The sequence below is a fragment of the Carcharodon carcharias genome, chromosome 19 (assembly GCF_017639515.1).
Source record: "Carcharodon carcharias isolate sCarCar2 chromosome 19, sCarCar2.pri, whole genome shotgun sequence".
NCBI lineage: Eukaryota > Metazoa > Chordata > Chondrichthyes > Lamniformes > Lamnidae > Carcharodon > Carcharodon carcharias.
Window position 1 is genome coordinate 31,399,302 of NC_054485.1, and position 288,358 is coordinate 31,687,659.

The 288,358-nt window shown below is 41.4% G+C and overlaps 4 protein-coding genes across 10 annotated transcripts; 3 read left to right on the forward strand and 1 right to left on the reverse strand.

The window, feature by feature from the left end:
• Nucleotides 1-6,533: 6,533 nt before the first annotated feature.
• On the forward strand, nucleotides 6,534-33,756 carry LOC121291079 (transcription factor GATA-4-like). Its single transcript, XM_041212114.1, has 6 exons — nucleotides 6,534-7,138; nucleotides 16,947-17,113; nucleotides 21,180-21,305; nucleotides 22,695-22,782; nucleotides 24,649-24,773; nucleotides 27,643-33,756. The coding sequence occupies exons 1-6, from the start codon at nucleotides 6,637-6,639 to the stop codon at nucleotides 27,778-27,780; spliced, it is 1,146 nt and encodes a 381-aa protein (XP_041068048.1). The 5' UTR covers nucleotides 6,534-6,636; the 3' UTR covers nucleotides 27,781-33,756.
• An 8,572-nt stretch (nucleotides 33,757-42,328) lies between these two features.
• Nucleotides 42,329-203,677, forward strand: ncdn (neurochondrin). Of its 3 annotated transcripts, none has more exons than XM_041212113.1 (7): nucleotides 42,329-42,387; nucleotides 190,520-190,659; nucleotides 193,876-194,883; nucleotides 195,997-196,238; nucleotides 196,915-197,139; nucleotides 201,248-201,390; nucleotides 201,980-203,677. In XM_041212113.1, the coding sequence occupies exons 2-7, from the start codon at nucleotides 190,534-190,536 to the stop codon at nucleotides 202,414-202,416; spliced, it is 2,181 nt and encodes a 726-aa protein (XP_041068047.1). In that variant the 5' UTR covers nucleotides 42,329-42,387; nucleotides 190,520-190,533; the 3' UTR covers nucleotides 202,417-203,677. The 3 variants fall into 3 exon arrangements, with proteins under 3 accessions (XP_041068047.1, XP_041068045.1, XP_041068046.1); XM_041212111.1 differs by lacking the exon at nucleotides 42,329-42,387 and adding an exon at nucleotides 189,376-189,435; XM_041212112.1 differs by lacking the exon at nucleotides 42,329-42,387 and adding an exon at nucleotides 189,429-189,452.
• Nucleotides 76,264-189,073, reverse strand: LOC121291076 (dyslexia-associated protein KIAA0319-like protein). Of its 4 annotated transcripts, none has more exons than XM_041212109.1 (21): nucleotides 188,880-189,073; nucleotides 180,640-180,808; nucleotides 167,655-168,391; nucleotides 164,252-164,510; nucleotides 153,019-153,120; nucleotides 149,803-149,900; nucleotides 148,044-148,131; nucleotides 140,132-140,224; nucleotides 139,514-139,646; nucleotides 114,193-114,421; nucleotides 112,887-113,010; nucleotides 112,211-112,343; nucleotides 110,318-110,466; nucleotides 106,427-106,578; nucleotides 100,414-100,552; nucleotides 98,010-98,169; nucleotides 97,415-97,557; nucleotides 93,891-94,013; nucleotides 90,147-90,237; nucleotides 86,894-86,988; nucleotides 76,264-80,254 (listed from the first exon to the last, which is right to left on the reverse strand). In XM_041212109.1, the coding sequence occupies exons 2-21, from the start codon at nucleotides 180,788-180,790 to the stop codon at nucleotides 80,067-80,069; spliced, it is 3,387 nt and encodes a 1,128-aa protein (XP_041068043.1). In that variant the 5' UTR covers nucleotides 180,791-180,808; nucleotides 188,880-189,073; the 3' UTR covers nucleotides 76,264-80,066. The 4 variants fall into 4 exon arrangements, 3 of the variants coding, with proteins under 3 accessions (XP_041068043.1, XP_041068042.1, XP_041068044.1); XM_041212108.1 differs by lacking the exon at nucleotides 188,880-189,073 and adding an exon at nucleotides 188,160-188,367; XM_041212110.1 differs by lacking the exon at nucleotides 188,880-189,073 and having other exon boundaries at nucleotides 180,640-182,196.
• Nucleotides 203,678-217,310: 13,633 nt separating the features above from the next.
• LOC121291906 (claspin) lies at nucleotides 217,311-255,008 on the forward strand. Of its 2 annotated transcripts, none has more exons than XM_041213563.1 (26): nucleotides 217,311-217,546; nucleotides 221,882-221,987; nucleotides 223,429-223,916; nucleotides 224,099-224,266; nucleotides 225,784-225,864; nucleotides 227,896-227,977; nucleotides 229,191-229,299; nucleotides 231,180-231,811; nucleotides 233,472-233,660; nucleotides 235,243-235,412; nucleotides 235,927-236,008; nucleotides 237,077-237,182; nucleotides 237,897-237,967; nucleotides 238,765-238,982; nucleotides 239,391-239,542; nucleotides 240,360-240,589; nucleotides 240,813-240,930; nucleotides 241,077-241,146; nucleotides 243,738-243,826; nucleotides 244,303-244,464; nucleotides 245,695-245,816; nucleotides 246,415-246,542; nucleotides 251,088-251,178; nucleotides 251,525-251,607; nucleotides 252,749-252,913; nucleotides 254,758-255,008. In XM_041213563.1, exons 1-26 carry the CDS (start codon nucleotides 217,514-217,516, stop codon nucleotides 254,872-254,874), a joined length of 4,062 nt encoding a protein of 1,353 aa, XP_041069497.1. In that variant the 5' UTR covers nucleotides 217,311-217,513; the 3' UTR covers nucleotides 254,875-255,008. The 2 variants fall into 2 exon arrangements, with proteins under 2 accessions (XP_041069497.1, XP_041069498.1); XM_041213564.1 differs by having other exon boundaries at nucleotides 217,317-217,546; nucleotides 240,816-240,930.
• Nucleotides 255,009-288,358: the final 33,350 nt, after the last annotated feature.

The following is a 288,358-nucleotide window of genomic DNA, read 5'->3' on the forward strand; positions in this document are numbered from 1 at the left end:
CCATCTCACTGAGAATGTTTCAAGCTAATCCATATTCAACAACCTGCTCTGAAAACTCTGCTGGCATTTTGACAGCTGTAACAAATTCCACGATAGCAGCTTAGGCAATCCACAATCCTCTATAACAATCAACAACATTTTAAATAAAACAACCTACAACATTCTAAGAAAAAGTCAGTTCATCCTATCTCTTAATGTTAAGGGATCCTTTAAAAAAAATTCAGGATCCAGATCTGGATCTGCATCCTCACCAAACACCAATCAGTTCTTCCTTGGATGACACCCTATCTAGTTACTAAATTTCATTGAAATACATCCATCAGTTTTTAAGATATATAGTTTACAGACAAACAGGCTAGCAAATGGGTGAAAATATAATCTCAGTTCACCTCAGTGACAAAGGTAATAATGGCATTATTGAGTTAATACATTATTTTAAAATTTTCTTAATTAAATTTAATCTTGTAGCCCAGATGATACCCATAAAAAATTGAAATTCACTCTCTTTGCTTGTAAGATCATTTAAAGCCTTATTGTAAATAATGGCCTTCTTACTTAGTTGATCATTTTAAAACTCTATCAGGTGTTGGCAAAATGTGAGTAACTATCAATAAAATATATATAAAATCCACACACATTATGGGGGAAGATCATTCATTCATGTGTGCTCTGCCCAGAGGCAGATCCTTGCCTCATTTGAGCCAAGTGATCCTGAGCCATTTCCTTGGCTGTTTTTTTTTTCCCCACTGGTGGTTTGCCATTGCCTTCCACTCTCAGGGACAGGGCAAGGAGGGTCTATGTCTGCCTCAGCCAGAACGGGATCAAATCTAGCCTGTTGGTCTGAACAACACACGAACCATCTAGCCAACGGAGCCCTCATGAGGGATTCTACATAAGAAATATTTTTATTGATTCTTGAATGGTTTATAATGGGGCCACATTGTGCGGTTTTTAAATTATGGGTCTTGCAACATCACTATGCCATGTAATAGTTGCTTTTGAAAAAAGAATTAACACCTATCCTCTTTTGGATTTTCTGCCATGTGTTATAAAAGCTTCATGTTCACAATGTGCACACACTAATCAGCATCATTTTAATGACTGTGATATTCACAAATTTTCTTTTCTCCCCTCACAGAGACAGCAGCTTCAGTCACCAATATTGCATACAGATGGGTGGCTAAAGTTCAACGAGGAACAAGATATTGAAGATGTGGTTAATATTATACTTCAACTAATTTTAAAATTATATGTTACAAAGGAAGTCTTGTGATGCAATAGGTAGCTTTCCTACCTTTGAGCCAGAAGCTCCGTATTTAAAGACTTGATGGTCAAGGAAGGTACATTCATAACATAGCCAAACAGTTTGAGTAACAACTTTTAAATCCTTCCAACATAGGTTAATGGCAGATAGTAAGAGTGGGAGAGACTCCTGATCAGCCATATGAGGGAAAGAAATTGGATCCTCCACCATAACTATGCATAGCTCCAGGATACAACATGCAAAAGTACATACTTGGACTTTGATTCCCCATTCTGGCTGGGGTGGATTCAGGGCTTTCCTCCTGCCTCCTTGCCTTACCCATGGTGGAGGTTCTGGCATTGTGGGTCAGACCTGCCTTTGGCCAGAGAACTGAAGAAGACTTATGAAGCCATGTATTATTTGTTTTAATTAACTTTGAAGTTTTCTGATAATGAATATTGTTACTTTTAGTTCAGAAAGCACAGATTCATTCACAGGTTTCATCCATTTTATTACATCAGCTCAGCAAAATTCAGAAGACCTATTTTTAACATAATTAGAGAACTATTTTGTGTCACATTATACTATAAAGATTATGTGAAAAGAAATTTACAGATGCACTTTTGCCAAACTAATACCTTCACTAATATCAAAGCAGAAAATGCTGGAAATACCCAACAGAACAGCCATCTTCCAAATATAAACAGAAAATGTATCTTTTCATAGAGCAGAAACCACATTTGTGTCACTATATTTTGTTTAGTTCTGTGTTCTATATTGCTGCTCAATAGGTTCTCTGCATTCTATAATGTCAGTATTTAAGAATAAATTAGATAGGTGGTTGAAGGAAAGAGAAGTAAAAGGATATGAAGACAGGGCAGGTTCATGAAATTAGGGCTACAGGTTGAATGGAGAATAAACACAAACATGGGCTGTGACCAAACAACCTGTTTCCCATTTTAACCTCTTGTTATAGGTAGATGTTCCTAGCCGACGAGTTATCTTTATATTGGTAGGTTAAAGTATTCATAATCAAATCTATAAACCTATCAGCACATGAATTTTAATAGAAATTAAAAGGCTTAAGAACATTAGGTGGTCATTTATATTCCGTAGAAAAATGTTTACGAAAATCCCCTCTAATTTAATCCACATTTAGTCTACAGAATCTCACAGGATATACAGCATTGTGTAGGAGTCACCCAAATCAATATCTGAACTAGCTCTGCAGTTTACATTGCAGTGAAATTTGTCTAAAAACCATCCTATGAAGCGCCTTTGGATATTTTAGTACATTAAAGATAAATCTAAGCTGTTGGTGTTTTTATTTAAGTTGGTTCATGTTTTCAGGCAGTGATAGTGATGTGGTATTCAAAAGGAGATCGTAAAAAGGCAACATACAATCATTTCTGCTCTTCCTTGTATCTTTTAATTTGCAATTTTGGTTTTTTGATTTCTTCCCTCCCTCTCCCCCAATAATATTTATGTTCTCTGCTCTTTTGTGTCCTTTTAGATCAAGGGTAATTTTTCAGCCAAGAAATGGTCTTTATCCTCTGAAATGGTCATGGAAGCAATTCAAAGTGATTCACCAGACCATTTCACAATAGGAGGCACCTTTTTTTTTCACTGGTGTTTTTACTGCCACTGGGCTATTAGCAGTTTACTTGATTCTAATACAATAATTGATTATGAATATCATATGTTAACAATCTTTTGTATGATATATCAATAAATAGTATTACCTGACAGTTTGCTAACTAGGGACTTTTAAAATTTTACCTAAACACCTCCCAGCGAGTATTGTAATTGCCAACCATGGAAAGAAAATCTTCATTGCACTCTGATACCAACTCTAGTTTTTTCGATTGGGCACCATTTAGAGTTTTATTATTAGAGTTTGGTACAAGGAAATAAAAGGTTTCTTTAGCTCAAACATTTTTAGAAAGGTGAGATAAAATGTGCTAACAAACTTTCAAATGACGCTGTGTCTTCTGGTTATAATTAATGAGGTGAATGTGTAAAGAGGCTCACCTGACAATGGAGAATAAATGGAACAAATTTAAAGCAGTCTTCTTAACTACCCTCTGACACATTTTTATCACACATGTAAGAGGAGTGGTGTCTTGCTTAATGTGTCTCCTGCAATCAAAGCCAAAACCAACACTTTTAACATTAAGAGTGTCAAATCATGCCCTGTGACAACTTCCAGTGGTTAAAAGGGGTGGTGCTCCTGCTCCTTCAATATGTAAAAGTCTTCACTGATTAGATTAGGAGATGAAAAGAAATATTCTAGATGCTGAGAATAGTGCTAAAATCCATAGTAAACACATGTTTTTCTCTCAGCACTTAAATTGAGGGTTTCAATTCGATAAATTTAGAGGTAAATGGAATGGGGTTAATATATAGGGAGTGTGTTTATTATGAGTACAAGCATGTGCATTTTACCACTTGGCTCTTAGCTTATGTTAAACACGGTCACAGATGCACACATTCAAGAATTATATACTGGAGCCTGCTTAAACTATATAGTAGTAAGAGTACAGCACCATACTCCAGAGGTCATGGGCCAGAGTATCAAGACTACCTGATACACAAATCTGCCAGCTTTAGTTGTCAGTTATAGGTGCTGTAACAATCTGTGTTCCCTCACAATAAGAGATAGATCTATCATGGTAGAGTCCATGTTTTGACAGTAAGGTAGAGACCTACAGTCTGGACTGCCCATGCTCTCAATATCATCGCAATATTTGATGGAATGCAGTCATGTGTAAAAAATAGAGGGGGAAATTATGTTAATTGATAGTTTAATAATATGTACCAATTGAATCATTTTCATCAGAGGAAGAAAACTCTTAGACTTTTATTTCAATGTTTCGGAGTAGCTAGTAACTGTTTTTTTCAGAATGTCACCCTATATCACAATAGGTCAAAGTTCATTTTGAGCATGTCCTAAAACTCCTTACTGTAAGAATCACTAAAGGTTAGCCAGTTAGAGAGGCACTCAATCTTTTCTAAGGAAAGATACACAACTCTAGACAAGAGCACAGCCCATTGTGTCTGTGCTATTTCTTATCTGAAAGGATCAACAATTAACCTCACTTCAACACAAAAACAAAAACAGAATTACCTGGAAAAACTCAGCAGGTCTGGCAGCATCGGCGGAGAAGAAAAACCTCACTTCATAGTCCTATTTCAAATGTTTGACTAATATTCAATGCTTCAAACATTCCTCTTGCAAATTATTCTGCACATTAGTAAATCGCCATATAATGTTTTCCTAACCTCTCTCCTCAATCTCTTAACAACAATTAAATTGATAAACCCTCATCACTGAACTTCCAACCAGAGGAAATGACCTTCCTTGTTTGCCTTTTGGAAAGATACAAAAACGTATTTAAAAATAAACCTCCCTTAAACCTCCTCTTAGCTTTCCCTTCTCCCATGGCAATAGTGGTATCTTATCAAGCCTGTCTTCCATAACTAGAGTTCCTCATTCCTGGAATTATCCTCCTCAATCTATGCTGTGCTCTCCATGGTTTACATATCCTTTTTATAATAGGGTTCCCCAAGCTCTGTCCCAGCTGTGACCTATCATGGTCTTGTACCAGTTTACCATAACTTATATCCCTTTTTTAAAAATGAAAAGAAGATGCTGTTAGGCTTTTGTACCTCCGTGTCACTTGGGAGGGATTACCAATTTGCAGAACAAAGTTCCTCGACACGATTCTGCGGCTTTCCACTGAGTACATATAGCCTCAACCTTTTTCTTACGAAATTGCACTAAGGAGAAGATTAATACTTCTTTATCCATGGAAAACTTTAAATGCATGCCAGATTGGAATATACCAGATTAACAGTTTATAAACTGTTGATATGTTTGTCCTGCTGCGCCGTGTTGCAAGATATCATTCACTTCATCCATAAGGAAATTGAGATACTGCTGTGATATATTGTGTGTGTGTGTGATTTTTAAGTGCTGATTTTATTTGTTGAAAACCTTTATCTCAGCAGGTCAACAAATAAACATTTTCGAGGATAAGTGAAGTCATGATCTGACATGCGTAAGAATTAAAAAAAAACAGCTGAGCTGCACCTTTCCTAATGGTTCTCAATATGTTGATCACCTGAACTGACTGGCGCAACAGCGGGTTGCTGAATGTCTCCAATATTTGGATGAGTTGGATCTCTCATAGACTGAACATGTCGCATGTTCCCAACTCAAACAGAGCAACGTTTGTGCCGTTTTATCTACATCTACTCTCCACTCAAACCATTCGGTGCAGACGCTCTTTGATTCACATCTTTCAATTGCTGCCTAAGTGAACAATTTCCCACTGAGCGTCCTTATCAAGAATATTTACTGATCAGGAAATTACAACGAAATATTAGCAAGTTTTCTACTGGACGATTCTTTGCAGCCTTTTCGTTATAGTCGATTTTCTGAAGTTTAAACAGCTTCGTACCGTTGTTCCATTAATCGGGTTGTTACTGCATTGAATAAAGTGACAAGAGTGAGTGAGAGAGTTTAGACGGAGGGAGGGGTGTCTGCGCTTTAAACACACTCCAACTGGGCAAAGAACGTGAACAGTGGATAGAGCCTAATATGTCCAGTAGGGAATCAAAAGGGAGATTTTATTTATTGTACTGTACGCCTGACTACACTTCTTGCCTTAAATTGTGAATTTAATTTGAGGTCATTTTCTGTTTCCATTCTGAATAATTTATTCCTGGGCCAATCCGTCTCAAACCGATCACTTGAAGGTCTTATAATATCGGGAGCAACAGTTCGTCCAGCGGGAGGGCTGTGTCCGCCTCGGATTGCACATTCCCAGTGGCGGCAAAGTTACTATTTCTCGTCCCGGCCGGCAGTGCTGCAGCCGCCGCCTTTAAAAGGGTTAAGCGGCAGATTGACAGGGAGATGCAGTTACTGGGAGACTGTCAGAGAATGGGAGGATCTACCCAAATCCCCCTCCATTTGAATTCCATTTCCTTTCGCTTTTTACTTCGATCTTTGACCACTTTATGAACTCTGTCTCTCTCTCTCTCTCTCTCTCCCTCACTCGCACCCTCTCCCAGTTGGAAAGTTGGTTCCCCACCCCCACCGTCTCTGGGTTCCTGGCAGATGTCACTGGCACGGGTCAGCTCTCCCGGTTTCGGACGGATTCAGACCTGCGACGATTTGGCACCAGTTGGAATCGAGAGGACTTTACACTAAAGGACACTTTTCCTTTCTGTTAACGCTATAACCCCGGGGTTTGGGAGGGGGTTGGGGGTGGGGGGGTGGGAGGGGGGGCGCTGAGGGAGTGGGGGGAACCAAGCGGGTGCTGGCTGCAGCTCTCCCCGGGTGAAGTGCCTCTGTGTGCGGGACTGGCAGCCTCTCTTCTCCGCCGGGCATGTACCAGGGTTTGGCGAATCCCCCGCCGTACACGGCGCACCCGGACCCGGTCGGGGCTTTCCTGCACTCGGCCACTTCTGCCGTCTACGTGCCGACCTCCAGAGTAAACCCGGCTCTCTCGGGCTTCTCTTACCTACAGGGCGGCTCGTCCCAGCAGGCCAGCCCGGTGTCCCCTCACCCTGCCTGGCCTCAGGCAGCCGGCAGCAGCCAGGAGCCCTCGTGCAGCCGCCACTCCACGGCCTCGTTCCCCTCCTCTAGCCCGCCCAGTGTCTCCACTCCCCGGGAGACCGCCTTCAGCAGCCCGCTCTCCATCTCCTCGGCTGCAGCCGCGGCAGCCGCCGCCGCCGTGCGGGACCAGGTCAGCATCAGCTGGACACTCAGCGGCTCCTTCCCCAACCACTACCCGCAGTACATGAGCTCGGAGGCGGCCACCGCCTGGAGCCCGGCTCCCTTGGAGAATCCTCCCTTCAGCTTGATTCCGGCTCGCAGGCACGGCGAAGGTAGGAAGCCAGTTTACCTGTCTGTAAATTAGGGAAATGTGGGAGAGTGTTGGAGCCAAGGAGATCAGAGTCACCGCAGAGAGAGAAAGGTACAAAGAGGGAGCAATATGGGGCGGAGGGATTGCTCCGAGCACAGTTTTATTTTGCTAAAGTAACCTTCCCGAACATTTCACTTGCTCTGAACACGGTTGCACGCAGTTGACCAGCCCCACTCAATCTTCCTGAACTCCTAGCTTAGTGCCAGGTTTGACTAAATACCCACAGGTTAATACCAGGGAAAGAGCCACGAAATCTGTTTCAAATCGTGCATAGAGCCCTATGTTGACATTTTAATGTGCTATTTAGTTAACAGTGACCAACGGGAACTAGAAGGGAGCTGTATATTGTCAGAGTTAGGGGACAGTTTGTGAGTATCGGGGTTGGTATAAATTACATTTCGAGTGTATATTTAATAATGTGTCAAATGTTTGTGGTTAAACTAAAGTCGTTCATTCTGACAGTTTTAAAGATATGTATGATCTCACTCTAGTTAGTGTTCTTTTTCTATTTAACGAGTGGCGGTGGGACAGATTCTAAGCACAGACTTTAGGATTCTCGTTAACCGACCGATGAAAGTTATACAAATGAAATGTCTGATGTATCCGCCTAATGTTAGAAGCATTTCTCTTCCAGGCGCTGGTTCTCGTGATCTGTGTAAATGTAGTTTTTAACATGGTGAATCCTGTTGTAATGACCCAGGGCAGGACGGAGCTTAAATTATGTATTGAATCGCAAGTAACAGGGCTGACTGTATCTCGATTACTGGCTGGTTAAGAGGTGGAATTGAGGCCTTGTAGAAATTGGTACAGATTAGCAGCAATGCCTGTGTATCAGGGGTGTGTGTAGATGTGGGTGAGATGTTATTGCAGCTCAACCGTAGATTCCGTAAGTTTGAACATCTTGGTTGAACAGGCCGAAAAGGAATTCCCATCACCGTGATTTAATAAATCCGTAATTTTATATTTAAAACGGAAAATACAGGATGAGACAAGAAGGTCAGTTAGCACGCGTGAAGAGAAAAGGCAGGTTATTGAGCCTCACATATTCGGGTGATTGTGCCGTGCGGATCACATCACTCAGAGGGAAAATACAGGATACAAACAGAACTTATTTCACACGCCCGCAATGTAACCTTATTTTCAACCTCCTGCCTTATTTCGATGTGTGTTTTTGAACCCCGACTTGATTATGCTGTTACACTCCAAAGGATGACTGTTCAATGTAAAAGAGAACACGGCTTCACTCCACTTCTTGGGGAGTGCAAACCTTTCAGTGATCGTGTCTGAATCGCCAACTCACAGTATGGAGGGAACGCTACCTCCTCTGCTTCGCTTCGTTAGGAGTATGGATTATAACCTGGTCTGGTGGATAATGTTAACCCTGAGCTCTGTGAAACAAAGCACTCCTCTGTGAGAAGTTATTCTAGATTGAAAACTTTGTATCTCATTAACTGGACACCTTATCCAGAAGTTGCTGGTATTATATTATAAAGTAATCTTATTTTTAATGAAGCAATCCACATAATTCGGGTAAATGAGAATAGATTGTCCCTGCAATTCCGTCCTGGTTTCCTGATTTGGACCGGTCGCGAAGATTCGTTGCCTCTGTTTAATTTTCGTTAAATCGGGTCGAAATGTTCCCATTCATCACCTGATGCCTGCCTTCGGCTCTCAGCACCATCGGTCGCGGCGGCTCGGATCAGTTTCAGACAGAAATGAAAGCCGCATTTACCGGTTTTATTGAAGAGATTCTCAGAGACTTAACAAGCAGCCCTGTCGATGGAAGGCAACAACGCTTTAGAAACTACAGTGTGACCATCCACATCATCTCACCTTGCCAGAGTCCGCTTTTTTCCTGCTATCTCCACTGTCCCCGATCTCTGCAAAGTGCAGCAAACATATGGATTATCGAGGTTTTTAAGTATATGTCAACAACCTAAAGCACAGGAGCAGGTACACGGGAGGAATTGACGTTTTCTGCAAGCTAGGATCGAAGCTACAACTAAGAACTGAGCGGGGAAATAACGCTTCCAATATCCACCCTTGCACATGTCATGTAATCTTTTGATATCTGAGATAGAGGAACAGATGAAACGTTGCCTATGGCAGATACGACACAATACTAAAACCTAAAGAACAATTCACATAAATCCTTCCAGACACGGGGCCTGGTGCCTGGTGATATCAGACTGCCTGCCAGAGGGCCACTTGTTAATGCGTTTCTCAGTGCGCTGTTTGGGATTTTTAGGGCCCTGCCGAGTGGAGTTCCTTTGACGGGAAGAAGGCTCCTTTGTTCCCGCTGGCAGGCAGAACGGTTCGGCTGGGAGTGGAAGGATTGCGGGAGAACGGGTCTGACAAGCAGGAGGGCCGGGACTATGTTTAGTACCGGGCAAGAGAACGGTCAGAAGTTGCGGCTTTCGCTTCAGCTTGAACTGGAAAGATTTCGTTAAAAGATAAACGCTTACTGAATGCTATTTGAGAGAGAGAGAGAAAAAGAAGTGCCTGGTCTGTGAATTAGGCCTTTAAGTACAAGATGGAGCGGGATAGAGAGCCTCTCTCAAAGAGGCCAGTCAACAGCTCCAACCATTGCCCGCAGCGGGTGAAGTGTTGTCACTGTTAACACTGTTCTTTTCTTAGAAAAGTGCAACTGATAATAATTAAACAATATGTTTCTGCCCATTTTTAAAAAATATTTTTGGATAGATCGTTGAGTTCGGTATTAGTAGCTTTCGGGAAGATAGAGAGAAATGAAAGTTGCCATTGACTGAACACCGTGTGCTGCAAATCCCCAATGACAGGTTTCTGAAACACACCTTGCCTTGAATGAACGGACAAAGGGGATAGTTGCTGAATGCCCTGTTTCAGCACTCAAAACACGCAGGGTGCATTTTATTTTGGAAATGCGAACGGCAAGAGCGAGAATCCGATTTATTTGAATCCATAATTGTGATATAGAACAGGCGGTGTGGTGCCTGAGTGCAGATAGTTTCTCTGTAAGGGTCCAGGGTTTCACAACACATCCGTCAACGGTGCCAGATTTCTCTCCTGGAGTCCCAGCTACAAAATCAGACCCTGAAGCCAATAGATAAGAATGAGCGAGCGAGCTCACTACATTCGTTCTAACACGGTGTGCCACGTTAACAGAGAATCAGCCCTAATCCCAGTGGTGTTCAACCGAGAAGGTGCTTTTTACTGTAAAATCAAAACTAATTGGAAGTTTCAAAAGAAGGGCACAATTTGTGCTCCCACTTTAACCAAAAAAAGGGACGGTTGAAACCCGAGGGGTAGGTTGGGAGGGAGGGTGTAGAGCAGCTCCTCTTTCTCGGGGAATGAGGTGACTTAAAACCAATTGAAGATAATCTTTACCATGAAAGCAAAGAGGGAAATGCTTAGAATTTGATCCCCCCCACCCCCACCCCCACCCCCCCCGCCCCCCCAAAAAAGCATGAGACAGGGCACTGGCGATTTGGGGACCATGTGGAAAATCTCTCCACCTGTGGAGTGGGGGATCATATTCATCAGAGCAGGTATTCATGGAGCAACCAAAACTGCCCGAGCTTAAAGTCCAGTGTGGCTGCATGTCTCCAATTAATAGCATATACGATAAGTACCCCAACACATCGAGGAAAAGGTTAAACATTACACAAAGACATGTTAAGGGACATTGCTGGGCGTTCTGACCCGACCCCCATGTTCACTGTAGACCTTTCAGTCTTGACGTGCATCCCAATTTTAAACCTTGATTTCTTCAGAGCGGATGGGTGGTGGGGGGTGTGGGGGGGTTTCTGGTGGAGGTCTTGCGGGTGGGTGAGGGGGAAATGGGAGAGTGACCTCTCTGGGAGGTGCATTGCACAATATGGAGCAAATTGCTTGGACAGAAACCGCGCCTTGTGCCTAGTTTATCTAGTTTATTACCCCCCATTTTCAACAAATCACCGCGGTGCAATTCGTTAGAAACTTTCCTTCCTGCAGTCTGCTGCCGCCCTACTAATATCGAATTGAAGGAGATTGGGAATATGAGGCGGGAGAGTATCCACGCCAAGCTGGTCAAAATCATGACAGGCAAATCAACAGAAGTGTAAGGTTGGGTTGGCAAGTGCGGGCGGATGGAGGGTCTCAGCCGGAGGGCCAACCTTCCCTTTCAGACTCGTTTCCGCATCTTTGGCTTGAAGGGATTGAGGGGAAATGGGGGCGGGGGGGGGAGAGGCGCCATCAGCACCGTGAACCAGCTCACCCACCCTCCACCACCCCCCTCTGCATTATTTATTAATCATTGAGTTACACCATTTATTACTGGTCTTCTCGCCAGAGGCAAGAACGGTTAAAATGACCAAAGGCTGCAGCTTTCCTGTGTCGGAGAGATTGGGATTAGTTTATTGTGATGGGTTAACGCCGATCCGCTGCTCACCGGATCCGGGCACAAAAAAAACACTCATGATCATCCAAATAGTTTCTTTAAAAATGCAGAGCAGTCAGGTGGCTGTTGTGACTAGGGCTTGTGGCGGAGGAGGCCGCATGGGATACTATTGAAAGAAAAGTGGTTTATTCCATTTTTTTTTCCCGAAACTGGATACAGTAGCCTACATCCTTGAAATGATAAGGCAGCCATTCATGGTTCTGTCCCCTGAACTTTTACAAAATTAATTGCCAAAAAGAAACACATAATTTTTATCTCTGTGTATATTCGGGTTTTTTTTTACCCATAACATCTCTTCAATGTCCAAAAATTAATTACTTCTGCGAGGGGAAAACCTTCATTTTTCATACTTTAATTTCAGAAGGGCATCTAAGTTTTAGTCAAAAAAGAATATGATAAATGATTGTGTACATGAACTCTCCTGTGTTAATGATCTGTTGTGGTATTTGCGTGGCTTTAAGTAGTTGCTTTTCGAATTAATCAAAGTCTTGCCAACAGTTTCGTGATTGATGCCCTTTGGAAATTAATTGCAGCCCAACGGTAACTCTGTGCCGTTTACTGCGCCGCCCAAGGGCTTTCGGGATGTGCGAGGATTTCTCTCCATTCACCCGCGGGAACCAGCTTGGTCGGAACGAAACGGCGAGGGCGACCTTGCAAAAAAAAAAACCATGCATTGCTATTCAATAAAAGAGAGCGCTCGCATCCCCCGAACACCCGATACCTTATCCCAGCCGGTGGAGCTGGTACATGTCCCCAATCGCAGGGAGACTTACATCCGCCACAATAATAAAGTGGGGGTTTGGTGCGGGGGCGGGTTTAAACTGCCTATTTATATACTCGATTAGTTAAATAAAGACACTGCTAGTGCGGCCACATTTAGTGAGGACAGATTTGCAGAAGTTGCTACAAATGTAAGTGAATATACACCTTCTCAAGGGCAATTAGGGATGCACAATAAGTGCTGGCCCAGCCAGCAAAGCCCACGCAGCTCGTAAGTGAATATATAAAAAAATATAAAATGCAGGATCAATTCGACAAAAGTAACGAGCCGCCACATTTCTGGAGTGAAAAGTCGATGAATGTTCTGCGGGTTTGGTAACGGGTTTGGTCACGAAATGTCAAAGTTTGAAAGCAAGAGGTGGGTGGAGGATGACGAACATCCCATAGTCATTTGCTTTTGGTGGTCTCAACAATAATTATGCGCTGGTTCAAGCGAAAGTCACGGGGGCAGAGAAATGGGAAGCGGAGCAGAAGAACATGAGATGTAAGCAGGAAAGTGAAGCGAGACAAAAGAGATAGACACAAATAGGCGGGAAAACGATGAATATAGAGCCTGCAATCCTTTGATATCAGAAACCATAATTCCCATATCCACGCCTATCCCAATCCTCAATTCACATCGGAACCCAGGAGATCACAGCTGCCGAGTCAGTCTCCTGATTTCTTGAAAACTTGAATGGCTCAATGTGTCGCGGCACATAAATAAAGGTTCGCGAAAGCTGCCGTCTTGATAAAATTAATTAAGATTTGTTTTCCGATAGTCTGGAATTACACACTGTCTGGCCGGTCAGAAATCCAGTGCAGCTTTCAGCAATGTGCACCGCGTGTAAGGAAGGATTCTGTATAAAACATGAACCTGTGCACTTCTCATCGTAATTAAACACTCATCCATCAAGATTCTGAGTACAAATTTAAAACACAATCAAATACCCTTTAAAAAATATTATTCTTAAATCCGAAACAAGAGTGGCGGTGTCCGGAACCCCGCGGGATGATCAGCAAGTAGTACACGCACAATGAAAACTATAACTTAAAAGTTAAAACCATAACTTAAAAGTTATAACTTTTAAAGTTCAGTTCAAGCAGTTTCCCATCTTCGAGCCACAGGGCTCTCTCCCTTATATTGCTTTCCTGAAAATAATGACGTACGGCAAAGAAAATGAGCCATTTTTAAGATAATATACCATTGGCATATTTGAATTCATCGCCCAGACATATTCTTGCCAGTCTCTGAATGTTTAACCAAACGTGTGGATTAGATGTGCGGGGGAAAGAGTGCTTCTATTTCACACATACAAACACTTGGTCACCGGTTTCATTGTACATGACACAAAGATTCATGTTGGATCCGTGTACTAAGCCTTGACCACTGTGATTTTAGACTGTAATTTGCCAATGGTATAACTTCAGATCTAAACTTAATTTCTAGAGGCATCATTTTGTTTTTTACAAATTCTCAAATTGAGCATTAAATGTCACGGATTGCCTTAGTACCTGAAAGGCAAATTGAATGAAATCACTTTCTGTTTTTGCTCGAACTGAGTAATTTGGCTAACGTTTAGTAGGAAATATCAAATCTGAAATTTAAACCATCTCTATATACATTCTTTCAGAATTGAGATTGAATTCCCACAAGTTTCAATGGTTTAGATTTGTAATTCCCCCAATTACTAATGAAGAATTATTCCATATTTTGTACATCGCTAACAGTATCTTTAAATATATCTATATTACATACATGTACATCACAATATGAGAGCAAGAATTTGGGCATAAAAACGCGTAAAATAGTTGTCTCAAAAATGCGGACAGGACGTGGAATCCGATGATGTCCTGTTTTTAAAGTCATTCATATTTTTAAAGATTTTAAACATAGTTCCCAAAATACTTTTTTTTGTGAAATAGGGAACAACTTTTGTTGAAATGTCTTCGTATCTCCAGACTGTGTCCATAGAGCTCAGCCGCCAGTGTTATATTATTAGAGATCTACGTAAGCAATGCCTCGCTGCCAACCATGAAGCCACATAAAATGGCAAATGAGATGGATATAATGGAATTGTGTTACCTAGCTTCTCGACATGTGGGTCCGTCCATAAATAGTACAAGTGGCACTCTGGGGGGGCGTGGTGGGAGCGAGGGGGGCACATAATAAGCCAGCAACTGCCAAGTTACAATTGGAACCTGAGACCTGATCTGCTTCCGGATTCAGTCATCGATTAAAATAAAGGACTTAGTTTTGATTGAGTGAATTATTGGAACAGCAACTTGGTAACGCGGAGGTGACCCTTCGTGATAGAGTTCAGTGAAAGGAGGCAAATGTCAGGCAGCGTCACATCGGAGTGGTCGCACATTTGGATTTAGTTCATTAGTCGCTTTAAGTGCCTCAGTGAGCACTGCCAAACTGGCTTTGCACTGAATCAATCCACAGTAATTGTGAAGATAGTTTCTCCTTTAAAAAATAAAAAGAAACACAGTTATAAAGTTGTCAGGCCTTAGTCCTCTTATTGTATATGAAATATATACCAACCGTTCAGTATGGAAATTCATTCCACCACTCGTTCCTACTGACCCCGAATGTAGTTTGAATGAATTACGGCATATACACCATGACTCTCAGCGGTGCTTTTCTTGTATATTAACTATAATAGGAGATGTATATTGACTTAAAAAAAACGAACTATGTTCTTAGGCGGGTAAAGAGAATTTGCTTCTACATTCCACTGTAAGGCTACTGCATGAAGTCAATTGCAGACAATCTTAACTCAATTTCAGGTGAACTCTGGTCAAAGGCAGGTGGACTGTCCACATTCAAAGAGGCAGAGGGACAGCAATTTCAATCAAAACTGGTGCCACAGAAGCTGTTGTTCTGTTAAGAAGCTGGAGCATATTTATGGAACAGAATGGATTTACCTGTTTTAATACAGCTGATCGAGGGATAATGATGCTGACCTAAAATAGGTGGTCCATTTCCAACCATTCCGTCCATTGCTTCGAGGAACATAAAGAAAATACTGTATTATACAACTCTTTCACATTATATTCGCCCAAATCATTGCACCCTGTTCATTAGTTGATTGAGTAGTTGAATGGCAACTTTGAGATCTCTTTGATCTCCCAATTCGGCAACAGATCTTTAACCTGTTCTGTTTCTCGCAGGTGAATGTTGAGCTTGATACATACTTAGTTCAGCATCTAGGTGAAACTTGACTGTGAACTTTATGCCAAGTGGCATTTGAAAGTCTTTTCTGTCACTATGCAGTGAAGTGCATTGACGCACCGCATGTGGCCCACTATGAAATATCTGGTGTAGTGGAAACAGCACTGGGTACTGCTATCAGAATATAGTCAAAGATGTATCAATACTATAACAATGCGAAATGTAAGGGCGGGTGGCGGCGGTTGTGGCGATAGCTTTGCCCTGGACTACAGTTGCGGTGCAAGTGAACATCAGCCCCGACTTGCTTACCACCAAAACGAAACTGCGCAAGTTGATTGTGGAGGATTTCAGAACCCGACCTACCTCCAAAGTTGCATCATTGCGAAGTTTCATACCGCGTTAAATTTCTAGAGTGTGAAAACATTCTAAGGTACAATTCTCAAACAGCGAGATGTGATACGTAATGTTTCAGTTGCAGTTCCCGTCCAAGATACAAGAAGAACTGGGAAACCTTTGTGTGGATGTGTTACTCTCATGGAGAAACTATATTAAGTCGATACCTTCAAGGTTTAAATACATTTCTTTCAGGGTAGCCATCTAGGAGACAACTCCTAAACCTGTATCTTCCAAAAAATAAAAGTAAATTGTGTTGACTGTATAAAAGAGTCATTGCTTAATTCAGGCGACCTAATTATTTATAATAAAGCTAAGGCCCATTGGAGTTCGTTAAAAAGACTACATAATCCTTCAAATTAGATTGCATTGTGCATATCCTCGGGAACTCGGTATCAGGAGACCTACATATGGTAAAGTTCCACTTTTCCTCATTCAGTTAGAAACTCAACGTGAGCAACAATGGGAATGTCTGAAAATATCGGAACGGGTCCCACTTACATTAATAAAATGGTAGAAAGCCCACGAGACCCCGTTTAAACTAGAGTGAGACACCACCCGCACATGCATTGTTGCGATGGCTTACACAGAGGACCTCGGCCCTGCTGCATTCCAGAGTTAGGCCCACATGCATTGCTGGCGCGACAAGGACCATTCACTCTTCTTGGGTGTTACAGGTTAGGAAAGGTAGCAAGGAGTGATTTGGGGAAATCGTGGGTCGTAGTCCCTACTTTTCCATCCACTTGAATTCAGAGATACGGGCTGCAGACTGTAATTTCCCGAGCAATGTTTATGGCAGTTTTCTTCCTTGCTGATCGGGTAATCCGCCCCATAGCTGTCAGTGTTTGCTTTACTAACTGCAATGCACAGGCGGCAATATAACTTCACCCTTCATGCTATCGACAGAAGAGGGCCAAGATTCGAGACCTCTGACCTTAACGTATAGTACACCATATTGCGTTAATAACATATAGTGGTTGAGTGTATGTTTAACCGTTACTTTGGATTCTTTTTTCTGCCTAGAACTACTTGATGATGTCCTTGAAGGCCGAGAGTGCGTGAATTGCGGTGCTATGTCCACGCCTCTATGGCGGAGAGATGGAACTGGCCACTATCTGTGCAATGCGTGTGGACTCTATAACAGAATTAATGGAATTAATCGACCCCTTATCAAACCTCTCAAACGGCTGGTAAGATATGGGAGAACCGTTTAGCTTAGCGTGGCTGCAATTTTCAGTTCATACGCTGGTGAAGCAACCATGGCATTCTGTCATTTTTCAAATAATTACACTCAAGTTACCCAAGTAACAATCTCCGAGCAAAGTCTCCAGCAGTCAATAACTGGCTCCCACACACTCGATTAAGGTGCTCATTCAGCACGAGTGGGAGTTGCCTTTTGATGAATAGGCATTTTGTTCCCAATACTGTCCTTGTTACGCAGAAGGGTTTGTTTGGAAGATGTAAACCTTCAGAAAAGATTCAAGATATTCGACTTAAAAAAAAAACTAGAATACAATTGGATTGTTGAATAGTGTTTCAAGTTGAAAAAAGTTTAGAATGTATGCTTTAACGCGCCTTACTGAGTTGTAAATGCTTCTCTTATGTTTACAATCTTCAATATCTTTACTGAAGTTATTTTGTTATTTCTAAAGTATTTAAATTTCCTTTTCCTAAGGAATTTCCCATATTAACAATCCCCTAAGAATCACAGAACTTTGGAAATTGCAATAGTTGTCATTTTGTTAGGTGTTGATAGCAAAAAACCTCATTTGGAATAAAAAGGGAATTTCATTTCCTTAGCAATACATTCTTTTTTGATAACTGTTAGTTCCTCCACCGAATGGTTCCAGCACAGGAGGCCTCCATTTGGCCCGTTGATTTCTCTGCTAGGTTGCTCTGGGCGATGCATTGTAACGATGGTTACAGAACCAGTCAGAATGGAGAGGATTTATCCCGCCGTTTAAAATTTTCAGCTTCATTTTCCTCTGTAGATGTTAGTTGGGTGCGTTGTTATTGGATGAAGCTCACCATCAATTTATTGGACCATTTTAAAGAAAATCCATTAGTTCTAGTTCTGTATGAAACGATTAATCTCAATGAATTCGGAACAGGAGGAGACCATTCAGCCGCTCGAGCCTGTTCCACCGTCCGATTCGATTGTGGCTGTTCTGTATCTTAATTCCATCTACCTGCATTAGTTCCTTAACCATCAACTAACAAAAATCTATCTAGTTCCCCTCCACCAAATTTCATTCCAACAAAACAGTGTCACATGTAATTAGTTCAAACGAGTTTATTGCCGAAATGTTACCTCAAGACAGTTTTCACTCTCTATACAATAAACCGTTTAACTGGAAGAAGGTTTTAGTGTATATATACGTTCAGGACCAGTAGCTATTGAAAAATATTAGCTTCTTAAGTTGAACTACTGGTCCCTGCCTTGCAAATCCCAAACGGAAGGGCAAATGTACAAGTTGTGTGGATTTCGCATTCCAAGAGCAAGGCCGCGGACCCAAGATAGTTTAACGTGCAGTGAATTTTCCAATAGATTCCAAAGAAGAGACGGGGGCACAGTATTGCATAATGACTTCTCTTTGGCGAATGATTAATTGGGGGAAAATAGCTAATGCTCTTCACGATTATTGTGATAAGTAGATACAAATTGTCATTTGACTGGGAGGGCATCATGAATTAATTTACATGCAGGAAGGAGTCACACGGCTGTTACACAATTAAGCAATTCAAGTTGACAAGTTCAAGAGCTGGTTCCCAGCATTACTGTAGAGCAGGGTTGTATTAACTCGTTTTTTTTTTAAAAAAAGTTGAACAATATCCAAATTGTGGTGTGAAAGCTGTTTGGGTTTTTTTGTGGTCCGTGTGCACGATACCAGGTTACATTTTTCATGGTGGGGTTTAGGGAGCATTTTTTTTTGCAGGGACGTCATTGATTTATTGAACGTCGTGTGTCTATTATAAGGTTTTTAAATTTCTGAGCTATTTATTTCCTTTTAAGCTTTCCAAATATATCATATATGTATATATATATATAGACAGCTAAAGCTTAATATTGAAAGCGCGTGACAAAATAATTCTTCTCACGGAATCTTCTTTTATCGGGATTTAAACTTTCTCCTGCCCAAAACGGAGCTTCTACCAGGATCTGAAGGAATGTTTGCTGCAATGAAGGGATAATAAAAACAAATTAGGCACTACAATATTGGAGAGAACTAACTTCTCAATGTTTAAAATTTCAGAGACATGTCCCGTAATTACTTTCAGCTCAAATATACAACAGAGCTTTGCCAACCGCTTGTTTTTTTTTCCATAACTTATTTCACTTCATAAAATTATGAATCTGATGTTCGGCACTTAATTTAAATAAGTGGCTGCGAATGTTTAAAATAATCAATTTAGCCATTAGTCATTGTCGTGGTAAAGGCAGTAGGAATTTCAACCACACGTTGAAAGTGGGATGTTTAGCCCTTGGTTTATAGCTGCCATTATAGTGCACTGGCTGCGAAATGTCATCTGAACGAGTCGGGGGTTTGCTTGTACCCTTCCTGACTAAATGTGTGTTCAGCGTGGTATCAACGCATTAATGTGGCACCAGTGGCACAATACACACATGTCCGTTAAAACACAGCTAATAAACGGAAGGTTAAGCAACATTTCATTGCTTTATTGTTACTTTCTCGCCGGCAGCTTCTAGAAAAGGGATCCGGACACGCAGATCAAATATACGCATAGCGCTGTTCCATGACCACGCCCACTGACTATTTAGTCAGTTATTGATTGATTAATTGTCGATCCACCTTTGAGATAGAGTCGCCCCACCTGTCTTGGTTTAGACAGGATAATCCGCTTTTACAATGAGCACTCCTGACCTTTTTTCAGGAAAGATTCCGTTTTTTATAACGGAAGTTCACTTCCCAATTTGCCCCTGTGCCTTACAATGTGAAAGCATTTTATTTTTTCACGTTATGATTATCAGCAACGGGGACGTAAGTCATGATCTGACGGCCAGCCCCAATCCTATCCTGCCTCTTACAGTTTGGGACGGTAAAATGGGGCCCAATTTTAATGAAGCAAGAAAATATTGCAAATTCCTTCTTCCTTTATTTAGCCATTTCGTTGTGGGCGGGATTGACCATATCCCACTATGATTGAACACCATGAGGAGAGCAGATTGGAGAGGGAGAAAAGGCAAGCTATTCTTTTAATGAGAGATTTAGGAGCTACATTTTTCCGAAGGATAATTGATTTGTTGGAGAATTATGCATGGGATGAGCGGGCGGTGCAATTTAAAACTTCAGATTATAAAAATAATATATATAATTAGAATATTTATAATATAATCATGTATGTAATACAAATAGATTCTGTCCTATAAAAACCTGTAACTGATATTTCAACTGAACATAAGCAGCTGCTGAAGAAAAATAGTTCCAAATTTGTTTCAGTTTTAAACAATGGGTTTACAAATTCAATGGGATCCCAACACTATGAATATAAATTAATATAAATATAAATGAATCTTCTTTAGATTGCATTCTTCCAAATCTTTACTTTTTCAGTTTATATTTAAACAGCTAATAACTTGGGCAAGTGCAGGAATAATCACTTGGTATTAACGGTTACAACTCATCGGGTTTCTGCTTCTGAATCCACATGTGACTAACCAGCAATAGTAAAGCATCAACTATCTGCAGTAACTCATTAATATTATTGTTATGCTAACCCACCTTGGGACAACATAGCTGTTCCGTCAGCCTGCAATTCTGCAGTATACACCCTTGGCTGAGGCAGCCAGTAAAAAGCATATCATTCACAAAGGCCACAATGCATTATTAAAGGCTAACAGCCACTCTTAATAGTCTTTACTTATTAAGCAATAGTCAATATTAAAGTATATTGACTTGACTGACAGGTTAAATGATTTAAGGATGAGAGCAAAGGTCTAATCTGCCATTGTTCTGTCAATATGTTAGGAAACAATTTAAATGATTCTTGAACTCAGGCAATCTGTGGTGCTAAAGGTTATTGTGAACTAAGGAGCCAATGGAAAAGCTGCTTCTCAATAAAGCAAGACTCCCAGAGCCTGCACAACAGTAGATTCCAAGCTTTTCATTCTACAGATTAAAGTTTCCTGTCTACAACATACACTCTTACCTGCCTGGAAGAGACAGTGTTTTCATTAAGTTTGAGTTATAAAATCTCTGAAATTTGTGGTTAGTAACGCTGCCTTTTCTCTCTTAGTCTGCATCTCGGAGAGAAGGACTCTCCTGCTCTAACTGTCACACCACTACCACCACCCTGTGGCGACGTAATGCTGAAGGAGAACCTGTCTGCAATGCCTGTGGACTGTACATGAAACTCCATGGGGTAAGTAGATGCAAAGTCCATAACACTCTTCAGAAGCGTGTCACATAACAGAACCCAGATCTCTGTAACCCCATCACATTTAATCTTAGATTTAAAGTCAGTGCTACTGGTCAGACATTCATTCAATAAATGTTTCATCTACAGAGAGATGAAATTGAACCTAATTTTGTTTCTCCCCTTTATGAGGTGTTCACTATATTTTAGATCCTTTACCTTCAGACACCAAACATGTGGAGTTTCCATTTTTATTGATCAGTTTTTTTTCCACTGCTCTTTGTTTCATGTTCCCATGGAAACAACCAATGAAAACTCATAAGATGTTTTATTTACTAAATTTGTGTCAGGTGTATAGTCAGGTATGTGGATTTTGGTATTAATTATAAACCAGCAATTGAAAATCCTCCTTGAAGGGACTCAGCTGTTTGCAATCTTGCATCTGAGTCAGCAAATTGTAGATTCAAGTTCCATCCCAGAAGCCTGAGCATGAAACTCTAGGCTGGCAGTCCAAAGCAGTTCTGAGGGAGAGCTGCATTGCTGAAGGTGCCAACTTTCAGATGCGATATTAAACCAAAGTCTCTTAGGTGGACATAAAAGATCCTATGGAACTATTTCAAAGAAGGAATTATTCCTGGTGCCCTAGTCAATACTTTTCCCTCAATCAACATCAATAAAAACAGATTGCCTGGCCGTTATCACATTGCTCTTTATTGGAACTGGCTGTGCACAAATTGGCTGCCACGTTTCCTACATTACAACAGTGACCACACTTCAAAAATACTTAATTCATTGTAAAGTGCTATGGGACATCCTGAGATCATGACAGGCATGATATAAATGTAAGTTTTTCTTTGTCAAAAACTCATTCAGATTTTAATGCAACCAAAGAGGGGGGAAAATGTAGATCATGTACTTTCGACTGAGTTCAAAAATAAAGAACAGGGACTAAGACCGTCTGCACACATGTTATAAAAGCACAGGCAACTGCAGCTACATTTCCTGAAGAGGTGTTTATTCCCAAGTCATGACCCCCAGTTTAAAGGTAGCTGCAAGACAAAGTGATTTGGCAACCACCTAATTTAAATTCCATCACTTTGTTCTTAAATGGATACAGAAAGTATTAGTTACTTCATACCACCTGACATATGAATAAAGTTACACTATGAGGTCACATTCAGTTCACATCAGTCTGGTATATGTTTAACGTGTCTTGCTAGTACAAGTGGCGTCCAAACTAACACATTGGCCCCAGATCTTCTAAGGGCATTTTTTTTATCTAAGCTAACAATGCTTTGAAGTTATGAACTTTTATTTTCATTATGGTTCTTTTCCTTGCTGTACTTATAATTTTTAAAGTAGTTTTACTTATAAAGCCCTCATTTCACTTCACAGATACCACGACCTTTAGCAATGAAGAAAGAAGGTATTCAGACCAGGAAACGCAAACCAAAGAACGTGAACAAAGACACCCCTGCTGCAGGTGAGCAACAGTCTCCAGTACTGATGCCTTTTGTTGTGTAGTCCATCAGCTTTTCTGGTAAGACATTGTGAGTCATAGAAAAGAACAGAAGAGCCATCAGCAAAATAGCACTGGTAAAATGTGCCAATCTGCAGGAAGTTGCTATTGCGAATCTTTTTAAAATACTTGTTCCATGTAGGCATTTCCAGCTGCAATCCATCACTGCAAGTTCTGAAGACAATTGTGAGAGAGACTTTCATAACTCACATGATCTGAAGTCTAAAATTCTTAAGGGGAAATAGCAGATGTTAGCACAGATCATTTAATTAAATCAGAAGACACTGACAAATTGGTTGTCATGGGGATATTTTTCTAAAGACCAATATACTTTCTCTGATTCTTAAATGCATTGGAAACAGTTTGTTTTAAATTTAATGTTAAGGGAAAATGTTCATATTTGAAATAATCTGCCAAGCAGGGTAATAGGATCAAGAAAAATGGGGGGATTGAATATGTAGATGGAGGCTGTGATGAGATAACTAGAGTGCTTGGAGAGATGAGCACAGTGGGATGTACAGAACAGTACCTACATCAGCCCTTAGCAGACATAGGTAGTGCAGGAACCTTTTTGGAGGTATTCAATTCATTTTAGGGTTTTTTAAATAAATTCTTAGGCAGATGGGAAATGAACCAACCCATTAAAGTGTGGAATGATGCCTCATTATAATAACCTCTGATGTGCCACAACATCCCATGGTGGTCATTGTCTTTTGCTCCTTTAGAAAGGGGAACTCTACTCTTTAACCTACTTGACAATTTTATGAATGTTGCCATATTACTTTGATTAATCTTCTCTCATGAGATATGCAAAGAACTGAGTAAAAGTAATGTCTTGTGTAATACACTGTATGCAGAAAAGGCTGTTTGTGATAAACATATCTCCAATCTCAAATATAGGAGGTCTAGGAAGGAGTTGGAAAGACTGAACAAGCTTTTAAATGTTCATCATACATTTATTTACTACTATACATTTAATCAACATTTTTAGTTTATGCCAATTTATGTCATCAAGAAGGTGGACTTGATGGATAAAGACTTTAATGATTTCCTTTATCTCACAAAGCACTTTATTAAAGCTGATTTTCTAAGATATGAGCTACCTTCCTTACATGTTAAGAGAATGCAATGCTTTAGAGTGCAGCAATGACAAAGCTGCTTTGTGCTTATTTTAACATCTATTCACCCTCCACACATGCGTGTGTGCATGCGTGCACAGCTGGAGAGAGTTATTTTCTCCATCCACCGTACACAGTCTGAGTTCAGGATGTATATTTAAATAAAATCGCCCCTCCAGTATCTTCACACATACAGACTAACCTTTTTGGACAAAATTCGGGGAACGACTGGGTCTTTAGTTTTCAATTCTGAGGAAGGGTCTCAAACCCAAAATACTAATCTGCCTTTTTAATTTACAAATGTTGACTGCTCTGCTGTGTATTTCTAGTCTTTTTGGTTTAGTTGGCTCTTTATTTTATTGGATAACTTGGTTGAAAAGTAACATCTAATTAATGCTGGTTAATTAAATTTTCAGCATCACACCCAGGAGTCTAATATTCTACTGAATAAGCATCATCTCCAAGTATTAGGCAGCCATTTCAGAATGTATCACAATATTTTGTTACCATAATGATCATTTGATATAAGTTTAATGGTCTCACAAAACACTTTTTTTTCTCTCATCGCTGTATCTTATCAAAAGCCATATTGTAAGAAACATCAAATAACTTGCTGATGAAATGCATTTATTTTCATTCCTTCTTATTTTGTTACGGTTTCTGTGATGATTATAAAACTCTAATATTTCTATTTTCTCTATTTGTTGTTTAGTACCTTTCCCAAGTATGCCATCCACCCCCAGTGTCACTGCTGCTGGTGCATTAGAACTTATCACACCAAAGACTGAGCCAGGCCTTTACTCATCTGCGTGCAGAGTCCAGAAGGTCAGCTCACAGGTAGGATCTGTGAATAGGAAAAGGGGGGATCTTGTGCTATTCCTTATCCAACGTATTCATGAAAGGGTGAATCAATTGATACTTTCCTAATCATTGCTTGTAGCACAATTTTATATAGAGTAAAAATTCTGGCAGTAAGTCCTAACTTCCACCCATGCTTTGGTTCTGCCACGACTCTGTTCCAAATTCCAGTCACAAGTCATCATCATATTGAGGAAAGGCATCTGTCTCTGCAGTGGCACAACTGGGTCTCTCGCCCAGTGGAGGAGGTGAATCTGCTGCTTCTAAATGGGGGCCCACAGTTGGATCAGGATAGTAAATCTTTGGGAACAACCCTCATTTCATTCATGATTGGTGGGGTCAATCTTTGGTCCAGAACAGTATCTACATAAGATATAGGTAGTCCAGGAAGCTTTCTGGAGGTATTCTCAGGGAAACTGGGGAACACCCTCAGTAATGCCATAATCTGCTGTTGAGCTATGTAGCGGGACCAGCAAAAGAAATGCCATCACCCTCCCTTTCGCTCTCCCCAACCCCAACATCTGAGTTTACCAGTGAAGCCCTAAAATGGCAGAGAAACAGCAGAGTTAGGTTTCACCTCACCTCTCAGTTCCTGCACAATACCCGTGCCAGATTTCTGTCTCACAAAAGAGTGGAAATCCTATCACTAAATTCCTTGGCTATAAGAATAACTTACTGACCAGCCCCAAATTGTATCGGAAGATTTTTGAGTGGTGTTGGTCAGTACAGTCAGAAATAATAACATCTTAATTCACAGATTATATCATACATAAAGGTAATAATGACATCCCAGACATAAAGGAATGCGAGATTAGAAACTAGATTTTATTACAACCTAGAAATACATGGTTCAGTAAACTAAACAGAGGATTTTATTTGTTGACATTTATTAACATAGTAGAAAATGATTCTATAACAGGGTATAGTAAGTGTGTGTTTTTCATATTTTTGAACACTTTTAACCATAATTGTTTCATAGTGCATTATTCTAAACTCTAATCATTAAGTTCCTGTCTACCATCGGAACACAGAGCACATTTTTGGCTGCCTAACTGAATGTTATTAATTCATTTTAAATCACTACTTATAGTGCCCATTGCTAAGCTATTTTTGAGAGTAACCTCTTATTGTTGGTACAGAAAGTATTTTTTTCCTTATTGCCATCTTAATTTTAAAAGTATGTTTTTAATTGAAAATGTTCATCAAAAATCTGTTCCCTACAAATTCATGTTGCACATTGTGTTTTTATTTCAAAAAGTTTTTTAAAATAATCATTGTCCCAGAATTTTTATCATTTTATCATTGTTGCTGCATCGGACAAATAAGTCAATGGCCATTGGCAACCGACAAGATACCCCAGCTTGCTCATAATTCCCTATTTGAACTGCTTTAGCACCGCTACCACCCTGCCCTGAGCACACCATCCACACAACTTGCATAAAAGTCAGCAATTATGCCTTTTTGCGACTGTGACACATCAATCAGAAAAAATATCCCTAAAAATGTTAAAACATCCAATTTTGAAAGCGCTTAATATATTTCATTCACTGCCAGATTTCATCATGGCGAGGATAACATTTTGTAAGTGTGTAATCAATCCCACAACACTATACTTTTCTGTGAAAATTCAATAGCTCAAAGTGATTAGAATTACTGGCCCTGAGGTTTGCTTAGAGCTGGATAGAGAGCATTGGGTAAGTGGGGGAGGGTATTCCGCCAATTAACCTCAGCCTTTGGGCTTCCCACACGCCATGCTGAATTTAATGGCAAAGCTTCACTAAAATTTTCCCTCCAACAGCCAGTCAGATTGACAGGCTGTCTGTCTGTTAGGCTGAAAATGAGTCATGGAACAGATGTCAGGTAAGTCTGATATCAGTGGAGGGAAGTGGGAGCGTTGAAGGGGCAGGGCAGGGAGGTAGTGGAGTTGGACATTGCAAAACATTGAAGCTGATATTGTGCAATGAATATGACATTGGGGGTGGGGGTGTATTTGGACTTTGTGGGAGGGGAGTCTGACATCACAGGATGCAGAGTATTAGTGAATCATTAGGGATGTGTGGGTGTTGGGACCAGCTAATTGCATGGGTCCGATCATGTGGAGGTAAGCTTTTTGATATAGGGGAAAATGGTTTCTCCTGGCCCACAAGCAGTGCAATAAAAGTACTTAACTCATTGACCCAGTCCCTCTTGTCTTCTGTTGCCTGTGGTGTTCTCAAGTCTTAGATTCCTTGAGTTAAGAATTTTTTTTAAAAATTGGGGCTTTCTTTCTCAGATATTTTAATGTTCTACCCGCCTCCTGAGAGTGGCATGGTTGCCTGCCAACTCTAACCACACCTACCCCCTCCATTAACACCGGAGGTGAGCGGGTTGGGGTCAGGATTCAGAATGTCAAAATTTTTACCTTCCCATTCACCTCCAATCCCACTGATCCATGGTGGAAAAATCACACCCTCTCTCTCCCCCTCTCCCCAATCATATTTCAGAAAAGCATGAAAATTAGCTGAATTCTTCACTTTATCCATTCTGCAGCAGTTCAAGAAGGCAGCTCACCACCATCTTCTCAAGGGCAATTAGGGATGAGCAATAAGTGCTGGCCTAGCCAGCCATGCCCACATCCCATGAATGAATTTAAAAAAACTTCATATGAACTCAGATCCATGTAAGTAAAAACCCAGAACACTTCTTGGCAGAATAGTTCTGAAGCTAACAGGATTCAATATTACTGCCAAATTTCTTTGGGTCACGATGTTAATACTGTGAGATACTGATATTACACTTCAAACATACATGGACTTGCCCAACCCTATGCAAACTCTGCATTAACAGCCCCCATATCCTTTGCTTCCAGGACACTTCAGTGGCAGGTGGCAATACCCTTCGCTTCAGCATTCCAGCTCTGAAACTGACAAACTCGAGTGAAGCAGCCACAAGTAGAGATTCCAAGGGAGACAAACCTTACCCCTGGGGCAGTATGGAGCTAGTCTGACACCAAAGAGAACTCCGCCACAATCCTCCAAAAGCTACATGGATGGAGTTTGCAGCTGAGATTGGTTTTATCTGAATGAAAACTGGAAATGATAAAAAGAAGATAAAATAATGCCAGGAAGAGAAATCAAATGGAATGCTGGATCATATCGTGTTATAATTTAAACAAAAAAGTGAGTGTTGCAAAAATGATGTCTTACTGCCGAGGCTTAACACCACCTAAATTCACTGTAGGTGACCTTGGTGCATTTCTGATCCAACATTGTTAGTAATTAAGTGCCTTTTTTTGGACCACCACTTGCTGTATGTCTCTAACTTTCCACTTGAAAATGGATATTTTGGACTGTACTCCCTGGACAGTTGCAGATATGGAACAGTTTGAACAGACCTTGCCTTGGGTAAAAATACAACAGCGTTTCATAGAGAAATTATTTTTTCTTAGTCTAAGTAGTTCTAGTTCTATATGGATGGTTCAAGCTAATAATAAAAGCAACTTATTAAAATTCAGATGGTCTCTCAGATATTAGTGTCATGCCTGCTGTATGTCTGTTGGATCAGTCACAGTTGGGCATGGACTGTCTGTCACTAGATAATTTCTCCTGTGCAAACCTTTTCATTCTACTGCCCATAACTCTTGCAGTATTTATTTCTAAAAGGATATTGGAGTATGGAATGATACCATTATGACTTGGCTTTCTTAATAGTTTGTGCGCGTGTGTGCAGACTGGGGGCCAGTGTTTATGGTGTGAAACTGTTCAGTCCAGCAGCGCCAAATATGCTTTTAGTAAATCGCTGGCTATTATTTTTTCATCATGTCCAATTTTCTTTCCACTGACATTCACAGAATGATAGCACTTTTTGGAGACTCATTATGTAGTTTCCCTGTTGCTTTTATTTGGCTTGAACTGCACAATCTTAACAATATTTTCCAAGTCAGTGGTGAAGAAAAACTGGCACAGTGAAATATTGACTGCTGACTTTTCGAAGAGCCTGTTTTGCACTGCTGGTATCGAATAATTTCACCACCATCACCACCATCCACCCCTCCAGCCCCCCAGTTATTTTGTAAAAGTACTTATACTTTTTTTTAAATTTGAGGAGGAAGCCTTCACTGTCTTCACTTCTGGGCATCTATTATTTTTGTATATAATTAAAAACACAGTTTCTGGAAGTGTAATTTTGCTGCATTTCACAGCTTATGTATTGACAATACAAGTTGATTATTCTGCCATTAAATTATTCTTCCCACTTGCACCTCACCCAGCTACACAGCATGCTTGCAGGTAGTGTTGAACTGAAGACTACAGCCACCAATTGTCACCCATCTACAGGTTGTATGTCTCTATCACTTCAGGTTGGCCTGAAATCAGAACATACCAGCTGGGTTTGGGCCACGCTAAAGCAACTTTTAAACTGAATTTTAAAAAGTGTGTAAAATTGAAGGATGAAGGAATCAAGTGCCATCAGTTACAAAGTAAAGGCCTAAACAACACCATAAATATTTGGTTATTGAAAGCTCTACAGAATTGGAAAGTGAAACAGAGCATTGGGACTCTTCAGGGACACCACGCACACATGGTTCATTTTTGATTCTCCCAGAAGGCCTATTATAATTTGCCAAGAGCAGCAACGTAAAACAGGGAAGTATGGAAATTAAGCTGAGGGGTGATGATCTAATGTAACACGTGGAATAAAATATAACATGGAATAATATACTCTCCCAGGGAACAAGAGGCTTTCTACCAACAGGGATAAATTTAGAAGAGATTACATATGGGGTCACAAACCATCTGTATATTGATTGAAGAGCTTTATTGACTGAACTATGCCTTTATTATAGGTAGGTAGTTTGTGAGCTCCACATATAAGGCATTGACCCAGGGAGCTGAGAATTCTGCTTCTGCTGTGTGACTCAGAGATGTCTACAGACTCCTGGCAACCATGTTAAACCCAGTGAAATATCTACTTTCTTTCCTTCTAATCCTGAAACCTGTAAAATATGCCTATTTATTATTGAAGAAGCCACATTATTACTGAAGCACAGAACAGCACAGATGGAGTGCACCAAATTAATTCAAAATCACTGTTCATGTATAAGGGATCTAACTTGCTGAATCAAATATCATTGCCAAATAAATTTGATTTTACATTAATAAAAAAACTAACAAGCGTTTTGTTGAAATGAAATAACTTTTACTGACCTTGATCCATACTGTACATTTGACATGCTGAATTTTTCATGTATTTTGCCTCAGATTCTGTAGGAATTTGAAATAACTTCTCCAATGTGCTTCAGGATAATAATATAGTACATTCAAAGTGTAATGGAGTCAGGGGTACCAACTGCATTGAAGGCAGACTGGATGCTGTAAGGACTTTTAGTCACACTGGAACACATCTTAATTTGAGATTGCAGATGTTAGAACAATTAGTATTGAGACCTCACATTAAGAAAGGCCTTCAAGTACAATCTTTTATCTTTAAGATTAAGCACAAGGATAGTGAGCTAGCTAGGACAATATGAAGGCAATTTACCAAATACATGCTCACAGTGGGGAGATGTCCCTATGATTTCAATGAGCACACAATTTACCACACTGGGGAAATTATCCTCTACATATGCACATGAAGGTAAGACAGCACTTGATTCCTGTGGAATCATGCTACCACAGCTGGATACCATTTCTCAGGCAGTCAAGATTCCAGTTATTCATGACATGGTCACTGTCACATTTGCTTCTGTCATTCTAGTCGGCAGCGAGAGAGAAAGAGACAAGGCAAGTTGGGTTGAAGGCATTGTATTCCAGGCCTTTCAGCAATGATACTATTTCTTGAAATATGTGGCCTCTGGAGGGGCGGGTTAACTAAGTCTTTTTGACTTTAAGTTTCAGATGCCTTTAAGAAAGCAAATGTTTCTTTAATATGAGTACTCTGCAAATCGTGCATTGTACAAGTTGATTGTATTCTTTACATGTGATTGGATGGTGAACTTAATAAATTAATGGTCTGGATTTTGCTGTCAGTGTTCGCTGTTATTAAGGAATAAATCAGACGGAAACATCAGGTGCCCACATGTGGAAATTAGAAAGTTGCAGTCTCAGTTGTGCTACATCTTCAAAAGCTTCACTCTAATAGTATGTCGATAATCACATATGCGGAAGTGGGTGAAGTTGTGATACTTTCCACTAACTAACCACTAAGCAGATTAGAAAAAGTTAGGGCTTATCTATTCAAGTATAAATGCATTTTTATTGTTGTGGTAAGTCTTAATTACTGCCAAATAACCTAACTGGCACTGAAATTTTACTGTTGCAAGTGTGGGGTTTCATCCCTCAGATTTTAATTACAACTAGAGAGCTAAAACAATTTAAAAATTCAAATACTTTTTCATTTACTTTTCTTTCAGTCTCTCTTATCTCTCTCTTAATCCTACCTTTATTTTCCTCACATTATTTGACTTTCTGTGCATGATTTGGCATTAAATTAAATTTTCTAACTTATACTTCCTGATTTAGAGTCTGTGAGTTTCAGTAAGGATTCTTCAATCTCAATGGTTAAGGAAAATATCATTACTTGTACTGTTCATACAGATCACAGATCTCAAATGGCGGGTGTAGCACTGTTTTGAATCTCTAATAACCACAAATCTCAATGCAAATTTTTACAGACAGTCTGCAGGCAAATGTAAACATAATGAATGGTGCATGCCATTCTTTAGCCGCTGACTGCAAAATCTGAGTCAATGATATATGCTAAATAGAGCCTTGTTAATCATCACTCAGTTAATATCAAGTATATTGCAACACGGATCAAAAATCTTCTGTACACCTTAATAAATAATGAGACTACTTACTGTAGCATGAAGCCAGATAAAGTAAAGGGTTTGAGGTTTGATGTGTGTCTTCTTACCTCAGTTGGGGTAGCTGGAACTACTGGAGTTACTGGAACTACTGCACAGAATTATCAGGTCTCCCTCTTTAACTGGAGACATCTGCTCTTATATCATTTAGCCTTTATATTCTTCCCTTTCAAACAGAATCAGAAATTGGCAGCTGCAATTGGTTATAGAGCTTCTGGCTGCAGAAGAGAAAAATCTGCCAGTGTCTAATCTCCATTAGGTGACTCTTGCTGGAAGTGTGGGTGTGTGGCCATTGATATGTGTCTCCCTATCTCAGCTAGGGAGCACGTTGTGGGTAAGGAGAGGACCAGAAGACTCTCTACAGCTGAATTGCCCGCTTACACTAATCATTAGGGCTCACACATTAAGAATGACCATTTTGAGGAAGACTTTGGGCGAGATTTGATGACTGTGCTGCAATTAGCAACTTCAATGCATAAAGGGGGAGAGTTAAAAGAAAGGATGAGGATAATTAAATCTTCCGTGAATTCAAGCTTCAGGCCTTTATAAAAAGCAAACATCAACCTAGATTTTGCCATTGTAATGATGGCTGAGCTTTGAGGCGCCTGCACATGAGCAATGAAATACAGAATCCAGAAATTGCTGTCAGTGCTTCTTTGCTACTCCACAGGGAAGACTCCACAGATAGAAATCTTTAGAAATCACTTGAATTGGCATGAACTTCCCACTTTTAAACTATTAATCTCACTGTTGAAATCCTTGAAATGTTATACCTATTTGAGTAAGGAGTAACTAAGTTTTTAACTGCATACCAAGGTCATAATTATTGTTGAACAGTCCCACTCGCCCTGAAAAACTAGTTTTATGTTTATAGAATGCAAAATTTATTCTTCATAATAAAAAAACTGTGGCTTTTCTTAAATTAATAAAGGTATATTTTTTCAAATTGAGTTATGATATTTCAGCTTCTACCTTAATTCCACGTGTATGTCACAATATTTATTTCATTCTCTGTAAAATGATTAGAAAGTTAAGGATAATTACTGCATTTTACTTCTTGGTTTTGCTGTCTATTAGAATTCTTCAATGCCATTAGCTGCTTAGCCTGCTTTATGACATCACTATTGATGGACACCGGAGAACCCCTATAGTTGGCGCCGGAATGAAATTGGTGTCAGGAAATACACAACGCAGAGTTTGTTAGGTCTTTTTGGGTAGCTTTGTCTGAGGTCAATAGTGAGCGCTGTTATTTGTAGCTGATCACAAAATCCGTGCCCAAATGTTAAGGGGCATTTATAAATCATGCAATGTAAGAAATAGTTTCATTCTTTCACATATTTATAAGGTCTAAAGTAACAAAATATGTTTAAACAAGGTTGATTAAGACCACTAATCAGTGGATAATGTACAATAAGTTATATTTTCACATATAAAGCAACATTCAATAATGTGCTGATGGCAAAATGATACTAACACTGATGTCTTTGTTGGCACATAAAGTTCACCTGGATAAGGTTTGGCATGTTCTGCTCAGAAAGTTTCAGGAACAACTCCTCATACTATAAGAACACTTTACAAGGATTTGAGAGACACTGATGGAATGTGATTACCAGACTTTATTCTGTGTAAATGGAGCCACCAGTGGTCCTCACTATCTCAGTCACTATATTTGCACTGGTGATTGAACCCATTGCAATGCTGATACAATCATGCCACGACACTGAAGATATCTGAGCAGCAGGAACAGAACACAGGATTTCCCACTCTAGAGATTGTGGGATTAATAAGAGTCCTGCGATTGCAATGTAATAAGTCACAGTATGCTTGGAGTGTTGATTTTAGGATTTTCATTGTGTTTTTGGTGCCTGTACATGATTTTGTAGACTGGTACACAAATGGTTATTCCATCTCTGTTCTCTGCTAGCATTTCATCAGAATGCATTTATTGTATTTAGGCAAATTTTAAAAGATATTAATAATGGTACATCATTGTCACACTTTGTAATAGGTGCAAATCAATCCAACAATGTTGTCTGCTTCTGAGGTGCAACATGTACATTCCAATCTGCAAAGGCTTTGATTAAACAACAATTAAATGCCTGATTTACTTAACAACAATTAGACTTTTTGGACTCAAAAAGACATTTCTTCACTTGAGCAGTTTAATACATTGTGCATTACATGGCATGACTCCCATGTTCTTATAAAACTGCATTGCCAGGAGCAACATCATAGGAGATTGATTATTTTGAAAAATGCTCGATATTCAACACAAGGTTTGATGGTAGCAATAAATCCAATGTGCCCCAATGTTGCCAAAACAGGCACTGGTGGAGTAAAGCTCTGATATATACTCTCACTGTCTTATTTATTACTAGTTAGCTGGGAGACTTCCATTGTTTGATAATTAAAATGAATTGTGAATGTGTTCTTTCTACATGCTTCCAATTTTGCTATACTTAGCTAAAACATAGAGATATCACCACCCCGCCTCCCCCCAACTGCCATGTCAGACATTTCAAGCACTTAAAGTTTCTCAGCTGAGTGTGATAGAATCAATTTCAGGTTAGTGCACTATTTGCTGAGAGTATTGTAACCAAGCTGTATTACTGGACCAGTATTCAGATATTTCTTCTGCTTTTTATTCAATAGTGAGGGGATCAGTTCATTCCAGTCAACAGTTCCCAAGAAATCTCAATTCAATAAATCCCAAACCCTTACCAAAATTTAACTGATTCACTGACTTATAAGTTTTAAAAATTGGACGTTTTCAAAGAATTTCCCATGTATTATTTCAGTTGCTTCATGAAAGGCACTGGTGTTATCAGGAAACTGCACAAACGGATGATAATGACAGGACCTCCTGTCAGTACTGGCGTCTTACACTTGGACACTAACATCCTAGGCTGATGGTTTTGTCCCTAACTTACAAGTTGGTGTATTTTTCTGGCCCCTACCTTCGAGGTAGTTTAGTTTTAGAGAATCCAATGAGCCCAAATGTTCTTTGCTTTTTATTCAAGGACTATTTGGTGAGATTTTTTTCCAGGGGCAGAAGTTATTTTTTAAAATGTTTTGCAACCTGCACATCACACTTGGTGTAATTTAAAGACCCTAAGGCTTAATTTGATTTTTGCACTTATCATAGAAGTTGTATTAGTAAAGATGATAGCACATGCTAAATACATGATGAAGTTCAGCACAGTTTATAACATGTTAACTGCATTTGCTGTCCAAAATTAACATTTTCAGAAGGGAAAGACAAAAAGTCATCTGGGTTACCAATATTAGAAAATAAATAGTCTGAGTCACATTTTATTTTAGGCAATTATTAAATTCCAACCTGTGCATGCTTGATATCAAAATAATAAAATAACTAGTCTTCATGTTTGGTACTCAATTTACTAGTGAAAGAATGTTACTAGGATACTCAAGCCAGCATGGGGAACTCTGGAACTCCTTTGTATATTGAAGGATAATATACATTCAATAGATAAAAATAGTAAATTAATTTGAAACTTAAAGTGGAGTAAGAAGATTGAAAATTTAAGATGGCCAAGTAAAAGTTATATTTTAAAGATTTTTTACACTAATAATCCACAGGCTTAAGTGGGGTTCAAAACACTTTGCACACTCTGCAATGCAAGATAACTGAAGACCAACCAACTTGAAGAGTGTCAACCAAAATAACACATGAGTGACAGTGAATGCCCAAGAGGGAGACGGTTATACTCAGAGCAACACAGCATCGTGGGAGTGAAAGGGAAGCTGTTACCAAAGACAACGTCATAAAAGGTGCTCTAAGTAGGTTCAAGGATAGTACAAAAACAACCAAACAACCCTTTTGAAAGCCGTTTTTAGAGTGGCATTGTTTTGAATCATATTTCAGGAGACCAGTGTCCATGAGCTTGTTCCCTTATTCCTGCATTTGACCTGTAGACCCAGATGAGTTCATTGCCAGGATAAGAAAAAAAGTTGAATTTAGTAATATAAACACCGAGAGCCAGTTCACAGACATTGTCTCATAGGATCTGAAATAAAGCAGCCCAAGTCTCTTTGTGATCATTTAATTTTTCACTGTGGACTTATGTCCCATATTTTTCTCAATCTCTTTGCAGTATTTGCTGTATATCTGCCCAATTGCATAATTGTTCTAAATCTTTTGCTGCATTTACCTTAATCTCTTTAGCTGATCTAACCAAGTTGAAGCTGATTTGTTGTAACAATGCTTCCAGGGTTATGATTCAGTCGATTCCTCTTATGTACACAAAGACCAACTAATGAGTCAACCAGTTAATTTCTTAAAGAAAGACTGTCTTCATTAAAATTGTCATATCAAACTTTATTCTCAAACACACTTTATTTGCAAACACACACCACGTCATGGGATATTATCAGAATGAAGGTGGCAATTAGCTCCCCTCTTTCCCACACCAACAGAAAGAAACTTATGCTAAGTTCACTGGGATAAAAGCAGTGTTCCTTAAAAATATATGCAGTAAATTAATAAATTATTAAATAGCTGCTTGTTCTACTGCACTTTTTCTCCCCGCAAACCGTGCTTTATGAATGCTGTGTTCTTCTAATTACCTAAGATTTTAGTTCTGATTTCTAACTTTTTGCTACATTTTGTTACAAAGTTGCATGAGTAACATCACACGTCATAGCTTATGTCATTATTAAATATTTAAAATTAAAATCAAAATCAGAAAAACATTCTGGCCAGAATTTTCAGCTCATGGAGTGGGGGAAGGGCCCGCTCGCAGAGGTGTAAAATGACACTGGGTGACGTTGGGCATGTGTCCTGATGTCACTCCGCATCATTTAGATTTTCAGTTCAGCGGGCACATAGCCATGTCGGCTGCATGCCTGCTGAACTGTCAACAGCCTATTAAGGCCATTTAAAAACTAATTAAACTAATAAACTGAGTTGCCCATCCAACCTTAAGGTTGGCGGGCAGGCGAAGAGCCCAAGCAGCCTTTGCATTTCTCATGAAACCTCATCCACCGGCGGGATGAGGTTTCATGAAGTGTTTAGAACTTGAATAAAAATATTTGTGGAAAATCATTGATATGTCCCAGCTCATGTGACACTGTCACATGAGGGGACATGTCTTAATTTTTTTTCTTTTCTTTATTTATAATTTTAAAATTTAAACTGATCTCCCTGAGGCACAGAAGTGCCTCAGGGAGATTTCTGCACTCTTTCATGTGAATGCTGGGCGGGCCTTAATTGGCCCATGTAAAATGGCAGCGTGGAGCCAATCGGGGGCGCCAATCAGGTCTGCACCCGCCCCTGCCCCCTGATCAGCCCATTGTGTCTGTCATGGCTGAAGAAGACCAGTCCAGTCTACTCCCACCTTCCAGATCTTGGTGTTTGGCTTTGTAGGCTACAATTACAGTTGTATCCAAATGTTTAAGTGCAATGAGGATTTCTGTCTCTACCGCCCTTCCAGATCCCCATCACCCTCTGGGTGAAAATATTACCCACTTAACCCTACTTTAATCCTTCTACAAATTACTTAAATGATATGCCCCCTGGTTATTGACCTCTCTGCCAGTGAAATAGGTCCTTTCTAATCACTCTGTCTAGGCCCCTCATAATTTTATGCACCTCAAATAAATCTCCCCTCAGCCTCCTCTGTTTCAAAGAGAACAACACCAGCCTATCTAATCTTTTTTCTTAGCTAAAACTCTCATTTCTGGCAACATCCTCATAAATTTCCTCTCTAGTGTGATCCTTCCTGTAATGTGAAGACCAAAACTGTATGCAGTACTCCAGCTTCAGTTTAGCTGGTGTTTTATATTGTTCTAGCATGACCCCCCTGCTCTTATAATATAGGTCTCAGCCATTAAAGGGAAGTATTCCATATGCTTTCATGCCCACCTTTTCTACATGTCATGCTATCTTGTATGCACTCCAAGCTCCTTTCTTCAGCTACACTTCTTAAAATCCTATCTTTTTAGTGCATTTCCTTACCTTCTTCATCCTCCCCAAAAGCATCACCACACACTTTTCCAGATTGAATTCCATTTTCCACTTTTCTGACCACCTGATCAATCCAATGATTCCTTTCTTCAGGTTTCTTCTCACTTTCAACCACAGAGCCAGTTTTTTTTATCATCAGCAAACTTCCTAATCATGTTCCTGCATGCTAAATCATTGATATATACCAGATACTGCAAGGAATCTAGTGCTGAACCCTGAAGAACTCACTGGAAACAGCATACCAGCCACCTAAACACCCTTTGATTCTTACCACTGAGCCAATTTTGGATCAAGCTTGCCACTTTTCCTTGGATCCCATGAACTTTTAATTTTCTGACCAGTCTACAGTGTGCACCCTTGTCAAAAGCCTTGCTAAAATCCACATAGGCTACATCAAACATGTTGTCATCAACTCTCCTTATTATTTTCTCAAAAGGTTCAATCAAGTTAGTCAGGCATGAGTTTCCCCACAAGTCCACGCAGAAGGCCCTTAATTAATCCATGCCTTTCTAAATGGTGATTTCTATTGCCTCAGTCTATTTTCCAATAATTTTCCCACCACTGAAATCAGGCTGCCTGACTTTATAATTACTCAAATCATCCCTTCCTCTCTTTTCGAACAGTCGTACAACAGTAGCAGTCCTCCAGCATCACACCTGTAGCCAGAGAGGTTTCTTCTCTTTCTTCCCTTAGCAGCCTGGGATTCATTTCATCCAGGCCTGTTGATGTGTGCGCTTTCAAGCATGATAAACAGCTATGCTTATTTTATCCAATATTTCACACTACTCTTCCTTAACCACGTCTGCTTTGCCCTTCCTTTTGTGAAAACAGATGCAAAGAATTCACAACAAACCATGCCCACTTCTTTCACCTCTGCACTCAAGTTATCATTTTGCTTTCTAATTAGCCCTACTATTTCCTTAGATATCTTTCTGGTCTTTATGTATCTTGACTTTTCCTTGATTTTACTTGCCATATTTTTCATGCCCTCTCTTTGTTTTCCTAGTTTCCAATTTAATGTCATTCCTACACTTTCTATATCACCCCAGACTCTCTGCAGTATTGAGCACATTGGTATCCGACATAAACTTTCTTATTTTTTGCCTCATCCTATTTTGTGCAATCTTTGACAATCAGGGAGGCCTGGATGCATGAGTCTTGCCCTTTTTCTTTGTGGAAACATATTTGCTCTAAACCCTCTTTAGCTTTGTCTTGAGTGACGCTGCTCTGACACTGATTTACCTTCAAGTAGTTGTTCCCATTAACTTCTGCCAACTCACATATCAGCTTTGTAAAATTGTCCTTTCCCCAATGTAAAACTTTTACTCTTGGTCTGTTTTTATCTGTTTCCATAACTGCTATGAATAAAACTGAATTATGATCACTACAACTAAAATACTCTCCTGCTGATATCCTTTCATATCCCTTCCACCTGATTGGACCTTTATTACTAAAAATGTGCTTACTAAATGCAGGAAGGATTTACAGGGATGCTATTAAAACTGAGACACTATAGCTATCAGAGAAGACTGAACAGGCTCGGGATTTTTTTCTCTAGAAAAGGGAAGGCTGAGCTGTGAAATATGGGCTTCAAAATTATGAACAGCTTTGACAGAATAAACACAGAGATGTTTCCACTTACAAAGAAGTCAAAAACTAGGATGATACGATAGTAGTTAATAAATGCAATAAGGAATTTAGGGCCAGAATTTTGCCCTTGTCGGGCAGGCTCGGCAGGGATGAGCAGGAGCGGTCGGGAAGCCGACTGGCGCCCGCAATCGGACCGTGACCACCATTTCACGCTGGTGGGCCAATTAAGACCCACCCAGTGTGAAACGCAAGCTGTAGCGTTGCCTGTTGGGAAGGTGGGGGGGGGGGGTGAGGTTAAGCGGGGAACTTTGCACATGTGTACCAGTGCGTGCAGGAAAAGCTCCCTGAGGTACAGAGCTACCTCAGGGAGATGAAGATTAAAATAATTAAAAATAAAGAATTTTAAAATGTTAAAAAACATGTCCCCTCATGTCGCTTTATCACATGAGCAGGGACATGATATTAATGAAACGTTAAAGTTTTTATTTAATTTTTAGTTACTGTTGGAAACCTCATCTCACCCGTGGATGAGGTTTCCTAAAAATTCCAAAGGCCGCTTGGCCTTTTCGCCTGCCCGCCAACCGTGAGGTTGGACAGGTAGCGAAAAATTTAATTCAATTATATCTTTAATGGCCTTAATAATTCTGTTAATTGTCGGCAGGCATGCTGCCAACTCCCACATGCACCCACTGACTAAAATATTGCGCATCATTTTACGTTCATTCCAGTCAGGCACGCACCCGCCCAACAAGCAAAAAATTCTGGCTTAGAAGAAATGTCCTGCAGGGAATGGTTAGAATATGGAACTTGCTACCACATAGTATAGGTGCATATGCTGGGAAGCTAGATAAGCACACAAGCAAGAAAGGAATAGAAGGATATGCCGATAGAGTTAGATGAAGTAGGGTGAGAGGAGGCTCATGTGGCACATAAAGGCCAGCTTAGACAACTTGGGCCAAGTGGCCTGGTAGTGAGCTGTAAGTCTCATGTAAAAAAATTGTGTTTTTTTTTAATTCATTCATGGGATGTGGGCATTGTTGGCTAGGTCAGCACTTATTGTCCATCCTTAATTGCAAAGGAGGGTCAACCACATTGCTGCCTGGAGTCACATATAGGCCAGACCAGGTAAGGACAGCAGATTTCCTTCCCTAAAGGACATTAGTGAACCAGATGGGTTTTTACAACAATGTTTTCATGGTCACCATTAGACTTCTAATTCCAAATATTTATTGAATTCAAATTGCACCATCTGCCGTGGTGGGATTTGAACCCAGGTGTCTAGACAATTATCCTGGGTCACTGGATTACCAGTGATAATACCATTATGCCACCACCTTCCTGTAAGTAAAAACTGCAAGTAAAACTGTTACAGAAATTAATGTTAATGAATTAAATATACTATATTATAATGTTAATATTTCAATTGACTGGCTTAGGTGTAATAAAGTTGGTTCAGTAGCTATTTCATGCAGTGTTTTAAGTTACTATGATACATTCTCATGAACAGTATTCTTCTTAATAGCAAGTGATGAAGACAGGCTGATGTTCTACCCCGTGTTAGGGACTTCCAGTACCCACGAGAGTAAATGTACTGGACATGATGGCGAGGCCACCGTAAAGGCTCGGAATAAGTGAAAAACAAGCCAGAAACCTGGGCCAATCCAATATGAAAAACGAGAATCAACACGTTCTCTTAAAAGTTGCGACAACAAAGAAATCTTTAAAATGTTACCCTAGAGACAAAATTGGCACAGTACAACCCAGGCTGGGGTCAGAAAATTGAATCAACTGTGATCTTTACAATTGGATATGATGGAGTTTTCCTAAATTGTGATTTTAATATTTTAATATACTATCATTGCATATTATCATTGCTAATGTAAATTGGTCACAATATACCCTTGTTAACAGGGTTTCCATTTTCTAAACAGGGCCAATAGTAGAAAATCTTTCACTTGTTTGGCAGTTTACAATAGGACTGACCACACATGTGGAATACTTTCCAATCCACTGTGACATATTATGACATACAGTTAAACCCGACAGCATCACAAGATGGTTAATTTGCTTGTCACTATCATGTTTGAAAAACAGATCAAGTCTGTGACTTTCTGTAAAAACATTCTGTCTCTGTTCTCAGAGGACTGATAAGCCCAAATGACAGAGTGTCTGTACTGTGTCTAATGATAAAAGTGTCTGTATTGCTTCATGTATCACAGTGAAAATACATTACTCTAACTCAAGCAAAGGTAACAAAAGATTGCATTAACTCTTCGAAGACTGGATCCCCTGTGTAGTTTTTAAGCCATATCTCTATCTATTTATGAGATATTTAATGTTGGAAAGTTAATTAAAGAAATCTTGGGCAGAAATATTCAGCAGCTCAGCAGAAATGATGGATGTCTGATTGCTCAACATGGCTTGGATATCAGAGCCACGTCCAAGGCAAATAAAAACCAAAACACTTAACATCAGCAACAGTGCAAAAAAAAACCCACTAAGAATGATATATACACATATTTGAAAGAAAGTCTTGCTTTTATATAATGTTTTATCATGACTATCAGGAACTTCCAAATTTGCCTTGCATACTTTGAATTGCAGTGATCATTGTGCAGGCACAGGCAGCAGGCAATCTGTATACAGCAAGATCCCACAAACGGCGACTAAAATGAATGATCAGCTAACATGAAATACATTTGTAGGATCACATATAAAAAATTAAAGAAAAACAGATCAATGAATGTCAGCAAATGTTTGTCAGCAGGATCTCACAGTTTTCCAATTTATGAACTTCTTAAAGCATGTAATTAAGTGGATAATCTATATCTTGACTTTTGAAAGGCATTTGATAGAATACCTCACAAAAGACTGGTAAAGAATGGGAGAATTTGTGGAAGTAGGGAGAAGCCGTGAAACAAATTAAAACATTTTTGGATAATTGGAAGCAGAGTTTAATTATAAACAGGTATTTTGAGCGAGGGAGTTCCACTTGGTTGCTTCATCCCTGGATCTTGATTATTCCCAGTGTTCATAAATGACCTAGAGAAAGGGAGTTAAAGCATCATAGCCACGTTTGCTAGTAGCATAACTCTGTGTGGGAGGCAGGCTTGTACAGGATGCAGATAGTATTCAAAGAAATTCAGAGAAGCAGGCTCTTCGGCTTGTAAATGGTAAGTGGCATTTTATGTGAATTAATGGAGGTGATGCAAATAGGTGCAAACTGTATTTATTCTGACTCCAAGATGAATGATTGTATGTTGTGGAAGGTGGAGCAAAGGATCTAAGGACTTGTCTTTGGCACTGTCTCTGCGGGATGAAATGCTGATTAGTAAAAGACACTGAGATTAGAGTCCATTAGAGTGCCAGATGCTTGGAGTTTATGTCCAAGGACATTGTATCAGTTCACTACAATTCTTTTAAAAATGAATGAAGAGTAGGAGGAAATATGATTCAGGACTTTTTTTTTAAGTAGTAAGGGGAGTAGATAAAGAATAGCCTAGTAAATTCTCATGGAAGTATCCAAAGCACAAGACAAAGAGCTGGTTTTATGGATCTCAGACTTAGTACACTGCATTTAGTTACTTTTGAGATTCTTTTTGGTTAGAACAAATTCTATTTTCTATGAATGAAATAGGTGCAATTCAAAACTGCTAAGAAGACAACAAAGAACTTGATTATTATTAAGCAGGATGTGCAGGCAACTTTACAGCAACCAGAACGCAGAACCTAATTACCAAGCATCGGAATGTCAGAAACCGAAACAAGTTAATACTGCTGAGTATTTTCACTTTCAGTGCAGTGCATTCAAAGCATGTTTTAACAAAATTATATTGGCTGAAAAATAGCATCCTTCATCAAATCTGACTGAATGGAACTTCAGATAAACTCCATATACTCCATAAAGAAGATCAAACAATCAAACCCAGAACATCCTTAGCCTTGAACGGAAGATGATGTTGTAAGAACAAGTAATATAGCCTTACCACTGATTCCATCCCCCTCCCTGATCATCTTCTAAGGCTGAACTAAACTGCTTGAAATCTTGGCTTCCTATTCGACTGAGGTAAACTTTGGACACCCTATCTTATCCATCACAAAGACAATCTACTTCCACCTCCATTGCATTACCTGCCTCTGCCTCTGCCTCGTGCCATTTGCCACTGAAACCCTCTTCCATGCCTTTGTCATCTGCAGCCTGATTATTCCAATGCTTTTCTGACCACCCATTCTCCATACATGATAAACTCTAGCTCATTCAAAACTCTCCTGCCCGAATCCTATTCTCTAACCTATCACTGCTGCTCTTGATGACTTACATAGGCTCCAGGTCTCACAACACCTCCAATTTAAAAATCTCACCCTTGTATTTAAACCCCCCCCCATTTCTTTAAACTTAACCCAACAGCTCCCACCCCCCAACTCTATGGAATGAATTTTCTCTTTGTTGTGCCAAAGCGTAAAATGATGTGTGGTGAAATCGAGTGTGCGTCCCGATGTCAACGCGCATCATTCCGATCTTCCGTTTGGCAGACATGCACCGGAGTCGGCTGTGCACTCGCCGAACTGTCAAAGACCTGTTAAGGCCATTAATAATCCAATTGAACAAATTGACAGGGCTGCCCGTCCAACCTTAAGGTTGGCAGGCAGGCATAGAGCCCAGGAGGCCTTCGCATTTTTCATGAAACTTCATCGGAATGATGCTTTCATATGAGGGGACTTGTGTAAATGATTTTCAACTTTCTTTATTTTAAACTTTAACACTGAAGTTAATCTCCCTGAGGCAGCTCTGTGCCTCACGGAGGAACAGACTCTCCCTCCTCCTTCTGCCCCCACAAGCTGAGCACTACGGGGCATGTAAAATGGCGGCGCGCAGCCGATCACGGGCAGCGATTGGCTCTGCGCCCACCCACGCTCGCTCCCGATTGGCCCGCCTGATAGGGAGAAAATCCTCCCCTATGTTCCTTTGACTGGCTTTATAGCCAACCCCTCTCATTTTGTTAAACGTTGGCAGTTGTGCCTACAGCTGCCTAAGGGCCACATTTTGAAATTCAGAGACAATGTCCCCACTGCCCCTCTCTCTCCCCTTTTTTTTTTTCCAGCTCACCTCTTAGACCAAGCTTTTAGTCATCCTTCCTAATGTCTCCTTCTTTGGCTTGGTCTCCACTTATTTCTGATTGTAGCATGCACTGGAAACCACGCTAAGAAAATATTGCTAATATGTGAATTAACTTTTGAAAGACAAGTCCAGCTTGTGGACTGAGATGACCTAAAGAAATCTAATGCAGTGACAATTCCCTGTATAATTGCATGCAATATACATAGCACTTATTTTTCTCTGATGCGTTAACTGTTGAATAGTTGATTAAATCTTTCTGCTGTTTATCTGACAATTTGTAAAGCCATTACTGTAATGTCAATTGTGTGCTGCATGAACTGAACTCATATAGGTATTCAATAACAATCAGTGTTTGAAAATGAGATGATTGATGATTGAGATGATCAGGGTGTGGAATATTACAATAATAGGTAGAGATTTACAGAGACTTATGTAGATTTACACCCAGAATCAATGGGGAAAACGATTGGTCTGCAGGAGCCAGGCATTAGGTGCAACCAATCAATCAGCTGCTGAGCTGAATAAATAAACACAATCTGACTACTTTAAAATGAAATATCGTTCAGTGTACAAGGAATTTTTTTGATGTATTTTTGATATTCCTTTTAATGAAAACTCATCAGTAAAGAGCAGCCACAACTTATATTTGTGAATTCAAAGGGGAGCCGGAGTGTTCCCCCATACGTGGTAAACATCGTGACTTATAGATGGGTCAACGGGATCTGGTTTCACCAGCCACCATGATCTCCTGCAGCTAGCCTGATTGTCTTAATGTGGGTCAGGGAGGAATTTTTCACAGGTTTTCCCTCGATTGGCCTTAATATTTTCCCCTCTGTTTGGTTGCTTCCCCCATGTGATTATTTGAGTGTGGGTTTGGGCGTGGGGTGGAGTGATGGGTGGTACATCCATGTTGGGCTCAGACAGACTCAGTAGACCATCTGGCCTCTTCCTTTTTCCTATGTCTCTGTGTTTATATACTTGTTTATATCTTTATATTGTAGGAAAGCACCACCCCAAAAATAATGAAAAATAACAGAAAAAAATGACAAGGCATGGAATCATGTGGCTTTCAGTGTATCAATTTGATTCAAACTTTTTAAAAACTAAACCTGGCAAGGACTGCATAAATAGTCAGTGACTCTCTACAACCATGTTAACCATTGTGAAGTGCCAGTAAGTGACCTGTAGGCAATTGTAAGAATGGGACTATTCTAACATAATTGGCTGTGACTAAATGAAGATCTTCAGCTCTCACTATTTCTTCATTTTGACTGTATTCATACAACAAATACCATCATTCAATATAGGCAAAGATTATAAAGACCTTGGTTATAGCCTGAACTAAAATAAATCTATGAACAGCAAAGAAAAGCAAAGAAACCTCAAAATCTGCTTATCTTTCAAAGACATCCCCAGCCTACATAACGACAATGACTACATTGCAAAAATATTCCATTGGCTGTAAAGCCCTTTGGGATTTCCTGAAGCCGTGAATGGTGTTGTATAAATGCAAGTCTTTCTTATTTTGTTTTAAACCAAAGGTAACTAGCAATAATCTGGAGTAACAGGAACAACCCTAGAATGAGGACTGCCCTCTTGAACACCAACAGCAGATTAAAATAACATCTAGACAGAAGCTTTTTTGGCAATGCATATTTTCCATTAAAAAAAAGCTCTCAGTGTGCAGACTCCCATCCTTAGTATCACAGGAGATCTTAGCTAAAAAACGTTATCACAAGTTAGATTCCTGTTCCTTCCTCACCAGAACTGCCATATGGACAATGCAATTGGTCTCAATGTTCTGGTAAGGGAAGGGAAAATCAAACAAGGATACCATTCCTGAACTCTGTGTAGTGATCCTTGCTGTGAACAGAAAATGGCTGCCATGTAATGCAGCGGACTTAAGGCAGCCATTTCCGATGACTGGTCATATCTGATCGTGTAGGACTATTAGCGCAGATTGAAGAAATTGTTAGAAAAACACTGAAACCACAACTCCCGCCTATTTGGCAAGGAAAGGAAGCAGAAATTTAAGCCTGTCTCACCAGAGATCATGAACAATCATTCTTATTATAAAATCTATCCAAAACACCCCATTTCCAAATATAAATCAAGCAGAGGTCAAGAGCAACTAACTTTACACGTTACAGTGCTTATTGTTGGCTATTGCCTTCCCTGGTATGACATTCCCAAGATTGCAGCACTTCAGGAACATTCATGTTCCACAAAGCATCTCTATCTGTATTTATCCTTCTAAGCTTCAATCACATTCCTAGCCAAGTATCAAATCAGCTCTCTTTTAAAAATGTTAATCAACATGGTAATAGTTTGGAAAATCATCTTACCCCTTCTTTAAAAAAAATTTTGATTTAGCAAAGTTATTTTAAATAGTGTGACTAGAAGCTACCAAGGAACAGTGTATAAAGTAAAATATCATCACTAATGTATGTAATTGGTATTTAACATTAAGTACAGGTTATACACACCAACTTCAATCACTGCCCTGAATTCAGCCTTTCGCAATGAGTAAGGGCAAAAAAATACTCTCAGTATCCTCCACCCTCCCGTCACACAGCAGGTTAAATTTTCTTTTTTCTTCAGTTAGTGACTTCAGGCAAATTTGTCCACTACCTCCTTCCATTATCTGTTGTGTTTCCTCTTAACAGGGACCATTTGAGAGAGTCCAAGCAGAAGCCACATCAGTAAATGGCTTGTGTTGTAAAAACAGACTCACCTTGTCCTCTGCCTCGGCAACTGATAACTGTCCTTTCCTTCGCAGTAAAAGAGCTCCTAAATCCTCAAAACCGAATTCAGGAAAGCTCATCATTTTATACAGAACAATTTGGTAGCTTTCCACTTACTAGGTAGGAGCATACAGATAAAGGTATCTACAAACAAGCAGAGGGTACTAAGTGTGGAGAAAGAAATCTATTTGTAATTTTCCATTCATTCCAGAGAAGAGATTATTTTCACAGTCTCCCATTCAACTACAGCTAACAAACTAACGGCTGAAAGACTTACGCTGATCTGTTTTTTAAAAAAAGAAAAATCCACATGGAAACCGCATTACAACATCCAAGTACTATGTTTTCATTTCATTTATCGTGTAAGAGCAGCAAAACTCCAATGAGGAATTAGTGAGTAATCCTTTCAATTGCCAGCTGGAATGCTGGAACATTCATTGAAGATTGAATTGAAACCTGACCAGATATGAGGCCTGGGCCCACTCTAAGTCACCAGGCCGTGAGAATAAGATCAATCCCCAGCAACAGCTGTTAGCTGAGAGGTCCTTAGATAAACTAACACATTTCTTATTTCCCAGTCTTTAGTGCAACTCTACCAATAAGTAATGAGAGGGTATAAAACTGTTAGCTGTACAAATAAATGGAAGATCAACAAGTCAATGAAGAAATAATCTGCTCAAATTGCGTTGCTTATAAAAGGTGTTAATGCTAGTTAGCAAAGGATATTTGCTTAAGAACACTATTCGTTCAATGTCCTACAGTAGCATTGATAATAGAATATGAAAACCTTTGCTCTTCAAATAAATAAAGGACCAGCATTTTAATGAGGAGTTGTTCTATGTTTTGGGCTCTTAATATGAGTGACTCAAGCTGTCAGAAATGAAGAAAGTTGAGGGTCTACTGTCAATATTAAATGTGCATTGTCCAGAAGGATCCTTGCTCCTTCTGTAAAAATCTTACTGTATCGCCAAAACCCACAGGTTTCAAATGACCAGGAGGTTTAATTTTGACAGGTTTACTACTACTAAGTCACTACGTTTTTCACAAAAGACAGGTCCACTTGCTCATGCACTGTAACGTGTATTATGTGAGAAGTTTCAAGTCCTCACAAGCTCAGAGAAAACATCTAATGGCCTCTTAACCAGAGGCAGCTAATGGGTTGGATTATTTAGTCAACATAGCGAAGTATCAATGGTCGACACCAAAGCTTTCAGTGATGTGGAAAGTATTCATCTTCACAAAATCCATAGAAGAGCTGGAACAAGATAGCTCAGGAGGGCCCAAGTGGAGTAAGCTCATCTCTGTGATGACATAGCCAAAGGTTCTGGACAAAGCAGATGAGAATGTTATTTGATTACTGGGAATTACTGGACCATGAATGGTTGGAAGAGTGTTGCTATGAGCAGCCTCAAGAAACCAAACAGGAGTAGTAGAAAGCACATCTGATGCAATCTACAACTCTGGTGGTGTTCAAATCCAATAGGCCCCTAGCCAACAGCTTGAGCTCCTGAAGCCACTTGTCGCTTTGGCTGTGTACTGGTTGTGGCTTCACCACTTTAGAAATGTGACTGCAAATGATGAAGGAGTCATTTGTTATCATTTGTAAGTGAATGTTTGCATTTCTGTCATCTCCATAACTCAGACTACAACATTTTACATGGATTAACCATTGGAATGTGCTTAAATTCTTCACCTAAGAAATGTAATTCACAACACTTCAGACTGGACCATGAGGTGGACAACTAATTAGGGTCATTTCCTAAGTAGTTGTTTATAACCATTCCCATTTTCTCCATCATTTTTCACCTAATTAAATTATTATTTGTCTATTTTCTATTTATTTATGAGAACCAGTGCTCTATAATTACTAACTCAACCCTCTTTAAGCAGTCTTAAACTGGAATAATGCTACATTTTAATTTTTCCCAATTGACCTGGGTGTTGACCAGGGATGAAACTGTAACTCATCAAGTTATTGTTTCGCACTACCATACAACGCAGTTCATTCACCCGATGAACTATTCTGGGGAGACCTAGAAGAGGTCTTTTTAAAACTTAAATTGTCCTTTACAATTACTCTTCTCAAGTGTATATATCTAACAAGTGCGTAAAATTATTTTGAAATGTACATAGTTAATAGTACAAAGTCTCAAATCAAGGGCACTCACCACTGGAAAATAGAGTGAAATTTGCGAAATGGGTGCAACCCAATTAGATAAATGGAGCTGTGATAATTTTTAAAATTTGCCACATGATTCAGAAATACGTAGGCACATTAGACTTCTCAGCATGGTTGCACAGATGCTTAGGACAATATGCTGTTGAGGGAGAACGATCATATAAATGCTTTGATTAAATTTGAGACTGCCCAAACTTGAAATAAACATAGCAAAGTTATAATCCATTAGGCATTGCACTGTTGGCAGAGTTTAATGCACCTGTAATATTACTTATGTTTCACTTCCAACATACAAGGTCAATGCAACAGCACACAAGTCTCAGCACAGTTTGTCAGCACAGTTTATTTAGATTTCTCACTAATCTATCTGCGCCCAGAAGTTGCTCTCATTTAAAAGCTTTTCCATTTCTTTATATAAGGGATCATGTAGTGGATGTGCGCGCTGGAATAAAAGTCACTTCCCAGCTGAACCTCCAAATCAAAAGTGAGCTTCCATCACCAATAATTGAGCTTGAGATTGAGAGATTATGTGGCAGTCAGCATTTGGTCGACTAAATCCACTTATTGCAGTAATGCCACTAAAAGCCTAAAATTAAGGTTAAATTACTAACAGTCAAGATTACAGTTGGGATACCCATTTAAGTTAATATTTTCAATCAAACAGCAAGAATAATTTCAAAGTCAACGTTTATTATCTATAACTCCAGTGATCATCAGGACATCTTTGCATTCATGGAAAACCAGGATGAGGTGATTAAACCAAAAGTATTGGGAGTATGGTTATTTGACCCAGGGCATGCTACATCCACAGCAGACTGTAGCAATTCATCAGTACTGCACCAGAATCTGTTATTGCAACTATTTAAAAATATATATTGATCTCCACCAAACATCTTTAGTTAATGTCAGAAACAAAAGATTTGTTTGATTGCAGAAAGCTGAGATTTTGTTCCTGTCAACATAAAGTTTCAGAAAGGTTCTTCTGAATAACTACAATCAAAACTTAAAATAGCTCATTTGTTTGGTTTACATCGTGACAGATGGATGACAAAATTATTTTTTTATTTTTGTTGGCGGGATTCAAGGCCATTTACCAGCGCAGCAGTTTAGGGAAAGGTATAAGGCATGCATATATTAACGAAGCACAATTAGAATGAGTTGGGAAGAAAAAAATGCAGAAAAATGTGATTACTTACTGAATAAAAAACAAAGCTCTGCTTCATACATCAACCTTAAATGCTAAAATGAAGACACAGCTTGTTGTTATAGTGCAATGTTCTACTGTCCAGTATGTTTTCCACCCTAACTAATGCCTTCTCCTTGATTCAAACATTAGAACATGGAAAATTTGCATTGTGGTGTCCACCACCAAATTGTGAGCTGGTTTAATGTAGCTCATTTCTTTTAACACCCATTTGAATCTGCCCAGCTACATTCACCTGGTAAGCACCGAGCAAATGCTAGTGGCAACTAACAAAAGCCACCATCACAAGCCTGCAGTCATGGTGCCTCTGGCATTTATTACCAAAGCTATCCCTTATTTTTGGTGTACACCAAAGGGTCACTATGGCAGGTTCATATTTGTCCACAGAGATAAAAACAAAAAAACTGCGGATGCTGGAAATCCAAAACAAAAACAGAATTACCTGGAAAAACTCAGCAGGTCTGGCAGCATCGGCGGAGAAGAAAAGAGTTGACGTTTCGAGTCCTCATGACCCTTCGACAGAACTTGAGTTCGAGTCCAGGAAAGAGCTGAAATATAAGCTGGTTTAAGGTGTGTGTGTGGGGGGCGGAGAGATAGAGAGACAGAGAGGTGGAGGGGGTTGGTGTGGTTGTAGCGACAAACAAGCAGTGATAGAAGCAGATCATCAAAAGATGTCAACAACAATAGTACAATAGAACACATAGGTGTTAAAGTTAAAGTTGGTGATATTATCTAAACGAATGTGCTAATTAAGAATGGATGGTAGGGCACTCAAGGTATAGCTCTAGTGGGTTTTTTTTTTATTTTATATAATGGAAATAGGTGGGAAAAGGAAAATCTTTATAATTTATTGGGAAAAAAAAGAAGGGGGAAACAGAAAGGGGGTGGGGATGGGGGTCTCAGCTTGCTCCTGCCCCACAGAACTCATTTCTCGTTATCTTGACTCCCTTCTCTCTCCCCTTGTCCAGTCCCTTCCCACCTACATCCGTGATTCCTCTGACACCTTACGTCACATCAACAATTTCCAGTTCCCTGGCCCCTACCGCTTCCTCTTCACCATGGACGTCCAATCCCTCTACACCTCCATCCCCCACCAGGATGGTCTGAGGGCCCTTAGCTTCTTCCTCGAACAGAGGCCCGAACAATCCCCATCCACCACTACTCTCCTCCGTCTGGCTGAACTTGTTCTCACGCTGAACAATTTCTCCTTCAACTCCTCTCACTTCCTCCAAATAAAAGGTGTGGCTATGGGTACCCGCATGGGCCCCAGCTATGCCTGTCTCTTTATGGGGTATGTGGAACATTCCTTGTTGCAGTCCTACTCCGGCCCCCTTCCACAACTCTTTCTCCGGTACATCGATGATTACTTTGGTGCTGCTTCATGCTCTCGTCAGGACTTGGAAAAATTTATTAATTTTGCTTCCAATCTCCACCCCTCCATCATTTTCACGTGGTCCATCTCTGACACTTCCCTTCCCTTCCTTGACCTCTCTGTCTCAATCTCTGGTGATAGACTGTCCACCAATATCCATTACAAACCCACCGACACCCACAGCTATCTCGACTACAGCTCCTCACACCCCACTTCCTGTAAGGACTCCATCCCATTCTCTCAGTTCCTTCGCCTCCGTCGCATCTGTTCCGATGATGCTACATTCAAAAACAGTTCCTCTGACATGTCCTCCTTCTTCCTTAACCGAGGTTTTCCACCCACGGTCGTTGACAGGGCCCTCAACCGTGTCCGGCCCATCTCCCGCGCATCCGCCCTCACTCCTTCTCCTCCCTCCCAGAAACATGATAGGGTCCCCCTTGTCCTCACTTATCACCCCACCAGCCTCCGCATTCAAAGGATCATCCGCCGCCATTTCCGCCAACTCCAGCATGATGCCACTACCAAACACATCTTCCCTTCACCCCCCTTATCGGCATTCCGTAGGGATCGCTCCCTCCGGGACACCCTGGTCCACTCCTCCATCACCCCCTACTCCTCAACCCCCTCCTATGGCACAACCCCTTGCCCACGCAAAAGATGCAACACCTGCCCCTTCACTTCCTCTCTCCTCACCGTCCAAGGACCCAAACACTCCTTTCAAGTGAAGCAGCATTTCACTTGCATTTCCCCCAACTTAGTCTACTGCATTCGTTGCTCCCAATGTGGTCTCCTCTACATTGGAGAGACCAAACGTAAACTGGGCGACCGCTTTGCAGAACACCTGCGGTCTGTCCGCAAGAATGACCCAAACCTCCCTGTCGCTTGCCATTTTAACACTCCACCCTGCTCTCTTGCCCACATGTCTGTCCTTGGCTTGCTGCATTGTTCCAGTGAAGCCCAACGCAAACTGGAGGAACAACACCTCATCTTCCGACTAGGGACTTTACAGCCTTCCGGACTGAATATTGAATTCAACAACTTTAGGTCGTGAGTCCCCTCCCCCATCCCCACCCCCTTTCTGTTTCCCCCTTCTTTTTTTTCCCAATAAATTATAAAGATTTTCCTTTTCCCACCTATTTCCATTATATAAAATAAAAAAAAACCCACTAGAGCTATACCTTGAGTGCCCTACCATCCATTCTTAATTAGCACATTCGTTTAGATAATATCACCAACTTTAACTTTAACACCTATGTGTTCTATTGTACTATTGTTGTTGACATCTTTTGATGATCTGCTTCTATCACTGCTTGTTTGTCGCTACAACCACACCAACCCCCTCCACCTCTCTGTCTCTCTATCTCTCCGCCCCCCACACACACACCTTAAACCAGCTTATATTTCAGCTCTTTCCTGGACTCGAACTCAAGTTCTGTCGAAGGGTCATGAGGACTCGAAACGTCAACTCTTTTCTTCTCCGCCGATGCTGCCAGACCTGCTGAGTTTTTCCAGGTAATTCTGTTTTTGTTTCATATTTGTCCATCTTCCTTCACGGCCTGTTTTTCATTTTCTCAAGAATATCAATTCCAGAGTGCTGAATATGTCTAAATATTATGGAATCAACGTATTGAATATTGTGACTTTAGAAAACATTATGGTTGAATCAAAAAAGCATTATTAAAATCAAATTTATTAGGGGTTTCTATCTTGTAAAATGATGGTTGGAGGTGGCTTCCTCTAATAACATTGAATGTTTAGATGGCTCCCTGATACCACTACAGAAATTCTAGCAACATTATCCTCCAATAGGTATCCCACATGTAACAATTATGGTAATTATGCTATTTAATAGGCAAAATTATGTGGCTGTGAGAGTTTTAACCACTGGATCTGATTGTGCTGAGAAACCAAGAAACAGTGACCATTTACTGAACAAGTTCAGTGATTATATCCTTGCTTATGCTGGTATCAATGACTAGATTTGGATTCAGTTAATGATCTGAACTTGCCCAGTTACCATATTTCTTCACTGACTTGTGCTGAGTTTACCAGCTCATTGAATCACTGAACATCCCAGTTAGTGCAAGAAGTGTGAACTGGATAAATTAAATAAACAACATTGACCCGAGGAGAGTGTTTGCTTGTGTGTATGTGTGTGAGTGGGTGGTTTAATAATTAATTTAACAAAGAAGGCAAGCATTGTAGCTTCCCTAATGGGCCAGTTAGTAACTTCAATGATTAGTACTTAATTGAGCCATACCAGGTCAAAGTATGTAGCAAGTTAATTGATCTCAGCAGGAACTTTAGTAGAGGTGCTAAAGTTGACTTGTGTCCTCTGGTTAAGATGGGAAAGTCAACATGTGCTCTTACTTGCTGCTATCTAACTATGGATGTGCATATTTGAGGGCAGAACTGGCTTCCAACTGTCAGGTAATGGCAGGAATTTTGTGGGGCCGATGGGGGTCTTACCCACCAGCTGGAGAGCCAGTGGGGAACTTTGTCAGTTCAGTGAGGGAAGACTGACAAAATCAAGTACCATTCAGGACTTAAGTGGACATCATCAGGCCTTCCCTGCAATTAAGGTCCGCAGTGGTAGAAGTCCTGCCCACTGAGAGGTGACGGCCAATCAGAGGCCGGCAGCTCCTTGTGCTGCCAGCATATGCAATGGCAGCTGGTGGCAATGCACCCACCAGAGGCCCAGGATCATCATGGGACCCCAAACAAAGGTGAGTGAAGGCAGGATGGGGGTCGCGGGAGGGGGCAGTGGGGTCAGAGGGAAGAGCAGGGCTTGGTTTTCAACAGCCTCCTCCATTCCCGATGTCGGGTCCCTCAATCAGGCACTTTAATCGACTCCCGTCCCTACCCCAGAGGCTGCTGGCGAACCATTTAATTCCTAAACTACCAATAAATTGCAGTGGGCTCGGGGTTAATGGACGTCAATTGATTCATTAATGAGCCTAATTGATATCCTGCCGGTGGTGGCTCCTTCTGTCCTTTGATTTGATTGGGTGAAACCTTGCTGCTTTTGGGAGACTGAAACAGAGCATCTCCCATAATTTTGTGTCATAAAAGACTTTATGACTCTATGACGATGGACTGAATTTAATCCAGCCCAACTTGCTAACATTTGTGGTAGTAGAGAATGCCAAGTGTAAGTGTTAAATGCACAAGCCCATCAATAAATCAGATAAGTTCTGGAAAACCCTTTCTTAAGAAGATTACCCTTTTAAATAACTCAATTTCTTGATAAATCTTGATGAGAAATTCTGCTAGCCGTTCTGCTATTCACAGAGTCCTGAGCCCAATTACCAGCATTGACAGATACTCAAATGCATTCGCTCTCATTGGATGAGTTTTGGCAATGGTTAACTGACTGTTATCTGACTGTACACAACAATGAAGTAGCGAACAAGATTGAATCTGAGACGATCTTGCCTTGCTCCAGCTGAAGAAGGTTATGCATTGCAAGAACTAAATATGATGATCCTGTTGCCAATGATCTGTCTGATTTCAACTTTGTTTTCTGCATTGTTACATCTTGGACAATCAATGATTACAGGAAAATAGTCCACAAGGTGGTATCAGCATGATATAGTGGTATCAGCATGAAATAGTGGTATCAGCATGATCTAGTGTTTTAAGCATGTAACAGTGGTGCCAGCATGTAATAATGGTATTAGCATGTAATAGTGGCATCAGCATGTAATAGTGGTATCAGCATGATATAGTGTTTTAAGCATGTAATAGTGGTATCAGCAAGATATAGCGGCATCAGCATGATATAGTGTTTTAAGTATGTAATAGTGGTATCAGCATGTAATAGTAGTATCAGCATGTTATAGCGGTATCAGTATGTAATAGTGGTGTCAGCATGTAATAGTGGTATCAGCATCATAGTGGCATCAGCATGTAATAGTGGTATTAGTGTGTAATAATGGTATCAGTTTGACATAGTGGGATCAGCATGTAATGGTGGTATCAGCTAACAGAGTAGTATCAGCATGTTATAGTGGTATCAGCATGTAACTCAGGTGCTTTGCCCATCAGTAAAGCATTCATTTATCTGTTCAGTTATACGCAGTTTAGTGGAATTCATGAGTAGTTCCAGAACTGGCCCTTGAAAGAAATAAACCACAAGTGCTGCATCTGTGTGGTATAAAGCATCAATTAGTTATACAGGAGACAGGAAGAATGGTCTAAAAGACAACTGTTTTTCAGTTCATTACACTCCTTTCTCCAGGAATGAAAATCCAGAGCACTCTAAAAATATGTAAGAAATTTTAGATGCTATGATCCTGTACTGTTTATATTTAACTGTTTAACATTACCAGTTAATAAATCTGACTTATAGTTTATATATTAAGCCACATAGTGTACATCCTCCACCAGTGAAGGCAATGAAATCTCATATTGCATCCAGTAAACTGCTCAGGGTTTTACATTATATGTTTAACTCTTAGGCTCAGAACATTTACTTGGATATTCCAGGGAGCACAGAGTCACTTGTGGAAGTGGCTGTTACTTGAAGCTGAGTGGAAAGCCTACTGTAAAAACTCAAAAATATAACAGAAGGAACATGATTAATTAAGGACAAAGATTTGACTAAAACCTTTGAATCGAAATTCTGATGCGATTTGAAAATGGCTAAAAATATAATAATTGGTATTCTTTTCCAAACAGTATGCGGATAACAGGAAAATGAGGCACTATGGATTACTGTGATAATGTACTGTACAGTGATTTGACCGTGATGCAAAAGGCAATGGTATTTTTGTTCCCTTCCACCGGCGCAAGAAGCTTTCTATCAATCACTATAACCAAGATATCATCCAGGGCTGTGAGGCTGACAAGACGCTTGTGCAGGAAGGAAAGGCTAGCCTTTGAGTCTCCCGTTCAGCTTCCCCCCATCCTTCTCCAGTGGGAAAACAATCGTTTTCCATCTGCAGCACAAACACAATGTTTCTGCCTTGTTTGTGCCACAGTGAACACTTATCAGCAGGTCACCAAGATAACTTCCAATAATCTGGTAAACTGAAGGCTGCAAGGATGTATTTTTGAACCGGCTGCCAATTTGTTATTCAACTGATGTTGTACTTAAATCTCAAATATTTGTAATGGGGACACATATCGGGCAGAATTGTCCCAGATTTGCACTAAGTTCGGTAGCAGGTGGGTAAAATCACATTTTACCCGTCGGCCGCAATGGCGGGTTCTCACACCCTATCATCCCAAGCCCGCTGCATTAGTTATGCATTCCCGGGAATCACGCTGTTTCGATGGCGGGCGGGCGGGCGGGCTCTCATTCACCCAGCATGCCATCACCTCACGGCTTCATCACACTGGGCGCCATGTTTAAAGTCTAGCCGCATGCACACATCTCCATGCTTCCAGCCCAGGATTACTGCAGGGAAGATGTCCATGAAAGACAAAATGACTGCAGCCCCCAGGTTTAGTGACACGTCACTGGAACGCTTTTTGGATGCCATGGAGGTCTGCCATGATGTCCTCCACCCCATTCTGGCTGCAGGATGGGCAGCAGCATAACCAACCAGGCTTGGTAGGTGATGGTAATGCTGCACAGAAGAGGCTGGCCATCCAATGCAGATAGAGGATGAATGATCTCATCCATGCAGCCAGGGTATGACAACCTCTCGCCACTCTAAACTCACAAGCCCATCACACATTCACTGGAATCTCATTCACTGCCAGCTCAAAGGGCATCACCACCCATTCTCACACACATATGCTCACATATCCATCTGGCCTCATCTCCTCTGGAGACTGCCTCCTCAGCCCTCACCATCTTGAGGCCACTTCCACAGATCAACATGTGCCCCCCCACACACCCTGGGATACCCTCCTTCCCCAGTACAGCCCTAGCCCTGCAGCCATTGAAAAGCCATCCCAGCCATGAGCCCCCCTAAAAGTGATGTGGTGCTGTCGGTGAAGCCTGGCGCTGATGACTGCGAGTGCTGACCGAAGCAAGGCAAGCAAATAAATCTTGAAGTCCCAAGTGAAGTGCAGCCTGCCAGGTGCAGGTGGCTTATGTGCTGTTGTGAAACACATTGGCATGTTTTCCCGCTGGCGTGGGCAGATGGTTCTGCTGGGGGGGGTGGTGGGGGGTGGGGTGGGGGTGGGTGGGGGGGTGGTGGGGGTGGGTGGCGGCTGGGATAATTCCGGTGGGCTGGCCCAATAATGATATCAAGATGTATTACAGTGAGGGTCCTGACGTCTGATGGTGGGAAACGCATTCTGCCATCAGTGGGCTGAGCGGACGATCGCAAACTAGTTTCACGCCATCATGAAACCAATCGCGCCATATTGTCACTGCACATGCCTGATGCCAGCGGGCATCGAAAATCCTGGCCATTGTCTCGAGGAAAGTGATGTTCATCTCCAGGCTTTCTTCTCTGCCATGACAGGAGGTGCCTGATTGTTTAAGGTGTGACTTAGCAGATACTAGAGGCTGCACCTCAATGTGGAATGTCATATTTTATACAGTACAAACAGATAAGCTAAGAATGGTGGAGACCTCAATCCAGGTATAATACCGTGCAAGTATTTATAGAATTATGCCATTGATGCAGAGTGCAGCTTCTTTCTGGTGGTGAGTTCACAATGCTAAAGGACACATTATCTCTCTTTTGCTAAAAATAAAATTTAATACAACCATGAACGATAATACACGTTTGTACTGGTCACCATATTGACAAATGTGTTCACTTAAAGAAACACCAGCTTACTGAAAAAATGCTTTGCAATCGATTTAACATTTATTTACAAATAATACGACTTCAGTTGTTTTAAAAGAACACATTTACTTGACATTAAAAATGTTATTTTGACATTATAAGTGAAGTTCTGATGCAAATCCTGCCCTTTCACCTCCTCCCTTCCCAATGTTCAGGGCCTCAAACACTCCTCCCAGGTGAAACAGCAATTTACTTGTACTTCATTTACTTGTACTTCTTTCAATTTAGTACATGTTGCAGTCTCCTCTGCGCTGGAGAATCCAGATGCAGATTGGGTGATCGCTTTGTGGAACATCGCTGTTCAGTCCACAGGCATGACTCTGAGTTTCCAGTTGCCTCTCATTTTAATTCTCTGTCCATCTTCCCATTCTGACCACTCTGTGCTCGAACTCCTACACTGTTCCAATGAAGGTCAATAGGATCTCAAGGGACAGCACCTGAATGTTTAATTAGGCACTTTGCAGCCTTCTGGACTCAACATTGACTTCAGCAATTTCAAATCATAGTCACTGGTCCCGGTTTTTTGCTCAGCAGTTTCTGGTAATGAAAAGGCTTTTGTCATTTTCAGCACCTCTAGGCTTCTACCTCATTACTGACCTTCCCTTTTGTGATTTCCTCTCCTCCCCTTTTCCATGCCCATGTACTTGCTTAAAACCTGTTACACCTCTAATTTCTTTCAGTTCTGATGAAAGTTCATTGACTTGAAATGTTAGTTTGGTTTCTCTCCCCACAGGTGCAATCTGACTTACTGAGTATCTCCAGCATTTCATGCTTAAATTCCAGTATCTGCATTATTTTACTTCTGTATTAGAATAATTGAACATTGATTCCAAATGGTCTTTTGAAGTTCCAAACTTTAAACACTTATAAAACTGCTTTAAAACACAATTAAAGAGGAAGAAAGAGAATAATGGTAGAAATTAGGTCAGAGCAGCATATATCCTCATGTGGCTCAAGCACTGGCACTAGCTCAGAGCTCTCTATACCCAGGTATGTCCTGTCCACAAAAAGCAGGACAAATTCAACCTGGCCACTTACTGCCCCATCAATCTACTCTTCATAAGCAGCAAAGTGATGGAAGGGGTCAATCACAGTGCTATCAAGTGGCACTTTCTCTGCAATAACCTGCTCACTGATGTTCAGTTTAGGTTCTGCCAGGGCCACTCAGCTCCTGACCTCATTACAACCTTGGTCCCAACATGGACAAAAGAGCTTGAACCCAAGAGGTGAGGTGAGAGTGACTGCCCTTGATATCACTTTGACCGAGCGTGGTATCAAGGATCCCAAGCAAAACTGGGGTCAATGGGAATCAGGGGGAAAACTCTGCACTGGTTGGAGTCATACCTAACACAAAGGAAGATGGTCATGGTTGTTGGAGGTCAATAATCTCAGCTCCTTGAGCCTGCTTGATCATTCAATAAGATCATGGGTGAGTTTCTAGCTGAATACCACTTTGTCACCCAATTCCTTTTGCCTTTATTCCCTTAGTGTCCAAAAAAAAATCTCACAACATAGGAACCGAAGCAAGAGTTGGAGAAGATAATTGAAAGTATAGCCAAAGTCACAGGCCCAAATTTTTGCAGGGATGGAAAAGCTTCACGCCTTATGGACTAATTCCATAAGTCCTGCCCTGAAACTGGCACCCACCATTTTCACCGGGGTGGTGGGGGGGTGGAAAACTGGGCTGGGTTATAGTTTGCACATCTGTGGTTCACTGAGGCAGCTGCACATGTATAAGTGCAGCTGCCTTCAAACAGATCTGATTTCTGTTGCTGGGATGCCCAAAATATGACGTGTGGGGTTTGAACATTTGAGGGAATGACCTAAGGCTGTTGGAATTATTTGGAAAGGTGGGGTACCCTATTGGAGAAGTCCGGGAACCCCGTTGGGAGAGGTCATGTGCCCTTTTGAGAGAGATCAGGTGCCCCTTTGGCATTCTTAAAATTAGTCATGAATGTGTGTAAAAGTGGACTCAGTGGAACCGTCAAGCTGTCAAGGCATTTAAATCCCCAAATTCTTTAAATTTTTGATAAACAAACACTCTGCAGTTGAAAAACATCAGTGCTTGCAATTTCACTAGCTGTCTATTGACATAAGTCTGAGGACTATCATTACAGGGTTAGTGCTGCACGACTGATTCAACGACCTATCATTATCACGGGGTGGGGAGGAATGTCTCTTTGATTGACAGCTCCATGTTCTTGATGTGGGACTACAAACACAAATGTGTATTTTCATAGGGAATTAATTACTTCAATGAAATATTAAATACTCAAAAGAAATGTTTGTTTTCATAAGGGATTAAGTACTTGAAGGGATTTAAATGTATTGAATGGGTTTTTAATCAGAGTGTTTAAATAAAGTCTGTAGTTGACACTGAGAATTTGATTTAATCTCAAGGTCTGCCCATGGTGAATACTTGTGAGTTGGCATGGGTTGTGTAAGGACAAAGGGTAGTGAGTGGGTGGAATGGGTTGGCATAAGGGTTATAGAGAGTCATGGGGGTTGTGTAGAGGGGTATAGGTTGGCATAGTGGGTATGAGGGACCATGAGGGTGGGGGACATGAGTTGACATGGATGCAGCACAGGGAGTGTGTGCTGTGATGGGGGGGCTGGGGGTGGGGGGGGGGGGTGGTGTGCGGTGGTGAGGTGTGTTTTTGTTTTTTTTTTTTTACAGCTAGAACAAAGTCCCAGAGCACCTTGGCAGGCCAATTTTAAACAGCCTGCTTTGGCATCTGGCAACCCCTGTGGCTCCTCTGCATGGTTTCCATGGGCAGCAGGCACAACTCCTGTTAATATCCCAGAATAAATATTGAAGATCTGGGGCACTTCACCCAAGTTGGATTTGCAAAGTCAGGAATTTTCCTGATTCTGTACTCCCGACACAAGTGCAAAAATTAGGCCCATACTTTTTGAGGCTTTGGAAGCTGGGGAGAGTTTAAGCAAAATATATCAATTTAGGCAGAGAATTCTATAATAGGTAAAGGATTTACCAGCAGCAATGAAGTGGAGGGAGGAGTGACAGATCAGAGTTGGATGAGTACAAGGTGCAAACTGAAAGGTAGGGCTGGATGAATTTCAGCAGTCAATTGGTTCAAGTCCATTACTGAATTCATTGGAGAACAACTATCTTGAAATTGCTGTATTTGGGATGCAGAGGAGGTCTGCAAAGACAGGGATAGTAGCTAAGTAAGATTGGGCATGGATTAGACTATGAAGGAATGATTATATTTTTCCTAATATTACTATGGGGTACTCTAAATCAGGTTTGTGTTTGTTTGTGTGGTTAATTTAATTAAACTAGAGAAAATTAGACTTCAAGGTTTAAATCATCAAATAAGTGAGGTGTAAAACAGGCATTTGAAATGGAGATGAGTAAACTAGGGTGAAGTCTCAGCAGAGATGGTGTGAAGGGACTCTGCATTTTTAGATAAGTGGGAAAGGTGTTTGATTTTCAAAGGCCATGGAAAATGTTTACAGCTGAGAAGATAAATAAGGCAAAGTTATGATGTTTATTTTTCACAAAAGTGCTGGCCGTAATGATAACATAAAAAATTAAGTTCTAGGAAAAGTAATATCTAAAAGCAAATTGAAACAATGGTATTTACAGATCAAAAAGGGAGAAATATATTTAGAGAAGGATGGAAGGCTGTGTGAGGTGTGGCCTTGTGAGATCTTGAAAGGTGACTGTGTGAAACAGACTTGTGGAAAAGCCTCTAGCCATCCTGCAAAAGTTTGCTATTCCAGTAACCAAAGTTGTGTTAAAAGCCTTTAGAATTCCATTGTCCAGTGGGTACTTGTGGTAATATTGCTGGATGTCTTTATAAATTTGGAATCTGTTTGGACTGTTGCCTTAAAAAGGGTATGTAGATGGGAGTCTGGTTAAGTAGAAATTCTGAGAACTGTTATAACTGCGTAACTGTAATCTTGTGTGTGTTTAAGTTTGTTCTTTTGTTCATAAATGTTTTAATTTAGTCTTTAAAATCTCTAAAGGTGGTAATGGACTCATTACTTCTGACTTCAGTACACAAGCCTTCTCATAATAAATACAAATTGCAAAATCATTGTGATAGCGTGGTCAAGTTTCCCTTGTGGATTTGGTCAGTCTGGCAAATATCACCAGCTGTATCATAACATAGACCCCAGGAGTGGATTCCTCATGAGTTGGAGTTTGTGTGGGGTGGAGATCAGGAAGCAGATAAGCAGGAAGTAAAAAAAGCTGAAGAAGTTGTGGATGACAGTTTCATCAGAGATAGAAGTAGAGACAGACAATATTACAAAGATGGAAATATGAGATCTTGCTGATAGAATATAGTGTTTCTTTGTCTAATTTATATTTTTCTATCATTTTTGAAAGTTTAATGTTTCAGTCAAAGCCCTAATAACATAACATTTTAACATTAATAGTAGGGAGCCCAGGTACAGAAGTCCAATACTATATAGAGATGATTTCACAGTCTTGTGTTTCTATATTGAGACTGTTCATATCATTGATTTATTTTTTTTATTCATTCATGGGATGTGGGCTTCGCTGGCTGGACCAGCATTTATTGTCCATCCCTAGTTGTCCTCAAGAAGAAGGTGGTGAGCTGCCTTCCATTTTTTCATTGGAGAGGTCTGTAAGAGGTTAAATTACTGCAGGAACTATGCAGATAATAGCAACAAATAGTATAACTAAACAACAAATCTAATAGCACCAGGAAATTAGATATTAGTGACAATTTCATTTTCCTTCTATCATTTTGATCTAAGCGCTGTACTTAAGTAAAACGACTGCAATTATGAATTCACAAGCATTCTGCACAGCTACAGTATTAGCATTATTTGTGGTAAAAACGGAAAAGGCTGGAAAATCTCAACAGATCTGACAGCATTTGGGAGCCAGTGGAGGTCAGCAAAGGCAGGGATAGCAGCTAAGCAGGATTGAGCATGTATTCCATGGTCTGGGAGTGGATGCCACATGAGTTGGAGTTTGTGCGGGGTGGAGTTCAGGAAGTGGATAAGCAGGAAGTCGGAAAAGCTGAAGAGGTTGTGGATGACAGTTCCATTAGAACAGTTCTGATGAAGAGTCATATTACGCTCGAAGTGTTAACTCTGTTTCTCTTGCCACAGATGCTGCCAGACCTGCTGAGTTTTCCCAGCATTTTTTGTTTTTATTTCAGATTTCCAGTATCCACAGTACTTTGCTTTTATGATAATATTATTTGTAACCTACTTGAACAGAAACTGAACAGAGAATGGTCCCAAAATTAGTTTTCATCACTGAAGGAGTTATGCAAAGTAGTTTCCTTTTTGGCATTTTTTTGTAAAAAGAGGGAAGCCTTATTTTCGCAGTCAGCAAGCAGAACAACAAAAGCCTGGAGATATAAGGAGGCAAGTCATTTTCAACAAAAGCACTCCCTCTGCAGTGCAGCTGCACAAATTACAAGACATAAATAGTGAGGTTTGGATTATACGCTGATAAGTATTTTCCAGTGCTTCCCACCCAGTTATCAATTTGGCACCGCTCAATAAAAGGTCAGATAATAATGAATAACATCATTAAATCATTTGAAAAAGTCACTTGTATTGGAGACAAATATAACATTTTAGTAAGCTTATGCACTATTGCTGTAAAAGGGGACTGTAAGAGCAGAGTGTGGCAACCACAAACTTTTGACAGGATTACTTTAAAACTGTTTCCATGCATAATTTATTTATTTTACTATATTGTGATTGCCCCCAAAATGAATTTCCAGATGGTAATTGCAACTGTAAGTAAAAGCCAGTACGCTGCTGTGATTTGGAATGATTGTGCGCTGCTGTGCATCTCTGACAGATTTTCTTTCATGATCTATTTATATTGCTTCAACAACCATTTTGGCAGTAGAATGGAACAGTTGGGCTGTGGAATTCATCTCAGTCAGGAAGTGGTGGCATAGTGGCAATGTTGCTGGGCTAGTAATCCAGGGGCCCAGGCTAATGCTCTGGCAATATGGCCTCAAATCCCATTACAGCAGCTGGAGGAATTTAAATTAAATTAATAAATCTGGAATTAAAAAGTCAGTCTTGTAATATTGACCATAAAGCCATTGCTGATTGTTGTTAAAAACCCACCCGGAAATCTGCCTCAAGATAAAAACAAAATACCATGGATGCTGGAAAAACTCAGAAGGTCTGGCAGCATCTGTGGTGAGAGAAACAGAGTTAACATTTTGAGTTTGTATGACTCTTCAGAGATTTCCAGCATTTTCTGTTTTTATTTTATATCGGAAATCTGCCTTACCTGGTCTGGCCTACACGTGACTCCAGACCCACAGAAATGTGGTTGACTCTTAAATGCTTTCTGAAATAGCCTAGTAAGCCGCTCAGTTGTATCAAAAGCTGCTATAAAGCCTACAACAGGCAATGAAACTGGACGGACCGAGGCACCGAAAATGACAACAGCAAACTCAGCCCTGTCGACCATGCAAAGTCTTCCTCGCTGACATCTGGGGTCTTGTGCCAAAACACAGAGAGCTATCTACATAGACCAGTCAAGCAACAGCCTGACATAATCATATTCACGGAAACATATTTTACAATGTGCCAGGCACAACCATCATCATCCCTCGGTATATCATGTCGCTGGAGCCGACCAGAGATGTTGGCACAGTGGTATACAGTTGTGAGGGAGTTACCCTGGGAGTTCTTAACATTGACTCCGGACCCCATGAAGTCTCAAGGCACCAGGCCAAACATAGACAAGGAAACCTCCTGCTGATTACCACTTACCGTTCCCCCTCAGCTGGTGAATCAGTACTCCTCCCTGTTGGACACTACCTGGTAGAAGCACTAAGGGTGGCAAGGGTACAGAATGAACTTTGGGTGGGGAACTTCAATGGCCATCATCAAGAGTGGCTTGATAGCACCACTACTGATCAAGTCCTAAAGGACATAGCTGCTAGACATGCGTCTGTGGCAGACAGTGAGGGAACCAACAAGAGGAAAAAAATCTATTTGACCTCGTCCTCGCCAATTTACCTATCGCAGTTACAGCTGCCCGTGGCAGTATGGTTGAAGTGAACACCGCAAAGTCCTTGGGGAGACAAAGTCCCGCCTTCACATTAAGGATACAATCCATCATGTTGTGGCACTGTTATTGTGGGATAGATTTTGAACAGATCTAGCAACTTAAAACTGGGCATCTATGAGGTGCTGTGGATCATCAGCAGCAGCAGAATTGTATATAACCACAATCTGTAACCTCATTGCCCAGCATATCTCCCACTCTACCATTACCATCAAGCTGGGGGATCAGCCTTGGGTTCAATGAAGAGTGCATGCCAGGAATAGCACCAGGTGTTCCTAATAATGAGATGTCAAACTTGTGAAGCTACAACACAGGACTAGTTGCATGCAAAACAGGGAAAGCAGCACATGATAGAACAGAGCTAAGTGATTCCACAACCAACAGATGAGATCTAAGCTTAGCAGTCCTGCCACATCCAGTCATAAGATGTAGGAGCAGAAATGGGCCAGTCGGCCCATTGCATCTGCTCCGCCATTCAATTACATCATGACTGATCTGATAATCTTCAATTCTACTTTCCTGTCTTTTCCCCGTAACCCTAGATACCCTTACTAATTAAAAATGTTTATCTCAGCCTTGAATATACTTAATGACCCAGCTTCTACAGCCCTCTGCGGTAGAGAATTCCACAGATTCACTACCCTCTGAGAGAAGAAATTCTTCCTCATCTGTTTTAAATGGGCACCCCCTTATTCTGAGATTATGCCCTCAGGTCCTAGACTCTCCCACAAGGGGAAACGACCTCTCAGCATCTACCCTGTCAAGCCTCCTAAGAATATTATATGTTTCAATAAGGTCGCTTCTCATTCTTCTAAACTCCAGGAGTACAGGCCCAACCTACTCAATCTCTCCTCATAAGAAAATCCCTCCCTACCCGGGGTCAACCTAGTGAGCCTTCTTTGGACCGTGAATGGTGGTGGACAATTAAATGACTAACTAAAGGAGGGCAGCCACAGACATCCCCATCCTCAATCATGGAGGAGCCCAGCACATCATTCCAAAGACAAGGCTGAAGCATTTACAATAATCTTCAGCCAGAAGTGCTGAGTGGATGATCCATCTTGGCCTCCTCCTGAGATCACCAGCATCATAGATGCCAGTCTTAGCTAATTTGATTCACTCCACATGATATCAGGAAATGGCTGAAGGTACTGGATACTGCAAAGGCCAAGGGTCCTGACAACAATAGTACTGAAAACAAGTCCAGTAGTAGTACTGAAGACTTGTGCTCCAGAACTAGCTGCACCCTTAGCCAAGCTGTTCCAGTACAACTACAACACTGGCATCTACCTGGTAATGTGGAAAATTGCCCAGATATGTCCTATCTACAAAAAGCCAGGCAAATCCAACATGGTCAATTACTACCACATCAATCTACTCTCAATTGTCAGCAAAGTGATGGAAGGGGTCATCAACAGTGCTATCAAGCCACACTTACTCAGAAACAACCTGCTCACTTATACACAGTTTGTGTTATGCCAGGGTCATTCAGCTCCTGACCTCATTATAGCCAAAAAGAGCTGAAGTCAAGAAGTGAGGTGAGGTGAGAATGACTACTCTGGATATCAAGGCCACATTTGACTGAGTGTGGCATTAAGGAGACCTAACAAAACTGGAGTCAATGGGAATCGGGGGGAAAACTCTCCACTACTTGGATTCATGTCAAGCACAAATGAAGATGGCTGTGGTTGTTGGAGGTCAATCATTTCAGTCCCATGACATCACTGCAGGAGTTCTTTAGGGTAGTGTCCTATGCCCAATAATCTTCAGCCATTTCACTAATGACCTTCCCTCCATTATAAGGTTAGAAGTGGGGAATTCGCTGATTATTGCAAAACGTTCAGTACTATTTGTGACTCTTCAGATACAGAAGCAGTCTGTGTTCATATGCAGCAAGACCTGGACAATGTTCAGACTCGGGCTGATAAGTGGCAAGTGCCAGACAATGACCAACTCCAACAAAAGAGAATCCAACCATATACTGTTGATGAATAACTCACCTCCTGACTCCCCAAAGCCTGTCCACCATCTACGAGGCACAAGTCAGGAGTGTGATGGAATACTCCCCACTTGCCTGGATGAGTGCAGCTCCCCCAACACTCAAGAAGCTTGACACTGTCCAGGACAAAGCAGCCCACTTGATTGCCACTACATCCACACCCTCCACCACTGACGCACAGTAGCAGCAGTGTGCACCACTTACAAGATACGCTGCAGGAATTCAACAAAGCTCCTTTGACAGCACCTTCCAAACCCACAATCACTAGCATCTGGACAAGGGCAGCAGATAGACGGGAACACCACTACCTGGAAGTTCCCCTCCAAGTCACTCATCATTCTGACTTGGAAATAAATCATAATTCCTTCACAGTTGCTGGGTCAAAATCCTGGAACTCCCTTCCTAACAGCACTGTGGGTGTACCTACACCACAAGGACTGCAGCAGTTCAAGAAGGTGGCATAGGGATAGGCAATAAAATTGCTGGCCTAGCCAGCGACACCAACGTCTTGTGAAAGAATAAAAATTAATCAGGACAGGACAGATTCCACAATCCTGGCCCAACAGAGAAACCACACTGCACCGAAAGTTGGGGACATCTGGTTATTTCAATCATAATTCCTGATTTAATTTCTGGATTATTCATTATTATTTATTGAAAGACTGGCGAGGGTACATGGAACTGCAAAACCTTCTGGCTTGCATTAAAAGACTGTGCTGCTTAGTCTTCTAGCACAAAATAGGATAGTGATCTCTGTCTCTCTGTGCACTGAAAGCACCTCATTTACCTTGCAATGCTACCAGTGAAGTCATGGAAGTCATCAGCAGCAGTCTGATAAATACTGAATTTATGTTCTCTCTTATAGCTAAGTGGCTTCTAGCAATAGTTCACCCACATCTCCTGCTGGTCCAGCCAAACTAACAGCAACAGCTTCCTGAAAATAATTAGGAAACTAAAGTGTAAGGAAGATGATGCCTCGTATATTTATTAAACTTTCATATTGGTCTCTAGCATAGGTAAATTTTCCACAGTAATTTACTGGTAACATTCATCCACCTTTTACTTTATATTAGACTGTGCCAAATCTGACATTTGGGTGGGAAACACTGGAAAATATTCATGGGCAGCAACATTCATACCTCACTATCTTTTAATGTCTCGTAAGCAAAACTTGTGGTTGCACAGTACATATGAATGTACTTCACACCTGTACAACCCACATTGGCTGTCTGCTTGCTCATATACCAGCACATTTTGCTTGATCATTGTCTTTCATGTGGAGCTCAATAGCAGCAGTTCACACCTAACCTGTGGCTTTGATAAGTTCTGACATTTAAAAATATAATGTATGTTAAATCTTGTCATTGATGGCATGATTTCTGTTTTTACCCTTTTTACAAATAAAAGAAGTTGAAGCATGAATTTCAAAATGATTTTTCAAATTTTGTTGATTTTTAAAATACACTTCTGAAAATGGGAAGCAGTGACATCATCAACAGGGAACTGGCATGGAAGGCTTACCAAGCCCGATAGTACCAACAAAATTAATTAATGTCAATAGATAGAGTATCTTTCGTAAAGGAACTTCAATAAGTTTTAATACTCCAAGAACAGTAATACAATTCCTTTGGTGACTGTTCCAAGCAAGTATCCAAGGTAGTATGTGCATGTATTAATTAAATAAAAATATATGACACTGAAAAAAAATGGAGAGATGAAGACAGATGAAAAATTTATTAAAATCAAAATCCTTTTAGTTACTTATGATGATTCTCTTTAAAGGTGCAATTCCAATTGATTGCACGCCACATCTAAGCAAAACAGGACAGCTGCAACGATAATAAATAAAATGTGCTGGACAGTTCGTAACACTTGCTTTTCTTTGTACACAGAAGCCATTTCAGTGATTCACAACTAAGTAGCATTTTCTTAGCCAGTGTTTGACCTTCACATCTGTTTAAAAAAAACATTGCCAATGGGCTGAGTTCAATAAATTACAGCAATGAGGTCATTAACTCTGATCACATGGTCTTGGATTAGTTGAATATCTTCTGCATCTGTACAATTTCCAACTCAATTACTCAGATTACAATATTTCAGTGAGCTTCGAGTTCAACAATCGATCAACGTTGGAACTACATAATTCTGCTCTGAGTTTGGAAAATGCTGTTTAAGGTTCTTTTCTGATAAGAAACACAAAGTCCAGTGACCACTCCTTCACTGAGATATCATTCAGGAGTATAAATCTCACAAATGCGATTACTCATTATCTGACGAGTTCAGTAACTGGCCATGAAAACAACTTAATCATGTTCTAAAGAAGATATGTCATCGGTATTGGAGCTATTAAGAGTAAGGATTGTATGAGAGTAAACTCTTAACTCAAATGGTTTGATATTTTTTATAAGACTTGATTCCAACTTTGCAGACTCATGTTGGCTTAAGCAAATTTTTAGTGCAAAAAACAACTTCAAATAAGCAAGAGCAGAATGCATCTGGCTTTGCATTTTCCCATCTCTCTCCATCCTATGCGCTACAGCCCTGACCTAAAATAGGAAAGCAGGAAAAATACAAAAAGTGATTCAACCATAGATTTTCCCTTCTTTTCCCTTTTAAAAACCAATCATTAGTGAGGCATTGCTGCTCTAAAGTTTACACAGCAAACACTTTTTTGTGTTAGCATAACAATAATATAAATTATGTCAGTAAAACATAATTGCAACTGATCTTAATGATTGATTTTCCCTCCCTCCACAAAAACAGTAACAATTCATTTGGTGACAAGCTTATTGGAAGTTTTAGCTGTATAAGATGTAAATGGTTTATTGAATTGCGGGTAATTAAACACAAAATCTAAGTTGACATTTCAGTGCAACTGAGCCAGTGCTGCAATGGTGGAGATGCATCTTTCAGATGAGACAGTAAACAGAGGCCCTGTCTGTCCTTTCAGGTGAATGTAAAAAATCCAACAGCACCATTTGAAGAACAAGGGAATGCTCCCGGTGTCCTGGCCAATATTCATCCCTCAACCAACACTTAAAACAGATGATCTGCTCATTATCTTATTCTTCTTTGTGTGACCTTGTGGTGTACAAATTGGCTGCTGTACTTCTTACAACAAGTATACAGCCATCAAGTGCTTTTGAATTGAAGTACTTTGGCATTATAGTAATTCAAGTCTATTTTTCTTTCATTCTAAGCCATGACTTCATAGTTCAGTTTTTCTCCACAACCACAATACGAATTTGGTATTGCAATTTGTCTTTCCACAAACTGAAATGTGGGACTGAAGCCTCAAACATGTTAGAGACTTGGGTTAAGATCTCCTCCATATCGAATAGTAAAGGCGGCAGAGATATTTCTTTCTTTACTTGAAGCTTTTTTCTTGACTCGTCCCTTAAAATAAGAACTCATTATGCCCAATTCCACAAACTCTGGCAGCCCTGTGGTATCTTGCCTAAATGGTTATTCTTCATCTGTGAGAGTTAACTGGCTATTCGACCACCTGAGTTCAAAGTCACCCAATATAAGTTAGGAGTCATAGAGGTCTACAGCACAGAAAAAGCCCTTCGGCCCATTGAGTCTGTGCCGGTCAAACCTAACTATTCTAATCCCATTTTCCAGCACTAGGCCCATAGCCTTCTTTGCCATGGCATCCTAAGTGCACATCCAAATACTTCTTAAATGTTATAAGGGTTTCTGCCTCTACCACCCTTTCAGTTAGTGAGTTCCAGATTCCCACCATCCTGTGTGTGAAAAAATTCTTCCAAGGCCAATTCTTTTCCCCTCTCAAGCCCAGGGAATGATATTTTAGTACCACCACCTTTGATCTGAGGTCACCTAAGCCCATACATTTAAAGAATTGTGCATGGGACCACAACCACAGGATACACAGGGAGATTAGCATGGCAGAGGTGATGTGACTGGGATATGCTATTCATTCACCCATCTGATTGTAAACATATCAGCCTGGTTGCTTTCCATATTAGGCCATTTCAATGGTATCCATCAACTGAAAGGGAAGACTCATACATAATTTATGTTAAGGTTTTAAGCGATAGACTGATTTTTCTTAACAATGCTGGACGTCAAAGGAGCAATCTGAAAAGTATGAAAAATAAGATTATGGCTTTGTGCCTGATGGAGTTGGAAGTTAGAGCAATAACTAGAAGGCTCTACAAGAGAAACAAAGAGTGGGAAAGCCACATCAATTAAAAAACCTTCCATTAAATTAAATATTAGATTTCCTCATTGCTATAATGGTCTCAAGTAATCTGGAGTATTCAATCTGCCCCTTCCAATAACCAGATCATCAACCTCCCCAGTATGAAAATAACCTTCAAAGGGAAATTTTTCCTTTATGTTGATGAACTAGGAATTATTTCCCCGGGAGAGAGATTAGACAACCACTGTTTTCATCTACAGAAAGCAGCAACTAAAATTCTTCCAGATCCCTCTTGTCTATGAGAGGAAGGGGAGAAGATTGGTCTTTATCTGGACATAAAGTGGCTCCTAAAAGACCTAGTAGAGCTGAATGTCACACATCTTCATATTTGGCAAAAAGGCCATACTTTAGTTATATATATTGAAGTTATGGAAGCTTGTGCATCTAACAAGCTACCACTGGAACTCTTTCTTCAAACTGTAAAGTTACATGAAAAAGCTAAATGTGGCTTTAATCTGAACAATCTCAAATAATAAAATTCAGTGGTAAAGGTATGATTTCTTCAAGATCAAGATGAAAGAATACAATGTGAATTTTTATTCTTTATTCATACAACAATGTCAATTTGTATTCAGACCTTTGTAAAACATTTAATTTTCTCACACTGGGCTCTGCTTCTGGAAACCAGTAGTATCATTATAAGAAGTAAGTTACAGATCCTTGTAGCTGTCCAGATTTATACAAAGGTAGATTAAGACAAAGTACTGGATTTCAATCTTCTGAATATTCATCCATCATATTTTTCTTTGATCATCAGGAAACTATTTTATTTTTCTTTGGCCTTTTAGGACGAGTCCTAAAATAACTTTCATAGATCATTTTTCCTCAACTGGTCGAGTAAAAAAATTCCTTTACGCCAAAAGATGATGCATAATTCGGTTTGGAACCATCCCAAAGAATCAAAACTAACTGTCAGTTTAACGACATGATCAGAACTAATGATGCATAGAGTATCACAAACATCTTAACTGCAACCTGCTTAATAAATAAGAGAGCTGTATTCTGTATTGGAACTTGAGCTGCCCTGATTACCTTCCTCGACTAACATCCATTTATATACACATCTTACTCAGGATAATTATTCTTTGATGAGGAGTATCTGAAGAAATAATTTAAAGTAGAAATTGGGCAGTGGCTGACCAGACTTCCCAACTAGACAAACCAAAGATTAAAACAATCCTAGTTTGGGTTGACTGATCATTGGGAAGGCTGGGGAACTCTGATCCTGATACAATACATGTTTGTCAACCAATAGAGCAAGAGAATTACTGGCAAGTAATGTTGCAAGTTAGAAATGATGGCACCAAAACTGAGGAAGCCCCAGTTTTTGAGCCTTTAAACAAATGCATGTGATGAAATTAGGAATCTAGCATCCTATATATAATTCTGTTTGGTAATGCCCATTTGTGGTATTCCTGACTTCTCCATTGATTGTTTTTCCAATTTACCTGTGGTACACATTAGAAATCTCTCTAGAATACCCCATTTCACAGAACCTTCCCTTAAAGTGAACACAATAAGAAAGCTAAACATTTAAAAATGGTAACCTAGGGATATAAAACAGTGCAGTTGATCACATACATCATACTAACTTGGACCACACGTGATTCAAGGTTATGGACAGCTGGAAGGTGAAACATTTCCCAGTGCAAAACATACTCAAAATTGAATGGCTCATTTATTGACAGAAAAGAGAATTTCAAAGCAGGGCATACTAAATTTTATCCAGATCACAGTACACAGACCAATACTCTTTCATAAAAAAATACAGTTACAGACATAAATTAATACATATAAAACAAGGTTTACATCGAGTTGCAAAATGGGATCAATCAGAAGCATTGGTTGACACAATTTAATGCAAAAGGGCCAAGATTTAAAAAAAAATGTTTGAGGCAGTTTGAATAGAATTGGGAAATTAACATTATACATGAAAGCCAAATTTCATATCTGTTTCTAATCCTTAATCTCCATTTCCTATAATGTCCCAGTCGTCTATATTCTTTCAAGAATGACTAAAATGTTTTGATTGTTAGTTCTCAATTTAACTTCTATTCAGTGTGCTATTTTCAAATCACAACAGGCCAGTAACCTTTACTGAGAAACAAAGGGCTGAATTTTGCACGTTTCCCGCTTTGTGGCGGGGGGGGGGGGGGGGGGGGGGGGGGGGGGGGGGGAGAATGTCAATTAGGGTGGGTGCCCATACCTCCACCCCTGAGCTCTCCCCCATAATATAGCGGGGATGGGCAGGAACTGAAAATCGGCAGCCTGTCCGCCATTTTTAAATGGGTAATCAAGGATCAATTAGGCTTGTTATCAAGCCTATTGACACTGATAAAACGCTGCCGACACCATAAAACGTTTGGCGAGGGCAGCCGGGCGGAAGTAGGAAGCCCAATTTTTTTTAAAAAACAGATGCTTTTTAAAAAATTCTTTCACAGGATGTGGGTGTCGCTGGCTAGGCCAGCAATTATTGCCCAATCCTTGAGAAGGTGGTGGTGAGCTGCCTTCTTGAACCGCTGCAGACCATGTGGTGTAGGTACATCCACAGCGCTATTAGGGAGGGAGTTCCAACAGTGAAGGATTAGCAACATATTTCCAAGACAGGATGATGAGTGACTTGGAGGGGAACTTCCAGGTGGTGGTGTTCCCATGTGTTTGCTGCCCTTATCCTTCTAGGTGGCAGCGATCATAGGTTTAGAAGGTGCTTTCTAAGAAGGCTTGATGAGTTGCTGCAGTGCATCTTGTAGATGGTACACACTGCTTCCATTATGTCGATGGTGGAGTGAGTGAATGTTTGTGGATGGGGTGCCAATCAAGCAGGCTGCTTTGTCCTAGATGGTGTCAAGCTTGAGTGTTGTTGGAGCTGCAATTATCCAGACAAGTGGAGAGTACTCCATCACACTCCTGATCTGTGCCTTGCAGATGGTGGACAGGCTTTGGGGAGTCAGGTGCTGAGTTACTCACCACAGGATTCCTAGCCTCTGACTTGCTCTTGTATATGGCCAGTCCAGTTCAGTTTCTGGTCAATGGTAACCCCCAGGATGTTGATAGTGGGGGATTCAGGGATGGTAATGCTAATGAATGTCAAAGAGCAATGGTTAGATTCTCTTGTTGGAGATGGTTATTGCCTGGCACTTGTGTGCTGTGAATGTTACTTGCCACTTGTCAGTCCAAGCCTGGATATTGTCCAAGTCTTGCTGCATTTGATCACAGACTGCTTCAGTATATGAGGAGTCGCAAATTGTGAACATTGTGCAATCAATCATCAGTGAGCATCCCCACTTCTGACCTTATGGTGGAAAGAAGGTCATTGATGAAGCAGCTGAAGATGGTTGGGCCGAGGACACTACCCTGAGGAACTCCTGCAGTTATGTCCTGGAAGTGAGATGGCTGACCTTTAACAATCACAACCATCTTCCTTTGTGCTAAGTATGACTCCAACCAGTGGAGAAGTTTCCTCTGATTCCCATTGACCAGTTTTGCTAGAGCTCCCTGATGCCACACTTGGTCACATGCTGCCGTGATATCAAGGCCATCACTCTCACTTCTGGAGTTCAGCTCTGAAGGGGAGGTGTGGGGGGGGGGGGGGGGGGGGGTGCGGGTGATGTCGCTCTTCAGGGGCTGGCCTTTGGCAATTGCGGGACAGCCTCCCTTGGATAAAACACCCCCCTTCCTTCCTATCCACTACCCCACTCCTCACAAACCCTCTCCCAAACCCGTCAGGCACAAGACCATGGATTTACCTGCTCTAGGGATCCATGGGCCTTCATCATCATCTTCTCTTGTAGTCCCAACAGGTGCCACTGACACCTTCCTGCGCTGCCAGGACTAATGGAGCTGCCGGCCAATCAAATTGGCCAGCAACTCCGGAGGCCGGGACTTCCTCCCCAATGAGGTAATTCTGCTATTTTTAAACTTTTCTTATATGCACACAGCAATAAGAAATTTTGTTGCCCAAAATCTGTTTAGATATCCAATGGGCCTCAATAATCTTTAAAGAAATATAGCCTTTAGCACCAAAACCATTCACAATGATCATTAATTCCTTTGCTAGCATAAGCCTATTCATGAGTTTTGACAAAATGTTGCTAAAGAAGAATTTTAAAACTTATTTCCTCAAGCCTATAAACAAATAATAGTGTATAATTTGTAAATTTTCACATTTGCACAGACTATCCAAATTAATTAGGGAATGGAGTACTGTTAGCTAGATATAATTTAGTATCGATGCACATTATACTTAAAAAATAAAAATCAATATACTGGCAAAAAAATAATATTCCATGGGGAATATCAGCTATCCATGATAAACTCAATATCAATAGCGAGATTGAGGGAGCAATTGTTGTTCCTCATGAAGAGATATTGTTTGCATTTGACCTGACATAACAACACATACACTTGAAGAAAATAATTTTAATAATTCATAATAAAAACACTAATAAATGAAATTAAATGACGATGCATCACGATGCCATTTTACTGAAAAATACAGTGCTTATTTCCCCATAACATTGTACAATGTCACATCAATCAGACCTTGTTGGACATCTGTCTAGTAAACATAATATGCCAATGAAGGAGTTAATATATTTAAAAATTAAAACAAATCTTTTTTTTAGCTTTTTTGGAAAATAAACTTCAGACATTGACAAAACTTAAAGATTTGACAGTTTGTTACTTTCTTAAAAATCCTTACTTCAACTGATCAGCTGCTTATTCCCAGGAACCATCCAATGACTTTTGAAAGCATAACGTGTGCTTCACAAAATAAACAAAAAAACACTGAACTCAGTGAAAATTCTCCACAGTGACAAATGTGGTGCATAGTGCAACTCTCCAATACAGTGTATGCTATACAAGAAAAGGTGAACGATACAATTGTCATTCCCAACGGTGTAAACTTACTTGATGTTTACATCTTTTAAGGTCATTATCTAGTTTTGTGAAATGAATGGTTAATCTCAAAGTATCCCCTTTAGTGCAAGTTTACTTTCATGTACCTGGGTTCAGAAGCAGTGTGTTCAATAATACATCATAATCATCATACCCCCTCACCAAGTGCAACTCAAAAGGCTTTACTTCCAATCACACTTGCATGTGAATTTTCATAAAATATCTAAATGCCCATAAGGCTAATTTCTGCAAGCTTACTTTAAAATGAGTTTTAAAAAAATCAATTTGAACCAAATATCCTGCATCTATTGGAAAATGGATGAAAATCTCTTCTGCAAATCTTGCTGTGATACTCTGTGGCTTAAATCAAAAAAGGAGTGTTTCATATAAAAGGATGAAAAGGTGCAATGTCAATCTGTCAGTCAAATCAAATTGCTTTCCCATAAACCCCACCTGGAGAAAAGCTGTTTCTAGTAACTTGGTAGAGGATGGATAAAAATAATTATGAATTGCTACACTGCATTAAATTTCATCAATTAAGCAGGTAAACTATATTTCATATGGACTACGCCAGTTTAGAAATATCTAGACACTTCCCTCAGACATGTGCAAAATCAAAATACAAATTTGTTAAAAAAAAAATCTGCTTCTTCCTACCCACATGAAGTGGAACAATTGGATACCTGTGCTGCCAACCATGGCTCAAAAGTCACTCCAGAGACTTGAGCACAGAATCAACCCAGACACATCAATACAGTACTGACTGAATGCTGCACTCTCAGAGGTGCTGTCTTTTGGGTGAGTTGTTAAACCGAAGTCCCATCTGCCCCCTCAATTGGGTAAAAGATAACACAGCATTATGTGAAGCTGAGCAGGGAGTTCTCTGACCACTTTTTAAAAAATCTGACCATTTATCTCATTAATATATTTTTTTGTATTTTTTTTATTTGTCCTGGCGAGTGCAAGATGACAAGTTTCAGCAACATGTCTCTCTTTTCAGCAATATTCAAGTTCTGTAATACCAAGTGACTATTTATCTTATTATTGTTTTGTGGCATATAATGGTGTAGAATTGGCTGGCATGTTTTCCTACACTGCAGCAGTGTCTGCACTTGAAAAATATTTCATTTGCCATGAAAGTGCTTTGGGACATCAAGATCATAAAAGTTCTTTCCTTCCTGAACATTAGCTTCCAGGCCTTCTCTAATTGCACTCTATAGCCACAGAAAGATGGACAACAGCAGGTTTGGTTGACCAGTCCATTGAATTTTCCTTTGAGCATGCATTGTCTCCTGAAGTCAATGAATCATGTGACACAATTCAATTGATGCCAGCAGCCTTTTTGGTATATTACTCATATAGGCATTTGTTATGTGCAAGCAGCTACACCACAGCTAGAGGCAACAACACTAAGTTCAGTCCAATCAACAAATATGTGCTTTTCCAGCAGGAATACCTGGATAATTTTCCCCTTCCCAGAGGACACCCAAAGCAAGTTTTCACAAGCACATGCGCAGAACTGGGATCTTGTTGGATGGCTCAGCAGCACACAACTTGAAGCATTTACTCACTAAACCTGCATGGATCCATACCATGTCTTATTAAATCAAACAGAACAGCTTGGAACATAGATGCTCCAAGCTTGGAAAGTTTTTAACAATCTGCAAATATGCCTAAAAGGCTTAGTCCGTTGATACCACATTTTGAATTTAGTTTCAATTTCTTTTCTAGGAAGTAAGTCACTCATCATTCTAAGTAAGAAGCAATCCAGTTAACATCATTCTTACAAGAATCTTTTTAAGTGTTCAGTTGATTAGGGTACATTATATCTGAAATAATTGCTAGAATGCTTACTTACAGCAGTACCTAGTAGCAGGATACAGCATATTTTAAGAAATGATACTGAAGTACTATATTAATTGCATGATGAGAGAATTTGGCTGCTTGTAGTCCTTATTTAATCGTGCACTCTTGCCAATGTTGAAAGATCAGATTGACAAAGTCATTTAAAGGTTTTATTTTGCTTTTGAACACATTATCTAGAATTGATCCAGTTATCAAATTTTCCAATGTTTTGCCATTTTAAATTAAGGTATATAGTTCTTTTAAAACTTTTTTTTATTTAATTATCAGTAGCACAGCATTTTGTTTTATTGGTGTACAACAAATACATTTCAAAAATGGTTAAAATATTATTTCTATTTCTGGAAGGCACTAGGTTGAGGGGGGGGGGGTTGGTGGGAAGGAAAGGAGGGGAGTGTCACTAACACCTCACTCATTACACTATTTATTTGTCATATTAAATTACCATCAATTGGATCGTCCACCAGTATCAAGATGTGAAGTCAGGTGCCAGTGTATTTAAAAGGAAGACACAGATTTTAATAAAGGAAAAACAAATCAGCAGCAAATAAAGACCTACATTCATCGGAAGGGAATAACATTGCAAAGCAGTTCATTCCCAAAGAATAAATTAAAAATGCCTCGTTAATACTTCACACTAATAAAAGGTTTGAAGACCAACACAGTCCCAATATTAACATACACACACACTCAAAAAAAAATCAGTAGTGAGAATTATTTTTATAAAACTAAAATGACACAGGGTCATTGCCAAATGTGCAACACTTCTGCACAGGAGTCAACTCACTCTAAATAACAACAGGTGAAGACAACAAATCCCTTTGTGTTCGCCTGCATGATGATACTTCAACAGGAGAAAGGTAGAAGTTCGTTGCAAAATTTCCAGAATTACAGGACAGTGCTTAGTATCACAGTATTCAGTTTTCCATGAATTTTCAGCAGATTTATACAATTGCTGAATTGAAGGAAATGGTCAGATCCAAGCCTCAGGTAACAGTTAAAGTTCACAAGACATCCAATGTGTTCCCACGTAACATTTTTGGCTTCAAGATAATTTTTTAAGCTGCAGTACAACAGATTTCCCGTGGACGTCTCACTGGAAACACAGGATTTCAAAACCACAATATGCAGACAGGGCTGCACGTGATGCTTCAGCTTTCAAAATTAATGAATGCAAAGTTTTTTTTTTTGGCCAGCTTGCATCTCTCCCAAGTCTTTTTTCTGGTCTTCAGTGAGAAACTAGTTCAGTTAACCTCACAAGTAGACTGGTTTAAGCATTAGAATGCTGAACGGACTCATTTCACAAGGAGTGTGTACACTCTGCATGCAGCACAGCAGTCACTATTGCTTCAGATCAATCTTCATTTTACTGTGCAGAGATAATACTGGGAGACAGTTTCTCCCCTAGATCTATAGCTTCTATAAGTCTGGCAGCTAGATTCCAGTTATAGGATTTCTTCCCTTTGTTTCTTAGTTTTTTGAGCTATTTGGCCATTGTGGATTGATCCATTCTGGTTTCGCAGTAATTTCCCTTTCTCTCTGTCTGGCCAGGTGAAGATAGCTTCATCACTGTCAAGTTCAGATTCTGAAACCATTAAGCTGGTGTTCTGTGCTGGAGCTTTCAGCCTGCCAACTATAATGAAACATTTATCAGAAATACTGTAATACACAATGGGGGAGGAAGAATCAGCCTGAAAGAACCACCTTGAAAGAACGTCCTATTTGGTTTCTTACTGGTGAAATTGCTTAGTTTGATGATAACACCTACTTGGTAATGGCAAATAAGAATTTTAGAAATTCAAGCAAAGTAGCCACTGCACCAAGGTTTTAACAGTCAGCAGCAGCTGCATATTCCTATCCACCTAAACTCCATTTCGCAGATACTATGTTGTTCAGTGACACATTCACTATTATCTATGTTTCTTTGGCTGATCAGCTGAAGTAGGAATGTGATATAGTAAATCTGAATGTTTCAACAAAGGCTCCAAAGTTTAACATTCATTAAGGAAAAAAAGTGATCAAAATAAATATACAAGGACATCTTCAAATTATAGAGCAGAATTTTAAGGTCTCAGCTTCAAAAAGCATCCCCAGAAGTAATGCAATCATTTACTGAACAAGTTAAACTAATGTGTAGAGAAACGGCTTTTAATTCTGTAAAATCAATTACAGTAAATTCTACTGAAATAAATAGCACTATAAAGCATTTTACAAGGTGCTATATCCAAGTTCTTACATTTATTACTGAGAAAAATGAAAAATAACAAAAATTAAAATGAAATAGTGGCACTTTCCTGGCCACTATATATATTAAGTTAGTTCACTTGCAGAAAGTGCTCATCTTGTTTTCATATGTATCATTATAACAGACATTTTATGCATCAAGTATTTAAGAAGGGCGCCATGCAGTTCAATTCAAATACCAGGATCCTCTAGATTTGTGGAATCTAGTTAAATTTTTTTAACCTGGTTACATTTTGGAGGTTGAAATCCCACTTTTGATTGGATGGAGTTGGGGAAGAGAACCTGTTAAATGAGCTGGAATGCTGTTTCACTGGGATTCCACCATGTTTTAGAATAGACCTTATAGCCCAATCAGGGGCTACAGAAATATCTTCAGCCCACCCCAGGTATCAATGGGATAAATTAGGGAGCCAGAGTTCCCTGGGATATGCTGCCCTACATGTCCATAAAAGGCCTCAGCAGTTGAGACCAGGTATAAATCCCTTCTGAAGTTTCCAAAACATTGCTTTTGGTCCCCACAACAAACTGCACATCATTGCTAGGTAGGACAGAACTTGAGAATTGCTGAAAAAAGAGACATGTTGAAGCTTTTTGTCTTGCACTTATCAGGACACTTCGCACAAATACCAATATAAGGGGAAAACAACAATTTATACTGTAAGAGAAGAGTGCTGATTGGTTGGCAAGTGGATTGGTAGAGGCTTTGCCATGGAGAATGCACCATGATGGTGACTGTCAGTTAACTGCAAAGTATTGTTTGAAATTTAAACCAGGCAGCTTAACCCTGATTGGTCAAGGCACTGCCTGAAGAATGAGTCCAATCAATCAGCACTGTCTTCCCATACAGTATAAATTTTTATTTTCCCCTTATATTGGTATTCTTGCAAAGTGTCCTGATGAGTATAAGACAAAAAACTTTGACATGTCTCTTTCTTCAGAGTCCACTTGCCAACCAAAACTGCACATCATCGGCACCAATTTCATTCCCCTCCTTGGCCAATATTTCAGGTTGAATTACACTGTTAACACCCTATTTGACTCCTGAGTTTAGTTTCGAAACCCATAATCTCTTCATCAAAACATCATAATGTCTGCTTCTTTGGCTTAGCAACAATTTCTGTCTGATTAAGTTTCTGTGAAGCATCTTGGGCTGTTTGCCTATGTTAAAGGCTATATATAAAATGCTAATTGTTGTTAGTAAAATAATTCTCATGGGCCTAGTGGCTCCAGTGGGAGCCAAAGATAAGTTTGTTTCAAACTCGCTAATTGGGCCTCGGTGGGACTTCAGGCAGAGTAATCAGTCAGTGCTACACCCCAGAACAGTAATGTGGATCAGACTGAATCAGCTGCTGGTGAAGCATCCTTGCAGACACCAGGAATCTATACCATATATGCAAAGTACCCTGTCTCTGCAATTGGGTAAGGACAGGAAAGATTTCTGAGAACCGTGCCTTAGTCTAAGTACTGATGAAAGGTCATTGGCCTGAAACATTAACTACATTCCTCTCTTTCTATATTCTACCAGAACTACTAAGTATTTCCGGTATTTTCTTTATTTGTTTCAAATTTCCAGCACCTACAGTATTTTATTTCTGAATCTTAGTCTGCCTTGTTCCAACTGAAAAGTTTATCTGAAACCAAAGAGGTTGTCCATAGTGCTTTGGCCTGTCAGCAAAAATACATCAAGTGAATGATAATATTCAGGGACGGTGACAAGTTTATTTCAGTTTAGTGCAGTACATGCAACTACTGAAATCAACCCTTTATTATCAGAAACTCTGCAACATGCTATTGTTTGTGTACCAATATCCACTTAAAAATGAGGACAGAATGTATTTATTTAATCCCCAATTAAAAGTATGTTTGCATGCTGTTATGATCCTAGGCCAGACCCCCTATCCACCACTCCTCACCCCATCCCACACCAAAGTTGTTGGTAAGATCCGATTAGGAACAAATGACATTTTGTTTAAGGTAGACAAAACTTGACATTCAAGATGCTTATTAATAGAATAATGCCACAAGATTCCCTGGGTTTTGAACAAACATAAATAAATTTTACTATACAAAGTCAGAAAGATAAAATAATTTACAATATCTATCTTGTACTCTTAACATTCAGGGTTAAGATGAGGTCATGTGAATTAACAGGCAAACTGTGGTTGAACACACACACACTACACAATAAATGGCAAATGTGACCAAGGCACAGTCCATGAACTTCTTAACAACTCACTCAGTAACACAGTCAACCAATTTCACTGAAAATGTGTCTCTCTCACATGAGGGATTCCTGTCTTCACCTTCAAAGACTTTGCCTTGAGATTCTCTCCACAAGTCGCTCCAACTTGGATGGCATCAACAATGGCCCACCTTGTAGGGGTTCAATCTCATCTTCTGAGTTTACATTCTCCTGGATTCCTGAGTATACATTCAGGCACCAACTCACAAGCACAATTTCAGATCTTCAGCTATGCCGAGCAAAACACTTACTGCTCCAAAGATGTACCTTCACTCCAACAGCCCACAATATGGAGTCACCAACCTTCTACTGCCTTCGTGGATTTTCAGGGCTTCTCCTGATCCCTCTTCAATTATCAGACACAGATGGTATCAGCGATGGCCCAGCTTGCAAGGTTTCAATCACGTCTCCTGAGATTTTGTTCTCCTGGATTCTTGTATATGCACTCACAAGCAAGACTTCAGATCTCCTGCTGCACCGAGCAGAATGCTACTGCTCCAAAAAGGTATCTTTGTCCCAGCGGCATGAAGTCACCAACCTATTTCACTTAAAGCCTGCTCCCCGCAGTCCTTTTCCTGTTTGGAGCCTGTTTCTCTGCTCCTCTCTTTTTAACTGAACTGGGACATTTTCCTGTTCCTGTCCCCTCTTAGGGACTCTTTTTTGGGACCTCTCCCTGTCCCTTGCCTGTGACACTAGTCTTCTGTGGCGCTCTGCTCATGGTCACCAGGCTTTTGCACTATTTTTCCTTATGCACAGGCACACTAAGCCTAAAGAATGTAAAAATACTGATCCATGCACGTGCAGCCCTCTCCTGGTCTGCACATGTGCATAAGCCCTGAAGCCCTTCGGGAGTAGATGTTCTTGATCTCTGCTCTCAACGAGGTAAGTATAGCTTTCATTACAATGCTCTGGTCCAAATATCACCTGGCCTCTAGGAGGACTACACTTGGAACACAACAGTAGGCTGATTAGTGTAATATTTAATAGTAAATGTAAACCCTGGATATTACTTTAAAATAAGGCAAAAATTGTTGCATCAAAAGGTTAGAAATGTAAACTTCTGCAAAGCATACCTAGATTAGATAACAGAAGGCAACATCTTGCACAGTATTTTATATTGTCTGAACTGTATTGACAGGCAGGGCTGCAGACTTTAGGCTATTCAAATGAAGGTTTTTTTTAAATTTTTCCTTGGCAGCATTGGCAAGGCCAGCATTTGTTGCCCATCCCTGACTGCCCTTGAACTGACTACTTGCTAGGCCATTTCAGAGGGCAGTTAAGAGTCAACCACATTGCTGTGGTTGGCATCCTGGAATCACATATAGGCCAGACCAAGCAAGGATGGCAGATTTCCTTCCCTAAAGGAGATTAGGGAATCAGATGGATTTTTACAACAATCAATGACAGTTGTCTTGGTCATCATCATTGCTGATCAGCTTTACAATTTAAATTCCACCAGCTGCTGCGGTGGGATTTTAACCCATGTCTCTAGAACATTAGCCTGGGCCTCTGGGTTACTAGTTCAGTGACATTATCACTATGCCACCATCTTCCCATGAGAAATAGAGTATTAGAGAGATATGCATTGATGAGACCAATGACATTTTCTTTACCTCTGTATTGTCATAGCAATTTTTTTTTCACATTGTGCACTGCTAAACTGGTCTAGGAAACCAACTTTCCAGTCTTGCTATACCCTCAGCCTCTTTGTATCCTATCTGCTACTGTTCTAAATCCTATTGCCTGCTACAAAATAATAAACTTCTGCAGAAAAAGTTGCAGCAATGCTTTACTATAAATAGGTCTATAACTAATGCTGTAAATTACTGGCGCTGGGACAGCAAATTTTCTTTCACACATATACCCTCATTTATGGGGCTGAATTTCCCCCGGTCACCGGGGTTTTGCGGGGGCGGGCGGGAGCGAGCGCGATCCCGAATGACGCCCCCGATCAGGTGCGCACCGCCATTTTATGTGGGCAGGCCAATTAAGTCCCACCCAGCGTGACGTGCGCCCGGAAGCGCTGAGCGCTCCCTGCGGGGTGGGGGGGGATTCCCTGAGTCGGGACTTGCGCTCTTTCATGCATGCATGTGAAAGAGCGCAGAAATCTCTCTGAGGCACCCGATTAGTTAAAAGTTTTTAAAAGCTAAGTACAAAAAAGGAAATATTATAAGACATGTCCCTTCATGTGACAGTGTCACATGAGCTGGGGCATGTCAATGAAATTTAAAAAAATTTTTTATTGAATTTTAAAACACTTCATGAAACCTCATCCCGCTCATGGATGAGGTTCCATAAAAAATGCGAAGGCCGCCTGGGCTCTTTGCCTGCCCGCCAACCTTCAGGTTGGACAGGCAGCTCATTTAACTATTTTAATTAGTTTTTAAACAGATCTTAATAGGCCTTTGACAGTTTGGCGGGCGGGCGGGCAGCCGAGTTGGCTGCGCACCCGCCAAGCTGAAAATCTAAATGACACGTGGTGATGTCAGGATGCCCGCCTTCGGTCACCACGCGTCATTTTACTTGTCGGCAAGTGGGCCCCGCCCCCACTCGCGGACCGGAAAATTCTTCCCATGTGTCCAAAGAAACTGAAGGAAACAAATTTACTGTCTACACCAATCCTATGCTTTTGATCTGCAGTGTAAGCTTCATAAAATAGGTGAAAGCTGCTGCTCCTGCTAGCCAGCTCAGTAAGCCAAATGAGATCTGCAAGCCGATGTCTATATTCCAGATTTTCTTCTCCCTTTCCCAAACATTCATATTGTACAAGTCCCCAAAAAATAAGCTGCATTCTCTGCAGGTGTAAAGATTTCTGTGCACAATTTTATTAAGGCATCTCTCACCAATAGTAAGTTGCTTCAATGAAAGCCTTTTTTTAAGTTGAAAGTTTTTGAAACTGTCATTCAAGATATTGGATAATTCTGCAGATGATTAGCAACATGCACATTTATGCTGGTAAGGGCAGATACAAATTAAATCTCCCTCTATTCCATCCCAAAAATGAGCATTAGTCTAATTTCAAAAGAGTATCTCTATATGATGACATTTCCATTTTTCATTCCATTTATCATTCCAAGACTCGGAGGATGGCAATGTATGTTGTACAGCTATATCCATTAGGAATTTGATTCATGTTCCTAAATCTGGTATCACTCAGCATCTTTACAATTAGCACAGGATAGGCTTTTAATGCCGCAGTCTGGGCTATTATTGAACCGAAGACAGAAGAGATGAGAGGGTGATGAGCAATTGAATCCCACCCTTAAAATGATAAACTGAGGCTTAACTCCAATAAATGAGTCCAGCTCATCAAAGTGCAGATTAGAAGACTGACACACCAGACTCATCGTATCCAGAACTTTCAATGGAAACTAGGGTCAGCTCCACCAAGACCTGACTCAAGTACATCATTTCTGAGATCACAGTGGGCACTAGGGCTCAGCAGAGCAAGGCGTATCAAAACATTCATGTCATCACGTGAATGAGAGGCAGAACTAATTTGTCTTCGCAATTTCTACAGTTTTGCAAGAATAAGATGCTTCTCTCCTGTATACATTGGAATTTCAACATGCTGTGTCATTCAGTGAGAGTAGAAAAGATCTTGGCTGCATCACCCCATGAGATTCCTGCTATAGAATGACTTTGGTGGAATACTAATAGTAGGAAGGTATCCTGCTGTTGTCATGGGGAATGCTAAGTGATGTTGCGAGACTTGTGAGGAAAGAAAAAAAGAGTCAATCAACCCCCAAAAGTCACAGCATCAACGTTTCTTTCGCATCCCAATACCTGGCTTGGAGCTAGACTTCAATTCCATACTTTCATGATCATCTGTAGCATCTAGTATTTTATATCTGCTTTTTCTTCTAGGTCTTCCTTTGCGTCTGAAACAACAATCCATAATATTTAGAAAATTACGTCAACGGAGTTGTATACCAATATTAGATATATTACAGAAGAAATAAATTTGACAGATTGATAATGCACACGCATGAGTGATATTTCTCCCTCACCACTCCAAAGCTTTATATTTCAGACTTAGCTTTAAGTGATGCTTCACCCAACTCCCCCCAACCTCCTATACTTTATCCCAAGAAATTAAGCATTTCAAATAAATAGATTACCAAGCTGGAACAAGTAAATAGGCAAACATTTAAAGGATGATCATTCAGGAATAAAAAAACATACATTTAAAAGCTGTCATTTAAAAAAAAAGTGTTGGAGAGGGTACACTGATAGCCCACTTTTGCACACTTGAACAGTAATTTAACTTGTTTCAGGTCCAAAGTGGACATGTGACAAGACCAGTACAGCTGGAGAGAGGGATCCATAGGCAATTTCAATCCCTGTAGGGGTATTTCTGGTTGAATCACTTCTAGGAGCCACTGGTAGTGTTTGCTCATTGACATTAACCAGTTCTTTTCTATATTTTTGTTCCTTTTATGTCGATGCTGTCCCATTTGGATGCCTGATAGTATAATTAATGGGAAAATGTTTTCTGTTCTCCTCCCTAACAAAATTTAAAATATTTTTTGATTTCAAACTCAAAAAACAGACTATATATATTGTCGTGCCTTTCAAGGAATCCCAAAACATTTCACAACTAATTAAGTACGTTCGATATGTAGTCACTGTATTTTGTAATGTAGGAAATACAGAAGCCAATTTGTGCACTGCAAGCTCCTTAGATGACGTCGGGTGGAACACCTGATGTCATCCCGGACCATTTAAGTTTTCAGGAAGGTGGGCTGGCAGCAAAATCAGCTGCGGGCCCGCCCGCCTGTCAATGGCCAATTAAGGTCATTGACAGGATCAATTATACAATTAAAGGACCTGGAGCCAGGAGCCCCGGCGGGATGAGGTTTCACGTAGGGTTTAAAAAAGTTTAATAAACTTATTATGTAAATTATGAACATGCCCCATCTCATGTGACATTGTCACATGAGGGGGACATGCTAAGGAATTTTTTTTTCTATTTTTAACATTTTTAAAAGTGGAAGTGATCTCCCTGAGGCAGCACTTAGCCTCAGGGAGATGTGTACTCTTTTGTGCGCATGCACGAAAGAGCGCACTCTCACTTTTGGGGAATCCCCCCCAACCCACACAGGAAGCGCATAGCGCTTCCCGCCGGACATCATGCTGGGTGGGCCTTAATTGGCCCGCCCATGTAAATTGGCGGCGGGGCCCACTTCTCCAGCAGGGATCGGCTCCACGCCTGCCGGAGATTGGGTTATGCCCGCCTGCCCGACAGACAGAAAATTTTGCCCTAGGAGTTTAGTAGCACCATCACAAGGAACTATGCACTGGTGCAAATTTTGATGCTCACTCTAGGCAGCAAAAGCAGAAGGATGTTGCACTTCCCAGTGTTCTACTCCAGAAAGCCAGGTGGCAAAGGTTAGAATTGGATCCTAATCTTCATACAGTTTATAAGTTTTTATTTAGAAATACACATTATAAATATACCACCAAACCCAGCAACCACATTTTCAGTCAGATCGCAAATATAGGAGCACAAGTGAATCTCTAGTTAATGCCCACCACCTGAATATAATTAAACATTGAATTAATATACAATCAACACACAGGCTTGGCCTAAATAGCCAAGTGGTTATGGTACTGGGTTTGTAACCCTGAGATCAAGAGTTCAAATCTCACAATGGCAAACTATGAAACAATGTAATTTGCTTGGCCTAAATAGCCAAGTGGTTATGTTACTGGGCTTGTAACCCCAAGATCAAGAGTTCAAATCTCACAATGGCAAACTATGAAACAATGTAACTTCATCTGAAACAGATGGAAAACAGGTTTACTCAAAAGAGTATCAAGAGTTCAAATCTCACAATGGCAAAGTATGAAACAATGTAACTTCATCTGAATAGGAACAGATGAAAAACGTGTTATTTAAAAGATTATCAAGAGTTCAAATCTCACAATGGCAAACTATGAAACAATGTAACTTCATCTGAAACAGATGCAAACGGGTTTGTACTTGAAAGAGTTACATCTTCTTAAGCTTGGCCTAAATAGCCAAGTGGTTATGGTACTGGGCTTGTAACCCCAAGATCAAGAGTTCAAATCTCAGCCATTAACAGGTCCAGGCAGCGGGTGATCGACGGGGGAGTCCCGCCCGATTGTTTGTCCCTCTTCCGCGGCTACGTTCGCTGCCGGATGTCCCTGGAGAAGGAGCACGCGATGTCTGCTGGCACTCTCGAGGCCTTCCGTGCTCGGTGGGCACCGCGGGGACTGGGGTGTTTCGTTGACCCCTTTAATCACATTTTGATTTAAAGTTTGTAAGTTTCCTTTAAACTTTGTTCTTGGTTTTACAGCTGACCTGAATTAGGGGCTGTGCCTGATTTATCCCAATTTTGTTGATTTGGTTTTCATTTAAAAGATTATCAAGAGTGCAAATCTCACAATGGCAAACTATGAAACAATGTAACTTCATCTGAATAGGAACAGATGGAAACGTGTTTGTACTCGAAAGAGTTACAATCAACACACAGCACTGCTCCCTCAACTTGATGAGCACAAAACTTCTCCCCTCTCCCTGAAGAAAAGAAATCACTATTCGTGGGTCTAGAACATCAAGAAAATATGAACTGTTACTTTTGGGTCGATACAAATCCATTCCCCTGTAATCGAATCCAGCCCCCTGCCCTCCCCCAGCCACTCTCGCCCAGTAAACCAGAATACGGGGAGTTTGGTATTTAACTGAATGGTGGAACAGACTTGAGGGGTGAATGGCCCACTCTTGTTCATAAGAGAGATATTATGTCTTGCTATGAACAGCTCACACAAAGGAAGATGAGAGAGATTAATTAGGCCCAGTTAATAAAACAAAGCTCTTTTTTTTTGGAGCATCAAGGGGTGGTTCATCTTGCCCAAAATTAAGAATGCATTTTCATTGATGAGCTTGGAAGGACAATGGAAGTTATGGGAAAGAGGGAAGGTTACTTACTTCAAAAGGAGGCTGTGAAGAAATCTCGAAGAGAAAGCTAGGGAAAAATCCAATTTAGATTTGCAGAGGATTCCTGATCATTACCTTTTACAGAAGCAGAGGACCATCCAAACTAGAATTCCAATGGCGACCAGTATGACAAACGCAGCTATTACAACATAGAGCACACTCCATTCTAAAGGCAAAAGCAAAAAGCCAGGAATACAAATTCTTAGTAGCTTTATAAAGAAGAAAAATTTAGTTGTTAGTGCTAGGTACACCATATAAACAACAGTTGACTAAATCCATTATCATGACTAGAAAGTAGACTTCAAATGAAAATTATTGCTTTGTTTTTCCAAAATAGTGTGTCACTATACAGAGTGTTCTATTTATCAAACCTCATAATTTAACAAGGATATATTAATACACTTTATACATATTTTTTATATTAGAAATAAAAACATGCCTTGTAAATTAAGTGCTGGAAATCTCAGCAGGTCTGGCAGCATCTGTGGAGTTAACGTTTTGAGTCCAATATGACTTCTTTGGAACTGAACGACACAACCACTTCCAAAGAGAAGTCATATTGGACTTGAAATGTTAATTCTGTTTCTCCATAAGACGCTGCCAGACCTGCTGAGATTTTCCAGCACTTTGTTTTTATTTCAGGTCTTCAACATCCGCAATATTTTGCTTTTATTTAAGTTTCTATATTAGGCTAGTTTTGAAGGCAGGTTAACTCTGGGGTACTTAATTGTTCCATATAATGGTGAAATGAATAATTTCTAATGATGTCAGGTAATAAATTATATGTGTTTTGTGTCACTGGCATCAATTAGTTCAACACCTATTCAGATTGATCATAAACCTTATCCTCCCTTTGCCAAAATATTTGAGGCAATTTTGCTCTATGTGAATAAATTTCAGTGGAGGGAGAAGGGCCACAGGAAGACTGCTCACAATTAGGCTAAAAACATACTGTCATTGATATATATGTATGCAGTAAGTGGAAGTGCATCAAGGGGATCTGGCAAGCATTGGGCCCTTGTGAAAAAACCCAATCCCAACCTGTCTTCTATTCACATGGTTGATCAATCACTGCATCCTTCTCCAATTGTCCAGCTTCACTGGGATGTTTTGTTCAGTCTACCTATCCTCAAACAGCCAACTCCAACAACAGCCCCTGTTTTAGTCTCTGCATGGTCACCATCCTGGACCCTCTCCTCATCTTCACCTACATACTGCTCTTCAGTGACATCATCCGCAGCATGGGATCAGATGTCAAATGTGCTGATAACTGTACCCCTTTCACTTGCCCCAACCAGCTGTGTGTGTCTGTCATTAAGTTGTTAATTTCTTCAATCTGAATACTGGAAAGATCAAAGCCACTATTTCTACCCCTCATCATAGACTTTGGCCCAATCCCACAATTCCTATCCCCATTCAACTGCATGCTCAAGATGTGCACACTCTTCATCTTATTCAATACAGAGCTGAGCTTTACACTGCAAATCCTCTCAGCAAATCCACTCTTACAACTTGCCCACCTCTCTTGTCCATCCCTATTTGCTGTAGAAATTCTCATCTATGCTTTCACCACTGAAAGATTTCCATTTGTATGGGTACATTGGTTCTCTACCCCTCAACATAGTAAGTTTAAAAACCTAATTTCCCTGATTCTGTCCACCCCATCACTTAGCCTTCCCCTATTCTCTGACCATTTGTGAATCTCTCTCTTCTAACCACTCCAATATTGGTAGCCAAATCTTTTGCCTTTTTGGCTCTATCCTCTGGAACTCTCTCTGCCTTTAATATTTCACCCTGTTACCTCTTCACCTTGCCTTTGTCAGCCTTATTTTCAACTATGCTTTCAAGCACCTTTTGAACTCTCCCTCCTCAAAGGCTCAGTATTTCCATTTCTGCTTCTTCTGTGATGGACGTCACACAAAGTTTTCTATGTTAAAGCTCTAACACGTTGGCCTCACAAGAAGACATTTGTTCTTCTTTACTGAAGAAAACAGGTTGAACAGGACCTGATAGAGTCCTATAAATGTAGTAAATTATGTCAAAATATAAAACACCACCCTCACATTCTCACATATAGGTAGGTCAAAGTGTTTACCCTTCAGAATTCTTAGCTCTGGAGTTACCTTGCCTATATCACAGATGAGGCTTCATATTCAGATTCAAACTACTAATAATTAAACAGGATTATATATGGATGGAAAGGCAATCTGTTGTCACAATAATGCTGTGGGTCAGGAGCATTAGCATGCAGTGGCATGGAACAGAAAAACAGGCTTGTTTTCTTGATTTGCTCCATTCTCAGTATGAGTTGTGCATGATAGAAGCTGTAGCATGTCATTACAGGAAGAGGAGAAAATACAAGCCAGATCAGAAGATACATCGCCACCTGCCAATGGTAGACCAAAAGGGTTACTGACAGAAGCTGAAATCAGGCCCATTTCCATTCAAGGCAGAGGTTACAAAAAAAAACAAGGAAGTTTGCATTTTGTTAGAGGTTAAATGCACTCGGCAAAATAAAAACTCTGTGAAACAAAAAAAGGGAAAGCTGTGAAGAGCGAAACTGAGGTATCAAAATTTTTTTAAGAAATAAAAAAAAGGATAAAATCATTAATTTAAATACAATGGCAATTTAGACTCCTTAAGAACCTCAGGATAAAACTAAATCAGGATAACTCATGCTACCATTTGATGCAGCTACATTTAAATGTCAGGTCAGTTGAGACCAACCGAGAATGTGTGACACTAATCAGTTATACTGATCTTGCTGGTTTTCAGGTCAGGTGGTTTGGGCAGGGTCAGGCATGGGTGTTGAGGGTAAAATTGATTTGACATTCATGGATCCTATGACCAATATAAAATTTTCAAAAAACTATTTCACCAGTTGTTTTACAAATCTATGCATATAATTTCACAAAGTTGGAGAAAGCAGTGATTGCAACTACAGGTACGGTGTTCAAATCTGGCTATCCAAAAAATGGCGATGTCCGAAAACCAGACTTTTTTTTCAGCTGCCAGTACCCAACTTTCCTGACTCACCGACATCATTGATCTAACTGTCTGCCTGAGAAATTCCTTGGAGCTGCTCCCAATCCACCACCAACACTTCTTTGAAGTGCATGCATAAACTGAGCTTCTGTCACAATTTCGTCAAAGTAACAGTGAGGGATCTGAAACAGCTCCAAAGAATTTTACTGAATTATCTTGCAGAATTCTCTCCATTTCTTTTAAAACTGCCCTTTGCAACCCTTACTTCAAAAACGTGCCCTCAACACTCTACATGCCTGACCTGGCCCAAACCGCCCAAGGCAGTGGTTCAAGGAAGCAGCTCACCACCACCTTCTCAAGGGCAATTAGAGATGAGCAATAAATGCTGGCCTAGCAGCAACACCCACATCCTGTAAATAAATTTTTAAAAACCTGAAAACCAGCAGGATCCAAAATCCAGCACAGGTTAGGTGCGAGGCTGCCAGTTTTGATACACTGTATGTGTAGCTGATTTTAAGCTGCAAAAATGTCTGGCATGTTTCTTTCAAAAATATATTTTTAAAATCTACTTAATATCTACTATTGTAGTGATTGTTAGGCCATCAAATATTTATAATTTAAGTTATAGATATTTTCAAAATGTTTTTTGTCTAGAGAGCATGGAGTTCGTCTTATATGAGATAGCTTATAAAGTATATAAAGTATAGCATTTTTCTGTAGATGGTTTTTTGTATGTATATCATTCCCAAAAGCAATTATACATATTTTGTTCCATCTAGGTTTAGTTAAAATTGGCAATTCGATTCCGTTTAATAATAATTTTTTCCAACTTACCACAGTTGCTTTCTCCATCTCCCAGCAGAATTCGAATGAAGTTCTCCATCCAGAATGGATCACAGAGACAACGCTTATTGAAAGAATCACACCGACCGTGATCTGAGCAATTCAGCTGACAGACTTTAATTAGGAGATAGCAGGATAGAAGTGAAGGGAGGGTAATAAAGCAGAATTGTAACTGTTAGCTGTAAAAACATGCTTTTATACGGCAAGTCATTTCATTTCCAGTTGCAAACAAATTCCCCGAGAACATATAAAGTATTTTCCTCTGTAAGCACATGAGTACCAGTTAATGATTCTTGAGTTTTCATTCCTCAGGTCAAAGTAACCTGTGTTCACTGTGCCAAGCCACTTGTGCTACCATAACAACTTTATCTGATTTAAAAGAGAAATCATTGAGGGTGGGTAGTTCCTATCCAAATATTGCCCTTGAGAGGGTAGTAGTGAGCTGCTTCCTTGAGCCACTGCCTCAGGCAGTTTGGGCCAGGTTCCTATCCAAATCAGTTCAATATTCAATGAGAATATCACCACACAGGATATGAGCTCCTGGATTTAAAATGTATTTGTAATTCTTGGCTGCAAACAAATATGCTGGCAAAGTAGGGAGCCTAATCAACTACGTACTCAGCATTCTCACAACAGGAATAAGTAATAGTCAAATTGCTAAGTGAATTGCTGCATGGCAGCAAAGAATTTTATACAAGGAAGAGAAAAGGTAGAATCAGGTTCTCCCTCCATTGAAGGCAACTCTTAGTGATACACTGACAAATGGAAGAGGAAGAATTCCACTTTTTCTATCAAGCTGAGAAATTATGATGGCCATAATGGACATCAAATAACGTCCATCTACAATGGACAGTTTTGAAAAGACTTATAAGATACCTTGTACAGTCTTAAAATCAAAAAGTTATTTTGTCTCGAGAACATAAAAAAAAACAATTTATGTTGATACACTATAGACTTAGTTCCCTGCAAATATTAAATATAAGCTGTGAGGATAGAAGGTATGCAACAGCATCACCATGAGCATAATCAGTAGATGTACACATCTGGAATGAGCTGACATGAAAAATTAATATTCGAATTGTTCAAAGTACAGATTCTTTCTAAAAGGCAAGGTTCTGTAATATTCCGTGGCTAACATCATTTTCAAACATTAATAGAAGTTGACTGCAAATTTTTGAATATGAGCAGTTTTTTAATTTGTGAAATAAGTTATTCTAGTTGGTTTTGAACAATTTGCCAATTAAAAAAAAATTAAATCACAGATTACCCTTTGGTGATGACAAGGCTAGACTTGCCAAGCTAGTTTTGTTTCTTGATAACTGGCAGGTCAAAATAAATGGATTCTACATTATTCATCAGCAATGCAAGCGTAAGACTGTATATATGCTAAAGTCATCCCACCAAGCATCTGTAAAAGTTATTGGTTATAGCTACCATACCACCATTACAGATAATAGGCATGGCAGGTTTGTGAAATCTCTTAAAAAGAGAATAAGAAAAAAACAATCCAGTTCTGTCAGGATTTCTTTTAAAGAAAGAACTTAGTACAAGTCGAACTGGTCCCGTTATAGGATACTGTAAAAAATAAGGTTGTGGAGGAGCCTTACACTTGCTTCATAGCTGGGATAATTCCATGACCAGTGCAGGTCTAGCACTAGTGTACATGCTAGTGTGCAACATTAACAGAGAGTTAGACATCTGTCATTCTTGCCTTAGTATCCACAATACTTCTAGCCAGCATATGCACAGACCTTTAGGTGGCTGTTTGAGTTAAAATAGGCACTTGAAAATAGCAAATCATTAGGTATGCAATTCCATCTGCTGCATTAAAACAGGCTGTGCCTAATCCCAGTCTTTAATTCCCAGGAACATGTCTGCACGTGCTTGGAGTGCAAATAAACCAAAGTCTAGAAAACCTGTAAAGCGAGAACCAAGTAAAGCGAATATGAATTCTATTTCAAACAAGTGCTATGCTTCACATTTACATTAGTTGCTAGTGCAATGAAGCCATAATGGTGGTTCTAGAGGAATATTCACCAAAAGAATCATCATCAAGAATATTGCCTAATTGGTCACAGTTAGAGCAAAGGGAATAAGATGGTGAAAGGCCAGAGTTGTCATTCTCAATTATCTGAAAGTTTTATTCCATAAGAATACCAAATATACAAGTAGCATTCAGTTATTGGTACTCTTTCTGTTTCAAAGCAAAACACAAGGAGATAGACGACACTGATCAGGAAAAGGAGAAATTTCAGGTGAAGGAGGGTTTTTAAGGAGGCTTTTGAAAACTGGGAGACAATATTTTTTCTTCTTATAACAATGCTATATAGGGAAAATATTTTGACATTGAGGAGCAGGTAACATTGAGGATGGATTTGGTTCTCTACCAATAATAATTCAACTGCCAGTGAATGGGGCTCAGCACATATGTGAAGTATACGTGGGCAAGACTGGGTTTTCAGTGAAAGCAAACACTCCATGTGCATGCCTCTTCCGTTGAGATAAAAACCTGCATGGGAATGGATTTAAGTGGAGGCAGTAGTGTTGAGCCATTTTCACCCCCTTGTCCCAGTTCTTCTTCCAACTAGGGTTGGCTGCTTTGTTATCTCTTCACCCCTAAATTAAAACCCTCGATGTGGAATGGTCAGAAAGCATAACTGCTCCTAGTCTGGCCTCTAACCTTTGACATTCTCAATAAAGTACAGAGGTATATTGAGCAAATATGAATGAGTTCAAAAAGGACCTCTCAATACTTAGTTGAAATAAAATGGGAACAAAGTCAAAGAATAATTTCCTTGAAAAGCATATTCAGCACTCAATAGCTCATTCATTTTTGGCTTTTAAGATCCTTGGGATATGAATTTATTTTCCAACAAAAGTGGCCAGAAAATAAAGATCCATCAGTTTTTAGCTCTTTTTAACAATATTATATTGACTGCTCGTTTAATATATTGTCTGCACACTATGCCTCACCTCAACAAAAACTAAAATTTATATGGCACCTTTAACATATAAAACATCCCAAAGCGCTTCAGAAGATCATTATAAAACAAAATTTGACGCCAAGCCACATAAGGGGACATTAGGTCAGTTGACTGAGGGCTTGGTCAAAGAGGTAGATTTTAAGAAGTGTCTTTAAAGAGGAAAGCGAGGCAGAGAGGCAAAGGGAGGGAATTCCAGAGTTTATGTTCTAGGTGACTGAAGGTGAGGCTACCAATGGTGGAGTGATTAAAAAAAAGAATCAGGGATTCACCAAGAGGCCACAATTGGAGGAGCACAGATACTACGGAAAGTTGTGGAGCTAGAGATTACAGAGATAGGAAGGGGCGAGGCCACGCAGGGATTTAAAAACAAGGATCAGAATTTTAAAATCAAGACGTGGCTTGATCGGGAAACAATGTAGGTCAGTAAGCATGGGCGTGAGAAGTTTAAAGTATACCAAACTCGATATAATTAAAACAATCTTACTGGGACAAATCTGTACAAAAATAGTTTAATAATTAATTCTCACTCACTGACTGTACCAACTTGAAGAGCCCGGAAAACTAGGAAGTCTGATTTCTGTTTTCGAAATTTATTCTTCAGTATCCGAGCGACATCCTGTCCTTTCAATACCTGATGTGCTTGTGTATTCCTTACACAAAAGATAATCTGTGTGCTGTGAAAGTAAATGAGAGGAATTACAATTGAAGATATTGTGTGACTCATAATGAACAGCTGCACACTGGCCATGTTTTACATAACTTGCCCACATTATCTTTATGGCATAAAGAAATAATTTGACTTTAAAACACTTCCTTGCAAGCCAAAAAATGTTTGAAAAAAGCTACCATAATTAAAAAGCTTGTTCTAGGATATGCTCTAATTGTGGACCTCAAATGGCGAATGTAAAGTTAAGTAAAAACTATGAACTTTATACATTTTAATTGTTGACAACTAAATTATACATCAAGTGCGATTAAGGCTGAGCTGAAGAACTACTAGCAACATTATAGAGTTTTCTTTGGGCTCAAGAACACCCAGTGTTGCTACTTAATGCAAAATGGACAACTATCTCAGCACAGTCACCTGCAGTAATGCTTTCCCATTCCTACACAAAAAGCTCCTCACCTCTGTTCAGTGTATGGCTGAATTTTCTGTACAGTAATATCCGAATCAAGGACCCGAAGCAAAACAGCTATTTGCCGAAGTAACATGCCCTTTTGCCTCTCGGTTAACTGACTGACACTGACATCCAAGATAATTTCTACAAGATCATTCTTTCTGGGATCTGAAAACAGAAAAAAAAAATCCTTAAGTCCTTGATTTGTATTATGACTCAGTTTGCCCAACCTCAACCCTTCAAACAATGTTCAATGTAGCACAATTTTAAATTAATTTAACTTGAACTGGGGCACTGTGACATTTCAGAAATTGTGCAACCAAAGTTTATAATATGTGTGGCCTTGGCAGGACTCTGATTAACATATGATACGTGATAATGAAACAGATGTAAAGAAGCATTGGGCAGAATTTTCTGCCTGTCAGGTGGGGGGGGCCTGACCCCAATCTCCGGTGGGTGGGGAGCCAAGCCCCACCAGCGAAGCGGCCGCACTGCCATTTTACGTGGGTGGGCCAATTAAGGCCTGCCCAGTGTGACATCCGGTGGGAAGCACTATGCGTTTCCTGTGCTGGCGTGGTTGGGGGGGGGGGGTGGGGGGGGGGGTTGGGGGGGTGGGCATGTATTCCTTAATAGCGAGAGTGCCCTTTGGCCATTGATAGGTCCGCGGCCCATACGGGCCACCTTCCTGAAAATTTAAATGAGGCGGGGTGACGTCGTGGGTTCTGCCCAACGTCATCCCACGTCATTTTACGCGTCGGTGAGCGGGCCCTGCCTCCTGCTCACCAACGGCAAAATTCTGCCCATTGAGTTTAAGGGTGAATTGAGACATCCACAGTTCTTGCTAATAAAAAAAGCAACTCAACCAGCATGAGTTCCAATCTTCTATGGACGATTGTGCACCTCGCTTCTCAGTAGAAAGTAAATAATTTAGTTTACTTCAGGCTACTGAATTATTTCACATTCCATTTTAAAACTAAAAGTCAAAATTTCAGTGTATGGAGACCAAGTTATTAATCAGCTCTCTGGATTAACACATATTCTTATAGATTCAAAATCACAGAAAAATAATATGCCAGAAAAGCACAAACAGACATGGCACAACGACTGGGTGCAGAGTAAAGCAGTGCACAAAAAAAGACAAATGATTCAGAGACATAGCTGGTCAGACATGGGCACACAAACATAAGGTACAATTTTTCTAACATGAAAGTGACTTTGGTACCGTAAATTGTCCCTAGATGTAGCAGCAAAGTAAAAAATATATAATCAACTGCCTCAGCACATTTTCTTGATTTCTAGGCTCCCAGCTTTTCTTTACAATTCACGAGAATTATGGTCACAATAATTTAATTTATATGGAAGGAGACATCTCTGAGAACAAAAACTCAAGAACCCTCCAGCAAAATAAATCTGAAGCATATCCAATTTTCTAGCTTGTCAATTTCATCATAGTTTGGTGTAAAATGGGTCCACTGTGATTGCTGTGCATGCTTTTGCTTTCTATCATTGTAAGTTGGCTTAGTTGATTTCACACTCACCTCCATCAGGTAGTGCTGGGTTTGAGCAGTACACAGATTTGAAAACATAATCTTGCTGACACTCAATTTAGTGCTCAGGCTTCCACATTGTTGGAAGTGCCTTCCTTGAATGATATGTTAAACCAGTGTTCTGCCTGCCTACTTTGGTGGTACAACTAAATCTTAAAGGTCCCAGGATGCTCCTTGAAGACCAGCAGGGAATTCTCCTCCTGCAAAGACTACATTCCTCCCTCAACCAAGCCCAGATGTTATGAAGGCATGCTTAATTTAAAAAAAAAAAAGAGCCTCACAAATTTACTGGCTGGAAATGACAAACTGAATTTTTAAAAAGAATATAGCCAGATTCCAATGACTTGAAATCACAGTCAAATATGGCTGCACATTTGCATCACTGTATTTTCTACATTCTAAAGCCATTGAAATGGAGGCAACCTGTCCACAAAACCATAACAGGAACAGTTGACTTGAAGGAGTATGAATGGGAGGCGTTGGTTATGCCTTTAGCAAAACATCCAGACAATCACCTGCACCTGGGTACTCAACTGGGTGGAGACAAACCATTAGATGTAATCACTTTGACAATGGGACCCTGGCTATGAAAGGAATTTTCACAGATGTAATCTAATCATGTAAGCTAGGTAAGTGGAATCCACTAGCTATGACCATATTTCAATCACTGGGCAGTTGGAGAGAGCGGCTCATGTGTCAAGCCAGCTAAACCTTTGTGTGTTTAAGCACCTGTTTTCTCTGCAGACCAGCATACACAAATGAGATGCTGAAAAAGCAAGATCACTGTGTGGGTCTCTCTCCCTCTCCACCCAATTTGACTAAATGCCGTAGCCCATTGGAGGGCTGAAGGCCATTTTCTACTCACCAGGTCTGACTTCCAATGTTGCCCTGTCAATATGACTTTCTCCTTTTGCATCAGTTACTTTTAGGCAAAACGTATATAGTCCTTCAACCAAATTAGACAGGAAAAGCACAGGCTGGTGATCAGAGTTATTCAGCACATCCTGTTACAGATTGGTGGAAAATACATAAGAAATTTCAGAAAAATTGAACTTTTAAGAGTAAATTTTGGAATAATATCATGTGTACGATCCACTTTCAAATATGGTGCATCAAACATCATATCATAGTTAGAGCATAATTTATGTAAAAAAATGAATAATCCATTATAAGGAAAAATTGAACATTTCACAGTATTTTTCTGGATGGGGTTCAGAAATATTGCCCCTTTACGCATCATTAGGAGGAAGTAAGCAAATGAGAAACTACTTGAACACTTTCTTGCTTTGCAATGTTGGATCTCAGAACAATTACCAGAACATTACATTCCTGCATTGGCAGAGTTTAACATACTTATCGCCTCAGACTTGTTGGACTGAATCTACACTGTTCAATTGCTATGAGAGTATTTACAACCGGTAATTATCCAAATTGTTCGTGTTTGGTCAAAGCAATGGTGAAGAGCACATTCAATGAGTAGAATATGACATTAAAAAACAAGATTTTTTTTTTAATGTGTGTGATTCCAAATATAAATACAATGCTCTAATTGAAGACTTTGCATTACAATTGTATTTCCACATGAATCTTCAAAATTTACCTACTCTTGTGATATCTTGGCCTCAGTATAAATCCTGCCCACCACACCCAATGACAAACTGGAGAGGTGGGACACTTCATTATCATATGCAAATCAGGCTCCCACCATGTATTTGGAACCCCCTTTAAATGTACCCCCTCCCCTCCAAAGTCAAATTGCACCCAATTAGGGACTGATCTTGGCTTAAGCTTTGTGTTGCTAGTTTTCCTGCTCAGCAACCAACCAGCCTGTCAATTTAGCCTGTGTAAAACAGGAAGAAAATGATAAAGTCCTGTCACTGATATTGGCAGGGCACTGATATTGTCCCGCACCACACCTCTCACTACCCTCACACTCTTCCACCCAATGGTATTTACCATGGGCAGAATTTTCTGGCTGGTGGGGGCACAGAGCGGGCAGCGATCAGGTCCACGCCGCCATTTGACGCCAACTGCAATGACCACCGAGTCCAATGGCGACCCAGCTGCCTGTTTAAAAAAGTTGCTGCAGCCTTTCAAAGGCTGTGAATCATGGCCAGTGGAAGGGCTTCCCCAGAGCGCTGCTGGTGAGCAGGCCAGGCAGGAGGGTAGGGCAGGGAGACACTGTGCCCCTTGTTTTTCGGATGATTGCCTCACTCCCCTCCCCGAGGAGATGGCAGCACGGCGGGAGGTCCTTGTACCCCAGGATGGGAGGAGGAGGCCCCCCCACATGACCAAGTGTGCCTGGGAGGAGGTGGTGAGCTCCCGCAATGTGGTGCAGGGCACCTGGATCAAGCATTGCAAGTGTTTCAACGACCTGTTGTGCTCAGGAAGGGTAAGTACCATGATAAAAACAAAAAACTGTGGATGCTGGAAATCCAAAACAAAAACAGAATTGAGACAGAGAAGTCAAGGAAGGGAAGGGACATGTCAGAGATGGAACATGTGAAAATGATGGAGGGGTGGAGGATTCAAAGGATCATCCTCCGCCATTTCCGCCAACTCCAGCATGATGCCACCACCAAACACATCTTCCCTTCAACCCCCATGGCGGCATCTCCACCCCCCCCCACCAACTCGGCCACCACCACCTTAAACCAGCTTATATTTCACCCCTCTCCTTACATTCACTCAGTTCTGTGGAAGGGTCATGAGGACTTGAAACGTCAACTCTTTTCTTCTCCGCCGATGCTGCCAGAACTGCTGAGTTTTTCCAGGTAATTCTGTTTTTGTTTAGGGTAAGTACCATGTTAGCATTGGTCACTTAAACCAGCAGATAGGCTTTCCCCCCCACCCCACCAAGTCTGGGTGTAGTGACTGCATTGAATCATCGATGGAATGTGTTCTTTGCTGGGTGGGCCAGCAGATATTGCCCATGCCGAGGTCACCCTGAGAGGGTGGTGATGAGATGGGTTCTGCCCCCGCAGCTTGTGGTACACTGAGACCCATATTACTGTTTTGGGGACAACCTGGAGGAGCTGTACCTAGGCGCAGTGCTGGAACTCCAGGACATGTCAAAGTCATGGTGAAGACATGCTGGGAGGGGAGCTTCAAGGTGGCATGGCACCGATCGATCTGCTCTTCTCTGCGCTTCACATGCTTGTGCCTCCTTGCTATGGAAGGTTAGACTGTGAGATACCTAATGTGATGTAGGCAGCATTTGGCCAAGGAGGTGTTGGGGGAGGGGGGAGGGGTGGGGGAAGGAAGCCTAGGGTCTTTGTGTGAGTGCTCAGCAGCAGTGGGGTGAGGAGGCACAGGAGCCCTGCAATGTCCCACTTTGGTTGGGGTGGGCTGACCATGAAGAGAGTCCAGGTACAAGTAGCATTAATCAATGCTCTTCTCTCCTTTTAAGGAGAAGAATGCACATAATGCCGCTGAGAGGGGAGGACTGGCAGCGGCCTGGCACAGTTGGCGATTCTCAGCCTCTTCGAGCAGGAGGCCCTAGATTTGGAGAGGCACCATGCGCCTAGGTCCACCGGTGTTGATGAGACTGGGGTGCCACGGGCAGGTATGTATGCCCAGCAGTGAGATCACCATTGTTCTCCCAACAGCCCATGGCAGTGCTAAGTGTTCAGTGATTGAAGGTCGCAAAATAGCTTAACCATTGCTTATGGAAGGATGAGCGCGTGATGATCCGGGGGATAGGGATGCACATTGACATTGTCTCCACATTAACTGGTCCAATGTCCTTGTTCTTCCTTTCAGCATCAGTGGAGCAGGGCCGGGAGGAGGAGCCGAGGACCCCTCTCACACCTGAGGGCCCTGAAGCCTCACCAATGTCACAGCATCTCTGCCAGGCAGGCACTAGTGCAGATACTGGCACCTCGGTGGGAATTAGAACATTGGCTAGTGTCCTGGGACACAGCGGTGAGGGCACTTCACAGTCGCTGGAGGAGCTGGAAGAGACAGAGTGCCCATGGTGCCAGCAGTCGGAGGACTGCTGGGGACCAGGCACGTGCTCAGTCGGTGCCTGATGATGTGCCTCTGGAGTCGTCCACAATGCAGCAAGCATAGGAAATGCTGCCAGGTGTGTGGGAGCACCTGGTGCAGATATATGAGGCTATGCTTGGCTTGGTGTCCGTGGTGTAGGAGTCTACGCAGACTATCGCCAAAGCAATGAGCCTCATGGCCGAGCGCCATGCATCCTCCAAGGAGAGGGTGGCGACTCTCGTGGAGGGGCTCCTGCAGGAGACCCATCAGGGCTTCCTGGGGATGCACTCGGAGCAGCAAGGCCTCACATCGGCATTGATCTCAGCTGGTCACTGTGAATGTGGGGAGATGGACTGGGCACCAAGTTTCCCAACTTGGTGCCCATCCATCCACGGTTAGCAGGGAGGTCCGAAATGACCTCAAGTAGGCGCAGCAGCTGCCTGTCATCTCTGTGAGCCCCTCTCAGGGCGCTCCGGATGAGGGCGGCAGCTCCTGCGCCCCCCTGCCAGTGACCGTTGCATCCGGAGAGGCTGCAACGACTGGGGAGATGCCAGCTGCAGAACTGGCAGCTTCCTCCCAGGTGGGGCCAGTACAGGCTCCATGGGCCAGAGGGTGACCACCAAGGTCAGAGGCCAACAGGACAGCATAGTCACAAGGCTGTCTCAGATGCCACTCCCAGCGAGAGGTCAGCACCAAGCTGTAACACCCAAAAACGTAAACATAAGGCACCTTAGGCACACCACGGGTTTATCACTGGTGCTTTTATGTTGGCCTGCAATGAAGTCTTCATGAGTTAGTGTGATTTTTCATACCTTTGTCATTTTGTTTCATTAAGTTTCTTTGGTTGTTATATCAAATTCAGACATGCCACCATGGCTGAGGGTGCCACTTTTCTTCTGCAGATGGATGTTTTCCATAAATATGAGTGTTTTGTAGGACATACAGCTTTATTAACAAGGACCTTAGTTAATGTCCCTAACCAGGCAAATTTTGCACTTAGGTATCAAGTACGGGGCCTACAGCCCAGGCTTGTCCTGGAGGTCCATATTTGGTGTGCTAGCTGAAGGTTCGTTGGATTAAAGCCTCCCGGGTGTCCCTGCCTCCCTGGAGTATGCCCGGGTCAGCATCTACCCTCTCAGCATTTCCCTGTGCACGCTCATCCTCGGACTCACTGCTGGACTCATCGTGTGCAGCCGCAGCCACTGTGTCAACGTCTTCATCGTCCACAGCGTCCCCCCTTTCCTGTACGCGAGCACAGTATGCAACCACTATCAGCGACACACGATCTGGGGGATACTGGAGTGTACTCCCTGAGTGGTCCAGGCATTGGAAGCGCATCTTGAGGAGGCCAATGGCTCTCCCCATAACAGCCCTTGTGGAGACGTGGGTCCTATTGTACCACTGCTCAGCTTCTGTTCTTGGATAGCGGAGAGGCATCATGAGCCACCTTCTGAGGAGGTAGCCCTTGTCACCCAGCAGCCATCCATCCAGCCGGGCTGCAGCACTGAAGAGCCTCGGCACCTGGGAGTGTCTGAGTATGTAGGCGTCGTGGGAGCTGCCTAGGTACCTTGCACAAACTTGCAGAATCTTCATCCTGTGATCACACACTATCTGCACGTTCATGGAGTGGAAGCCCTTCATGTTGACGAAGGCACCGGGCTCACCTGCCGGCGCCTTGATGGCAACATGTGTACAGTCTATTGCACCCTGGACACAGGGGAAGCCAGCAATGGCCGCGAAGCCTCTGGCTCGCTGTGTCTGACTTGCCTGGTCCCAAAGGTAGTGGATGAAGGTCAATGCCCGTCTGAACAGAGGGTCTGTAACCTGCTTGACACAAATGCGGACAGATGATTGGGAGACACCGCAAAGATCACCCACCAACCCCTGGAAGGAGCCAGAGGCATAGAGTTGAGGCAGCTGTGACCTTTAATGACCCTGACAAGGGGTGTCCACCCACATAGTTCGCGGAGATCTTAGGCGCAATCATCTGACAGATAGAGTTGACCGTCTGCCTCGAGAGATGGAGCCTCCTTCGGCACTGCACCTCAGACATAGTGAGGTAGCTGCTTTGCCGCCTGCATACCCTGGAAACAGGATAGTGGCGTCTTCTGAGGCCCCTTCCTCCTTGGACTAACTCTTGGGCCTGTACCCCTTGTGCCTGCGCCTCTCCTCCCAAAGGTGGCTCCCTCGGAGGCTGAATGTGCACTCCTGGCCACCTGCCCCTTCTAGCCCTCCCTTCCTCCTCAGAGGAGGTGCCTCCAGTGGAGAGTTCAGCTCCCATTCCCAGGCTAAGGGAAGGCTTCCTGAAACCTGCAGGCCCAAAAAAGATTCCTCATTGCAGAGTGCTGACCTGAAGGTTTTGAGTCCAGGCCAAGCAGCTGGTATGCATTTTGAAGTGCTGCAGGTCACACAGGCAAGTATCAGTAACTTTGAAAGAACAATATTTGACAGAGCACACTTGCGACCCCACTGAGCCCTCTTATCCCGCCCGTGGATGAGGTTTATACAAATGTGTTATACCCGCCTGCTCGTTGCACCCATGCGCTGACCCGAAGATTGCACGGGTGCCGATAAATCGCTGTTGATTGGCGCCTCAAGGGATTGTTAAAGGCGGGCATGCATCGGAGATCAATGCGCGCCTGCCCAATGAAATATTGCGATGGTGCACAGTGATGTCGGGATGCTCGCCCAACGTTACCACGCATCATTTTACGCGTATGTGTGCAGGGCCCGCCCCTGCATGCCAACAGGAAAATTCTGCCCCATCTTCACTCCAACGTACTTAAATAATTGGGCACTTATGTATCTTTGCAACTTATTAAACAATGCCTACAATAGAATCGGTGCAATATTTTTGATAGCTCATTTAATTTGAGAACTGAACTGCTTACTCCAGCTGCTGGACTGCTCTCATCTCTCATCCACAGGTAGCTGACAATTCCCTTATCATCAGATGATTTTGATCCATCAAGCATAGCTGTGTTACTGGGGAGGGTGATCACTACATTCCTTGCTATCTTAGCAATTGGAGCCTTGTTGACTTCTGTAAAACAGAAATAAATTTGTTATCTATGTCATAAATCTTAAAAAATATTAAAATTCAAAATGTAATTCACATCTCAGGTTAGACTGTAATGTTGCAATTAAAAGCACAATCAGAAAATCATTCATTCTTCTAACTGTTATGATCTCAGCTGATGTTATTACTGGACAAGTCAGGTCCCAGCGTGCAACCTGACTTGATAAATCCTCATTTTTTTGTTTATAAACCTGGAGGGTAGTTTCTCTTGGAAGTTTTCAACAAGGATCCGCCTCCAGGGTTTCGATCTCTCCCTCTGATGTTCCTCTCCCCTGGATCATCATGTGCATCCAAGCTTTGCCTTCCATGTGCCCTCTGAGACTCAGCTGTGCCAACAGAACATCACTGCTTCATAGACCTGTAGAAAGGAATCACCAATCCTTGGCTGTCACCTCGGATCTTCTGGCTTCTCACAAGTCCACTTTGCCTTAATTCTGCTCCCCACAGCTTTCTGTCTTTAATCTGGAACATTTTCCTCTGCTCCTCACTTTAAATTCACTGAACAGGACCAGTTTCCGATTCCTATTCTTATTTCTTGACTTAACGATCTTTCTGGGGCTTTCAACTGTCCCTGTCTCTGGTTTCTGGGACTATCCTCTTCTGGGAAACCTGCTCTCTGCAGCTGCCACACTCATGTCCAGCTTCTTCTATGCCTCTCTCTGTAATGGCATTTTTTCTTCTGAGTCATCTGACCCCCTTTTTGCACTGTTTCACTTTTGGGGTCTTTTTTCCCTTCTGTGCAGGCACAGGGTTAGCTTTAAATTTTAAAAAAAGAGCAAACTGTGCATGTGCGCAGGGGTGTTTACCGGCTTAACACAGAGAAACCTGACCAGCATGTGAGGCCATTCACCGACTGGTGCATGCGCAGAACACAAAAATCATAAAGAATGGAACAACGTGCGCACGTGCGGCCATTCCGGGGCCTACGCATGCGCAGAAACCACTGAGGCCCATCAGGGACTGTAGTTCCCAACTCCAAAGGCCCGATCTTCACCTTTAAAAAGGCACTTTTTTTTTCATTGCCGGGGTCCGTAACGTAACCTAATTAGTAACATTACTAGTTTCTTCAATGTTCTGGTTTAAGTAATAATTTCAATAGCGTAACTGCTGACATAAACTGTTTTTAAATAATAAAATTATTCTATCAGAGCTGTGCAAGGTAAGCCCCTGTGCTTATTCAATATCAACAAAATGTGGCAAAGAGTTTTACTCAAAGTGGTGCATTTAGTGACCAACAAAGTTATCTCAGCCGAATTTGCTTCCAATTTCCACCCCCCTCTCACCTTTGCATGGTCCATCTCCGACACTTCCCTTTCCTTCCTTGACCTGTCTGTCTCCATTTCTGATGATAGACTGTCTACCAATATCCAAGCCCAACGACTCCCACAGCTACCTAGACTACAGCTTCTCACACCCTGCTTCCTGTAACAGCTCCATTCCACTCTCCCAGATCCTCCGTCACATCTGTTCCAATGATGCTACCTTTCAAAATGGTGCTTCTGACATCTTCCTCTTTCCTTAACCAAGGGTCTCCCTGCCACCCACTGTGATTGACAGAAACCTCATCCATGTCTGATCCATCTCCTGCACTTATGCCGTCACCCCTTCCTCTCCCTCCCAGAACCATGATAGGGTCCCCCTTGTCTTCACTTTTCACCCCACGAGCCTCCGCATTCAAAGGATCATCCTCTGCCATTTCTATCAACTGATGCCACCACCAAACACATCTTCCCCTCACCCACCTTGTCAGCATTCCCTAGGGACTGTTCCCTCCGTGATACCCTGGTCCATCCTCCATCAGCCCCAATTCTTCATCCCGTTCCCACAGCACCTTCTCATGCAACCATAGAAGGTGCAACACCTGCCTCTTTACCTCCTCCCTCTTCACTGTCCAAGGCCCCAAATGCTCCTTTCAGGTGAAGCAGCAATTCACTTGTACCCCATTCAATTTGGTCTACTGTATTTGCTGCTCCTAATGCGGTCTCCTCTATATTGGGGAGACCAAACACAGACTGGGTGACCACTTTGCAGAACACCTTTGCCCAGTCTGCAAGCATGACCTGGACCTTCCTGTCACTTGCCATTTCAATTCTCATGCTCACATGTCCATCCTTGACCGGCTGCAAAGTTCCAGTGAAGCCCAATGCAAACTAGAGGAACAACACCTCATCTTCTGATTAGGCACTTTACAGCCTTCTGGACTAACACTGAGTTCAACAACTTTGGACCATGAACTCTCTCCACCATTTTTACCCCTTTTTTAATCCAACATTTAATTTTAATTTTATTTGTTTATATTCATTTTTAATTTTTAAAACATTTTATTAAATTTATTTTAATTATATTTTTTATCCTTTCCCCCAACACCCCCCCCCCCACCCCCACAGGGCCATGTGTCACTTGTTTCTATGTTATGCTTTCACAGAGTGCTGACCCTTGTTCTGCTATGAACACATTCTGTTATCTTACCTTTATGCCACTATCAGCACCTTCTTTAACATTACAATTAACATTCCTTTTGTCTTGAATCCATGACATGTTTGTCAATCTCTCCTGAGCTCCCATCTATCCCTGATCTTCTGTTTTGCTCCACCCACTCCAACCCCTCAAACAGCATAATATCCATCACATTCCTAATTCACTTTGGCTCTGAAGAAGAGTAACACGGACTCAAAACATTGACTCCGTTTCTCTCTCTTTCTCTCCACAGACACTGCCAGGCTTGCAGTATTTTCTGTTTTCGTTTCAGATTTCCAGCATCCACACTATTTTGCTTTCATCACGGTCAATCCACATTTCAGTAAGAACGAGTTAAGCACACTCTAAAGTCTTCATCTACATTATAATTTCTTTGTAATTAATGTCTAGTCAGAGAGTAAGTTGCGAGTTAGCTGTTAAGAGTTGTGGACTACTGTGGGCTCCTGGAGCGCCTGACAGCCAATTTTTCCTGAATTGGTTACTTTTTTTTTGCTTTCTTTCTGGACATTGTATGTTAAAGGGTTCAATTTGCAGTTATCTGGATGGACATTCGATTTTTTCTCACTATGTTTGTATAATTATTTTTTAAAATTTTGAAAAATACAGTATCCTATTAGAAGGACAGATGTTTGAGGGGCCGATAGAGAAGACAGGGAAGACTTGTTTATCCTAGCGGAGAGGTCAATTACCCGAGGGCACAGATTTAAGGTGATTGGCAGAGGGATTAGAGAGAACATGAAGAAAAAAATCTTTTTCACCCAGAGGGTGATGGGTCTCTGGATTCACTGCCCAGACTGGAGGCTGAGGCAGAAACCCTCAACTTTCACGCAGGGCCATGGGAAGCAGGGGAATTGCCTGCTGGAAGAAGTTGAAACTTCCTGAGCAATTCCCACTGAGGTCGGAACTTCCACAGGGCCCCAACATGCATCTTCAGTCATAAGTCTGGTCTCACAACGATCTGGAGGCCAAAATATTTGACCCATTATTAACAGAAATATCAAGCCATGTGCTACTTTAAAATGTGACTGTCTATGGGTTTAATTTACTCTGCCAAAAACTGTAGCAAAAATAAGTCATTAAAAAGAGAGAGAGAGAGGGAAAACATTGGCAAGAGTAAATTTTAAGGTCACAATTAGTATCATTACTTTGAACAGGTCCTTTTTATCCCTTTATTAATTCATTTAAACCTATTGCCATCCAGTACGTATCTATGAAAAGTGCATACCCTCTCTCACAATGATTCTAACAGAATCATGACTTTCCAGGTTTCTTTCATCCTTCACTGTCAGTGTAATCTCATATGACCCAACCTGAAGACCTGTCACTGTGGCGATGGCACCGTCTGCATTCTCAATTTTCACACCGTCAGGGCCACTGAAAGACAAAATGCAAACCAAAAATGAAGTTTGATGGTTAACAGGAGGTGCCAACAGTTAGCTTGGAATCTGATTTAATAGTGTGAGCTGTCTGAATGCACAGATCTCATTATGCTCACTTCATAATCCTGGGTTTGTACCTACATGCCCCAAAACTGCTAGATATTGAAATACATCGAATATGCTTCTGACAAGTCTCACCAGCTCTGGCATCAGATATCCTACTGAAACTGTGTTTTACCTCAGAATAACAGAGAATAATAATTAAGCATATTTTCTCATTTTAGTGGGAATTCCTTGAAGTCAGGATTTTGTCTGACTTTTTCAGCTGCTGCAGATGAACTCCAGAGATTAAAAAAAAATCCTTTGAAATCAGATTGTTCAGACAGTGTTATAAGTCAAGTTAAAAGTCTCAATTTTTGATATTTTTTCATTTTAATCAATATGCACAAATTAGATTCTCTATTGCTTTAATCAACAAAAAAAATCACTGACTGTTACAAAGCTCAACTGAGCAATTTAAAGAGTTTTGACTCTAATTTAACTTAACCCTCATTGACTGTACAGTTTTTCAAATAATTTAATACTCTGAACAAGTTTTTAAAAAGGGGCAGTGGCAATGAAATGTACCTGTAAACACTCGGGGCCAAAAAATGCACCCTGGGCTTGGGCATACTGCCACTCAGTGTGTGTGGGGTGGGTGAGGTGAGAAAATATACGGTACAACTTGGTTGCACTGGGATTTTGCCCCTTGGAGAGGAGGTCAAACCTTCCACCCATCACCACGCCTCCTTTACCCAGCTTTGATAGAGAGGGTATATCAGGGGGTCCTCCTTTGTCATTCCAGGAAATCCTACCCAGTATACCACCTGTTAGGCAAAAGAGAATCCATGCCAAATGAGAGCAAGCATACGTTGTGTAATGGGCAAACCAAAGATCCCAAAACGTTTGAAGAAAAAGGTATCAATTTAATTTAAAGGCCAATCTTGGTAACGCTTTGAGGCAAAGGGGAAAATGTCCCACTTAGCTGCTCCACTAGATAAGGGCCTCTGACTTATGTAGCGACAGGGTGGCACTCCGGTTTTTTAGGACTGCTGAGCTGGGCACTGCTAATGTTGCCCTTATAGGCACAGGCTGCTTAGCTCAAGTAAATGGATCATCCTACCACCGGAATATATGATAAGACCTACATCTTGGCAAGTAAATTCAGTTAAAGCTTGCTCCAATACACAACCCAAGGTGAGTGAGGTGAGTGAGCTGATCAGATTTCCAGGCTCTAGATGTGAATAAAGCTGAATTTTGAATCAATTCACAGGTTTTGTTCAGAGCCAGTGTCTCCAAAACATCAGAATAATTATGCCTTGCAGTGGCTACCCTATCAGAGAAAGGGCAACCAAACACTTCTTGATAGGAAAATTATGTAATACTTGGCAGAGCACAATCCCAGTTCTGTGCAGCACAAACACTAAAGGGAATCATTCTGGATGACAATATTGCAGCACATGTATTACGGTCCAGATGCTTAAAATAGTTACTCAGAGGATGAAAATACCAAAGATTTACTGCAGCAATGAGTGTGAATGATTGTGAATGACAATACTTAGTCAGAGTAAGAGATCATAGCATCTGGTCATGATTTTTATGTAACAGGCGAGATTAGAATTTCTTTGTTTGAATTATGCCTGTTTTTAATGGATCCACCTGAAAGAAACATTAAACTTAACATGATGTGTGTGTTTTACCTTGTTTTTTCCCACATGTAGGAAGTGATCTTCTGGTCATCTGTGCTTTTGCTGCCATCCAATATTGTGCTGTCTACAGGAAGGGTCAATTCTTTATCAGGTCCTGAATCAGCCACCGGAGCTTTATTGTTTTCTGGAAAAGCAAACAGGCAAAACAAGGGAAAATAATCTTCAGTACTTAGGGGCTGCATTCTTGAAAATGCTGCCTTTTGTGAAATGTTAAGCCAAGGAAAAGATGATATGACCCTTTTCTCCTGAAAGAAAAAGAGCAGGGAGTTCTCCTTGGCATTCTGGCCAGTATTTATCTGTCAGCCAAGATGACCAAAACAGATTATCCAGTCGTTTGACTCACTGCTGATTGTAGAACCTTGAGAGCATAGCCCCAGAGCACTTTGGGACATGCCAGTAATGTGAAAGGCACTATACAAATGCAAGTTTGTTCTTTTGTTACTTGCCGTTGAATACAAATGTCCTTTCAGCCTAATAAGAGTGAGTGATGGTTCCTCTGATTTCCATCAGATTGCTTAGCAACAGTTTACTTCTGTGGGTAGTCATATTGCTATAATACAATAAATAGAAATTTGTTTGGAAGAATTGAAAAAAGGGGGGAAGCTTAAAGTATTTTCTCATCTTTCTTTCACTGTACTTACAAAATATTCCTTTTATAAACACATACCTGGTTGTACTATAACCATCACTTCAGCAGTAGCCTGATGGCCTGCAGAGTCTGTGACCGTTAGTTGAAAGATGTAGTCTCCTTCCTGCATTGCTGATAATTGGAGAGATGATGTTCGTACACCCTAAGCAAGAGAAAAATATGTAAAAAGCACTAGGTATTAAACAGCCCTCCTGCCTAGACTCGCTGCTTAGTGTATAAGGAACAGTCACATCATCTTAGCAAACAATGCAAATTTAGATTTCTTTCCCACTAATAGCTGTCAAGGGTAGGATGATTAGATTTTACCCCGTTCCGTTTCAGTAGAAGGAAGTTAAGTGTCATGAAGCTTTTAAGATAGAGGTTAGTCTGTGGGTGTGTCTTAATTGGATTAAAGTCAGATAGTCTGGGTGTTTTGATGTGTACTAGTTATGAAATGTAAGAGAGATAGAGTGTATTTGCATTTTTTGAATAGAGCATTCAAGAAGTAGGGTGAAAACTGACATCTATCTAGCGGATACCAAGCAATATGTTTATATTACTAATAAAATTGGTACTATGGAAGTGGTTTTATTGTTAGAAGAAGCTGGTGATACAATGAGGATTTACATTCAATGGGCAGTGGTAGGTATAACTTCAGCAGTTTTGTGTGCACAGAGCAGAGGCAATGTGAGATCAAAAGGCAGCTGTAAGCCTCCAAGTGGCTACACAGGAACCAAAGTGAAAAGAACCTAATTTTGAATTTGTAAGGTGAAAATGCTTTGTCTGGTATCTGGTTAAGTTTATGGGTTGCTGTTGTCTTAATGGAGATTAGTTTGGGAATTTGTTAAAAGTTATGATAGTAGTAATTTGAAGCCATGTGTATATATATTTTAACCTGTGTAAATTAATAAAATGTTTCATTTAGTTTAGTGTAAAGCCTTGAGAATTGGTGGTCTGATTCCTGAATTTAGAGTCGCACCTCAAACATAACACTTAAAATTATTACTTATGACAGTTGTTTAAAGTTTCCCTCTGGGATTTTTAAATAACTCAGCTGGTACAAACTGTATCAGTCAGAAGTGATTAGTTTGGTGATCACATAGCTACAACACAGAATTATATTAAATAGAATCATGAATCTCAATCCATCCTTATATTAACCAGAATGACTGTGAACTTGGAACTTTGGTGATAATGGTTTTTCCCTCCCCTAAGCATGGGTTCACATGCATTCTTTTAAGACTCTGTTACTGGCTTTATTCCATAAATATCATGCTCATTCAGTTCCACAGAATAGAATATTCTTCATTTTGGATATTGGAGTACTGTGTAAATGTTTTCCTACCTGCATTTCAACTACTTTGCCTTTACTCTTTGGGCTTAGGGACCATTCATAGTTGACAATTCCATGATCGTCTGTGCTTTGGTTGCCGTACAGCATGATGGAGTTCTTGGGCAGTGTAAGGACCTGATTTGCACCAGCATTAGCTACAGGTGGATAGTCCACTGCTTTATGCACAGTGACGGCTGCTGTGGTTGAATTACTGGCACCATCAGAATCTACCACTGTCAGGCTGAAAGAGCAAGTAAAAAATAAATTTACAAACCTTTCAAACATAAATCCTGGACTACAATAGCAACACCTAATTGAACAGGAATACCACACTGTTAGCACAGCAAATACTGTAGCTAACAAAGGCCTAGAAGATGCAAAACAAAAGCCTTAAAAATGCAGCAGTTAAAATTATTTACCCAGCTGAAAGCACATCATGTTGATATACTAAGATGCTGCAGAATATTATTTAAATAAACAAAACAGCAGGAAATGGGGGGAATTCTATGCAGTAAACAGGAGATTTTCTGAAAAGCAGCATAGTCCAACTCAGGTTCCCTTGGCTTTTAACTAAAACTAGATCATGGTGAAATAAACATCTGTATTGTCAATATAGTCATGTAACAACTATTGCACTTATTTTAGATAGTGCATTACAATCTTCCAAAGTAGCATCCACTCTCTTCTGAACACCAAGTCTGGAGTGATTTAAAGCTATTGACATTTAAAGCTATACAAGAATATCCAAACTTCAACCCATGGGTCATATGCAGTCTCCATACTCAGGCAACATGGCCCACGCAACAACTCAACTCTAATTGCATGTTTATTCTTAAGTAACTTTATGCATGACCTGCAAGGGTTCATGTTATCCACCTAAGCAGCACAAAGACAATTCGACACTGATTGTTTTATTGTGTGGATAAAATGTATACTCAGAACTCATTGACTCATACAACTTTTAAGTATATCTGTTCTAACTCCCTCCACAATAATATAATTGGAACAATCAACTCAAAAGACGAATAGCTATATATTAAATACCTTGTCTGTGTACATTTTTTGTCTACAAAACCTTAATTCCAGTTGGCATTTTTCGGAGTCAAATTAAATGCCTAAGCCCTCATTTATAATGGAAAAAGCCCACATTTATAATGGAAGCTACCTACACAGACTGGTCATTGTAATTGCTAAAGACCCACACAGATTATTAGCAAAAATTAAAGTGCACTGAATCAGAGGCAAAACCTTGTGGTTGATTCTTTTTGCTCCTGTATTGGTAGTCAAGCCTTCAGCTGTCTAGGCCCATAATTTGGAATTCACCTCTCTGAACCTTTTTCACCCCATTTAAGACTCCTCTTAAAGCCTACCGCTTTGACCAAGATTTTGGTCACCTGTCTAACTTACATGGCATATCATCAAATTCTGCCTGAGGGACATTTTACTATGTTAAAGAGACTACATAAATGAAAATTGTTTTGATGATATCTGGTTGACAAATAGGATAAAAAGAACATTCACTGATTGATGGGATCTGTCAAGTGACATCCCCAGGAATCTGTACTGGGCCTTCAACTTTTCAACATATATATTAGTGACTTGGATGAAGAGATAAAGAGTTGTATACTCAAGTTTTACAGATGATAATAAGTTAGGAGGCACAGTAAGTTGTACAGATGGGAGCAGGAAATTATAATGGGACAGAGACAGGTTGAGTGAGTGGGAAGATGAAGTTCAACATAGACAAGTGTGTTTCTTAGGGTCAGAGAAAGACAAATCATAATATTGTCTTAATGGCGAGAGACTAGGAGTTGCAGAGGAGAAAGGGGATTTCAACCTCCAGCTACAAAAGTTGACAAAAGCTAAAGCGAAGTCTAAAAAAAGGACCGGTAATTAAAAAGGTTAATAGAATGTTGGCCTTTGAGCATACAGTACAGGTTCAATCAGAATTGTAATAGGAATCAAAGAACTAAAATGACTAGGATGTATAAACTTGGTTTCTGCCTCCTGTAGTGGTGGTTGAGGGGTAATCTAAATTGAGGTCATTAAATGATAAAGGGTTTCCATAATATACAGAGAAAGTATTTTTTCTGGTGGGAGAATTCAAAACAAGGGCAAATAGTTTTAAAATCAGAGCAAGGCCATTTATGAGAGAAATCAGGAAACACTTTTTCACACAGAGGTAGTGGAAATCTCTCCCACAAAATGCTGGGTCAATTGAAACTTTCAAGACTGAGTTTGATATATTTTTGTTAGGTAATAGTACAGAAGATGTGGATCAAAGGCAGGTCAATGGATCTGAGGTGCATAAGAGCAAGTTTTATTGAATGATAGAATGAGCTCCAGAGGCTGACTGGCCTACTCCTCTTCTCATATTCCTACATAATTATATTCTCGCAAAAGTGGTGGAGCTGCAGTACCTCAGTAGTACATTTCCCAGTTCCTTCACCTCAACTGCTTCAACCAGCTTTAGTTATCTACTTACCAAATATTGCTATTTATCTATAATTATGTAGAATATAAGGATCGTATAAAAAGGATAGACTATATCATTTTAAAACGGGCACTCAATTAAGTTTTTAAGCCCTCGCCCAGTTATTCCACTTGTCTCAAAGCTGCTCCACCTAAATCTGAAACTGGGTTTTAATTATCCTAATCAGAATTTTATGTCCTTATTTTGTGTGAAAACAACTGCTGACTTTCCAAAGTCAACGGCTAGAATTTTCCTGCCTGTTGGCATTGGGTGTCATGGCAGGTGGGGGGATGGACAATATGGTGAGAAGGCCAAAAATCATTTTCATGCTGTCGAGAAGCCAGCTTGCAATCATCCGCTCCATCTGTCAATGGCGGGTCGTGTTTCCCATCACCACACATTGGATACCTAATTTCAATACTTTGGCATCTCATTGTAAACCCTGCTCGCTGGAATCATCCCTCCATGCTGGATCATCCAACGCTGCCGTGTTTCACAACTACACTTGAACAACGTGCACTTCTTTTGGGCTTCGAGGTTTGTTTGCCTAACTTGCTTGGGGCAGCACTCGTGGTCATCAGCACTAGGCTTCAGCCCCCCCCACTATTAGGGGGGGCTCACTGGAAGGTCTCTACCTACCAGGCCAAACCAGACATAAAGCAGGGGCGGCTTTTCAACAGCTGCTTGGGGAAGAAGGAGAAGTAGCCTCAGGCAAGGGAAGAGGCTGCAGGGTGAGTGCTGCCCTGCGGAAGGAAGATATCCCAGGATGTGTGTAGAGGCACATGCTGATTTGTGCAAATGGCCACGAGATGGTGATGGCTGAGGAGACAGTTTTCAGAGTAGATGAGACTAGATGGTGATGTGAGGGTGTGTGAGAGAGAGTGAGTGGTGATGACCCTTGAGCTGGCAGTGAATGAGATGCTAGTGAATGTGTGATGGTCTCATGAGTGTCTGAGTTTAGAGTGACAAGATGGTTGCCTTACCCTGGCGGCACAGATGAGATCATTCATCTACTTTCTGCACTGGATGGCCGACCTCGTGTGCAGCATTAGCACTGACCATCTCTGCCACTGTATCACAAGCCGGAATGGTGAGACTAATGAGCCTCCTGCATCCAGAGCGGGGGTAGAGGACATTGTGGCAGGCCTCCACGGTGTCCACTAGGTGTCCCAGGGATGCATTACTGAATCAGGGGGCTGCACTCTTCTTGGCTTTTGGGGTCATGTCTTCACCGGCGCCCTCCTGGGCTGTAAGCATAGAGAAGTATGCGCATGGCTGCAGTTTAAATATGGCGCCCTGCATGAGGAAGCAGTGAGATAACAGCACGGCAGGCAAATTGGAGGCGGGGCCAGCAAGATAGCGTGCTTCCTGTGGCTGTATCATTAATAAGGCGGGAATGGGATGACATGCCGTGAGAACCCACCACCATTGCGGCTGGTGGGTAAAACGACTATTTTCCTGCCTGCCACCACACTTAGTGCAAATCTGGGACAATTTGCCCAACAGGTACAGGGGTTTTTCTCATTCATTACTACCTAATGAGTGTTTTATTGGAGAAATCACAACACTAGCTCATGAAGTTGATATTTTTAAAGTCAATATTTAACACCTTGGGGCACACTGATTTTGCAATCATTTTGCACTATTTGCTGCAACACTGATCTTAGATCTACCTAGGAACTTCGTCGAAATGTGCCAAACAAAGGCCGCTGTTTTTGACTGCGTGGAAGCCTTGCACGACTGTTACCGCATAAACATTGATCAGTTTTGCATTTTCAGGCTGATATTCACAAACTGGGGAACTACAATTGTTCATCACCCAAAACAGCAAACATAGTGACCAGTGAACGGGTTAAATTGCATTGCACGGCTGGAACTATTTTCCGAAAAAGCAGTCAACCGTTAAAACAAGGTAACTGTGTTAAGATCAGGGAACTCCAATTATACATAACAGTACACAAGATAGAAAACCTGCCAGTAGTAACTCGTATTTGAGTATGACTGAAGAAAACAAATTAAGACCAAGCTTCCACGTGGCATGCTCTATAAATTCAAAACACTGGGTGACAGACTAGGGTTCCCTTGATATGTTTACAGTCATGGACAGGATTTTTTTCAAATGATTTAATACTGTACTAACTTCAGATTAATTAACACAATTTACTTTCATCAGTATAGTTTATTATTTTAACTTATTTTACCTTATTACATTAGCAGAATTCATATGTTGACCCATTAATGAACTTTAAATGCCTCTTCATTTATGAGTAAAAATAATGAGCTACACGCAAATCAACTGCTACCATAATTGATATGATGATGAATACCCAGTGGATTACTGGATCTCAGCGTGTACCTGCCAATGCATTTATGGTTGTGCATCCTTAAACTTGTCATTTTCTTCCCCCAAGCTTGAGAGGGTACAGTGTCGTGGTTACAGTACTGGAATAGGAACTGAAAGTTCAAATCCTAACATGGAAAGTTATGAAATCTCCACCTCTACCCAGTCTCGCCTGTCTGATTTCAGTTCCACACAATGGTCGGAATCGTCTGTGGCCGCGATGCGGGCGTGTTCGGTGGTGTGACTGGACAATATGGCGAGGAGGCCAAAACTCGGTTTCAAAACGTCGTGAAGCCAGTTTGCGATCATCCGTTCAGTCCATCAATGGTGGGCCGCGTTTCCTGCTACTGGACATCGGGAACCTCATTGTAATACATCAATATATCATTATAAGGCCAGCCTGCCAGACTCATCGCCCCTTGCTGGATTGTCCGCCCACAATCACACTGACATGTTTTGCAACAGCATATATAAGGCGTGCACACTTGGCAGGCTGCACTTCAAGGGAACTCAGAGGTGAGTGCACAGTCACGTTGCAAATCGCTCGCGAGGGATGCCTGCTGGACGTCGGGGGGGGGGGGGGAAGGAGTGGCAATTTGGGCTGCCCTGCAGTTGAGGTGACGAGGTGGGGGGGGGGGGGGGGAATGCAAAAGCTGCTCTGCAGTTGAAGGTAGCGCACAAGCGCATGCGGGGGGCAAGAGGAGGGGAATACGGGCTAGGGAAGCAGCCATGCATTAGGGACACCTTATATAAAGTGACCATTCCTCTGCAGCTGAGACAGTTCAGGTGCAGCCACATTGGTATGACTGGAATCAGGCTTTTAGCTTATCTGCCCACTCAAGCAGAGGCATCAAAGTGCCATCAAGTGCTCCAGAGCTTTTCAAACTTTGAGCACAGACTGCAAACTAATGAGCATTTCAATGGACTGCAGAACAGCTGGATGACCAGGCACGTTGTACAATCTCCTTGCTAAAGCTGGTCGTGGAGCAGTCAAGGGTGGAGGTGCTCTCAGCCCCTTGCAATGTCACCATCCTGATTTGGACCAGTCTCTTTCATGGTTCAAGCTAACAGTGCAGCCTTGTAACGTGGGTTAGGAGAATGCCTGTGCCTGAGCTGAGAGCACAGCATGCAGTCGAATGGGGAAAGCTGCCACCAAACAGGTGAAATGGGGTGGAGGAGAGTGGCGTTTTGGGCAGCTTTGCAGCGGGCTAACTTCTGGCCACCGAAGTGGTGGCCAGCACTCTCTGGGATGCGTTAAAGGGTCTTCACACTTAACCAAGAGGGGTTCTTGGTACACCCATGTGTCTCTCTCTTTCATTCTGCAGGAGTACAACATCAGGGTCACAGAGCCTGGTGAGCTAGCTGTGTGCCTTGTGGTGCACAGAGAGCGAAGAAGATGGAGAAGAAAGTGACTGAGGTGCCTGGCTGTGCAGAGGGAGGAGCAGCACCCTCAGGAAGAAGGGGCAGCTGGGGCTCCCGCACACGCCGCCGAAGAGCCACACCAGCCATCGCCGGCCTACCCAGATCCAGAGTCTATAGACCCCGCCTTTCATTCCTGCAATTGACTGAGAACCAGTGTCGCCGAAGACTGCGCATGTCTAGGCAACTGGTCAGTCATATCTGCCACCTGCTGCAGGATTTGGCACCAAGTGGACATGGAGGGCATCCACTGCCAGTGGCCACGAAAGTGACAGCAGCATTCAATTTTTATGCCAGTGACTCCTTGCAGGGCTGCACAGGTGACTGTGGGGTATCACAAGCCTCCACCCAAAAATGCATCCATGAGGTCACCGATGCCATCTTCACGAGGACACACAATTTTGAACATTTCGCCCAGGACCAGGAGATTTCGCCCAGGACCAGGAGACCCAGGATGCAAGAACATTGCACTTGCCCAGATTTCAGGTTTCTCACACGTGCAGGGTGCCATTGACTGCACTCACATGGCACTTAGATCTCTGTCACAACATATGGTCAACCATGTTCCATTGGGTGAATGTGCAGCTGGTATGCGGCCACCACAAATGCACCCTTCAGGTTTGCGCATGGTTTCCAGGGAGTGTGCATGCCTCCAACACTCTCAGTCGGTCACAGATCCCTGATGTCTTCCAGGGTCCACAGAGGCTGCAGGGATGGCTCCTCAGGGACAAGGGCTACCCGCAGAGGACGTGGCTGATGACACCCGTGCGGCGGCCTCAGACTGCAGCAGAGTGCAGGTATATTGAGACTCATGCTGCAACTCACAACTTGCTGGAGCAGACCATTGGGATGCTGAAAATGAGGTCCAGGTGCCTGGACTGGTCTGGTGGAGCCCTACAATATAGTCCACAGAAAGCGCCATGCATCAGTGTCGCCTGCTGTGCCCTTTACAACCTGGCACTACAACAGGGAGAGGAGCTGGCTGAGGAGGAGGTGGAGGAGTTGGAGATCTCCAAAGGGCGTTGACAACGATGAGGGTGAGGAGGTCCTCAAAGGTGATGCTGACAGCAATGAGACCCTCACACTGGCCAGATGAGGCAGGTGCACTCGGGAGGCTCTCCTAGCTGCTAGATTTGTGGAAGATGACAGCGACACGCAGTGAGGAGACACCATAAGATCCTCATATTGCATCTATGAATGTTTAGCTCTAGTCTAGCATGGAGCGCACATATCCTCTCTAATAATGCTCCTGTCATAGAGACGCGGTGGAGGCCCTAATAGTTGCTCAATTGCAGGAGGATGATGACAACATACAGTGAGGACACTCCATAGATCTTCACATAGCCTCTGAGAATGTCAGACTCTTGTCTGGCTGAGGACAACTCGCTTGCGCTGTGATCAGGGTCTTATCAGAGACGCAGCCATGAAACTTTAAAAGCATCTGATCCTTTGTCCACCTTCAGCACGTAGTCCCTTCAGGAGCACAGCATCACTGCTCACAGATGAAGAGATGGGGCCAGCCCAAATTAAAGTTGCTGAGAGCACACAGAGAGAATGACGGAACTCTGTGACACCTGCCCATGATATTCTGGCAGCAATGACGAGCATCGTAGAGTTACAGGCATCAGTAATGTGTCCAGGGAGTGAGACGCCGGACCATCACTTTGGTCTGAAGGCTGTACAAGGCACAGGAAAGAGGCCCTGGGTTGAGACAGCTGCCTTTGCCTTGTGTAGAAAGGTTTCACATCTGAGTGACACAAATACTGCTCATCAGAACAAGGAGCCATAGGCAGGGAGACATTCTTGGGAGTTTAGTGACAACAGTGAACGTTATGTACAAGTGATTAACACCCATACCCAGGCTGTGCAACTACATCTTCTTAAGCTTGGCCTAAATAGCCAAGTGGTTATGGTACTGGGTTTGTAACCCCAAGATCAAGAGTTCAAATTTCACAATGGTGAAACAATGTAACTTCATGCTCAGAGTTCTGGTATGATAGCCAAGTGGTTATGGTACTGGGCTTATAACCCCAAGATCAAGAGTTCAAATTTCACAATGGCAAACTATGAAACAATGTAATTTCATCTGAATAGGAACAGGTGGAAACGTGTTTGTACTCAAAAGAGTTACATCTTCTTAAGGTTGGCCTAAATAGCCAAGTGGTTATGGTACTGGGTTTGTAACCCCAAGATCAAGAGTTCAAATCTCACAATGGCAAACTATGAAACAATATAATATCATCTGAAACAGATGGAAACGGGTTTGTACTCGAAAGAGTTACATCTTCGCCGCTGCTCAGGAATCCGCCCCTCCGTCCCTTTCGGTGGTTGGCGGAGAGGGCAGCTGTGGCCGCAGGGGTGACGAGGATCGGGGACGTGCTGGGTGGCGGAGGACTGGGCTGGATGCTCCCACAGGAGTTGGCGCGTCGCGCGTCTGTGAGTGTCCAGGTCACAGCCGATGCCATCCAAGACCTGAGAACGGTCGTGCTCGGACTCGATGTTATTTTGGGTCTTGAGGTGGCCCAGGTGCGCGGTGGTCTTCCGTCTGAGCGTTCCCCTGTTCGGACGGAATTCCACATTGGCCCCAAGCCCCGAACACTCCCTCGGGTGCTGGTGCCCCGCAGTATGAGCCGCCTCGGGGACATGCCCTCTGTGCCTTTTGGCACGGCAAAGAGGAGCTTTTTGTACGGACTGCTGCTGCATACCTTCCATTTTCTCGCCCTTGTCCGCCGCCCGGACACACCCTGGCATGCCTTGTTGCCGTCCGGCGGCGGAGGCCCCCGATGGGAGGCCCTCTACGGAGGTATCCTCCCCCTTTCTATCGGGGACCTGGGTTGGAGGGTGTTGCATGTAGCAGTCCCCTATAATAGGAGAATGCACAGGTTCACGGACTCTCAGGACACATGCCCTTTTTGCGGTCTTGTGGAGTCCGTGGACCATGCATATATAGGGTGTGGTAGGCTGCACTCCCTCTTTAGTTATTTGAAAAACCTTTTATTGATGTTTTGTTTGCACTTCAGCCCCACGCTCCTGATCTATGGGCACCCGGTGTGGAAGGGGGTCGGGAAGGAGGAGGACCTCCTCGTGAACCTGCTCCTGGGCCTGGCCAAGTTGGCCATTAACAGGTCTAGGCAGCGGGCAATCGACGGGGGAGTCCCGCCCAATTGTTTATCCCTCTTCCGCGGCTACGTTCGCAGCCAGATGTCCCTGGAGAGGGAGCACGCGGTGTCTGCTGGCACTCTCGAGGCCTTCCGTGCCCGGTGGGCACCGCGGGGACTGGGGTGTTTTGTTGACCCCTTTAATCACATTTTGATTTAAAGTTTGTAAGTTTCCTTTAAACTTTGTCCTTGGTTTTACAGCTGACCTGAATTAGGGGCTGTGCCTGATTTATCCCAATTTTGTTGATTTGGTTTTCATTTAAAAGATTATCAAGAGTTCATCTTCTTAACGATCTCATGGAGGCAATTGTGGATTCAGTTTGTTTCCTGATACTGAGGAGAGAAGGTGTGTGGTGTTGGTGTCGCTGCTCCTCAGTGTTTCAACTGTTTCTGCTGCTGCTTTTGGGGTTGCTTCTGCTGTGTGCTGCTGCTGCCCCTGCACTCGAGGGTGTTTGTTGCTGCTGCTGCTGCCCCTGCACTCGAGGGTGTTTGCTGCTGCTGCTGCCCCTGCACTCGAGGGTGTTTGCTGCTGCTGCTCCTGCACTCGAGGGTGTTTGCTGCTGCTGGACCTGCACTCGAGGGTGTTTACTGCTGCTGGACCTGCACTCAAGGGTGTTTGCTGCTGCTGCTGGACCTGCACTCAAGGGTGTTTACTGCTGCTGGACCTGCGCTCGAGGGTGTTTGCTGCTGCTGCTGGACCTGCGCTCGAGGGTGTTTGCTGCTGCTGCTGGACCTGCACTCGAGGGTGTTTGCTGCAGCTGCTGCTGGACCTGCCCCTGTGGAGCAAAAGGAGAGAGAGGGAGAGAAGAAGAACAGCTTCTGTTGCTGCTTCAGGACAGGAAGGCCAGGAGGCCAGGACTGTGTCTCAAAACAACATCCTAGGTGGGTGTCCAACGTTATTGTTTGTGTAAGGTGGGGGCAATAAAGGACTGTGTTTTGTAGGGGGAGGAAAGAAGACTGCAGGAAGGTTTGGGGAAGGAAGAGAGGGGGGTGTGTGGTTAAAACCACCTTTCTGCTACACCCCCCGCCCCACCCAGCCCTTTCCCAGTAAGGCCAGAGGTGGCTGGTGAAGACATCGCCTCCCCCTGCAAGAAGATCATCAGGCCCCCACCCAACATCCACCTTTCATTGGAGACACCCACCTGGACTCTTCCCTTTTCCCTCCTGTGCCTCCCTGTCCTTCACTCCTCTCCCTCCTCTCCTCTCCTGTACAAAAGGGGGAGGTTATTACTACCTCTCTCCCAAGGGAGGAACATTGTATATTTAAAAAATATATATATATTAAAAAATATATAATTTTAAAAAAAAATGGCCAATCCTTCCCAGGGTGGGCGTGGCTCTGGCCCTAAGGCCAGTTCAACATCTCCTGTGGCCAGGCCCTCGAGGGCTAATGTGGAGGCGGCTTTGTCACCAGTGGCAGGGCCTACAAAAAAGACCTATGCGGGAGTGGTTGCTTCTGCAGCTCCTGCTGCCCTGTCGCCATTCCGTCTCCTCACCAGGGCCCTCGGGGTAAAATGCTACGCTCACCCTGAGATGACTATTGAGGCCTGCGTTAAGGCTATGGCTGGGGTTGTCGGCCCCTCAGCCATTGTCACGGCCTCAAAGATGTATGGGAGGGCCATCTTTTTCTTGAGGCCCGAGCGGGCTGTGCAACTCGCCCTGCAGAAGGGGCTCACTGTGGGCGGGACTTTTCTGGCGGTGGATCCCCTTGAGGCTACCGCCCAGAAGATTGTTATTTCAAATGTCCCGCCCTTTATACCAAGTGGGCTCCTCCTCCCCCACCTTAATAGGCTGGGGGAGGTCAGGTCAGGGGTTGCGCCAGTCCCGCTCGGCCTCAAAGACTCGACCCTCCGCCACGTGTACTCCTTCTGGCGCCAAGTTTTCGTCCGCTTGGCCCGGGAGGAGTGCCTGGAGGGGGACTTCTCGGTTAATTTTGAGGGGACCGCCTATCGGGTCTTCTGGACCGCGGAAGGCGTGCGGTGCCATGCCTGTAAGGAGGTGGGGCACGTAAGAAAGAACTGCCCTGCCTCCAAGGCCACGAGCCCCACCCAAGTGGCCACGGCTGGCACTGCCCCTCCTCCCCCCGCCACCTCTCCATCTCCCTCCCCGCAAGGGGAAGCGATCCCGGCAGCAGCTGCCATCTCGGCTGCCGGTGAGGCGGGGGGAGAGCCCCCGCGCTGTAAGAAGGCGCGGAGGAAGACCCGAAATTTGGAGGTGGCCCGTGAAACGCCCCAAACCCCGCAAACACCTGGAAAAACCGGCTCGGGGGAAAAAACATCATCCGGCCCCGGCGTCATGTCCGCGTGTGCTCCCGGGTCCGTGGGCGCTAAGGCGCCAAGTGCTGGGCCCGGCGTCGTCCCTGCGCGTGCTCCCGGGGCCGGCGGGGAAAAGACGCGGGACCCCGAGCCGGGGAAACAAACATCCAAAACCCAGAGGGTGGAGTGTCCGGGAGGGCTGGACAAGGAGGAGGGGGCCTCGGAAATGGAGGTCTCCCTAGCCCCCAGCCTGACCCGGAAGAGACGTCACGCTTCGGAGGAGGAAGTGGGCGATGCCCAAACTGAAGAAGTTGGGCGTGTCCCTTCCCCTGATGAAGAGGTGGTGGCGTCTCCACCCAGTAAAACCTCGCCCTGCCCTCTGGGGGAACCCAAAAGCCCTATCCCTACCACTGTTCCCCCTACCAGTCTGCTGCAGTCCCCTGAACAGGGCCCCTCGGGGGTCACCGAGGGCACCTCCCTTGAGGTGGTGTCCGACTCCAGGGCACTTAATACCCCCGAGGTACCTTCTGGCTCGTTGGGGGACTGCAGATTTGAAATTTTTAAAGATGTTAATGGGTCATTGGGTGGCGGTGAAAAGGAGGGCCTTCCCGCTCCCTCCCAAACCTTGACACCGGGCATCCTATGTTTAGGTCAGGAGCTTGTCCTGAGCTCCCCGGACGACCTGATACCGGGAGGAGAGCGGGCATCAGAACTGCCGCTGCCCTCTGGCCCAAAAAGTTTAGAGGAGACCAGAGAGGACTCCTCTGGCCTTGATCCTGGGGGTGGGATCGAGGCACAGATAGAGCCAGCTGGCTGCTCCAAATCAGCCCCCGTACTCAATGCGGGGGAGGGGTCGGAAGCTGGAGGCGACGACCCGGAGGAGGACGGGGTGTCGGTGGTGAGCGTTGGGGATTACGCGGAGTCGCTCTCAAGCGAGGCGGTGGATCCCCTGGTGCCCTCCACTGACTCCCCCCTCATCCCTCCAAGGGAACTCCGGGACTTTTTGTCGGGGCACCGCGGTCGCCGAGACAGGGTTCAGTTGGCCTTGGCCCGGTGGCATTCGTTTCCGCTGGTGTTCTGGTCCACTCGCGAGGCTCTCAAGTCTCCCGATTTGGATAGGAACGCGCGGCGGAGGGTCCAAACGTTTCTCGCTGGGCTCCTGAAGGAGAGGAAGGACTAAAAAGTCCTCTTCTTCTTTTTAATTACTTAAGGTGAAGGTTTGATGTACCTTTGACAATGAAGACGACTATAGCCAGCCTCAACATCCGCGGCAGCAGGAGCGCACAGCGCAGTTCCAGAACTTCTCGGTCTTCAAGGACTGGAAGTATGCGTTGTGCTTCCTGCAAGAAACCCATACCGTTCCGGGAGACGAAGCCACGTGGCTCCTGGAATGGCGAGGGGGAGGTCTACATGAGTCACCTAGCCTCCAATTCTGGCGGGGTGGCTATCTTGTTGGCCCCGCATTTTCAGCCGGAGATCTTGGGGGTCAAGGAGCCGGTGCCAGGCCGGTTGCTGCACCTGACTGTGCGTCTGGGGGGGGCGGTGCTTCACTTTGTGAATGTGTACGCTCCCCTGGGCACGCAGCAGCAAGCGAGCTTCTTTGAAGAAGTGTCCACTTATCTTGGCTCCATCGACGCTGGCGAGTGCATCGTCCTCGGGGGGGATTTCAATTGCACCCTCGGGGTCCGGGACCGTCATGGTACCCCGCACTGCACGCGAGGTGTGAGTAAGTTGTGGGACTCGGTCAGGTCCTTCGACTTAGTGGACGTCTGGCGAAATCTCCATCCTGACTCCAGCGTGTTCACCTTTTGTGTCACCTGGAGTCGGAGCGTCCAGACTCGACCGCCTTTACGTTTCAAAGGCGTACGTGTCCTGCGTTCCGGCTGCTTCTATACAGCAGGTTCCGTGCACGGACCACCGTCTGGTGTGGGCGGAGCTCACTTCGTTCTGCGCTTGGACGGGGTCCGCGTACTGGCATTTTAATAACCTGTTGTTGGAAGACCAGCGGTTCCTGGACTCGTTCCGTTGCCTCAGGGCCGGCTGGAGTATGAAGCGGGGAGGCTTCCCCTCCTTGAGGCTATGGTGGGACGTGGGCAAGACTCACGTCCGAGTTTTCTGTCAAGAGTACGCGAAGGGGTCGACAAAGAGACGCAAATCCAGGGTCGAGGAGTTGGAGAAGGAGGTGCTCGACCTGGAGGCACGTCTCCGTCAGCCCGACGCGGACCCGGCCCTGCGGTCGGTGTACGATGAGAAGAAGGGCGCGCTGCGGGACCTGCAACTGGTCGGGTCTCGGGGCGTGTTTGTGAGGTCGCGGATCTGTTTCCTTAAGGAGATGGACCGTGGCTCCCCCTTCTTCTACTCGCTGGAAAAAAGGCACGGGGTCCATAAGCAGCTCCTTACGCTGCTGGCCGACGACTGATCCCTTGTCTCGGATCCAGAGGGCATCAGGGCCATCGCCCGAGATTACTACACTGCCCTGTTCTCTCCGGATCCATCCAGTGAGGAAGCTTGCAGAGTTTTGTGGGAGGACCTGCCGCAGGTCGGCCCGGAGTGCGCCGGAAAGCTCGACTCCCCTATAAGTCTGGGGGAGCTGACCGGCGCACTCGACGGTCTTTCTAGGGGCAAAACCCCGGGACTAGACGGGCTGACCGTGGAGTTCTTCAGGGCGTTCTGGGACGTCTTGGGGTGCGACTTCGCGGGGGTCCTGGGGGAGAGTATTGCTACTGGGGAGATGCCCCTTACGTGGCGCAGGGCCGTGATTGCCCTGTTGCCGAAGGGGGATCTCCGCCTTCTTAAAAACTGGCGCCCGGTCTCCCTCCTCAGCACGGACTACAAAATCTTCGCCCGAGCCATGTCTTCTCGGCTCGGCACTGTGCTGGACCACATGATCCACCCTGACCAGTCCTACACCATCCCGGACCGAACCATTTATGATAACATCCATCTGGTCCGGGACATCATCCACCATTCCCAGAGGGCTGGTCTGTCGAGCGCCTTCCTGTCTCTCGATCAGGAGAAGGCGATCGACAGGGTGGATCACGAATACTTACTCTGAACTCTGCGAGCTTTCGGGTTCGGGACGCATTTTGTCGCCTGGATCCGACTTCTGTACACCGCTGCGGAGTGTCTAGTGAAGGTTAATGGGTCCCTGACGGCGCCCCTTCGCTTTGGGAGAGGGGTAAGTCAGGGCTGCCCCCTGTCTGGCCAGTTGTATTCTATTTGCGTGGAGCCTTTCCTGCGCCTCTTGCGGAGGAGGTTGTCGGGATTGGTTCTGCGTGGGCCGGGCATCGGGGTGGTCCTTTCAGCTTACGCCGATGACGTGCTCCTTATGTTTAATGACCCGGCTGACCTGCGGAGGATGCGCGAGTGCCAGGAGGTCTACTCTGCCGCTTCTTCTGCCAGGATCAACTGGGGTAAATGTTCTGGACTCCTGGACGGTCAGTGGCAGATGGATCCCCTACCCGAGGATCTCAGGCCTTTCACCTGGAGCAGGACCAGCCTCCTCTACCTGGGGGTCCATCTCTGCCCCGCTGAGGAATCCTGGCCGGCAAACTGGCAGGAACTGGAGACGAAAGTCACCGCTCGCCTGCGGTGCTGGACAGGACTGCTCCGAGTGCTATCTTACCGAGGTCGAGTTCTGGTCATAAACCAGCTGATCGCCGCTATGTTGTGGTATCGGCTGGTCACTTTGACCCCTCCCCCGGACTTTGTCACAAGAATCCAGAGATTGTTAGTCGACTTCTTCTGGGACAAAAGATTGCACTGGGTCGCTGCCGAGGTTCTGAGTCTCCCGCTTAGGGAGGGTGGTCAGGCGCTAGTGTGCCTACGCACACAGGTGGCGACTTTCCGCCTTCAGACCCTGCAGCGATACCTCTACGTCGAGCCTCCTCCTAGATGGTGTGCCCTGACGACGTATTTCTTCCGTCAGGTGCACGGCCTGAATTATGATGTGCAGCTCCTGTTTATAGAACAGCTGGGCCTCGGTGGCTCCTTGCAGGCGTTGCCCGTCTTTTACCAGGACCTGATCAAAGTCTGGAAAGTGGTCGCCTTGCGACGCAGCTCTCCCCCGTCAGGAGTAGCGGCTATCGTCAGAGAGCCGCTGCTCAGGAATCCGCCCCTCCGTCCTTTTCAGTGGCTGGCGGAGAGGAGGGCTGTGGCCGCAGGGGTGACTAGGATCGGGGACGTGCTGGGTGGCGGAGGACTGGGCTGGATGCTCCCGCAGGAGTTGGCGTGACGCGCGTCTGTGAGTGTCCAGGTCGCAGCTGATGCCATCCAAGACCTGAGAACGGTCGTGCTCGGACCCGACGTTATTTTGGGTCTTGAGGTGGCCCAGGTGCGCGGTGGTCTTCCGTCTGAACGTTCCCCTGTTCGGACGGAATTCCATATTGGCCCCAAGCCCCGAACACTCCCTCGGGTGCTGGTGCCCCGCAATATGAGCTGCCTCGGGGACATGCCCTCTGTACCTTTTGGCACGGCAAAGAGGGGCTTTTTGTACGGACTACTGCTGCACACTTTCCATTTTCTCGCCCTTGTCCGTCGACCGGACACGCCGTGGCGTGCTTTGTTGCCGTCCGGCGGCGGAGGCCCCCGATGGGAGGCCCTCTACGGAGGTGTCCTCCCCCTTTCTATCGGGGACCTGGGTTGGAGGGTGTTGCATGCAGCAGTCCCTTATAATAAGAGGATGCATAGGTTCATGGACTCTCAGGACACGTGCCCTTTTTGCGGTCTTGTGGAGTCCGTGGACCATGTATACATAGGGTGTTGTAGGCTGCACTCCCTCTTTAGTTATTTGAAAAACCTTTTATTGATGTTTTGTTTGCACTTCAGCCCCACGCTCCTGATCTATGGGCACCCGGTGTGGAAGGGGGTCGGGAAGGAGGAGGACCTCCTCGTGAACCTGCTCCTGGGCCTGGCCAAGTTGGCCATTAACAGGTCCAGGCAGCGGGCGATCGACGGGGGAGTCCCGCCCGATTGTTTATCCCTCTTCCGCGGCTACGTTCGCAGCCAGATGTCCCTGGAGAGGGAGCACGCGGTGTCTGCTGGCACTCTCGAGGCCTTCCGTGCCCGGTGGGCACCGCGGGGACTGGGGTGTTTTGTTGACCCCTTTAATCACATTTTGATTTAAAGTTTGTAAGTTTCCTTTAAACTTTGTTCTTGGTTTTACAGCTGACCTGAATTGGGGCTGTGCCTGATTTATCCCAATTTTGTTGATTTGGTTTTCATTTGAAAGGTTATCAAGAGTTCAAATCTCACAATGGCAAACTATAAAACAATGTAACTTCATCTGAATAGGAACAGATGGAAACGCGTTTGTACTTGAAAGAGTTACAGGATCATTGGATGTTTCCTGCTACCCGCAGGAGTTGGCACGTCGCGCGTCTGAGTGTCCAGGTGCGGCTGATGCCATCCAAGACCTGAGAACGGTCGTGCTCGGACCCGATGTAACTTTAGGTCTTGAGGTGGCCCAGGTGCGCGGTGGTCTTCCGTCTGAGCGTTCCCCTGTTCGGACGGAATTCCACATTGGCCCCAAGCCCCGAACACTCCCTCGGGTGCCGGTGCCCCGCAATATGAGCCGCCTCTGGGACATGCCCTCTGTGCCTCTTGGCACGGCAAAGAGGAGCTTTTTGTACGGACTGCTGCTGCACACCTTCCATTTTCTCGCCCTTGTCCGCCGCCCGGACACGCCCTGGCGTGCCTTGTTGCCGTTCGGCGGCGGAGGCCCCCGATGGGAGGCCATCTACGGAGGTATCCTCCCCCTTTCTATCGGGGACCTGGGTTGGAGGGTGTTGCATGCAGCAGTCCCTTATAATAGGAGAATGCATAGGTTCATGGACTCTCAGGACACATGCCCTTTTTGCGGTCTTGTGGAGTCCGTGGACCATGCATGTATAGGGTGTGGTAGGCTGCACTCCCTTTTTAGTTATTTGAAAAACCTTTTATTGATGTTTTGTTTGCACTTCAGCCCCACGCTCCTGATCTATGGGCACCCGGTGCGGAAGGGGGTCGGGAAGGAGGAGGACCTCCTCGTGAACCTGCTCCTGGGCCTGGCCAAGTTGGCCATTAACAGGTCCAGGCAGCGGGCGATCGACGGGGGAGTCCCGCCCGATTGTTTATCCCTCTTCCGCGGCTACGTTCGCAGCCAGATGTCCCTGGAGAGGGAGCACGCGGTGTCTGCTGGCACTCTCGAGGCCTTCCGTGCCCGGTGGGCACCGCGGGGACTGAGGTGTTTTGTTGACCCCTTTAATCACATTTTGATTTAGAGTTTGTAAGTTTCCTTTAAACTTTGTTCTTGGTTTTACAGCTGACCTGAATTAGGGGCTATGCCTGATTTATCCCAATTTTGTTCATTTGGTTTTAACTCAAAAGAGTTACATCTTCTTAAGCTTGGCCTAAATAGCCAAGTGGTTATGGTACTGGGTTTGTAACCCCAAAAGTTCAAATCTCACAATGGCAAACTATGAAACAATGTAACTTCATCTGAATAGGAACAGATGGAAACATGTTTGTAAGCTTGGCCTGAATAGCGAAGTGGTTATGGTACTGGGTTTGTAACCCCAAGATCAAGAGTTCAAATCTCACAATGGCAAACAATGTAACCTCATCTTCAGTAAGAATGCACTGAACGTGCACAAAATCATTTTGGCTTGGCCAAAATAGCCAAGTGATTATGGTACTGGGTTTGTAACCCCAAGATCAAGAGTTCAAATCTCACAAAGGCAAACTATGAAACAATGTAACTTCATCTGAAACAGATGGAAACGGGTTTGTACTCGAAAGAGTTACATCTTCTTAACGCTTGGCCTAAATAGCCAAGTGGTTATGGTACTGGGTTTGTAACCCCAAGATCAAGAGTTCAAATCTCACAATGGCAAACTATGAAACAATGTAACTTCATCTGAAACAGATGGAAACGGGTTTGTACTCGAAAGAGTTACATCTTCTTAACGCTTGGCCTAAATAGCCAAGTGGTTATGGTACTGGGTTTGTAACCCCAAGATCAAGAGTTCAAATCTCACAATGGCAAACTGTGAAACATGTAACTTCATCTGAAACAGATGGAAACAGGTTTGTACTCGAAAGAGTATCAAGAGTTCAAATCTCATAATGGCAAACTATGAAACAATGTAACTTCATCTGAAACAGATGAAAACAGGTTTACTCAAAAGAGTATCAAGAGTTCAAATCTCACAATGGCAAACTATGGAACAATGTGACTTCATCTGAAACAGATGGAAACAGGTTTGTACTCGAAAGAGTATCAAGAGTTCAAATCTCACAATGGCAAACTATGAAACAATGTAACTTCATCTGAAACAGATGGAAACGGGTTTGTACTCGAAAGAGTTACATCTTCTTAACGCTTGGCCTAAATAGCCAAGTGGTTATGGTACTGGGTTTGTAACCCCAAGATCAAGAGTTCAAATCTCACAATGGCAAACTATGAAACAATGTACGTCGTGCCTTTTGGCACGACAAAGAGGGGCTTTTTGTACGGACTGCTGCTGCACACCTTCCATTTTCTCGCCCTTGTCCGTCGACCGGACACGCCCTGGCATGCCTTGTTGCCGTCCGGCGGCGGAGGCCCCCGATGGGAGGCCCTATACGGAGGTGTCCTCCCCCTTTCTATCGGGGACCTGGGTTGGAGGGTGTTGCATGCAGCAGTCCCCTATAATAAGAGGATGCATAGGTTCACGGACTCTCAGGACACGTGACCTTTTTGCGGTCTTGTGGAGTCCGTGGACCATGCATATATAGGGTGTGGTAGGCTGCACTCCCTTTTTAGTTATTTGAAAAACCTTTTATTGATGTTTTGTTTGCACTTTAGCCCCACGCTCCTGATCTATGGGCACCCAGTGCGGAAGGGGGTCGGGAAGGAGGAGGACCTCCTCGTGAACCTGCTCCTGGGCCTGGCCAAGTTGGCCATTAACAGGTCCAGGCAGCGGGCGATCGACGGAGGAGTCCCGCCCAATTGTTTATCCCTCTTCCGCGGCTACGTTCGCCGGATGTCCCTGGAGAGGGAGCACGCGGTGTCTGCTGGCACTCTCGAAGCCTTCCGTGTTCGGTGGGCACCGCGGGGACTGGGCTGTTTTGTTGACCCCTTTAATCACATTTTGATTTAAAGTTTGTAAGGTTCCTTTAAACTTTGTTCTTGGTTTTACAGCTGACCTGAATTAGGGGCTGTACCTGATTTATCCCAATTTTGTTGATTTGGTTTTCATTTAAAAGATTATCAAGAGTTCAAATCTCACAATGGCAAACTATGAAACAATGTAACTTCATTTGAATAGGAACAGATGGAAACGGGTTTGTACTGCTTGGCCCAAATAGCCAAGTGGTTATGGTACTGGGCTTGTAACCCCAAGATCAAGAGTTCAAATCTCACCATGGCAAACTATGAAACAATGTAACTTCATCTGAATAGGAACAGATGGAAACATGTTTGTACTCGAAAGAGTTACATCTTCTTAACCTTCGTAACCCTGCCACTACGTCTTGGTGCTAGTTGGACATCCACAGCAGAGGTGGAGGCAGCCTGCTGACTGTTACATTATTTGGATCTGGTGATGTGTAATGAGGCAGGTTTAATAAATGATCTCAGAGTGAAAGATCCCCTAGGAAACAGTGACCATAACATGGTAGAATTTAGCATTTAGTTCGAAAATGAGAACCTTGGGTAGGAAACAACAGTGCTAAACTTAGGTTAATTACAAAGGAATGAGAGCAGAGTTGGCTGGAGTGAACTGGGAAAGGAGTTTAGCAGAAAAGACGGTTGATGAACAATGGCAGACATTTAAGAAAATAGCTCATGAATCACAACAAAGATATATCCCAGTGAGGAAGAAGGATTCAAGGAAGGGGATAAACCAATCATGATTAACCAAGGAATTTAAGGATAGTATCAAATTGAAAGAAAAAATATACAATGCGGCAAAGATTAGTGGTATAACAGAAGATTGGGAAAGTTTTAAAAACCAACAAAAGATGACCAACAAATAATACAGGGAGAAAATAAACTTTGATGGTAAACTAGCAAGTAATATAAAAATAGATAGTAAGAGCTTCTTTAAATATATAAAAAGGAGGAGACAGGCCAAAGTGAATGTAGGCTCCTTAGAGAATGAGGCTGGGCAAATAATAATGGGGAAACCAGGAAATGGCAGAGGGGTTGAATAAGTACTTTGCATCAGTCTTCATGGTAGAAGACATTAATAGCATTCCAAAAATACTAAATAATCGGGGCAAAAGTGGGGAAGGAAATAAATACAATAACAATCACTGGAAAAAAAGTACTAGGGAAACTAATAGGGCTAAAGGTCACTAAGTCCCCTGCACCTGAAGGATTGCATCCTAGGATATTAAAGGAGGTAGCTACAGAGATAATGGATGCACTGGTAGTAATCTTCCAAGACCAGAAAAGTCCCAGAGGATTGGAAAACTACCAATGTAACACCCTTATTCAAAAAGGGAGAGAAACAAAAATCAGGTAACTGCAGGCCAGTTAGCTTAATATCCGTCATTTGTAAAACGTTAGCATCTATTATAAAGGATGTAATAGCATAGCATTTAGAAATGCATAGTATAATCAAGAGGGGTCAGCAAGGGGAAATCATGCCTTACAAATGTAATGGAATTCTTTGAGGAGGTAACAAGCTGGATAGATAAAGGGGAACCAGTAGATGTAATATATTTGGATTTTCAAAAGGCATTCGATAAGGTACCGCACATAAGGCTACTTAATAACAGCCCATGGTGTTGGGGGTAGTATATTAACATGGACAGGGGATTGGCTAACTAAAAGAAGGCGGAGAGTTGGGATAAGGGGGCATTTTCAGGATGGCAACCTGTAGCTATTGGAGTGCCACAGGGATCAGTGCTAGGGCCACAATTATTACAATATATATTAATGACTTGGATGAGGGAAGTGAGTGCGTTATCTCCAAGTTTGCGGATGACACAAAAATAGGTGGGAAGGCAAGTATAACACAAGAGTTTACAGAGGGATACAGACAGGTTACATGAGCAGATGGAATATAATGTGGGAAAATGTGTGGTTATGCAGAATAGAGGAGCTGAATATTATTTAAATGGAGAAAGGATGCAGAAAGCTGCAGCAGAGAGGGATTTGGGGGACCTGGTGCATGAATCACAAAAAGCTAGCAGACAAGATCAGTGGGTAACAGGGAAGGCAAATAGAATGTTGGCCTTGATTTCAAAGGGAATGGAGTATAAAAATACACTTGCTAAAAATAATTAGACCATACCTAGAATACTGTCAACAGTTTTGGTCCCCTTATCTAAGGAAAGATATACTGGCATTGGAGGCAGTCCAGAGAAGGTTGAGGAGGTTGATCCTGGGTATGGAGGGTTTTTTTTTTGCAATGAGGAGAGGTTGAGTAGGTTGGGCCTGTACTTATTGGAGTTTAGAAGAATAAGAGGCGACCTTATTGAAACATAAGATTCTTAGCGGGCTTGACAGGGTAGATGCTGAGAGGTTGTTTCCCCTTGTGAAAGTGTCTAGGATCAGAGGGCATAATCTCAGAGTAAGGGGTCACTCAGTTAAGACAGAGATGACAAGGAATTTCTTCTCTTAGAGGGTAGTGAATCTGTGGAATTCTTTACCACAGAGGGCTGTAGAGGCTGGGTCGTTAAGTATACTCAAGGCTGAGATAAATGGATTTTTAATCAGTAAGGGAATCAAGGATTATGGAGAAAAGGCAAGTAAGTGGAGTTGAGGATTATCAGATCAGCCATGATCTCATTGAATGGCGGAGCAGACTTGATGGGCCAAATGGCCTATTTCTGCTCCTATGTCTTATGGTCTACACCCTGTATGTGATGACCTTCATAACCATCCTCTGGAGGGCTGAGACCTGGTGGGCACAAGCCTGCTTTTTGGGGATCTGCTGTGTGACAGCGGCACCCTCCTCAAGCTGTGGAGCTGGAGCTGCTGGGGTCACTAGCAGGGATTTGGATGGACTGGACACCTGGAGTCACCTGGGTGGATGGCCCAGGCTGTGCACCTGTTGATCCTCCTCCCTACAGTTGCCCAAAGTGCCCTGGCTAACTCCTTGAGAAGGGGTAGCTGGACTGAGATGGAGCTGCCACGCACCCCACTCGCGTACACTGTTGGAGATCAATTATGGCATCAGCGATAGAGTTCAGCAGTGCAAGAGCAATGTCCTGGACCAAGGTCTCCATGGGGTGGCCGCCATCCTACTAATGTTGACCTCGGTGCATTGGCATGCCATCATCATCGCCTCAGCCTTAAGGCAGATGGACTCCTCCATCATGCCTTGCAATCTGAGGAGTGTAGCGGTCAGCCCTTCCTCAAGATCCTGAGCTTGCCTGTGCAGCACCAGCAACTGTGACGTGACCGAGTCCAAAGGCTTGCCATCTGACTCAGACTCAGCAAATTTCTGGCCTCCAGTAGTCTTCCAAATGGCAAGGACCTGGGAAGTCCCTGTCGCTGTTTGCCATGGATCAGAAAGTATGATGTGCTCCCGAGGCTACTCTAAAGTTAGGCCCCACCGAGTTGTGTCCCTGTGCTGGTGGAGGATGTGGGTGAGCACTGTGACAGGGCTTCAAGGAGGGTGCCTTCAGAAGTTTCTGCGGGGTTTAATTGGAGGCCCTGGGTCATGGACTCTGTCGGCTGTTTAACAGATGTGCCTGCAAAAGCAAGGAGAGATAATTAGTGCATGGCAGTGGCCTGTGAAACAGGATACATCACTCGCAGCATGGTTATCTGATGGATGTTGCACTGCTGGATCCTCACTTGGTAGAGCACCACTGACCTCACTGTCAGGACAGGAACGGTCCAGATGGATGGCTCTGTTTTCAAAGTCCGTGAAGACCTTGATTTCAGGCATTCCTCCACCAACCTGCAAACTCTCCCTCTTGTTGTGTGCCAGCTTGTCCTGCATGAATAGAGATGGAGAGAGTGTAAGCAGGATGCCTGCCAGGCCAGATGATAAGTACGCTTGGCATGTGTGGGTGATGAGTGGTCCCATGGATGGGAAGAGGATAATGAAGGTGTGTAATGAAGAGAGAAAGAGAGAAAGAGAGAAAGAGAGAGAAAGAGAGAAAGAGAGAGAAAGAGAGAAAGAGAGAGATAGAGAGAAAGAGAACTGGCAATGTGAGATCCCTGTGGACGTGTGATGTGTTTGAGAGCATGTGAGAGGAGAGTGATGAGAAGAGTGATTAACCTTGGCAGAACGAAGGAGATCATTCATCCTCTTACGGCACTGGGTGGCTGTCCTCTTTTGAAGGACAGTGACGCTGACCACCGCTGCTACTGCCTTCCAAGCTGGATTAACGATGTTGTTGCCCATCCTGCGCAGAGCAGGGTTACAGGACATCACAGCAAACCTCCACTGCATCCAAAAGTTGTTCGAGGGATGCATTGTTGAACCTGGGGGCTGCAGTCTTCTTGCCTTTCAGAGGCATGTCTTCTTTGCAACAGTCATGGGCTGGTAGCACTGAGAGGTGTGCGCGCAGCTGGGCTTTAAATATGGCGTCTGGCGTGATGACATGGCAGGTGGTGGTGTGGCGGGTGAGTGAGAGCCCACCCACCAGGGGAACAGCATGATTCCCGGGAATCTCTAATTAATGTGGCGGGTTTGGGATGATGTGGCGTGAAAATGGATTTTACCTGCCCGCTACTGCACTTTGTGCAAACCTGGAGCGACTCAGCCCTACGTGGTTGATTCTTAAGCAAACCAAACAGTTGGAAAGCCATGCTGCAGTAGCAGAATAATACCATCAGGGAGACACAAACAGCACAAGAATTGCAGCGATTCTCTGGGTAATCAAGAATAGACATTAAGTGTGGCATTGCCATGCACTGTTGTCACTGAAACACCAAAACAATTTTTAAGAACCTATACTAACTGAAATTGGTTAAGAGTGTGCCATGACCGATCTAGTTAGTAGTCTTGCATTTCCCAGGGGCGATAAGATTAGAAAAAAGAATGTGTCAGAATCTTGGGTAACTCAGATTTATCACTATTCAGTTTTATGTTTAGATCAATAAATACATCCAATCTAACTATCCTTTAGAAGAAAATTCAGTTGGCAATACAGTGACAAAGTCCAATCACACCCCAGGTTACAGATTTGTGCTTGTAATCTCCATAGGGTGAGTCCTCAATCTCAACCACACTATCCAAGAGATGCTGAGCAATTCTGTAAAGAGCGGGAGCAATGAAAACCATCTAGAGTTGTAGTTTAAGATCTCTAAGCATTCATTGTAAAACCAGCACTGAGAGGCGACTGAAAGCATGCAACCCATCAGCCTCTGGTTGTGGAATGGAAATGGGGAATGGGTGGAGTTATAGAAAGGGGGTAAGAGCAAAATGCATTAAAAGAAGAAAATTAAAAGTATATCTGATGTAGAGTTGGATCAGCCAATAAAAACACATGTGCTGTACAATTTTAGGTTGCTTTGGTACACCCAAAAAGGTTCTGCAAACAGTGCCGTACTTCTTGCTTAACTGAAGCTGCTGTCAGGTAAAAGTGCCAGGAGTAATTGTCCACTGGTCCTTGTTGGGAAAAATTTGATCTCTGTTTGACAGGGCCACTGAGTGAAGCATATAACAGAAACTGAGTACTCGACATCATCAGGAATAAATTAATCACATTAACCATCTTAATTTGTTGCAAGCAGATAGTCCTACTTAAATTTATGTACCTGAATGTGTAATTGCCTGGAACCAAGTCGGTCAGTTTCAATATCTGTGTATTTGCAAACACCTTATCCTCTCGCAGTGGACCCTTCTCCTCCTCCCATTGATAACTTATGATTTTATCATCATCTGTACTTTCTGCAAATATAACAGTATTTATTTTCATTTCAGTTTGACAGCTGTATTATGGCAAAATTACTCAATAGTACTGCAACAGATCATAAAACACAGAAATACACTAATGACCTTTAACAAGAAATCCAGAAAAGCAATTGATTGCAGTTGATCCTAGGCAAATGGGTATTTATTCAAGTGCAAAGCCTCCAAACTAATAAGTTCGGTAAAGCAGAATCCTAGTCAAAGCAGGATATAATCTGTAATTATTCAGGTTTATAAATGCTTAGTAATGTCAATCTACTGCATAGTTTTACCTAAAGGCATGTTTAAAGATCTATCTTTTCTCACTTAACACTTTATTAAACAGTATGTTTGCTTTTTTGTACTTTCCTTTAATATTAATATCCAGATGATACAAATTATCAGGATTTGAAAAAAATTAACACAATTCCAACTGCAGCCAAATAGTGGATCTGTGTTACGTTAACATAAGGTGGTAAACTTACGGCTCCCATCAATAAAAGTAGATGTTGTAGGCAGTGAGATCTCTTGGAATTTTGGAGAGACGATAGCCACTGGGGGTTGATTTACACGAGGTGCTGCAAAATAAATCAACCACAGTTTAAAAAAAAAGTAGTTAATTTTCTGAAACAACAGTCACTTAAGTAAAGATAGGTATACAGCACTAGCAATCATCAACATTCCTTGAATAACACAGCAACAGACCCAGGTTTACAGAATAAGCTTCACAGCATTAGAATGGAAGTGGGTAAAGAATCACTTTAAGTATTCCAAACGTAAACTACTTTTACAACTATTTAAATGAATTAAATATATACATTGCTCAATACCATTCTCAAAACCTTCTCCAGGGCAATAAATGCTGGCCTTGCCAGCGATGCTCACATCCCAGGTATGAATAAAACAAAACCTAGACCTGAATCCTCAGCAGAGCCCGCTCGGCGAGGCATAAAATGACGCGCCATGACATCAGGTGGGCTTCCTGACGTCACCGCGTGTCATTTAGATTTTCAGTTCAACAGCTGCACAGCCAACTCGGCTGTGCGCCTGCCGAACTGTCAAAGGCCTATTAAGACCATTTAAATATCAATTAAACCAATAAACTGAGCTGCTCGTCCAACCTTAAGGTTGGCGGGCAGGCGAAGAGCCCAGGCGGCCTTCGTATTTATCATGGAACATCTTCCACGGGTGGGATGAGGTTTCATGAAGGGTTTATAAATTAAATAAATTTTTTCATTAAAGTTCATTGACATGTCCCAGCTCATGTGACACTGTCACATGAGGGGACATGTCTCAAAACCTTTTATTAAAATTTTTGGAACTTAAACTAAACTCCCTGAGGCAGCTCTGTGTCTCAGGGAGATTTCTGCGCTCTTTTGCAAGCACGCGCAACAGAGCGCAGGCCCCGACTCAGGGAACCCGCCCCGCCCGCACAGGGAGCGCTCAGCGCTCCCTGACACACATCACGCTGGGTGGGCCTTAATTGGCCTACCCACATAAAATGGCGGCACTGATCAGGTCCACGCCCGCCCCCGCGCAACCCCCACTCCCCCCCCAACGGGGGAAGTCTCCCCCTAGAAACAGAATGAGAAAGATTTATTTTTTTAAATTTTGCAAGCGCACAACTTGACATCTGTGCCCCTTCACTTCATGCTTTTATCACAATGGCCTGGATTCTGCAGTCATTGGCAAACAGCGCTAACTATTCATTGCCCTTGCACTTTTCCATTGACATTGTAGGCATTTGCACTTGAAGTTATCAGAGAGCCAAAACAGCATGGCACCCTCTACACGGGCTCCAGGATTTATGTAAACAGGGTAAGCAATAAGCATTGAATTGCTTATTCAATCAGATTAAGAATCCTGACAGAGCCACACAGAGTCTAACCTAGGAAATGCAAGTTAGGATTGTTAATTCAATGTCAAATCAATGTATGGAAAGTAAAATGAAAAGAAAGCAGGAAAGATGAGTTTAAGAGAAAGCTAGATAAGAGGCAGAGAAACAACAATTAAATCTGAGGAAATGAGATTTCACACTTGTTAAAGCTAATTTTCAGTATTAGAGATTGTTTGGTAGTAATTAAGACTTTTATCATTCAGTTAAAAATGCACTTAAATTTTATGGACAAGCCCCAATTCCACCCCCCCCCCCCCCCCCCCCCCCCCCCCCCCCCCCCCACCGGCCACACCATGTTTAGTGGGTATCACATTAGTATAGCAAACTCATGCATTTGAATGCTGAATCCCTTGATGAATTACTGGTATACTAAAGTATCTGGAGGAGAAGGGTGACTCGTTCAATAACTTCCTGATTTCTTTGTTTAATTGTACATGTGTGAATGTTGGATGTTATTGTTTACTCCTCAATAATGGTGAGCACTGATAACCTCATCTGTTATTCTTACAGCAAAATGTGGGCCATCATATTCAGTTTTAAGAGCAGGAAATTACAAATCTCAACAAGAATTCATGAGGATAGATTTGGTTTCAATAATCTTATCTGTTGAAATAAAAAATGGACATAAAATGAAAGAAACAGCCATCAATGGAGTGGAAAACTTGGATGACAAACATGAGGAGAACCTTAATTAGCTTCGTCATGAACATCACTGGATCAGCCACTGTTTCCTTATTTTTCTCATGTATCCAAACTCTCTCAAAAACCCTGTTCTCCAGTCTGGTTTTAAAACACCTTTGGGCACTACCACTTTTAAATAAAGTACACCAGTTATTTTTTTTTTTAAACTGGCCATATTGTCTTGCTTTCTCTTAATACCCTCTACCGTGCTGCTTTTCTTCTAATAGCCCCTGTTCCAGTAGCCATTTCCTCTGCCCTGATAGCCTCAGTTGCATTTGTTTTAATGAAAAATAACTCCACTCCATTTTTAAAAAAATTTCCTATTTGTCCTGTCTGCCTTGATTTAAAAGCTCAACCGTGTTTAATAATTCAACATTTTAAAATTTAACAGCAATTTTGTTTCTTTGCTTCCATAGCCTTGGTACCATTCCATTACATTTTTTTTAAAATAGCTTCAGTTGTACCCACACACTCCCCATCCTGCAGTTTTAAAAATAAGTTTCTGTTCTTCCACTGGCTCAGTTCTCTGGGCTTGATCATTTAATATAGACCTAGTTCTCTTCCTTTTTTCAAAAAAGGAAAATGGCTTTGCCATCAGGTAATGAGAAAATAATTGGTCTTATTCAAAAAATATTTTGTCTAAACACATTTCACGTTATAAATTCCTATATAGACATTTATAAAGGAAACTGGCATGTTAAGGTCATTACACTATAACCACACCCTTGTGCCAATGGAGTCAATACACTGGCAAAAGGGCATAATTATGTACTAAGGTTACATAGGTAGTTTCAATTATAAATATGATCACAGGAGTTTATAATGGAGAAGCTGACAGGAATTTTAGGCTGGCACAGGGTCTTTAATATACTGTAATTAATAACAGAATATATGAGTTCACAGTGGGGTTGAATTATATTTGTGTTTCTGGTTGGATTACCCCCCACCATCCTTTAACTCTACTTTCACCAGATGACAGAAATATACTTGGGTCAGAGTTTTTTGATGAGCGGGCAGGCCCGCACCCAACATGCTTGAGTGTAAAATAGTGCGTGATGACATCAGGTGAGCGTGCCATCATCGCGCACTTGTGCGGTACTTCAGTCGGTGGGTGCGATTGGGAGTCGGAGCCGTGCCCACCGTTAATTAAGAGGCCAGTTAACACCGTTGAAAAGGCAACGGAGGCTGATTTTACATTGCCTGTGCCATTTTGCGCTCGTTGCACGGGCAAAACGAGGAGACGGCCAGCCAACAAAACCTCATTCATGGGTGGGATAAAAAGGGTCAGAAGCATTGCCAGTGTGAATAGTGAGGAGTTTGGTAGAAAGTTTGCTGCTGGTGACTTATTGGTACTTGGCAGCTTCATCTCTGTTTGGGACTTCATTGTTAGCATTTCCAGGCTTCTTTCAAGTCTCATTGGTATGTCCAAGGATCCTGGGGGATTCAGACTGTGTGGATGCTTCCAGGTATCAGACAGCGTAATGAGGATTGTGGTCTCCGCTGGAGGCACTTCCTCTGAGGAGGAACAGAGGGGCAAAACGGGGAGAAGGCCAGGTGTCCCAATGCAGCTCGCAGGGGAGGGACCTGTGGGGGGTGCAGGGCCAGCAGATAGTCCAGGCATTAGAGGCTGCAGAAGACCCCACTATCCAGCTGCCAGGGTTTACAGGCAGGGATGTAGCTACCTCAATATGTTAGAGGTGCAATGTCGAAGGAGGCTCTGCCACTCAAGGGAAACAGTGACCTCCATTTGTCAGGTGATTGGGCCTGAGATCAGCTCCGACTGTGTGGGTGGACACCCCATGTCAGTGGCTCTGCAGGTCACAGTAACCTTCAACTTTTATGCATTCGGCTCTTTCCAGGGCTCAGTGGGGAATCTGTGTGGCTTCTCCCAATCAGCTGTCCATAGACGCATCAAGTTGGTGACAGAAACTCCTTTCAGGTGGGCAATGATTTTCATTCATTTTCGTACAGACGAGGCCAGCCAGGCTGAGTGTGCCATAGGCTTTGCACCGATTGCTGGACTCCCCCCACATCCAGGGTGCAATCAACTGCACACATGTTGCCATCAAGGTGTCAGCGGGTGACCAAGGTGCCTTAGTTAACAGGAAGGGATTCCACTCCATGAACATGCAGATAGTGTGTGACCATAGGATGCATATTCTGCAAGTGTGTGCAAGGTACCCTGGCAGCTCCCAAGACACGTACATCCTGAGACGCTTCCAAGTGCCAAGGCTCTTCAGTGCTCCAGCCCGACTGGATGGATGGCTGCTGGGTGACAAGGGCCATCCCTTGAAAAGGTGGCTCATGATGCCTCTCCGCCACCCAAGAAGAGAGGCAGAGCAGCTGTACAACAGGAGCCATGCCTCCACAAGGACGGCGATAGAGAAAACCATGGTTCTTCTGAAGATTCGCTTCGGGGGGACCATTCGGGGGGGCACTACAATACCCCCCCAGATTGGGTGTCACTAATCGTCGTTGCATGCTCCACTCTCCACAATCTGGCACTGGCAATGGGGGACCCACTGGAGGAAGAGGATCTTGACGCAGCTCGACAAGCCACAGATGATGAATCCAGTAATGAGTCCGAAAAGGAGCACGGTGAGGAGAACGCCAAGGGCGTTCTGTAACCTCCAAGAAAGCACGGATACCAGGGATGCCTTGATCCAAAGCTTCTTTAGCTAGGCTGCCAAATAAGGGCCACCCCCTCATGCCTGGGCTGCCACCTCCATCCTGGATGTCTGAAATTACCCCTTCCTTTGACCCCAAGGTCCACAGTGCCTGTGCAATCAGGTTTAGAGCTAGCCACATCTAGTATTACATGCTGACCTACCCTGCGCCACATTAAATAAAAAAGGTGAAGCATACTCAGGCCATTACACAAAAGAAAATTTATCTCATGTTGACAGTCCAAACAAATTAACAGAACCTTCTTGGTCTTCAGCCCCTGACTAGTAGACATAAACAAGATATTGCACAACAGAAGATCACCCGTGACCAGTCCCTCTTGTGCTCATGATGCCTTAAAAACTTAGGTTTGCGAGTGCTGTGTCTTGGTGCTCACCCATTGCTGGCAGTGGCATTGGAGGCAGCCTGCTGACTCTGCTGTCCTGTTGGCCTTGATGACCTTGGCAGTCATCCTCTGGTCAGTGCTGTCTGTGCTGACCCTGTCTTGAAGGGACCAGTGCCATGGCTGGCATCTCCCCAGGTGCCGCAGCCTCATCAGACACCACAGTCACCGACAGAGGGGTAGAGGAGCTGCTGTCATCATCCAGAGCGCCTTGAGAGGAGACTGCAGAGACATGTGCTAACATGAGGTCACTCTGGGCCTCCCTGCTCACGATTGGACAGGCACCTAGCTGACACCGACCACCTGTGTGAGGGCTTGCAAGTCCGAGCGCAATCCCAGGAACCCGATTCTGTTCCTGGAGCTGTCTTGTCATGAGAGTTGCCACTCTCAATGGAGGAGGTAATGTGCTTGGCTATGAGGGTCAACGCAGTGCTGATGCTCTACATGGGCTCCTCCATAACGCATACCCTCATGAATCTCTGCCAGATCCTCCTGCACACCTTGCTGGACATCCAGCATCTGCCACCTAATGGATGACTCCAGAGGCTCATCATCTGCCTTCAATTCAGCATCGTCCTGGTCTCCAGCAGCTCTCTGACTGCTGGTGCCCTGGGCACTCTCTCCCACTGCCTGCACCTCGAGTGTGAAGCGCCCTCACCGCTCTGCATTGGCATTCTAGCCGCCGATCTAATGCCCACCGAGGTGCTCATATCTGTGCTGGTGCCTGGTTCAGAGAGCGGGTAAGACACAGGTGCATCTGGAGCCTGGCAGTCCTCTGGCGTCAGGGTGGCTTTTCAGGATCCTGCGATTGGGTGGATGGTGGTGAATCTAAGGGAGAACAACGACATGTCATTAGTTTAAGTCAACACATTGTCACTTATGCATGCCAGGCACCCTGGTGAGACCGTGGAGAACTGCATCATGGTGCCATCATCTTTCAACGATCAATGTAGAATCCAGTTTTGAGGCTCCCATCAATGATCAGACTACACAAGAACGTTTGCACCATTCAAAACTCTCACCTCTGTGCACTGCACCCTTACCTTCGTCTAATACCCCAACTTCTCCGCAGCCAGCTGACCTAGGTGCGTGCTGGCTCTCTATCTCTAAGGCCTCCTGATTGTACTTTGTGAGGATTCAGAGGTTTTGGGGGGCCTCCGCTGGTCCGCGAGCTTTCAATGTTGTTATGGGCCATCTTCTCCTGAAAGGACAGAGGAGCATTGATTAGTCCACTCTCTACCTGCAGCGCCACTGCAGCCTGGCCAACCCCACTTGAGGAGCACCTTGCAGGGCACATCCGAGTTGTGACCCTCGAGCTGCAAGGCACTCAGTCCAAGCAGCCAGGGGTCACCACCTTGGCCAGCTGCGGTGTCACTGACAGTTGGCATCTAGGCTCTAACACCTGAGCTCCACGGTGGGGGGGACAGCCAAACCTTAACACTTCAACACACTGATCCATGGAAACATGGTACTCACCCTTCCTGAGCACAACAGTTCATTAAACCTCTTGCGACACTAGACCCAGGTGCACCGCAGAACACCATGGCTGCTGACCACCGTTGCCACCTCTTCCAAAGCTCTTTTTGTAAGATGCAGTGGCCTCCTCATTCCGTCCCTGGGGACAAGGGCATCCCTCCTGGCAGCCACCTCCTCCAGGAGGGCTGCAAGGCGCTCATCAGAAAACCAGGAGGACAAGTCTCCACCCGACCTGCCCTCCATCCTGGCATCTGCAGCCGCACTGGAAGCCATAATTTCCTGTTGACAACATCGAACATAGCTTCTTTGCTGGCAACCTTCCAGGAACTTCCTGGGTGATTTTTAAACTGGCTGTCGGGTCACCACTGGATCCAGTGGCCGAAAGGCCCCTACCCCTGCTCGCCCCTTCCCCTGCTCACCCCTTCCCAACCAGTGATGAGCCGCGTTTCACGCTAGGTGGGCCTTAATTGACCAGCCAGTGTGAAATCGAGGTCGGCAACCGACCGCAGGCAGTGGCCCATTTTCCGGCTGCTCCCAGGCCCATTGACCGCGCCTGTCTGCCGAACTCAAAATTCTGCCCCTGTGTTGAATTGTATGTGCAATGCTGTGTGAGATAAACAGGTAATAAATTTAGAAAATCTTACATCTGTATGCATTTCCTCTGTATAAAACCAACCTAAAATTAAAACATCTAAAATCTCCAGTAGCAAATCGCCCCTTCTCCCTAACGCCAAATTGAAATTGTTACTAACTGATTGTTTAAAATGAATCCATGAAATGAGCTTGTGTGACGAATGCAGATCCTTCACTTATTGATTGTGCTGGATATATTAAACAGGAAAAGGTTATCAGTTTACTGCATGTAGTAACATTTGCACATTTGATTGCTTTCAGATTACAAAATAAATTGTAAACAATCTTAGTGTCACATGATTGTACATAACAAATACTCAGCAGGTTCTGAAAAATATTCAAGGACATTCAAACACAAGTTAGTGCCCATAAGATATTAACCTCACAACTGGATAAACAAGTTTGGGTCATCTCAATTTACTTCCTTCGCTATTCAATAACTTAGTTTCTAATCCATGCCTATTTCACCTCAACATACATGGTCCTTCAATAATGCATCCTGGCTTGGCTGTTCATTGCTACAGAGAGCAACTTGCCAGTCAAATTGTTAACACTCAAACATATGCTTGTACTGCAATTTTTATTTGCTCTTACTCTGTACCTCCTGCTATACTTGGTCATATTTAAAACCATGAATACCAACCTGGTTTAACAGACACATTCACTGATCCTTCTCCATATGCATACTCTCCTTGAACAATTACTTTAAACATGTAGATACCAACCGAAAGCTGAAAAATTGAAGTACCGTTAGGTTATGATATGGTACACAACATAAACATTGCATTTGTGTTAAAACTACATATAACATGGTTTTTCCATTATGTAAAGCAACAAAGTTTGTTTCAGAATAGGATACAATACAATGTCTAAAGCCTACCTGCATTGTAAATATCAAAACTTACTCTGCACTTCACAACCTCCTGATTTCTTCTAGCCATGTTTCAGCCGCTAAAATTGTGGATTAATCTACACTAACCAGATGACACCAGGAACAATTTAGATCCCAACACTGGCCAATACTAAAATGTTTAACGCCACAGACCAGATTGCTGGGGAGGAGGAAAAAATATCTCTTTTTACTCCCATTATATCCTTCATTTCCCATCCACCTATTAATCCTCTACTCTCAGCGTTTTTGCATCCTCTTCTCCCAAAAGGCCATGCTGCAGCTATTATGTTACACTATTTAAATTTAGATTCTGAGAGACAGACGTCTTTGAGACGATTCCTGGCTTTTAAACACTAAAATCTTACAATTTCCAAATCTCTTGCTGGGATGAAAAGTCAGATGCAGAAATGTAACCACCAAGCACCTATATTATTAAAGTATTAGATGTTCAGAAAGGAAGTTCAAAAAGTAGAGGCACATCCAAAGATAGAGAAGAGAATATAAAGAAACAGCCAAAGCAAATAAAATATTGGTAGGCAAACACAAAGAGTTGGCAAGAAAATACAAGGAAGAGAAAAAGAGAAACCATGGTAGAAAAATTAGAGAATGGAAGACAAGTGGAAGGACATTTAAAAAAAAAAATCCTCATCAAACCCACAAAAGGATACCTGGGATATCTTAAAAAGTTGAAAGTTGTAGCAAAGGTAAGGAGTCACAAATTGTTGTTGGTAAATCAAAGGTTCTGCATTAATTCACTAAAAATATGTACAGTAATCTTTTGCCAAGTCAGCCATTATTCACATTTTGCTTTTCTGATCACATCATTTAGGTCAACTTCAAGAGCAAAATTAACAATTGAAGTATATACTTTGGTTGTTGTTTATTTACTGGGAAGTTAATATGCTTATTGACCCGCATAACCTAATTCACATCCTGGATAGCTGTTAAATATATAGCATAATTCTTACTGATGTCACACTATACAAAGGCCATGTTCTAAAGGGTAACTAATCACTTTAGGAATGATGATATAGTCATAATTGAATTCTGTAACAGAGAACAACTGCACAGTCTATCTACCCTTGCTCTTTTGCACATTAATTAAAAATGTATGTTTTAAGTCATCACTCAAGACCCACATCTGCTATTTGTGGTGATAGCAAGAATCAAGTCTAATGCCTGCTCAAGAAGGGTTAATGGACCGAAAGCAGAGTTTTCCAAATTGATCACTGATATGTGAGTTCTAATTACTTTCAATAACTGACAAATATGGTCAAATCATGGGGTTTCATTTGAGAATTAATTATGTAAACTTGCATCAAATAAACAATCGCTAAAAATATTGCTCTAAGCAACATACTGTGTTCATTCACATTGTAATGTCCATTGTTAGAGCAGTCGATGCACTATTATTCCTGTTGTAGCACATTAAGGAAGAACCCACCCAAAACTTTAGTAATTACAATAACAACTAGATCGCTTAGGTGATGAATTATTTTCATCCACTTACTCTGGAGAGTTTAAGAGTCTTTGAGTGTTGGCCCTCCATCTCTCCCACATAATCCTGTGGGTGTGTGATAAGTTGCCAATCATATTTATAGCTCGATCCTTGAAAACATGAACAATACAGAATCAAAGCTGTGTTGCATTTTAAAACCAGTCCCTGCTATGACAACAATTCCTTCAGGACAAAATTTTATATGCTTGAACGCGTAAAATAAGTGCTTTCAATAGTAAGTCACTTTCCATCTATAATAAAAGCTTTCCATTTATGTTGTTTAAAATATTCTAACCTATGGAGTGATTTATACATCGTGTGACATTGTCTCTTTTCTGTCAAGACTCACCAAGGAAATCCTCAGCTGATGTCAGCTACAAACCAAGTGATTTTACTTACACTAGAATTGTCAGCTTGGCGTCAGTACTAATGCTTGATGTTGGCTGGGAAGAATCTGAGCTGAGAAGCTTCATATTCAGTACCCACTGGGCTGGTCTCAAACCTGTTTGGTTTAAGCCAAGTAACACATGGAACAGAGAAAAAGCATACTAAGCTGAGAGATTTTACAGATGCCAAATGGGGCTGGGGTACCTTAGATTGAAAATGCTTCCATTTCACATAGCCACTTGAAGAAAACAACAGGCTTTCTTCATTTCTTGCAAGAAAAACTACACTAAAATCTCACTAATAATGATTGTATTCATAAATACACCATCCTCTGTATTTCTTCAGTTTCATTTTAAAACTATTATATAACTTGTAAACGAACAACCAAACTCCAATTAATATGGAAAACAAAATTTTGTATAACTCAAAAATATAGCAAGCAGACTTGTAAACTGCTATGTTGTATATGGCACACAATTAAAACAATGTTCAAAAGCTAATGAAAGTTAAAAAGAACTTGTAAAAATTGTAAAACATCTCTATATTGCAAACCAGATTAGATGGCAACAATGAATTACAGACAAACAATCTCAGAGTTTACTCCGCACAGTACAAAAACTTTACTCTCACTATTAGTGTGATCAACAAATTCTGTTTTGAATTCCTGTTATTGACTGTCCATCATTAACAGCCACCCTGTATCTTCCATGTACAGAATGAAGGTACGTTTACTTTTTGAAACACTTGCAAATGAGGATCTTAAGAAATTGCATTATGGAATTTCTTAACAAAATACTCAACTCCAGAAATGAATAAAAGCAGTTGCTATTATACTTTTTGAAAGGGCGTGACTTGGAGTTAGAAATGTTAAATTATACATGAAACCTTGTACATTACTTCAACTACCATGTATAATTGACAGTATTAAAATGATTGTAATAACATAGCTAGTCACAAAAGTTACTGACTAATCCATAAAGTAAACTTGGGTACCACTGTTTAATCAGGTCCCAACATTTGTTCATCTACACCACAGATTCATCCAATCTGGGGAAGAAATTTAACTCCTTTTTCAGAACGAGTGTGAAAAAGGTGTAGAAACAACGAGGGAATTTTAATAAAATCATACCTAAGAAATATCAGTGGAAAACAATATTTTAAATAAAAATAAATTAATCAAAATTTCTCAGTGAAGTCTTCATTCTGTAAAGTTATTCGAATGAGGTCAAAAACTTTCTAAAATCATATTGCCATTAATATACTACTCACTTCTTTGCAATTTTGGTATCTAATTAGCTGTTACCTATGATATACTGCTAACTAGATCATTACACACATTTTTACAAACATATTCTATCTTCCTGATTTTAATGAGTGATTTCGACTTAGTTTGTTGTAATTGCATTTCTCATCAGATCACTGTTAGCCACTCAAATGTACATGATACATTGTTCAACATGTTGATTTCAACAACAACTTACATTATATAGCACCTGTAGCAAAACGGCCCAAGGTGTTTCACAGGGAAGTTAATAAACAAAACATGACACTGAGTCACATAAGGTGATAGGGCAGATGACTAAAAGCTTAGTCAAAGGGATAAGTTTTAAGGAATATCTTGAAGGAGGAAAGAGCAATAGATAGGAAGCGAGATTTAGGGAGGAAATTTCAGAACTTAGGGCCTAGGCAACAGAAGGCACAACTGCCAGCAGTACAGTGATAGAAAATCAGGGATGTGCAAGAGGCCAGAATTTCAGGAGTGCAGATATCAGAGGGATATGAACCAGAGGAAGTTACATGATAGGGATGGAAGAGACCATGGATGTATTTGAAAACAAGCTTGAGAATTTAAAAATCAAGGTGTTATTCAACTGGGAGTCAATGTAGATCAGCGAGCACAAGGGTGATGGCTGAACAGGATCGGTGCAAGTTAGAATAAAACAGTTGTCTGGAATTTTTTTGAACAGGCCCAAGCAGCACACATACTCGTCCTATAACAAATGGGTGAACGTGATGGTCTTTATAGTTATTCTAACAGTCTTGTTTCTACCGAAGATAAGAGTAACAAGCCTTTGGCTGTTTCAGTGGAAGATTGCAGGAGAAAGAGGGACAAAATGGTGGAAGAAAGTCAGCTAATTAGGTAGAATTTAAAATTAAAAATCAAAACTTAGTAGTACATTGCCAATTGTTTAGGGGTAAGGGAACTGCTTTCAGCTTCTTTATGTTAAATCTTATGTAAATAATCATTACCCTACTTTCCCTAGCCTAGACCTGATGGTAGTGCTAATTCTGGGTCCGGTGTTACACTGCGACGTCGCGCTGCATTTTTCTACACAATAGTCCACCCCCCCCCCACCTTTTACCCAGCATTTTCTGCCCTCAGTCTATTTGCAGCAGTGCTCTTGAGCAAACGCAAGGCATAGCTTGATTTTTTTTAAACCATGGCTTCTAAAAAAAGTGCAGAAAAGTGTAGGCATATTATTTGATTTTTATTAGTGCTTTATAATGTTGTGTCACTGTTTTATGTCACAGGTACAGATTTATATCCAGCTCACTTCCTTGAGGTTAGGCATTCTAACATTATTTTATAATCTGGAAAATTTCAGACCGGAGGGGCTACATTGTATACGAACAAATGTCAGCCACATTATCTTCCAGTCCACAGGAGATAGATAAGGAGATATGGTTCTTAAGAGATCAGACTTGAAAAGTTTAATGGAAGCTGTGATTCACCATTTTGAAAGCTAAAAGTGAAGACATGAATTATTTGAATATTAACCAAGATAACATAATGCACTAAGTGCTTTAATTCCTTAGAAACTAGAAATCCAATCCTCTTACCTTTGGACGTTTCCGGCAATACATATGCATTCAGCTCAACCTCATTCTTTGGTAGAGTGATCTCCACACTGTCTCCAGCAGAAACAACTAATTCCTTCATTGCTAACACAGAAGACAAACAATGTTTTAACATTCAGAGAATCCAAACAAAATTCCTACATCAACCAACCAGTCAGCTCCAATTCAGCACACTGAATAATTATTGTCCTTGGCAGGCTGAAAAATACAATGTGTAAAATAGACAGCATTCAAAAACTAACTTTTTGCCAATTTTCATTAGTGTTTTTTAGTTTATCTAAGAAGTAAGCCTAAACCAGGCTTGTCCAACTCACGGCCTGTGGGCTAGGTTGTGACCCCCGAGATCTTTGAACTTGGCCCATCAAACTTGTTGAGCATTCAACAAACTTATATTTGAAAAATGCTGTAAATCTGCTCATCCAATCACAGGCTGGTTCCTCTCTGCATTTGCTGCTGAGGCTCACAAGTGATCTATGTCAGCAGCAAATGTAGAGAGAATGCAGCCTGTGATTGGGTGAGCAGCAAAAAGCAGGGAGATGAGCTCCAGGGCCTGGAAGATGAAGCAGCTGGAGTGGCGTGGCACAGCCCAGGCAAGCTGGTGTGGAGCCAAGTGGCATCAGGGTAGCGGTGTGGGGGTGGGGAAAAAAGACAGAGAGAGTGTGAGTGGGGGGACAGAGAGAGGGGGGGGGAAAGAGAGAGAGAGAGAGAGGGGGGGAAAGAGAGAGAGAGAGGGGGGGCAAAGAGAGAGAGAGAGAGAGGGGGGGTAAAGAGAGAGAGAGAGAGGGGGGGCACAGAGAGAGAGAGAGAGGGGGGGCAAAGAGAGAGAGAGAGAGGGGGGGCAAAGAGAGAGAGAGAGAGGGGGGGCAAAGAGAGAGAGAGAGAGGGGGGAAAGAGAGAGAGAGAGAGGGGGGAAAGAGAGAGAGAGAGGGGGGGAAGAGAGAGAGAGAGGGGGGGAAGAGAGAGAGAGAGGGGGGGAAGAGAGAGAGAGGGGGGGAAGAGAGAGAGAGGGTGGGAAGAGAGAGAGAGGGTGGGAAGAGAGAGAGAGGGTGGGAAGAGCGAGAGAGGGGGGGAAGAGAGAGAGATGGGGGGGAAGAGAGAGAGAGGGGGGTAAGAGCGAGAGGGGGGGGAAGAGAGAGAGGGGGGGAAGAGAGAGAGAGGGGGGGAAGAGAGAGTGAGGGGGGGGAAGAGAGAGTGAGGGGGGGAAGAGAGAGTGAGGGGGGGAAGAGAGAGTGAGGGGGGAAGAGAGAGTGAGGGGGGAAGAGAGAGTGAGGGGGGGAAGAGAGAGTGAGGGGGGAAAGAGAGAGAGGGGGGAAGAGAGAGAGGGGGGAAGAGAGAGAGGGGGGAAGAGAGAGGGGGAAAAGAGAGAGGGGGGAAAAGAGAGAGGGGGGGAAAGAGAGAGGGGGGAAAGAGAGAGAGGGGGGAAAGAGAGAGAGGGGGGAAAGAGAGAGAGGGGGGAAAGAGAGAGAGGGGGGAAAGAGAGAGAGGGGGGAAAGAGAGAGAGGGGGGAAAGAGAGAGAGGGGGGAAAGAGAGAGAGGGGGGAAAGAGAGAGAGGGGGAAAGAGAGAGAGGGGGAAAGAGAGAGAGGGGGGGAAAGAGAGAGAGGGGGGGAAAGAGAGAGAGGGGGGGAAAGAGAGGGCGAAGAGAGAGGGCGAAGAGAGAGGGCGAAAAGAGAGGGCGAAAAGAGAGGGCGAAAAGAGAGGGCGAAAAGAGAGAGGGCGAAAAGAGAGAGGGCGAAAAGAGAGAGGGCGAAAAGAGAGAGGGCGAAAAGAGAGAGGGCGAAAAGAGAGAGGGCGAAAAGAGAGAGGCCGAAAAGAGAGAGAGGGAGACAGTGAGTGAGGGGGGAAGAGAGAGAGAGAGAGAGAGACATAGACAGACAGACAGAGAGAGAGACTGTGTGTGAGGGGGAGAGAGAATCGTGAAACTATTAATGTATATAATATTATTGGAAAATATTTTTCTTTTAAAATAATGGTTTAGTCTGTGGGTATGTCCTAACTGGATTAAAACCAGCTAGTCTGGGTCCTTTGATGTGTATTAGTTTTGATTTGTAAGAGAGATAAAAAATTTGCATTTTTTGATTAGAGCATTCAAGAAGTGGGGTGAAAACTGACAATTATCTACCAGATACCAAGCCATATGTTTACATTACTAATAAAATTGGCGCTATGAAAGGGGTTTTAATAGAAGAGGCTAGCGATACAATGAGAATTTACATTCAATGGGTGGCAGTAGGTATAACTTCAGCAGTTTTCGGGTGTGCAGAGGAGAGGCAATGTGAGATCAAAAGGCAGCTGTAAGCCTCCAACTGTCTCCACGCGATCCAAAATGAAAAGAACCTCATTTTGAATTTGTATGGTGAAAATGCTTTGCCTGGTGTTTGGTTAAGTCTATGGGTTGCTGTTGTCTTAATGGAGATTAGTTTGGGAATTTGTTAAAAGTTATGATAGTAATTTGTAGCCATGTGTATACATATTTTAACCTGTGTAAATAAAAAAAATGTTTCATTTAGTTTAATGTTAAACCTCAAGAATTGGTGGTCTGATTCCTGGATTTAGTCATATCTCAAACATAACACTTAAAATTATTGCTTATGACAGTTGTTTAGAGTTTTTTAAATAACTCAGGATTTTTAAATAACTCAGCTTTACTAGCTGCATCAGTCATAGCAACTGGGGGCTCTTGCCGGGATAAATTATATTTCTAATTCCTTGATTGGTTAGGAATTGGTGAACGTGAAGCTTGTGAGTACGAGAGGCACTTTGAATTCAGGAGTTGGTGAGGTACTTTAGAAATGGTGAAACTGCAAGATGGCTTTGGCAATTGCTAAGACTTGTCTGGGAGTAGAAGAGATAACTCTGATTGGGTTGGAGAAAATAACCTAAAGCAAGCTAACAGTTGGCAGATAAGTTAAAATTGGGGTTACCTGCAGAGGCTAGAAAATCAGATATAGTTAAAAATATAGCACAGCATCTACAGTTGGAAGTGAAACCTGACACTAGTGAGTCACAGCTGGAGGTAATGAGACTTCAGTTACAAATCAAGACGCTTGAATCTGAACAAGCAAAGGAACTGAAAAAGTTTGAATTAGAAGCAAGGGAATTAGAAGTTGCGAAGATAGAGAAGGAGAAAGAGAGAGAGAGAGAGAGAGAGAGAGACTTTCAATTGAAAATGTTGGCAATTAGAAAAGAAATGTTAGTATCTAAAGTAGAACCCGGGGGGATATGTTTAAATTTGTACAAGCTCTTCCATAGTTTGAGGAAAAAGATATTGAAACATTCTTTATTCCATTTGAGAAGCTAGCAAAACAGATGAAAAGGCCACAGGAAAATTGACGTTATTATTACAGTGTAAGTTGGTTAGGTAGGGCACATGAGGTGCATGCTTCGCTTTCAGCAGAAGTGTCGGTGAATTATGATGTGGTGAAGAGAGCTATTTTGAGTGCAAATGAGTTGGTTCCTGAAGCATACAGGCATAAATTTAGGAATATGAGGAAATAGTCTAGGCAAATCTCATATTGAGTTTGAAAGAGAAAAACCAAGTAATTTTGACGGGTGGATATGGGCGTTAAAAATAGAGACAACCTATACAGCTCTTAGGGAAGTCATTCTTTTGGAAGAATTTAAAGATTCAATGCCTCAGTAGTGAGAACTCGTGGAGGAACAGAGGGTTGATTTTGTAAGACAAGCAGAAGAAATAGCTGATGATCATGAGTTAGTTCATAGAGCTAAATCTTTTTTCCTTCATGCTTTCAAATTGGAAAATGATTTTAAAAAAAAAGTGGCAAGGTGAAAGGTAGGTAGGCAGTCAGGGAGGAGAAGGAGTAGCTGGAAGTTCTCAGAATAAAAAGGAAGGTGCTGAAGGTAGAAGTGACATTTAAAATTTGGGGTGTTTGCATTGTAATAAAGTGGGGCACATGAAGTCAGTGAGTTGGAGGTTGCAGGAAAAACCTGTTGAAATTATTGAGGTACAGAAAAGCTCTGGAAGTAAAAGTACTGTGGGTTCAGACACAGGAAAAACCAGTGGTTTGTGTACAGGTGAAACAGAGACAATCAGGGGAAGATAAAGAAGTGAGATTGTGTTTACAGTTTACTCAAGAGAATTCTGGGGAGCAGGTTGCAGAAATGTTTAAAGACTTTTTGTATGTGAAGAGAAAGTCTTTCCTTTTGTACAGGGTAAACTAGGTAAAAGGTGTTAACATTTTAAGAGATACAGGGGCTAATCAATCCTTAATGTTGTGGGATAGTGATATTTCTTGTTCAAAGGGAGTGTTGCAGGAGGAGGTAATAATAAGTGGGATTCATGGAGATGCTAAATCTATTTCGTTGTGGAAGGTAAATTTCAAGAGCAAATGGAAGAATGGTGAAGTTATAGTTGGAGTGGTGGAAAAATTGCCCATTGCAGTGGTTCAAATTATTTTGGTAATGAAAAAGCTGGATTGCAAATGTGGGTGATGCCTATGGTAGTTGAGCAGCCTGTAGAAGTGTTTTCAACAGAAGTACTACAGAAGGAACATCCTGGATTGTTTCCCAATTGTGTTAGAATGAGATCAAAGATCCATAGGGAAGGACAAGATAAACGAGATAAGCAGGCAGTTCAAAGGCAAGAAGGTGGTGCCGAAATCCAATTTGCTGGCACTGTATTTGATAACATTGTTCAGGAGGAAGGAATACAGGGCAGTTCAGTTGAAGTGTTTAATTCAAAGAGAATAGTGGAGTTACAGAAAGATGATTTGCAATTAAACCAGTTATATCAGAAAGTTTTCAGAAACCGAAGCAAATTGTATTCCAGTATGTTATTATCTTTGAGGTCATATTTTAATGAGAAAACGGCAGTCAGATCATGTCTCAGCAAATGAAAGCTGGAGGGAGGTGCATCAGGTTGTTATCTCATTAAGGTATAGAAATGAGATTATGAGAATTGCTCATGAAATTCCAATGGGGGGGACATTTAGGAATTAGGGAAACACAGGAAAATTTCAGAGACTTTTTTTGGCCAGGATTGTATAGGGATGTATTCTGTAGAACCTGTTATACATGTCAAATAACAGGAAAGCCACATGCAGTGATTAAGCCAGCACCTTTAATCCCAAATTCAGCATTTGAAGAGCCTTTTACCAGGTCATGATTGATTGTGTAGGACCCTGCCTTAAGACTAAAAGTGGAAATCAGTATTCAATGACAATGATGGGTGTGTCTGCTAGGTTTTCTGAACGATACCTTTAAGAAATATTACAACCAGGATGATTGTGGAGGAGGTAATTATAATTTTATTTTTACAAAAAAAAACTCATGGTTGACCTAAGAAATACAATCAGGTCAGGGGTCAAATTTCATGTTACAGCTGTTTAAGGAAATAATGAACAGTTTGGGGATAAAACATTTTAAATCAACAGCTTATCATCCAGAGTCACAAGGAGCTTTGGAAAGGTGGCATCAAACTTTAAAAACTATAATAAAGCATACTATCATCATAATTATGCACAGGATTGGGATACAGGAATTCCAGTTTTGTTATTTGCTATTAGAAACACTCCTAATGCATCGTCTGGTTTTAGCCCTTTTGAACTAGTTTATGGTCATGAGGTAAGGGGGCAACATAAATTGAGTCATGAGACATTTGTGGGTCTAAATTCAAAAACTACTCTCCTGGATTATGTATTAAATTTCACGGAAAGATTGAACAGAGCATGTGAGTTGGTTAGGGTACATTTAAAGATACCACAGCAAGTGATGAAAGTGAAAGCAGATAAGGCAGCTAAAATTTGCAGTTTTGTTTCCGGAGAGAAAGTACTAGCTTTACCAGCACTAGGTGATTCATTAAATGCAAGATTTAGTGGGCCTTACAGGATTGAAAGGAAATTGATTGAAGTAAATTATTTAATAAATACTCCAGATAGAATAAAGAAGCAGAGGGTGTGTCATGTAAACATGCTTACAAAATACTTTGACGGGAAACAGGCACAAAAAGAGGTATTAGTGATGGTGGATGATGAGAAAGTGGTAGAAGGGTAGGACTCTGAAATTGATTTTCGTCTAATCAAATTGGATAACGAGGCGGTGCTTGAAAATTTAAACAAAATATTGAGTTACCTTCCAAGCAATTGTCAAAGTGATTTGGAAAAGCTATTGCAGTCACACAAACCCATTTGTGGAAATAAGTTGGGAAAGGTACATCTAGCTTTACATGAAAATGATATTTCTATACATACATCAAGAAGGCAACAACCGTATAAATTAAATCAGCAAAGTTATCACAAGTACAAGAAGAAATTTATTTCATGATTCAAAATGATATCATTGAGTCTAGTTGCAGTAACTGGAGTTTGCCTATTTTACTGGTACCGAAACCTGATGGAACAAAGACTGTGTGTGGACTATCGAAAGGTGAATGCGGTGACAAAAGTGGATTCACATCCCAAACCACAGTTGGAGGATCGCATTGAGAAAGTGGGACTATCGAAATTTATCACAAAGATTGACTTGCTAAAAGGACATTGGCAGGTACTGTTGTCGAAGAGAGCAAAGGAGATATCAGCTTTTATAACGCCAAGTGGACAGTATCAGTTTAAAGTCATGCCATTTGGTATGAAGAATGCACCTGCGATATTTCAAAGACTGACAAACAAAGTAATTGCAGGTTTAAGCCATTGTGCGGTTTATACTGATGATCTAATTGTTTTCAGATGTGGGAGGAGCATTACAGCATCTGGAAGAATTATTTACTCAACTACAAGAAGCTAATTTGGTGATGAACTTTGCTAAAAGTGAATTTGCAAAAGCACAAGTTACGTATCTCGGCCATACCATTGGACATGGTATGGTGACTCCAAGAGACATGAAAGTCGAGGCTATTGTGGATTTCCCAGTGCCTACAACAACACGAGAAGTTTTGAGATTTCTGGGCATGAGCAGGTTTTACTGGAAATTTGTACAAATTTTAGCCAAGTGGTTGCTCCACTGACTGAGCTATTAAAAAAAAGTTTCAGTGGACACTAGAGTGTCAGAAACTTTATTTACCATGACACCAATGTTGTCAGTACCCAGTTATGCCAAGCAATTCAAGTTGGCCGTTAATGCATGTGATATGGGCATTGGGGCTGTACTATTACAAGAAGATGATACTGGAATTGAAAAACCAATAAGGAAGCTGAATGCACAACAGAGAAGATATTCAATGATCAAAAAAGAGACTTTGAGTTCGGTCCTAGCATTGCAACATTTTGAAATTTAGGTTGCAAACAATTCATCAGAAAAATTTGGTTTTGCGGACCATAATCCTTTGAAATTTTTGGACAAATTTTGAGACAAAAGTGCAAGGCTTTTCAGTTGGAGTCCATTATTACAACCATTTAATCTACGTATTTATATATATTGCTGGAAGAGAAAATCTGTTCGCAGGTCACTGTGAAGAATTTGAAGCTTAAAGGAAAATGGGACATTTAAAAAAAACCTGGACACTGAACTGGAATGATTTCTGTTGATACCAAGGACTTGTGTATGTGTATATATATATATATATATATATATATATATATATATTTTGTTAAGTTAATGCATGCATATGGCAATGTAATAATATAATAAGTACAGAAGATGGAGATGGGTTATTAAAATTAAGCCATCTTTTAGAATTATGATGGTTCATTTTAAGATAAGGAGGGAGATATCATGAAGCTATTAATGTACATTATTGGAAAATATTTTTCTTTTAAAATAATGGTTTAGTCTGTGGGTGTATCTTAATTGGATTAAAGCCAGCTAGGGTGCTTTCATCTGTATTAGCTTTGATATGTAAGAGAGATACCGTGCATTTGCATTTTTGAATAGATCATTCAAGAAGTGGGATCAAAACTGACACTTATCTACCAGATACCAAACCATATGTTTACATTACTAATAAAATTGGCGCTATGAAAGGGGTTTTATTGTTAGAAGAGGCTAGCGATACAATGAGAATTTACATTCAATGGGTGGCAGTAGGTAGAACTTCAGCAGTTTTCGGGTGTGTAGAGGAGAGGCAATGTGAGATCAAAAGGTAGCTGTAAGCCTCCAACTGTCTCCACGCGAACCAAAGTGAAAAGAACCTCATTTTGAATTTGTAAGGTGAAAATGCTTTGCCTGGTGTTTGGTTAAGTCTATGGGTTGTTGTTGCCTTAATGGAGATTAGTTTGGGGATTTGTTAAGAGCTATGAGAGAGAGTGTGTGTGACAGGGAGAGAGAGAGAGATAAAGTGAGAGGGAGAGAGTGGGAGCTAGAGTGAGGGGAGAGAGAAAGAGCGAGGGGGGTAAGAAAGAGAGAGAGAGAGAGAGAGGGGGGGGGAAGAGAGTGAAAGCTAGAGTGAGAGAGCGAGATATAGAGGGGAGTGACAGGGAAAGAGGGAGAGTGCGAGAGGTGTGTGTGCGGGGTCAGAATGTGTGCATACGTCTGGCTCACTCCCAGTCTCAGGGTTTTCATTCCCCCACCCCACAGACCAACATGCATCTCACAAAGAGTGAGCAGCAGCAAGTGTGCAGCCTGAGGCTGGGAGTGAGCCAAACACAAGCACACACGTGCTCTCACCATCTAATACTCATCTATATTGATTATGCATTGCTTTTTTTTGCTCAGCAATTTGTTTCTTTTCATAACTCGTTTTTTTTTAAAAATTCATGTTTAATATTGTGCCAAACTTAAGCTTTCTGAAATTTGATCACCTGCCCTTTGTGTGAGAAAAATTTTGAAATGTGGCCACCCACACGAAGAGGTTGGATAAGCCTGATCTTAGCATAATTAATAAGCAAATCACCTCACATGCAATCTCTGAATTAATATCCTTAAATACCAAGTTAATGGCCCAAATCCTCCAATCAGGGTCAGAGACCCTATTTTCAACACTGATCAGATAAGACCCACTTACCCTCCCCCCCCGGATTTTTCTGGCCAATCTTCCGATGGAGAACTCAGTCAGCACAGGAAACCAAAGAGACATCAGCAAAGGGAATCAGTGCAGAAGCCATGCACCATTTTTACATCACTAGTATTTTAGCGAGTGTTCACTAACACACTGAAAAGCTCTGGGGCATTTAAACAGCTTTTAAGTGCGTTACTAAATGAGTGCTGCAGTGTGGGTCAGCAGGGTTGGGTGGTGAGATCATGTTGACAGGGTCAGGGAAGGGAGTCAGGTGGTGAGATCGGGTCACATCAGATCAGGGGTGGGTGGGCGGGGGGGTGGTGTGGAGAAGTGTCAGGTTGTGAGGGTGAGAGTCAGAGGTGCGGGTAAGGGAGGAGTCAGGTGGCGGGGGCTAGTCAGTTCAAGTCAGGTGGGGGTTGTTGGGTGGGGTAGTTCAGCTGGGGGCAGGGGAGTTGGTGGTCAGTTGCACAGTTACCCAGGAGCTATACTAGGATTTTCTGTCTAACATTTCCTGGGTAACTATTCAGGTAACTAAGTTGCTGGAGACTTTTTCAAAGGGTCCTGTGGAGCAGGAAAATTGCCCACCTGAAGTTCAAACTTCCCAGGCAATTCCCACAAAGTCAGTGTGTTGGGACGTCAGAAGGGTCCTGTAGTGCATCTTGGAGTGTACGTCCGGTCTCCGCCGATCCAGAGACCATTATATCTGAGTCAATGTTTTAAATCACTCTCATCCATTGGTCAATTCTAGCACTTTCACTGCTCAACTCATTATTCTATTAAATGATAGTTTCATTTTAATTTTTTTAATTTCGGTCTTCGCTAAACAATTTGGACAGCAAAATGGGTCTGGATTCAAATCTCCAATCAAAATCACATTTCTATAAAGCTAATGATTTTCATAACAGCAATAGTAAGAGCAAAATAACAGGGGGTGGGGTGGGAGAAAGCAGAGAAATAGAAACAAAATATGCTGCACTTTACAGACATGAGGAATTATTCAGATATACTAATTTAGACACCAAGAAAGTAAAATATAGCCCAGGAATTAATTACTTTTACAGAATTGTACCCCAAAAACAAATCTGCGAAATTGGGAACATTTTATTTAAGGTCAAATGTCTGATCCTAGGTAAACAGCAAGTGGAATAGACACAAGACAAGTCCAGTTATATTGCAAAATTTATTAGCTGCAGGTTCAACTGACTTCAAAACATTTCTTAAAAATCAATGCTGAGTTATGAGCTAACTTTCAAATCAACAACACACATTAATGTGAAGCATTAAGCTGGAAAAGTTATTTCAGGTGTTAGCCTTAGCTCAATTATAGCATTCTAGCCACAGGGTCAGAAGGTTAAAAGCCACAAAGGGACTTCAGAGCAAAATCTGGACAGATATTTCAGTGCAGTACTGAGTGTTGCACTGTTGCAAGTGCCATCTTTTAGATGAGACATTAAACCAAGGTCTTGTTTGCCCTCCCCATGGATGTAGAACTTCCATTGCAGTAGTCTAGAAGAGCAAATAAGCACACTAAATGCTCAGTCAACCTTTACATCTCAAAAAACATCATGAAGAATAGATCATCCTGTTATTTATCTCATTGGTGAATGTGAGACTGTGCTAAGTAGTTACTGTGCTTCCTCACATGACAGCATCAGCTACAATTCAAAAGCAGGTCTGATGAAAGACCATCAGCCTGAAATATAACTCTGATTTTCTCCCCACTGATGCTGCCTGACCTACTGAGTATTTCCAGCAGTTTCTGTTTTTATTTCAAAAGTACTTCATTGGCAGTGAAGCACTTCAGGATGACTCGAGGCAGTGAAAGGCTTTTTACAACGTAAGTTTTTTTTCTCCTTTAAGTTAGTCTTTTCTTCCCTCTTCCAAAAGATTATGAAGGAAAAACTCCTATACAAGGAGATATTTTCCACTTTGGTATTTTAAAAACAATTTTTTGGACACAAACAATAAGGTTAATTTTCACCTTCAACTCCATTGCAGCTCCTCCATTGCAGATTCTGCCCCAATTTTCATCCAATTAAAATTGACAGGAAGAAAATTAGGTGAGGACCACTAGAGTGGGTGACCTGCTCAGTTGGTGTTGGTACAAATTCAGCCATGACCTGTCATTTCTCCTGGTTAGAAAGACTTGGTGTGATTACGAATTTTGCAGTCAGGCTTCTGTTAACTGTCATTAAATTGACCAGGAATCAGTGCTGCGATATTTATTTTTGCTGGCCTCCCATCCCACTACTGAAGTGTTAATAAAACGATGAATATTTGTACTGTCTATACTGTCAGGGTAGGTCAGTTATTAGATTCAGCTCACCTGGTTCCTGTGGAGCACTTGTAATATTGGATGTAGAAGCAGATGTTATACCTTGTGCCATCGCAGTAGTTTTTACTTGTGCTGGTACAGTGCTCAGGAATGGAGTTGGAATGGTGGTAACTGGCAATGTCTCGATGATACTGTTATTTGTTGCATTCATTTGCATCCATTTCTGATTGGTTGATGGACTGGACAAATTGGAATTAGAGGAAGAAACCACCAAAGAGGCAGTGTTTGGCAAAGAGGTTCCTTCATGGATCTAAAGAAATTGGCAAGAAAGTTAATGCTTTGATTACACATAAATTTTCGCAAAATTAAAATGAGATTTTTTACAAGTTTATTTGAAAATTCATTTAAAATGGAAGAATATTTAAAAATGTATTTATAAGATCAGGCTTTCAAAAGAGACCAGAAACAATAGTGTTGAAAGGGATAAATAGGAATACAAACACTTGAATCTATCTTGCTAATAAAACAGAAGCAGTACATTAGTTCTCATCAATTAGGAATGTCAGTTTTAATATGCAATCTCAAATAGGTGATATGATACAGTCTCGGGGTTACAACAAGTTTGATTTATACAGCCCTTTTAACAGCAAAATGTCCTAAGGCAGAAGTGAGTAGAGAAGAAATTGGAATATTTGAGAGAACTAGGGGAGGTAGAATGCGGTTCCACTTGCAACAAACATATGCCTGAAAGACAAATGGAACATTACAATCAGGACGAGTGATGTTCAGCCACTGTCTGGAACATTTGACTTGATAGCGACTATTAAGACTTCCAGTAGACAGAGCCCCTCCCCTCAATTCCCAAATTCCATTAACACCCAGAAACCATAAGTTAAACTAGCTGGCCCAGGGCAAGGATATTCAATGCAATCTTCCCACAAGCACAGTGCAGTCAGGAGTCGATACAACTAAGTATACAATGGCCTCAAAATATCTTCCAAAAAGGAATATGGTAAAGGTTAATAAAATGTACTTTCTTGAGAATGTAACAGAGAGGACCTGTGGAGGTGCATACACATGAACACGCACACACAGGGTCACTGGACAGACAACAGGACAGGAACCCTGGCCGATATTCATCTTTCTAAACCAGGACTGCTGGGGCCAACTGAAACACCCTGACTGCCAAGCGAAGCGCGATCTGCTAAATCAGCACAAACTATGGATCGAACCTGACATCCATCCATTTCTTTATGTCTCTGCTACTTGCTAGATAAACTCAGAGTCAACATGGCAACTAAACAATGTACAACAATGAAAAACTTCTTACAACTTTACTCAATGTCACTATGGAGATTAAATAATGAAATTCAATGATCCTGAATATTTTCATACAAACTTGAAGAGCGCTCATTTAACAGAATTGTTTTTGCCAGGAAACATTTTTTCCTCCCAGATTACCTTAGTATTTATTCAGTAGTGTTATTTCCTTACTATATTCAGACGGCTCTGAAGTTACGTACTGAAGAGCAGAGCAAAACGTAATTTCAAAGCGTCAATAATTTGCACACAAAATGGATAATTTGCCAAATGTTATGAATCATTTGCAGCTCACCAAAACAACAGGAAGGACACTTACTGCCTGATGGCTTACAGGCCGACTTTAAATAATTTATATAATTTTTCAGCACATATTACAATCTCTTACAAACCAGTCAAATGATAACATAATTCACGATATCCAGAGTGTCAGCCATGGATGCAGGGTCTGTGATTGCTCATGCATTTGATGGGTGATGGTGGTGGGGGGAGGAAATGGTTCTTCAACCAAGAAAGTTTGAAATCCATTCTTAAACCCTACATTGCTATTCCCCTTTCAGACTGTAATTCAGTCCTGGTGCTCTGCTGATATTCATAAAGCATTCCAGTATTGTTTAGGATCACTGAAACAAATCAAGTGAATTACGCTCATCACTAATTGCTAGATATTACTTTGTCTAGCAGAGCATTCCATAAAAGAAGTACCATAACACGCTGCTTATTTCAAATGAATTTCTTTCTGCATTTGAAATAATATAATGCCGTTTTAGGCAGCTTTAGAAACAAATCATTCAAATACATTACAAGCTGAGAAATCTTCATTTAGCAAGTCACGATAAAATTAGTCTAATAAACAAAATCCCAACCATGGAGCATGAAGTAACCAAATATATTAGGATATCAGATAATGAAACTTAATTAGCTTTAACTACAAGTTTAATATCTTCTGAGAAACTCACACTTAAGTATGCTTAGTGTAATTAAAAACATTTCAAAGGTCATTCAGTGTGTAGCACAGCTTGTCATTAAGTTTAAAGAATAATTGTAACACGGAGAATGTGCTAAGCAAAATATTCTCTTATTTTAATCTGCTGTATCATTTTACATGTTTCAAATTAAATTCAAGAAAATTAGATATATAAAGTGATAATGCAGAACAGTCCAATTCTAAATCACCCTGCCCTCTTCATCCTACACCCATGAAAGGTGAAGTGACAGATGTAACAATGAGGCTAGCATGTATGTACCATGTGCTCAGATAAGATTGCTAACCCTCCAGGATTGTCTTGGAGTCTCTACCTTATCGTAAGCAATCAGGAAGAAAAATCCATAGGAATTTTCTTTTCTTTTCATTGTTTTTTTCTTTTCATTTTCTTTGAACACTTTGGTTTATTAGTAATACATGTATTGGAAATGGGGAAAAAAACTACAATGTTGAGTAGTTGGAGATGATTTAATGGAATACATCCAGAGTTTGGTACCAAATACCAAGATCACATTATAACTGCATTTGTCTCAGTTTCTCACATTGAAAATGGCATCTTCAATATGGCAGGAAGAGCACATTTCTGGCCTGGATAGTACAATTCTATTTTTATTTGTTAGATCATTAACAATACATTTACAATAATTTGAGATAAAATTTAGCTTTCCATTTTTCCAAAACGTAAGGAAAATACACACCAAAATTTTGGCAACTTTTGGTGAAAATTCTCTTAACCAAAAGATTAATGGGAAGTAGTATTCTATAATTTGATAAGAATTATAGCAAAATATTACTACTCCTTGTCAGGAAGGCAACCTTCCTGTAAGCCACTTCCAACATTGCACCGGTTGCATGTAAACAGTGTGATCTAAGTTGATTATACAGTGTTATTCCATTGCAGTGAAACCTGCACTAATTCCAATGTCCTCACTGGGAACTCACCACATGAAAAATCAATGGGTGTCTATGCCACATTCATTGACACACAAACATGGTGTGCTACCAATTGCTTTCCAATGTAAACTACATATTTAAATGAAGAATATAATCACTTACCAACTCTGAAGAAAAATATTTTTGCACCTATCATTTCTAGTTAAGCATTAGTTCAGATGGGAAGATTTATTTTTTTAAAAATTCAAGATTTACCTCTGGAGGTAGAGTCTGTATCGCCGTCAAGTCTCTCCCCTCTGAAACGGGTCCAGAATGTTTAGCAATTTGATCACTCGAAGTGTCATTTGCCTTGAGGTTTTTCCGAGAGGTCTGTGGATCTTCGTTTGCATGCTGTTGTGGTTTTAAATGCTTTGTGCTTTTATGATCTGTGTTTCCAGATGGCCTTAATTCCTTGCTGCCATTGATAGGTGGTACAGTTTGAGACTGTTCAGAAGTAGCTTCTTTATCAATTTGTAGCAACTTCACAGGACTATCAGATGGTGCAGGTGCCTCACGTCTTGTCCTGGAAAATATTTTGTTTTGCTTTGCTACCAGTGATTTTCCAGATAAGTGACCTACAACCAGGGTTCTGTCAGTAGTGGTCAGATCAGAAGTCCTTGATTCAGCTTTGTAATGAAAATTTTCTTTTAAAATTCTGTGCACAGGACTCTGTGAATCCCCACAAGGAGAAAGTTTATGAATAAACATTAAAAGAGAACCTGATTTGCCTGTTTGGTCTAGCTGACAGTTTCCTTGTTGCCTGCAGTCTAAAAGGTAGCATTTCCCTTCCAGTAGCCATGCAACATTGCAGTGGCATTTCCGACAGCAGGCATCTCTGCAAGACTGAATGGAATCAGCTTTCTCCACTAGTTCCGCAAATCGACTTTCCAGTCCAACTCGCATAACCACTCCACTACGACTTGCTGCTATCTTGCAGTCCTCCATATTTGCACCTACATTAGAGAACACAGGTGGAAATGCAATAATAGTGAGAGGTGAAACATCCTAGTTTTCCATATACTATTAATTAGCTCTGTCACCCAATTTCAGTTTTACATCATTTTGAAACTTTTCCATAGATTCCTGGTATTCATTTTAAAACAAATTATGGTCTAATAATTCAGATTGCCAAAAAGTAAATGTTCCCTACAAGTGTTATTATGAATGTTGCATTCAATCACTACAGAATCAAAGTGCAGAAGAGGCCCTTCGGCCCATCGAGTCTGCACCGACATGTTAGAAACACCTGACCTACCTACCTAATCCCACTTACCAGCACTTGGCCCACACCCCTATGACGTGCCAAGTGCTCATCCAGGTACTTTTTAAAGGATGTGAGGCAACTCGCCTCCACCACCCTCCCAGGCAGTGCATTCCAGACCGTCACCACCCTCTGGGTAAAAAAGTTTTTCTTCACATCCCCTAAACCTCCTGCCCCTCACCTTGAACTTATGCCCCCTTGTTGACCGACCCTTCAACCAAGGGGAACAGCTGCTGTTCATGCCCCTCATAATCTTGTACACCTCGATCAGGTCGCCCCCTCAGTCTTCTCTGCTCCAACGGAAACAACCCAAGTCTATCCAACCTCTCTTCACAACTTAAATGTTTCATCCCAAGCAACATCCTGGTGAATTTCCTGTGCACTGCCTCCAGCACAATCACATCCTTCCTATAATGCGGCAACCAGAACTGCACACAGTACTCCAGCTGTGGCCTCGCCAAGGTTCTATACAGAGCTCTGCCTTCCTAAAGCTTTTCAGCGTTTCCCGTTTTTGACTTGGGAAAATCTGGTCACCCTATTGTTGAGTGTTCATTTCAATTTATGACTATACCACACTGCACCCCCCACCCCTCCCGTCAGGAATGGGAAAAAGAGCATTTGTGTGGGCCAAGGGTTAAAAGTAAAAGGCAAAAACAGGATGTTTGGAAATTGAGTCCAAACCTCGCTTTACCACAGCAATTGTACCTTTTTCTGCTTCCCAATAACAATAACCTTGAGTTTAGTAGTCAAACATTACTGGCAAATTCCTCACGTTGCTCAGAATGGCATAGATATGTAACCAGCTATTAAACTTTCATTAACAAGAATGTTTGAATCCTAGCCAGTCAAGCATCATTCTTTAAATTGGGTAGACATTAGAATAAGAAAAAAGACCAAGATTCACCTTCTACCATTTTGGTAGTCACATCATAATGCATTTATTGACTAATAACATCAATCAACACCTATCAGTTTACCTTCAACAGACCAAGACACGAGGTGGGTGGGGCAAGAGCAGGGAGAACCATAGGTCCAAGAATAATAGTCACCTGTTCCTCCCAACCATGCTACATTTAGCATATATTTTATCAAAATTACTCATATGCTGTATTCCAAAGTATTAATTCAAAAACAATCTAATTTGCATTTGTAGTCGACCACCTTTATTAGCTTTGCACCACCTGCAAGCTCAGCTACTTTGCCTTGTGACTTCGCTTCATATCTTCATGAATGATCTAGAGTGAAAAATCAGAAACAGACCCCGGTGGAAAGCCAATGGTAACATCCTCCAATGTCAATTACAATCCTTGTATCACAACCCTCTGGGTTCTATTGGTTAACTAATTATATATCCATTGTAAAATATTTCTACAGGTTTCCACTTTCATTTTCAGCACCAGCCTTTCCAGATGAACTGAATGAAAGGCTTTACCGGAATCCAAATACACCACCCCCACCTCCCCACACTGTCTTGCCCCTATCTAGCTTCTTTGCCCAACCCTGAAAAGAAAACCGTGAAGCTAAAATGGCCATCATTTATTATTTTGTTTTGATCCAGACACTCCATGATCTTGTCTTTAATAAAAGCATAACTTTACTCACATCAGATGACAGATTTACTGGTGTGTAGTTCCCCAAATCACTGCTGCTACTTCTTTGAAAATAGAATAACATCTGCCCTTCACTAGTCCCAGTGATTTCTAAAAGAACGTGCCAGAGTTGCAAAAATTTTCTTCTTATCATTAAGGGACCTTGGATGCATCTTATCTGCCATAAGTTCATTTTCCTCAAAATTTGCATAGCTGCTCAGCAACCATGCTGGTAGTAATGTGCCACGACATTGCAGATCAAATAAGTTAAAAGCAAAATACTTAAATGCTGGAAATCTGAAATAAAAACAGAAAACGCTGAAAAAATCAACAGGCCAGGCAGAATCTGTGGAGAAGAGTCACACAGATTCAAAATGTTAACTCTGCTTCTCTCTCCACAGATTCCACCAGACCTGCTGAGTTTTTGCAGCATTTTCTGTTTTTAGATCAAATAAATTACCAATCACCTCTTAAAAAAAAAATTCCCCCCCCCCCCCCCCAATGAGTTTTTATACTCAAGGTCAAAGCCTTTAGGCAGTTTTGACATTGTGCACTCTGGATTAAAGCACTCCTCTACCTATCAATCAAGATGCTTCACTTTCTGCAGGTGTATGCAAGGTTTTCGCTTCAAGACTTGAAATAGGTGCACACCATGGAACCTCAGCCTCCATGTCTCAAGTTTAAAATCCATGAGCGCTTGGTATTCCAATTTAGTATTCAATCATCAATAAGGCAATTGCACTGAATAGTCCTTTCCAGGCCTCCAATCCCAGCAAAATTCAAATAGGACAAATTGGAAATATAAACTCAAATAGGAATAATTTTGCCTGCACTTTCAGGAGCAGATTCCAAGCACTGCAGATTCAATACTTTTTCCATACAGCACCAGCGCAAGGCTTCTGACCTAAGTGCTAATTACTTGCAAAATTATAGACATACTCCCACACCCATCAAGAACTTGTTTAAGACTGCCCAATAGCTGGCTGCTTGAACTATCTGAGTAAAATTCAACCCAATATCCTGTTCAACAAGTCTGGGAGCTGAATAACCAATATGATACATAAGCTTCCTCATTTTTTGTACAAGATTGGAATATTAGTTTGAACGTAATTCATTGTCATATAGAGAAAGCACTTGAAACAATGCCTCTTTAAAGTGGAGCTGGGTGATCCTCCACCCTTTAGTCAATTAGTTTTTATGTTTGATTGTGAGGTAAACACTGAAGCTAACCATATGGGGTAGGAACATTGTTACGAAACACAGGAAGGAGTTATGCAAAATCTTATGCAAAGAGAACTACAGCACGTAAGTCTGGCATATATAGAAGATTTGGAGAGATGTGTGTTCTCTCCAATTTTTACCATCCAGTTGCAGAGTAAATATTGTTATGTGCACCAATGTCAAGATAATGTGCCACCAGTAGAAATAAAAAAACCTATATATTAAACATACTTCAAAGTTACCATAGGTATGGAAGAAGAGAGAATATCTCCATTGACACAGTAAACATGCTAATCCACAAATCACCATATTTACTAAATTCAACTTTAAATTGCTCATGGTGGCATTTGAACTCACAACCTCAAGGTTTTAAGTTCAGTACCAAACCACTACACCACCATACATGAGAGAGGCATTCTTTAGTTTTTATACTGTGGTTGTATTTCAGTCATTTGACAGAAGGAATTGGTATCAGTAGCATAAGACAAGGATCTTTTGATTCATTTTAACAAGCTCAAAATAGAAAGAATGTTTTCTTTACTTAAAATCGCTATGAATAGTGAGGAAAATGGTTCATTAATTTCTTCACATCAATAAACATAATCAGGCAGAGGTGAAATGTCTCTGTGAATTTGTAGAGAGATTGGCTCTTGTGAACTGGAGGATGAAGGTCAAAAAGACTCACTGCCTCTATAAATTAAGTGAACATTGAAGACATCTGGGAACTGGGGAAGAGAGAGCATGTGGTGACGAGAGAATGGAATACCGGGGGAAGAATGGCTGTTGAAATAGTTTTTGGGTAAGTAAAGGCATTTTTTTTTTTTATATTCATTTATGGGATGTGGGCATCGCTAGCCCGGCCAGCATTTATTACTCATCCCTTGTTGCCCTAGTTCAGAGGGCACTTAAGAGTCAGCCACATTGCTGTGGGTCTGGGGTCACACGTAGGCCAGACCAAGTAAGGATGGTAGAAAGGAAAGGGAAGGAATTCCCTTCCTTTCCTTTCAGGAAGGACATAAGTAAACCAGATGGGTTTTTACAACAGTTGACAATGGTTTCATGGTCATCATTTGATTTTTAATTCCAGATTTTTATTGAATTCAAAATCTATCATCTGCCATGGCGGGGTTTGAACCCACGTTCCCAGAGCATTACCCTGGGTCTCTAGATTACTAGCCCAGTGACAATACCACTCTGCCACCCCCATTAAAAATCTATGAATCGTGAAGTAATAAACTGGTTCACCATTTTTAAAGAAAACTGTCTCCCACACTGCATACAAAAGTGAATTGGGGTGACATGGTATTTGGAAGTGTGCACAGTTTAAAATGTCCCATGAGTTAACCTCACAAGAACCTTTGCATTATTATTTAGAGATCTGAGCTAGGAATCCAAGGTTTATTACAAATTCCCTAGGGATGCCCTTTTAATGTGTCAACTGTCTTTGGAATCAATCCTCCTTTATTAATTCTACAAAACTAGCTGCAGCAGAATGACTAGATCAGTGGCGTTAACAAAAATCCTCTTAACAACTTGCTAACTCTTTCAACTTGCCTCCTGCTTGCCGACCCTCTTGCTCACCATCTCTCTTGACTCATCACATCCCTCCCTGACTTTGCTGTTCGTTGCTTCCCTCCTGCTCACCGCTTCCCTCCATGACCCTCTCGACTCTCCACCTCCCTCAACTTGCCACCTCCCTCCTCGACCTTCTTGCTTGCCACCTCCCTCCTGCTCGCCGTTCCCTTCCCCGGCCCTCCAGCTTCCCACTTCCCTCCAAGACCCTCTGCTTGTTGCTGCCTCCTCCATTCACCGCCTACCTCATGCTCGACATCTCCCTCTCCCAAACCTAGATTGAAAGCACTGCACCTGGAAGCTTAAAATACAAGGAGCTATGTTTTGTGAATGAAAGAAACCCATTTTCCAAAATTTTGTCCAATGTAAAAAATATGAGGTCATCCACTTTGCATTGAAAAAGATATAAAAGGGCACTTTCTAAATGGTTAAGGCCACGCTTTTAATTTAAAAAAAAACTGGATTTTCCCTAATCCAACAAGTTTGCTTTGATGTTGTTGCCAGGTGCACAAGATCTGCACATTAAAAAAACATAACAACATCGACATAACAGGACATCAACAAACAGTTCAAAGTTTAATGATTCAACTTGTCACAGTCACAAGTTTATCCACGGTTTGAATAGGTCGTCTAAGCTTTTGTTCTCCAATATACAATTTTTAAATGTATTTCCATCCATTGTTTTATCTCTACCTTTTAGCCTATTTCGATCCCTTCCCCCCACCCCACCCCCACTAGGGCTATCTGTCACTTGCTCATCCTGCTTTCTACCCTTAATGTCATCATTAGCACATTCCTCAGCTAATATCACCACCGTCAACACCCCTTTGTACTTTTGTCTATGACATCTTTGGCAATCTCTTCTTTGCCCCCACCTACCACTGGCCCTCTATCCAGCTCTACCTGTCCCACCACAAACCCCCCCCCCGCCCCCCCATCCAGCTTATATTTCTTCTCATTTCTATATTTCTTAATTCTGATGAAGAGTCATACAGACACGAAACTTTAACTGTATTCCTCTCCGCAGATGCTGTCAGACCTGCTGAGTTTTTTCAGCTATTTTTGTTTTTGTTGGAGCAGTATCAAGTTTTGCCCATAGCAATTACATCAACTTCCACAGTCTATGCCATTTACAACTCCCGCGCAGCATTAGTGAAATTTGAACTGAACAGAACCTTGATCTCATTTGCATTATTCTGCTTTGTCTTCCTCACTGGATTTTCACTAAATTTAATCACATTACCATTTCCAGAGGGTAATTTGGTTGTTGCTGAACTGGGCGGGGGGGGGGGGGGGGGGGGGGATTGAATTGGGTTTTTATCTGTTTTTGTGGCCTCTTACAGGAGATGACATGATTGTTGGTGGGTAGACTGTTGCGAATCTTGATGCTTTAAAGCAGCACAACTTTGAAGGATAAGCTCTATGGAACTAGTTTTTTTTTTCCTGCCAACTCTCATATTTTTATCTACCCCAAAACTTGCAATCTTATATACATGTGTATAGATTAGCTGGTGTAGACTTAACAAGCAGCCCAACCAGCAGGATATATTTCATCGGAGATCGTATAGGCTTCCCAGCACATTTTCCAGTTTAACTCAGTGGTAGAAGATCATAGCCTTTAGGCCCACTCCAGAGACTAGGCTAACAGTTCAGTGCAGAACTGAGGAGTGGTGCACTGTGTCAATGCTGTAATAAATGGAGGTCACCTTACTTAAGTAGACATAAAAGACCCCAAGCCACCTGCTTGAATGTAAGTGGCTTAGCTAAATCATTTCAGAGGGGTCTGGAGACAGAGGCCAGACTGGATAAGGGCCAGAGAATTCCTTTCCTAAAGGAAGGCAAACCAATTGGGTTTTTAATGATAAACCAAAGTTTTATGGCCTCCAAAACTGAGACTAGCTTTCTCATTCCAGATTTAATGAAATAACTGAATTTAAATTCCGCAGTTACCGTGGTGGGATCTGAACTCATATCTCTCGATCATTAGTCCAGGCCACTGGACTAATAATCCAATAACATAACAATTCTGCTACCATATCCTCTCATGTTAAACTTGAACAATAGCAACTGCACTTCAAAAGTAATGAAGTGATATAGTGTTTCATAGCCACTGAAAGATCTTTTTCCCCACTTGTCCTGAAAAGTGAAAAATATCACAAACCCAGAACAATTCTTGAAAGCTAAGAAAAAACATCAAATGTATGTGTATGTTAATTAATAGACATAGACAAGATACAGGTAGTGCATGGCCACGCAACTCTTAAAACAGTGAACACAGAATTAGTCTCACGTAGCTAAAACACCCTTCTAGAACACTTCTCTTCTGCAATCTGGCAACTGATGGATACTTTTAGATGGAAAAGTAAGGTTTTCCTCTTGTAGACCTTCTTGACATAATTTTATGCATGGAGCATGTAAATTTCAAATATCAAATTCATATTTTTGACAAGACTAAAGGCAGCAGGAGAACTCCTCACTGCTAATCTAAACCAAAGCAGGTTAGATAAGGCAGCTGTAGGAGTTACAGTATAGTGTCAGCCTTGCCTTAGTCAGTAGCACACTCGCCTTTGAGTCAGAAGGTTGAGAATTCAAGCCCATTCTAGGACTTGGGCACAAAAATCAAAGCAGACACTCCAAATTGGAACTGATGTGCCACCTTTCGGATGAGGTATGAAACCAATTCTCCTTTTGAGCTCTCAGGTGGATGTAAAAGATCCTGCAGCGCTACTTCGCAGTTAACCTCAATATTTATCCCTCAATCAACACACAAAAGAATGGGTTATCTGTTACTATCACATTGCAGGTGTTTGCTGTGTGCAAACTAGCTGCTGTATTTCATACATTACAGCAGCTATTCCATTCTAAAAATATTTCACTGGTTGTACAGTGCTTTGAGGGATCCAGAGGTCACAAAAGACACTGTATAAAATGCAAATCTTTCCTTTTATCTTTCACAGAATGTTATTGAGCAGTTTTACATAGCTTCAGAGTTTCAAATGCCTCGACCGTGTACAATTTAACCTACTGACTGGCCTGTTGCGTTTGAAGAGTTTTCAGTTTTTGTTTTAGATTTCCAGCATTAGCACTATTTTGCTTCTTGCTACCAAGTCAAAATTCATTTTCAAATTCAATGTGGAAATACTGCTGTGGAGACCTGTTCCAAATTAGAATTGATATGGCATTTTTTTAAAGGAAAAAAAGCCTAAGCTACACTGTTCAATGTAAATATCATCATAGCTGGTGCAAGATATTGTGCTCCAATATCTTGACTTATGTGCAAATGAACACTTCAGACCTCCCTCAGATGACTATTACATTGGTTAAATTATTCTTCTGTACAAGCTTATCAGTGATGTGAAGACTAGACTGGAGTTTCCAAGGTCATAGACTCCAGCAATGTAGATGTTATGGTACTGTAACCAATTTAGATGGAGGTTGAACAATATTAAAAATTCATTTCCCCTAATTTCCCCACTTCCTTCCTGGCTAGCCTTTAGACCTCCGCCCTCTATGAACTCCAGTACACTAGGAGCTCTATTTACTGGTTATCCCGAACTTCACTGACCTACAATGGCTCCCGGTCATCGAACAGAATGTAAATTAAATCCTCTTCATCTACAAATCTCTCCACAGCCTCCCTCCACTCTATCTCTACAACATTATTCAATTTTGCGCTCTCCTTTTTCTTCCAGTTGTTCTAGCCTCCCTGTTCTCCCTTCAGCATTCCTCATCCCATCATACCAATAGTGGTTATACTTTCAATTGTTTCTACTTCAATTCGTCCTACCTCCTATAGCACCTTTAAAAGCTCTTTCAAATTCCATCTTTTCAAGCAATTTTTGGGTGCCTCTGCTAATTTCCTATTCTTTTTCTCTTCTGAAGTTCTTTTTCCATCCTGGAGGCCCAAAACGAGTACAAATATATTGTTGTGGTAACTTTTCCTGGTGTTAGAGGAAAAATGTGAATTCAGGCCTTTCCAAGAGATGAAACAACAATCTTTATTCAAATTATTACATCACAACCACATGGGTGCAATTTGAGCAGTGCGGGTAGCGCGATGTAACAATGTAAAAAAAAACTTAAAACACAGTTTGAAATTGCTGATAAAATTTCAATCTGCATGATATAGCTTCAGCTAAACATTGCCTCAGCAACATTCCTCACACTCATTCAATTATTTTAAATGTTTAGTTATGTATTTGTAATACACTACAGAAATTTTAACACACTCTTTAAACAGCTATTAAATATCAACCCAGTTACATTCTATTGGTGTAACTCGCCTCGTAGTGCACACAGTCAGCACAATAAATTGCCTCAGGGTACAGGGTGACCTGAATAGACTTCACTGTCCTACAGCTTTGGATACAAATTACCAGTATGTAATTGTACTGTGAAATTTTACACTTAAACAATAACATACATTCCCAGCAAAATGCCACAAAACAATTGTGAAGGAATATTATTACATGTTTTAAAACTGACCAACTCCTTCAGCTCGGGCACAGCACTAAATGTTTGCATCAGCAAATAAGGTGCTACAAATCCCAGACAATCTTACACTCCATTTTTCCCACTGCTAGATATTAGTGAGCTGTAAGACAAGATCGAAAATATAGGTAAATATGAAATCCATTTTACTTTGAAAATAGAAAATATAATTGGTTTAAAGTTAAATAAATAAAACTGGAACACTTGATGCAAGCTGTAATAATAAAATAAAATATATATTTTTTCATTTCTTGCTGTTATTTCCCATTGAGTCACCAGTACACCAAGTGGTAAAATTTAGAAGCTGAATTTTTTTCCAGAATTTAAGTGGCAAGATCAATTTTTTTTTTTTTACTAAAGTTAATTGTAGTGCTTGAAACTTAAGCTATCACGTTAAAAAGAATGATTCACTTGTAGTCAGAAAAGTGTCAGTGAAGATAATAGCCGGGATTTTCCGGCCCCCTCGAGGGCTGGACCCACCACGGGCGAGGCAGTGCCCCAGCTGGATGTCCATTGATTTGCGATGGAACCAGAAGATCCAGCGGTGGGTGGGCACGGGAAAACCCATCCAATATTATAGTTATCCAATAGTGAGAGTATTCCTTGAAGCTTCTGCATGACACTTCTCCAAGTTCCGATTATATTATTTTACTTTAGAAATACACAAATGCCAGAATTTATAGATTAGACAATTTGAAACGTGGACTTTATATGGGCTATTAGGAGATTGAGTACTCAAGAGTTAACCCCCTGTAATCTTCTGAGCTGTGTACTCAGCGCAAGCCACATTCCGTCAGCTGGCAACCAGCAATTGCTGGTAAACATGCCAGTATTATCCTCAAACATAACATGCGTGATTCAGTTGGTTGATTAGATGTTGTTGGTGTTGATTCAGGAATAAACAAGGGCAGCTGACACTTATACTAAAATGCTTAGCAACAATTGCTGATGCTTTCAGTTTCACGATCCCAGTGAGAGGGCAGAGATAATCATAGTATGCTTGTGCACTTGTGCCTGCATTTGCATTAAAATGGGATTGTGGTCAAAGTAAATAGCGTACAAATATTGTGTCTCGTTGCACACATGAAGAATGCTCACTTGGGAGAGGCACTTCAAAATGTCATAACATACGCACACTTTAAAGCTTCAAGAGCGTTCCTTTTATTTTCCACAAAGTATTCTTGTTAATTAAGAAGGCAGAATGAATTGGCAGGCAAAAAGGTAAAGTCTAAGCTCCACTGAATAAATCAAAGAACTAGAATTAAACTGGAATTTAGTTCCTCTCAAAGAGGGACTAATAAATATAGAGTAACAGAACTCTCTTGTAAACATAGCTTCCATATCACTACTAAAAGCTACTGGAAATTATGCTTTTCTGCACACATTGTCCAAACATCTAAAAGACATTATAAATTTAATTTCCTTAAAATATTAAATTGAGAAACTGATGTTTAATTCAGTAATACCAATCACATTTTAAAGTAGAACTGATTATATATGCACAATTGATGAGGATTGACAAAATAGATCAATTTCCATAATGAGAACAATTACACAAGTGTTGGATGAGTGTTTTGCGCAACATACAATAGGTATAAAACCTTCCATAAGTGGTTGGACAGACGTGCTTAAGAGATGCATAATAAACCAAATTTTTTAAACAACTTACAATTAAAGTCCAAACTGCAAACATCATTGACTTAAATGTTAACTGCAATCTACTGATCCCTTTTTCAGCTTTTCCCCTTTTAATGCTACTGCACAACATTACTGAGGTTGTATTAGAACCTCAGTAACAAAAATTAAATACTAAAATGATGTGCTCAAAGTGGTAGGACGTGAATCTGCACCTTTGGTTCTCCGTGTCAAATTTATAGACGCAACAGAGCTATCAGGAGTAGGGAGAAAAGGCAATTTTCACATTTGCCCAAAGGAAGGAAGAATATAATCAACGAAGAGTGTATTTAGAACCCATTTTGATCATCTCAGGTTGAATTGCATGAACAGGTTACTCACAGCTATTTTTCCTCTCTGGAATATGAACTCCAGGCATAAATACATTAACACACTAAAAATGTTACAATGACACAAACTAATAACAAAAGAATACCTTTGCATGTTGTACGTAAAGCTCAAAGCAAACATCAGACCCTCACAATACTAAAACAAATTCTCAAAAGTAGGCTCGAGTTATGAGTTTCTCTGAAGCTGCCATGTCTGCACAGAATCAAGGTCTACTAACACCTGTCAAGATGACAAGTCATTTCCATACTATTACAGTTCTCCTCCACAATTCCACATAGAAATCAAAATACATTACATCCAAGATTCCTGCTTTCAAATTTTAATAACTTGGGCCATTGCACAAATAAATTACATGACCTCCAGTGGAATATTTTAATCAAACTCCTGGATCCAACAGAACATTATATGAGCGTGGCTTTATCACCCATGTTATGCAGCAGTGTCCGCTTGTTAGTTAAATACCATTTTAGATTTGGATTTCTGTGGTATACTCCACATGAACAATCATTGACTGAATCTCTTCACTGGCTCACACAGGAATTTCTATCAGGGAGCAGCACAACAGCAATCAGAATCCTGGGCGCAGCTCAACTACCCACCACCTCAACTCAACTAAGGAAAGTTCTGAGATGTGAGCAAAATCAATGTAAATATCTGAAAAGTAGGAATTATAGGATATCAACAGCTAATTATGAATACCCTGTATATATGGGACAGACTTACAGTATATTCATCCATTCATAAAGGGGTCAGTGTGAATATACCTATATGTCATTGCCAACTATTTTCCCAAAGCATTTCCTTAAAACATCAATAACTATTCTCTCCTCAAACGTTCAGCAGCTGACAGTATAAACAATTTCAAAAGCATTATCAAAACAGGGATCAAAAGCTGAAACATCTGAAAGGAACAAGGAAATAGCCGAACACCACACAGATGAATTAGATCATGGAATCTAAACTGGATGGAATTAAGATTTTGGCAGAAAATTGAATACAATGCAATTAAATGCTTACAGTTAGACTGGATGGTGTAACTTACTAGTAAATGAACTCAATGTGGTCAGACAGAAGCAGCCATACAACAGGATCCTAAGCTTTGAAACAGATGTCCATCGAAGGAAAATTCCAATTATTACAGAAGAGATCACAGTGACAAGTAAACTTTCCAGCCTCCCGTCCATGGTTACCATGCTACTGAAGACAATCGCCTGTAGAGAAAAAGAACACAGATCAGACTTGAGTATAACACTAATTTGTCTTGTACTTGCTATGTATGGTGCACCTTGCTTATTTAATTTATAATTTAGTAACAGTAATCACATTAAAGCATAACTAATTATGTATGATTGGCAAAATAAATCAATTTCCATAATGAGAATGATTGCACTCGGGCTTTTAGCTCAGTGGTACAATAGGATTAAAAACCTCTCCATAAATGGTTTATCTGTGTTCACCATTCTATGGCACAACTGCATCAGAATATCATTGGATGGGCCTTCAGGAGCTGTACTTACATCTATACCTACAGTATCATTGCTACACTTGGAGGCCAATTCATCTAGTTATGATTTTCTGTTGGATAACCCACAGGAAATCCACTGCCTGCCAAAATAGTGCAAGCTTATGTTAGTTGCTTTTGGTATTTATTCCCTTTTGTAAATGCAATGTATCATCCACATAAGATAGGATCAACTCAGGTGGTGTGGAAAAACTACAGGAAGTGGTTTCTTGAAATGGCTGCACAAAAGATCACTGCAAAAACTATTAATTGTCTGTCACACCTCTTTACCCCTATTTCTAATGGAAAACACCAGGAAAACTCCTCACTGATTACCCAATCCAGCCATCAGCTTGCACAATCTTTCCATTGGGTTCCAACAATCATCAAATGCTTTTAAAATTTCTAATGTTCAAAACAACTAAAAAGAATGTAATTATGTTATGGCGAAATGCATAAATCATTTGAGTTGTATTTTCTGTCTTATAATGCCTTTGTTAAAACTTTTATTTGAAGAACTCATCCAGTCCCAAAAATCTTGCCTTTAGACTTGATGTTTTGTTTGAACTGTGTTGTTGTGAACAGCCTAAGCATGAACAATGCATTTAATTTTCTATGATCTATCAATACCAATCAACTTTACTGAGGAATATTTTCTTTTAGCAGTTTCTGCTCAAAGTTTAGTCCAATTATTTGAAGGAAAGCTCGAGGACAAATTCTAAAATCTTTACCGAGGTAAAATTTGTTGTGTTTGACTTTTTTTCCCCAAGTCCGTGCCAACTCTCTGCAAGAAAAGCTCAATGAATCCCACTCCTCAGCCCTTTCCTCGAAGCCCTGCAAACTTTCCCTCATCAGGTGCCACGATTGAAACCGCCTCATTCTCAGGCAGTGAATTCCAGATCCTAGCCACCCGCTGCATAAAAAAGTTGTTTCTCATATCGCGGTTGGTTCTTCTGCCAATCACTTTAAAAGAGGGTTTGGTTCTCAACCCTCTGTCAATGAGAATAATTTCTCCATCGATGCTGACTAGGCAATTCATGATGTTGAGCATATCTATGAAATCTCTTCTCAATCTGCTCTTCTCTAGGTAAGAGTTAAGAATATTTTTATGTTTTTACTGGATATTTGGAATAGTATTTGCAGATGAGGAAGTCATGTGCAGCATCACTACTTCTGAGCCAGAAGCTCCAGGTTCAAGTCCCACCCCTAGGCTTAACGGCCAAAGAAGGTTTGGCGTCATAATGCGGCCAAACAGGTTGAGTATCAACCTGCAAATCTTTCCAATATATGCCAATGGCAGGTGATAATAGCGGAAGAGATTCCTGGTCAGCCATGTGATGGAAAGAAATTGGAGTCTCAACCATCACTATCCATATCTCCAGGCTACCATATGCATGTAAAAGTGCATGTTGTCACAGCAAATCGGACTCCTTGGGGACCAGTTGTCTGCTGCCAACATGGGGTTCAATTCCTGTGCCAGCTGGGATAGATTCCTTGCATTTCCATGGTGCAGACCATGGCACTGTGATTCAGGCCTGCCTTCAGGCAGAGAACTGAAGAAGAAGAATTGCAGATGGTAAAGCAACTGCTAATTAGAAAGAACTATCAATACGCCTTTAGTAAAAAGTTCCGCAGTTATTTCACATGAAAGCCATTCTCCCTGCCCCAAATTAAAACTAGGAAAATCTCCCTTTGAAACTGTAGCTGTCACAAAAGATTGATTATTTACAAAGAATATGTAAGAAACAAGGAAGCTGATGTGTCTAAGCAGTTTTCTTTTAACTTTTCACTGAAAAGGCACTTTTAAATTTCTGCATGGAATGTACTTTGTGCTCTTACACTGGACTATCTCTCATAGCCCACACATGCAAAGTCAGACAAATTGGCAAAGCCTTGAAATCAGTCACAAATCAGCTGTGCATAAAATTGGCCTTGACCCTAAAAATCTGAATATTTACAGTGCTGCTGCAAGAAAATATTTCATTGGGCTGGCTATTTTAACCCTTACAACTCATCAGCAAAATATTTCACAACAGTTGGGAGCATAACAATTGTAATTTAAACAGGAGCAAGCAAAGACAAATGTCAGTATTCAGAATCTGAGAAGATTTCAGATTGCATTAGCAGCAATATCCTGTTAATCATGACATTAGCAACCAGGCCAGGCTTGCATTACACTGGATTCAGTACACAAACAAGGAAACAATGGGATACTACGCATAGTTTAGCCCACAGGGGATATAAAAAGCCTATTCACAAAGAGGGCTAGCTTCGCATCGCTCTCCTCATCTTTCTATTCAGATCACAAATAAATGTGTCATACAGTATTTATTGCAGAAATTTCTGTAAAGTTCAATTGTTGTGAATGGCAAATGCCTAATATTTATAAACTCAGGGTTTTTCACTAAAAAAAACTGGCTAGAAGAAATAATCTTGGAAGTCACATTTGTAGTACTTGGTTGATTATAGATGGAAACCCACACACATGTTTCATGGTGACCGACAAAGCAACAAATAACAGAATCTACAACTTCTGAGAGCCTATCTACCCTCTCAGGTGGACACAAAAAAAATCCCACGCACTATCCAAAGAAGAGCAGGGGGTTCTCCCAGACCTAACTGATATTTATCCCTCAACCAACATTCCAAGCAAAAACCTGAATCAAAAACCAGTATCTCAGTACTCATTGTGGAACCTTGCTAGGTTCAAGCTGGCTGTCCTGGTTTTCTACATTACAACTGTGACCATCGTTCCAAGTGCATCACTGCCTATAAAGCATTTTGGGGACATCCCATGGTTGGGAAAGGCAGTATATAAATGAAGCTTTTCTTCTTCCTCCTCTTCTGAACAAATCATTCAAAAAAAAAGTGACAATTGTACTGAACCAGTAAAACCAACAGTCAACAATTAAACCTTCTAACCCACATTTTAAAAATGTTCCCTCTTTATTGAGAGCAAAACTTTCAGCAAGAGACATTGCCAGCTTTTTGCAAACAATTTAATTTCTACAAAAATATCTTTATATTTATATATTTGTATTTTGAAACAACCTGTCACTTTTTATATGCACAAGTTGATCACTCTTCAGCTCTATCAGCCCTTCAGTTACCTTAGACTGATAGTTTGGCTGTACTATCCCCAAGTGTCTCCTCAAATAGGAGTCTATTAAATAAAGCAACAGTTCAGGAGCCTATTAAATAAAATGACATTGCTTATTTTCATGAGGTAATTGCTATTATCACACCTGTTTGCTGGGGATCAAGTTGGAGAAAGTTTTAAAAACCACCAGGTTGGCACATCATCTACGGTGTCTGGGCTCACTGCACAAACTTAGACTCCACAATTCAGATTCAGCTCACTGAGACATAGTGACACACAGAATGCAGAGCTAGGCAAACGTATCAAGTTTTTAAAGAAAATTGTTTATACGTTTATTTTGATTATTAGAAATTTCAGTAACTCAACACAAGAAAATGGTGACCAAGATTGAGATTCAGTGCAAGATTATTCTACTCTCATTATAACGAAGCAGCTCTTGCGTCTTGCAGGTGTAGCAGGAGCCATGACACCTTGAACACAGAAAAGCCACAAAATGTGAAAGCCTCTTAGTTAATTAAAGCATTTGTGTCAGTTGTGGCTTTGAGTCATGTCCTATCCAGGACTTGAGCACAAAAATCTAGGCTGATGCCACAATGAAGTACTGAGGGAGTACTGCACCATTGGAGGTGCCATGAAACGTTAAATTGAGGACCCAGTTATCCTCTCAAGTGAATGTAAAACAAAAATCTCATGGCACTATAAAAGAGCAGGTATGGTGTCCTCAGTGTCCTGGCTAATAGTTGTCCCTCAATCAAGATCACTAAAACAGATTATCTGATTACCACATTGCTGGTTGTGGGAGCTTGCTGTGTGCAAACTGGCTGCTACATTTCCTACATTACAATAGTGACTATAAAAGTATTTCATAGGCTGTAAAGCACTTTGAGATATCCAATGGTCATGAAAGATGCTACATAAATCCAAGTCTTTCCTTCTTCCTTTCATCTATACTGTAATTGCCAAAAGCTCAATCTTAGTTTATTAACATTGTTAATTCCAAAACACCTTCACTCTTGAAACAGAGTCCAAACCAATATTATTTGGAACATGATGTGCAAGTGAATCTTGTGGGTTGACCTTATTCATCTTTCTGGTGAATGTAATTTTGCCTGCAGCTAGGATCAGGATGAAGGGCAACGCATGACAGGGTCTGTCAAATTAATTACATGACTGGAACTGAGGTTCCATTCCATTTTACTTCATTTCATGTGACAGGCCTTCGGTATACTCTGCAAATATCAAAGCACCCTCTCAGTCTTCAACTATTATAATAGCAGCTTTACTATTAACTAATTAACCAACTATGACAAATTGCACTAATAGCATATTCTGCGGCTAACAATGAATAATACATGGGAGGCCAAAGTATTTTTCAAATTATTGAGTCCTCAAAACCGTTGATGTTTTAGGATGAGTTAGTTTAAAAGGTACAACAAAAATGCAGTTTTAAACTTAGAGATCAGACTCACTTTACTCTTGCAGCTTGATAACATAGAAACAACAGTAACACAGATAACAACAGTAACCACAGATAAGGTAGAAACTCCCAACAATTCTAAATGCAACATTTGTGTCTCTATGTTGTGGTACAATAAGTAATTGAACCGCCTACTGTTAGTGGAATTACCACAATAAACATTGGATACTGGGGCGAGAAACAGGAAAACTTGAAATTATATCCTCAGTAAGTATTTATACAACTTTACTCCTGCTTAGCCCATTCTTTCAATGCATGTTTTATGGAATCAATGCTCAGGGAACACTCCCTGTCACTCCTTCACACCAGAAGTTTCCAGTCAAAGGCATAAGTTCAGGCCTTGTACATATCATTCTCCATTTACTCCTAATTTTGCTGGAGCACGCTGTTAGTAGATATTTAATTTGCCTTATGTTTTTCTACCAAAAAGTGGAAATTCATAGGAATCACCTAATGTTTCATATACCTCACTGAGGATTTGACATGGTAAAAAGAGTTCATTTTTATAGGATTTAAGCATAAATGAGCTGTGCTACACAAGTATGCTGCCTTTTGGGTATCTTACAGCTTCACAACACTTAAGATTTTCTCCAAGTCCTCATTAATTGACTACTTAACAAGATGAATTAAATAGTTAAGCTTAAGCCTTTTCTACATTTCAATTGTAATTAGCTAGAAAAGAACTGAGATATAGCCCTATAGCAAGCTAGAAAGAGATTAGCACTGCAGATGATCCACAATATGTTGTAAATTTCAATTTTTAATACTTAAGAATATACTCCTTCATGTTGCCTCACACTAGAGATGATATGCAGCCCTAGTGTAAGGAGGAGTGAAAGTCTGAAGAAAAACAAAAATGACGCAAAAAGCTCTGAGCTCCAAATTTCTGAAGATTCGAGGGTTGAACATTCTGATAATGCAGCAACTTGCACCTATATACAATTTACATAATGAACATTCCAATGCAATTTACAGGGAATCATAGGTCAAAACAACAATAACTAAGTATTGCGGCATACAAATTAATGTTCTAATTATACAAGACAAATATAATGCTTATATATATTTACTACATATTTGCCAAATATGCACATTGTACCAAGCTAAAGACTTTCTGCGCAGCATCGAATCACGCCATTGAAAACTATTCACATTACTGGCTTGCTTTTCAAAAAAGGTAACATCTAATAATGTCATCAATAATTAAGTTTAAATAGTTCTAATATGTACCTTTAGTAGCCTTTGCAAAATGCTGTGCGTGGTCAAAGCATTTTTCAAAAGTTAACTATTATTACAGAAGTACTCCTTACCTGCAGTGTATAATCATTTGCAAAATGGTCTACCGAACAGAATCAGCTAAAGGGAACTACACAGAATTGTTAGTTACTCAATAAACTCTATGGGGGTAGTTCATTTTATATCCATTAATTGGTGAAACATCAGAGTCTATGACACATCTACATCAAAAAATGCTCCTTTAGATTTTCCATCCATTTATCAAAACTATAAACACTAATTATTTCTCATTCTAAACAATCTAAAGTGATCAGCTAAGCTTCTGTTACAATCCAATTTTAGCCTTCAGCTGTTAAATTCAAATGGAAATAATTTTACATAATTTTATGCAGTAATTACAATGTAGCCAGTCAAATTTAATCAAAAAAAGTTAAACTGTCACATATACATGCTGGAATGCTAAAGGAATCAATTAATTCTCTCATGTCAGCTTGCCTCAGTCGTCCCACTCTCAACTCGGTGAGGATGCTGTAAATTCATGTCCCACTCCAGAATATTACTAACTCATTTAACATGATCCTGTAGCACAGGACTGAAGCGGCGCTGCATCGATGGAAATGCCATCTATCTGGCAAGACCCTACACCAAGATTAGTCTGTTTAACGTCCAAAGCCACTCAAAAAGTAGGAAGGCAGTTCTCAGCGTGCTGACCAACATTTACCCCTGAGCCAACGTTTATATGCAAATTAGCTGCTGCGTTAAAGCAACTATTTGATTATAGAGCACGTTTGGGTATCATGTGGCTATGAAAAGTACTTTAAAAAGTTTATTTTCTTTGCTCGAACATAAAAACCATTTACTATTGCAAATATTTTAAAAGATATTTCGTCATCCTACTAATCACACAGATCCTATCATACCTAGCAAACAACTATCTGAACACTTATTGCTCATCACTGTTTAAGACTTAAACCTACAATCAACTGAATCCATTATAACACTCGTATAATGTCAGGTAAATGATCAGAGCAGGAGAGTTCCCAACTCCAAGTGCTGCTATTCGGCCGCTACCGACTTCCAGTTGGAATCGGCGGAAAATTCATCGACCATATGGTAAATCCGGACTGAGGAAGGGAGGGTTAATAAACACGCCTGTAAAGTGTGCACCGTCTCCCTGCTGCTGCTAAAATGTGTATGAAAAACACATCTGGGCAATGAATTAAGGGAAAAATAAAACGCATCGGTCACCTGCCGCTCGGGCTCCACAAACGCCTGATCGGAATCAGGATCAGCCTCGCCGGAACAATATCCGGCTGTCAAGCCTGCACTCTGCCACACGTTACCACCGTTTACTGCGCCGGGTGATGTTTCTGCTCCTGGTCAAGGTCCAGACCCCTATCCTGCACTCACCGGCTCTCACGGTCTCTTTCTATCCCGATCTCTCTCACACCCTGTTCCCCCCCCCCCCACCCCCCACTCCTCTGCCTCCGAGTTGTTTCTTTCGTCCCTCCCGCTCCAATGTCTCTTAATCATGCCCGAATGCCCCCCGCCCCCCTACCCCCGACTCCCGCCCCCCTACCTTCCCCTATCCCCCTCGGTGTCTCCGTTCCAGGTTTCGCTCTCTCTCCCCTATGCCCTCTCTCTATTATTCCTTTCTCTATTCCATTGTCTATTCCTTCCTCTATCGCTATCCCTCTCTATTTCTCTCTAACCCCTAGCTGTCGCTCTCTCTCTCTATATTATTTCTTCCTCTATCTATCTCCCTCCCTCTGTTTCACGATTCCCAGTGACGGCAACTCCTCCACGCCAGGATCTCAAACACACCTTCCGTCACTTCCGCTTATTCACCCTCCTCCTCCTCCCACCCCGGCCCGGCACAAATTATAATTCATAATAAATAGATAGGTCCCGCCCATCGATCACCAACCAGACAATCCCGCCGCTAACAACCGGTCAGAAATCACCCACCAACAAATTAACTCGGAGTCAAATCCTTCTTCGCGCTCATGTGAAGGCGAAAAAATGTGTCCGGGGGAACAGTCCGGCGGAAACACGAACCAAGTGCATTGGTTCCGAACCCCCAGAGTGTGGATAATTATGACAGCAAATTCAAAACAAACCGTATGGAATACATCAGGCGGGACAAATTTAAATGTTCAGGAATAATAATTTTAAAGATCCACTTTCAGACAGGGTGGCAATTAAGGTCCATTCGCCTCCAGCGCCGCAGTGTGTTAGAGTTGGGAACTCCGATGGCAATGTCAGGATGAGTAGGGCAAACCCTCAGGCTGTGCTGGGTGGCCCAAGTGACCTCCCTGCGGGGACCCCACTTCCTATTGGTCCGCCCGGCGCTTAGCGACAGTTGCTTGGGGTTGGTCGGGGTCGGGGTCGGGGCTGGGGGGGGGGAAGGTGATGAGCAGTCTTCCTATTGGTCCGCGGTGCCGCAGGCATGCAGAAGGTGGTGATTGGCTAATGCTAGTCGGGGTGAAAGTTCATTGTTTACCGGATGTTGGTGAGGTGCGAGGTGAGTCGGTGCTTCTGGTTCGTTTGTCTTTTTAATTTTGTTGCCGATGTCCAAGCGGTTCATCAACAGGGACAACTTCCAAAACACAGTTACTCCGAGACCTCCGATTAAATGTGTCGCTTTGACTTACGTGTTGGCTTTTGCTTCAGATACGCCGGTGTGAGGCTTTAGCCGACACTAGTGCGATTCTGGTGCTGCTTTGTTCGAGGTCTTTATGAAGCGGCATTAAACTAAAGCCTCGCTTGACCATTTTCGGTAGTCCAGGCGGAAACTAAATATTCTCTGTCACTATTTAAGCCCCATCGAACTCTCCCTCCCGACAACATTATAGTCAAATTAACCACCCCTTCATTTCGGTGCTGTTAATCTTGCTGTGTACAAGATTACTGCTACTGCATGCTCCTGTATAGCAAGTAGCGTTGCCTATCAAAATAATCAATGGTATTTGAAGTACTTTAAGGCAGTGTATAAAAAAGCAAGTTATTTTATTTAAACATCTCTCGTCCCTCTCTCTCCTCCCCCTTCTCTCCCCTCTCCCGTCTCTCCCCCCGCCCGCCCCAATCCTCTCCTCCTCCCTTGTTTTAGTTTGCATTAGTTTTTGATACCTTTCAAAAATGTTTTTGCATTTGTAGTAGAACATTTTGTGGTCCCGTTAAAACTTTGTTCCCCTTTAATCAATTTATTTCTGAAGATTGCTTCTCCATTCAATTAACTAGCTTTGTAACTGCTAACAAAAGAATAGAGTAATATTCAAGTACCTACATATGAATTGAGATGTTTATAAATCACTGTCTCATCTCCTGAAGGTTACTACATATTTCCTGGGCGGAAGAAAGGACAATCTGTGTTTTGAATGAAAACGTATCAATTATTGTCTTACCCAGATACTAAAGCATTCACAGTATTTTGCTTTTACTAAAAGATTGGTATTGGGTGAAATTTTGTCATCCTGGTGCTTACCCAAGTACTTAAGTGCTTTTGTCAAGCTGTGAAAATCTATTTTCATTCAAAGTCTGGATTTTCTGCAGAAACTCCCTGTTTTATTGAAATCACTGCTCAGAGTTTGTTAAATATTTTGTTGCAGTTAGGATTTCTCTGATGGCATCAAATTCAGAAAATCCATGTGTGACTGAAGATGGGACAAGGAGCAAGGCACTCGAACGATGTCTTCAGGTTCTACAAGATGCAAAAAATGATAGCGAGCAGTTTGCAGCTCTTTTACTGGTAAGAATGTTTTAGCTCTCCAGCCTAATGCAGATATACTTTTTTTCCGTCCAAACTAACTCTAAAAGTCAGATAAGAATTTTACACCCAAGTTTCCCAGTGTATTGAAATAACTTTATATTTCAACTTATTCAGTTGCAGCATTTATGTTGCCTGCTGTGAATTGACACTCCATTAAGTAGTGAATTCCCTTTATTTGCAAACTATTTGAAAAACACTTAGTGCAAATGACCTTGGCTGAGGGAAGAATACCTAAAATTGGAATGTGGCTTTTTAAAAATAAACAAACGTCCAGTCTAAGTGAACATTGCTGACTGCTGCAGTGGGTTTGGTACACTATAGTGTCAACTTTCAGCTATCATGATCAAAGCAAAAAGCCTTCGTCTTTAGTAGATATACATATATAATCAGTGTTTTGTAGCTTGGTATTGATCACCAGTACAAAGTAGGAACATAGAAAAAGGAGCAAGACATTCAGCCATTAAGCTCACTCTGTTGCTTGTTTAGATCATGCTTGATCTGTATCTTAACTCTATCTGCCTTGGTTCTATAATCCTTAATACCCTTGTCTATCAAAAATCTCTTAACCTCAGTTTTGAAATTTTCAATTGACTTGGCCTCAACAGCTTTTTGAGGAGAGCATTCTAGATTTCCATTTCTCCTGATGTGAAGAAGTCCTTCAATAAAAACAAGGGCTTGTATTTTTCTAGCAGATTTGTTTAGTAAAACCACGTAAGTAGCTGTGTGAGGGGGAAAATGTCATAATGTAGAGTGCACCCTCTGAGGTTTGAGGTAAGTAGATGGTTGTGGGGAAAAAAAATATTGTGTTCTCTATTGACAACATTGATGAGCATGCATAAGTGAATAAAAGTAATTTTTAATTTGAGTTTGAAGTGGGTGAATTTGTATAACCAGTAAGAGACTTGCATTTATATAGCACCTAACCCACAAGAGATTATTGGCAAAAGGAAAAGCAAACAGAATTAGAGATAACTATATGACATGGATTGCCAATTGGTTGGATGGTAGGGGACAGAGAGTATATGGATATTGAGAATGAACTCTAATTGGGGTCTCCAATTTTTTACTATAAAATTCTGCTATGTGGGTGAAGGAATAGAGAGTCCAAGTTTGCAGATGGCACTATATTAGAAGGCACAGTAAATTGTGTGCATGGGAGCAAAAAGCTGCAAAGGGGCTTAAACAGATTAATTGATTGGCAAACTGTAGCAGATGGAGTTCAGTGTGTGGAAATGTGAGGACATCCACTTTGAATCCAACAAAGACAAATCTGAATATTGTCTTATTGACGAGAAACCAGGAACTATGGAAGATCAAAGGGATTTGGTTACATGAGTACATAAATCACTAAAAGTTAATACACAGGTATGGAAATAATTTTAACAAGTTAATGGAATGTTGGTCCTTTATTTTAAGAAAGCCAAAATACAAAGTGGAAGGAGGGTTGGTCAGATCCCATCAGGAGTGCTGCATACAATTTTGGACACTGCGCCTCAGGAAGGGTATGTTGGCCTTGGAAGGAGGTCAGTGCAGGTTCATTGGAGTAATACAGGGGCTTAAAAGGTTAAATTATGAAACCAGGTTCCATAGGGATATGATATGTATAGTGGTTATGTTGCTGGACTCTTAATTCAGAAGCCTGTGCTAATAATTCAGAGAAGGCAAATTCAAATCTGACAATTTGTGCTGGGACCGCAATTATTTACAATCTATATTAATGATATGGATGAAGGGACATACGGTATTATGGCCAGATTTGCTAATGATACAAGGCAGGTAGGAAAGCAAATTGTAAGGAGAATGCAAAGAGCCTGCAAAAGGACATAGGTAAAGTGAGTGGGCAAAAAAAGGCAGATAGAGTAAATTGTGTGAAAATGTGAGGTTGTCCACTTTGGCAAGAAGAATAGAAAGGCAGAATGTTATTTAAATAGAGAGAGACTGCAGGATGTGGCATCAGAGGGATCTCATGTACATGGTTCATAAAAAGTTAGCATGAAGCTGTGGCAAGTAATTAGGAAGGCAAATGGAATGTTGGCCTTTATTGCAAGGGGGATGGAATATCAACGTAGGAAAGTTTTGTTACAACTGTACAGGGCATTGGTGAGACTGCACCTAAAGTACTATTTTGCTCTCCTTACTTACAGAGGGATATATTTGCATTGGAAGCAGTTCAAAGAATGTTCACTAGGCTGATTCCTAGGATGAAGTGGTTGGCTTATGGGAAAAGGTTGAGCAGGTTGGGCCGATATTCATTGAAGCTAAGAAGAATGAGAGGTGGGATCTTATTGAAACATATTCAGAGAGGCCTTGACAGAGTAGATGCTGGGAAGATGTTTCCTCTCATGGGAGAGTTGAACTAGGGGGCACAGTTTTAAAAATAAGGGGTCCCCTACTTAAGATGGAGATGCAGAGGAATTTCTTCTCTGAGGGTCACTAGTCTTTGGAATTAACTTCCCAAGCAAGCAGTGGAGGCTAGGTTATTGAATATATTCAAGGCCAAGTTAGATGGATTTTTGATTGACATAGGAGTCAAGGATTATTGGGGACAGGCAGGAAAGTGGAGTTAAAGCCACAATTGGATTAGCCATGATCTTATCAAATGTCAGAGCAGGTCTGATGGGCTGATTGGCCTACCCCTGCTCCTATTTCATATGAGGAGATGGTAGTGTAGTGATAATATCACTAGGCTAGTAATCTTAAGGTTCAGGCTAATGTTCTGGGGAAGTGGGTTCAAATCCCATCATGGCATAAATTCAATTAATAAATCTGCAATATAAAGCTAGTCTCAACGATGGCGACCACTACAGCTATCATCGATTGTTGTAAAAACCCATCTGATTCCCTGGTGCCCTTTGGGAAGGAAATTTGCCATCCTTATCCAGCCTGGCCCACATGTGACTCCAGACTCTCAGCAATATGATTAATTCTTAACTGCCCTCTGAAATGGCCCAGCAAGCTACTCCATTCAAGGGCAATTAGGGATGGGTAACAAATGTTGGCCTTACCAGCAACGCTCACATCGCATGACAGAATAAAGAAATAACCTTATGATTTGCATTCCATTTGAAAAAAAAATTGGAAATAAAAATCACTACCGTTGAACTAATCAGACAATTGAAAGCCATTTCCTGACAGTTTTGTACAGCAACATTCAAAATGTTTGATGATACGTTGAATAAAATGTGTTTATTTTAGGTGACCAAGGTGGTGAAGGCTGGTGAAATCGATGCTGAAACCCGTCGACGGATATTTGATGCAATTGGATTCTCTTTCCCAAACCGACTTCTTATTACCAAGGAGTCACCACATGGCTGTCCCAGTCAAATTTTCCGAGCTCTTGGCATGACTCTGCTTGCATGTTTTTCCACAAACCCAGAAATGGTCACTCACCCGCAAATCCTCAACAAAATACCCATTTTCAATGAAGTTATTAGTTCAGAAATAGACTCTGGAGCAGAAATTGCGACCTTCACATCAATGATCGATGACTGTTACCAATGTCTCCATGCGATTTCTGCCCATCCTCAGGGTCAGGCACATCTCGTAACTCAAGGAACAGTGTCTGCATTATGTCAGGCTTATCTCAACCAAAATCATGGCCATGAGCAGGCATTGTGTCTTCTTGTCAGTCTCCTGAGCACAATGGAAAACAAATGTTGGAAGACTTGTAAGCTCGACCTCCTGAAGGTACTGATCAAGCTTAGTGAGCAATTTGCTACAGAAGAAGATAACCAGAAATTTAAGCTGTGTAGCATATTGCAGCATTTTGTACCTGCTGTACCTATCCTAACTGAGGACCCATCTCTTACTGGGTGCTTGAAGAACTTTCATACTGGTCTCTTCAGCATACTCAGCAGTAAGCTGAGTATCTCGCAACGGGACCCAGCACTGAAACTTGCTGGTCTGTTATTGACTGTTTATGGCTCAGACTGGATCCTGGCAGAGAATACTGAAACAAGAAGTAAATTCCTGGCATTGATGGTGAATCTGGCCTGTGTGGAAGTTCGGATTTGTTTGGAGGACCCAGGCCTGGATGCGACTAACTCTAAACCAGATGTCATCACAGCATGTTACAGTATAATCGAATTTGGGATGATGGTTTGTGTGCTTGGGGATAAAGTCTGTTTAACAGAAGCTGAAAGTAGCCAATTAGTACGGATAATGGTGGAGGCGTTTGGAGCAGTCATTGGCTATTTTAAGCAGGTGAAGTGTGGAAATATGATTATCATTAGAATAATTTGCTGCATTTTGTATTGTATATCCTTATAACCACACTTTTTTGCGTCAAAGTACACATTATTTTGCTATGGTTTTGAATCCTCAGTGTAAAACTGCAGGTTGCATTATGGTTTTTGCCTTTGCTCCAGCTCATTTAATATGATTCACAATGGGAAGCTTGGGGATGGTGGGTTGGGGTGAATGTAATCATATATTTATGTAAAAATAATGTATGTTTCAGGTGTGTCTTGTATATTTGATTAGTGTACTGCAGGCCCCTAACCAGTTCATCACAACAGTGCAGTTAATGCATTTGCTGTATATTTGATATTTTGTGTTCAGGTCACTAGTGGATGTGGACTTGAAAGAGTGTATTTCTCACTTCTGAAGGTATATTTTGTATACTGGAAATTCCTAACTTCTGTTATTTGAAGTGCAAAGAAATAATATACTATCAGGCTGTCACGCATTACAGTTGTTTTTGCACAACAGATAGTAAATTCTTGATCTCAGCCAGATTGGGGTGAGATGAAAGAGTTGCTTCCCAGCTGCGTTATTGTATTTGGTAACTGCTTGTGAGAGTCCAGAAATGATCAAGCCACACATTCAGTTGGAACAGTGTGCTGTACACTTGGACACTCCAATTGTCCATAATTTCAGATAAATGTTTGAATTGATCCAAAGACCGTAACCAAGAATGGTAGACAGAAAATACCAGTGAAGAAACTGAATTTCCATCAGATGAGTATGGAGGTTGCAGACAGCCAGTGGTTTAAGTTTACAAATGTTGTAAATATCTGTATTTAAGACCTGTTTTCCAACTTCAAGTAGGATTCCAAAATCAGTGGTGTTTCATCTTGTGTAAGCCTGTTCTTGTACTGAGAAACACCAAGCACCATCAACAATTCAGCTCGAGAGGTGTAGACCACCCTTGCTTTTTGCAATCTTATGGTGTAGATGCTTTGTTTCACAATCTCTTGCAGTACACATTTAAGTGTCCCCACTGATCTTGTTGATGTGAAATTCTTTCACATCATATTTTAAAAAGCAAATTTAGCTGCTTCATCTCACATCTGTTTACTTCTTCCTATGCTGTAGGTTACAGAGGAACAGCTGTGGAGCCCATTCCTATTTGCCTCAGTCCGAATCCTGGGTGCATGGATGGCTGAAGAGACTTATGCGCTCAGACAGGAAATCTGCGATGTACTGCCTTTTCTGATTCGTTATGCTCAGGTGCTGTTTGAATGTCCAATAAAATCTGATGACCTAGACAATCAAGTGAAAGGACTATCACTGGCTGACAGCTCTGAGGCAACAATCTGGTCGAAAGATGCCTTGAGGTAAGAATAAAAACATGCAGCCCATTTAATGATCACTAAGTTTGTACATTTTTTATATTAACTTTTCAGCCAGATGGACCTGCGCTTGGTTTAGGTCGGTGCTTCATCCTTATTTCCCAGTGGTCAAACAAATTCTCAAATTACTTGGAAAAAATATGTAATTCTTTGCCACAAAGGATAATCAGTTACAAGTTGCTAAACCAACCTCATTTGTCACGGACAAAACTGTTTAAATTACCACTTGCTGAATCAGTGAACACACCTCCCAAGTGTGTTTCCATTCCACAATTCATCTCTTCAAACTTTCTGTGCTCAGGAGCTGGATTTTTGAATGTGCGATTTGATTTGTTGCGAAAAATGTTATAGTCGTTATATCTGTTGCTAAATTTGGAGTCCAAGCTGAGAAATTACCTCCTTTTTGGCTTTTCGGCATTATGAATGTTTGTTTCTTATGTTCATGTCAGATGTTATAGCTGACGGATTAACCAGCATTGAAACTGAATGATGAAACGGCGTAGTACAGCTGCACTCTTTAACCACTGGAGATCATTAACTTATACTTTAACTTTTAAGATAGCTGTGGCTAAAATTGTGTTGAGGATCATAGGTAACAGGCTGTGTCTTACCATTTGAGCACACATGCAATGTTTTGCTAATGGTATGTCTCTACTTATAGGTTTCTGTTACCTGGGTTTTGCCATCTTTCAGCTGAGGACATCCCTCGGAGGATCTTAATTTCACACGGGTTTCATGTTTTGCTGCTTCGTTATTTCACACAACAGTGGGAAGTCTTCAGTTCTTCCCAAAATGCACTGATTTTGCCAGATGATGCAGAGATGAGTCTTCGAACGGCTTGTGGAATTTTTCTAAACCTTGTGGTAACAGAGCCTGCACTGATCAGGTATTAAGTACCCCACCCTGGTCAGGAGGTTCACAATATTTAATATATAGTTGTTTAAGCTAGTTTGGCAGAGGGCTGGAGACCTGAGGGTGAATTCAACTGGGACAAAATCAGAAATAGAAACAGAAGGCAGAAGATGAGTGAATGAGTCTGGAGAGCAAACAAAGGTTAGAAAACAAAAACAAGTTTGGCAGTGCTCAAAGCTATATACTTCAAAGCAAGGGATATAGCAAATAAAGCATATGAGCTGAGGACACAGGAACTTGGCAGTGTGATATCAGAGTTATTACGCAGGCATATAAAGAGGGAAAAGAATGGGATCTCAGCATTCCTGGTTACAAGGTTTTCAGGTGAGATGGAGAGGAGAATAAAAAAGGCGGGGGCAATTTTGGTCAAATAAACAATTAAAGCTCTGAGGAGGGAGTATATGTTAGAAGGATCATCAAATGAGGCCATATGGTTGGGCTAAGGAACAAAACAGGGGCTGTCATAATACTGGGAGTGTACTATAGATCCCCAAATAGAGGGAGATGGAAGAGTAAATAGGTAGGCAAATCTCTGAGAGATGCAAAAACAATAGGGCAATAATAGGAGATTTTAACTACCCCAATCCTGGGATAATTTTAGTGTGAAAGCATTGGGAGGGAACAGAATTCTTGAGGTGCATACAGGAGAATTTTTTGGCCAATATGTAGCAAGTCCAACAAGAGAGGGCGCAGTTCTGGGCCTTGTTTTAGGAAATGAAGCTGGGCGGTGGAAGGAGTGGCAGTGAGAGAGCATTTTTGTGCTAGTGATCATAATTCAGTTATGGAAAAGGACAAAGATAGAACAGCAGTTAAAATTCTAAACTGGGATAAGGCCAATTTTACTAAACTGAGGAGTGATTTAACAAAAGTGGACTGGAAACAGCTACTTGAAGGTAAATAATAAGTTTACAGCACAGAGAGGTCACTTGGCCCATTGTGTCTGCGCTGGTGAAAACGAGCCATTGAGCCTAATCTCATTTTCCAGCATTTGGTCCATAGCCCTGCAGGTTATGGCATTTGAGGTGCATATCCAGACACCTTTTAAATAAGCTGAGGGTTTCTGCCTCTACTACCCTTTCAGGCATTGAGTTCCAGATCCCTGCAGTCCTCTGGGTAAAAAAAAAAATCAGTGTTAGAACAATGGGAGACATTCAAAGGGGAGATTCAAGGGGTTCGGATAAACATGTTCCCACAAAGAAAAAGGGTGGGATGGCCAATTCTGGAGCCCCTTGGATGTCAAGGAGCATGCAGTGTAGGATAAGGCAAAAAAGAAACCTTATCAGACACCAAGAACGCAATATTACAGAAAGCTGAGAGAAGTATAGAAAGTGCAAGGATGAAATCTAAAAAGAAATTAGGAAAACAAAGCAAAGGCATAAAAGAATATTGGCAAGTAAAACCAAGGAGAACCCAAAGATGTTTTATCAATACATTAAGAGCAAGAGGATAACTAAGGAAAGAATAGGGCGCATAAAAGACCAAAAAGATGAGCGGTGTGTAGAAGCAGAAGATGTGGGTATGGTTCTTAATGAATACTTTGTGCCTGTCTTCACAAAAGAAGGAATGATGCAGACGTTATAGTTGAAGAGGAGGAATGTGAGATATTGATTGTGCTAAACATAGGGAGAGGGGAAGTATTAAGGGGATTAACATCCTTGAAAGTGGATTAACCACCAGGACCAGATGAAATGTATCCAGGCTGTTAAAAGAAGCCAGGGAGGAAATAGGTGTCTGACCATCATTTTCCAATCATCACTGGATGTTGGTGTGGTGCCAGAGGATTGGGGGACTGCTAATGTTGTATCTTTGTTTAAAAACAGATTGAGGGACAGATCGAATAAGTACAGGACAGTCTATCTAACCTCTAGTGATCAAATTATTGGAATCAATTCTGAGAGATTGGATAAACTGTCACTTAGAAAAGCACAGAGTATTTGAAGACAGCATAGAATTGTTAAGAGAGGATCATGTCTGACTGACTTGATTAAATTTTTTGAGGAGGTGAGGAGGATTGATGAGGGTAGTGCAGTTGATATGGTCTTGATGGATTTTAGCAAGACATGGCAGATGGGTGAAAAAATTAAAAACCCATGGGATCCAGGGGAATGTAAAAAGCTGGATACAGAATTGTGTCAGTGGCAGGAAACAGTAATGGTTGACAGGTATTTTTGCAACTGGAAGGTTGTTTCCAGTGGGCTAAGTACTAGGTCCGCTGTTTTTTGTGGTATATATTAATGATTTGGACTTAATTGTAGGGGACATGATCAAGACATTTACAGATGACACACAAATTGGCCAGTGCTTGATAGTGAGATGGTAGCTGTAGATTGCAGGAAGATATCAATGGACTGGTCTTGTGGGCAGTAAAGTAACAAATGGAATTCGACCTGGAGAAGTGTGAGATGATGCATATGGGAAGGTCAAATTAGGCAAAGGAATACATGGTAAATGAGAGGATACTGAGAGGTGTAGAGGAAGTGAGGGACTTTGGAGTGCACGTCCACAGATCCCTGAAGGTGGCAGGGCTAAGGTAGTTAAGAAAGCATATGGAATACTTTCCTTTATTAGCCGAGGCATCGAATATAAGAGCTGGGAGGTTTGCTGGAGCTATATAAAACATCAGTTAGGCCACAGCTTGAGTATTGCATGCAGTTCTGGTCACCTCAGTACAAAAAGGATGTAGTTGCATTAGAGAGGGTACAAAGGAGGTTTACAAGAATGTTACAGGACTGGAAAATTGCAGCTATAAGAAAAGATTGGATAGGCTGGGGTTGTTCTCCTTGGGACAGAGGAATATGAGGAGAGATTTGACTAAGGTGCACAAGGTTGTGAGGGGCCTGGATAGAGTGATTGGGAAGGATCTATTTCCCTTAGCAGAGAGGTCAATGACTAGGGGGCATAGATTTGAAGTGATTGGTAGAAGGATTAGAGGGGGGGAAGGAGAAAAATATTTTTCACCCAGTGGGTGGTAGAGGTATATATAAAACATAAGCTGCGGCAAATTGGTTGTTTTTCAGTTTAGTGCTAGAGCTGATCAACTTGTGTTTGTTGAGCTCCACATTTGCTACAGCTACGTTTACATTTTTCCCATTTTATCTGGCAAAAGATCCAGACTCTGGACCAGGTTCCAGGATGGGCAACAGCAGTGCTCCTAGGGCTGGGCAGGCACGGCATTCTTTGGGTATGCAGTGTCAGGGCAGAAAAAAGCCAGGAAAATCAACCTCTTTGAGTTAATGCTGAGACAATGCAAGAGACAGACTTGTTAGTATAGTGACATCATTTTGTTTTAATTACCTTAACCATTAATGCTCTGCCTGTGATACTGGTTATCGATAGAGGGTTTGTAAATGAGTACCCCAGGGCTGGTGCGGTCTGTTTCACTGTTACCATTCTTAAATAATTCCCACCAATATATCCTTTCCACTTCTCCAGAAGGCATGACTTTTTGCTGGGATGTAGTACTGTTTCAAATTATCATTGCTCATGCATAAGTTTTAACAGTGACTGCTGGCAGATAATTCAATTGTGGGACACTACAGCTGAACCCATTTTTCCCCCCAAGTTCTATTGTCCATCCTATTTGCCCTATGTGCAATAAGATTCAATTAGTATAGGACTGGAGTCATGTGTAGGTTCGTCCAAGTAAGGCTGGCAGATTCTTGCCTGAGGTCAAGGATCAATCCTGAGTTCTTCCTAGGCTATATGATTTGGCTACTCGCTGTGTTAATCTGCGGAGTTATCAAAGAGCTGAATATGGACGGTTTTGAAATTCACTATTAAAACTTATTACTCAATATTCCAACTCATCAAATGTTCAGACACGTTTTCTATATCTAACATCCAGCATCCATTTCACAAATGTACTATTGATTACAGGCTGGCAATAATTTATTGATTTCTTTCTCAATTAAAGGACAGGTTTAAGTTGTTGAAAGGGTTTCACAATGGCTTTTGGTCTGATTGATATTTCCTAACTGGGGAGTGTGGTGGAGGGAAGAATGGATATTCTAAAGGGTTTTTTTTCTTTCTCGCCTTTTTTAAAAATTTTGCTTACCATTGTCCTTTTTTATCTGTTTTTGCAGGCAAGAAGAATGTTTTTCATCTTTACTTAGTTTGTTAATGGAATCCCTGCAGTCGTTGCTTTGTAGCCAGCGTCACCTGATTCTGGCTGCTAACTTCACCACTTTGGGGCTGATGATGAGTCGCATACTAGCTGGCACACCAGGTACAAAATGGGGGCACCTCCCCCCACTGCACACGCCCCTACCCCAGTCGTCATTGAGCACTCTTCAAACATTGCATACAATGTAAAATTAATATAGTTTTGAGTACTTTGTGGAGGGAAACTTGTGGAACAATTACAGCATAGTGTATCTGTAATAGTGCAATGCCAGAGCAAACAATAAACAAGTTGATATCAGTTTGCATACATTGTTGGGGATAGCAGAGGTGATTGTGCAAGGGGAGGAGGAAAAGCCTTTGCAAAGGATATACTGGGACAGATGGGAGCAGAATGATGAAGAAAGTGGGTATCACAAAGCTCAGCATTGAAGGACTTGGGTTTCATGGAGACAGATCAAATGAGGATGGAGGATTTGAAGTCTGGGCTGGATTTGAGAAACTTGAAAAGGCCAGGAAATAGCTGTGGATGGGAAATGAGAAGAGGACGCTGAGGCAGACAGATACATATCCTCAATTTTGGAGGCCCAAAAAGTTGATCTCAGTTTGGCATTAAAGGTGAATTTGTAATGAAGAGGTAGTTGAATTTGTCTTTCAGGCTGTATTTTGAATGTAATAGTGTTTTTTCTTTTCAGTGTTAGAAGGAACCACAGTATCCAGGGGCTTTTTCCGAGGGGCAATTCACTTTCTGTCAAAAGCACATACAACTCAGCTAGAGGAGGTTGTTGACCGAACACAGATTCTGGTGACCGAGAGATACCAAGAAGCTTGGGATCAAATCTCAGAGCTTTGGTTTCTGGGAATGCAGGCTTTCGGTAGTTGTGTACCCTTACTGCCATGGCTACCACAAAGTGTAATTGAATCAGAATGGTTGAGTGACATTTTTGATTTGCTAAGTCAGGCTTCACCTGTTTCTGTGGAGTTTGACCTTATTGCTGCCTTCCAATGTGTTTTAACTGAACTGGCAAAGAACAGCAAACCATGTAAAGACATTATATTGCTGAATAATGGTGAGGAGAAAGCAAACCTGTATGGAATGGCAGCTTTGGAGCAATGTCTTTGTCAAAAATAGTGACTAGCCAACCTCATCCACCCAAAATGGCCAAGTAAAGCCACCAGCACAATGATCTGAAGAGGCCCGGAGCTTGGTAATGCTTCTAGGAGGTGAACAGTTTTAATGATGAAGAGATTTTTAAACCAGTTAATATTTTACTTAATTTTAGATTTTGAAGCATTTACCATTAGTGGATTAAAGTTGTACCACTCAGTTATTTTGATAACTTGATTTACTTGGAAAATGCAGCAACTGCATCCCTGTGCATTCTTGCAACCAGGAAATCACTTGTTAGCCTTCTCTCTCTCGCATTCACTCACTTTCGCCCTTGGTTGCAAAAACCTTGTTTGTGAGAAGTATTAAAATCCAGCCCACCTCTAGAAGATGTTTTGTAATCAGCATTATTCTATAAAAAAACAAATTGTTGGCAAGAATTATCGATCAGAAATAAATAAATAAAATCATCTTTGATTTTTCAGCATCGAATTAGCTTATGCTTAGCATTATGCTGCTGGACAAAGTTTGATGAGATGATAAAAAATGTAGTTTTGTATAAGCAAGTAATGTTGCAACTTTACAACATATATATAGCTAATGTATTTATCTCCCCTCCCCCAAAAAGTGTGTCCAGATATGACAAAATAAAGATTAGGTTTGAACATTTGAAACGTTGCTTTCCAAATTACACCAACAAATCTTTGCAAGTCAACTGCTATGAAACTCAGTTAAGATATTCATGGGTTTTGCCACCTTGTGAAACTGTTCCAGTTAGAATGGGTTCCTTTTGTGAGTATGATACTGTGACTCAATAGCACTGACATCCAAACCGCACCTCAATGTGGCTTATTTCTTTTAAATCCGTGTCTGGTGTTCCATTTAATTCATTATCTATTAAACACTTTGGAACGTTTCCATGATGTGCTGACATGGCATATAATTATAGGTCTGTTTGTCCTTTTTCCCTTCTTTATTTAAGACCCAAGCGCAGTATTTTTATTCTAATTGTCTAAGTGTGATTACTAATTCGTATAAATAGAAAGTGTGTGACATAAGCTGATTTTTTTTTAAAGTGCTATGTGTAAAGTCGAGTAAAAGCACTTGTACGCTGCCTCTGTTAAAGAACATATGAGTAACACATTTTTTTCTTCATTCATATTACAGATTATTTTCATGATTTTTCTGTGCTTCCTCAAGTTAAACTATTTACAAACATAAAATCTACAATATGCCAATTGAATGTTTTATTTTTGGGTGAGGAATAAATCTTCTGGTAACAATACTATTTTAATATTATTTTCTCCCAGTGCCTTAACAACATTAACCCATGCTGCATTTTTAGCTCCAAGTACAGGCAGAACATGCCTGTAATTGAGCCCTGCCGCGTTTTTGCAACAACATTGATTCTTCCTTGCGGATACTAATCATTTTTTAGCATGCTGTTCTATAGTTTTTTTAAAAAAACCTTTAAACACAACACAGTTTTGTGAAAGATGGAAAAATATAAATTTTGATGAATTGCTTGTTTTGTACACCCACATCTTTAGTATACTGCCCAGGATCTCCCAATTTTCCAAAGTGGTTTTCAATCAAGCCACATCATCGTGAGACTAATGAAAACTAATGAATTGGGAATTTTAAAAAATTGTCCAAGTTTAAGGATCTCAATTCACAATAGCACTGAATAAGCTGTAGCTTCTTTAAAAATCTTCCTTCAGTTTGCTGAATGCTGTACTATTTAGATGCCAGTTTCTTGGTTACAGATCAGCACATACAGTTGTGACAAAGCTATGAGTTATGTACTCAAGGGTTGCTTGTTCACTTTGTTTTTACCCCTCCCAATTTTCTTTTTAGTTTCAGGAGTGCTGTGAGCTAAATCTTTATTTCTGCTTTAAGTTAACAGGAAACAGGTACAAAGGACTTTTTTTAATGGAGTAGTATGGAGATACGGAGAAAAATAATTTTACATGGTGCTACATCTAAATTTTTCTCAGGTTGAGTTCCTTTTTTTTTGTCATAAAAAGGAGTCAGTGACTGAAGGTTTTCCAATTGGAATTAAAGGAGTAAAAATTGGTGGCTAATCGTTCTTGGGGCACTAGCCTTTGTCAGAGTTCGCTCAAATACTATATGTAAATAGGTAAAGCCCTTGGGGAAGTTTGCCATTTTCACATTTTTAGTTTGAAAATAATGATGGGGATAAAATCAGGGCATTCTGGTCAAGAGACATTTTTGCCCCAATTTTAGCTTATCCCTTTTGCTCTTTTCTAACAAAATCAATGACACTGCAATAGTTCCCCAGTTGCTTTTCCCTCATGCCCCAATCCTGAACTCCCCTCTTTCTCTAGCTTTTCTCCTATTTCTCATTGTGTCTTCTCTGTGCTCACTTTATCAATCAGCCCACCTCCTGTTCCCTCAACTCTATTCCCACTATTGACTGTTCGACTTCTCTTCCTAATGCCTGATTTAGCTCACATTGTTAATGTTCGTCACTCTTCAGGTACTGTCCCTCTCTCCCCTTTAAAATTGATGTCATCACCTTTCTCCTTAAGAAACCAACTCTTACCCTACCATCTTTGCGAATCCAATCTCCTTTTTCTCTCCGACATCGTTGAACAGCGCCTCCCAAATTTGTGCCCATCCTTCCTGGAACTCCATGTTTGAATCCTTCCAATCAAGTTCCTGCACCTGCCACAGTATGGGAACTGTTTTTATTGAAGTCACAAATTATGTCCGATGTGATTGTGATGAATGTAAACTAACTCCATCCTTCTCGACCTGTCTGCAGCCTTTGACAGGATTGTCTACACCATCCTCCTCCAACCCTTCACCACTGTCACCTAGCTGGGTGGGATGCTCTCATCTAGTTCCATTCTTATCTATCTAATCATTGCCAGAGTATCACTTCCAGTCGCTTCTTTTCCCATTCTGTGTTGTTGCCTCTGGTGGCCCCTCCTATTTCTCATTGAGCAGCACCTCTATTTTTAAAATTCTCATCCCTTTTTTTCAAATCCCTCTGTTGTCCCACCCCTCCCTATCTCCTCCAGCCCCACAACTCTGAGATATATGAATTGATCTAATTCTGGCCTCTTAAGCTTTCCTGATTTTTCATTGCTCCACCATTACTGGTCATGCCTTTTGTTACCTAAGCCATTAGCTCTTGAGTTCCCTCCCTAAACTTCTTTGCCTTTTTTTTCCTCCTTTAAAACCATCCCTAAAACCTATCTCTTTGACCAAACGTTTGGCCATCTGCCTTAATATCTATCATCTTATCTGGCTGTGTTCAATTTTACTTCATGACACCCCTTTGAAACACCTCGGGATTTTTTTTATGTGAAGGCTTTATACTAAAGCTGTTGTTGCTTTTGGTCTTTTAGTATCTCACCAAAATGGCCACTCTTCAAGTCTAAATTGATGATGTCACTAAGACCTTTGAAATGGATGGTGTGAGAAGTGGAAATACCACTGACTCATCAAGAGTGCTCTTCTAAAATTAGAAGCATTGGGACAGAGAAGAAGTCATTTTTGGCTATAGCCAGAACATTTTGTCATTTCCTAGGAGTGTGTGATGGATGCTTGAAATTGGTGTTCAGTTCTTAATAGTACCCTCAACCTGACGCTGACCAAAAAAAATCAACGTGGCAGTAATAAAAAGGGGGAAAAGAAAATCACTTTCATTTGCAGCTCATCTACCACTGCAATTTTATAGATTTTGAAACATAGAAAATAGGAGCAGGAGTAGGTCATTCGGCCCTTCGAGCCTGCTCTGCCACTCAGTATGATCATGGCTGATCCTCTATCTCAACGCCATACTCCCGCGCTCTCCCCATACCCCTTTAGAGTATTTAGAGTACGCCTTTAGAGTCCAGAAATCTATTTCCTTCTTCAATTATATTCAGTGACTTGGCTTCCATAGCCCTCTGTGGTAGAGAATTCCACAGGTTCACCACCCTCTGCATGAAAGGTTTCTTCTCATATCGGTCCTAAATGGCCTACCCCTTATCCTGAGACTGTGACTCCTTGCTCTATATACCCCTCTTTCCCCCCCCCCCCCCCCCAAACAGCCAAAGGAAATATTCCTGCATCCAGTCTGTCCATCCCTGTCAGAATTTTATAAGTTTCAATGAGATCCCCTCTTATTCTTCTAAACTCCAATGAATACTGGTCTAGTCGTCCCAATCTTTCCTCATATGACAATCCTGCCTTCCCAGGAATCAGCCTGGTGAGCTTTCACTGCACTCCCTGTATGACAAATATATCCTTTCTTAGGTAAGGAGACCAAAACTGCGCACAACTCCAAGTGTGGTCTCACCAAGGCCCTGTACAGTTGCAGTAAGACGTCCTTGCTCCTGTACTCAAATCTTCTCGCAATGAAAGCCTACTTTTGCCTCCTTAACTGCTTGCTGCACCTGCATGCTTGCTTTCAGTGATTGTTGTACAAGGACACTCTGGCCCCTTTGTACATCAACATTTTTCAATCTATCACCATTTAAATAAAACTCTACCATTCTGTCTTTTCTACCAAAGTGGATAACTTCACACTTATCCATGGTATACTGCATCTTCCATGTATTTACCCACTCTCTGATCCTTTGTAACTTGCCTTAAAGCCTCTTAACACCCTTCTCATCGCTGACACTCCCATCAAGTTTTCTGTCATCAGCAAACTTGGAAATATTTGATTTCCTCACCCAAATCATTGATATATATTGTGAATAGCTGGGGCCCAAGCATTGATCCCTATGGTACCCAACTAGTCACTGCCTGCCACTCCGAAAAAGACCCATATATTCCTACTCTGTTTCCTGTCTGCTAATCAATTCTAGATCCATGCCACTCATCTTTGCAGAGTTTGTATGTTTTTTCCTTAAGTTTGATGCTTTCCTTAACATGTTTAGTTAACCAAGGATGGTGGGTCCTCCCCTTAAAATTTTTCTTAATAGTAAGAATGTACGTATTCTGAATACTCTGAAATATCCCCTTAAATGCTTGCCACTGCTTCTCCATTGATTTAACCTCGGCCTGTATTCACTGGAGATTAGAAGAATGGGAGGGGATCCCACTGAAGTGCGTAAAATTCTGACAGGGTGAGACAGAATGGATGCAGGGTTGATGTTTCCTCTGGCTTGGGGGAGTTCTAAAACAAGGGGTCATAGTCACAGGATACAGGATAGGCCATTTAGGACTCCGATGAGGAGAAATGTCTTTACTCAGGGTGGTGAACCTGTGGAATTCTCTACCACTGAAGGCAGTGAGGGCCAAGTCACTGAATATATTTAAAAAGGAAATAGATTTATAGACTCTAAAGGCATCAAGGGGTATGGGGTGAGAGTGGGAGTATGGCATTGAGGTAGAGGATCAGCCATGATCATATTGAATGGTGGAGCAGGCTCGAAGGGCTGAATGATCTCCTGCTATTTTCTATGTTTCTATGTACTGCAGTTCTTGATGACTGAAACATGCACTTGAAATTTATAAACCATCCTCAATCCCCACCACAGCATTTATATACTAATCTGCAATATTGATGAATAGATCTAAATTTAGAAAATTATTGTTATGCTATATCATGCATTAGCTGATGTTGAGAAGTTCTTGTATGATTGGTGCCCATATAATTACACTGGAATTTGTTAAGCTCCTCTAAATTGGCTTATTTTAATGCAAAAATACTTCTTTCCTAATTTAACTTCTATAATGTCAGCGTTCCAGATAAATTAGTAAGATTGTGGATAATTGTTTTAACACTTAACAAGTGTGCAATGTGGCTTTGAAAATGCACTTCCATTTATTTAATCTTTTAAAGGCTACATATTGCCACTGGCCTTTTGCTGTTAATGTAAAGAATGGGAGCAGGAATAAAGATGAGGAAAGTACTGACTTATTTGTCTCAAGCCAATGTCCATTTGATGTATTTATTATGCCCTGCACACCATATCAAAATAGACTGGCTCTTTCTGCAGTGCGAGATATTTTTAAATCTATTCTGTCAATTGATCAGAATTAAAGTAATTTATTTTTAAAATAAATATGTGCAATTCTAAAATTCATTTTACGGGATGTGGCCATCGCTGGCTCAGCCAGCATTTATTGCCCATCCCTAATTGCCCTTGAGAAGATGGTGGTGACCTGCCTTCTTGAACAGCTGCAGCCCATTTGATGTAGATGCACCCAAAATAGTGTTAGGGAGGGAGTTCCAGGATCTTGACCCAGCGACAGTGGAGTAATGGCGATATATTTCCAAGCCATGATGGTGAGTGGCTTGGAGCGAACTTCTAGGTGGTGGTGTTCCCATGTATCTGCTGCCCTTGTCCTTCTAGATGATAGTGGCTGTGGGTTTGGAAGGTAATTTCTAAAGAGGCTTGGTGAATTTCTGCAGTGCATCTTGTAGATAGTAGATGCTGCTGCCACTGTTCGTCGGTGGTGGAGGGAGTGAATGTTTGTGGAAGGGATGTCAATCAAGCAGGCTGCATTGCCCTGAGTGGTGTCAAGCTTCTTGAGTGTTTTTGGAGCTGCACTCATCCAGGCAAGTGGAAATTATTCCATCACACTGCTGACTTGTGTCTTGTAGATGGTGGACAAGCTTTGGGAAGTCAGGAGGTGAGTTACTCATCGCAGGATTCCTAGCCTCTGACCTGCTCTTGTAGCCCCATTATTTATATGGCTAGTCCAGTTCAGTTTCTGGTTAATGGTAACCCCCAGGATGTTGATAGTGGGGAATTCAGTGATGGTAATGACATTGAACGTCAAGGGGTGATAGTTAGCTTCTCTCTTGTTGGACAAGGTCATTGCCTGGCACTTGTGTGGCACGAATGTTACTTGCCACTTGTCAGCCCAAGCCTGGATATTGCCCAGATTTTGCTGCGTTTTGACATGGACTGCTTCAGTATCTGCGGAATCATGAATGATGCTGGACATTGTGCAATCATCAGCGAACATCCCCACTTCTGACCTTATAATGGAAGGAAGGTCATTGATGAAACAACTGAAGATGGTTGGGCTAAGAACCCTTTGGAGCTCCTGCAGTGATGTATAATTCATTTTAACAGTGTTTGCTTCTTAATAGAAATTAGTCCAATGCCATAACTCATGGTAAAAAATATCTCCTTTCCTATAACTCCTAATTTGTTTTCCATTCTCAAATTCATTTGCCTTTCAGTTTGTCTTTGTCTTTCTTGGTTTTGGTACCCCTTTTCTAGCCAGCTTTATGCCTGTGTTTGACTTTCTTTCTCTTGGTATAAGGTTTTCCTTTCCTATGTCTGTTCTGTATGGCCATTGTTTCCTCTGCCTCTCATTTATTTGCTCTCTCATTTATTGTCTCAGTATCTTTCTCAATATCAAAAGAAAGTTTTGCCCTCTGATCCACACTTTCTGCGTGTGACACTTCAAAGTAATGATAAACACTAAGATAGATACCGACCTATTCAATGAAGTATTGTAATGGCTGCTTGAAGGCTGCTGGAGCTGTGAGCCCCAGGGAGCTTAGACTTATTGTTAAACAAATTAAGGGGGGATTTTTAAGAGTAAGACATTTCAAATAAAACTGGCTTGGCACCTGAAATAAATGGCCATGAGATTTTGTACTGTCATAACTCAACTTGTTCACTAATGTCCTTCAGAGAAGTGGACCATCATCCTGGCTTTCATGTGGCTCCACTTCCATACTATTTAGTTGACCCTTAATGTTCTTGGGGCAATTAGAGATGGGTAGTAAATTCTGCCTTACCAATGTTAGTCACAGACCGACAACAAATTTTAAAAATGTAACTTAAGTTATCCGCTTCTCAGTTAGGAATGTAATTTGGTAGTTGGCATCATTCCTGTCTCCGAGCCAGTGGGCTTTGGGTTCAAGTCCCATCCTAGAGACTTGACCATTAAAATTGAGACGAACACTCTGATGTATTACTGAGGGAGTGCTGCGTGGCCTTAGATGGTCTTTCAGATGAGACGTTAAGCCAAAGCCCTGTTTTCTCTCAGGTGGATATGAAGGTTCCTATGGCACTACTTCAAAAAACTAGCTGGGGAGTTATCCCTGGTGCCCTGGCCAATATTTATCCCTCAATTAATATCTTAAACACAATAAGTGGTCATTATCACATTGCTATTTGTGGGAGTTTAGCTATGTACGCATTGCTGCTATATTACCTACTTTACAACAGTAACTCCACTTCAAAATTATTTAGTTGGTTATTAGGGAAGGCTGTGGCATTGTCACTGGACTGGTATTCCAGAGATCCAGGGTAATTCTGTGGTAATCCCACCATGGTAGATGGCGAAATTTGAATTCAATAAAAACTTGGAATTAAAAGTCTGATGATGACCATGAAGCCATTGTCATAAAAACTCATCTGGTTCACTGATGTCCTTTAAGAAAGGATATCTGCTGTTCTTACCAGGTCTGGCCTTCACGTGACTCCAGACCCATAGTAATGTGATTGACTCCTAAATACCCTCTGAACAAAGGCAGTTGGAGATGGGCAATAAATGCTGGCCTAGCCAGTGATGCCCACATCTCGGGAACAATTTTTTAAAATCCTGAGGTTGTGAAGGGTGATATATAAATACAAGTCTTTTGTTTACTACTGTTGTGCTCCTATTGCCAGGATGGATGGTGATTAGCAGTTTATAAATTAGCTGCTGCTTGCTTATGCTGCATTGTTCCCATAATTGTAAAGCAAATGGTGATTCATTGTAAATTATGGTTTAAGGTATAATTCTAATAAGGTAAGATACCATTATTGGTGTAATGCTTAATGCAATCTAGCTGATGGTTGATACCATTGTAAGATCTACTAATAACACAAAGTTTATTTTAATTTAAAAAAACCTTAAAAAGACAGCAAGGTGCAAATTAAAATAGAAAGAGTTAAGTTTCAGATTGATAAATTTAGAATTCAAAGTGTAATCCTGTGATAAATTTTCAGTTTAGGTTAAGCAACTTTGAATTAAGAGGAATAGGTTATATAAAATGAGGGTATGATCAAGAAGCACAGATGTGGGACGAAGCATGAATGCTCTTTCAAAGACCCCATGCAGGCATGATGGGCTGAAATGCTCAGAGCCACATGAATTTATTCAGTGACTTTCACAACCTCTGAATGTCCAAAGCATTCTACAGCTAACAAAGTACTTTTTGGAGTGTTGTAATATAACAAAAGTGCTGGCTAATTATACACAGCAATGTAATAATAACCAGATCATCAATTTTACCAATACAAAATCAAAATAATGTGGATACTGGAAATCTAAAACCGAGAATACAGGAAGAACTCAACAAGCAAGGCAGCACCTGTAGAGAGAAAGACAAAGTTCACATTGCAAGTCTAATGCTGCCTGACCTGCTGAGTAATTCCAGCATTTTCTGTTTGTTTAACAGCTTAACAGATGTTGACTGAGGGAAAAATATTGGCCAGGGCACTGGGGAGAATGCCCCTGCTTTTCAACATGGTACCATGGGAGCTTTAATGTATTGCACTGAATGTCAGGCTAGATTACAAGCTGAAGCCTCAAAGGTTGGCCTTGAACCTTCAATCTGCTCACTGAGGGGAGAGTACTACCAGAAAGTCGCAGCTGAGGAAGTTATGTGCATGCAAAAATTTTCAGCAGTCACCACCCCCCTCTTCCTCATTTGTGTTTCTATATCAAGTGGACTCAACTGCTACCAGGATCAGTGAGTTTATTGAAAGTTCCAGAGACCTGTAGTCTACAGGGAGCAGCAATTGAGTGAAGGAAGGTGAAAACCTTGCATAGGATTATATAGGATATATGGCACAGAAACGATCTATTTGACCCAATCTGTCTATGTTTATGTTCCACTTGAGTCTTTTCCCACCTTTTGGACTCAACGTTAACTCTGTTTCTGTTTCCACAGATGCTACCATACCTGCTGAGTTTTTGCAGCATTTTCTTTTTCTAATTCCTCATCCAAATCTGCCATTGTCACCACCAAATCCCTCCTCCTTCACATGCTTGTCTAGTTTCTCCTTATATGCATATATGCTATTCGCTTCAACCACTCCCTGTGGCTGTGAGTTCCACATTTTTACCACTCTTCGGGTGAAGAGCTATGTTTTTCTGAATTCCCTATTGGATTTTTGGTGACTATCTTAAATTGATGGCCTCTGGTTATGCTCTTCCCCACAAGAGGAAACATTCTTTCTGTATCAAAATCTTCCATAACTTTAAATACCTTTATTAGGTCACCCCTCAGCTGCCTTTTTTCACGAGAGAAGTGATCCAGCCTGTTATCCTTTCCTGATGTGTATGCCCACACATTTCTGGTATCATCTTTGTAAATCCTCTCTGCACCCTCTATATCCTTTTCATAATAGGGCGACTAGCACTGCATGAAGTACTCACCAAGGTCTGGTATAGGTTTAGCATAACTTACCTACTTTTCAATTCTACTTCTCCAGAAATAAAGCTTAGTGCTTGGTTTGTTTTTTTATGTCCTTGCTAAGCTTTGGTGCAAATGTTTCAATGTTTTTTTTTCTGTTGTTGTAATGGACATGTTTATATATTTAAATGTATTGCTTATTATATTAATGGTACCTTGCAAGGGCACTTGCTATGTTGATATTATGTTTCTGTTATGTGCCAGTGGCATAACTGTGTGTCACTCAGCACCAGGTCAAAAAGAGGATGTCTTTTTCAAACACAAACACAGAAATTGCTGGAAAAACTCAGTAGGTCTGACAGCATCTGTGGAGAGGAAGACAGAGTTAACGTTTCGAGTCCGTATGACTTTTCATCAGCACAGAAGTCTATTTCAAATTTACCTGCAAAAACTCAGCAGGTCTGGCAGCATCGGTGGAGAGGAGCACAGTTGACGTTTCGAGTCCGCATGACTCTTCAACAGAACTCATTAAAAATAGAGAAGGGGTGAAATATAAGCTGGTTTAAAGGTGGGGGGGGTGCTGTTGGGACAAGAAGAGCTAGGTAGCGGGCCAGTGATATGTGGAGATAACCAAAGATGTCACAGACAAAAGGACAAAGAGTTGTTGAAGGTGGTGATATCTAAGGAATGTGCTAATTAAGGGTAGAAAGCAGGATAAGCAAGGTACAGATAGTCTTAGTGGGGGTGGGGTGAAGGAATCGAAAAAGGCTAAAAGGTAGAGATAAAACAATGAATGGAAATACATTTAAAAATAATGGAAATAGGTGGGAAAAGAAAGATCTATATAAATTATTGGAAAAAACAAAAAGTAGGGGGAAAATCGGAAAGGGGTTGGGATGGAGGAGAGAGTTCATGACCTTCGCTCTGTCCGCAAGCATTAACCAGACCTCCCTGTCACTTGCCATTTCAACACTCCACCCTGCTTTCATGCCCACATGTCTGTCCTTGGCTTCCTGCATTGTTCCAGTGAAGCTCAACACAAACTGGAGGAACAGCACCTCATCTTCCGACTAGGCACTTTACAGCCTTCCGGACTGAATATTCTGTTCAACAACTTTAGATAATGAACTCTCTCCTCCATCCCCACCCCCTTTCCAATTTTCCCCCTCCTTTTTGTTTTTTCCAATAATTTATACAGATATTTATTTTCTGACCTATTTCCATTATTTTTAAATGTATTTCCATTCATTGTTTTATCTCTACCTTTCAGCCCTTTTCGATTCCTTCACCCCACCCCACCCCCACTAGGGCTATCTGTACCTTAACAAAAACAGAATTACCTGGAAAAACTCAGCAGGTCTGGCAGCATCAGCGGAGAAGAAGAGTTGACGTTTCGAGTCCTCATGACCCTTCGACAGAACTTGAGTTCGAGTCCAAGAAAGAGTTGAAATATAAGCTGGTTTAAGGTGTGGGGGGGGGGGGCAGAGAGAGAGAGAGAGAAGTGGAGGGGGTTGGTGTGGTTGTAGGGACAAACAAGCAGTGATAGAAGCAGATCATCAAAAGATGTCACCAACAATAGAACAAAAGAACACATAGGTGTTAAAGTTGGTGATATTATCTAAACGAATGTGCTAATTAAGAATGGATGGTAGGGCACTCAAGGTATAGCTCTAGTGGAGGTGGGGACAGCATAAAAGATTTTAAAATATTTAAAAATAATGGAAATAGGTGGGAAAAGAAAAATCTATATAATTTATTGGGAAAAAACAAAAGGAAGGGGAAGCAGAAAGGGGGTGGGGATGGGGGAGGGAGCTCAAGACCTAAAGTTGTTGAATTCACTATTTAGTTTGGAAGGCTGTAAAGTGCCTAGTCAGAAGATGAGGTGTTGTTCCTCCAGTTTGCGTTGGGCTTCACTGGAACAATGCAGCAAGCCAAGGACAGACATGTGGACAAGAGAGCAGGGTGGAGTGTTAAAATGGCAAGTGACAGGGAGGTTTGGGTCATTCTTGCAGACAGACCGCAGGTGTTCTGCAAAGCGGTCGCCCAGTTTACGTTTGGTCTCTCCAATGTAGAGGAGACCACATTGGGAGCAACGAATGCAGTAGACTAAGTTGGGGGGGAAATGCAAGTGAAATGCTGCTTCACTTGAAAGTAGTGTTTGGGCCCTTGGACGGTGAGGAGAGAGGAAGTGAAGGGGCAGGTGTTGCATCTTTTGCGTGGGCATGGGGTGGTGCCATAGGAGGGGGTTGAGGAGTAGGGGGTGATGGAGGAGTGGACCAGGGTGTCCCGGAGGGAGCGATCCCTACGGAATGCTGATGGCGGGGTGAAGGGAAGATGTGTTTGGTGGTGGCATCATGCTGGAGTTGGCAGAAATGGCGGAGGATGATCCTTTGAATGCGGAGGCTGGTGGGGTGATAAGTGAGGACAAGGGGGACCCTATCATGTTTCTGGGAGGGAGGAGAAGGCATGAGGGCGGATGCGCGGGAGATGGGCCGGACACGGTTGAGGGCCCTGTCCTCCTTGACCTCTCTGTCTCAATCTCTGGTGATAGACTGTCCACCAATATCCATTACAAACCCACCGACTCCCACAGCTACCTCGACTACAGCTCCTCACACCCCACTTCCTGTAAGGACTCCATCCCATTCTCTCAGTTCCTTCGCCTCTGTCGCATCTGTTCCGATGATGCTACCTTCAAAAACAGTTCCTCTGACATGTCCTCCTTCTTCCTTAACCGAGGTTTTCCACCCACGGTTGTTGACAGGGCCCTCAACCGTGTCCGGCCCATCTCCCGCGCATCCGCCCTCACGCCTTCTCCTCCCTCCCAGAAACATGATAGGGTCCCCCTTGTCCTCACTTATCACCCCACCAGCCTCCGCATTCAAAGGATCATCCTCCGCCATTTCTGCCAACTCCAGCATGATGCCACCACCAAACACATCTTCCCTTCACCCCGCCATCAGCATTCCGTAGGGATCGCTCCCTCCGGGACACCCTGGTCCACTCCTCCATCACCCCCTACTCCTCAACCCCCTCCTATGGCACCACCCCATGCCCACGCAAAAGATGCAACACCTGCCCCTTCACTTCCTCTCTCCTCACCGTCCAATGGCCCAAACACTCCTTTCAAGTGGAGCAGCATTTCACTTGCATTTCCCCCAAATTATTCTACTGCATTCATTGCTCCCAATGTGGTCTCCTCTACATTGGAGAGATCAAACGTAAACTGGGCGACCGCTTTGCAGAACACCTGCGGTCTGTCCGCAAGAATGACCCAAACCTCCCTGTCGCTTGCCATTTTAACACTCCACCCTGCTCTCTTGCCCACATGTCTGTCCTTGGCTTGCTGCATTGTTCCAGTGAAGCCCAACGCAAACTGGAGGAACAACACCTCATCTTCCGACTAGGCACTTTATAGCCTTCCAAACTGAATATTGAATTCAACAACTTTAGGTCTTCAGCTCCCTCCCCCATCCCCACCCCCTTTCTGCTTCCCCCTTCCTTTTGTTTTTTTCCAATAAATTATATAGATTTTACTTTTCCCACCTATTTCCATTATTTTTAAATATTTTAAAATCTTTTATGCTCTCCCCACCCCCACTAGAGCTATACCTTGAGTGCCCTACTATCCATTCTTAATTAGCACATTCGTTTAGATAATATCACCAACTTTAACACCTATGTGCTCTTTTGTTCTATTGTTGGTGACATCTTTTGATGATCTGCTTCTATCACTGCTTGTTTGTCCCTACAACCACACCAACCCCCTCCACTTCTCTCTCCGCCCTCCACACACACCTTAAACCAGCTTATATTTCAACTCTTTCTTGGACTCGAACTCAAGTTCTGTCAAAGGGTCATGAGGACTCGAAACGTCAACTCTTTTCTTCTCCTCTGATGCTGCCAGACCTGCTGTGTTTTTCCAGGTAATTCTGTTTTTGTTTTGGATTTCCAGCATCCGCAGTTTTTTTGTTTCTATTTGTACCTTGCTTGTCCTGCCTTCTACCCTTAATTAGCACATTCCTTTAAATAACATCACCACCTTCAACACCTTTGTCCTTTTGTCTGTGACATCTTTTGGTTATCTCCATCTATCACTGGCCCTCTACCTAGCCTAGCTCTTCTTGCCCATCCAACCCCACCACCCCCCCTTTAAATCAGCTTATATTTCTCCCCTTCTCTATTTTTAATGAGTTCTGTTGAAGAGTCATGCGGACTCGAAACGTCAACTGTGCTCCTCTCCACCAATGCTGCCAGTTTTTCCAGGTATTTTTGTTTTTGTTTTGGATTTCCAGCATCCGCAGTTCTTTGCTTTTATCTGTTTCAAATTTGCCGCCGCAGCGCAGAGGGAAAAAGGCACCAATCGCAGGCGCCAGCTGACGCCCTGCGCGCTGCACACGTCAATCATCCCAGGAAAGGGGCGGAGTCTTTCGTTGACGTAATCACCCCGGTGTGGGGACTCGGGGCCGCAGGGGGCGGGGCTGCAGTTCTGCCTCGCCATTTATGGTAGAGAAAGGGCGTGGTCCATCTCGCCGGCACCAATCAGGAGCACCGAGCGCTGGGGCGGGGCCCTGATTATGGCGCGTGCGCTGAGCGGGGAGGTCGAATTTGGAGAGCTTGTTGGTTTCCCGCTGCTGACCAGTGGAGCTGCTTCATCTTTAATGGTTGGAATGAAGTGATTTTTTTTTATAAAACTCTGAGTTTCTGACACCAACGACACTTCAGAACTGACGCCATTTAAAAAAAAAATCTCTTTTTCAAGTGTTTTCCATTAATTACTCCGCTATGTCTGTGTCGGAGACGCAACCGCGTACGGAGGTAAGAGCAAAATGGAGGCGGCGAGCGGGGCTGGCTCGGGATTCGACTTGGCGCGCAGGCGGGGGCCCCGGCTCTCAGTCTGGGCTGACTGGGATCCACTGGGGATTGTTCCCCCAGGTGACGCTTCTCGGGTCTTTTGTCTGTCGGATCGGCCCGCTTCCCCCCTCCTGAAACTTATAGAATTGAAGCCTGGGTGGCTGTTGGCATTTTCAAGCCTGTCAGCTGATGGTGGGGGGGGGGGTTCTTTCTCCTTTGGGGGTTTAACTATGTCAGTTGCTGCAGTTAAAAGTCTTCCATCATGTACTGAATAGCTGCCCCCGTTTCTATGCTCTGTCAGTAGCTGCAGACCGCCTTGTTTCCCTTGCTCTGTGTTTGTTCTCGATTATGCGCAATTTTTTTTTGGCGGGGATTGATTAGGTTAACACAAGATGATGCTTATGATGTAAGGATGGCAGATGGCGGTTCACTCCCTAAACTGGTAATTGGTGCAGCATATACTCACTTTTTTACCTTAGTTTCCCTCCCAGTCAAGCCACCGCCCAATATTGGTGACATTACTTACTGCCGTTTGTTATGTGAACCTTTTTCATTTGTTCTATTTTTGTCGCACAATTTTGGAAACCTTAAATTTTCACTGATTTAATATAAGAATATGTAAAGATCTCAAAGATATGTAAAGTTTCATTCCTTTTACACATTTTCGTCACTTCTAGAAAATAGAGTTGCAACATAAAGCTTATTATTTTGCAAGCATGATGCTTAAATATATTGGCTAGAAAACTATTATACATTTCTATTTCTGTAATCAGGTGCATTTTTAAACCTCCTCAAGTTGTGCTCCATGAACTGTTTACTTCTCTCATTGATTAAAATGGGTCTATAATATCTGGAGTTTAGAACAATGAGAGATGTTCTCATTGAAACTTTAAATTCTTAAAGGACTTGACTGAGTAGTTGTTGAAAGGTTGTTTCCATGGCTGGAGAGTCAAGAACCAGGGGTTGTAGTCTCAGGGTTAAGGGGTTGGCCATTTAAAACAGAGATGAACAGGAACTTCACTCGGGAGTTTGTAAACCTTTGGAATTCTCTACCCCAGAGGGCTGTTCATATTTTGTGTATGTTAAAGGCTGAGATCAACAGATTTTTAGACTTTTGAGGAACCCAGGGATATGGTGGGAAAGTGGAGTTGATGTAGAAGTTCAGTCAGGATCTTATTGAATGGCAGAGCAGGTTCGATGGCGCTTGTTCCCAACTCCTCCTGTTTCTTATGTTCTCATGGGTGGGAGCTGATGTGCGGTTGGATTCCACAGGTTCCCCAAACCAGTGCATTATGGTGGCTGTCCTTTGTATGTAAATCTGAGCCAAATGACTCGGTGGGCTGTTCAACTTGGAGAGTTACATTAAGTAAACTTGTTTTTATTACTGCTTTATAATGTTTGATCTGTTTTATGCCTCAGGTAAATATGTATGGTGTCTTTTGATTCACACACTTGTGATTAGACATTCTAACATCATTCTATAATCCTGGAAATTCTGAAATCCAGAAGTGGCTTGGTCCCAAGAATTCCTGACTGGAGCGGTCAGAGTCTGTGTTTGTGATTGAGTTTTGATTTTTCTCTCACCACTAACCTGTTTGACAATTCTGATCAGTATCAAACTTGAGTCTATGGCTTACAACCACACCAAACAATGATTTATCAATGGGCCATCGATAAAGCCCAAGGCTTTATTGTACTGAGCCAGATCTGCAGAGTCCCAGATTTAGTATCCTAGATCTGAGTCTGATATGCTAGCTTTCTTAATTAAACTTGTTATCCAGTGGTCTGTGGTATAATGTGAATATTAGGTAAGGAGAAGATGAGGACTTAAATGGGTTCTGGAATGATGTTACTTTGAGTTGATGTTTTTGTGGACTCTAGAGATTTTGAATCAAGCACTTAGCGCTCCTAATCCCTGGACAGCATCTGCAAGTCTATTTACAATACCAATACTGTTCTTTCCAAACTGGGTTAGAAGGTTTGATTTAATTTTCCATGTGCAATTGCAGGTGTGTGTCTCCATTGTAAACTTCCACACATGTGCAAAATGCAGTATTAAAATAGCTTTCTATTTTCATGTTAGCACATGCAACAATTAATCATTGGTCTTGTAGAAGGCTAAGGAGATCTGATAGAGGTGTTCACAATCATGAGGGGGCTGGATAAAGTAGGTAGGGAAAAACTGTTCTCACTCATAAAAGGACCAGGAACGAGATTTAAAGTGATTTGCAAAAGAAGAAAATGCGATATGAGAAAAATCTTTTTCATATAGCGAGTGGTTCGGGTCTGGAATGCACTGCCTGGAAGTGTGGTGGAGGCAAGTTCAATCAAAGCATTCAAGAGGGCATTGGATGGTTATTTGAACAGAAATATAGTGCACAGGGTTACAGGGAAAAGGCAGGAGAATGGCACTCAGTCAAAATGCTTGTTCGGAGAGTTATTGCAGACACGATGGGCCGAATAGCCTCCTGCATCATCATAATTCTGTGAGCCTGTCTTCCTAGTATTATTGAATTGCATTAGTAAAATGGATTGCTGTTATTTATCTGAAAAATACTGGGCTTAGTCCAGTACTACAGTTGCATTTCAACAGGTGTACAGTTTTTGCGGCAGCTTTTACATATTTTGTGAACCTACATCCTGTATTATAGCTGTTTTCTCATTTATTTATTTGCTAGGCTATAATAGGTGCTCCAAGTGAAGGGAACACAAGAAATTATATGTTTTAGAAAATATCCTGGATTATTATGGTTTACTAGTGTGTAGAATGTAGGTTCATATCTGTGCATATTGGTACAAAATCAATTCTGGCCATTCATTATTCATCCACAAGCAGTTTGGAACGATCAATTTGTAATTGTCATCAGCAAATTAATTCCATGTCAGGACTGCCAAAAATAAAATGAATCCTTAGCCCGGCAATGGAAATTCTTTTCTTGCAAAATGTTATGGAGGTGAAATTGACTATAAATAGGATATTAATCAACTTGCTTCTAACTCAGTATTTCATTATTATTTGGCTTGTTATTGAACAACTTACCCCAAAACTATGATTCACAAATATGAGCGATAGATTTCAAAAGTAATGAAACAATCCTTGGCCGAAGTACTCTTCCATCAAGGTTAGCAGACAATTCTACTAAACAATAGGTGAAGTGGAATGCACCCACTTAATATTGAGTATGTAGGAATTCCTATGAAGCCTGTTGAAAACAGTCAACTTTTGTGCTGAGTTTTAGAAGACCCTTCTGGGAATTGAGGTTCCATGCTTAAATAGTGATACTTGTTCATTTTAGTTTTAATTTTTTGATTTTCAAAGAAGGAGTTAGATATAGCTCTTGGAGGAAAAGGATCAAAGGGTATGGGGAGAAAGCGGGAGCGGGCTATTGAGTTGGATGATCAGCCATGATCTTAATGAATAGCGGATCAGGCTTGAAGGGCCGACCGGCCTACTCCTGCTATTTTCTATGTCAACATAGGGAATGTTATATTTAGCCAGTTTTCCCCTTGGGATTCCCACTTCGAAGAAAGCTGAAGATTGATGCACAGGTATTTTAATCCAGTCAGGTATCTGAATGTGTGTTTGTTAAAAGACCCAGACACTGGAGAAGGTGCAATAAAGATTTACATGGATGATTGTGAGGTCAGGAAAGATCAGTAGGCTGGGACCCTTCTAGAAAAGAGGAGACTGAAGGATGATGTAATATCATGAAGGGGCTTGATACAATAAATGGTTCAGTTTCCAGTCTTTGAGCATAGTTTATGATTATCAATATTAAATTCAATGAGGAATTTAAAGGAAAGCTTTTCAAGGAAGTATTAGCATCCACTTTAAAATGCATCTCTATTTACATCAATTGCTCAATGCGGTATCGTTTTAAGGGGATGCTAAAGAACCACATGAGCGAGAAAGCAATAGAAGGATATACTGATGGGGTTAGATCAAGTTGATGTAAGGAGGCTGATGTGGAACATAAACATTGGCATGGACCAGTTGGGCCAAGTAGCCTGTTCCTGAGCTGTAAATCCAGTGTAATTTGTTTGGTGAACCTGCTTGATTAAGACCGTTCAAATTTATTTCTCAAATGAATATGGCCACCATCAGGTGGAGGAAACCTTTGTCCTTATACTCTGGCCTGAATTTGTGCCCAAAGTGGAAGTCAATGGTTATAACGTGTGCTGCATCTAATTGCTGTCTTCCCTTCCAGCTTTGATTTTAATCGAATTCCCTCAATATTCCAATTTTGTACCTAATGAGCTGTGACCAAAACAGCACATGTTTTTGTATTTTCTTTCCAGTTAACTTTTGAGGAGAAAACAAATGACAGTGATAGTGACAGCGGCAAGGGAAGTTGTGGAATGGTCTCCCCGCGTTTGAACGAAGAAGTATGCCACTCTGACAGAGGTTTGTGTTCCCTCCTGTGTGATCTGATTATCAGCTTGCAAAGCCACCAGTAGTTCATTCTCAATATCATCAAATCCGATTATTGTCTGGAGTGCTTCGTCAAAAACTCCTCTGTGTGCCAATTTTGAATGTTTCAGATGTCAGTATTTTACTGATCTAAGTTAACTGCTTTTGCATTAATTTAAAAATAATCCCCAACTTATCAGGTGGTGGAAGGCAGTACATCCTGCTTCCATTTAAATCTCTAGGAATTTTCTAGGATTTTGTAGGAATTTTGTAACAGAAATGGTTGAATGAAGTTGATAAAGCAGTTAAAAAAGCCTAAGGGATCCTTGGCTTCATAAATAGGTACATTGACTAGAAACATAAGGAAGCCATAATAAACCTTTATGAGTCACCGGTTAGGCCCGGCTGGAGTATCAAGTAAAAATCTGGGTACCATATTCCAGGGATGATGTTAGAACCTTGCAGAGGATACAGAGAATGTTGACAAGGATGATACCCAGGATGAGCAACTTGAATTCTGTGGAGAAGTATAATTGTTCTCCTTGGATTACAGAAGATCTAATATTCAAAATTTAGGCATTTTGATATAAGTATAGAGAAACTGTTTCATTTGGCAAGCCATATATTTAAAATCATTAGCAAAAACTGATAAAGAAATAATATAGGAGGATCTGAAATGCTCTACTGAAAGAGTGGTAGACGCAAATTCCATAGTATCTTCCAAAAGTCAGTTGGGCATATGCTTGAAGAGGATTTACAAGGTTTGGAGAAGAAAGCCTGGGTATGGGATTAAATTAAACAACTTTCATAGGCACAATGGGCTGAATGGCCTTCTCCTGTGCTAAATGATTCTATGATTGTTTTCGACTTTTAAATCTCAGAACGTAAACTTTAACATTGGTATTATGCCATTGGACCATTTGTGTTCAAGTTTTGTATAGCTTGAATCAATAGTAGTTGGTACTGGAGATGTGTTATACTTCCTGGATGCAAGCCAGTGACAATGAGTGATGAAAACATGTTTCTGAAGTTTAACAAGTTTTAAAGAAAAAAACTGCTTCAATTCAGCAGGTTGCTTGTGTTCTGGCATATGGTCGTGTTACTCTGTAATTGAGGATATGGTGTGACAAACTTCAGTTGAATAATACACCAACATTCAGATGGCACTTTTTTTTCCTCCCCAGTGTCCCAGCTGTAGTGTGTTCATGCTATGGCAATGTGCTTCTGTAGTATGCTATCTTTTAAACTGTTCCCTAGTTGAGTAGCAAATAAATCAACCTAAAATTTCTATATTTATATTTCTGTGACAGTATGAATTCAATGAAGTTGATATCCAACTCCGTGTAATAAATAAAAAATTGGGAGTACTTCAGACAAATTTACAGTGCAATATATCAAAATTGAAGTGAATCAATCATTTTTTGTTTCCTTCCAGATTCAGAAGAGGAAATTTTTACTTGTAAGAAAACAACAAAAAAACCTGTACAGGAGAGTGATAGTGATGGGGAAGCAAGCAATGTGAACAAAATCAGCAATTTAAAATCAAATGATGAGAGTGAGAATGAGGAGCAAAACTTGAACATTAATGCTGTAGATAAGAGCAAAAAATTACGACGTGTTCGGAGAGCGACATTGGATAGTGATGAAAGTGACTTGGAAGTTCTCAACAGCAAAGACCAAACAAGGCTATTAAAATCCAATTTTATTGGCAGTGAAATTGAAAAACCGTCCACCACAGAAACCCACCACAAAAGCTTTGGTTCAGATAGCTCTTCACTTAGCCAAGAAAAATCAAAATGTTCAAAGTATCGCAAGGAACGAGAAAATCGAAAGGACAGATCCCAGAGACAGCGAGAGAAAGCACAGAAGAAACTTGAAGTGGTTGAGAAACTGAAGAGAAAAAAGAAGAAACAGGAAAAACAGGTGTGGAAAATATATATCTAACAGGGTGCTTTAAAACAGCTTAGACTTGACTGCCTAAGCCATTTGACGTTTTGAGATCTCTTAAGTCTTATTTACTCCAGCGCTCTGAAGATAGTATGTAGTAGTAATTGCGTTAATCCCTTTTGTTAATTTCTCTGAACTTCTTTAACTCTTCTGTTCAGGAAGAGTCCACAGAATTCAAGCTAGCAGATGACAGTGGCTGTCTGCTAAACAACAGTGACCTGTTTGAGACGGAAGTGGATGATGAACATGAACTTGGCACAGAGGAAGAGGAGTTGTCATTGGATGCCATACGAGCAGCAGTGAAAAATAAAGCAAAGCAATCCAAAGTGAGTGCAAGTTGAATCTTTTTAATTTGTTTCACTCCACAAATAGAAATATTTTTGCCAGACTTGTGCACTGTTGCTGTTACACAGGCACAAGCAGCCCTACTACTGTCTAGATTTTACCATCTATGTCCCTCTGCCCTTTGCTGCGTATTCTTACCTGGTTAAACTATCTAGATCTTGGTTTGGGTGATGGTGGAAGTAGAGGAAGAGAGAGACCCAGACTAGGAAATTCCATGAAAATTTGGACGAGTAATGTAAACCTCAGGTTACAATGGTTCATTTCATTGTGTGGGAATGGGTTTGTGAATGTACATCTGTTCGTCAAGCATAAACTTAAGGCAGTGGGGAGAATACAACTTGTATAAATTTAAATCGCCAAATTGTGTGCATGTTATATAGGCATGTAAAGCTTAACCATTAACGCATTACATTTACCAGAACAGTAGTATTTGGCTGCTCTGAATCACGACAAAATTTCAGCTATTCAGGTTAGCCACAACTGTTCAAGGTGCAAGAAATTCTGTTACTTGTATTAATGCAACAAATATCATTTTAGACCTGCATGCTTTGCCTTTTCACTCCTGTGCACACTGCTTGACCTGGAACCCATGTAGGTCAATATCTTGATTTTAAAATATTCATCCTTATTTTCAAATCTCTCCACGGCCTTGTCCCTCTCTTTCTTTGTAATCTCCTTCAACTCCACAACCATCTGAGATATCTGCGCTTCTCTAATTCTGGTTTTTTGTGGACTCCCAATTTTAATTGTTTTATCATTGATGACCAGGCCATCAGTCGACTAGGCCCCAAACTCTGGAAACCCCCTTGACACCTGTTGCTCTCTATCTCGCTTTTCTCCTTACGACATTCCTCTTTGCCCAAGCCTTTGCTCATCTGACCTAATATCTCCTTTTTTGTGACTGTGTGTCATGCTTTGTTTTATAATGGTTCTGTGAAGGGCCTTGGGAAGTTTTATATTAAAAGTGTTACAATTTTTGTCCTTTGATCAGCAATCACGGTGTGAACTCGAATTAAAATTAAATGTTAAAACTCACTCATAATGCCTACCTTACCACCATGTCAGTGTCCATGTATGTGCACTTTCTAGCAGGACACATTGGATAGAGATCAACGGCCAGATTTTCCACACCCGCCCGCCGCTGCGACCTTCTGGGCCTGTCGGAAGTCAATGGACTTCTGGCTGGGGCACCTCCTCACCCGCAGCGTGTCCCACCCACAACGGGGCCAGAAAATCCCAGCCCAAAAGTAGGAACTTTGGCTGATTTTCCCATCACCTATGCAATATATCACAGGGAATAAAACATAATGTATGATTGACTTAGTAAATATCTCACCTTTTATTATTACTTTATTGTGAAGACTTTTGTATTCCATCGATCCTGTTTCTTTAATTCTAAAATATTTCAAAGCAGTACTTAGACATTTAATCATATTGAGTTTGCTTACATGTACAGTTGCTGCAGTATTTTCTCAGTTGCATTTATTTATGATTTTAGAGTACAATACTGGTTCCATCTACTGAAAATCTCCAGGATTATGACTGCGAGGAGGCTTTGATGCCATTAGAAGAGAAAAAGGTGATATTTGGCTAAGATTAACTTAATATTGATCCTTTGTCACATCACTTTAAAATTAAAAATTGTATGCAATATGTCATGTTCTAGGAAAAGACCCTTTCAGCAAAGTTATGTTAGTCACTGAATAATATTTTTGATGTATTCTGTCGTTCTACTTTCATTTGCACCGTTTAAAAAATCAGAGATTTACAAGCTTGTATTCTTAAAATCCTTTTCTTTAAAAAAAAATTCCAGAAACTTGTTGGATTTTTATAAAAGTAAGCAGACCATGTTCATTACTATCTACACACTATTTTTACCAATCTGCCCTTTTGAAGAGTTGTTTTGGTTAAGATTGTTTGCAGTAATCCTGTTACTGGATTAAGCACAATGCTATATTGTTTTATGCTCACCTGTGGTAGTTCATGGGTGCCTGCTTCTTTGCCTTGCCCCAAGCTTGATATGGAATGGCGCCCCTTGAGCTATATAACCACTTCTATCTCTCTAACAGAGATGCCTATGGTCTCTCATGGACTATGGCTAATTACCCCTATCTTGAATTGGTTCATATTTTACAATTAAAATAAAAATTAATGGATATACATTTGGAAAACTATTAGTGAGTATAATATGAAGTTAAACTCCAATGGGGCAAGTCTATAGTGTCCCTTGCTCAATACACTCTTTTATACAGGCATTTGAAATGACTTATTCATTTGCTCAGCTAGAAGCTCCTGAACTTTACGTGGATGTTGTATTTATAACTTAAACCAATCAATCCTCCTGAATTTAATCAGCAATTCATAGCTTGGGCCTATATTCTCTAGCATTTAGAAGAATGAAAGGCTGTCTTTTTGAAACATACAAGATTCTGAAAGGGCTTGATAGGGTAAATGCTGAGAGATTGTTTCAGCTAGTCTGGGAACCTAAAACACGAGTGCAGTATCAGTATAAGGGGCCAGTCATTTAGGACTGAGATAATGAGCAATTAATTCACTCAAAAGGATGTGAATCTTGGGATTCTCTACCCAAGAGGTTGTGGAAGTTCCATCATTGAATACCTTTAAGGCTGGTTTAGGCAGAGTTTTGGTCTCTTGGATTAGCGGGATCTGGAGAGTGACTAGGAATGTAGAGTTGAAGCCCAAGATCAGCCATGATTGTATTGAATGGGGGAGCAAGCCCATCGGGTCAGAAGACGAGAAATTGTCTTCTCCTATTTCTTGTGCTCTTGAGAAGACACTTGTTTGGAGCATAAACACTGGCATTGACCAGCTGGGCCAAAAGGCCTATTTCTGTGCTATAACTTCTGCTTTTTAAAACATGGATACATGCTTAACCCAAATCCTGAGCTTACAGTAATGTAAAATTGAGGTCACCAGTCACAACTCAAAATTGGTCAAAAATATAGTTATGACTTGAAATGCAATATTTCTCTCCTACGGAGGTGACTTGTGAAGTTACACTGAAAATGCAATGTTATGCTGTCAGGCAGATACTGAAGTTGCAGTGGCCATGTCATCACCAATCGTGAATACCTATGTATAGGAAGTCACAAATTTATGAAATGTACTTGCCTTATAATAGTGGTTTGTGTCATTATTTGATTTGTCAGAGTTCTGGTGATGTTTAACTACAATTGAGATACTCTTACCACTAACCAATCTTATTCCAGTGTTGGGTAATTGACAAAATGCAATGCTGCACATTGTGATTGGTGCTCAAAGTTTAATATTGCACATCGCTATCAAGTATGTTTTCAGAATTTAGGCATGTCTTTTTTTATCTTGGACAATTTTTCTTGATTCAAATGAAATTTCAAACCTCTATTATTGCTTTAAAACCCAAGCTGAGTATAGATAAAACCAGTTATTAAGAATGAGGTTAAGGGATCCCTGGAGGTATGCTGCATCCAGTGCAAATTCCTTCTGGTAACCAGTATTCAAAAATAAACATTTTTATGGTTACTTTTGAATATTATATTCCAATTGTTTAATGTCTCAGGTTACATGCCCCTCTACCTGATGCCATTCTTATTGCTTTCTATCCTTAAAGGTACGTACAGAGAGGAAGGCAGCTAAACAGAGTAAAGAGGCAATCCGTCAGATTCACAGTGAAACTCAGCGATTGATGCGAGGTGAGGTTTAAAGAGTCTGAATTAACTTCTACTTGTACATATGTTTCCTCTTGTTACTTCCTGTTGCTCTGTTTTAGCGACTAGATGAGAAATGAGTCTCGATAAAGGAATTACATTTGTAATATGCACACAGAAAATCAAAAGGCATTAGTTAAGGAGTACTGCAAATTTAAGGAAACGGTATTCAAGTGGGTATAACAGTATGGATCTGAAGATGGTTATAAAGTATAAACCTATAATGGTGAATGGATGTTTTTAAGGCTTAAGTGATTAAAATGTGGTGTCACCCAGAAGTCGGTGCTTAATTTTTTTTTCCTCCTCTCGCTCTTGATCTCTGCTCTGGTATTGGGATACCATATCAAAATTGGCAGATTTTGTCACCTTAATTTCTGCCTTATTTGGCACTCTGACTGCTCTGTCCTTAGCCTCCTACCCTTCTCCAAATGTAAGCTGAAATTTTAGAGCAGAAAAATGAGGTGATGTGTTTTAGAAGGAAGAATAATAGCTTACAAGGCAAAGTTTTAAAAGGAGGAGAGGAGCAAAAACTTGGAGGTTCGGGACCATTCCCTCCACGTGGTCCACTTTTCAACCATCTTTAAAGCCCATTGCCCTTCCCATGACATCCTCCTATGCACATTTAGGAGATGCAGCATCTGTCATTTTATCTTCACCCCTCCCACTGTCCAGGGCCCCAAACACATCTTCAGGTGAACCAGTAATTTATTTGTATTTTCAATTTAGTGTGCCGTATACACTGTTAACTAACACAGTCTCTTTGTTAGGATTGCCAAACACAGATTTAGTGACTGCTTTGTGGAATGCTTCTTTCAGTCTGCAAGCATGATCCTGAGCTTCCGGTCACTTGTCACCTTAATTTCTGCCTTATTCTGCGCTCTGACTGTTCTGTCCTTAGCCTCCTACACTTCTCCAATAAAGCTCAATGTAAGCTCGAACAGCACCTCCTATTTTGATTATGTACTAAACAGCCTTCCGGGTAATGGAGAGGGTGGCATCCTGGAATGAGAGGCTTTGAGAGCAGGAGAGAGCAAAATGGGCTCGATTTCCTTTCAAAGAAGTGGCTGTGGTGTGGAATGGGAGAAGTGGTGGGGAAAGACCCAACTATTGCCCCACCATGCAACAACACTCTCAATTTTGACCTGGAAGGCCAGTTGTTGAAAAGCCCTGTAGTAACATTGTGCACGTCTTTTCTCAGAGGCAAATTTATCTCTACCGTATCATCTGCCACAACCAAAAACTATTCATGACTTCTTCAAGAAACGACCACGACCAGCTTGCCAAGGAAGTGCCATGTCCTTGCTCAAGTAAGAGAGCATTTTTAGAGGCATCTTTTTGTATGGTAACTTGCACATATAGAGTAAAACTCCTACATCAGAAGTATCTTGTTCTGCACTTGTGCAACACTCCAGTTTCCCACATTTGCCATCTTATTTTTAGTAGGTTGGTAGTTCTGTAATCCAGACTTGTCCTGTCGAGGAAACTAGTTTAGCAAAATTACTTTAGATGCTTACAATTGCTAAAGTGCAGATCTCTTTCGGTTTGGTCCTCCAGAGTGTTAAGAACAATAGGTTCATCTGCTGGATGACTGAGCTGTGAATTAAAAGACTACAAAACTGTGTAAACTTTTCCAAGCATTAAGTTAAACAGATGATGTTATCCTGAAATAATTAACCATTCTGTATAGTACAATTCCCCTAGAAATGCTCAGTATTCTAAAACCAGCCGTCCAGCTTATTCAAGTGGAGAAAAAGTGCATGTAGTAACTAATTTCTGCCACTAGATGTCGTCTTGTACTTTGCTGCAGTGTGTATATAGTATGTTTATGTGCCATGTAGCAGAACTTACTTACTCCATGCAACAGATCTTACTTTTACTCACTTGACAAGCTGTTTAATTTGAATTTCAACAATCCATTAAGCACACTAGATCACTGGTTAAAAGAAAGAACTTGCTTTATATGGCACCTTATTTCCTTTGAGTACCTCAGTGCTTCACAGTTGATTATTTTTGAAGTGTAATTACTATAAAATCTACTGATTTCAATGCTGTAGTTTCGGGAGTCTGTCATAATGTGTCAACCTTAGCATAGTGCTAGCATGCTCACCTCTGATTCAGAAAAGATCATGGTATTCATGATGTGCTTCAGACACTTGAGTACATTATCTTCAGTGCAGAGCTGAGAATGTGCTACCCTGTTGGCAATGTTGAAATGGAAGACAAAAGGTCCTACCTGCTTATTCAGGTGAATATAAAAGACCTTGTGACACTAATCAAAGTTCACTGGCTGTTTGAGATTTGGCTACACTACAGTGACAGCATTTCAGTTGTACTTCATTGGTTGTGAAGGATGTGCAACATGTTGCATAAATACATTTTTTTCCTTAAATGGAGGCAGGGGTGTAAAATTTAATCATAATTGGATGTTAATACATCTATAATTTTCCAGGTAACTAGGCTGGGAAAAAGTTTTTGACTATACTGCCAGAACAATTTGTGAGGATCTTGTGATTTGCTTCCACTTTTCAGTGAGCTAAGCTTAAAATATCTCTTTGGGGCAAAAACAAGAATAAGTTGGTGTTCAGTTTATTCAATTTTTTGGATTGTGTGTTTTCCCCCTCTTTTCTATTCTTGCTGAAAATAATACTGGCGCTTTTTACCATAGTATTAATGCCTCAAAATAATGTAATTGGAAGTATTCAAAACAATTTTGTACAAATTGGATCTTTGGACCAATCCTCACCATCTTTGCCATGTCCCAAAAGTAAAGCCATTGTGTATTTCAAGATAACAGTTGCTTCTCATTTTTCCAGTGCTGCATGTACGTCCCTTTTCTCCTCGGTGTTGGATTAAAAAGTCCTTTGTACGTAATACAAGAACTGCCCCATACTAAACAAGAAAGAAAGAAATGCCGTGTGTAAGGATGTGTACTGTAAACAGCCATAAAATTTATTTGTACATCTGCCACAAAGTATGTTTTACCCGTGGAGTAACTGCTTCATTTCTGTTGTGAAGTTGTGCAGAGCATTACTAAATTTCCAAGACTTGCCCAACGTGTTATTCATTAACAAAAATATTCTTTTTAGATTTGTGCTTTATTTCAAAACTGTTCCTGGTTGAAATTGTTTCTTTGACTTAGAAAAGTTCATTTTTGATCATGGTTAAATGATACACCATTTTCTTTCAGGTCATCTAAGTATCAACCCTGCTTGCTACAGGAAACTTCAGATTCCACAACAGAGATTGAAATATTAAGTACTGTTCCTCAAGAACATGGACTGCTTGATCAGTTGGCTCTTAACAACGAAAATGTCGCAACTACAGAGATTCCAGAAATAGAAGAACCCGATTTAAACAATTCAAATAATAAAGAAAATACTTGTCCTAATCCCCCTGAAAGTGAAATTCAGGTGGAAAAGAAGAAAGTTGAGATAATAGAACAGTCAGATATTTCCACTGACCTGGAAAGCAAAGAAAAAAGCTCTGTAAATGCTGAACCTAGCATGGAACATGACCATTACTCCTTTTGCTTGGAACTAGCTGAGGAAACCGGGTCCAGCGACAGACTAACAACTATGCATGAGAATCCTCATGTAGAGCTTGGTAAAGCAGTACCTGATGCTGTGGTAAAACTCTCCAATGATGTACCAAGTGTTACAGAAGAAGAGCAAAAACAGTTGGAGGCAACTTCAATGGTCAAGCAACGAAAATCCAAATTGGATAAATTACGGGTGCTGGGTGTGGACCTAACATTGAAGCCTCGCCTTTGTGCAGATGAGGGTGCATTTGTAAACCTGGAAGAGCCAAAAGAAAACAAAGGTTGCCTTTCTCATATATTATATTTACTAAGTAGTATTGAATTCTAAGCCAACATGCATTTTATGTTGAGGGACACATTGCAACAAAAAGATTGGCCTGTATTTTGTGGTCAGCGACAAAGCAACTTGCCCTTGCCTCTGGCCTTGAAGAAAGAAAGCTGCACACAATGATCTGGCAATCTCTGTGGCATGAATTTCCCCTTTTCTGTCTATGGTTTGAATCTGGCACCAAGTCAAGGGGATCTCCAGGTGTCCAGCAGGGATGTTCATCAAGCAGGATAAACAGCCAATCACACTGAAGTATTCCCACAGATAGCAAACCAGGAAGTAAAATGCCACCAATTTTTTCACTTCTAATTAGACCTTTGCAGGGCATGAAATAAATGATTGGGACAAACAAAGGGGCTTAAGGTAGAAACTGAAATGTCATGACTTATAAATATATTTTTAAAATGTGAGTTTATCATAATGAAGAAATTTGACATTCGCACAAATAAAACTAGCCTTTTAGAGCTAGTGAGGCTGTTCAGTGGTAACTATGAACTTAGTACACCTTCTAAAACCCAGTTACATCTCATTCATGAAGGTGTATTATTCATAGGTTTTTACAGTGAGACAAACAGCGTGAAAGGGCAAGTTCTCATCAGTTCATTGATTTCTAATTGACCGCAGCCTTTGTGGGGGGAAGAGTGCAGCCTTCAATAGCGCACCCTATGGTGAAGCGTAGAATCACTTGACAGCAGCATTTGAATTTGCATGCTTAACTGCACATGTGGAAACTGCAGAAGTTGCTGTCGACTTTAGTGGTGTAACCAAAGCACATTTAGAAAGCAGTGCTGCAGTGTGATAGAAAACAAATTGGTGTGTCTCAATTCCATACATGAAGAATTCCTGATTACAATAAACCATTAAATGGAGCTGCTTACCTCACAGGAAGGAAGGCAGATTCAGAAAATCAGTAGTTCTGGATCATTTTTGAGCACCTTTTAGTTTGAGGAGTAGTCTTGGAAGGTTGTGAACCTTTATTGGAATGTATGTGGTGCCAAAAGTTATTTAAGAAAAACAAGAAACATTGACTAGTCTTTTTTTTGGGATTGTTTGGTTGCAATGAATGAATTCAGGGCCATTCAAATGAATGATGCATGCCAATGATGTGACGATAGTAATTTGTAGGGACACATACCTGAAATGAGAGATCTCTCAATCATGCAATGATACAGCACAAAAGGTGTCCATTTAATCCATTGTGCTTGTGCCAACCCTTTGAAAGAGCTACCCAGTTAGCCCCTTTCCTCAAGGGCCTGCAAATTTTTTCCTTCTCCTATTTAATTTCTCCTTGGAAGCTTTTCAGGCTGTACATTCTAGATCGTCATAACTTCCTGAATTTTAAAAGCACACACAATTCTATTCATCCTGTTTCTTGTTCTTTGCCAATTACTTTGAATCTGTGTTGTTGACAATACCTGCCATAGTTTCAGATATAATTTTATTCCAGTTTTATAACTTTTACATGCATGTTGAGTGTGTATTTCAAAGTGTTTTTGTTAAATCAGCCAAGCAAATCTCTGCTCAACAAAAGCAAGTTTAAAAGAGCTTGTTTTGTGCTGCTAGTACAACATGTCCAATGTCCCTATAAAGGTGGCTGTTTTTTTTCTGTTCAGAGCTTCAAGCATTAAAGGAACGTTTTCTGAAACATAGCATCAAGCCTGTTAAACAGAACCAAGAACGCCATGTAGAGCTTAACATTATTCGGAAAACTTATGCTGATGGGAAGGAAGAACTTAAAGCAGATTCAGTAGCAGTAACCCTGGGCAAGAAAGAAGTGGAGGAATTTGGAGCAACAAAACCAGGCAAGTGTTTCAATGGTTAGAGATACATACAAATTAGGAGCAGGAGTAGGCCGTTTGGCCCCTCGAGCCTCCACCATTTGATAAGATCACAGCTGATCTGAGTGTGGCCTCAACTCCATTTTGCTGTCCATTCACTATACACCTTGACTTCTTTGTCAATCAAGAAGCTATCTAACTTAGCCTTAAAAATATTCAATGACACTGCCTCCACTGCTGTCTGGGGAAGAGAATTCCATCGACTAATGACCCAGTGAGAGAGAAATTCTCCTCATCTCCATTTTAAATGGAATACCTTTATTTTTAAACCGTAACTCCCAGTTCTTGTTTCTCTCATAAGGGGAAACATTCTCTCAGCATTCACCCTGTTATAATGATTATACAAAGGTACAGTGTGTCAAATACAGCTGTCTGAAAATCAACGATATCCAAAAACTGGACTTTTTTTAAGCTGCCATCACCTGACTTTCCCTCATCACCAGCAATTTTGGTAGAGTGGCAACTGTGTCGTGTGGGTGCTGACGAAGCCTGGTGGAGGAGAGGGGTGGTGGGGTTGTGAGGGCTGTGTGAGTGGGTGAAGCTGGTGAACCTGTGAGAACTGGGTATGATGGTGGATCTGTCATGCCCAACGCTTATGAGAAAGGCCTGATGAAACACCAGAAATCTGTGACAAAACACATTATTATACCATATTGATTATATTATGTATTTTATTGACCAACAGTTATCTGTAATATACATTACAATATAATATTACAAATAGCTGTTAATCAGTACATTATTATTATATTATATTATATGACTTGATCAATCTGTAGCATTGATTTTCTAGCCTGGAGCTTCAGTCTAGATCTTGAACTATTACCAATCCCTCCTCTGGCCATAAGATCTGTGCTCGAGTGTAAAATGGCAGTTGTAGTTAAGTTCAGTAAATCATTTAAAAATAATAGCTTTGGTGGCTAAATGGGCAATAATTGCTGCATGGAGTCCACTTTTGATTAATTCCGAGGCATTCATTTGTAATCTATTCCCATTCAGTGCACATCATTGTTACTTGATTGTTACTGCAGTCTGTAAAACTTGTCTCAATTATTTCATGTTGAGTTTGAACGTGTTAAATTGATCCCACTGTTAGAGTTTAATATGAATGTATTATTTCTGATCCGATTACAGAGCAAAGCTTTTAGCTAGATAAAATGAATAGCAGTTATGGGGATGGGAAGAGAGAAGAGGTTTTTTTAAAAAGTGCCAGTAAGATTTTTTGACTATCAAAAATAGCTGAATATATTTGTGTGAAATTAAAGCTCCATTGTCTGTGAAAATGATATCTTATACCAGCAATATCATGCTCTCATTAATCTTCACTAAGTAGAGCTGTATACCAGAATGCAGGTAAATAATCAAGAGCCACGTAGCTCCTACACCAAGTTTGTATGATCCTCAGGCCTTAGAATTGTAAAGTGCATTGGAGAGTAGTCCACTCGTAGACCAAGTTTTCTGGGAAAACATAAAATATTTTAATTAGATATTGCTATACATTTAAAAATTATCTTGTCTTTTACTGTTGTATTGTTGCATTGTACAGGTGAAAAACTTCAAGCTTTGAAAGCCAAACTCCAGGAAGCAATGAAATTGCGTCGCATAGAAGAACGTCAGAAACGGCAAGCATTGTACAAACTTGATAACGAGCAGGGCTTTGAGAATGAAGAGGACGAGGAAGAAGAACTGACGGAGTCTGAAGAAGACGATCCTGAGGTATAATCTTTAAAACATTTTAACTTGATGTCAGTTAAAGTACTGGTAAGAGGAAAGCTGTGAAAGTAGAGTGCTTCCTGTACAAAGTACTTTCCCATTTGTGTTTATCTTAAACAAGATATCCGCTGTATTTTAGGTTGATTTTTTACCCCACTGCAGGGATTACCACTGCGCTCTTCACTCACGCTCTGACTAACCTGTTGATGTATTTTGTGGGGGTTGGGGGGTGGTGTTTGGGGTGAAGGTGAGGTTTTCATGCATCCCAGAGCAACTCTTGTCCTCCATGCTTACATGAAAGGAATGGAAATGCTCTGAATTGTTTGGATTAATATACGAAACATCAAAATAGAGTTAAGTGGAAGGAGTAAATTTTCTTAGTTGGAATGGGAATTGTACAGAAGTAAGAGGATTAAACATATTTAAATGCTTTGGTTGGCTTGTGGTGTGGTCTTTATTTGTCAAGTCCTGTTGCATTTCATTTAGGTTGACACTGGTGATTTTGCATTTGTCTTAGACTGTAGAATTCCTACTTGGTGATGGGGAGGAGGCAGGGGTGGAAGCAGATGATGACACTCAATCTACTGATACAGCACAGAGTAAGTGAAACCCTATCAAAGGACACTTAAATTAAATCTATGTGCTCTGTATATGAAAAAAGCAAGCTTATTCACCAAAATTATTTTTTCAGATGTATAAGAATTGATTTCATACAGAGTACTATGAATGGTCTGACTTCGTGCAAACCTGTGGGACCATCCTGATCTGTAGCTAAGTGTCACTACCTAGTCTTGCCACTGACCTATGAGGGAAGGGGAGAAAGAGGAGGACTTATCCATGTTGAACATTATAAATTTAGGAAAATAATAACTTTTTGACACATATTTGTTGTAATAAATTTACCATTTAATGGGACAAATGATTCAATACTGGTGTTCTGGTCTGACTAGTTTTTAAATGCCCTGGGATTCGGTTCTGTTCAGTTTTTCAGCTTAAGAGAAACTGAGTGGAAGTAAGCTTAACAGAATTTTATTGTTTTGTTTCATTAGTGTAAGATATTGAATATCTAGTTTGCAGTAACATCTTGTTGTTTTTCTAAGATTTGTAACAGCTTATGCTGATTTTGGCACTGTAGACTCTGCAGAGTGAGGCAAGCATTTAACTAACGTGTGTAATGTATTCAGTGTTTTGACTTGAACACTTCTGTGAAATAAGGATCTTTTTTTAAAGTGACTATTTGAAGTAAGATTTATTAAGGAAATCTTAATTATATCATGGAATCTCCACTATCCACCTTTCTGATAACCTGCCAGACTTTTTACGGGCCAAAGCTTTGAGATCTCTCTTTGCAGAGCTTCCTAAAACCGATGTCTCAGCCATTTAAATGTCTCAGCCTTAGAAAGGTTCTATTTATTTGAATTTATAGGTAGAAATGAACTTATTTCAAACCTTGATTACAAAAATATTGCAGTTTTATATTCCAATAAATGGATTGATTAAGGTGCCCATTGACGGAAAGTTGTTAAACTTTCTAAATTCAGCTTTAAAATATACCTATAGGCATCAGATCATCTCTAGGTTACTTCTAACGTAACAGTTTCATTTATTATGTGAAACCAAAACTACATCTCGCACTGACCTTCTGTTGATATTTTATTTTATTTCAGATCAAGATCTCGTAACCCAGCAGGAATCTACCCCTACACCAAAAGCTATTGCCTCAGAATGTTCACAGTCCTTAAAACCTGGGACTGCTTCCTCCTTTAAATTTGGGTAATTTATAGATATTTTCAGCATGATTCATTCTATGGAGCTTTAAAATGTTAGCTGCTGTTTTTACCTGATAAGGAACCCTAGAATTAACTGCAAATGTATTAAAAATGATGTGATCCTGTGTGAAATATTTCCTTTACTATCTTTTTTTTCCCTATTCATGTTTTGTCTACAAAATTTATCTTGCACTTAAAAGTTTGTACTTTTGAGCTTGTCGGGAATACATTCATTCTATGTTTTTGCTTCGCGGTGAAAATGGATTCATATTAAAGTGCATTGGTAAGTTAGATAGAGGTTAATATTTATTTGAATTGTGACTACATTTGTAGCCAGCCTGATCTCCCAAGAATATCTTTGTGTAGATGTAATACCTATATATTATATAGAGATAGACCAGTATAGATATTGTAGGAGGTCAGAGTGTTCATGTACTAGACAGTGAGTTTTGGGTTTGGTTAACTGAGAGATGGAGAGAAGCTCTGAGATGGCATTTTCTGCCAGTCCTTTTCAAATTCATTGCATTCCTGACTGTGATCAAAATAGTGAGAATTTGAGGCTCTCTCCTATCATAGCTCTGGAGTGGATTGTTGAATCAAATCTTGGTCAAGAAAAGCTTCCTAAAGTTTTTAGTCAGCATTAGTGAAGTGCATGCTTAAGAATTACTAATAAATGTACTTGGTTTAACTGATCTAGAGTTATTGTGATATCTTTCAGTGAACAGACTTCTGGCAACAAATTGAGGCTACAACTTCAACAAACACCATCCAAAGGGGATAGTAAACTTGGTAATAAATTTTAGTTTCTGTCTGATGCCCTGTCATTATTAAAAACTTCACAAATTATCAGTGTACTGTTAATTCAAAGGAGGTACTTTCAACACATGTAACCTGAAGTCCTTTTCTCTTATTCCCCACCTCCCTACTCTTCATTTATTCAATCAGAAGTAATTTTTAAGGTTTACAGAAGAGAAAGAAGGCTTTTTGCCTGCTCTGGTAGAATTCAACTTGATAAGGGTTCTTGATTTTTTTTTAAAATAAAATTGACTTGTATGCAAGCTGCACCTTATAGTAGATTGCAGCTGTCTCTGGTACCTTGTCTAACTGATGGTTCATACAAATGTGAATGGTCAATATTGGTAACTTGTCAACTGTGGAAGGAATTAACCCAGCAGCACCCAATCTCCTCTGTGGAACATGTTTTCAGACAAAATTGCTGGATTGTAATCTGGAGCCTTTTCTCATGGGTTTTCTTTCCTAGCACATTAATGACCAAACTGGTTTGTTTTACCTTTGTGCTGTAATGAAGACTCTCTGGGCCTGGTGATTTTGTGAAGCTCTACTTCATTGCTAAGTGCTAATTTCTTCAGAAACTGGAGTGTATGAAACTTGGAATAACCTATGGTAGCTAGATGTGCTTTAGAAAAAGTCCTCTAATGCAGTTTTTTAAATTTAGGAAAAACTTGGTTTACCCGAAACAGTGACTAATTAGTGAACAGGATGTTTTCAGAAGTGACAGGGCAATTTTGACGCAGAATTGATAGGCAGTAATGTATATTCCTTAAACAATTTAATGTGTTTTTCAGATGAAGATGACTCCACTTCACAGGCTTCAACAGCCAAGGAGAATAGTCACAACAGTAGCTTTGAGCTAATTGGGTCAATGATTACCTCATACCAGCCATGTAACAAACAGCCAGGCAGATTTGGAGCTGCTATGCTAGGAGGATTCAGATCACCATCACCTAACATCTTTAATCCAAACAGTCAATTCAAAACCAGCTTCGTCAGTTCAGCATCTAAGGTAAGCTTAAAAGGCAGAACTTCAGATTTCAGTTTTAAAGCAAACTATTGATGTCTTGGATCAGATAACTGGTTTTAGTGTAAAGATTGGTAGACCCAATGGCAGCAGTAATGAAATTGAACAAATTATTTTTAAGGCCTACCTTGCCTGAAGAAAAGTAACAATTTGAGAAACCAACTTACAGCCATTATAAGAAGTTGACCCTTTATAAGTATACGTGGGATTGGATATTGTACATCTGGCAGTACAACAAAAAATTTTGCCAAATAGGTTTAAAAGACGGTCATTAATTTTTTGCCATCAGTCTTTTCTTTGACCTTTCAGATGGTGAAGTAGACACTGTATTTGGAAAAAATGACTATAAATTGCCAAAAATAAAATGTGTCCATGCATCTTTTGTACCAACAGAGTTCTGGGAAGCTATCTGAGCCCTCAATGCCAGTAGAAGATTCGCAAGATTTATACAATACATCTCCAGAACCAAAGAACTCAACTGGTGAATCTCAGTTCAGGTTCTCTCTTGAAGATGAGACGCAAAGTCAGTTACTAGATGCAGATGGGTGAGTTGCTGTATCTATTAGAAGGCTGAGGTAATGGGACTAACAACTTAGAGTGAAAGTTACTATCTATTAATTTTTTGCTCTGACCCTACAATTCTATTTAACACTGGACTGTAACTTCCGAGCTCTGGGGCAGTGTATCTGGGGGGGAAGGGTGCCCTAAAGATGTGCTGGGGAAGCCCCCAGAAGTTCCCAGGTAAGGATTGCACAGCAATTGCCTGGGAAGTTCAAACTTCCTTTGGGCAGTTGCCCTGCACTCGGAACCATCCAAAAATAGGGTTCAAATTGCGAATTCCGACTCTCATACAGTAATAGTTACCCAATTAAAACCACTTCTGTGGGGGTCTGGCTTACTTCGACTGAGCTGCCCTCAACTGTAGGCCTTGGGAATCCACTGTGCTACACAGATCTTGGCCGGCCTGAGTTAGACAGTCGAGTGAGATAGGAACGGCTGGATTTCAAAGTAAGTAATTATGGATGGAGTGGCAATCCGACTTAATTGCCACTCCATCGGAGGTTATGGGCCCCTTCATTTTTGCAAAATTTGTAATTTTCTATATGATAAGTGCTGAAACAGCATTGTTAAAGTACATGAGCATTTTACTATTGTATACCACTTCGAGTTGCTTTCCCCAATTAAATGTTGGGCTACTTGAAAGCGTTTCTTGCTGTGTATTAAACCATCATGAATGTATTTTTTTTCATTTTGGCTGCCAGAGATACATGGAGGATTGATGTATTTTAAAACTTCAAAATAGTAATTAAACTGAGAACCAGCATGGCTTCTAAATAAACTTGTAATTTTTTTAAATTGTAGGTTTTTGAATGTGGGTCATCGCAGCAACAAATGGCAGCTATCAAAACGTCAACTCCTCCTGGATAATATGGATGAAAATGCAATGGATGCGAACATGGGGGAGTTGCTGGGTTTTTGTTCAGGAGAATTTAAATCTCAAAATCTTGATACACTAAAGGAAAAGAACAAAGAAAAAGAGCAGAATATTGATGAATTGCTTGGACTCTGTTCTGGCAAGTTTGTATCTCCAGGTACTCATGGTTTTTTTTTAAATAAATTTTAATTGTCCTCCTTAATGTTATATAGATATTTTTTGGGAGGGTCAAGAGATTGATGCTTGAACTGATGCATAATGTTCCTATGTCTATCCTTATTTCACAACATAGACTGAGCAAATATAAATTTGAAACAGTTTTCTCTAATAGATTAATTTTGGTGACATTAATGACAAATTTATTTCTTGCTTCTCTATAGCAGAATCCTCATGTTCCATCTCTTCTGCTGCAAAGCAACAAAAAACAATGACCACGGCATCAGATGATCTCATGACTGAGGTGCTAGCACTTTGCTCAGGCTCTTTTCCAACAGACAAGTAAGACAGAACTTCAATTCTGCAAAGTAAAATCTTGATCCAAGCACAATCTTGTGTAGATCAAGAGTCCTTTTTTAATATGGGCTGGAATATTACTCTTGAATGAAATGTGTGTTTCATTTAGCACTTTTTAAATCTCTACTTAGGGAGGATGATGAGGAAAATGAAGATGACCAATTTCAGCTGCTGACAGACGACGAAGTTTTTGAGAGTGAGGTGAGAGAATGTAGATATGTGATTTAGTTCCAATTCTGAATGTTAAGGCCACACGCTAGTTACACTGATTATGCATTGGGCTCTGACAACAACATGTAGGTTCAAATACAGCATTCAACTAAGGCAATAAATGTGTTTGGCCTACTAAGGGTATACAGTATTCAGCTGAACCGTAACATTCTTGGGGAAGTGGGAAAAACGCAGTCCAAGACGCTCTCGTTTCCTATTGGTGTAGTGGTATTTTTCTGAAGAGATTTGCAAGATGGAGAGGTGAAAATAACATGAACAGTTTAGATTGTCTCGTTCACATGGGGAAAATCCATTTTAAAAAAATATATAATTTCTTATAAATCGGTGCTCCCAAAATTTTTCCTGATTTGTCCTATTTTAATGCCTCAGAGTGAAAATTGTTGGTGGGGTGGGGCAGAGGAGAAAGGGAGACTGAGCGTGTTTAGTGGGGGTGGGCAGGGAGGTGGGTAGCGGTTAAAGCTGCTCTGTTTCCTGTGAAATAAGCAAAGACCCACCTTTTTATAGGCTGTGATTGTAACAATCTGGCCTCCGAACAGACAATTAAACTTGCCCACTGATAGGAGAAAAAGCTTTCAAAAGTTTGAGCTCCACAGCCACCATTGCTGCTTGGAGCTCACAACCCCAAAATCTCGTCCAGTGCTCCACAGTTTGGGAACATCTGCTAAGTAATTTCTATTTTGCCATAAACTAATGTGACAAATCGGTGATCCATTTCAATCCGTTACACTGGAAACTAGGCTCTTGGTGTGACTGACGTGCACGCTTAAATGGTAGCCCATATTTAAAGAGATGGAGAAGAATTTCATAAAAGAATGCAGCAAAATTTTGCGATCAGTGTCAGTTTGATACTTTGTTGAAAGATGTATGATGAGAGAATTGACTCGTTCAACATCATCTAACCTAAAAGGAGATCCAAAACTATGCAGAATGACATTTCCTGTAGATCTAGAAGACCTACAGAAGCAATCCTCCAACTTGGCTTATTTGTGAAAATCAAGGGACTTGTCAAGTCATGCAAATTACATTATATGCTTTTAGATCTGGTTTAAAAACATGGCTTATCAACAGTGTAGCTTTCTTTGCCCTATAATTTTTAAACTTGTGTGGGCAGATTTTTGGAACTTATCATTATTTTTAAATAGCCCTGAATGTGAGAGTTTTATATAGCATTTTATAAGCATGAAGGGAAAAATGGATATTGCACCAAAGAAAGTATTGGAAGGCAATAAATAGAATGGAATTGTAGAGGTTTAAGGAGAGAATTCCAGTGTGAAGCCCAAGGCAATCGAAAGCACGAGGGTGAACAGCATGGTGATGCACAGAGAACAGAATCCAAGAAATGGTGAATCCAAGGAATGGATTTGTAGTGCAGAGGAGGCCAAGAGATATGCAAGGGCAAGATTATAGGTTGACTTAAGCATGAGAATGAGTGCTTTAAATAATTATTGAGACATTGGAGGACTGGAAACCATTGAGAACAGTGGGGAAAAGGTTGATAAGCGAGCAGAACTTGGTGTACCATACGAAGTGGCTAGCTGAGTTTTGCTTGATCTTATGTTTAGTAGATGAAGGATAAAGGAAACTGGGCAGGAGAACGTTGGGGATAATATCTGTAGGTGATAGAGGAATTGATGAGGTTTCAGCAATGTATATACAGAAGCAAATGTATGATGGAATCTGTGGTTCTGATGTTTGTATTTTTTACCCTAACTGAAAAGGGAAACAACCTTCAATTTCTAGGAAAACTAAGATTGGAAACCAAAATTTCTGAGGAAACTGAAACTGGTTGAAGACATATAAAAGGACACAGAGCCATCTGAGCTCAGATTATGATCGCAATGGTGCAGTGCAGGCAGGCTGAAAAAGATGGGAGCTGGGAATAGACAGTTGCTGCATTTATTTCTGTTACGTGAAGATGATTAGTGGATCTATGCCATCAAGAATGTCGCAAGCAAAGTTGAGGTTTTACAGACGTGCACCATTTTGGTGAAAATCGTGCCCGTGGTTTGGTTGCGTGCTGGTGTCATCTGGGGAGCAGGCTAAGCCCTTAAAGAAAAGGGAGCTGGAATTCTGCCTGAGCTGGCTCAGTGCTTTGAAAGACGTGGGTTGAAATTAGTGCCATAAATGCTGAGTGGGCTGCTGACTAAATCTGCAAGATCTGTCTTAATTGTATCTGCCATTTAATGTAAATTACAGCTAATAATTGATTGTAATTAGCCATAAGAGATTCGTTTGGGCAGCCTCAACTGAGTTCCCAGTGGTTACTGGACCAAAGCAAAGAACCCACCTATAAATTTGCAGTCCAGCTTAGATGCTGGAAGGGTGTCTGATAAAATGAACAAAACAGTTCACACTAGTTTGGTCAGGTGCACTCTTCCAGGATTGAAGATAAATATTGTTGCCAGAGGAACTTGTATTTCTGTCACTTCTGATGTGCCAAGCACTCTACATCTAATGAATTTATGTAGAAAACGTGAATATGATGTAATTAGTCGTGTATAGTTTTTTTTGTCTAATTGGCAAATGAGAAAAAGAGGAATTTGTCAAATTTCTGTAATCAGAATGAAGAAAGTGGCGAAGAGCAAGACGGTGAAAAAGAGGAAGATGAAGAAGTGCAGCTGGCCCGGGAAGTTCTGATGAAACGCAAACTGTGAGAATGACAAAGATTTTATTTCTCCTCCTTCCCTCTGAACCACAGCTGCACCTTTGGTTATATTTCTAATGTGTATTTCCAACACATTATTAATCATTATTTGACTTAATTGGAAAAGATTTGAATTCAGTTGAATATTGTAAACTGTGACCTGTTGAATTCTTTTCATCTGTTCGTTACTCCATTTACTGAAAAATTAATTAGACTTCAGAAGAAAACAATATCTGGCATTTTGCAGTATTCTGTTTGTGTCTTAATATGGTTGCGTGCCCCATGGTCAAATGGCCTGCAGATACTTGTTCCAGGCTCCCACCTGAAAAGTCACCATTTGGCTGATGTATGAGAGCTACTGTTGCCCAAATAACCATACTCCAGCCATCAGAAGGAATATAGAGCATATATCTTTATGGTACTGCAGTAAAATATTGGTTATTTCAGTCCAGGTGTGCCTCTAATCCAGAATTATTTTATAGGAAACTAAAAGATTTTGTAGAGGATGAGGCTGAACTCTCAGGCAGTGAAGTGGCAAGTGATGATGAATATGATGCAGAATCTGATGACTATGAAGAGGATGTAATTGAAGAGGATCTGCCATCAGATGAGGAACTGCAGGAACAAGTGAACAAAATTCACATGTAAGTACTTGCCCAACAGTCTTCTACCTGTAATATTGCAGAAAGGCTAAGGATGAAATAAAGAATTTGAATTTTTCACTGGATTACATTCGTGGAACTTCATTGTCCTTTTGCCAGATGCCATTGTGCACTGCCTTCCGGTTAGAGTGAGGTCAATTTTAAACAGGATTAACCAAAAAAACCTTTTAAGAGAATAAAATCTATTTACCTGATTCAACAATTCTTGCCCAATAAAGAAAAAAGTTGAGGCTGGTGCATTTTGGAGTAATTTTTAATGTCACAATAATTAATAACAATTTCTAGCAACCTCTTTGTCTCTGAAAATTATAAGTGTGGAGTCTTCATCCTTCTGAAGAATATTCATGCTGGAGGTTTGAACTTTTTTTTCTGTGTCTTATTCCTCTTTCTAGTCCATCTCTCTCTGAATCTTTTATCATACATGTTTAAGTTTACTTTATGCTACTTGCTTTATATTTCCTGGTTTAGACTTTGCATGGTTCATGAGGATTCTTCAGTGTAACATAAGAACCCTGGATCCCTCACTGCATTCAGGGAAGCCCTCTGACTTTGTGAGCAGCTGCCAGTAGAGTGAATGGCAAATGCTGTTCCTTCACTGCTGACTGCAGAGTCTGGGCCATTATTTTGCCTGGGTATATCTTTTTCTATGCACTGATGATTCGCCCACAATTTCTTTTCTGTTTTTCTCTTTTGAAACAATGGTTACTTCAAGTGGATTCCTGGTCAGCAATTGTGGATTTTTCTTTTAGAAATATGAAGAAGCTTCCTACTATTGCTATAATATAATTCCAAAGAAAAAGTTTTGTTCACAGTTAGAATGTTTTCGTTGTATAACTTTCTGGAAGCCATGTGATTAAATTACACAGCAATCAAGTTAGAGCTTATTGTCTAGTTAATGAGCCAGATCGGTACTTTGCAACACCATCTGAAATTAAACAACATAACTAGAGGAATATTTACAATCCTCTCCACTTGTCCTCTAAGATTATGAGGCCAAGGCTTAAATTGTCATGCAATTAAATTTCCATGTTTGAGTAAAAAATGAATGTTGGAGGTTAACTCCCTCTTAAGTAGAAGAAAGATGTCATAGATTTTAGTGCACTACACTTAGGACATGAGAACAAGGTTGAGCAGAGTGTATTTTTTATTGATTCTTCGTTATCTTAAAAGTACTGATTCCTTTCTTCCATTCCATGACCCCACCACCTGCAGGAAGGTATTGATGGATGAAGATAAGCGACAATTGCGTCTTTATCAAGAGCAATATCTAGCTGATGGGGACCTGCACAGTGATGGGCCAGGTCGTGCACGGAAATTCCGTTGGAAAAATATTGGTATGTTTATACAGTGTTTTTCCAGATGTCAACATATTAAGATGAGAACATCACAGGGTATCATGGAGGTTTTTTTTAGTCTAAACTTGTTTATTTTTAAGCAGTCTGGAAAAGGAGTAGCAGTGAACCATAATGGTTCCTTACACACGAGGTGTAGTTTAACAGTAGATAACTTGGTTGAATTCTAACAAATACTCTTTAAAAACTGCCATATGACTTTAAGCAATACACATTTACTAAAGCAAGCTGCATTATTGCAATGCAATTCCCTTTTGCATATGACAAACCTGACTCGTGATCGTTAGCCTGATTTCGGTGGAAGTGACTGCAGATCTAATCCTTTGGTCACGCTAGCGACTTTTTCACTGTCTGAGCAAAGAAAGATACCATGTGCTTGTTGTTGACTCGTTTACTATTGATTATTTGCAAGATGCAGTATCTATAACCTCCAGTGCTGGACCATTGTGTTATAAGTGACAAACTCTCTGAAAGGCAGGCAGCTAAGGGGGGGAAGCAAACGGAGGTGAATTGTGAATACCTCCTGACTTAAATTTAAAATCTGTATTATTTTGAGTATTATAAATGTGTTTTATTTCAGATGATTCTTCACAGACTGACTTGTTCCATGGAGAATCTGAGGATGAACCGGATGAGGACGAAGTAGATGAGTCAGAAGTAAAATGGCGAAAAGATCGGTTTGAACGAGAACAGTGGCTTCGTGAGCAGGTACTTTTTGTATGCCCACTGGTTTTGATTCATCTGTTAGATTTTTTTACTCATTCATGAGATGTGGGCTTCGCTAGCTAGGCCAGCATTTATTGCCCATCCCTAATTGCTCTTGAGAAGTTGGTGGTGAGCTGCCTTCTTGAACCACCTGTAGCCCATGTAGTACAGGTACATCCACAGTGCTGTTAGGGAGGGAGCTCCAGGAGTTTGATTCGGTGAAGGAACGGCAATATAGTTCCAAGTCAGGATGGTGGGTGGCTCGAAGGGGGACTTCCAGGTGGCGGTGTTCCCATGTGTCTGCTGCCCTTGTCTTTCTAGATGGTAGTGGTCATCAGTTTGGAAGATGCTGTCCAAGGAGCCTTGGTGAGCTCCTGCAGTGCATCTTGTAGATGGTACACACTGCTGCCATTGTGTGTCAGTGGTGGACGAAGTGAATCTTTGTGGATTGGTTGCCAGTCAAGCGGGTTGCTTTGTCCTGGATGGTGTCAAACTTCGAGTGTTGTTGGAGCTGCATTCATCCAGGCAAGTGGAGAGTATTCCATCACACTCCTGACTTGTACCTTGTAGATGGTGCACAGGCTTTGGGGAGTCAGGAGGTGAGTTACTTGCCACAGGCTTCCTAGCCTCTGACCTGCTCTGTAGCCACAGTATTAATGTGGCTAGTCTAGTTCAGTTTCTGGTCAATGGTAACCCCCAGGATGTTAATAGTGGGGGATTCAGCAATGGTAATTCCATTGAATGTCAAGGAACGATGGTTAGATTCTCTCTTGTTGAAGATGGCCATTGCCTGGCACTTGTGTGGTGCAAATGTAACTTGCTGCTTGTCAGCCTAAGCCTGGATATTGTCCAGGCCTTGCTGTGTTTAGACATGGACTGCTTTAGTATCTGAGCAGTTGCAAATGGGGCTGAACATTGTGCAATCATCAGCGAACAACCCCACTTCTGACCTTAATGAAGAAAAGTCATTGATGAAGCAGCTGAAGATGGTTGGGCTGAGGACACTACCCTGAGGAACTCCTGCAGTGATGTCCTGGAACTGAGATGATTGATCTCCAACAACCACAACCATCTTCCTCTGTGCTAGCTATGACTTCAATCAGCAGAGAGTTTTCCCCCGATTCCCATTGACTCCATTTTTGCTAAGGGCCTTTGATGAAACACTTAGTCAAATGCTGCCTTGATTCAAGGGCAGACACTCTCGCCTCACCTCTGGAGTTCAACTGTTTTGACCATGTTTAAACCAAGACTGTAATGAGGTCAGGAACTGGGTGACCCTGATGGAACCCGAACTGGGTGACCCTGATGGAACCCAAACTGAATGACAGTAAGCAGGTGCAATAAGCAAGTGCTGCTTGATTGCACTGTTGATGACCCCTTCCATGGCCATAAGACATAGGAGCAGAAATTAGGCCAATTGGCCCATCAAGTCTGCTCCGCCATTCAATCATGGCTGATAAGTTTCTCAACCCCATTCTCCCGCCTTCTCCCCGTAACCCTTGATCCCCTTACCAATCAAGAACCTATCTATCTTGGTCTTAAATACACTCAATGACCTGGCTTCCACAGCCTTCTGTGGCAATGAATCCCATAGATTCACCACTCTCTAGCTAAAGAAGTTTCTTCTCATCTCTGTTCTAAAAGGTCTTCCCTTTACTCTGAGGCTGTGCCCTCGGGTCCTAGTCTCTCCTACTAACGGAACCATCTTCCCCACGTCCACTCTATGTGGGCCTTTCAGTATTCTGTAAGTTTCAATCAGATCCCCCCCTCGTCCTTCTAAACTCCATCAAGTATAGACCCAGAGTCCTCAAACGTTCCTCATATGTTAAGCCTTTTAATCCTGGGATCAGCACATCCAGGGCCAGCGCATCCTTCCTGAGATACGGGGCCCAAAATTGCTCACAATATTCTAAATGTGGTCTGACCAGAGCCTTATAAAGCCTCAGCAGCACATCCCTGCTTTTATATTCTGGTCCTCTCGAAATAAATGCCAACATTGCATTTGCCTTCATAACTACTGACTCAACCTGCAAGTTAACTTTAAGAGAATCCTGGACTAGGACTCCCAAGTCCCTTTGCACTCCAGAATTCTGAATTCTCTCCCCATTTAGAAAATAGTCTATGCCTCTATTCTTCTACCAAAGTGCATGACCTCACACTTCCCCACGTTGTATTCCATCTGCCACTTCTTTGCCCATTCTCCTAACCTGTCCAAATCCTTCTGCAGCCTTCCCGCCTCCTCAATACTACCTGTCCCTCCACCTATCTTTGTATCATCTGCAAACTTAGCCAGGATGCCCTCAGTTCCTTCATCAAGATCATTAATGTATAAAGTGAAAAGTTGTGGTCCCAACACTGACCCCTGTGGAACTCTTAGTCCCCGGCCACCATCCTGAGAAGGATCCCCTTATCCCCACTCTCTGCCTCCTGCCAGGCAGCCAATCTTCTATCCATGCTAATACCTTGCCTCTAACACCATGGGCTGTTATCTTACTGAGCAGCCTCCTGTGCGACACCTTGTCAAAGGCCTTCTGGAAGTCCAAGTAGATAACATCCATTGGCTCTCCTTTGTTTAACCTACTCATTACCTCCTCAAAGAATTCTAACAGATTTGTTAGGCATGACCTCCCCTTGATGAAACCATGCTGACTTTGCCCGATTTTACCATGCACTTCCAAGGATTCTGAAATCTCATCCTTAATAATGGACTCTAAAATCTTACCAATGACCGACGTCAGGCTAATCGGCTTGTAATTTCCCGTCTTTTGCCTCACTCCCTTCTTAAACAGGGGGGTTACGTTAGCGATTTTCCAGTCCTCTGGGACCCTCCCTGACTCCAGTGCTTCCTGTAAGATCACTATTAACACCTCCACTATCTCTTCAGCTATCTCCTTCAGAACTCTGGGGTGTAATCCATCTGGTCCAGATGATTTATCTACCTTCAGACCTTTCAGTTTTCCTAGCACCTTCTCCTTGGTAATGGTCACCATACTCACCTCTGCCCCCCGACTCTCTTGAACTTTGGGGATGTCACTCGTGTCTTCCACTGTGAAGACTGACACAAAGTACCTATTCAGTTCCTCTGCCATTTCTTTGTTCCCCACTACTACTTTTCCAGCGGCCCAGTGTCCACTTTTGCCTCTCTCTTACCCTTTATGTATCTAAAAACTTTTTGATGATTGATAATAGATTGTTGCACTTAGTTTGGCATCTTACAGTAAAATTATTAACCTTTTGAATTCTTGTAGCAATGATATTTGGTAGGGTTCACACCAACATTGGCATATAATTTTACATTTTGGTTCTGACTTTGTTGCTCGGCTGGCTGGCTTGCCGGCCAGCTACATACAAGTTTTTATAGAACTGGTGAATTGGGGAGAAAAGGGACCACAATAAAATGACTCATTTGTTTACATACTCATGTATCAGGTATACTCCAGAGCCCCAAAACTGGGTGCGGAGTGATTCACAACTTAAATGATTCCGCATTCCTGGCTCAACGATGCTGTACAAAGGGAAGTAGTTTTGCATAACATAATGCCGTGATAGGGCTTTGATCCAGATATAAATTCAAACTTGAAGTTCCAAGTTCTGCTTGACTAACCAAATCTCATTGCAGAAGTCTAAAATCTGTGTTTTAAACAGAATCTAATTTTGTTAATGTCAACATTATTTTATTACATGAATAAACCAAAACATATTAGTTAAGATATAGAAATTCTGGAATGCAAGTGCAGGATATCTTTCCAGCTGTGACATACTGCTGAAGTACTTGCTCAGTCAACATGTCAAAACATGGAAGAGGAGGTGGTGGAAGCAGGTACATTAGTGGTGTTTAAGAGGCAGCTTGACAAATACATGAATAGGATGGGAATAGAGGGATACAGACCCCGGAAGTGCAAAATGTTTTAGTTTGACAGGCAATATGATCGGTGCAGGCTTGGAGGGCCGAAGGGCCTGTTCCTGTGCTGTACTTTTCTTTGTTCTTTTCAAAATTCCTTCCTTATTTGATCATACTGTTACCATTTGCAATATCAGACATCCCTGGATGTCTTGCTATGTTCTACAGTTATAATTTCTATCCAGTGCAATCAGTTTCAAGCAGTGATTTAAGTGTTGCTCACGATGCACCCCATGGAAATTAAATACATCCGGCACTGGGAGCAGAAGGTCCCTGTAAAGGTGCAAAAATCCTGCTTTTCTAACTTTTGATAAGGAAATCGGCTTGCTCAAGATATCAACTTATGTTTTTTGGAGGAGGTGGAAGGCAAGGAGATGTGAAAATCTACATCAAATGAGGTGTAATTTTAGTTCATATGTAATTGAATCCTTCTTTTGCCCTCCATTTTGAAGAGAGGAGTAGGTGAGAATTTCTTATTCACTTAGGGGGAGAGGCTAGCCTCTGAAATAAAATGTCTTTTGGTTTGCACACAATTTTTACATACTGAAAGCAAATTTTGTTCATTTTAATGTTTCCAATTTCAATTTAAAGTTAAATCTATTGGATTTTATCAAATTGAAATATAATCTCTCTTCCTTTCGCTCCAGTCTCAGGATGCAGGTAGTGAGGAAGAGGTTGGCGAAGACAGCCAATTCATGAAACTGGCAAAGAAAATTACAGTGAAAACTTTGCAGAAAGGTATTGTTAACCATTGAAATCAATGTTCTTCATAGCACTCTATAACTCAGCAAGAAACATTTTCTGATTGAAAGAGAATAGGTGAAAACCAAGTGCCATACTGCAAGTGGAACCAACTTCAGTCCTATTCTTGAATGTATTTTAGTTATAGTAACATAATTGTTGTACTGGATTTTATCAAAAATATATCTTGTGTAGAAACCTACTGGAGACACGTCCATTTGAACAAGGTTGAGATTGTATCATAAAACGTAGAACTAATTTTCAGCCACTTGGGATTACTTTATGTAAAGCATAAATCATTAGAGGAGGCTCGACCTGATGATTGCCATATCTGGGTTTGCAGGTAGTTCCGTGGAAGTAGTTCCGGAAAGGAAACAACAAGAATCGATGGGACTCAAGCCCCAGAAATCCTCCTCTGTCCTTTTGGTATGTGATAATTATTGAGTTGGTTGCTTGCAAGAGTTTGAAAAAATGTTCCCAGTTTTAAGTTTTCCAAAAATGAGAAGTGAAGAAAAGGGATATGAGAGTTTTAAAAATGGTGTTTTCAGATTCACTTTAAAACGTTGCCTATTTATAACCACTTAAAAGACATTTCTCATCTTTTTTTAGAATAAAATAAAACCCTTCACCTTTATAGGATCATTCCATTTTTTTAACCCCAATTTAGAATCTCTCCCCTTGAATGAATGTCTTAAGTTGAGAGTGGCTTGTGCATTGTATTTAATTTTGAGTTGGTGTTTTTGACCAGCCCTGGGAAATAATGTCATCACATAAGACTCGTTATTAAATGTCACAACTATTCAGGAATCATTTTAGTTCGACTGAGTAGATAATATCTGTTTGATTAAACCTTTTTTATTCTACAGGACATTTTTGTAAGATTGTACTACAAACCAAATCAGTGTGCACCCACTGCAGTAGAGTGAGACTTGACTTTTGTAAGGTCTCATTTCCAATGAGAACAAGTTCACCACAGATGTGTACTGGCATTTGGGTGAAGGGATGGGGTGCATTGTGAGGACAGGACTTTTTTCCTGTGTTTAGGGTGAAGGAAGGGAGGATTTGGAGGTGATGTCAGTGTAGGTTGTTATGCAGTGCCTACTGACTGCTTGCAGTGCTGCAAGGTAGAATCTAGCAGTAATAGTTTGCCTTCCTACCCTTTTTAACAGCTGATCAAAGGTTTATGCACTGAGTGGGAGAGTTTTTCTAAGTCAGGCCTTTTTGTCAAGATTTGTTTCAGTAACTAAATAAATTTAGTGGAAATAATGAAATGTTACCAGTCCCATCAATAGATTTCTACACCAACTGAGTTTTAAGCAATTTCCCACAGATAGGAAAATTGGGTATGCTCAAAAATATGCTGAAAAGCACTTTCAATTTTGTAATGGAGCTCTTTTTGAGATAGCTGATATCAACCATTTCAAGACTGCCAGATTTGTGGGACTGTTATAATTATATGTGGAAATATTCTCTTTGTGGCTTCCTTCATACCTGTAGAGAATCAAAAGTTGACTTGGAGGGCAAGAGATGTTACTGACTTTGGATGTTTTTAATATATATTTAATAGATAAAAAATGGATCGCTGTTAAATCGACCCCGAGAAGTACTGCAGAAACTAGCAGCAATGTCAGATGTGAATCTAAATGCTCCTCGTGCCAACTCCCGTAACTTTGTCTTCCATACACTATCTCCAGAAAAGGATGAACGGAAAACAACAGAATCAAAATTACAGGTAAGAACAGAATAAGATGGGAATGCAGGGTGTGAATGCCGCTACATTCTTTCTATCTCGGATGTCACATTGGTCACTTCCAGATTGGTCATCATTATGGTGAGTAATGCTGCGGCTTGCTTAACCATTATTTTTAAAGATGCTTACAGGGATGAGTAAAACCTTGAAGCTTTCATTACTTGCTGTAGTCAATTGCTTCATGATTAAATGTTCCTCATAAACTGAGGGAACATTTTCTGAATCTCTTTCTGAAGATTGTGCAATCAAGTTAGAAGCAAGAATTAGAGATGCCACTTGTCCCAAGTTGAGCTTTCAGTTATTCTGTCTAGTACTGGAAGGCATTGTTAAATAGTTCACCATATAAGTAGATGTACAGAATGGGGTTTAAAGTGCATTTACTTAGCACTTTTTGGTATTTATAAACAAATAACAGTATAGATCAACAAGCACATGAACATGGGTGAACAGGACTTTGTGCAAGTTACAATATGGGCATCATAGTTTTAGATGAGCTGAAGTTTATGAAGAGTTGAATCTGGTAGGTCAGAGAGAAGAGTATTGAAATGGTCAAGTTTGGAGACAATAAAGGTGTGGATTTCAGGGTTTTAATAGATGCTGTTACAGAGTTGGAAGTTGATGGTCTTGGCAATGGAGAAGATATGAGGTCAGAAGCTTAGCTCAAGGACAAATAGAACACCAAAGTTGTGAATAGTCTGGTTCAGCCTGAGACTGTCCAGGAAGGGGAATGAATCAGTGCCTGGGGAACTGAGCTTGTCTTCCCTATGTTTACTTAGGGGAAATTTCAGCTCATCCAATACCGGATGTCAGAACAAGCAGTGTGACATACCAGAACCAGCAGTGGTGTTGAGAGGTGGTGGTGAGGTATAGAGCTGGGTGCCATCACTGTACATGTGGAAACTGACACTTTGTATGTGGATGATGTTGCCGAGGGCAGTATGTAGATGAGAAATATGAGGGGACAAAGAGTCCATCTGTTGGTCACCAAGTGCTACTGAATAATTAACTGTTGTGGAACAGTTCAGAGATGTAAGAAAGACAAATCCGAATATTTCTTGGAACTTTGGAAGAGCAAAGTATTGAGGTGCCCAAGTACACACATAGCTAAAAGCCAGTGCACCAGTACAAAACATAATCCAAAAGACTAATGGAATGTTGGCCTTTACCTTAAGGGATTGGAATTCAAAAGTGAAATGCTAGTCCATTTGTACAGAGGCTTAGTTTTACTCTCTTCTGAAGTACTGCTTTCCTTTTGGGGCAATTGGAGGTATATTGACCTCTGAGAAGAGTACAGTTCAGATTCACCAGAATTCTACCAGGGCTTAAAGGGTCAATTGAGGACAGCTTGCATATACTTTGCTTGTATTCCCTTCTGTTTAGAAGGTTGATGGGTGATCTTATCAAGATATTGTATGTTCCTATAAATGGACTTGATAGGGTAGATGCATATACTTCCTCTGGTGGAGAAATCCAGAACATGGGGGCATAATAAACCTGGAGGTAGGCCATTTCAGCATGGAATGGGAGATCACTTTTCCATGCAAAGGGTAATGCAAATCTGGTACATCCCCAAAAAAGCAGCGGAGGCTGGGTCAATTAAAATTTTCAAGACTTGAAATAGTTTTTTGTTGGCTAAAGGTATTAAAGATGAGTAAATGGAGCTGAAGTACAGGTTAGCCATGATCTAACTGACGGGACAGGCTTGAGAGACTGGCCTTCTTGTGTACCATTGTCCTACCAGTTGGAGAACTTTTTTTGCTGAAGTTGCTGGTAATGATGTGCAACTATGTTGTCAACAGAACAAATGAATTCACTTTATTTTGCAGACAAAAAGAAAGGCAACTGCTACTCCGACCACTTCATTGGCAAAGCGCCCACGGACCGAGAAGACACCAACAAATAGCACCCATACCAGAAGTATATTCCGATATCTAGAGAAATGATTATTGTAATTATAATGTAGTTTCTATTTTGTATTCAGCTTGTGTGATTGTAAATTAGCTGTGTTGTACATGTATATGATATAAATGCTCTTTTAGATTGTTTTATCCAAGAAATAAATTACACATTTTTTTAATTCTCTGGACTCTTAAAATGTTTGCCCTTTTAAAAATACACTTGGATGTTTGCTGTTATCAGTTTTAAAAATATCCAAAATGCTGTGTATTTGATTCTGATTGCACTAAATTATAATCCAAGTGGAAACTTGATTCAAAGGAACTGAAAACAAGAGAATAATATCTACAGAGAGCAAATACTTATGATCATTGAATGTATTTCTGTTAGTGTTGATAAAGACCATATGTAGAACCATAATAGATTTTGAAGAAATGGATATGCTTCAGTCTATTACAGACCTTTAAACAACTAACTAAATTAGTGACAAAAGCTGTCCAGTGAATAAACAGATTTTAGAAGGTCCTCATTTAGAATTTAAAGAAAAACACATGCTTGGAAGTTATGATACTATTGAACCAGATTGAAAAGTAGCTGCATAGAATCTACAGTATGAACTTGTCCCTTTCTCCCAACTGGTCTATGCTGGCATTTATATGGTACAAATCTGTCTTCCCCACCCCCCCCAGAGAAAACAACCCCAGGATGCTCAATTTTTCTTATTAGTTGCTGCTCTCAATTCTGGTGGCATCCTTGTATTTTTTTTTTTACACTTTCTCCAGTCCTTCAATATTCTTTCTTTAGTTTGCAGCTCGATCTATACACAGACTAATGAAGATTCTATATAAATTTAATGTTCACTCCCTTTGTTTTGATTTCATTCCTCTTAAGGGCCACATCAACTTGCGTTTGAAATTCTCGATCTCTACTCCATTTAGTTTTCTTAATTTCCAAGGAATAAGTGGCCTCCTTAATCATCATACCAAAATGAACTAGCTGCCTTAAATGATATCATTTATCTACTCTCAATGGTGCAGAGATGTCAATAAATGAGCTAAGTGCCTGAATCATAGAATAGGAAAGCACAGAAAGAGGTCATTCAGCTCATTGTGCTGTGCTGGCTCTTTAAAAGTGCTCCCCAATTTGTCCCATTCCCCTGTCCCTTTCCAATAATTCTGCTAACTTTTCCCCATCAAGTTAAATCAAACTTCCTTATGAAAGTTATTACTGAATCTGCTTCCACCAAACTTTCAGGCAGTGCATTCTAAAGCATTGCTTGCTAGAAAAAGAAAATGTTTATTCATGTTGTTCCTGCTTCTTTTGTGAATTACCTTTTATATATGTGTCCCCTCGTTACTGACTCTTCTGCTGGAAACAAAGTAGACAAGGAGAAACCTTGAGAATGATTCATGATTTTGAACACCTTTAGCAAATCTCCTTTCCACCCTGAAAGGTTTTGGCATCTTCCCCCAAAGTGTGGTGTCCAGAATTGACCACTGTACTCCAGTTGGCATCTCAGCAGTGGCTTATAAAGGTTTAGCATAACTCGTTGCTTTTGTATTCTAAGACAATGTTTATATAGCCATGGTTCTACTATCTTTTTTAGTAGCCTCCCAACCTATCCTGGCACTTTCCAAGATTTGAGTATGTACACATGGTCTATGTTATTGTTACCCCCCCGCCGCCCCCCCCCATCTCCTCCACTTAAAGTTGTATTGTCTAATTGATATGGCCTCTGATTTCCTACCAAAATGCATAGAAACAAAGATTTAAGCCATGGAAGGAGGCCATTTGACCCATTGTATCTGTGCTGGTTAGTTTGCATTCCACATATTGATCATGGTCCATACCAACTGAAGTTAATCAGTCTTAGTTAAATGTTTACCATTATACAGTAAAGTGCTCATCCATGCATCTTTTCAAAACCACAGTTGCCAATTCTTTCAATTCAACCAATAGTTGAATCACCCAAATGAATGCTGGAGCAGCAGGACTAGAATTTTCCCTCCTTGTATTTAATACTTCTGTTTAACTATTTTGTGCTCCAAATGTTTGTATTTAACTTTAACAGAACACCATATTCTAGCCCTGCAGTTACTTTTTCTTTAAGCTATTAATAATCTTGAAGTTCTTAACAGGATTTTATTTTTGTTTTGGGCTATGGGTGACGATGGCAAGGCTGCATTTAGTGATCAGTACTTACTGTTCTGCGATGGTAGTGGTGCGCCTGCTGTTTGAACTACTGCAATCCTTGTGATGGCACTGAAGATTGTTAGGCAGGGAAATCCAGGATACTGACCCAAAGGTGATGAAGGAACAGTAATATGTTACCAAGTTTGGAGGTGATGGTGTTCCTACAGAATTGCTGCTCTTGGAATAAACATAGATTTAAGCATGAAATCGGAAAGGACCATTATTCCTTCCAAAAAATATGTACAAAACAATTTATCATCATCATGTACTCTTCAACATACCTAGCCCACCTGTGAAATGCAGGACAGTAAAACTTCCAGGAAGGTGAAGCAAAATTCATTCAAGACTTGAGGTTAGGAAAAAATCAAACCTGCAACTTCCATTATTTAATCTCAAAATATTTGCTTGCAACAATGCACCAACAGCACAGGAATTAACAGCATTTGACTATCTATGTGCGAATATAGTTTCCTTACAGCCCTCAATTCTATTAAAATCTGCTGGAATCTTTTGAAATAAATAGATGGCCTAGCATCACTCAGTTACCTACTTTCCACACTTTTTTTTCTTCATTTGTTCGTGGGATGTGGGCATCTATGGCTAGAACAGCATTTATCGCCCATCCCTAATTACCTTTGTTCGGGGGCATTTAAGAGTCAACCAGATAGCTGTGGGTCTGGAGTCACATGTAGGCCAGACCAGGTAAGGAAAGCAGATTCCTTCCCTAAAGGACATTAGTGAACTTTTCCCATCTTCCTCTATAACTGCATCTTTTTCATATTGTTAAATATTTTCAATGCTTCTGAACAAATGTATTTATAAAACACTGAAGCATGTACAAGATTACTATCCTTTCCCAACTCTGCTTATAACTATTGTATATCAATATTACAATTAGTTATGGTATTTAAGATATTTGCACTTCTTTATGATCTAAATACTCTTCAACAGAGCTACCTACTCATTGTTAATCTTGATTATTTACATAATGTATCTGCATATTACACAGAAGCATGTACATACACATTAACTTTTTCATCCTCAAAACACATACATCACAAATTGAAGCAGCTTATTCTAGGAATTAGATGTAGTTTAATAAATAGACCTATCAAAATGATTAACATTCTAAAAGACAAGGATACCCCAATAAGGAAAGCAAAACTAGACAGTTTGTAAACGATAGCATGTCCTCAAATCCTATTGCTCTTCATACTGACTGACCATACACACACCAGAGTCCTGCTTACACCCTTAACACGGTCATAATAGGAGTGTCTCAGTCGTTATTTTAAAGCAGTTCCAAATATGGAAATTGTTGCACATTCTGAATCTGAAATTTCATAAGTTCACAAGTGTGGTAAACTGCATTGGCCATCTCCTGAAATCATCATCTATTCTCACTGTTTAATATGCTTGAGTTTTATATCATCTGCAAACTTTGGAATTTTTGCTTAGTATATCAAGCCTGGATCCTTAATACATAAAGATGATAGTGGGGATGTACACAAGCCCTCTTCCTTGTATATGCTTCTCATAAATGTTTTTAACTGGAAATACTCTATAGCAATCGGCTAGGTGATTCCTGTAGAAGAGATTATTAGAAGAGATTAAGAAATGGCAGATTGAATTTACTTTGGAAAATGAAATACACTGGTGCAGACTGGGACTGGGTAGATATTGTGGAAAGTTGAAAGATACATCAAGAATGATTCTGGGACTTAAGTAAGTTGGAGAAATAATTTAATTTCTCTCCAGTGAATTGTGTGTACTAGAAAATGACATTGATACAAAAGATGTTTGAAACAGAAATTTTAACTTAACTATTCACTAACTAGCCACTAGTGGAGTCAAACAGGTGGTGTTGGGACTCTTTTTCTTTACTACATAAACTTTCTTGAAGACTTTGGAGAAACTGTCTGCAAGTTTTCTCAACTGGATGATATGTGCAGTTGGAAGAACTGGGAAAAATGAGGTTACATGTGCATCTAGGGAAATGGGCCTGTGTCAAATGGTCTTTTAATATGACTAGTGCTACCGGGCTATTATGAAAGAGAATAGAGCGTTAGAATGTATTGCCAGGACAATTACATTTTAAACAAGAAATACTGGCCTGTAACTTCCGAGCTCCTCGGATTTGGGGGTACCCTAAAGATGTGCTGGAGAATCCCTCTGGGAAGTTCCCAGGTAAGGGTTTGCATGGCAATTGCCTAGAAGTGCACACTTCCTCTGGACAATTGCGCTGCACTGGGGACTCCAAAATGCGGTTTAAATTGCAAACTTCGGATGGTTCCACCAGAGTTAAACCAATAGTTTCTCAGAAAAAGTTAGAAGAGTTAATACCTCTTCTAACTTCTGAGTAACTATTGTAAAGATCCAGACCAAGCCCATGGGACACCCCCAATCCCCCACACCCGACCTCTGATTCCCCACTCCTCTGACACCCCTCCAACGTCGGACCTCCCCACGGACTTTTGACTGACCTCCAGTGATCATCGTAACAGGTGAAGGACCTAGTCTTCTGGGCGGTGATTGGTTAAAATAAATTAAGCTCAACTGGTCATAAATCTTTTAAGTGAAGACAGAAGGCATTCCTGAGCTGTTAAGGAAGTACAATAGTGTATGTCATGAAGAATTGGGAAAGATAGAAGTCCTACAAGCAAAAATATATGTAGATTCGGAGGCATGTTCTTTAAGGCCTGTGCCTTATGCCCTGAAGTAGAAGGTGGATGCAGAATTGTGCTGCTTAGAGAAGCTAGGCATAATCCAGCCAGTCCAATCTTCAGAATGCACAGTGCTCTGCGATGAAACCTGTGAGGAAACCAGATCAAACTATTCACATTGGCTGAGCCTGCAAACTAACTGAACATGGCTGCTAAGTTCAATAAATATTCTATCCCAAGGATTGAAGATTTGTATACTAAGCTAGCTGGAGGTTTTCCTACACCAAACTACCCAACGGCATACCAACACCTAGAGCTGGACAGCACATCTAGAGGGTATGTAACCATCTACACGTACAAGGGCCTGCACCAATATACGTGCCTACCCTTTGGTGTACCATCTGCATGTGCAATATTCCAAAGGACCATGGAAAGTCTATTGCAAGGACTTACCCCAGTAGCATACCTGGATGACATCCTGATCACATTTGACCAATCTAGAAGAGGTTTTAAAAAGTTTTTGGATGCTGGTTTACGATTGAAGAAAGAGGTGTATTTTCCAAGCGACTGAAGTCACTTGGGTCATCGATCGGATGCCCAGGGGTTGCATCTAGTAGAGGAGAAAGTCAGGACAATCAAGGAAGCGCCCTCTCTTACCAATATCATTGAACTCAAATCTTTTTTGGGCATGATAAATTATTATGGTCGCTTCTTGCCAAACTTGTCAACAGTGTTAGCCCCTTTACACTTATTATTGGAAAAGAACTTGGTCATGGAAGGTGCAACAAGGAGAAGCCTTCGTAAAAGTCAGGAAGTTATTATGCTCAACATGTCTACTAGTACATTATGACCCATCAAAGGAATTAATATTAACCTGTGATGCATTTCCCTTCAGAGTGGGAGCGGCGTTGTCACACAGGATGGTTCCGAAAGGCCAGTAGGATGTGTCTCCAGAATCCCGTCTGCAGCCAAGAAGGGCTACTTTAAAAAGATTTATCTGTAATATCTGGAGTAACGATATTCCATCAATATCTACATGGTCGACATTTCACCGTAGCCTTGGATCATAAGCCTCTAATGGGTTTATTTAGTGAAGACAAAGCAAATCCACCAATATCCTCAGCCAGAATTCAATGCTGAGCTTTGATTTTATCAGTGTATGAATGTACCTTTATGCATCGTCCTGGTGTGCATATTGCAGACACACTCAGTCGTCGTTCATTACCAGATAGTATTGTACATGCTCCAGGGCCACAAGAAGTTGTACTTATGTCGAATTTCTTGGACTCTTCGCGAGTCCATGCGAAGCAAATATGGAATTGGACAAACAGGGATCCAATTTTGTCAAAAGCCCGAGACCAGGTATTGCAAGGATGGTCAAATGCACCAGTCTCTGAAGAGATAAGACCATTCTATGCCCGTAAAACTGAGTTAAGTTGTCAAGATGAAATCTTGTTGTGGGGATCAAGAGTTTCCATCCCTTCGCAAGGAAGAGAACCTCTCTGAGCTTCACAGTCCACATCCAGGCATTTCGGAGATGAAGATGCTCGCCCAAAGCTATGTCTGGTGGCCAGACGTGGACAGTGATGTAGGAAAAATGGTTAAGCACTGTCTCCAGCATCAGCAACAACAGAAGTTGCCCATTTCAGCTCCACTGCATCTGTGGGAGTGGCCTGGTCAACCCTGGGTTAGACTATATATAGACTATGTAGGTCCATTTTTAGGTACCATGTTTTTATTGATCATTGATGCACATTCTAAGTGGATGGATGTGTATGAAATTAGATCACCGACATCTTGTGCAACTATTGAAAAGCTGCGCCAATGTTTTAGTATACATGGTCTACCAGAAGTTGTCATTTCGGATAACAGTACAGCTTTCACTAGTACGGAATTCAGAGATTCATGAGTTTAAATGGGATTAAACATATTAAAATGGCACCAGAAAGAGTAATACAAACTTTCAAATCAGGAATGAAGAAGTTATCTGAAGGAACATTAGAAATTCGAATTTCAAATTTTCTTCTCAGTTATTGTACAACTCCTCATGCAACTGAGTTCAACACTGCCTGGATTACTGATGAAACGTCACCTTCGGACAAGGTTAAGTCTGGTGTTTCCAAACTTAGAGGGGAAGATAGAGAAGAACCAGAGTGGTCAGAAATTGAATCATGATATCCATAGCAAAGCTTGAAGATTTACTGTGAGAGAGACAGTTTTCGTACGAAATTTTAGAAATGGCCTAGTTGGGCTCCTGGTATAATTTTCTCTGAAACTGGACCTTTGTCATACCAAGTGGATGTGGAAGACCGGGTTGTTCGAAAACATGTGGATCATCCAAGGAATAGAGAGACATACCAAGAACCAGTTACTCCACATGTAATTGATGTCGAACCTTTAATCTCTTAGGTGACAGATCGAACTAGAATAGACATACCTGATATCTCTGTTGGCTTAATTAATTGTAAACTGCCATTGTCTAAGGATGTCCCTGATGCTGCAGTTCTTGATCATGTCGATCCAGTAGGAGAATCTCAAGCGGTAGAGCTACGTCACTTTAACCGAATTAGAAAAGCACCTCAAAGGCGTCATCTATGATCACATGACCTGTGTATATATGTATATGTTGTGAATTAAGATATATTCTTTGTAAACAAGAAATGTAAAAAAAACTAAAGGGGGAGGAATGTAGTGATTGTGGGTAAAACCTTTCCTACTGCCTTTTAGGAGTTACTTGACTGTACTGACAAATAAGGCCTGAAGCCTAAGTGTGGGTAATCTTAGGGGTGGAGCTTTCTAGTCGTGGACCTGGCTCAAGCATGTAGCTTCTGAAAGAGTTCTGTAAATGAAGTTATCTGTTTGCAAGTAAGAAACCTGTCCGGTACATCAAGTTTATTACAGTATTGTCACCACTTACAGCAGTTTATTAAGCTCATAAGAAGAGATTTTATTTTATTTTTCTTATGATAAACACCAAAGGAAATATATTGAAGTGCAATGTTCACTAAAAGCTATTTGTTACTAGATATTTTAATATATTGCATTAAAAAATGGTTGACCCAAGTCACTCACTTATTTATGATATCAGCTGCTATCTCAACAGGGAGCAAAACTGAAAATGTTAAATGTTCCCTTAAGTAAAGTTGTAACATGGATTGAACAATGGACCCTGAACACTAGAGGGAGTCCTTGCAGCACAGTGTCCCAGCTGCTGAACAGTTTTCACTTAACCAGATTATGTGAAAGATAAATTTTCCTGCTAAATTACAACCAAAAAATTAAATGGCATCCATCTTAAATATCTCAAAGTAAATTGTAGCTTTGCATTGTATTGGACTAAAATACTCCAATTTGTATCAATTACATTTTTGCTCATTAAACAAAATGTCAGGTTATTTTCTGTGTGCAGCAGGCTGAAGAAAATTATTCCTGCTGTGATGGAATTGAGAGTGGAAGTATGCTAATGGAAATAGTAAAAAGGTGGTTATTAATGCGATTAATGGGCTGAACTATGTCATCACATATACCTGCTGCTTGTTAGCAAGAAGATGCATTAAACTGAATTTAACTCTGTTGCAAATGCTGAGCACATCATTAAATCAGGGCAGATTAGTACAAATCGTTAATCTCACTCTGTGTACACAGCACTGATAATAATAGGTAATGCCCACTTGCTGTGTCTGTTAAAGGGCAAGTGTTGCTTCTGTTGCTTTTACTCTGGCCCAGATTTTCAGCTTTATTTTTAATGTGACAAATTGTGATATAAAATATGCACAGTTTTGCATTTAAGTCCATACCAAATTATGTTGAGCCTGAGACTTCATTTTACACCTAATGGGTGATGGAATGCAAGGAGATTTTTATCCCAATGTCATTAAAGCATGTCAGAGTTGAGAAAAAAATAATCTTTCTGTAAGTTAGAATCAATTAATTCAGCCACAAATGTTGCACTGATCTATACATCCAGCTCATTGCTTTACTGACACCCAAAATATCGCCTCACTACCTCTTAATGATTCCAGAGTTTCTACCTCTATTTTACCTGACCATACCATTCCATGTATTGGTCGCTCTTTGCATGAATAAATACTTTCAGACACTAGTCCAGCCTGCCTTTTACCTTATATGTGTCCACCTTGACCTGCAGTTTTGCTTTAACTTAAAATAGTGGTCCAGATTTAACTTCTATGCCCCTCGGACCCCCCATCCTGCTGCTGCCTTTAAAAGCAGAAAAGTTTTAAGCTTTTCTTTCCTATATTCAGAAGTCAGTCAGTCATCTGGCACGATGAATCAACCTTGCAGTCCTTCTCTGAACTACTTTCAGAGTCTGGATAATTCCCGTGTGTTTTCATGGCCAGAATTGAATACTGTGCTCAATGTAGCTTGATGGGAACATTGTGCAGTTTTAGCATGATGGCCTCAGACTTTTACTCCACTGATTTGGCAAAATAGCTCAGTAATCTGTTAGCTTTATTGATTTCTGCTTCTTGAAATGTATTAAACATGCTAAATAAAGGATATGCTATCACCCTGAAATCTCTGACAGCCTCTCCCATAGTTGCTCAACACCATTCATTGAATTAAGAATGTATTCCATTCTTTCCATTATTGTAATATGTTTAATTTGTCTGTGTTGAATTTCATCCGCTATATTTTGATAAGATAATTTTACTGCAACTGCCCAACGCCACACTCCGCCACCGCACCCCACCCCCCCACCCACCCACCCCCCCCCCCCCACCCCCACCACTTCCGGCCCTGCCATCAGTTTTGTATAAGCTGTGCTTTTGCTTCTAACTCCAAGCTGCTAATGTTGATTTTGAACAGTACAAGAATGTAACAATCTTTGGAATATTCCACTTTGTTCATGCCTTTAACCTGACAGTAATAACCATGGATAAATAATACATTAAATGTGTGTAACAACCTTTAATGTTAACTATTAAGGTAGTCTAGGAAAATGACACCGTTGTATTGACCATGAGTAAGATGAGTAAATGGACACCGGGAAGGCACCAGTAAATTAAAAAAAGGCTCAAACCCTCATAGACAAAAAGGGGGATTAAACAACATCAACCCACATTTAAAAATTATCTTTAATCTGCATTATGAGGAAAGCCTGGAGAAACTTGGGCCTGAATCTTTCGTTCTGAGGTGGGGCACATGTCCCACCCGATCACATGTAAAATTGTGCGAAATGACATCAGGCATGCATCCCGATGTCATCGCGCTTGCGCACAACATTACGGTCAGCAGGTGCACGCGGGAGCTGGAAGTGCACCCGCTGACAATTAAGTGGGCAGTTAAGCCAACTAAAAAGGTCATTGCCAGCGATCTTACGCAGCCCGTCCACTTTCACGGTTGGCGGACGGGCCAAACGGCCAAGCGGCCTTCACCTTTTCACTACAAACTACACCCAGGCTGGGATGAAATGTCAGGGGTTAAATAAAATAAAGGAAGACATTTGAGAGAAGATCTGCTCTGTGGTCTGCTGCCAGATGCTTGCATTTACAGTATTGGCACAGGTTGCAGCAGTTTATTGGGTTTATTTCATTTTTAAATTATTGCAGCTCCTTGAGGCAGCTCCAGAGCAGCCGTCAGCCTTCAGAGAGGGCGAGCCCACACTCTCCCTTCTCTCGGTGCCCACCTTCTTCTCGCAACCCCCTGCCAGCAGCGCTGAGCCTTTCCCAGCCCGCGTTTCATGCTGGCTGGTGCGCCTTACGAACGCAAGATTCAGGCCTTGGACTTTTCAGCCTTAGAACAAGGCAAGTGAGAGATGATTTTAAGAGGTACAGAAGATAGTAAATGGTGTGAAAAAAATTAATCTGGAAAACTACCTCAAACAAAATATTGGGAACTAGTAAAAGATAAATTTAAAGCTTATATCAAGAGATTGTCATGCAGAGAGTAATCAACACTTGGAATGAACTCCAGGCGGAATGTCTAAAGATGAAAGGTAAAAATGCCAGCTGAGTGGTCATCCTCACATAAGAAGATGGCAGAGCAGAGACTGGGATAGGGGGATGTGGGTTGTGAGAGATATATGGTTAAGATGGCCATGTCTCTGATAGAGACCATGAAAGTAGGGATAAGACCATAAGAATGGACAAGTTTGAGTGGATGGTGACAAATATTGGTAGGAGATTTATAAGAGTGGATTCAGAGGAAAGAGGACAAGGGGCTGAAGTTGAAGCTTGGAATCATCAAGAATACAGAGCAATCAGTGTGAATGTTGAGGGAAGGAAAGCATGAGAATATCAAGAAACTCAGGATGGGGCTTGGAGGATGGTAATAGAAAAGAAAGAGTTTAAGGGAGTGGAGCTACCGGTTGGAATAGGTTGGGGCAGTGAAAGGAGGAGATGGTGCCAGAGACGTCGGGCAAGAGACCACCATGTAACTTCATGATCATGGCTATAGCTTCATTTTAGTGGTTTAGCTGAACAGATGGTCGAAAGTATGCCCACGTGGGGAGGCTTCGATAAGGGATAAGGCATCATCACTTGTGAGCCAGATTTTGGGTCAAAACCTGAATGTCAAGACAGTCATTCACAATAAGGTCATGAATGGCATGGGAGAGAGTAGCTGAAGGTCAGGTATTGTCGTCTGCTTACATTGGAGCAAAGCAGGTGACTCATTAAAATAACCTATTCCCAGATACCTTGGATATCTGTCATCCTTCCACTTGTTAAATATTTCGTCAAGTAGCCTGGTAGCTTCTATTTTGTATTTTATTTACACCTAGTCCTGATTGATTAGTTTGCAACACCTTTTCCCAATTACAAATGCAAATAGGTTACCACTATGGCTTTGCAATTTGCGTTTCAATAGATCAAACAGATAAAATGTCTGTCTGCCTGAGAAAGACTAACCGTTGATACTTTCCTTGTCCTTCAGTTAGAATGTGTGGGTCAGACACAAAAATTGATTTTAAATGATGGCACATATGCCCATTTATTGAGATTATTATATGATTATCATGCATTTGATGATTGTTATCCATTTGTTCAGTTAGTAGTTTTAGGTTCTGCCTGTAGCTTAATAGCTAGTGTTGTTTCTGAACAGAATTTCATTGGAGAAACAGTACATACTTTTATATTTGCATTTAAGATCTTATTTTATTTGGTAATTTTGAGTATTTACAACTTGGGGGAGAAAAGCAGGCTGACTTTGGCTAATTGATGAAACCAAAGCAGAACATTAAGAGGTATATGTACTATCCCCAGATATGTCGTTCCTTTCCTTACCTGTGAATGTCATGTGTTTTATGTCACAGTATATCATGCAGTTTCAAGAAGGTTACATTCACTTATTATCACTTTCCCAAGATAAATTTCAATATTGGCTTAAATCTTGACAAATCCTTGAAATACAATTCTGGTGTGCTCCACACAGTCGGTCTCCTGATGTCGTGAGTACCACATCCTTTCTCTGTATAGATACCTTGCAGCACTACTGTCACATTTTCTGTTCACAGCTCTACTCAGATTGTGTTCCATTCTGTGGGACATCGCTTCCTCCCCATTCAGTACATTCAGTTTTTACAGGGATTTTAGAGATATGATTCTTTCCTTTATGAGTGAATGTCATTCACCTGCTAAATCCACTGCAGCTTTACTACAGGCAGGTCAGTCGATTCATGCATAACTTCCCATTTATTCTCAGCTATTACAAATATAGGTAAGATACCACTCCAGTTTCTTAAATAATCTGTAATTTTACACATGGTGCAGTGTATCTTTTCGAAGATCTGTCGGGCAGTGTTTGGTATCTTGTCTGTGCTTTCTACTGACTGCAAGGAAGTGACTGAGAACTCATTCAGTGAAAGATTGTGGGAGGGAATCTGCATCCTGTTACTCATCATGATGGCTTCACAGTCTTGTGACCATATCCAGTCAGCTTAGTGTTGCATTGTTTTTTAGATTCAACCATTTCCAGTAGGTCAATAAACAACTTTCAATTTGGCACAATAGTCTACTATCCATACCCATACTTAGCTTGGTTATCTCACACGTAGATTGTCTGTGGATAACCTTGACCTTTGAGTTCATCCTTTAATTTATTATTCCTTATTTCTCAATTTTTCTAAGATGCTCTATTTTTCTTTAATATTTTTCCTCCTGAGCTCACCTCATTCTGCAGCCATTCCCTTTGGTATCAGTATCTGGTTCTTGTCATTTTTAGTTCTGGTTCAACCTTCTTCTTTGTTTTTTTCTGAGCAGTGTCACAGCCTGCTGAATAAATCCGGATGAGAAATTGGGGATTATAATAGGAGTGCTCCACTCCAAGTACAAATAAATTTAGAACAGACTTCAAAGTACTGAATAGACTGATGTGGCAAATTATAAAATGTGTGTCGGAACCAAAGAAAACAGTTTTCGCCATTGATTTTTGGTATTGTCGGGATAATTATATTTTTAAAGATCAGAGATTAGGTTTCTGAGAAACCGCCATGTTAGCCGCAGGGCCTGAGACCCGGTGAAATAAGAGTTATTAAATGTGACTGAAGGTTGTATTGCAGTTCAATCTGTGTACTCTATCTCTCAGCTCAAGTCCAGGAAAAGCTGCAAGTAGCATCTGCACATTTTTACAGCAGTAGCATCCCAGAGCCCAGGGCAAGGTCCCTGCAATCTGCAGCACTCCATCTTAACTCCAATTACCACGTTTAATCTGGGGCCAACAATCAGTTAGGGTCTGAGGGGTGCCCGAGGGGAGGAGCTGTGATTGCACAGACTGATTTGAAGGGTTACAGTACTTAATAACATAGCCAGGACAATATAAAATTAGAGAACTGCTCAGCCAAGAGTTTCCACACATTTTAGGCATTCTGTTCTTGAATGGGAAAAGCAGCAGTTGCAAAATCATATTCACTGTTGCAAAACATAAGGCAAATGAAGCAGAAAGATATGAGCTGTTATGATTTTATACAGTAATCCCTCGGAACCTGCCAGACCATTAACTTCCAGACCGATGGTGTGGTGTCATCACTGATTACATCAATCCTCCTGTGAAATCATGACTCCTGTACCTATGATAGTATTTTGAACACCTAGTGGAAAGGATCATTAACACCCATGGGTTTTGTGATTTGTACCTTTTCCCGGTAGCTTTTTTACATTCCATGAATTTGTTTAATGATTCCTGGCACTGCCCTAAGTATTAGAAGTTATTCCGGATCTTTTGCAAGTCAGGAGGCCATGGATTCAAGCCCCAAACCAGGGACCAAAAGTCATTATCCTGGCTGACACTTCAGTGCAGCACTGAGGGCCTATTTTAGTCAGCAAAGACCAGGGATCAAAAGCGAATCTTCTTGGTCCATATGCCTCAGTACCGCAGTGTCACAAAATATGCAAAATGATGGCTCCTAGCCCAGCTTACCCATCTGGAATGAGTCTACACTCCCCCTACCCTCTCTTCACATTACCCCTCTAACAAACACCCGATCTCACCCAAAGGTGAGAGAGCTACGTAGAAATAACAACAGGCTGTTCAACTCAATCAATCCATGTTGGTGTTCATGCCCCACACAAGCAGTGACCCTCATTCTGTGTGTGTGCCAGTTTGTCCCCTTTCTTTCAACCACCCATCAAATCCATTAGAAAAAAGGTGACACGGTCTCTGCTTCAATCATTAACTCTGGTAATATATTCCATTGCCCCTGCATAAAAAAGTTCCTTCTACTCTTTATCCTCTCCCTTACATATAATCTGACTCCTTGTTGCAACCCCCCTTCAACCACTGGAAGTAGCCTGTTTCTATCGATACCATTCCATTCAACATTATACAGCTCTCTCAAATCACCACATAATCTCTGTTCCTCTAATGGAAAAGCCTTGATTTTTCACATTTTTCTTCATATTTGTATTTCATCATATTAGGCAGTATCCTAGTGAGTTTGTGCTACATCCTCAATATTGCTTCAACATCCTTTCTGTAGTGTAGCACACAGAACCGCACACAGTACTGAAACCATGGTACAGGTTTTTATATTGATTAGATCGCCACTATTAAATTCTGTACCTCTTGCCATGGAATTCCATTTGCATTTTTGTGGTCTTTTCCACTTGAGGTTCAGCTTTTAATGTCTGAACCCTTAGGTTCCTCTACTCTGCTACATTACATCTTCTCCAAATTCAAAATGTAAAATTTTAAATTTTTAGCCACAACATACTTCACATGTCACAGCCCCAAATTTTATTTTCCCATACTTTTAGCAGATTAGTAAAAATGAGATAAGCACATAGAGGAGTTCAGAAAGAAATATATTGATAGCAGGAGATGAAATATAGTGAGAGGAGGCTCTTGTGGAGCCAAAGCACCAGCATAGGCCTGATAGGCCGAATGACCTGTTTCTGTGCTGTAACATTTAATGCAATTCTATGTAAACTTTGGAGAAATGGTGTGGATGGTAGTTTATTCCATTGCTCTAGTGTTTCTACCAATCTGAAGGTACAGTGGGAAGCTGGGAGAATCCCCATGGGAATCCTACCCCACTATTTTCAAAGGACCTTGACGCATTGGAAAGTGTTCAGAGAACAGCAGTAAGCATAATTTCAAGTATCAAGTCACAAGGGGATGCTCAAGAAACTATTAAGACTACTGGGATCAGTGCATTAACATTTATTGCATTTAATAATAAACTCTGTGTTAGAATAGAGGCATTACCCTGTTTACTTTAAATGGGCTGATTCCTCCATTAAAATGTCATGGGGCATGTTTGTCCACTAATATTGGTAACAATCATTTCTAGGCTATATTTATCACAGAATGATTGAGAGTGGACATTATCAAGGTGTTTAAAATGCTGAAAGGCATAAGTAATGCAGATGTAAATAGATCATTTAACTTAAATGGTGATCTCAGAACTAGAGGACATGAGTACAAATTTGGAAAGTCTCAAGCGTGCCTATAGCCTGGAGATTTGAAAAATGCTAAATGTGTGTGTCACCCCTACAAAAAGCTGTTGATTTTTGTTGATTAACTTCCTCATGTTGTCCAGGCCTATGTAGAATGGGACTGAAGGTTATAAAGGTAAGTGTGGATCCCTTCAGTATCAGACCGCGGAGTTTTAACAGTGGAATTCAATCATGCAGGATCAGAATCATAGAATTGTTACAGTACAGAAGGAGGCTATTCGGCCCACTGGCTGACAAATGATCATTATGACTTAGTGCCGTTTTCCTGTCTTTTTCCCTGTACCCCTGCACATTGTTTCTATTCAAATAATCATTCAATGCTCTCCTGAATGCCTCAATTGAACCTGCCTCCACCACACTTCCAGGCAGTGCATTCTAGACCCAAACTACTCGCAATGTGAAAAAGTTCTTTCTCTCATTGCATTTGCTTCTTTTACAAATTACTTTAAAACTGTGCCCTCTCGTTCTTGGTCCTTTTACAAGCAGGAACAGTTTCTCACTATTTACTCTGTTCAGCCCCCTCATGATTTTGAACACCTTTATCAAATCTCTTATCCTTTTCTTCTCCAGTGAGAATAGGCTCAACCTCACCAACCTATCGTCATAACTGAAGTTTCTCATCCCTGGTACCATTCTTGAAAACCTCTTCTGCACCCTCTCCAATGTGTTCACATCCTTCCTAAAGTGTGGTGCCCAGAACTGTACACAATACTCCAGCTGAGGTCTAACTAGTGTCATGTACATGTATACAAATATCTATATACTGCAACTGGTTGTGTTGCATTAATATACTAAGTTGTTGTTGATCAGAGTTTACAGTTGATTTTCTAAAAGAAATTCACAATTTCCTTCCCAGAAAAATTGGGAGGAATCCAGCTCAGTTCATAATATATATGGCCTTTTAGGAATAGGGAGCTTCTCGGTGAAGTGGGCCATTTTCATTTCAATTTATGTTGTTCTTCTTAGACATTGCATTTTTAAAAAAAAATTCAAGACATTACAATATATTGCACTAATCTTTAGACTGATTTAGATTAATCTATTTGTTGTTTTAAAATTTGTTACCATTCAGCGGGTGGACTGAGTTGATGGTTAACGTTGGAAAAGAAAAAAGACAAGTTTAAGTAGCACTTTACAAGACTATTGGATGTCTCAAAGTGCTTTACAGCCAATGAAGTACTTTTTGAAGTGTAGTCACTGTTGTAAAGCAGGAAATACAGCAGCCAAAAGGCACACAGAAAATTCCCACAAACAGCAATGTGTTAATGACCAGATAATCGGTTTGTTTGTGATGTTGATTGAAAGATAAAAAGTGGTCAGGGCACCAAGGAAAACTCCCCTGCTCTTCTTCAAAATAGTGTCATCTAACTGATGAGCAGGCAAATGGGGCCTCAGTTTAACATCTCATCTGAAAGACAGCACCTCTGATATTGCAATGCTCCCTCAGCACTGCAATAGAGTATCACCCTTGATTTTTGTTCTCAAGCCCTGGGACTTGAACTTAGTATCTTATGATTCAAAGGCAGGAATACTCCCAAGTGAGCCACAACAGACTACAAACTTCCCTCATCCATTTTCTTTCCCTGTCTATTTTTTATTCCCAGCATTAAGATGGACTGATCGTTGAATAAAAAATGTTACAAATGGGCTGAAGGAGGTCATGTGGTGCAGTAAGTAATGTCTTGGTCTCTGACTCAGATGCTCTGACTCAGGTTCAAATCCCACTCCAAGAATCGATGGCTAAGGAAGGTGTATTCATAATGCAAGCAAACAGGTTGATTATTAACTTGTAAATCTTTCCAACATATGCCAATATTGTAGGCAGTAAGAGTGGGAGAGAGAATCCTGGTCAGTCAAGAGATGGAAAGAAATTGGAGCCTTTCCTACTACTTTCCATAGCTCCAGGCTAAAACGCAAATGTAAAAGTGGATTTTGAGGGGTGGTGTGGTTGGCTGGATGGCTGGTATGGACCAGATTGGTGCCAACAGCACAGGGTTCGATCCCTTTTCTGGCTGGGGTGGCTTTGGGACCTAACTCTTCGCCCTGCCCGCAGTGGAGATCATGGTGATGTAGGTTGGGCCTGCCTTGGGGCAGAGAAAAGAAGAAGATATGAACTTAGAAACTGATGATTTCTGAAAAACTATCGGCAACTCTTGGAAACCTATGAACAGTTTCCAAATGATTGAGTCCAACCTACTCTCCACATCTAATTGTGGCTGAAGCCACTTTGCTGTAGTCTCAAAGCAGCTGTTGTCTTGTTATGGAAGTATAAAATGTCCTCCCTTTGTGCTTTGTATAATTTCTCGTGCAATAAAAACTGTTCAACATTGCCATGGACAATTGTAACAAATCCGGGCAACTCCCAACGAAGTTGTAAAGGCCATTGACGCCCAGGTTACAAATTTTCTATAAATTAGTGCATACTCAAACATCTTGGCTCAGCAACTGAGCACAACAGTAAAAACCTTATGATTTATCATCTCTTATATTTATTTCTAGTTCTGCCTCTATAATGTTTGTTAAGCCTGTACAATACCATGATCTGTTTAATTATAAGAATCTTGGGGCTGATAAGCCAAGGGTTCCACCATGAATACAGCAATATTTAAAAAAATCTTGCTGGCAATTTTAATGAGTTCAGCAGAATGCATCATTTATGAAATGCTGAAGCCCCTGTGATGTTACTTCTTCTTTGGACGCCAATGTCTTCAGACACCATCCCGCTGGGATTAAGCACACAAACTCCCAGCGGTGACTGCCATCAGTAAGACAGCGAGGGGTTAAACACTCAACCACTTAGATCTGTACAATACCTAATGATGGTGCTTGCCAGCCAGCCCCAACCTACCCCCACCAACAGACCCCAGCCAGGAGAAATCATTAGACTAAATGAATGCAAACTAGACTTAACAACATCTACAATTACTGAGGTTAGGGGAGCTGTTAAGGCGAAGGTTAATGGAGAAATGCATGGGGAAGTAATCACAAGATGAACTGAATACAATCCCACTGACAAACTCATGGGAAACGTGTAATTTTTGAGGTGGAAATATCTGTAGACATAAGTGTTTATTTATTGACCATTTTCCATTAGAGTGCTGGCAGTTTTAATGTCCAGTATGGATCCACACATATTTACAAAAATGTAATTACACCAGTGCAGAACTTCATTCACAATTTTTCTTTTTAAAAAAAACTAGATTTGTTCTCAAACTTTATTTCCATCAATTCTGAGTTGTGATATGCTGACCAAAATTTATCATGTGTTGCAGTCTCTCCAACAGGTCACGTACTAGAGCATTTACCAAAATGGATATGGAGGCTAAGAATGCATGCCACTCTGGTCCTTATGCCACTGCTATTTATTTTGCTTCTCATATTCCTGTCATTGCATATCTTGCAGATTCTACTGGTCTTCCTGTTTCACCTGGATCTTCTCCCTCTGCCAAAGTTCCTTTTGCCTCTACCTCCTTCTTTTGGCTGATCTTCCTCTTGTACTTCTCCGAATGGTCCACCTGCATGGACCATTCGGCCAAAGTTAACAGTAAATTTACCCAGATATCATCTAGGCTGCCTCGAGATGTTTCCTACAGTTGGCATGCACCTAACTGAAGGTCTAATTGTGGATGGATGGTTCACTTAGCCTGCCCTCTAAACTCTTAAAAAGCTGATCACTAAATTCCATTAACATTTGTTACAGAGATGAACACTGACTAAGCCTTCTTGCCTTTTGGGATCATCAACAGTGCTAGCAAATGGCACTTGTTTAGCAATAACCTGCTCACTGATGCACAGTTTGGGTGCCGCCAGGGCCACTCAGCTCCTGACCTCATTACAGCCTTGGTTCAAACATGGACAAAATAGCTGAACTCCCGAGGTGAGGTGAGAGTGACTGCCCTTGACATCAAGGCTGCATTTGACCGAGTGTGGCATCAAGGAACCCTAGCAAAACCAGAGCCAATGGAAATCATGGGAAAATTCTCCACTGGTTGGACTCATACCTAGCACAAAGGAAGGTGGTTGTGGTTCTTGGAGGTCAGTCAGCTCAGCTCCATCACATCACTACAGGAATTCCTCAGGGTAGTGTCCTCAGCCCAAACACCTTCAGCTGCTTCATCTATGACCTTCCTTCCATCATAAGGTCAGAAGTGGAGATGTTCGCTGATGATTGCACAATGTTCAGCACCATTTGCGACTCCTCAGATACTGAAGAAGTCCATGCCCAACTGCAGGAAGACCTGCATAATATCCAGGTTTGGGTTGACAAGTGGCAAGTAACATTCTCCCCACACAAGTGCCAGGTAATTTCCATCTCCAACAAGAGAACATCAAATCATCGCTCCTTGATGTTCAATGGCTTTACCATCACTGAATCCCCCCCCTATCAACATCCTGGGGGTTACCATTGACCAGGACTAGCCATATAAATACTGTGGATACAAGACCAGGTCACAGGCTAGGAATTATGCAACCATCTACAAGGCACAAGTCAGGAGTGTGATGGAATACTCCCCACTTGCCTGGATGAGTGCAGCTCCCACAACACTCAAGAAGCTTGACACCATCCAGGACAAAGTTTAATTGGCACCACATCCACAAACATTAACTCCCTCCACTACCGACACACAGTGGCAGCAGTGTGTACCATCTACAAGATGCAGGAATTCACCATGGCTCCTCAGACAGCACCTTGCAAACCCATAACCACTACCATCTAGAAGGACACGGGAAGCTGATAGGTGGGAACACCACCACCTGCAAGTTCCCCTCCAAGTTACACACCATTCTGACTTGGAAACATATCACTGTTCCTTCACTGTTGATGGATTTGACTGAGTGTGGCATCAAGGAACCATGGAACTCCCTCCCTAACAGCACTGAGGGTGTACCTACACCACATGGACTGCAACAGTTCAAGAAGGCAGCTCACTGCCAGCTTCTCAAGGGTAACTAGGGATGGGCAATAAATGCTGGCCCAGCCAGCGAAGCCCACACACCCCATGAATGAATAAAAATAAATAAAGTTGCATGATAAGAATCTTATGCAGTAAAATAATCTTGTAACAAGAACAATTTTGGGTCAAAAGCTCCATTAAACATTAGCTACAATGATGTTCAAATTGAATCATATTTATACTGCGCTATTGAGCCCTCAATGATCTAATTCCAGTAGCTGCTCTTGTGATTCTTGTTTGTAGCAACAGGGATTGGTATAAAAGAAGAATGTGATGTCAGCTTGACCCAGAAAGGAAGAAAAATCCTTCAAGTTCTTTGAGACCATCAAATTGATGTATTGTTAATTATGTCCCTGTACTTGTAACTCTGAATCTCAGGCAAAGGTAAAATCTCAGTATTTTCGATTGCCATATGTTAACAGCGGAGTGTAACAGCTTTATCCTTTCACCTTTAGGTTCTGTTTAACTTCTATCAATCTGCACTAGGCTGACATGTTTGCTCTGGTACACCTAGTTCAGATTTTAAACAGTTAGTATTGTCTAAACCACATGCAAAGGTGTCAAACTACTAAGTTATAAAGACACACTAATGGAATTAGCCCTGATCTCAACAGAGAAAATAAAACTCGTGGGTACCCTGATCCAGGTCTTAAAATTGCTGAAGGGCATTAATGGATCATTAAATAATCATTTCATTTAAGGCAGTTGGAGAACTAGAAGATGTTAATACAAGATTTACAAGTAAACCAGAGAGTAGTGAGATGTGGTGCACATAGTGGGTAGATTTGCTTCCTCCACAGGTTTCAGGGAGCCACTTCTACTTTACCTGGGAGTATCTGAGTGTGTGCAACAGGAACCTTTGAACATGCTGCAGCACAGCATACTTTTTATCTTAAAAACAAAAAACAAAAAACTGCGGATGCTGGAAATACAAAACAAAAACAGAATTACCTGGAAAAACTCAGCAGGTCTGGCAGCATTGGCGGAGAAGAAAAACGCCTGGGGTTTCCTAAGCTCAAACAAATGACATGCTTTTATCTGCCTTAAAAAGACAGGGCATATGCTGGTTTCTTCTCCGCCGATGCTGCCAGACCTGCTGAGTTTTTCCAGGTAATTCTATACTTTTTATCTTTCTGTATTTACCTGTCTTGCTAACTCTTTAACAGTTAATCATTGTTCTTGGATTGACAAGATCTGCCCAGGCGTTCACACGAGGAACTAATCTGGAAAGTATAAAACAGTTGGGCTCAAGTCCTCTATCTCTATTCGAGAGAGTTTGTGGTTGGAAAAGTGAATTATCCTCAGTGCTTTTTAAAGGATTTTAAAACTGTGTTTGTGTTTACTTTGGTTCAAACAACATTTTGTTGTCAAGAAAGAACTTGCATTTAGAAGGTGCCTATAAGTCTCTCTCAGAATACTTGGATCATGTTTGTAGTTACTATTGTACTGTGGGGCAAATGTAAAAAGTGAAACAGCTGACTGTTGTGTTGAAGTTGCTTCTGTGATTAGGTTATGTTGAGAATTAATGTCTTAGATGTGCTATCATCTACAATAGCTTTATTTTATATTTGGCCATTTGCAAGGTAAAGCAAGGCTCTCCATTACAATGAATGCTGACATCAAGTAAAACAAACAATTCTACAGAGGACTTGTTCTTTACAGTGCCTCTTATTGCATTAATTAATTATAGAAACTCCGATCAATTTTTGATGACCAGTTTAACACCTGATTGCTTATTTAACCACCCTCCATTGATATTTATCCCATTCTGTCTTGGAGGTGGACGTAGGTGGAACTATGCTTAAATTTGCGCATAACAGAAAACATGTGCAGCATATCAAATCAAAAAGTTGTAGATTGAGTATAGATAAATAAGGTGAATGGACCAGCATATGCCCTGTCTTTTTAAGGCGGATAAAAGCATGTCATTTGTTTGAGCTTAGGAAACCCCAGGCGTCTATCATGCAGAAGTGTCTGTTAAATGCAATGGATCAAAAAAAAGAGTGTAATAGCTGACCATTCATTGAAAGTACACAACAGCTGTCTGTTAGGAAAGTAAATAGGGTTTTAGGTTGTATTGCTATGACATTGTCCTTTGGGACAGATTGCTGGATGATGTGACAAGTAAGAAGTCATACAATTGTTTAAAAGAGAACTCTACAAGTTCCTGAGAGAAGAAAATATTTCTAGTTATCGAGGGTAAATTGCCAGATAATTTGAGAATGATAAGGCATGGTCTTCTGGATCTTGCTGGATTGTCTCAGGGACTCATTGAGGAATTAGCTAGTGCTTTTCCAGCATTGGCTGTGGGCTTTGTACTCTTTTGTTTTTCCCTCTTTCAGGAGAGGTCAGGGGGAAGGGTGGTCGGTGTCTGAGATTGCACTGCATCATGTGGGTTTGCTGATCTGTTTCTAGCTTTTCTTTTCATAGGGCCCTGTCAATGTAACACTGTGAGACGAGACGTGCATAAGCAATTTCTGAATTAAATGATTCCCTTGTTCAACGTATGTCCTGTTATATAGAAATAACAGGTCAGATTGATGAATACAAATGTTTACATCAGAGAATTACAGAGTGAGGGTTGTCCTTAGTTTATTTTATTTAAGATAATTTAATTAAGGATCCTACAGGTGTTTAAACTAAAATCTCCAGTTTAAATGTTACTAAATTAAAGGTGAGTTACTACACTTGGCAACATGTTTCTTAAGGAAATTATAGACATTTTCAAATCATATATCTTTAACAGCTGATATCTTTCTAAGATGTGATGTTGCATGGGAACAATCATTCCTCTCTTCCTGATTTTCAGATGCATGTGTGGGTGGCCAAGAACTTAAGTTGATCGACTGCTAGTCCGTTGTGCTTTGCAAACATGGGTTTGAACCATATCGTTGTTATTATTGTATGAAATGTTTGATGCACTGCTTAAGTGGCAGCCCAGTTGGTAACAAGCTTCCCTCTGCAAGTATGTTTAAGTCCTACTGCAGAGAATTGAGTACAAAAATCTAGACTGACACTCCAGAGCTGCACTGTCAGAGGTGTTGTCTTTCAGGCGTGGCATGAACACCCTCTGCTCTCTCAGTAGGACACAAAAATCCCGTGGCACAATTTTAAAGAAGAACAGGGGGATTCTCCCTGGAGTCCTGGCCAACCCTCAATCAACATCATTCAAAATGGAAAAACTCAGCAGGTCTGACAGCATCTGACAGAACTGATTAAGGGTCATACTCAAAACGTCAACTGTATCCCTCTCCGCAGATACTGTATCCCTCTCCGCAGATACTGTCAGACCTGCTGAGTTTTTCCAGGTATCTTTGTTTTTGTTCTAGGTTTCCAGCATTTGCTTTTATCATTGAAGCTGGTCATTGGCCCAGAATTTGCAGTAGTCTGTCTCTACCTTTCACCTTCACGTTAAATGATGGTGGTAATTTTATTGACTGAAGGTCTGGATGAACTCCAACTGATTACTATCTGTCAGAGGTTGCTGATTCAACAGGCAAGTTTGACTGCATTTTATTTGTTGTCAAGATCAACCTAGCTCCAGTGATTCCTTTAGTTTCCCAGCATGATCTGTGGGCTGAGTGCAACACTGTGCAGCTTCTCATTTTGTCTTAATAGTTTCTGTTATGGTTTTTACCTCAACTTTGGCCTCTAAATACAGGGGATAGGCATTACTCGCTGTTAAAGCCCTCTTAATCTTCCCCTCCCTCTGCCCATGTCTTTCTCTCTACACCTTTGTGAGTGTTGTTTTATTGTTATGAGTCTACATCACCCTGAGGCTGCCTCTCCTCTTGGAATTTCTCCTTCCATTGTTACCAAGGACAGGATTTGTATAAAAAGGTGGTGTTATAAATATGTTTTAATGACTGACGTTATTTTCAGTGAAATCAAAATCATATAAAATAGTCATTAAGCTTAAAAGTCATTTGTGGTTAGTTTTCACAAGCTGCATGTCAAGCAAATACTGATTGTGGCTGAGGACAATAACTAGCGATAGACCTCAAGCATTACTGCACAGAGCATCATTTCTATAACTTGAGCTGCAGTATACCCCAAACCTAGGGAAATAAAAAGGCCGTGATGTTTCAGATAAGAACAGAAAATGCTGGAAATAAACAGCAGGTGGGGCAGCATCTGCGGAGAGAGTAAAACAGGGTTCAGGTCAATGATCTTTCATCAGAACTGGAAAAAGTTAGAGGTATAACAGTGCTACAGGGGTGTGCTTTTTTTTTTAAAAGATACAATTTCTAATTTTTCATTTCTGGCTGCGTTTTTAAGAATAAACTGAAATCCTCTCAAAACAATGGAGACTGCCAGATGGCTACAATGTGCAAGCTTGCATTCCACCAAGTGGGATGAAAAACAAAAGACACTCAACTCCTTGGAGAGCATGAAAGATCCCATCTCCTGTTGTCTTTACACTATCCTGAAACTTTTCAGCAGTTTCTGAGGTGAGGCATCAAAATGCAATGACAAGATCTAAAAACAATGGCTGCAGCAGATGTGGGGCAGAATTTTTCACTCGGCATGTGGGTGCGCGCCTGACCCCTCAAGTGTGAAATAGCGCATGATGATGTCAGGCGAGCGTCCCCACATCATCGTGCATGCGTGCAATATTTCGGTCAGCGGGCGTGCGCAAGAATCAGCAGCGCACCCACTGACAATTAAGAGGCCTATTAAGGCCATTAACGTAGTAATCAACAGTGATGTTTCATTGCCCGTCTAACGTTATGGTTGGCAGGTGGGCGAATCAGCCAGGCGGCCTTTGCCTTTTTGAGGATACCTCATCCAAGGGCGGGGTGAGGTTTCTGATATTAATTTAAAAAATAAAAAAAAACGTTTGGGCAGAATTTACATCAGCCAGATGTTCAGGTGACTTATCCTGACGTGTGGACATTTTTTTCGGCATGGCTTTTGAATTCTTCAACTCCCTGAGGCAGCTCCCTTTCTCCCGTGCTCACACTGACTTCAGCTCTCACCGGCCTCCCACCCCAGCAGCGCTGAGCATTTCAGCGCGCCTTTTACACTGGCCGGCCGTTAATTGGCCAGCCAGTGTGAAATTGTGGTCAGGGGGCAGATCGCGGGTGGTGGACCACTTCCCAGCTGTTCCTGAGCCCACCGACTGTGCCCCCGCACGCTGAACTAAAAATCCTGCCCATGGATTAATAGAAATTCCCTGGAATATATAGCCAACAGGGTACCTTAAGGGACTGTGTTTCTAAGCAGAGATCAGCAATCAGAGTGCTGTATTGAAAACAGGCTGAAGCTGTTTGCCCTCTCTGTCCCTCTCTCTCGGAAGTATTGTGCCCAGATTTGCAAAGTAACCTTCCTGAGAAGAGAAAAACACTGCAAACCGAGATCTTTTGGGAATAAAACGTGGAAACCTGCTCCTTACAATGAGGAACATAACTGAACAAAATAGCTGCAAAGTAGAAACGCTGCATCGAGACCCATATGCCCCTTTGTTTTATCTTCTTCACGAACTGTTAAAAAAAATCCTTAAGCTATCCTCTTATTCTACCATGTTTGTGTGTGTGTGTGTGTGTGTGTGTGTGTGTGTGTGTGTGTGTGTGTGTGTGTGTGTGTGTGTGTGGGCCTAAAGAATGTGTGTGACATATGAATGGTGGTTGCGATCTACCTAGTTTTTTTTTAATTCGGGAAGTAGTTTCAATAACTTGCTCTTTGTGTAACCTAGGAAAACCTATCTGACTAATTATTTACAATCTGGAAGTGTAAATAGTGGGACTCCTGCAGTATTGGCAAAGCACATCCTCTCTAAATTCAATAAAAAAAAACCCTGTTATGGTCAGACTTATGGAGTGATAGAATAGGGGAGTCATTTTTACCCCTCCTCACGTGTTTGCAAAAACAGGTTTAAAGCAAGTATAGAGTTAGGGGAAGGTAATGGGGTGTTGGGAGGCAAGGCAGGAGAACAAAGGGAAAAGTCTGTGATAGCGTGGAAGACAGGGGAGATTAAATGACAAAAGGGATGAAGATGCAATGGAAAAGGGGTTGTAATGGAACAGGCAAAGAAACAAAAGATGGGTCTAGGGGAAGTGGAAATGGGAAAGGCAGAATCTTTGCCAGTTGCCAGCCACAAACTAAAAACCCAAAATAAAGCACTGGTTATGATCTAAATTGTTGATCTTAATGTTGAATCTGGAAAGCTGTGAAGGGTCTAATCAAACGATAAGGTGTTGTTCCTTGAGATTATGTTGTGTTTAATTGGAACAGCATAAGAGGCTGGGGACAGAGAGATCAGAATGAGGAGTGGAATGGAGAATTAAAATGATGGCCATCTGGAAACTCAGACTCATGGTTTCGGACTGAACAGATGTATTCAGTAAAGCGGGCAACCTATCTATGCTTGGTCTCCCCAGTGTTGGGAAGACCATGTTGTGAGCAGTGAATACAGTATACTGAATTAAAGGAAGTACAACTAATTGCGGTTTCACTTGAAAGGAGTATTTGGGGCCTTGGACAGTGAAAAGGGATGAGGTAAAATTGCAGGTGTTGCGCCTCCTCTATTTGCACAGCAAGGGGAAAGGGTGTTGGAGGTGATTGAGGAGTGGACTAAGGTATCATGGAGGGAGCAGTCCCTTTGGAATGCTGAAAGTGGAGGGGAGGGGTAAATGCTGTTTGGTGATATCACGCTGGAGGTGCTGGGAATGGTGGAAGATAATCTGTTGACTGCGAAGGCTGGTGCAGTGGAAGGTCAAGACAAGGGGAATCCTGTTGTGGTTCTGTGAGGGAAGAGAAGGGGTGAAAGTAGATGTGTGAAATGGAAAAGGCACAGCTGAGACATCTGTCAACCATGGTGGGGGGCAGGAGGGCTTAATCCTCAGTTGAGAAGAAGGAAAGACATATTGGAAGTGCCTTTCATAAGGGTTGCATTGTCAGAACGGATGCAATGGAAACTGGGAGAATGGTACAGAGTTCTCACAGGAAGCGGGGTGGGAAGAAGTGTAGTCAAGGTAGCTGTGGGGCTCAGTGGCTGACAGCCTATCCCCAGCAATGGAGACATCGAGGAAGGGAAGGGCAGAATCAGTGATGAACCATGTGAAGGTGAGGGGAGGGGTGGAAATAGATAGTAACTTTGACAAAATTTTTCATTCCAGTTGAAAGCAGGAAACAACTTTGATGTCATCCATGTTCCAGAAAAAGAGGCGAGGGAGGGGTCATGAGTAGGACTGGAATAAAGAATTTTCCAAATAGTCCAGAAAAAGACTGACACAGCTAGGACCCAGATGGGTCCCTACAGCAATATCTTTAATTTGGAGCGAGTGAGTTTTGTCAGGAGGAAGTGAGTGGATTAAAGGAGAAGCTGTTCAATGTAAGGCACAAATGGCCTGTTTTCTGTGCTGTGGTGTTCTATGGTTCTATGGTTCTAAGAAGTAGTTCAGCTAGGTGGAGGAGGGTGGTGTCTATGGGGACTGGATAAACCTCTATTCAAGGAAGATGTGGAAAGATTGCATAGTCATGGTGAAAATGATATCATTTGGTCAGGGAGCTGGAAAATATTAAAGCGGTGGAGGGTATTAGAAGAGTTGTGGATGTAGGGGGGAAGAGACTGGATAAAGGGGGGAAGAAACAGAGTCAAGGGAGTAATCGGTTATGTGGGGCAAGAACAGACAGAAACAATAGGTCTACCAGGGCAATCCCATTTGTGAATCTTAATGTGCCCTAAATAAACTTTTTTGATTTTTGTTTTTCTTCCTATTCTCCCTTTTTATTCCTACCTTCCCGTGTGGTCACAACCCCTTCAGACTAGTTCACAGCCACTGGCACCTGCCTTAAATGTGGCATAGGTCCACAGGTGCTAGCAACCCTGCTAAACCTCACTCAAGTGTATGCCCTCTGGCTGCAAGCTTAACCTGACTGTATCAGCAGCCTTTCTACTGTAGAATGAATCAGAGCTAAGCCAGAATCTGTCTCTAGCCCTATGTCGTTGCACACTGGAATGAACCCTGACAAACTCTTTCTCTCGATAGTACCAGCCAAGAGGGCACTACTCTGTTGGAAAGCTGTGTTTTTCAAACTTTATCCCTCGACAACAGCAGCTATGAAGCCAAGGGGAGAATTATCTTCCCCCCACCACACCCCCCCACCACCCACCCTCCACACCCCCACCATCATCGGGGTGGCGCTGCCATTTTATGTGGACAGGCCAATTAAGGTCTGCCCAGCGTGACGTGCACCTGGAAGAGCTGAGTGCTCCCTGTGTGGGAGGGGGGCTGTCGGGGGATTCCCTGAGTCGGGGCCTGCGTGAGTAAGAGCCCAGAAATCTCCCTGAGGCACCAGATTAGTTTAAGTTTTAAACATGTAAATAAAGAAAGTGAAAACATTTTAAAACACGTCCCCTCATGTGACAATGTCACATGAGCTGGGACATGTCAATGAATTTTTAAAAATAATTTCATTTAATTTTTGAACACTTCAGGAAACCTCATCCTGGATGAGGTTCCATGAAAAATGTGCAGGCCGCCTGGGCGCTTCACCTGCCCGACAACCTTAAGGTTGGACGGGCAGCATTCTTAGCTGCTTTAATTGATTTCTTAATGGCCTTTATTGGCTGTTGACATTTCGGCAGGCGCGCAGCCAACTCCAGCGTGTGCCCGCCGAACGAAATATGGCAATGACATCATCGCGCGTCATTTTACGCATAGGCGAGTGGGCCCCGACCCTGTTCGCCGACCCAAAAATTCTGCCCCAAAGCTTTTACACCTGATCTTGTGATTTGGTTCAATGTTCATTTGTAAACCAGTATTTTCCATACACTGTACGTATGAAGAGTCATACGGACTTGAAATGTTAACTGTTTTTTTTCTCTCCACAGATGCTGTTAGACCCGCTGAGTTTTCCCAGCATTTTCTGTTTTTCTTTCTATATACTGTTGATCTGGCCAATATTTATGCAGTGATTTCGGAGACATATTAGATTAAAAATAGTTATCAAACTTCCTTTATCTCGTTTTGCACTTTTGCCTTCCTCCCCACCACCCAATCTCACAGCAACACCAACCGCACCCCCCCACCCCCGACGCCTTTCTCTCTCGCTCTTCTTTTCCCGTTGTCGTTTATCATGTTGTGCCTGCTCCCAGTGGTTGCCACATTGGTGGCAGCCCCTTTCACATTAAAAGCTAGCTCGGTTTGTAATTTTCAGCTATTGATCGGCAAGCCTCCCATTTCCCTCCCAGCACTGCGAGGCCCAGGTTCTGCTGACAGAGAGAAACTTGCTGCACACACACAAAGAAAAAAGAATAAAAGGACCAAAGCAGCTCCTTATTTTTCTATGTCTGACAGAACGTTCTGAGCTAAGCAACATGCTGAAATCGAGGATCTATTGATTCGGGGTTGGGGGACTAGGCATTTGAAAATGAATCATAAAAGCTACAATGGACAGCGATAGGCCAAGCTTTGTTTCTTTAAATGCAGTTGTCGTCCAGACTTTGGGTCCTCGGAAGAACAAGTTTAGCAATCCAATCCATTTAAAAAAAAATCATTTAATTAAACTATTAGAAGATTCACTATTGAATTAAACTATTCACGGTAGGCTTGTATCTTGCTGAAACAGCAGGAAGCCTGGGGTGAATGATTGTAGGTGCCGGTTAGTGCCAGTGTCGTACAAATTCTGATGATTTTCTTGGCCCTTCTCAAATGGGCACTTTTGGTGGCATTATGAAATCCATTCATTCTGTGTCTCTGTGTGCTATGTAAGCTTGTAGTCTGTGTAGGTTGTAACATTTAAGGCACAGGAAGTTCCAGTGCTTGATACATTTGTTCCGGCCTAGTAACAAACACCCTCTCAAAGTGCTATGATACGTCACTGGGTCAGTTCAAGGGTCAGTGAACAGCACTTCTTGTGGAGTCAAACAGCAAGTGTCCCAGGCGAAGGACAAAGACAAGAAACAGGTCCCAGTTAAGTTAAATAAAGGAACGGAACAGAGAAACAGGCTCCAAGTTACTGAAAGGGCTGAGGGAGCAGATTTTAAGTGAATTGGGTTTGGGAGAAGCCCTGACAATCAAAGAGGGCCCAGAAGATCCTGAAGAAGGCAGCCGAAGGTTGGTGACTCCATGCTGCGGGCTGTTGGGGCAAAGCTGCTGGAGCAGTGGTGTTCTGTTTGGCACAGCCGAAAACCTGAAATTGGGCTTGTGAGCTAGTGTTTGTGTGTCTGGGAATCCAGTAGAACAACGTTTCTGAAGGCAAGATTGAAGTACACCAGGAGTACTGTGAACCGGATTGGTCGTCTTATTTAAGGAAGGATATAAATGCATTAGAAGAAGTTCAGAGAAGTTTTACTAAACTAATACCAAGAATGGACGGATTGTCTTATGAGGAAAGGTTGGACAGGCTGGGCTTGTATCCGCTGGAGTTTAGAAGAGGAAGGGGTGACTTGACTGAAACATATAAGATCCTGAGGGGTCTTGACAGGGTGGATGTGGAGAGGATGTTTCCTCTGTTGGAGAATTAGAACTAGGGGCCACGTTTCAAAAATAAGGAGCTGCCCATTTAAGACAGAGATGAGCAGAAACTTTTTCTCTCAGACGTTAGTGAGTCTTTGGAACTCCTTTCCTCAAAAAGCAGTGGAAGAAAAGTCTTTGAATGCTTTTAAGGCAGAGGTAGATAGATTCTTGATAAAGAAAGGGGTGAAGGGTTATTGGAGGCAGGTGGGAGGTTACGTTCAAATCAGCCATGATCTTAATGAATGGCTGAGCAAGCTCGAAGGGCCGAGTGGCCTACTCCTGCTCCTAACTCGTATATTCGTATGAAACCCTGCAAGGTAGGCCTTTGTTGAAGCTATCCAAGTTGGAGTGACTTTTGGAGAGAATTCCAAGGCGAGATCTTTGAAGATGAAGGCTGGAAACCCTCATGAGACTGATGAAGTTTCAGTGAGATTAATTGACTCGCAGTGTGACTAACTCTGGGTGGGCTGTTGAGAAATCCTTGGACTCTGTTTTGGTTGCTTCTGTCATTTACTGTGGTGTGTTTGCCCACAGTTTGTCTGTTAATTCAAATGTAGCTAATACCCTGAATATTAGCATATAAGATAGATATTGTAAATTGTTTTATCTTTCTGATGTTATATAGCTAAGTTTAGTTTTGTTTGTTCAAAACCTGTGGAATTTTGCGGCTTTATTCACTTAATAAGCATCTTGAATCTCAAACTTTGTCAACTTTAAACAAAATGTTATTTGGCCCCTAACCAAATCACCCCACAGCCTGGGGTCCAGCCAAGGGTCATAACAGTGGAAGCTCATCCTCCTCATTATTTTAATCTGGGTCATTGCTGGTTCTGCGGGCTTTATGCACAACCAATTTTAAACCAACATTAAAGATTGTGGAAACCCTGCTTGCACTCAATGTAACTTACATTGGATTTTCCGTGATCTATTGCACCAGTTTAGCTGATTTCACCCAGGTTGCGTTGATAAAACCAACACAAATTAATGGAAACTTCAGGCCTCAGTCTTATTTCCAGCTTCCCTAACTAGTTCAATAATGGTGATATTTTGGGTCCCTTCATGGTTCACCCAGTAAATGCATCCTCCATTCGATTTTCAGTTCCCAGACTGTTCTGAGTTAGCTGGTCCCACTCCTGGCAGACAGAACTATGCTCAGCATCTAATGGAGGAGAGAAAATCAGGTATTCTCTCTCCTCATTAGTATGCAGCGATCCCTGAGGAAATTGTGTGCCTGTGGGCATTGGGTAGGGACAGAATCAGTAATCAGCCCTCCCACTTGAATAACCTCCCATTATTAACTATTCATGTAGCTACTTGGATGAGGGACTGTGTGGGGGAGTGGGGGCGTTTGCATGTACCTGTGGAAATGTATCTCAGCAGAATCATTACTCCCTACAGAATTAGCTGTGGTGGGGCCCGCGTTGGCCATTTGGAAATGTTTGGTCAAAGGACATTTCGGTTGCTGCAGGATCACTTAACTTTTTTAAAAAACGATTTATATTTCCAAGTTTTGTTAGCATTAGTTTCAAAGATCTGTGCACAATCCATTGTGGTACAGTTAGTACTGGTAAATCTCTCGTTTTAACAATTGTGGTAAAATATTGTTTTGCTTTGAAGGCATCACCCCTTTTAAAAAATAACATGTAAAGCATGACAGTAAATTGTTTGCAAATCAAACTTTCTTTAATAACTGACAATTTGACCACTCAGTAGGAAAATCCAAATGTTTGGTCAGTGGGGTAAAAGGCCCTTCAGTTTATCCAAAATATGCTGAGTTGTTGACCTGTAACTAGGAGCCATTTATTCCTTGCAAACCACATTAACATTTCTGCAGTGAAATCAAGATTGCAATTTTGATTGCTTCTCTTGACAATGATGTGAGTTGAGGCAAAGTGAAGCTGTGCTGACGATTCAGTGTGCTGTGCCATGGATAGGAGGGTGTGCATCCGTGCTTGTCGTTCCTCCACACACTGTGTTCCTGACCTCAGTTCCACCATTCAAGAGGAACACCGGGTACTACCCACAGGCAGCCATGGAGAACATTGGGCATTTAGCTTGGCACTGAGGCCTGCAAGCCCAACTCCACCTAGGATTTGACACATAACAGAAGGGAATGGTGAGGAAAAGGCAAAAAATTGCTTGCCAATTTCCCATAGAAAATTGGGGGCAATGGGGTGGGGTGGGTTGGGGGTGGAGTGTGGAATATCCTCCAGAAACTAAAATCAAATAGCACAGGAAGCATTTAGAAAGTTGAAAAGTGTCTCATCACTCAAAGTGTTAGGATAAGATTAACGGATTAAAAGGCACTGGGCCACCTTGGTTCACAAGGCGTATTGCAGCTACA

Coding starts and splice junctions, on each gene's coding strand:
- LOC121291079 (XM_041212114.1), top strand. CDS start 6,637: ATGTACCAGGGTTTGGCGAATCCCCCGCCGTACACGGCGCACCCGGAC. Junction 21,306..22,694: donor TGTACATGAAACTCCATGGG/GTAAGTAGATGC, acceptor TTCACTTCACAG/ATACCACGACCTTTAGCAAT. Junction 22,783..24,648: donor CAAAGACACCCCTGCTGCAG/GTGAGCAACAGT, acceptor TTTGTTGTTTAG/TACCTTTCCCAAGTATGCCA.
- LOC121291076 (XM_041212109.1), bottom strand. CDS start 180,790: ATGGTAACCATGGACGGGAGGCTGGAAAGTTTACTTGTCACTGTGATC. Junction 106,579..110,317: donor TAGAATCATTGTGAGAGAGG/GTATGCACTTTT, acceptor TCTGTTTTACAG/AAGTCAACAAGGCTCCAATT. Junction 100,553..106,426: donor AGAGCAGTCCAGCAGCTGGA/GTAAGCAGTTCA, acceptor AATCTGTAACAG/GATGTGCTGAATAACTCTGA.
- ncdn (XM_041212111.1), top strand. CDS start 189,384: ATGCTAGTCGGGGTGAAAGTTCATTGTTTACCGGATGTTGGTGAGGTG. Junction 194,884..195,996: donor TCATTGGCTATTTTAAGCAG/GTGAAGTGTGGA, acceptor CCTATGCTGTAG/GTTACAGAGGAACAGCTGTG. Junction 197,140..201,247: donor ACAGAGCCTGCACTGATCAG/GTATTAAGTACC, acceptor CTGTTTTTGCAG/GCAAGAAGAATGTTTTTCAT.
- LOC121291906 (XM_041213563.1), top strand. CDS start 217,514: ATGTCTGTGTCGGAGACGCAACCGCGTACGGAG. Junction 223,917..224,098: donor AGAAGAAACAGGAAAAACAG/GTGTGGAAAATA, acceptor TCTTCTGTTCAG/GAAGAGTCCACAGAATTCAA. Junction 246,543..251,087: donor AACAGTGGCTTCGTGAGCAG/GTACTTTTTGTA, acceptor CTTTCGCTCCAG/TCTCAGGATGCAGGTAGTGA.